The 288358-nt window shown below is 39.8% G+C and overlaps 1 protein-coding gene across 1 annotated transcript; it reads right to left on the bottom strand.

The window, feature by feature from the left end:
• Positions 1–89600: 89600 nt before the first annotated feature.
• Positions 89601–285644, bottom strand: ZSWIM6 (zinc finger SWIM-type containing 6). Its single transcript, XM_061187828.1, has 14 exons — positions 284975–285644; positions 163498–163854; positions 144141–144289; positions 140460–140610; positions 111965–112144; positions 107090–107266; positions 106674–106820; positions 103208–103354; positions 101898–102158; positions 97996–98131; positions 94752–94909; positions 93932–94095; positions 92092–92173; positions 89601–90463 (listed from the first exon to the last, which is right to left on the bottom strand). The coding sequence occupies exons 1-14, from the start codon at positions 285642–285644 to the stop codon at positions 89601–89603; spliced, it is 3642 nt and encodes a 1213-aa protein (XP_061043811.1).
• Positions 285645–288358: the final 2714 nt, after the last annotated feature.

Genomic DNA, 288358 nt, shown 5'->3' with positions numbered 1-288358 from the left:
TCACTCTGCCCCTTTCCAGCTGGGTGACCCTGGAGGAATAACTGTTCTCAGACTCGGGATCCTCCCTGTTGAGAAGAAAACCTTGCGTGAGGAAGAAAGGAATGCACAAATATTGGTGCTACCTTTTGTGTCTGCAGCCAGCATCCCTTTGCGTTCTGTGCGGTGACAGAGCTCCAAGTTCTCTGTGGGAAAACCACCCTGCCCCTGCTCTCAGCCTGGGACCTTCCCGGGGCGGAACACCCGGCCCAGGATGAGCAACCTGCACACACCACCTACCCAGCCACTGTGATTGCTACAAGGATGGTACATGGCTCAGGTCTGGGCAACTGGGAGTAGTAAGACTCCACTCTCCAAGACTTTAAGTTATCAGGGAATCGGTCTTTCTCCTCCTCTGGCTTGGATATGGTGATGATGTGAGCCTGAGGGCAGCTAGAAAAACTGGAGGAGAGAGTCGAATCAGAGGAGACAGAGCCAAGAGCAGAGTTCGGGGGAGGCCGCGGACATCACTGCAAACCTGACTCAAGCCAGTCCTGAAGCCAGATGTTCAGTTACACAAGCAAATACACTTCTTTTTTACCTTAAGACAGTTTGATTTGGGAGTCTTCATTTATTTTCCCCAGAAAGACAAAGACTCACCCACAAGGCATTTATGTGGGAGCCAACCGTAGGAAACATGGAAAGGAGAGTAGGGGAGTGAGGCAGAGAAGGGAAGAAAGCCAGTAACGGAGACATTATCTAGCAAGTGTCACTGTGGGCGGCAGAAACGTAGTCCCATGGAGAAGCTCTGGAAACAATGCAAACACACCTCTCAGAGTTATCCCAGCCCAAAGGCCAAGGGCCAGGATACTTATACACGGGCTCCCCTTGTCAAGGTTGAGGTCTGCTCCAGTGTATGAATGAAAGGCATTCCCTCCCTGGCACAGCTGGCCTGACCTGCGAACAGGCAGAGTGGACCTCTGCTTTCAGAAAAGTCCCTCAGACAGAGTTGCAGGAGCTGGCAGCTGGAAGGTGGGTTGGTGCTCATGAAAATGATGGGGCCAAGAGGATAGAGGCTGCTGCCAGCAGCCTCTGCTATAGCTAGGTTCTCTATTACTTGCAAAAGAAAGACTTCACTGATACTTTAAGGGATTCAAGGCCATGCTTGGGACGTAGTATGCACTTAAAAGTTACAATCACCATCAGTATTATTATTCTTGCTACTGACCAGTATTGAGCATTATGAAGACCCAGCTTGTGATATAATTACAATTATCTTTGTAACCTAAGAACTCTTTAGGTAGACTAGGTAAAGAAGTGACGTCTCAAAGGAAGTCCCTCCCCAGTCTCTCAGGCACTGGTGCCAACCACAGTTGAGGGTTCAGGGACGCCACACATTGCTGGGCCCTCTCTACCACAGAGGATATCTGAAGCCCTCAGCCAGCCTCAGCACAAATGGTCCCTTCAAGAGTCACTTGTCGTTGAGCTCCCTAAACAAGCACAGAGAAGATGGGGAAGCCCATTGGGAGGGGCTTGGTTATACAGGATGAGAAGATACATACAAAGAGACTTTCTGTCCTTTTTGTTTTTCAATCTTGGTTGCAGTTCTTGGTTTTCTTCTTAAAGCCTGGATGAAGAAACTGATTAATGTTGAAGACTATGACTCATGAATAATTAATTGGTTGGAATAAATATACTTAAATATTTCAAAGGTTTGGCCAAGAGGTTTCACTACAGTCGTCCAAACATCTGTCAAGAAGAAAGATACAGCCTCACCGAGGTCACGCCCAGTTGATCTGTTTGGGCCTGGAGATGGGTTTGGGGCCCAGAGCCAGAGGGGCTGCATGGATTTGGGCAGGGCCTACCCACTCCTGAGCTGGCTGGAGAGGCTGCCCTCTTCCTGCATTCCAGCGGTTCCTGAGTCCTGGGTTCACATGTTCCAGGCACATTTGTAAGCACTTTACTGCCTGTGAGATAGGAACTTTTATTATCCCCATTTCACAGAAGCAGCAACTAAGGTAACAAAAGAGCACACAGCGAATACATGGTAAAGCCAAGATTTGAACCCGAGCATTCTGGCTCCAGAGGTCACTGTGCTCTGTGCTTTCAAATATTACCCTTTGAACACACAGTTCATCCAAGCCCAGGTTAGCGACAAGCCTTCTCCACCCAACCAGGAGATTAGAGATGTCTTCTCATAGCCCCTCTCTGCTGACAGCCTTCTTCTGTCCCCACACACACTGTGTCACATGCAGCCTGAATAAGGTAAGCAGTAAATCTTGTTGGCTTACTCTCTGTGTCCTTTGTAGTGTCCTATTTGGGATGTTCTTCAGGGGGCCACCATTCTCGCAGTTTTTTCCTACAAGCCCCACATAAGTAGGACAGTGCTATTCCCTTAGTCTCATGAACTGCATATGCTGCAGAAAAGTTATACGTCCCATTTGTGAAGAGTCAAGACAAAACTTTTTAAAGGAAGTCGGGGAGGGAGAAACGGCATTACTAGCAACTCTAAAAGTAACAGAGAAGCTTGTGGCTTTGAGCACATGTACAATCGGCCAGACAGGAATTCAAATGGCAGCTCTAGTCAGTGACATTGGGAGAGTGACCATCCTTTCAGAGCCTCATATTTTCCCATCTGTAAAATGCAGAAAATAGTTCCCATTTGACAGGGATGTTGCAAGATTTCAATGAAAGAACCTAGGCAAGGCTGGTGCCAAACACAGGCAGACAGTAAGCTTCCAATAAATGCTCATTCCCTTCTTCTCTCTTGGTAAAGGAAAGAAACACGGCACGTGGGAGGTTAATTTCCCTCCAATTCCAGGAATCATGGAAATGGTTTTGCTGATGTCATGGGAAGAAGAGCCCCACTTGGGAATGGATGCTGTCTGGGGAAGAAAACTCTGCTCAGCGTCTATACATTGTGCGGGGGTGACTTACCTCAAGGCTTCCAGCAAGTCATGGCTGTGAAATTATCGCAGTTGTTTATTTGGCCAGGGGAGAAGGGAGGGGAAAGGATTCTTTGCTCGGGTCCCCGCGTCCTCAGCCCACACACACACCTCCTGGGACTGCAGCTTTGGACTGAACGTGAACCCTGCAGTTTGTGAGTTTGTTTGCTTTGGGCAAATAATGACTTCCTGTTTCTTAGAAGACAGAGCAAAGCTTCCCAAGGCTTCTCTGCCAGGCAGCAGTTTTTACCAAACGACAGGAATGCTTGTGGGGTAAACAGAACGGAGACACAGGGATGAGGCCCGCCCACTGAGCAACCCCAAGAAGTGCAATTGGGGTTTGAGAAATAGGCAGGACATTTCAGCTTCCCCAAGCTCCCAAGTTTTGATCAAAGCCCAAAAGCAGTTTCTAGGACTCCTAGGCTCTTGCCCACACACGCTGCATCTGTGCTGTGAGGTTCTCACTGGACCCCCAGAAGTGGCACAATTTTCCTGTCTCCTGGGCCACTTGGCAGCTTTCCTACCCACTGGGCAGTCTAAATTCCTCTCTGTTCAAAAAGCATACCAATCTAATTCCCACCTCCAAGCCTCCATAAGTTGTCCTATTTGCCTTCCCATCCTTCACACATGCTCAGCACATACCTCACTTCTCACAGGAAATCCTCCTGAATTGCTCCTCTGCTCTTGCTTTTCACAGCCCTTGCCACTCAGTACTGTTCTCTAAGGTTAGTCTCATTTCCATGGCCCCAAATTGTAAATTGTCTGAAGGCAAGGGTTTAAAGACTAGCTAAAGTGTGCTAAAAGCTTTGCAAGCTTGATTTTATTTAAACCTTCACAACCCTATGAAGGAGGCACTTTCATTATCCCCATTTTACAAGTGAGGAAATTAAGGCTCAAGACATAAATAACATACCCAAGATCACAGAGTTAGCGGCAGAATTGGACAACGACCCAGCCCTGATTCTCGTGCCTGTCCTTGTGAGTACTACAGGATGTTGCCTCCTAGAAAAATGTTTGTTAATTGGTTGTTGAACAGACAGACGGGTGGTTCTCAAAGGATTGCTCCCAGACTAGCAGCATCAGCAGCATCTGGGAACTGGTTAGAAATGGAAATGACTGGGCCTTACCCCCAGACTTACTGAATCAGAAACTCCAGGGGTGGGACCCAGAAGTCTGTGTTTTTAAAAGCCCTGCAGGTTTTTGGATGTTTGCTAGTGCTTCAGACTACTTGGCCAGACCAAGGATTGGCAAACTTTTTCTGTTAAGGGCTACATAGTAGAGATTTTAGACTTTGCAGGCCTAGGGTAATACTGAAGCTATAACACATACTTTCGTAACAAGATAGAAAAAAAATTCCAGGAATTTTTTATTGATGAAATTCAAAATATGATCATCGAGTATGATTTTTTAATAATAAAGATCTAATAATGAGAAGAGTGAGATTCATTGGGGGTGGGGGACAACATTTTACTTACTTGGGATTCAAAGTCAGTGCTCCCTATCATCAAATTAATTGCAGATGTTCATTTGTAAAGGCAATTCTTAGCTCCCTGTACACAGCAGGCAGTGGGCCGGGCCTGGCCTGCAGGGTGTAGTAAGCCGACCCCTGGAACAGACCATCCCAGCTGAACCAGTAACTGTGGGTGCCCTTGGGTCAATACTTGTCTAAACTGAGCAGTCACTATGTCCTGGCTATTGTAAATAGTGCTGCAATGAACACTGGGGTGTATGTGTCTTTTTGAATTGTGGTTTTCTCTGAGTATATGCCCAGGAGTGGGACTGCTGGGTCATATGGTAATTCTATTTTTAGCTTTTTAAGGAACCTCCATACTGTTTTCCATAGTGGCTGTATCAATTTAGAGTCCCATCAACAGTGCAAGAGGGCACACCCTCTCCAGCATTTATTGTTTGTAGATTTTGTGATGATGGCCTTTCTGACCGGTGTGAGGTGACATCTTATTGTAGTTTTGATTTGCATTTCTCTAATAATTAGTGATGTTGAGCATTTTTTCATGTGTTTGTTGGCCATCTGTATATCTTCTTTGGAGAAATGTCTATTTAGTTCTTCTGCCCATTTTTTGATTGGGTTATTTGGTTTTTTTGATATTGAGCTGCATGAGCTGTTTGTATATTTTGGAGATTAATCCTTTGTCAGTTGCTTTGTTTGCAAATATTTTCTCCCTTTCTGAGGGTTGTCTTTTCAACTTGTTTATGGTTTCCTTTGCTGTGCAAAAGATTTTGAGGAATGGATAAAGAAGATGTGGTACATATATACAATGGAATATTACTCAGCCATGAAAAGGAATGAAATTGGGTCATTTGTAGAGATGTGGATGGACCTAGAGACTGTCATACAGAGTGAAGTCAGTCAGAAAAGAGAAAAACAAATACTGTATATTAATGCATATATGTGGAATCTGAGAAAATTGGTATAGACAATCTTATTTACAAAGCAGAAATAGAGACACAGACATAGAGAACAAACGTATGGATGCCAAGGGAGAAAGGAGGGGGGAGGGAATGAATTGGGAGATTGGGATTGACATATATACACTATTGATATTATGTATAAAATAGATAACTAATGAGAACCTACTGTATAGCACAGGGAACTCTACTCAATGCTCTGTGGTGAACTAAATGGGAAGGAAATCCAACAAAGAGGGGATATATGTATACGTATAGCTGATTCACTTTGCTGTATAGTAGAAACTAACACAACATTGTAAAGCAATTGTACTCCAAGAAAAAAAATTTTTTTTTAAAAAGAGAAAAACAAACCAAAACAAATAAATAAATAAACTGAACAGCCACTATAAACAATCATTTTGGTGATTCCATGCCCCCAACCCCACTCCTCCATCCCCCAGAACAGTTGCTTAACAGAACTGACAGATCTGACCAGGCATTCTGGCATCATGTAACTCTCGGAGAGGCTGTGATAAGCCAGGCAGGCCCTGCCTTACACAGCTCCCTGCTCAGGAGAACAGCTGTCCAGCCAGGTGGCCAAGCAGCTGCAGGAAGCCCTGCTCCCACCACCTGTGGCCTCCCTCCCTACCTCAGCCCGCCCCTCCTGGACTTCCCAGGCAGGCACCCTGCTTGCTCCCGGGAAGGTGGGTGTATGGAAAAGACAGAAATTAACACTTTGCCCCAGTTTTACCCTCTGCCTGGCTTTCTCAGCACCTGTCTGAACTCACAGAAGGATGGGAAAACATAGGGAGATAAAACATAGAAGTATCGAGAAGAGCTAAACTTTTACTGGTCCCTTAAGAAGATAGGTGGAAGTAACAACTGGCTGATGTACTTGGTTGAATTGTGTCCCTCAAAACAATATGTTCAAGTCTTAACTCTTAGTACCTGTGAATGTGACCTTATTTTAAAATACGGTCTTTGCAGATATAATCAAGTTAAGATGAGGTCATGCTGGATCAGAGAGGACCTTATAAGAAGAAGGAAATTTGGACACAGAGACATACAGGGACACAAAACCATGTGAAGATGGAGACAAATATTAGAGTAATGTGTCTATAAGTCAAGGGACACCAGAAGCTGGAGGCAACTTCCAGAAGCTAGGAGAAGAGCATGGAACAGATTCTCCCTCTGAGCCTCCAGAAGGAACCAACCATGCCTCCTTCTTGGTTGCAGACTTCTAACCTCTAGAACTGTGAGAGAATAGATTTCTGTTGTCTTAAGCCACCCAGTCTGTGGTACTTTGTTCAGGCAGCCTGAGGAAACCAATAGAGCTGACAGTAAGGGAATGCTAAAATACAGTGAGATACATCAGAATGACCAAAGAGAACAAATTATTATACTTTCAAAAATCCCTAGCATTTGAAGGACTTCCCTGGTGGTCCAGTGGTTAAGACTCTGCACTTCCAATGCAGGGGTTACCGGTTTGACCCCTAGTCAGGGAACTAAGATCCTACATGCCATGGCGCAGCCAAAAAATTTTAAAATAAATAAATAAAAAAGATCCATTCTCTTGGCAACTTTCAAATATGCAATACAGTATTAACTATAGTTACCATGTTGCACATTACACCCGAATGCACAATTAAAAAATTTTTTTAAAAATCCCTAGCATTTGAGACTGTGCTTAGGACATAATGTTGAGCAAAGGAAGCAGATTTCAAAACTAACTTTGCAATTTTAAAACTTACAGTTATAAACACATGATACATAGAGAAAAGTATGGACAAAAATGTAATATAATATTTGCATTATTTATGTCCGTGTGGGGAATAAAATAAACATGGATTCTTAAAATCAGGAAAAACAGTAATTAGAAAAATAAAAGTGATTAAATAGAAGTAATAATCCACATTTACTCTGATCAAAAAAAAAAAAAAAACAAACGAAGTATGAAAGAAAAAGGACAACTATCTGGAATCAGAGCCATTTTGAAGTGGATCTGAAATAAGCCTGAAGACTAGATTGCTGAGAGAGGTGCCTGAGAAGCTCCTGCAAGAACAGGTAAAACAAAATCAGACACCAAGATTGCTTCTCAGCCCCAGCTGCACATTAGATTTATCCAGGGAGGTTTCCAAACAAACCAGGTCCCACCCAAGGCCAACTGAATAAACCAGGAGAGGTCACCTAGGACCACATGAAATTAAATTTCATTTTAATCAGTCTTTGCCTAGAGAAAATTCTATATGAGAAAACCTAAACTTGGCCTCGTCAGTGAGGGGAGATGACAAAATTAGTAATAAGTAACATTTTGAACATTTGTTACATGGCTGGCACAATTCTAAATTATTTACATGGATTATCTCCCTTAAACATCATAATAGCATCATAATCATAGTTGCCACAATTATACCCATTTTAGAGACAAGAGAACCGAGGCTCAGCGATATCAAGTATCATGGCTGGGGTCACACAGTTTGAAAGCGGCAGATCTAGAATCCAAAATAAGGAAGGTTAGTTCTTCAACCAACACATTATATTCCATCTTTGAAGCTTGAGACATGATTATCCAAGCCGGGAATTTGGTAAGGAAGATTGTCGCTCAAATCCAGATGGATACCTGGAGCCCTACTTTTCCCAGTTTTACACCTTCTTTAAACTTCAGAATCTCCTGAGAAGTTTTTAAAAATCCTGATGTCCAGGCCACACCCCAGACCAATGGCATCAGGACCTCAGAATGGAATCAGGCATTGGTTCTTGAAAGTTCCTCAGCAGGTAATAAGCAGCTAAATGTGTTCCCCAACTCTTCCTGGAAAAATATGGGTCAATAGATAAATAATAATAAAGCCCTAGACCATTTCAATTTTCAGACAACTAACTTACAATCACTACAAGCATGAATTTTTTTTTTTTTATGGTCCCCTTGCTCTTCGACCTCAAAGCCCTTGTGTTAACAGGGGCAGCCACAGAATTCTGCTTCTTCTGTTTCTCTGAGTGCCCCCTCTTCTGCTCTCCCCCAAGCCAAGCCACCTGCCTCTTCTCATTCAGAAATCTCCTCCCACCCTCCATAGTCAGGGACCCCCCTCCCAGCATGTTCCAACCTCTGTGCCTCCACCAAGGACTTGAACAGCAAACCCCAAATCACAGCAAACCACTCTTCTGTAATTTGCTGAGCTGCCAACCTAAAAAGAGACTAAGTATTCCCTCTTTTTTGTTGTTTAACTGAACTGTGAAACAAACCAAAGTTGTGGTTTTATTTTCCAGAAACAATTTAGAAAACCAGTTTAATGCAGAAGCAAAGACAATATACCCATAAAACTACTGAACGCAAAAAATTCTCCAAAGGTACCTAACATATTCAGTTTGAGTGAATCCAATACAACATACGGGGCGAGGGGTGTCAAGCCCAAGCTTCAGGAGGCCTGATCATTGAAAAGCACATAACAGGAGAGCCCCTGAAGACAGAGCACACATGTTATCTGCAGAGTCAGGGTAACAGTACAGTGCAAAACTTCTAATAAATATTAAGCTGCCATCTACCCTCATCAGAAACCATTGCCATTCTTCACGCCCTTGGCCTTCTCTTACTGTGTTGAGCATGTGGGACTGTGGCTGGCGAGAGAGTGTCCAAAAAGCCATGGAGATGGAACAGGAGCCCTGGGGTTCAGAGGTCCCACTGCTGTGCTCCTCGAAAGGGCGGTCAGGATGGGTTGTAGCTGGGGGTCAAACCACAGACCTGGTCTGATCTCTGACTTAGCTGTGGACCCTGAGGCAACTCTCTCCCCACCTCTGAGTCTCTGTCTGCTGCTCAGTAAGATACAGGGTTCTCTAAGGCCTGGTATCTAAAGCAACAAGCTGTAGGAGCCAAGTCATGTAGCTGGCTCAAGATCCTGGGTGGGCTCAACTCCCCAGGATTTGAGGAAAGGCTGCATCCCTTTCACATCTGGAACCTAGAATGGCTGCCCTCTGGTTTGAATGAAGGGACATCCTTGTATAAAGTAGGGCCATGGGAAATCATTGCAACAAAAAAAGATAGCCAGGAGAGGGGCCAGCTCACCAGAGGGTTCTATATTCTCCAAATGACCATGAAGTCATGAGGTGTTACGCACAGAGCATGGGCTTAAACACACACACACACACACACACACACAGAATTTTTATAAGAATACCACATTTAGAGTCAGCAAACCTGTGACCCAATCCAATTTAGTTCTGGCACTAGACCACTTCAAGGAGATTAATTTTGTGTAAAAAATGTCAAACGAGACTCATAATACCTACTGCAGTAGATTAAAGATGGCCCCCAATTCTCTGCTACTTTTCCCACTGAGAGGTGCAGTCTAATTTCCCTCCCCTTGAATCTGAGTTGGCCTCAGCAACTTGCTTGACCAAGAGAATGCAAGGGAAATGAGCCTATGCTGCCGAGGCTAGATCATATGGAGTCATGGGCTTCCACTCTGGTCTCTTGGAGCACTCACTTTCAGGATGCTCCCTTTCAGGACCCAGCTGTCATGTCCTGAGAAGCCCAAGCCACCTGGAGAGGCCTCCTGTAAACATCTGAACAACCAACAGTTGTCCCAGCCAACAGGCCACATCCCCGCATCCACTACCAGCCATGTGATTGCTCCATTCTAGATGCATCAGCATTAAGTTTGGGGGAGTCTGTTATATAGCAATGGGTAATTGGATACACCTAACTTGCAGACCAAGTGACTACCATGTGAGATTAACTGTAAAGATGATGCAAAACCACCTTGTAAATCATAAAGTGTTCCACGAACGTAAAGGGTCATTGTTAATATTATGAGTCCCTGCATTGCCCTTCCTGTCCTGGCCCAAAGAGAGACTCTTGGCCTGTGTTCTAGCCCATGGCAATTTTGTGACTTAGCTCTGTGTCTGTGTTTTTGAACTTTTCAGGTGAGCTTTTTAAAAGAGGCCAAGATCACAGAGAGGAACCCCTGGGGTTGTTTACCTGAGGTTTCTGACCTGTATGCCTGCACTCTCATCCCTGTACCCTGGGTTTCCTAATACCTAAATGCCTCCCAAAGCTCCTCTGTCCACTTGTGCCTTCAGAACTGGATGCTCCAAACCAGCAGTCCCCAACCTCTTTGGCACCAGGGACCGGTAAAGCGCTTTACATTTATTGTGCACTTTATTTCTATTATTACATTGTAATATATAATTAAATAATTAGACAACTCACCATAATGCAGAATCAATGGGAGCCCTGAGCTTGTTTTCCTGCAACTAGGTGGTCCCATCTGGGGTGATGGGAGACAGTGACACCTGAAGTGTGTTGCTTATGTCCAGTCTACTCCGTGATCTCGTTTTGGTTGCTCTCACTGCAGAAAACCCTGCTTCACAAAGACAGGATGTTGCAAATGGAAGCAGGCTTTTCAGTGCTTCTGTGGCAATCTCAGGATATTCCGCCTTGACTTTAATCCAGAACGTATGGAGATTTGAAGTTGTCTCAAACATTCTTTTAAGGCCACCGTCATTTGTGATCTCAAGCAGTTGATCCTCTTCTAGCACGGACAAGGTCAGTTCACCTGGCTTATTCACAAATGGGTCGCGGATCCATTCCTTCCCAGTTCGGGAGTCTTTCGTGGTTGGGAAGTAATGCTCAAACTCTTTTCAAAGCTGAGACAGGTGATCATGCACCAACTGGGAGAAAGAAGGCCCTGGCTCAGTCTCTTTCAAAATCTCTGCTAATGTTTGAAACATGTCAAAAATCCCAATGTTCACTCGTCGCCCCCGTAATTCCAGTTTGGCTTTGAATGCAGTCACTTTATCTGTCGACTTGAACACAGCTGTCGTTCTCCCTGAAGTGACAGATTGAGTTGGTTGAGCAGGTTGAATACGTCACACAAGTAAGCAAGTATTGCGACCCATTCTGTGTCACTGAAATGTGCTGCAAGTGGTGACTGTTCTTCTAAAAGAAATCTCTGGAATGGCTTTCATAACTCAAAAACTCTGGCCAGTGATCTACCTTTAGAAAGCCATCTTACTTCTCTGTATAAGAGAAGACGTGGACTTCCCTGGTGGCGCAGTGGTTAAGAATCTGTCTGCAAATGCAGGGGTCACGGGTTCGATCCCTGGTCCGGGAAGATCCCACATGCCATGGAGCAACTAAGCCCGTGCACCGCAACTACTGAGCCTGTGCTCTAGAGCCCGCGTGCCACAACTACTGAAGCCCATGCTCCTAAAGCCTGTGCTCCACAACGAAGAGTAGCCCTGGCTAACCGCAACTAGAGAAAGCCCACGCAGCAATGAAGACTCAACGCAGGCAAAAATTAAAAATAAATAAATAAATATATCGACTTAAACCAAAAAAGTGAACTTATTAAAAAAAAAAAAAAAAAGACGTGTGCTCTGCGTCCATTTCCTCACAGAGCTGCGCAAACTGCTGTGTATGTACTTTAAAGTGGTTGATTATTTTAATCACATCCTGCAAAACGTTGTTAAGTTCAGGTGACATTTTTTGGTTAGCCAGCATTTCGCTATGGATGACACAGTGCGTAGACTCACTTTCAGAAGCGACCTCTTTGACCCGAGTAGTGAAACCAGAAAGCCGTCCAGTCGTGGCAGCCGCTCTGTCCATGCATATACTGACACAAAAGGACCAGTTCAGTTTTCCTGATATGTAATCATTCAAAGACTTGAATAAACATCACTACAGAAGTGGTGGGATTGAAAGGCTGAGCAGGAGAGAGGAAGGAAAGATGGAGGGAGGGAGGGAGGGAAGGAGAGAGAAAAGGAAAGAGGCAAGGGAATTTTGGGGTTTTTTTTAGTGTAAAATGAGCTGGTTTCTGTTAGGCACTTCCACATTCTTTCTTTCATTCCAGAGAGAGAAAGACAGAGTGTAGGGCGGGAGGACAGAAAGGACAATAAGGGGCTCCCCACTGGCTGCTCCCCTGTGTCTGCGACTGTGATAGACTCCTCATTGCTCCACGGTCTCTGCTGGGCAACTGCAGTTGCTCTACAAGTAGGAAACAAAAATGATAACCTAATTGTACCTGGAATGAAATTTCAAAGATTTCTTTTAAATCCCTCAGCAAAGCAAAAGTAAAAAATTCTAAGTGTCTTAAGAGTAAAATATACCTTAAGTATTTTAAAATGAAAAACAAAAACAAAAACAAAGACTTGAATAGTTCTGCAGCTGTGGTGTTGGTTGGCAACAAAAGTGCATATAACATATCCTCATGCACAGCCTCCTGAAAAATATATTGCACAAAAACAAGCACTGTTGCCTTGTTGTCAACATCGGTAGACTTGTCAACCTGGATTGCATACCATGGTGACTCATTAATCCTCTCTAACAATTGTGCCTCAATATCCTCTGCTATTTCATCAATTCGTCTAGTTATGGTGCTAGCTGAAAGAGGAACACGTGCCACCTTTTGAACTGCAGCCTCTCCTAAAAGTTCACGACAAATGTCCTTAGCAGCAGGCAGGATCAACTCTTCCCCAATAGTAAAGGGCTTCTTAGCTTTAGCAATGTGGTTAGCCACTAAGAATGATGCTCTCAGTGCAGACACATTTGATGAAGTTGTGGCCTTCAATAATTGCGTCTGTTCTTCCTGTTCATTTTTTTCTTTTGAAAAACTCCAAAGGCTTGTCTTTTAATGCAGGGTGCTTGGTCTCCATGTGGTAAAGCAGTTTTGAAGGTTTCATGGCTTTGTTGGATAGCCAGTCGCCACATATTACCCAAAGCAGGCTTGGAGAATGTAAATCACCTGTTGCAATGAACCCGTAATTTAAGTAGGACTCTTGGTATTTTCTTTTAAATGCAGCTTTCTTTTTGTGGGCAGTCTTAGATTCTTCTCCCGTCTCATCATTGGGTCTTTCCCCCTTTTCAAAGAAGCTCTCCAGCGACATTTGTTTTTTACTCATTTTGGCTAGGGTTAGGCTTGTGGGCTTACCAAAACTGTGACTGAGACAAGTGCGCAGTGTGGGAAAGAGGTACAGATGGAAGTGGTAAATAAAATAATGGGCGGGCCACGCGTGGGCTGAAATAAGTGTCGGATTCTGACTTAAAGCCCGCCACCAGCTGCAGCTGTACAACTGAACTACATCAACTCACTTGCCACTGTAAAGCCTGCCACCAGATGCACCTTAATTGTCACTTGCCACTCACTGATAGGGTTATGATCTGAGTCTGCAAGTAATTGATTATGGTCTCTGTGCAGTCAAACCTCTCTGCTAATGATAATCTGTATTTGCAGCTGCTTCCCACAGCTCTAACATCACAACCTCAGCTCCACCTCAGATCATCAAGCATTAGATTCTCATAAGGAGCACGCAACCTAGATCCCTCACATGTGCAGTTCCCAGTAGGGTTCGAGCTCCAATGAGAATCTAATGCCACCACTGATCTGACAGGAGGTGGAGCTCAGGCGGTAATGTGAGCGATGGGGAACGGCTGTAAATACAGATGAAGCTTCGCTCACTCGCCTGCTGCTCGCCTCCTGCCGTGCAGCCTGGTTCCAGTACCGGTCCGTGGCCCGAGGGTTGGGGACCCCTGCTCTAAACTGTCCCTAAGGTTAATGTTTCTCTAGGCAGAATCTGTGCATATCCCTTCTATGGACAAGTATTCACTGTCATGGTGAACCAGAGTCTTACATTCAAACAGAGGTCACAAGCTGACATTAGAGAGGAAATATGACCATAATCAACTTACTATGATTTCTTCTCCAATGGCCCTATCAAACACACTACTAGAGAATTGTTTGACTGTTCTTCAAGGGGTTTGTTCACTGAGACAGATCCTTTGTCCTTATTTTCCTCTATACTCTCAAATGACATCACACATGAGACAGTGTTCACAGAAGACATTTTTAAAAATCAATTCAAGTGTTGAAATTTAGTTCTACTCTCATCATCTAGGGTAGAACTAAATGAAGGGATCTCTTGATCTAGAAGCTAGCTCTTTGGATGTACAACTAACAGAATTATTTCTGGATTTCCCACTATGTTAGTATTGGGTGGGCCAAAAAATGCCTTTGGTTTTTTAAGTAAAAATAAAAGACACATTTTTCATTTTCACCAAGAACTTTATTGAACAACGTATTCATCCTTTTGTTCCACTACCTTCTGCCATTTTTCAGGCAACTTCATAATTCCATCTTCGCGAAACTTTTTATCATTTTGAGCAAAGAACCGTTCCAAGTGCCTTTTACAGTCTTCCAGGGAATTGAATTTTTTTCCATTAAGAGAAATTTGTAAAGACCGAAATAAATGGAAATCTGAAGGTGCGATGTCTGGTGAATATGGCAGATGAATCAGAGCTTCCCAGCCTAGCTGTTAACAGTTTTTGCCTGGTCATCAAAGAAACCTGCGGTCTTGCGTTATTCTGATGGAAGATTATGCGTTTTCTGTTGACTAATTCCATATGCTTTTCATTGACTGCCACTTTCAGTTGGTCTAATTGGGAGCAGTACTTGTTGGAATTAATCCTTTGGTTTCTAGAAGGAGCTCATAATAGAGGACACCCTTCCAATCCGACCATATACACAACATCACCTTCTTTGGATGAAGATCGGCCTTTGGTGTGGTTGGTGGTGGTTCATTTCACTTGCCCCACGATCTCTTCCGTTCCACATTGTTATACAGTATCCACTTTTCATCACCCATCACAATTTGTTTTAAAAACGGAGTGTTTTCATTATGTTTCAGTAGAGAATCGCATGCGGAAACATGCTCAGGAAGGGTTTTTTTGCTTAACTTATGTGGAACCCAAACATCAAAGCGATTCACATAACCAAGCTGGTACAAATGATTTTCAACGCCTGATTTGGATATTTTGAGTATGTAGGCTATCTCCCGCGTGCTATAACATTGATTTTCTCAATTATTGTTTTGACTTGATCGCTATCAACTTCAACTGGTCTACCTGACCATGGAGCATCGTCCAGCTAGAAATCTCCAGCACGGAACTTCGCAAACCACTTTTGACACATTCGATCAGTCACAGCACCTTCTCCACAGACTGCACAAATCGTTTTTAGCGTTTCAGTTGTGTTTTTACCTTTCTTGAAATAACAAAGCATAATACTCCAAAAATGTTGCTTTTTTCGTCTATCTTCAGTATTAAAATGGCTACACAAAAATTCACCAATTTTGATGTCTTTTTTTAAATGCACACTGATATGACAGCTGTCACACACAATCTAACAAAATTGTTTCGAATGAAGTTAAAGACAACTAAGTGCTACTAGAGTCATCTTACAGAAAAAAACCGAATGAACCTTTTGGCCCACCCAATAATTGCAGTTGGGTTACTCTTGTCACCTGACTCTCCATTTCCTCAACCAGTCAGTGCAGACAGAAGACAGTGCACACCCATGCTACCTCACAAACCTGATGGCATCAACTCCCACCTCTTCCCACCACTGCAGGAGGTTGATGCCTGTGTCATCATTTGTCTCATGCCATTCTGGCCATCTGTGCTCCTTGCTATTTCACAGGGGCTGGAAGCCCGCAAACAATATTACAACATTTCTCAGGTCCATTCCCTCTCCACTGGCTTCCGGTTAGGTTCTGCCAGTGGCAGGCACTGGAGGAGACTAAAAGGAAGGAAGAAGGGAAAAGGTATCTTTCTGTTCTTTCTGCTTCTGGTATCATCAGTGAAGTAGAAGTAACAGGCAAGGGGTAACTCTTGCGTTCCTGGGCAGTAGTGGCAGCAGCTTTGGCAGCTCAGTGCCCATGAGCTCTGGCCCTGCAGCAGCACTGTCAGGGTGGAGATATGCAGGTTCCCAAGGTCCTGTGGTGTAAGTGAGAGCACAGGCTGATGACATCCTGAAAGAGGTTAGCAGCAGCAGATATACCAGCAGTCTGGGAGTCCAGCAATCCTAAATTTGGGGTATCATCATATTCCTTCCTACAGCTATAGCCTAGGGGCAGTAATGACTTCCTGCAATTCCTAATGCCTGGGTAACCTGATTTTCCTCTTTCTTTCCCTCCTTTGGCCCTTCTGACACTTCTTGTCAAACAACCAAATACCTGCATTGAATTTCCTCTGTTTGCCATAGCTAGAGTAGTTTTTATTTTCCTTAATAGACGCTGCTACTCAGTAGTCTAAGCACCTACCAAAAACACTGTTCATTGCCTATAAACTGCCCATTCCCCATCTTCTTATAAATGGAAATAATTTTGATCAGATCAGCAAGGTTCCCAGATAAATACCCACTTTCCCAGTCTCCTTTGTAGCAAGGGGTGACCATGTGACCATGGTTCATTTTAACCAATGAAATATAAGAAGTCTTCTGGGAACTCAGAGAAAGTTTTTGCTTTCCTGATAAAATGAAATAGATGGGACCAATGCTACTTCTTCCACTCTCCTTCCTGCTTTGAGTATAGATGTGATGTTTGGACCTGCAGCAGCCCTCTTGCACGCATGAGTCAACAAACATGAGGACAAACATGAGGCAATTCTCTAGGGATGATGTAGTAGAAAGATAAAAAAGCCTGAGTCCATGGCATTGTGAGCAGCTAAATCAACCCCAGCAGCCACCATAAGCCCTAGAGTTCATGCGTTAGCCCCATCCTATGACAATCTTGAGTGCTGGAACTTTCTTTGTAAGTGCTGTTCTTTTCAATAACTTCTGCTTTAATTTGACCACATAGGAACACTGGAAAAAGAGTTTCCAGCTCCTGCTTAGCTCAGTTTGCATATACACTCAAACAGGGCCTCTTCAAAGAGGAAAAGGGGGAAGATTCAGAAAACAAAAAATTAGCATTCCCACAAACGGCAGCAGGTGAGAAGGTGTGCCTGGGCAGAAATCTGCCAGGAGCAGCCCACGCAGTATTTGACCTTCCTCGTCTCATTTTGAATTGCCCTTTATAAAAGCTCACCACACAATTCTCATTAGAGTCTCTGAGATAAGCTGGAGTAGGTCAGAGGCAGATTATGTGGGTCATGGCCAATAATATAGTATCACAAATCTTTTCCTCTCACCCTACTATTTTCCTTTTCTTTTTTACCCAAATTGGCTCTGAAGCCCATCTTCCTGGAGAGGCGAGCTGGTGATCCCTTCTGACCACGGTTTCTCTTGGCAGCAGGTCTAGTTTGGTCAGTACCCAGTACTGCTGAGTCTCTCTCCCTGGGAGACGCCCGCCGCCTGGCCATGCTTTAATTAAGTGGACATCTCATTCCTGCGGACATTGTGCAGCTGCTGTATTTTCCTAGTATCTTGGAGCCAAATTAGAATTTTTTAAATGCTTAGCTTTTATTTGATGAGTTCCCTGATCTCTTGTAAGAATTGTACCCCTTATCCCCCTTTCACAGCCCCACTAGCCATAGGTCTTTAGGAAGGGTGCCAAGGGCAAGGGGGAGGGGTCCCTCCCTTGAACTGGCCCCGTCATGTGCATACGCCTTGTTAATGAGCACCCTATTTGTGAAGAAAGGGAGGGAATGAGGAGAAACCTCATTTCTCTCCTTCAGTTTGTTTTTTAATCAAATCAAATTCTTAATTACATTTGGCTGGAATGAAATTATGCCTCTGAAGAGCTTCCAGATGGAACTAGGAAAGTGACTTCAGCTGAACTCTGCAGCCATTTTGGTCAGTAAAAAATGTTTGCTCCTGAAGGGGCTGCCAGGCTGGTGGTTCTGCTCTGAGGGACAAAGGGCACTTCTGTTTGCTCTCCCCTTCCAGGTATTGCTTAGGGACTTCTCACCTGGCTGGGGTAGGAGACGTCTAAGCTCGGGGGTTTCCTAACAGGTCCACTGGATGGGGACTCAGATATATCATCAGACAGGCGGGGGGACCAAATGCTGACCTCCCCTCACTGGCTGTGTGATACTAGGCAGTGCACCACCTCTCTGAGCCTCAGTTTCCTCAACAGACCTCTCTTATCTCACAAGATCATTGGGAAGATTGTCATATGGTTTGTGCATAGCGTTTATTTCCTTCTCTTTCCTTATTCTCCACCTATTTCCTCAGAGAAAGGCTGCCCAACACGACTGAAGTCTAAGATGCTGCTTTTCATAAGGAACCTCTGGTTCATGAGCCATTGTTTTCAGGAATGCATGAAATGGGCGGACACACAAGAATGCCAGTTATCCTTCAGGGAAAAAGAGATCAGATTTGTGGTCACCAGAGTTGGAAGGTGGGGGGAAGGGGAATTGGATGAAGGTAGGCAAAAGGTACAAACTTCCAGTTACAACATAAATAAGTACTAGGGATGTAATGTACAGCATGATAAATATAATTCACACTGCTGTATGTTATAAATGAAAGTTGTTGAGAGAGTAAATCCTAACAGTTCTCATCACAAGAAAAAAAAATGTTATTTCTTTTACTTTGTATGAGAAGATGGATGGTCACTAAATTTACTGTGGTGATCACTTCATCATGCTGTACACCTTAAATTTATACAGTGCTATATGTCAATTGTATCTCAACAAAACTGGAAGGAAAAATAAATAAAGTGTACAACTCAAAAAAAAGAATGCCAATTATCTTAATGAAATTCAGCTCTTCATTCCCAACCTGGCCCCAACACCACAAGTCCGGGAGTTCTCCTCTCCGTAACCTTTATGATGGGGCTTCTATCATCTGAGTGTTCTGTCTCCTCTCTCTGGATGCACCGTCTTTGTCTATCCAACACCATCTCCCAGAATTTCACTTTTAATTAAGAATTTAATTTAAATTAAGCAAACCCAATCCACCTAAAGGAAGACAACTGACAATGTAGCCTTTGGGGACACAGGAATGATGCTCAGGAATTTCTCCTGGCTCTGTCCTGAGCCCACTGGGCAGGTAGAGGGGAGAGAAGGCAGGAGGAGAGCAGACCTGGTTATGTGGGGCAGAGAAAACTCATATCTTAACCACTGGCTCTCTGGATGTGATGAATTAACCACCTAATCCAAAGTTGAGAATGTGTGGCCCAGCTACATGATCAGGTGCACCCAACACGCAACGGAGACCAGCAAGCAGGGAAGATGGCCTGCCACCTGTTGCTGAAACCTGCAGAGCAGAGCAGCAAATGCACTGGCACTCAAATAGGTCATTCTGTTTCCACAGGACATGCCACCAGGAAGCCTATTTAGTACTCCTACAGGGGACTTGCATTGGAATAAACTTTTATGACTGCTCCTTTTAGATTTTTCCCGGGGGCTTAAACCAAACTACCCTGAAGTGGCTCATCTGTTCCTCAGGCCAGGGGTTGTCACCAAGAGGAGCTAAAGTCAGAGGCAGCTCCATTTTCTCAGGAAAAACAAGACATTCAGCTCTTTCCCTTTTTCCACCATCTTCTTCACTCTCCAGCTCTGAGTGGAAATGAAACATTATGAAATATGCTTCTTAATCAAACATTATGAAAATTCCTGTTGAGATACCACTGTATGCAGAGTGGAGCTGCTCTTTGGGCAGCTATTAATTTGGGGGTGTTAATGCACTGATATTAAAAACAGTGTGTATGTATGAGTTCTTGCATTTCAAAAATTCCAAAATTGTTTCCAGAGTGTTGCAGCAGATAACTGCAGAATGGCTTACTTGATACTCAATCCCAACTACCTTTTTTCTTACCTTTCTCTAACATAGAGACTGAAAAGCTGAATACTCCATTTTCCTAGCCATCTTCCAACCAGGAAAGGCCATGTCCTGGCCAAGGAGATATACATGGAAGCCACAGGGAAGCACTTCCCCTACCAAACAAAATGATAATGTCTCTCAAGAAGACCGCTTTTGGCATTCCCCCTTCTTCCTGCCTGGAAGCAGTCTTGCAAACAGGAAGCTCAAAGCCACATGCTAAGAATGATGGGACCAAAAGAGACAAAGGAACTGACAGCATTCTGGAGCAGTTATACCAGCCCTGGGCTGCCCACCTCCAACTTATTTTATGAAGGGAAAGCAGCCCAACTCAGTAGCTGAAGTCTCTCAGAGTTGAGTTTTCTGTAGTTTGTAACAAAACTGATTCCTAAATTATACAAGTATGATCCTACAGAGATAAGAAAGATTCAGCATATTTCTTTTTTTTTTTTTTTGACCCTAAGTAATCACAGATTAAAGGGTTTGCTCTTGTTTTGGTGAGATGGAGAAAGGAGCAAAGAGGAAAAGTTCAAAATCACCCACCGGCTCTCAACCGGTGTTAGAACAGCTGATGCTGTGTTGCTTGAGTTACAGACTTCCTGTTCCTTTCTATTGGGGGATTTCTCAAAATTTGATATTTAGAAGACTGGATGAGACTCAAGTCTCCTGACATCAAAACATAAATGGTTTCACTTCTCAAACATTTCAGTTGAATGTTTGCCAAAGTTTTTATCTCAGGGAAACTATTTGCTAAGGTTCTAAGATTATGTAAAATACTGAAGCAAGGCTTCCCCCACGGGATTATATTACTATTTAGTTTTATATTTCTTCTGATGCCTCCAATAAATCATGAACTTCTTCAGAGATGTCAGAGGGCAGGCTGTCTCTCTGACTGCAAATGACAAGCCATGAATAATGCACACAGGTCTTGCAGAGAGGCTCCCAAAGCCACAGCCTGTTGCCTTTGGGCTCTGGTCAGACAATCCACTTCAGTGGAGCGTGGTTTCTGCCTGGTGTCAGGTGAGCTCTGCACTGGCCAATCACTAGGAATTCCTGGCCATGGGCCACAGCTCGGAGTACATGATTCCTGGGGTCAGGCAAACCACTGGGGAATCTGGAGTACCAAGAGGGAGCTGCAACTCCCAAAAGAACAAAACTAGAAAACTCCAGGGAAAGCAGCCAGTATTCTAATCTTCTCAACTAGACTAAAAACTCCTCGAGGGCAGTCCTGGTTCCCTACAATGCCTAAAGTAGTGCCTGGATCTTAAGGGTGACCTAATAAATATTGTATGGAAGGATGGACATATGGATGTTTAGACAGATAGATGGATGGACTACCATAGGAGAATTGGCAGAAATAAGACAACCAGTATGTAAAATCATAGAGTATAGACAGTGATAAATAAAACCTTGTTTATCAAATATCAGGTCAGGAGGAACTTCATGACAATGGCGAGTGGAGAAGGGAGCAAGTATGACATTATTTACACTGCAAAGAAGAAAGTTTCGAGAGCCCACTCACTGGAAGGTAGGGCAGGTTGTATATATAAGTGACTTATTACCTGCTCCTATGTTCCCTATGCTAGTAATTTCATCATCCCTGCTCCCTCCTCATTTTCCACTGAATTCCCAAAGGAACAGTGTTTACTTGCCATCTGCACAAATAAATCTGGTTTTCCTCTTAGCCAGCCTTCTGAATCTGCTTTCAAATATCTCATTAACAGTCTCCAAATTGCAGTATCCAATATCTTTGTCTAATTCATCATCTTCCCCGACTATGTGGAGTTCTGACCCTTCTGACCATTCTTTATATTCCCCTGCATTCTCCTTTCTTGATTTCTGAATCCCTGCACTCTCTAGCTCCTTGATGGACCCAATCCTTATTCTGAATTTCTTCTTCTTTTTCTGCTGCCTCCTCTGAGCTCACTCTTTCCTAATCAATAAGTTTTTGTCACATTCTGTCTTTATCCTCTTCTCATGCTACCCTCCCCAGGTGACCACATTCTCACTTATGACTTTGAGTGTCCTCTGTTGGTAAATGACCCCCATGTGATGTCTTTGGCCCTACGGACTAGACTGGACATCTCCATCCACCCATTAATTCATTAATCAATTCATTTATAAAGACCTTGTCATGTATAAAGTTTGCTGCACAAATTGGGGATACCAAGAAGAATATGACTTCCTTTAAGGATATCAAAGTTTACAGGAGGAGACAGAAGTAAAACGATCATAATTTGGGTTAAGAATTGTCATCAAAGAGAAGGGTCACCTAGGAGACCTCCACGAGAAGGCTAAGTGGGGGTCAGCCCAGTGCATGTGATGGCAAAGGACATCCTAAGAGAGCAGGGCAAGGTATGAAGACTCATGAAAGCATACACTGGCCAACTCACACTTACTGGCTTCCTATCAAATGCCAGACACTATGCTAGGTGTTTTCACAAAATAATATTTACCTCACATTACACAATGGTGATTAAGTAACAAGCACTTTGCTAAGTGCTTTTCAAACAGTATATCATTTAATCTTCAAAGAACCATAGAAGATAAATGTTATTACCTTTATTTTACAGATGAAGAAGCTGAAACCCATCTGTAACTTGAGCTCAGTGACTTGGGCAAGGCTTACAACTGGTAAGCGGCAGAGCCAGGGGCTTAGGGATGAATGGTTTAGCTCCATGAACAGAAACTCTTCCAGTTAGCTTAAGTAAAAGCAGACTTATTATGAGGTAGCTGGGATGTCTGCAAGAACCCTAGGATGAAAGCTACAGTCAGGCCTCACAAAGAGCTGGAGTTGGGCCTGGAGACCCATCAGATCAGGGCAGCTACCTTCTCTCTCCTTCCTTCATCAGACTGTCTCTGCTCCACCCATTGCTGCTGCTATCTCACCGACTGCTTCGCCATCCTGCCCCTCTCTGCATCTACAGACTGGCTCTCTCTTCTTGCTCCTCACGGTCCATGGTACCATCACCAAGGCCCCGAAGTGGCATCCTTATGCCCCCTGACTACAGCACCTACAGGCCCAGTACCCACAAAGACTCATCATAGTCATGTCTACTAATTTCAAATTCTCATGAAAGAGATTCTGATTAGCTCAGGTTAGGTAGGGTAACCACTCCCGACCACATCAGCTGTAGCATGCAGAATAGGAAGTAGATTAGAAGAGGTACCAGACATGGCTGCAGAAGAGGTAATTCACAGAGAAAGGGGCATGGACTGGGCAGGCACACCCAAGAGTTGTCTTTTACAGGTGACATTCCATCCCAGGTGTTCTGACTTTAAGTCATGTTTTTAAACATGTGAGATAAAGCACTGTCCCACACTGCTTTATCTCAAACGAAACATATCCAAAATCAAGGTATACCCCTTTAAATAAGCTCCTATTTCCTTATCTCAGTTAATGACTTAACATCGGCCTATTCCCCAGGCTTAACATTTCACAGTTAACCTCAATATCTCTCTTTCTTTGATACCCTACCCCTAACACTCTACCCTTACTATAATCAAACAGTCTCCTGGGCTGGTCCATTTTCCATGCCATAGGATCAGCCACTGTGGTTCAAAGTACAACAGTGATACAAAGTCCAAGAGTAAAGCTGATTGATGAGAGACTGATTATTTTGAACTGAATCAAGAAAACTGTAGGAACAACTGCTATTACTAGTGTAAAAAAAGAAAACTATTAGCAGACACAGAACAATCCGATGAGTAACTTTTGTAAGGTCAAGAGAAGGCATTGGATTTGGTCTATTTGTTAAACCTGAACTGATTAAACAACTGGCAAGGAGATGAAAGGAAAGAGTGGTGCCTGCTGGTAGAGGATAACTAGCTGAAGGCATGGTGAGCAGATGGAAAGGAACACACCAAGATCAATTAGGCGCTCAACAAAACAAAAATGGCCGATTTTTTTTTTAGTTGAGATACAGGTGATGTATAACATTATGTAAGTTATAGGTATACAACAGTGATTCACAATTTTTAAAGGTTATACTCCATTTATAGTTATTATAAAATATTGGCTATATTCCCTGTGTTGTACAATATATCCTTGTAGCTTATTTTATTTTATACATAATAGTTTGTTCTTCTTATTTCTCTACCTACTATCTTGCCCCCCCTTCCCTCTCCCCACTGATAACTGCTAGTTTGTTCCCTATATCTGTGAGCCTGTTTCCTTTTTGCTATATTCACTAGTTTTATTTTTAGATTCCACATAAAAGTGATATCATACAGTATTTGTCTTTCTCTGTCTGACTTATTTCACTTAACATAATGCCCTCCAAGTCTATCCATGTTGTTGCAAATGGCAAAATTTCATTCTTTTTTATGGATGGGTAGTATCCCATTGGGTATATGTATACCACATCTCTATCTATTCATCTGTTGATGGACACTTAGGTTGCTTCCATATCTTGGCTGTAAATAATGCTGCTATAAACATTGGGGTGCATCTTTTCAAATTAGTGTTTTCATTTTTTTTTTTTGCATATACATCCAGGAGTGGAATTGCTAGGTCATATGGTAATTCTATTTTTAGGTTTTTGAAAAACCTCCATACTGTTTTCCACAGTAGCTGTACCAAAAATTGGTCAATCTTGATTGATGTCTCCAGCAGTGTTCTGGTAAATGTTTAACTCCTGGCATTCAGAAGGAAAAAGCCCTAAATTTACGCCAATTTCTGTGGTATAAATACTCCCCAATTTCAAACTACCAACCAAATCTCACTGAATGAGGAATTAGAAAGAGATGCTTTCAACTGACTCTCATGAGGCAGTAAGACCTGGTTCCAGCACACCACTGGATGTCTCCAACCTTGTTGATTTTCAGAATGTCTTAGAATTGGGGGAGCTTCAATTCACCCATATAAGAACCCCTTGGAATGAACAGTCCTTCACTTCAGCCAAATAAACTAACCCTACAGTCTATTAGTTTAAAAACAAAAAACAAAAAAAAAAACACCCTATTCAAGGATCAAGCATCTTTCCAAGCTTGCCATAAACCAATTTGTAATCTAGTATACATTATAGGAAACATACAAGACAGACTTTGAAAAGGGTTCTTGAAGAACAGAGGAACAGAGGAAAAGAAATCCCTGTTGGCACAAAAGAGTTGGAATTTGATCTGAATTTGGTAGATGGGTAGCACAGGAGGAGAAGAGGCAATTCCAGGCAGCAGGACTAGATTGAGACTTAGGTGGGGAGGAAAGGTGTGTTTGGGAACAGTATAGTCAGAAATAGCAGATGGAATGGAAGGAGAGCAAGACTTAAGAGACTTCAGTGAAGTAAAGAGGTAACTGAAAAAGATTATAATGGGGGATTAAAACAACTCTGCAAACATTTATAGTAGAAGTGATTATCCACGTGGGGTACAGGTAGGAGCTTGACAGAATGGGACAGAGGTGGGAGCAAAAATATGTACCACATCATTTTTTATGTTGCTGCATTTTGAACAATATAAATGTATTTCCTTTTCTAAAATTAAATTTAAAATTCAAAATAAATTTACAAAGATGAAGTGTGAGCAGAAATGTCTAATCAGGTGTTCTGTGATGGTTCAAAAGAGCTCAAGATGGATCTGAAACATCTCCAGATGTGGAACTTCCCCACACCCTGAATCATCAAGGCCAGGGTTGGCCTCTTTGATTAGGTTGCAATGACTATGAAATGCAATGAATAAGTGCAGGACTTAGGGATGGGGCAGGGGAAGAAGCAGTGTGGGTGTGCATCTGTGAATAAAGCTTCTTGACTCATCTATTGAAAATCACAATTTGGGGTCCAAGAGTACTTACTTCTTAACCTTCCTCCAAAGGTCTTGCATCTGCAGAAATAATATTCACCTCTTTATTTGACCAAAGTCTCTTGAGTCTACTGCTTACTTCAATTTCTCCCTGCCACCTCCCTTAAATCTTAGGTCTCATGAGCTTGCAATGTTTTCTTTATTGTCTCTTTGCTAAATCTCATCAATTTCACCCTCACCACTTCACCAACACACTGTGCGTGGGCACACACACACACTCATAGCCCTGCCACCCCATCCAAAGACTAAAAACACTGCTTCCAGAGTAATCGCCATCAGGTGCAACTGTGACACCGTCCCTTTGTAGCTGTAAAAGCATGGGTGGCCCACCCCAGACTGACCCAGCGGACTTTATTTGAGCTCACCCCTCCACACCTACCTACGCTACCTGCTACTTGACTCTGCTATTCCCAAACACACCTTTCCTCCCCACCTCAGCGTCTCAATCTAGTTCCTCTGCCCAGAATTGCCTCTTCTCCTGAATTCCAACTCTTCATGCCAACAGAGATTTCCTTTCCTCTGTTCTCCTTCTCGAAGTCTGCCTTGTACTTTTCTTACAAAGAATACTAGGCTGTAGGAAATGCATCTAATGTGAGGAGTGGACCCCATCTTGCTTCTCCTGACTCAGCACCTAGCATCTTGCATAATGAACATGCAAGACAGAAACTGCTAACTGTCCCCTAACATCCACTCTCTGTTTCTGTCTTCCAGTAATAGAAGGACTGCTTTTTAGCTACACGCATGGCCACCTAGAATAAAGATTATATGTCCTAGCCTCTGCTATGTTAGCTGTGACCCTGTGCCTAAGTTCTGGCCAAAGGGAAGTGCACCAAAGGGCATGCACAGCTTCAGGGTTTGCCCTTCAAAGGAAGGAGTGTGTCCTCCTGCTCCTCTGCCCTCCTTTCCTGTGGCTGGAATGCAGATGTGCTGGCCAGCCATGTTGGTCCATGTAGATGTGAACAAAGCACCCTAGTAACAGGAGAGAAGAAGGATAGAAAGAGCTCAGAGCTCGTCTGGACTTCACAGAGCCACCTTCCTAGCCAGCGGAGCTACTATGCACAGGCAGTTACACAGAGAGAAATACTTTCCGACCACGTTTAAGCCACTGTGTTATTTTGGGTCCGCTTAGAACAGCACATTCATATTCTAAATAATACAAGGTGCTTAATTCAAGTTTACTGAATTAAATTCATGGATGTTGGATTCTAGGTTTGTACAGGAAATAAGAAAATTGAGGGGAATCCTGCTTCATGTGTTTAGATTGAAGTTTTAGGCAACCGGGCCTCACAGGCCCATCCCACGATACCTCTGTCAAACAGAACACTGATGAGAAACTGAGCTAACCCTGTACTTACTTCATTGATTAAAAGAACTTATCCCTGGGAATTCCCTGGTGGCGCAGTGGTTAAGAATCTGCCTGCCAATGCAGCAGACAAGGGTTCGATCCCCGGTACGGGAAGATCCCACATGCCACAGAGCAACTAAGCCCGTGAGCCACAACTGCTGAGCCTGTGCTCTAGAGCCTGTGAGCCACAACTACTGAGCCCACGTGCTGCAACTACTGAAGACCATGTGCCCTAGAGCCCAACTGCCGCAACTACTGAGCCCACGGGCCACAACTACTGAAGCCCGCGCACCTAGAGCCCGTGCTCCGCAACGAGAAGCCACCTCAATGAGAAGCCTGCACACCACGATGAAGAGTAGCCACCGCTCGCTGCAACTAGAGAAAGCCCACACGCAGCAACAAAGACCCAACGTGGCCAAAAATTTTAAAAAATTAAAAATAAAAGAGAAAAAATGAACTTATCCCAATGGGGGGTAAGGGGGGAGATAAATTGGAAGATTGGGGCTGACACATACACACTAGTATATATATAAAATAGATAACTAATAAGGACCTACTGTATAACACACGGAACTCTACTCAATACTCTGTAATGGCCCATATGGGAGAAGAATCTTAAGAAGAGTGGATATATGTAATTGTATAACAGATTCACTTTGCTGTACACCTGAAACTAACACAACATTGTAAATTTATGCCCCAATAAAAATTATAAAAAAAAAAAGAACTTACACTCCCAAGATCAAACACACCCAAGGTGGGCCAGAAATCACTTCACTGGAGGCCAGGTTGAGTGTGGTGATTCTCTTTGCCTAGAGGTCCTGCCACATGGAGGAAAGTCGAATAAGGAATATAAAGAATAGACCTTCACCAGGACAGTGTGGTCCAGTGTGGCTGCTTTCAGGCCCCCATAACCAGTCTCGCAAAAACTCCTAAAACACAGAATGTCCTTTGACTTTCTTCGGTTTTTAATCAAATTTTCTAAGGAGACAGAATCCCAAGAAATAGGAGCTTCTCACTGATAAAGAGACTTTTCCTCATTGATGAATTCCACTGCTGTTAACCCACCCCCATCCTGGAGCTGATCCTCCAAGATGCTCACAAACCAACAGGCAAGCTCCCAGCCAAAGCTGCTCTTGGGCATGGGACAGGACATGCCCTGTCACTTAGCAGAAGTCACCTAGGCCTCCTTGAACTGCCACCTCCCTAACTGCTAGGCTTGCATCATGAGCTACTTACAGGAATCCTGTACCACATGTCGAGTGAAATAGGAGATACAGGAAATGAGCCAGATTCCTGGGCTTGAGGGAGGGCTCATTGTTAACCAGAAGGGACAGAACAAGAGCAGCCACACATGGCATTCCAAGCCCTTGGCAAACTATACAAAGGAAGGCTGTATCCACCCCTTCTAAAGACAGTGTAGGGCTTGCATTCTAGAGAGATAACTTCTTTTCTTTTTCCCTAGGCAAGAAACGTTGAAAATTCAAAATTGTTTCTGCATATGTATATGTGTATGTGTGTGTGTGCATTTAAACATCACCGTGGATCAAACAGTCTGAGGGTTCTGTAGACACTTAGGAGACAAAGTGGGCTCACAGTAGACTAAGCCAATTCTGGAAAGAAGTCCAAACGTCAAGGCCTGGGAAGAGACCCTGACTCAGCGACTCAAACCACGTCTCCAGCCCTGCCCTTCTGGAGCCCCATTTGTGGCATTTAAAATTGGGGTGACAGGATCCCCAAGGAGTCTGAGCCTTGAGTTTGGGGGTTACACATAACCTCATCCTCTCCATCCTCCTCCCCAAAGCTGAATCACTCCCCCCATGAGTCCAACTGACTGAAAATTGCTTATTTTCTTCAGTGGTTTCTTTATGGCTCTCATTGCTCTTTCGTCTTCTTTTTCACCCAAAACCATGTGCATGCAGAGACTCAGCTTCTCTAACTGGATTTTAGCCTCCTGGAGGCAGTGCCTTTACCATCTCTTTCGTCTCTTCCTCCATTGAGTGCTGTACGTTGCAACCCAGGCTACTTAAATATTTGATCACTTGGTTTTCTGTGAAAGGGTTCCCTTTTTCTGCACTTCACAAGACAAGGTAATAATAGTGTCCAGTCACCTGCACTCTCAGATCCAGAAGGCACTTGCTAAGTATTAGCCCCTTGTCCTCAGTTGTGAGAAGACGAAGCAGAGAAGCGTACACTGCCTTCCCTTCCTCCTCTCTGAATCTCCTCTCTTGGGAGGAAGCCAGTCAACAACTCAGTGAGTGTTACTGACTTGTAACAATTAGAAGGGAAGTTAAATGATATAAATTACTTCTGCACCATTGCTGGTGGAGGCTCAAGCACTGGAACACCGTCATTACCAAGTGCAATAGACAGAGGTGGATTCCTCGGAGTAGATTGAGCCAGGCCCTCTATCTCTCGCAGGAGCCCCATCTTCCCTGGATAGGCTGGAGGGGGACCTTGTGGGAACAGGGACTTCTTCCTGCAGAGGGAAAACCTGGGTCTGCACAGATGGCTTCCACTCGGTGCCTAGGACCAGGCAGCTTCACCTGGTGACCCCAGAGCAACACTGACTTTGCTTTTCCCCGGCAGGCAGAGACTCCATCAACTGCCCCAGATAGTTGCTGACGCCCGAGCTGAGCCATAGATCTAGCAATAGGAGGTGAGCAACCTGTTTCCTGCGGTGTTCCTGCCAGCACAGGTGTCATCTGTAGAGGAGGCAGCAGGGCTTGCACTGTGCAGACTGGGGAAGCAGATTTTCATCATCTCCCTCCCCGCTCTGGCTCGCTCATGCCACTCCAGTCACTACAGGCTCCCACGGGTCCTCAAACATGCCAGGCATGTCCCAGCCTCAGGGCCTTTGCACTTGTCCCCCTGTGCCGGGAATACTCTTTTCTGGGTGTCCTCACAGCACCCCCCCTTCTCCTTCAGGTTTGCTTAAATATAACTTCAGAGAGCTCCTTCCTGCAAATGGCTCCCCACGTACCCCCAGCTGTCCTTACTCCACTTTCTAGTTCTATTTCTCTCTGTGTCACTTTTCACTGCCCAACACAGTATCTCTTTACTTGCACTTTTGCTTGCTGCCTCCTTTCCCCCGTTAGAACCTAAGTTCCCTGAGTGCTGTTTTGTCCTCTGCTGTGTCCTCAGCACCTAGAACAGTGTCAGGTAAATAGCAGATGTTCAAATGTACTAAAAGTAGATATTAAATAAATGAAAGAATTATCTTAACTGTTATTATTACCAGATAGGTTACAGGTCACCTTTGGCATCAGTAGGAAGCACACTCCTTGCAGGAGCCGCCCCTCCTAGAGAGGAGTGTTTGTGCGAGACCCCGCAAGGCTGAGCAGGGGGATACACTCGATCACTTTGCTAGTGTGCTGGGGCTGTCATAACATAGCGCCACCAACTGGGTGGCTTCAACAACAGAAATTGCTTGTCTTACAGTGTGGAGGCTAGAAGTCTGAGATCAAGGTGTGGGTAGGGTTGTTTCTTTATGAGGATTGTGAGGGAGACTTTGTTCCAGGCCTCCTTGCTAGCTTCTGGAGGCTTTCTGGCAATCTTTAGTGTTCCTTGACTTGTAGAAGCATCACCTCAATCTCTGCCTTCATCTTCGCATGGCCTTCTCCCTGCCTGCATGTCTGGATGTCTGTATCCAAAATTCCCCTTCTTATAAGGACTCCTGTCATACTAAATTAGGGCCCACCCTAATGACCTCATCTTAACGAATAATGTCTGCAACAACCCTATTTCCAAATAAAGCCACATGCTGGGGTACTTGGAGTTTGGACTTCATATGTGAATTTTGAGGGAGGGAGACACAATTCAGCCCATAACTGCCCTCGTCTTGTATGGAGACAGAAAGTTGCCTAATGGGAAACATCCTCTCATCCTGCTCCTCTCACCGCTTCTCAAGGGAAGGAACGTGGATGTCAGATGGGGTTGGCCCAAGACCAGCCTAAGAGCCGGCATCCACCTTCCTAAGGCTTTCCCTTAAGACGACCACTGTCCAAACAGCATAGACCTCCCTGCAGCCCAGAGAGAAGCTGCCTGCCCCCAGCATCCTGCAGGCCCACTAGTTATTCAGTCCCTCAGCTGGACCTGAACAGGGTCACCAGGAAAGACAACTGAAGGTGGACTCAAAAAGCATGCACCCCAACCCGCACATGGGGATGGGCCAGGAAGAATGTCCTGAGAGCCTGGGGGAGGAAGAGCTGCCAGCACCTAACAAGGGCCCCATGCACAGAGTTGCTGATACAAATTTGAGAGATAGAAATGACAAGATTTACGCCAAGTGGCCACAAAAGAGGATACAGATCTTTGAAAACATCGGTGGGGTTGATTATAGAGCTGCCCATTAGCATCAGCACAGGAATGTTGTTGTCCCTGTCTCCATCATGAGCCCAGTTCTTGGTGTTTTATAACCCACAATAAACTGGTGGGGCGGGCCCTCCGGGACCTTTACCCAGGTTTTAATCCACATGCATTTGCCCCCAGAAAGAGCACTATAGAACACAGGGACGCTTTAGTTTTTCCAATGACATTCTGATTTACCAGAACTACAAGTGGAATAATGAAACACACTGGGGTGAACTTAGGTGTGAGATCTCGGTAAAACCTGAGCTCCAACTTCCTGGGACTGCCTCCCAAATAATACTTCCTTCACTGCCATGGTGAGGATTAGATAACTTTGTGCCCTGCACATAGTAGGTACTCATTAAATGAAAAGAGACTCAGCTGAAGAAGGAAAATCTTGCAGCAGCAAGAAGCCCTGTGCACTGCAGCCTGTTTTTGCCTCCCTGTTGCCAGGGATGTCTGCTGCAACCAGAAGCAAAGACCAGCAAGAGTTGGGGAGCTCCAGCATTCCCAGGCAGCAGGCACCCTTCCTCCCGCCCAGATTTAAATTAAAGTACAAAATTTGCATTCAGTCCCCTCAGGGCCTGGCTCAGTGACCTCAGCCTCAGGTTTGAAATACTTTTGCTCCGGGTAACTGCAGGTTCAAATCCCAGGAGGGTTTCTGCTAGGCCTGGCATCCTTCTGAGACAGATTATTTGAATAAATGCAATTTAGTGAAAGCAGACCTCTCAGAGGAGGCCTCTGGAAAGGAGAGATGGAGCTGCTGTGGGAGGGGAGGAAGGGCCAGAATTTTATCCAGGTTTTCCCGGTGTCCTTGCCAGATGTCAAGCATGCTTAAAACTTTGGGGAAATCAGAGGAAGCTCACAGAGGATCCCTGTGCCAGGACCTAGCCCTCTAGTTGTCTCTATTGTGGAGCCTCTGTCACTTGCTTTCTTCCCACCTCTCTCTGCCCTGTGAGTGGGTGTATTTTAAGAATGGGAGTGCTTCTGCCTGAGACTCTTCCTGGTCTGGAGATGGGTCTATTCCCCTCCAAGCCACAGCCGATAGGAGGATAGTTTAATTCAGTGGTTACAGATGTAGACCCCAGATCAGATGACCTGTGTGTAAATCCCAGCTTTTCTGAGTCCTACCTGTGTGGCATCTCCTATGGCCCACACCAAAAAGTATATTGATCTTTGCATTTTGAAAACTATGCCACAGTACCCCGCTGCCCTGAGCTTGGGGACTCATAGGATAAAGGAATCTTCAAGAAAAAGCTCTCCAATAACGCCAAGAAGAGGCAGCAAGGAAACATCAGAGTGATCAAAGGCTTCATCACTTTTGAGACATACACGCAAAAGCCACTTCAATTATATCCCCTAAATTTCATAGTTCCCCACAGTCCAGTGAGAATTTATATGGCTTTTTAGGAGTCACTGCTCTCAGGGCTCTGACCTCCATGGGCAAAGTATAAGGGGTTATGGAGAGACACTAAGATGAGGAGCAAGAGAGGGGGTCCTGTCTCAAGTTGGGGTCCTCAAGAAGGACAGATATAGATTAGTGTGCAGGAGGTTTATTAGGGAGTGCTCTTGGATCAACACCTGTAGAAGGAGACAGAGGGAGAAGTTGAGTTGTGATACAATCTCAAGGAGGCCTCGGCTGGCCACACAGGGAGCTGGAGTAGCCCACAGAGTTGTCCCAAGTCAGGGAGGGGAGCCAGGCCTTTGCACCTCTCATCTGGATCAGTCATTAGGCGTGGCTGCTCTGGGAAGGGGCCTGGCTCTGGGCAAGGTGGCTCTCCCAGCAGAGGCAATCGCCATGGAGTGCCAACAGCTGCAGGCTCTCTTCCCACAGCAGCCCCAAAGGGTCCCGAAGGGGGTTACGGCAGCATGTCACAGTGTCCACCACAAACCCCCACCAGGACAACCTCTTTCTTCATGAGTAGAAATATCACTCACACATTTGGGGGGGCAGAGATCTTGCACAATTAGTACAATGAAAAGAGGGGATTTCATTTTGGCCAGGGGTACTCCCAGGCCTAACTCTGCCACTAAATCTAAGACTCAATTTATCAGTAAATGGTGGGAATATTTCAAACTGCAGAGTCCTTGAGTTAGAAAGGAACAAAAGCCACCCAACTGAACTCCCACCCAAGGCAAAGACCCCAATTGCATCCCAGCAGATGGTCTTCCAGCCTCTGCCTAACCGTTCTAATGCCTGGGCTGGGGTGGGTGCTCCCTTTACCACAGGCCTGACTCCCCTATTTATTAACAGTTCTTTCTAATGTACGGTTACTATCAACCTCCCAGGAAAGCTCACTCATAACTCACCAAGTAATTGCTCATTCACAGATCATCCTTCAGCTATTTGAGGACAAATAAATAATCTGGTTCTTTCCATGGGTACCAACCATATGCCTACCAAACATTTGTTCACTCGTTTGACACATGCATTTGTGCCTTCTGCCAAGCCCTTACATGGACATTGAGTTATTCCATCTTCATAAGAGTCTCATAAAGATAACAACAGCCAGCATTGTTATCCTTGCTTCTTGCCCTGAGAAATTAGGGAAGGTTTCACAGAAAAGGGAAGCATTGGATTGGATCTGGAAGAATAAATAGCAAGTCCCTTATCCCAGAGGGGGTGGCATTTCCGGCTGGGGGAGTAGGACTTACAAAGACCTAGGGCATCCAAGAGCTTAACATATTTGGGGAAAACTTATAATATGGCTAGAGTGGTGGTTCTCAGGTGAGGATAGTTGCTCCCCAGGGGACATATGGCAACATCTAGAGACATTATTGTCACAACCAGGGGCAGGTACTACTGGTATCTAGTGGGTTGAGGTTAGGGATGCTGCTAAACACCCTACAATGCACAGGACGGCCCCCACAATAAAAATCATCTAGCCAAAAATTTCAATAGTGCTCAGGTTGAGAAAATGTGGGCTAGAGCTTGGGGAGAGGGCAGGGATGGTAAATGGGTAAATTGGAACTAGATTCCGAAGGGTCGAGTTAAGAGGTTTAATTACTTCCTGTTGCCTGCAGGATTTCACAGCCTAGATTTGGTAAGAAAACTGAAGAATGATCTAGAGTGAGCCAAGTCTGAGATCAGGGAGAGTGACTAGAGACTGCTGAGACTGCCCATTCATTTCTTCTTTCACTCATCATTTATTAAAGACTTAATGAGCATCTGTTATGTACTACACTCTGCGCTAGTCCCTGGGATGTAATGATGAGTAAAACAGACTCAGTCCCTGCCCTTGGGAGTTTTACAGTCTAAGTAAAGGAGAGAGACATTGTTTGAATAATTGCACCAATGTGGAAGCACACACTAGCAGGTACAATGAAGCAACAGTAAGGGAGCTCCCAGTGTAAATGACAATGAGGACTGATCAAGGAAGGTTCCAAGGAGAAGATGTCCCCTGCGAAGCCCACTGGGGTCCTCAGGAAAAATAAGATGTAGTCTAGGTGATAAGGTCTAGCCTCTTGTTTTGTGCTTAGTCTAGTTTCACTTGCATATAAGATGTCGTATGCAGATGCCTTGCACCTAACACGTCAGATTAGCGTTCCCAGCATAGAACTACTGCACCCAACACCCCAACTTGGCATGCCATGTGCAGAAATGCTGCACCCAGCACTTCACTCTGGAGCTCTGCAAGCAACATGACTGCACCTGACCCTTGAGGACTCTGCCCCTCAGGCTGTCCACAGAGAAGAACCCTATAAAGCAGCCCCACCAATGGCCTGTTCCAGAGAGTGTGTACTTTAGAGCTCGAGCTCACACCTCTCCATTCTTTCATCAAAGAATAAAACTTTCCTCTGCTTCTGAACCAAACTTGGTCTCATTCTAGTGGCTCGAATGACAACAAGCAGGAGGACTCTTGTTGGCGCCCGACTCTAAAGGGTTGGTAACAAATTTTGGTGACCATGAAGGAACAGACCATGGCCTTTTGGCCTGCACCTACCCACTAGGCTCCAGGCTCGCCCCGGCTCCAGCGGGAGGATGGCGGAAGCTTTGGGAGGTTCACATGAGGATGACTGACTCTGATCTCTGAGTACACTCTGATGGGGTAGAAGGGTGGCAGCCTCCAGCTGAATTCAGAGCAGCTCTGCCCAGCAACCCAATATCCGGGTGTGGTGCACACACAGCGTAGCCTGCAGCATCATCTGGACCACGCCCTCTTAAGGGAATCATACTGTGGCATCACTGGGCATCAGAGACTGAAACTCACACATGTCTGTCCGCTGCCTCTGGCTGGACTTCCTGCAGTGTCCGACGCCCGGGGACGGTGAGGACGTGTGGATGAGAGGGAGCCACAGCAGTCTTGCCCACTGTCTCACCAGTAGTGCTGTCCTATGGACCCCTGTACAAGGCAGTAGTGGCCGCACCAAGGATTTTGTCCTCCTTGCCCACCTCTGGGGGTCAGCAGTAGCATTCTCCACAGTCACTTTTGGTTTGGTAAAGCAAACTGGCCAGCCCCGTGAGCCAAGAGGCAAGACCAGGAAAAGGTCCAGGTAACGAGGGCCACGTGACAAATTATAACAAGGATGCTCCGTCCAAGTTCAGGAAAAGGCACCAAGGTTGCCTGAGTATGAAATGGTCCCAAGGTAAATAAGTGACCGGTGACTTGACCTCTTCCTGTCAGAGCTAGTTTCTCTGAAGTGGGCTGGGGAGCCCTGTGAGCCACTCTCAAGACCAGGACGCCCATTTTCAGGAATCCCTGTGAGCTGCTGGCAAGAACAGGAAACACAACACCCACCATCTGACCTCTCCTCCCCGCTCCGCTTGTGAGGCAAAGCTTGGGTGATTCTTGATTGACTGAGGTTCCATGGGCTCTCCTCCAGGTAACAGCACAGCATTCCAGCTGCCCTGGTGATCTGGGGAGCATCGTGGGAATCTTGTTTTTAGCCCTTTAACCGGGAAGTCTGAAAACTTCTCCTTTTTGGCTGAATGGAGGAAAGAGAAGACTTCCGCCTCAGCCAAGCTGCTCTGGCCTGGAGGCAGTCCCGTCTAACCTCCTGTGGGACATTCTGACTGAGGAAGGACTGACTAGTTCAAGCACAGGCCGTTATAAATTCAAGGGAAATCCCCAACTGTATCAGAGCCCATGCCTATTTGGGTCTCTTGAGGAATCCATTAAGAGTTTGGTGCTGGTTCCAAATTTCCCAAACTGGAAATCTTATTTGGGTCAAATCTTATGGCATTTTCATACCAAAAAATCACTCCAACCGCCCCCTCGGTAGTTGGGAAAATGTCATTGTAAGGGATTGAGGGACGATCCAGAGGGGTCCTGAATCTGATTAGAGGAATCATTCAGACCCATGACCCCACCTGGGCTGACATCCAGAGCCTCCTCAATGTACTCCTAATAGGGGAAGAAAAGTCCACAGTCTTTTTAAAAGCCCAAGAGGAAGCAGACAAAGAGAACAGAAACAATGCAGGTCACGCTATTTTCAGACTGGGGACTCAAGCGGTCCCAGATAACAAATCCAACTGGGACCGCCAAGACAATGGAGCAGGGAGTGGAAGACAGAGGCTGACCCATTATAAAAATACGATCCTAAAGGGAATCCAGGCAGCAGGAAAGACATCTGTCAATGGGAATAAGCTAAAGGAAATTAATCAGGAGCCAAAGGAAAACGCTTTGGCATTCCAAGAGTGTCTCAGGGAATGCCTCTGAATCTATACTACCAATGACCCTGAGTCATTGGAAGGGGATGCAATCCTGAGGTTGTATTTCATTTCCCAAAGTGCCCCCGACATTAGGCTTAAACTTCAGAAATTAAAACTTTTGGGCTGGCCAAAAAGTTCGTTCGGGGTTTTCCGTAACATCCTGAGTGAACTTTTTGACCAACCCAATAGAACCAGATACCCATCTCTCTCACCTGGTCAAGGTTCCCTACCACAACCTTTAATAACTGAGGAGAAGGAGGAGAAGTCAGAGGATAAAAAGACCTGGAAGCAAGCCCACCTACTGGCTATTGCCCTCCAGTGGCAACTGGTTGGCATGGGAATCTGGACTAACTGCCCACGGAGACTCTCAACTTTGATGAGGACCCTTAGCCCCCATCCAGGGGTAGCCAGCCAAGGAAACTAGGACCCAATCAGTGTGCCCTAAGTAACCAAGAGGGACACTGGAAGAGTCCCAAAGGGGGATGGGAATGGCAGATCCCAGCCACTACCCTCGAAGGCAGATGGTCCGAATCAATGGAAAATGATGGGATCAGGGGGCTCCCAAGCTGGTACTCCAACTTACTCCTGAGGAACCCTGGCTGACATTGGACACGGGGGGAAGCCTGTTGAATTCTTAGTCAACACCAGTGCCACTTACTTGGTTCTGGCAAACTCGGTCACAAGAGTTGCAAAATTTGGGGGGTATCAGGGAAGGCCTAAGAACGGGCATTCATAGAGCCATTAGACAACCCCGTGGTTACTATAAAAATCTGTCACACACTAAATTCTGCCACCTTACTACCTACAGAAACAGAGCCCTTGGAACACGATTAAATAGAAGGAAAAGACACAGCCTATTCCAGTTGCCCTGACCTAAGAAATGAAACTCTCCCAAACACTGGAAAAGGAATGGTTCAGAGATGGGAGTAGTTTTTTGAGGGAGGGGAAAAGGCTGGCAGGATACTCAGTAACCTCTCAGACCCAAGTCATAGACGCAAGAAGCCTAGCCTTAGGGACTCCTGCCCAGAAGGCAGAGCTGATAGCCCTCACCCAAGTCTTAGAGCTTAGAAAAGGGAAGATCTTAAATGTTTCAGACCAGAGCGACATATCCTGGAGAAGACTGGCAGATTGATTTCACTGTCATACTGAGAGTACTGGGCAATTTCAGCTATCTCTTGGTGCTAGTAGACACATTTTTTGGGTGGATAGAAGCATTCCCTGATAGAACTGAAATGGCAGCTGGAGTGGCTAAGGCATTACTAAAAGAAATAATCTTCCGGTTTGGACTCCCAGAATCCCGACAAAGTGATAATGGTCCAGCATTTGTGTCTCAAGTGAATGAGTGCCCTGGGCATAAAACGGACCTTGTACTTAGCCTGGACACCCCAATCATCAGGAAAAGTAGAGATTCCATCAAACCTTGAAACGGGCCTTAGCCAAGCTATGTAAGGAAACTCAAGAAAATTGGATTAAGTTGCTTCCGATTGCCCCAGGGGATAAATTAAAGTTAAGCGCATTTGAACTCATGTATGGTAGGCCCATTCCCTAAGTCCAAGAAAAGGGATACCTTAACCCCCTTAAAATGGAACAACTCAAGTATGCCCTCCAGGAAGGAGAAACCATGAAAGCTCTCACAGAATAGGTAATCAGGTGCTGCCCGCACCCACTGACCTGGCCCTACACCCCTTCTGGCCTGGAAATTATGTGTACCTAAAAACCCAGAAAACCAGCAGTCCGCAAGATACCATGGTAACTGCTGCCATTGTGCTGAGTCTTCTTTGTACCCCCAGGACAAAATGAGGGCCCTATACTTCCTTTATACTTTTCCCATCTTGGGCATTAAAATGTTCACCCCCACTGTCGCCCCATGGCAAACAAATTTCTTCTACAATGTGACCAGAGATATTCAGGACAATGGAAATTCACTGACTGTTGGATCTGTCATGCCCAACCTGAAACAGGAAAGGAGAATCAGACATTTTTAAGAGGAAACTCAATAACCAAGGGGGAACTACTAAATACCACCTTCCTCCCAGCCAGTGATAAACTGTAAACAAGTTGAAGCAGCTGGTCTCACTTGAGACACTTATGGACCAACAGCATGAACAATATGTGAATCAGGTGATCCAACAAGGGAAAACAGTTGAGTTTGGTACCTGGGTGCCCCAATGGAGTCCTAGAGATACTTAAGTAGATGAAAAACCAGAGCACCGACGCTTCGAGGACTCAAGCCAAAGGCACAGGGTCGCTGTGCTTACAAAGAGGATACGTGTTCTTGGGTAAGCCCCCAAACTCAAAGAGGGGCTGGGCATCCAATGCTTAGACAGTACTAAGGTGAGGGGCTGTGTCACCATGAGAACTGTGGGACCACATCCAATCTTAGTTGGAGTTTACAATCGACCCACTACCCACACGAAGAAGCCGTAACACTCCAAAAGAGCCACAAGACTACTAATCGCAGGAGTCACTGCACTCATTGGGGTACTAGCGACCCTGGCTGGGGGAACTACATATAACAGTCACCCTAAAAAAGGTAGTAGCCACAGTGGGGACAGTATCCACTGAGACTGGCCTCGACTTCAAACTATTAGAAAACAACTTGACATGTAAAGCAGACCAAACCTTTAAACCCCATACACAAATCTGTTGACTCACTGGCTAGTATGGTCCTAGATAACCAAATTGCCCTAGATTATGTTAGCTGATCAGGGAGGGGTCTGTGCACTGGCCAACGTGTCAATTTGCTTTTATGTCAATGCAAGTGGCCTGACTGGAGAAAGTGCAGACAGGCTACTAGAAAAAGCAACTTGGCTAACAGAAGCCAGTCAGTCTAACCTTGCCGAACAAATGTGGAGCAGGGTAAAACAGGCCCTCCCCAGCGTCATTTGGTTTCTACTTTCCTGTGCCCCTTAATAACCATCGTTCTCTTGCTGACATCTGAGCCATGTATCTTAAATTGTCTTATGCCCTTTGTCTCCAAAAGGTTAGACAAATGGCAGTCACTCAGGAATATGAACAGTTAGGGCCAAGGCCTGATGACAATCAAACATACCTAAAGGTGGCTAGGGATAAGTTCTGGTCCTCTACCCGAGGTTATGATGACGCCCAAACTCAGCAAGAAGCAGTTACATAAGCCAGACCACCGCCGCGGCCCCTCAGCACCCCTCAAGAATGAGAAGCAGGACAAAGACAGAGGAGGGATTGGTCACCGGCAAAGCCCATTAATAATTCCCAGGAAATAAAAATAGAAACTGGGTAATGAAATAAAGTCTTACCTTTTTTTAATCCTTTGTGCTTAGTCTCGGTTCACTTCCCCATCAGGGGCTGCAAGTAGATGCCTTGCCCCAGGCACGTGGGACCAGAGCTCCTAGTGCCGGCATCTCAGCTCCCAGCACCGCAGCGAAGCGCCGCTCGTCACACTCAATCCAAGATGGCGGCAGCGGGCCGTGCGCAGAGACGCTGCCCCAGGCACTGCGATCTGGAGCGTGAGCAGCACAGCTGCGCCCAGCAGGCGAGAACCCAGCCCCCTCCCCGCGGAGGAGATTCGAATAAAGTAGCCCCACCCACGGCCTCTCGGAGAGAGCGTGGGGAACATGCGCAGAGTATGCTTTAGAGCCGGGAGCACGCACCGCTCCGTTCTCTGATCAAAGAAGAAAGCTTTCCTTTGCTTCTGAACCATCAGATTTGGTCTCGTTATTTGCTCGAAGGATACCAGGAAGGAGGACCCTTGTTGGGGATTGACTCAGGAAGGTCGGTGACAAAGAAAGGTTTAAGCCAACCGTCGGAAAGATGAAGACTCCAGCCAAGAGATAAGGTAAGTCTTTTCTGGGCAAAGCAAAAGAGAGGATGAGCCAATTCAATGTAAATTTGGGAGGTAGAATCCGCGGATTTTGTAAGACTTGTTGTCATGGGTGAGTGGGGAGAAGTCGGGGCCCTGCTGGATTCTGTTTCCAGGGTTGGGAATGCCAGAGGAAGAGCAAACGGGGGCTCAGAGTGGCACCATCAGGCCTGCTCTGAGACAGCTTTCTAGCGCACGGAGGTGCCAACACACTTTGGGCCCATGACACGCTGAAGAAACCCGGGAACGAGCCACCTTTTCCTACTCCTGTCTACTTCACTTTAACTTTGTTGCTGATAGAGCCCTCAGACTTGTTCCCAGCTCCATTTTACAGGTGAAGCCCTTAAGGCATTTGCCAAGGTCTGCCAGCTGGTTAGTCATTCAGCCAAAACTAATCCAAAAACTCCAGCCCTGAACAAAAGACAACAAAGACAGACCCCTACCTTGCATCCTCCCTCCAGATTTCACAACCCTCAAATTGAGGCGCTGACCTTCGTGGCAGGAGAGGGAAATGTCATGTCCTGGGACCCACAGGAGTCCTTAGGATGGGCCACCAAGTGAGGGTCCTTGGCTTCGCCCAGGAAATATTTCAAGAGCAAGCCAAAGAAAAGTGAAAGCAAGTTTATTCAGAGGGATACACACTCCACAGGCAGAATGGGGACCATCTCAGAAAGTAAGAGTGGCCCCAGGGAATGGGGTTGTTGGTTTTTATGGGCTAATTTCATACTGCTAACAAGTGGGAGGAATATTCTTGCTGTTTCAGGCAAGAGAGGAAATTTCCCAGGAAGTGGGCCACTGCCCATTTTTTGGCCTTTTATTGTCCGCCTCGAAACTGTCGTGGCATAAGGGGGAGTGATTTTTAGTATTACAATGTAAGTATAATGACCAGACTATTCTCAAAGCCAACTTGGTTTCAGCTGGTTCCAGCCGGTCTTTATCACGTCCCAACAACTGAGCCCCCTCTTCATTTATCTGGCAGCTGTGTCCTGCCCCTTTCCCTCCTGTTTCATTCCCTCCTCAGAGATTTTACTCCCATATTCTTATGAGAAGCAGAGGGGCGACACTCCATCTTCTGTAGCTGCTTCAGGGATGAGTAGGGGTGTCGACCCTGCCTGTCAGGGAGTAAATATCTCTGGATGCATGGTCTAGGAATCCCAGGGGCAGGACAGCTTCTTGTTTTAAGTCGGAGGGCAGTATGGGCTGGAGTCCTCGCATAGCCATCATTTTGATGTGGAACTGTTGTAACCTGGAAGACACAAACTTTACCAAGAGGTTAAAGACACAGGGTCTAAAGAGGAGGAATAGGAGTATGATCATTATTGGCCCAGGAGGGGCAGGAACCAAGTCAGGCTAGGGAGGGCGCCCTTAATGGTGGACCAGATGGTATTAGGGTCTGACCTGGTTGTAGCAGTGTAACCATGATGCTTGTTCATAAATCTTTTTGTTGTCCATCTTGATCTGGCCTGACTTATTGACATAGGTACAGTAGGTTTCGTTTATGACTGCACAAATGCCACCCTGCTCAGCCAGCAAATAATCCAAGGCCAATCTATTGTCCATGACCACATTGGCCAATGAGTTTAAAGAAGTTGAAAGTCTTTTTAGGGCATCTCCAGTGGTCGATGCTAAGCTCTCTAAAGTGTTGGTTAGATTTTCTAGGGTTACCTCATGGTAGGCAAAGCCACCCCATGGAGCTGACAATCCCCTGCCAGTCCTATTCCTGCCAGTATTAATCCAGTGGCCCTCCTGGGATGATATTGAGTATTATTATATATTGTGACTGCGAATGGGACCAAATGTTCTCATGTACAGGCTACCCGGTGCCACACGTTATTGATATGAGGATAAGCATTTACATAGGGACCAAATTTCCCCTGGGGTGCACTTGTCTTTGCGCCCTCATTCTGGGGAGTGCCACATAGCCAGCCATATCCTGAAGGTGCAGCAAGAGATCTGGGAACAGAAGAATTTAACAAGGAAGCAGCTGTCTGGATCCATGGAAGGGACAAGTTATGAACACAATGTGGGGACAGGGGCCCATGAGTATGTACAAAATAGTTAAGTTCAGGAGTATTCCATGCCCTCGGCTTAGATGAGGTACTGATGTAAGAGGTTTTACCCACCATTTCCATAGAGCCCGACAACTTTTAGCCCAATTTTTAGTCCATTTCATCCCTATCCCACAGGCACCTTCAGTCTGGGCTTTATTATAAGCACGTAGAGTGGAGGCATTCATGGGAATGCAGTGTGGGTCTGGGTTCCAAAACACTGCAGTGATATTACCATCTGGTAGCCAGGGATTGTTCCAAAGAGGCTCACCATAGCCAAAAGAACCATAAGAGGTGTAGTGGCCTTGGAAGCGTGACTGGTTTTCTGGATAACAAAAGTAGCCATGATTAATAACAGAAAAGTTATGTCACCTTTTTAAAAAGAGTTAAACTCAGGCAAGGTATTGGGCCTGATGAGGGTATTGCCCATGGCGCTCCTATCAGTGGCAGGGGAGGTGGGGTATCCATGTACCTATTTGTGCCTATAAATGATTGTTGTTAAGCCAGAGTTTTTATGGCAGACCCAACAACAATTAACTAGTTTTTCTCCTTAGGCAACTATTTTAGATATGTTTACTAAAGCATTATTTTCCCATTCCCCCTGAGCCGTGACCATCGTGAGAAGTGCTACTAGGAGTATCATGGCTTTTGACATCGTATTACTACATTTTTTTCTCAGACCCAGCAGGGGCAAAGAAGATATTTACGAGGGGGAGGGGGTTCTGAAAAGCAGCAGAATAAGAACATGATAGTTAAAAACACAAGGATTACTAGGCCAACCCACTACAGCCCGGTGAAGTCACCTATTCTCTGGGACAGGTATCTGAGGTCTTCCACTGGCTCAGAGCTCTTCCGGTTCCTTTGGGACTTATAAGTTACACGTTTTATTCTAGACAGATGTACCCAGCTAGAAATTCTCGGTAGCTTGACAGCAGTTGGGTACTTAGTAACACTTGATAATGGTGTTATCCCTTCCATTTTGGTTGTAGCTGGTCCTCAGGGGACCTTTCCTTCCAAGTTTTTTGTAGGACAGAGTCCCCTGACTGGATGGAGACTTCGACCTTGTCTTTTGTGGGGGGTAGGCAGCACTTTGTTTCCTTATTCTTGGAGGGCCCTTTCAATTTGGCTTCAATGTGGGAGACCAGTTGGTGGGTTTCCTCATCAAACAAGATATCTGAAGTCAAAAAGGGCCTTCCATAGGTCATTTCAATGGGGCTAAGTTTTAAAATTCCCTTTGGGGCCATCCTGGTCTGTAGAGGGCTACAGGCAGCAGGGAGACCCAGGTTTCTGAAGTCTCTTGGCATAGTTTAGCCAGCGTTCTTTCTAGAACATGATTTGCTTTTTCTACCTAGCCTGAGGGATGGGGCCTCCAGGAGCAGTAGAGGTGGTAGTGAGTACCTAGAGCTGAGGAAACCTGTTGGGTCACCTTGGCAGTGAAGGAAGGTTCATTATCACTCTGTAAGTTTTGGGTAACCCGAATCTTGGAATTATCTATTTAAGCAGAAATTTGGATACTTCTATTGCCTTTTCAGTTCTAGCAAGGAAAGCTTCTATCCACCCTGTGAAAGTGTCTATGAATACCAATAGGTATTTTCATCCCCTACATGGGGACATCTGGGTAAAGCCCATTTGCCAATCTTTCCCTGGATAGGTTCACCAGTGTTGTATGGGCCAAGTTAGGGGTGGAGGCTTCCTGGTCACTGCAGGCACAAAGCTTAGAAACCCTGTTGACATTTTTAATAGTTTGGGACAGTCCTTCACCGAGGAACACTTGAGTAAACAGTTTGAGTAGGGAGTCCCACCCTCAGTGGGAAGATTTGTGGAAGTGCTTAATTATGTTCCATTGCTCAGCCCCAGCAATGAGAAGCTTGTCATCTTCTGTCTGCCATCCTGAGAGGTCTCTTTCCAGTCCCCTATATTTAACCCACTCAGTTTCTTCAGGTGTAAAAGATGGCACAGTTGGGAAGGGTGGAGTGTCGGGTATGAGAGCTGCAGCTTGCAGGGCTGGCTGTTCTTTGGCTGCAGTCTTAGCGGCCTTGTCGGCCAGGACATTTCCCCTTATAAGAAAGGTGTTGACCCTTTGGTGACCTCTGCAATGAATGACTGCAACCTCCTTTGGAAGCTGGACCACTTACAGGAGTTCTAGAATTTCTAACTGGGGACCCTTTAGCTATTAGTAGTCCCTTTCTTTCAGTGTGGCAGCATGGGCAAGTAGCACTAGAAATCCTTACTTGGAATCAATAAATATATATTGATTCTTTTTTTTAAATATTAGGAAACTTATTAACATAATTCACTATGCTAATAACACAAAGAAGAAAAAATATGATCATGTCAATAGATGTTATTTACAATGTTTCAGGTGTACAGAAATGTAATTCAGTTATACATATACATATATATTCTTTTTCGGATTCTTTTATATTATAGGTTATTACAAGATACTGAATATAGTTCCCTGTGCTATACAGTAGGTCCTTGTTATTTATTTATTTTATATATAGTAGTGTGTATCTGTTAATCCCAAATTCCTAATTTCTCCCACCCACCCCCCTTCCCCTTTGGTAACCATAGTTTATTTTCTATGTCTGTGAGTCAACTTCTGATTTCTAAATAATTTCATTTGTATCATTTTTTTGGTTCCACATATGAGTGATATCATACTGGTATTTGTCTTTCTCTCTCTGACTTACTTCACTTAGTATAATAATCTCTAGGTCCACCCATCTTGCTGCAAATAACATTATTTCACCCTTTTTATGGCTGAGTAATATTTCACTGAATATATATATTATACATATCATATCTTTATCCATTCATCTGTTGATGGACATTTAGGTTGCTTCCATGTCTTGGCTATTGTAAATATTGCTGCTATGAACATTGCAGTGCATGTATGTTTTCAAATTAGAGTTTTCGTCTTTTCCAGATATATGTGCAGGAGTGGGATTGCTGGGTCATATGGTAACTCTATTTTTATTTTTTAAGCAACCTCCACACTGTTCTCCACAGTGGCTATGTCAGCTTACAATACCACCAACAGTGTAGGAGGGTTCACTTTTCTCCAAACCCTCTCCAGCAATGATTACTTGTAGACTTTTTGTTGATGGCCATTCTGACTGATATGATGTGATACCCCATTGTAGTTTTGACTTGCATTTCTCCTATAATTAGCTATGTTGAGCATCTTTTCATGTGCCTGTAGCCATCTGGATGTCATCTTTGGACAAATGTCTATTTAGGTCTTCTCCCCAGTTTTTGACTGGGTTGTTTGGTTTTGTATTTTTTTTATTTTGAGCTGTATGAGCTGTTTGTATATGGAAATTAATCCCGTGTCAGTCGCATTGTTTGCAAATATTTTATTCCAGTCTGTAGGTTGTCATCTTGTTTTGTTTATCGTTTCCTATGCTTTGAAAAAGCTTTTAAGTTTAATCAGGTTCCATTTGTTTATTTTTGCTTTTACTTGCATTGCTCTAGGAGACGGATCCAAAAAAAATATTACTGCAATTTATGTCAGAGTGCTCTGCCTGCGTTTTCCTCTATGAGTTTTATAGTATCTCATCATACACTTAGATCTTTAATCCATTTTTAGGTTATTTTTCTATATGGCATTAGAGAGTGTTCTAATTTCATTCTTTTACATGTAGCTGTCCAGTTTTCCCAACACCACTTATTGAAGAGACTATCTTTTCTCCATTGTACATTCTGGCCTCCTTTGTCATAGATTAATTAATGCTATATGTGTGGGTTTATTTCTGGGATTTCTATCCTGTTCCATTGAGGGAGTGTGTCTGTTTTTGTGCCAGTACTGTACTGTTTTGATTACTGTAGCTTTGTAGTATGAAAGTCAGGGAGCCAGCTGACTCCAGCTCTGTTCTTCTTTCCCAAGACTGCTTTGGCTATTCGGAATCTTTTGTGTTTCCATACAAATTTTAAAATATTTTGTTCCAGTTCTGTGAAAAATACCATTGGTAATTTGATAGTGATTGCATTGAATCTGTAGAATGCCTTGGGTAGTATGGTCATTTTAACAATATTAATTCTCCCGATCCAAGAACATGGTATATCTTTCCATCTGTTTGTGTCATTTTCAATTTCTTTCATCAGCATCTTACAGTTTTCAGAGTACAGATCTTTTACCTCCTCAAGTAGGTTTATTCTTCAGTATTAAATTCTTTTTGGTGCAGTGGTAAATGGGATTGTTTCCTTAATTTCTCTTTCGGGTATGTCATTGTTAGTGTCTAGAAATGCAACAGATTTCTGTATATTAATTTTGTATCCTGAAACTTTACCAAATTCATTGAGCTCTAGTGGCTTTCTGGTGGAGTCTTTAGGATTTCCTATGTATAGTGTCACGTCATCTGCCAACAGTGACAATTTTACTTCTTCCCTTCCAATTTGGATACATTTATTTGTTTATCTTCTCTGATTGCTGTGGCTAAGAATTCCAAAACTATGTTGAATAAAAGTGGTGAGAGTGGGAATCCTTGCTTTGTTCCTTATCTTAGAGGAAATGTTTCAGCTTTTTACTCTTGAGTATGATGTTAGCTGTGGGCTTGTTGTATATGGAACTCATTATGTTGAGGTATGTTCCCTCTATGCCCACTTTCTGGAGAGTTTTTATCATAAATGGTTGTTGAATTTTATCAAAACCTTTTGTGCATCTATTGAGATGATCATATGGATTTTATTCTTCAATTTGTAGATGTGGTGTATCACATTGAGTGACTTGTGGATATTGAAAAGTCCTTGCATCCCTGGGATAAATCCCACTTGATCATGATATATGGTCCTTTCAAGGTATTGTTGGATTCAGTTTGCTAGTATTTTGTTGAGGATTTTTGCATCAATGTTCATGAGTGATGTTAGCCTGTAATTTTCTTTTTGTGTGATATCTTTGAAGGTTTTGATATCAGGGTGATGGTGGCCTCATAGAATAAGTTTGGAAGTGTTCCTTCCTCTACAATTTTTTGAAATAGTTTGAGGAGGTTAAATGTTAAACTCTACTCTAAATGTTTGGTAGAATTCACCTGTGAAGCCATCTGGTCCTGGACCTTTGTTAGTTGGGAGTTTTTAAATTACTGATTCAATTTCAGTAGTGGTAATCAGTCTCTTTGTATTTTTATTTCTTCCTGGTTCAATCGGGAGATTGTATCTTTCTAAGAATTTGTCCATTTCTTCTAGGTTGTCCATTTTATTGGCGTATAGTTGCTTATAATAGTCTCTTATGATCCTTTGTATTTCTGTCGTGTCCATTGCAACTTCTCCATTTTCATTTCTGATTTTATTTGGGCCCTCTCCCTTTTCTTTCTTGATGAATCTGGCTGATGGTTTATCAACATTTTCATCTTTTCAAAGAATCAACTTTTAGTTTAATTGATCTTTTTTTTTTAGTCTCTATTTGAATTGTTTCTACTCTGATATTTATAATTTCTTTCTTTCTGTTAACTTTGGATTTTGTTCTTCTTTCTCTAGTTGTTTTAGGTGTAAGGTTAGGTTGTCTATTTGAGATTTTTCTTGTTTTCTGAGGTAAACGTGTATCTCTATAAACTTCCCTCTTAGAACTGCTTTTGCAGTGCCCCATAGGTTTTGGATTGTCATGTTTTCATTGTGATTTATCTCTAAGTATTTTTAAATTTCCTCTTTGATTTCTTCAGTGATCCATTTATTGTTTAGGAGCATAGTTTTTAGACGTTTTTTGCAGTTTTTCTATTGTAGTTGATCTCTAGACTCATCATGTTGTGGTTGGAAAAGATGCTTGATATGATTTTCATTTTCTTAAATTTACTGATGTTCATTTTGTGGCCTAGCATGTGATGTATCCTGAAGAACATTCCATGTGCACTTGAAAAGAACGTGCATTCTGCTGCTTTCGGATGTGTTACTGTCAATTTCCCCTTTTATGTCTGCTAACATTTGCCTTATATATTGAGGTGCTTCTATGTTGGGTGCATATATTGAATATATTTACAATTGTTATATCTTCTTCTTGGATTGATCCCTTGATCACTATGTGGTGCCCTTCTTTGTCTCTTGTACCAGTCTTTACTTTAAAGACTATTTTGTCTGATATAGGTATTGCTGCTCCAGCTTTCTTCTGATTTCCATTCACGTGGAATATCTTTTTCCATCCCCTCACTTTCAGTCTGTGTGTGTCTCTAGATCTGAAGTGAGTCTCTTGTAGGCAGCATTTAGTCCATTTACATTTAATGTAATTATTAATATGTATGTCTCTATTGCCATTTTGTTAATTGTTTTGGATTTCTTTTTGTAGGTCTTTTTTTTCCCCCTTCCTTTTTTTGTTCCCTTCTCTTTTGATTTGCTATCTATAGTGTTATGTTTGAATTCCTTTTCCTTTTTTGTGTGTAGATCTATTATAGTCTTGGTTTGCACTTACCATGAGGTTTTTGTATAGTAGTCTATATATACATAATTGTTTTAAGTTGCTGATTTCTTAATTTCAAATGTTTTTTTAGAACCTTGCATTTGTACTCTTCTCCCCTCATGATTACTCTTTTTGATATCATATTTTACATTTAATTGTTTTGTGTATCTCTTAACTGCTTATTTTGGATACAGATGATTTTACCACTTTTGTCATTTAACCTCCCTACTAGCTTTGTGTGGATGATTTCCTATCTTTAGTGTATGTTTGCCTAAACTGGTGAGATTTTTCAGTCTGTAATTTTCTCATTTCTAGTTGTGGCCTTTTCTCTTTTGCCTAGATAATTTCCTTATTTGATGTAGAGCTGGTTTGGTGGTGCTGGATACTTTTAGCTTTTGCTTGTCTGTAAAGTTTTTATTTCTCCATGAAATCTGAATCAGAGGATTGCTGAGTAGACTATTCTTGTTTCTTGATATTTTTCTTTTCTTCATTGTAAATATATCATGCCACTCCCTTCTGGCCTGCAGATCTTCTGCTGAAAAATCAGCTGATAGCCTTATGGGAGTTCCCTTGTAGATTATTTGTTGCTTTCCCCTTGCTGCTTTTAGTATTCTCTCTTTATCTTTAATTTTTCTCATTTTGATTACAATGTAACTTGGTGTGTCCCTCTTTGGGTTAATCCTGTATGGGACTCTGTGCTTCCTGGACTTGGGTGACTCTTTTTTTCCCCCAGATTAGGGAAGTTTTCAGCTATTATCTCTTCAAATACTTTCTCAGGCCCTTTCCCTGGCTCTTCTCCTTCTGGGACCCCATAATGTGAACATTAGTGCACTTGATATTATCCTAGGCAGTCTCTTAAACTGTCCTCATTTCTTTTCATTCTTTTTTTTAAAATTTATTTATTTTATTTATTTATTTTACTTATTTATTTTTGGCTACATTGGGTCTTCATTGCTGCATGCGGGCTTTCTCTAGTTGTAGTGAGCAGGGGCTACTCTTTGTTGCGGTCCACAGGCTTCTCGTTGCAGTGGCTTCTCTTGTTGCAGAGCACGGGCTCTAGGTGCACGGGCTTCAGTAGTTGTGGCACACGGGCTTAGTTGCTCTGCGGCATGTGGGATCTTCCCAGACCAGGGCTTGAACCCGTGTCCCCTGCATTGGCAGGTGGATCCTTAACCACTGTGCCACCAGGGAAGCCCTCATTCTTTTTTCTTTTTTCTGTTTAGTGGCAATGATTTCCACTGTTCTGTCTTTCAGCTCACTGGTCCAGTCTTCTGAATCATTTAGCCTACTATTGATTTCTTCTACTGTATTTTTTATTTAAGTTTTTGTATGCTTCATCTCTGGTTGTTCTTCCTGCTTTCTCTTTGTTAAAAACTTGTTTTGACCACCATGCCTTCCTCACCCTGTTCTCATTGGAAAAATGTTAGAAACCCCTAGTCAGCAAGGGAAGAAGTTGTATGTGACATTGGGCAGAGGAATGTGGCCTATTTTTTCAACACATTCCACACTGGGAAAGAGAGGAAAACCATTAAAATTAGAATTTTAAGTCATAACTCAGCTATCAGACTCCTGGTAGAAGTTGTGGCCCCAGCAAAGATAGTTAAAAGTCACAGAGCAAATCTTGAAAGTTCTCATCACAAGAGAAAAAAATTGTAACTATATATGGTGATAGATGTTAACCAGACTTTGATGATCATTTCACAATATAGACATGTATCTATTCATGTTGTACACCTGAAACTAATGTAATGTTATATGTCAATTATATCTCAATAAAATAAAAACCACAGCATAGAAAAAAAAAAACAACTTGTAACTGCTCCTTCTGTGCATCCATTCTCCTCTCAAGTTCTTTGATCATCTTTATTATCACTACTCTGAACACTTTCTTGGGTAGATTGCCTATCTCCACTTCACTTAGTTCTTCTTCTGGGGTTTTATTTTGTTCCTTCATCTGGAACATATTCCTCCACCACCTCATTTTGTCTAAGTTGCTAGTTGTAGTTTTATGTATGTGATAGATTAGTTACGTTTCTTAATCTTGGAGAACTGGCCCTCTTTAGGAGGCATCCTATGCATCCCAGCAGTGTACTCCCCTGTCGTCACCCAAGCTATATGCTCCAGGGGTTCCCCCAAAGAAGTCTGTGTGGGTCCTTCTGTTGTGGTGGGCTGACTGTGGGCATTCTGGTAGCCTTGATTGGCCCCTAGTCCTATTGGTTGCCAGGCCCTGCCTTGTGCGGATACTGCTGCCTGCTGTTCAGTGCAGCATGGTCATAAGATGGCTGGTTGCAGAATCCTAGGGGACCATGGGGCTAGTGCTGGCTCACTGGTGGGTGGAGTCAGAGTCCCAAAGACTCTGGAGCTGTTGCCTACCCTCTGGCAGGTGAAGCCAGATCCTGGGGTTACTGCTGGACTACTGGCAGGCAGAGCTGGTTCCTGGAGTCTGGCTGTGGGGCCCAGAGATCCCAGAGCTTATTTCAGATTGTTGAGGGGGCGGGGGGGGGGGTCGGCAATTCCGGACACAGTTGGGTGTTGGGTATGGGGCCCAAGGTATCCCAAAAGTTGCATTTTCCTGCTAGTGGGCAAGGCCAGGGCCCAGCTAGTCCTAGTGTAGCGTCTGGTCTGCAGTGTGGGGTAATAGTTTTCTCCTGGTGTCTGCACCCTGGTGGGTGAGGCTGGTCTAGAGGCTTGTTCAGGCTTCCTGGTGGGAAGGGCTGGTTCCTGCCCCCTGGTGAGTGGAGCTAGTTCTTGGCCTTCCGGTGGGCAGGGCTGTATCTAGGGGCATATCTAGAGGTGGCTGTGGACTCTTTAGTCTTTAGGCAGCCTGGCTGCTGATGGGTGGGGCTGTGTCCCTTCCAGTTAGTTTGGCCTGAGGCATCCCAGCACTCGTGCCAGTTGGATGTGGCCAGGTCTTGGTGTAATGAGTCAAGATGGCAGCCCCTGTGTTCACATGGTTGAATGTTGCCCAGTATGTCTGACACCAGTGTCTATGTCCCCAGATTGAGCTGCAGTCACCCCGCCCCCCACCTCTGCAGGAGACTCTCTAAGACCAACAGGTAGGTCTGGCCCAGGCTCCTATCAAATTACTGCTTTTGCCCTTGGTCCTAGTGTGCATGAGAATTTGTGTGCGCCCTTTAAGAGTGAAGTCTCTATTTTCCCCAGTCCTATGGGGCTCCTATAATTAAGCTTCTCTGGCCTTCAAAGCCAAATGCTCTGGGGACTCCTCTTCCCTGTGCTGGACCCCTGGGCTGAGGAGCATGATGTGAGGATCAGAACTCTCACTCCTGTGGGAGAACCTCTGCAATATAATTATTTTCCAGTTTGTGGGTCACCCACCCCTGGGGGGTATGGGATTTGATTATATCGCGAGTCTGCACCTCCCACCCATCTTGTTGTGGTTCCTTCTTTATGTCTTTAGTTCTAGATCTTTTTTGGTAGGTTCCAGTTTTTTTTCATCGATGGTGGTTTTTTCAGATATTTGTGATTTTGCTGTGCTTGTGAGAGGAAGTGAGCTCAGAGTCTTTCTGCTCTGCCATCTGGGCTGCTTTTCTCTATATATTGATTCTTAATCCCTTTCCTAGCTGGAGTGCTCTGATCCAGGCAATCCATTCGGCCTTTCGGGCAAAAGTGTTAGATGGTAGTGCTCCAGACTCAACAGTTGTTACAGGCTCACTATGGCATAGCTGGCCTTTCTTCGTGGGGGCAGTCCCATTTCAAGTGGCCCTCTCATTTGCATATGTGGCAGGGTCCTGGTGGACTTTTTCCATACAGGGGGCATTTATCCTCCCAGTGGCCCTCATGGCTGCATTTAAAACAGGTCCCTTCTCAGTGGGACAGTGGCTCTGATCCAGATTTTCTAGATCTTGTCCCCACCATGGGCTTGTGCAAGGGAGTGAGGGGGTAACCCTGAGGTGGTGCGGAGGCTAGGGCTGCCGCCAGTAATTGTGCCTTTCATTGTTGTCCCTGAATCCTTTTTGCTTCCTCAACCTTATCTCTATTGTTAAATACTCCAAAGGCCAAGTCCATGAGCTAATACATGGGGTTTTGGGGTCCCACAGCTGCCTTCTGTAATTTTCTCCTAATGTCTGGGGCAGATTAAGTGATAAAATGGGTATTTACTGGAACTTGCCCTTTGGGATGTCAGGATTAATACTGGTATATTTTCTAAAGGCTTCCTCCAGGCAGCCCTGGAAGAGGGCAGGATTCTCATTTTTTCCCGTGTTACTTTTCTGACTTTGTCATAATTAACAGGCTTAACAACATACCTTTTCATCCCTTCTATGAGACAAGTTATCATCTGGTTCTTGTGTTCAAGCCCTCTGCCCTCCCTGTTGTAAGTCCCAGTAGGGGGTCTTGGCTGGAGATTTCATCCCCTCCTGTAATGTAGATTATATGTCCTTGATTTCTCATTGCCAGTTCGTTGGCATGTGCCCAGGCTGCACCAAGGATCCAGCTTTTCTCTTCAAAGGTGCAGCATGTAGAAAGGAGGACCTGTAGGTCGTCCCAAGTAAGTTCGTAGGACATTGTCAGCTTGGTGAATTCCTCTACAAACTGACTGGGGTCCTTGGAAAAATGTCCAAATTTCTCTTTGCAAGTAACTAGGTCAGCCATAGGAAAAGGGACATGGACTCTGATTGTTTTTCTGTCACCAGCCAGCACTTCTCTTAAGGGACAGAGTTTGGTATTGGGAGGCCACTGGTAGCCTCACTTTGTGTAGTACTGGCAGAACTCACCTCCGGTAATGAAGGATACAGGACTGGGCTGGAGGGAGAAGGTGGTGGGATTTCCAGCAGTCCAGATGAGGCACTAGGGGTAGATGGTCCAGAAGACTGTCTCCCCTCAGAACTGGGGGGATAAGAGTTACCAGTTGTGGACCTCAAGGAGGTGGACACATTAAGGGATCATCTAAAACACTGGGCTCCTGTGGAGGAAGAAGGCACTTGGAAGGGGTTGTGAGCCAGGCATACGCAGCAGGATTTTTTTAGACCTGGATCTTGGAATAGGGTCATGAACATTTAGATGTACACGACATCCCCCCATTTACCTTCCCTTTTACAAAATAGGTCTAGCTGCAAGATGCTATTGTAGTTCAATGACCCATTTTCTGGCCAGATCTCTTGGTCCCCTAGTTTGTATTGGGGCCATGCAGTATTGCAAAAGAAAATTAATTTCTTTTTTCTTAAGCCATCCTGTCTAAATTTATCCCAGTCAGCTAATGTACATTCTAACGGGGAGTCCTTCGGGGTGCTTGTATTCAACACTATTTTTGGTTAAGATTTTGTGATAAGACAGGGGTCTGACAGATCCTGGCCAAAAGGTAGTTAACTGTCCTGGTGCTCTCCTAGTGTCCCTGATATCCCAGAAACATAAGATGGGGGTGCACAGCTAGGGACTTCAGTGGATGGACCCCCTCAAGGGGGTATTGTGGAATTAAGTTCTGATGGCAGTTAAAAAGATAGTATAATAGGCCGGATCTGTGATGGCCCCTGACTCCAGGGTAGGGAATTCAGAAGAAGAGGTGTTTAATTAAGCAGGGCAAACTGGGCTTGTGGCCATCTGGCCTTAAAAAAGGGTTTGTTTGGCAAAGGCAGCGGTGAGATCCCTGTGCGCACCTGAACTCTGCCTGTTCAGCAAGCCTAAGGATAGCCCCCAGGTTAGTTAAGGAGAGGAATAAGAGCCAGCAGGAGAAAAAGCGACCAGAATCCCAAGGCCTAAATCCTTCAGAGAGGGAGGAAGGAGATCTAGGCCCTGAATCAGCTAAGGGAATAATCTTTATCATCCTGCAAAAGAAGAAAAGAAGCAGATAGAGCCAAAGGATAGGGCTGGAATGCCACAAGGGGGTGTGATGTTAGTAAAACAAGGAAAAAGTTCCCTTCAGGATGATACCCTTATGAGGTTTAGCATAACAATGTCGGATCAAACATCCAACCAGGTGAAAATCAGCCGGGAACTCAGGGTAACAGTAGGTCTTGACCTGAGGGGAGGCTGAAGAGGGATACCTCTGTACAGCCATGAAACAGAGGCAACACCCAACCTGTTGGCAAAGTCGGCAAGGGGGCTCAAGGACCAGTAGACAGTCTAAGAAGTTAGGGGGGGTTGAGAGGAGGAGGAGGAGGGGAAAATCCAGGGTGATGGATTTTGTAAATCCAAACTAGGCTAGGGAATATAAGTTTGTGACCCCCCGTCAGGAAAGTGACTGCTCGTGACTTCCACTCAGGGGTGCAATGAGACCGTGAGTCCTGAGAAGCACTCGGGGAGGGCCAGGCCACAAATCTAGTGGAGGACTTCCTTGGGCCCCCTACTTGGGCCCCCTAACACAGTTCCAGGTCCCAGAATTGGACTGAGACTGGGAACGAGTAACGAGGGGGAATCAGGTTCGAGGAGCCATAGAGGGGAATCAGGTCACCAGTTATATGCTGTGGTCTTAATTTGGAAGTCTGGGTGGTTGTCTCATGGATCTTCTCAGTTCCAAAGAGATAGAGTTATATAACCAGAAGATGGGAAAGGAGGAGAGAGAGCCAGCAGAGACAAGCCTCTGGCTCGGCTGGCTCCTTCACGGCCAGAGAGCTGGTCTCTGCCAGATCCCATGGGCAGCATCTGCCACCACCTAAGGGGATGTTTGGTTTTCATGATTCAGGCCAAGTCCCAGCCATCCTCCATGGAGGAGGGGAGCCGTACCCCAGTAGACGGATTGAGATTATGCCTTTTGATGTACCTTCGTGGTCACCACAAAAGATGTTACAGGAAAGGGAAATACCACGTTCTGGGATCCACAGGAGTCCTTAGGACAGACCACCAAGTGAGGGTCCTTGGCTTCACGGAGGAAGGAATTCAAGAGTGAGCCAAAGAAAAGTGAAATTAGTTTACTTAGTGAGAGCCGCCCCAGGGCATGGGGTTGTTGGTTTTTATGGGCTAAGTAATTTCATACGCTAACGAGTGGGAGGAATATTCTTACTATTCCAGGGAAGGGTGGGGATTTCCCAGGACTTGGGCCACTGCCCACTTTTTGGCCATTTATGGTCCATTTCAGAACTGTCATGGCATAAGGGGGAGTGATGTTTAATATTACAATGAAGGTATAATGAGCTAAAGGTCAATGACTAGACTATTCTCTCTTGGTTTCAGCTGGTTCCAGCTGGTCTTTATCGCATCCCAATAACTGGGCCCCTTCTTCATTTATCTAGTGGTTGTTTCCTACCCCTTTCCCTCCTGTCTCACCTTGACCGGTTCTCTGGCCAGGGCAGCTTGGGCTAGATTAGGAAGCATTTCAGCCCCACTTCATCTCTTCTCCCACAGTGAGGTCATAACCGAAAATGCCAGGCTCTCAGGGAGACTGACATCCATCCAGGAAGCAAAGACAAGCTCAGGATGAGGCCTGGGAATTCCACCAGTGAGAGGGCACAGCCAATCTGCCAGCCTTCAGACGGGACATGAAGGCTGACATTGTGGGTGATACGGTTTCCCTGGGCGTTTTCTTGTCTAACCAGTTGTTAAACAGGACTCTTCCTGTCTGTGAGTGTTGCCTGAGGCCCCCAAACTGAGAACAATAGATGCTCAAACCCCCACCCTCTAGAGTGAGGTGTTGGGTCATCTAGCACACAGCCTTCTCTTATCCGTAGCCTGGAGGTGATGATGGGTGAATGCTGGAGAACCCGTTTGGAGTTCAGGAAGTTGAAAAGGCTGGTAGGAAGGATTTCTTTAGAGCCAGCTATCTAGGGGTGTTGAGGGTGAGGTGAGTGAGGAGGTCCTTGAGGAAATCTTTCTAGAGGGGAGCTTGATTCATGTCTCCTGGAATTAGGGAGGATGTCGAGACTGATTCCTGGCTTGAAAATGGAAGGTGGCTGAGCCAGAGGCAAAGCTTTGGCAAGGTGAGGTGGTGTCTGCCTTCCGATGGGCCCTAGGAATGGCACCAGCCTGAGAATGCAGGAAGGGAGGAGGGGATACCAACAGATGGATGGGCTTCTGGAAAGCAGGAGGTGGAAGAAAGCATGCTAGGGAAGGCATTGCCCATGGTGAGTCACTGCAAATGGGAGATCCCCCCAAACAATACATAAAAGCATCCCACATTTGGGATAATCCCAAGAGTGCCCTGACTCCAGATTATAACCTCATCATTTGGATTCTGTGCTCTTCTTCTCAGAGGCCCCCTTTCCTCTAGGCTAGACCCTGAAAGGGCCAAAAGAACAGCAGCAGGGAGAGTAAGGCAGGAGGTGGGACAAGGAAGCCACCTTCCCCACTGCAGGCTTCCAAGACCAAGCCAGGCCAGGAAGGGGCATGTGTGTGTGTTTGTGTGTGTGTCTGTGTTTGTGTGTATGGAGTTGTGGGGGGCAGTCAGGGGCAAAGATGTGAAACATATGAGTGAGTAGAGCTTTGATTTAGATGCACTAGATTTTCAATGTTTGTGAATAATTAAACTAATTTTGGATGATGAAAATGAGCTTGAGTGGAAAAGTCATGTGATGATCCAGAGCCGTGGAAGGAAGACCCAAGATAGAGCACAGATTTACACTTCATCAAGGCCAGCTCAGTCAATAAGCTAATTACATTTACTCATAGAAGCCCAGGGCTCCTACTGGGCTGGTCCTGCCCTGGCCAGGCACTGGAGCAGAGGAAGGGCCAGCCCAGTGTCGGAAGGAGTGGGCCCCACGTCCTGGGATACATCATGGGCTCTCAGTGTCAGAGACCCCACCCAGAAACCATGTCACTGGGCCTTTTGATGAAAAAGATGAGAGCCTGGGCTAGGCTCTCCAGAAGGATAGTCCTCGGTTTCAGAATGGAGCTGAAGGCCCATGGGCCTTGTGACCGCGACGCAGCACAGGGAGACTCGGCCCAAGCTTCCCTCCTGGAGAGGATGTTTGCTTTCCTCCCTTCCCACACGGAGATCTGAGTGGAAACAGCCTTTCTTCCCCCTCATGCTGATGAGGATTTGTTGGCAGTGAGCCTTTGGAGTGTGCATTTCCTTCCCAGGGAAGCTGATGCCTTCACAAATGAATTCCTTGCCTTGATACCAGAATAGCTGCTGCGTATCTCTCCTCATGGAGGCCCCATCTATTCTGCGCCCTGTGAGAACAATGCCTGGGGCCACTTTTGTCCCAACAAGGCAGGAACTGACCAGCTTAGTGCTCAGCGAATGGCTTGGGCATGAGTGGAAATCCCCTCTGTCCCTGCAGGGCCGCAGCTGCACAATCCCAGGGCAGGGCTTGGATTGGGGAGGTCAGGAGCGTGGGCAGGAGGCACCAGGGCTAGCAGTCAGATACCTCCGGACTTTCAACAGTGGCCTCCACTGAAAGTCAAAAATGAGTCTCTTATTTTAACCAGCAGTATGACTGTGGGGAAGTGACTTCACATTTCTGAATCTCAATCCCTTCATCTACAAAGTAAGGTTAGTAGCGTGAAACTCAGGGAGTTGTTAGCACCGTTAAATAAGAAAGTATGGAAATGACTGATAGCACATGCAGTAAATGTTGCTCAGCTTAAAATCAAAACCCCAAATGCCTGGGACAGCCTTCCTTGGTCGCCCCACTTTATGCCAGCATGCCTCTCAGCTCATCATCCTGTTGGATATCCTCCAAAGGCCATGGGTGGAGTTAGAAAAACAGCCTGTGGCTGGTGTAGGGTGTTGTCAGGGCAGGACGCTGTCAGCCCTGTCACCAATAGACCCACAGTCCAAAGGCTGGTCGTTGCCCTTCTGGCTTTACCATCAGTCTTCTCTTGCACCCTCAGTGAACTCCCTCAGTGATGATGGCTTAATCCAAGTATATTCACAGGTGGCCCATGGATAAGCCAGGCTGCCAATGTGTTGATACCAAGGGGAGAGGTTGGGCGAGAAAGGGGCGGTCCCTTCCCAGTGTCTGGAGTGCTCAGAAGACACTATTTGAGATGCTGATGTCCCAGTTCTGAGGCTCTCTCTCCTCTGTTCAGGGGAACCACACAGCCCATTCCTCCACAGGGGACCCCTTTTTCTGAGTTCCCTTGCAGATTAATCTCCCCTTGTGTCTCCATCAAATGTGTTAATATCACTGATTATGCCACTAGGAAGTAGATGCTTCTGCAGGCCTGGGAAGACCCCAGTATCCTGTCATTATCTGCTGATTTAATTAGTGTAACTTTCACATCCTCCGACTGATGAATGATGAGGAATACTGGACATGGTCCCAGTCTCCTGAGGCCTCCGATCCTCCCAACTGTCAGCCCTTTAGAAAGCCTCTGTGCCGAGATGATCTCCAGGCCCCCTAGGACAGTTCTGGCCTCTAAGTCAGGCATGATAATAGCACCATGTCAATGTCTGAAGAAATACAACTGGGGCTTCTTCCAAGCCATATTCCACACATGCCATAACCAAGGGAGGACCAAGGGGCCAACTCAGAGCAAGAGTCTGGGGACCAGGGAGCAGCTGCCATAGAAGAATTTAAAGGGATAAAGACAAGAGTTCAGATTGAGGCTGCTCAGATTGGGAGAGGTTCAAACTTGGTGCTAGGTTGTCTGGCTGAACTACACTGCTGGAAATGAAATATGCACCTTGCCAACTTGCAATGCTAGTCAAATTCTGTGCCGTGAATCATTTTCATGTCTTCATTGTTAAATCTTGGATCCATGGGTAGGAATTCCAACTACCAGACCTGGCTCCCCCTGGGCCTCCTCAGGCAGATAACAGACTTTGGTGCTGGACCTGGGATGCAGCACCCACCCAGGTTTCTGCTGTGGTGGGTGTGGGTCTCCAGGCCCAATGGTGGCAGAAGCGAATATGGAGATACATGGCATTCCCAGACGGTTGAGAGCTCTAGATTTCGCTTCTAAACCGTTCCCAATGAATAAAACCAACAGGAAGCTCACTGTTACCCAAGAACCCACTCAGGCCACACCAACTGGTGCTCAGGCAGTGTCTCAGTGACAGAGAAAGACCAAAGAAGCCCAGCTGCCTAGCTGCCCAATTCTATTAGAGAAGAAAACTGGCCCATGAGCTACCTCAAGTCCTGACAATCAGTCCAGTCTGGTTGCACCTCCACAATCAACACTTCTCAGGTGACTGAGGCGTCTCCATTTCTTGATATGATAGGAGCTTTCATTAAACCATCTTTAGCCAAAGAAAAAATGAAGCCTGAAAAAGCCTTGAACACACAAAACTTCTCATGGCTGTTGCACGTGAGCCATACCCATTGCTTGGGAATCAAATGCCTCCATTTACTGACACCTCCTGTATTCCAGAGCCTGAGAGAGAGTCCCTCTTTATACATTATGCTCTTCAAGCCTCACCAGAACTAGGTGGGGTGGATATTGTTAGCTCCATTTTGTGGATAAGAAACAGATTATCAAAATGACTTTTTTAAAACCCATGGCTAGAATCCTCATACTAATAGGAATGTCAAATGGTGCAGCCACTTTGAAAACAGTCTGACAGCTTCTCAAAATGTCAAACATAGAGTTACCATATGACCCAGCAATTCTACTCATAGGTATATGCCCAAGAGAATTGAAAACACGTGTCTACACAAACACCTGTACATAAATGTTCATAGCAGCATTATTCATAATAGCCTAAAGTAGGAACAATCCAAATGTCCATGAACTGAAGAATGGTTAAAAACATGTGATATATCCATGCAATAGAATATTATTCAGCAATAAAAAGGGGTGAAATTCTGATACATACAAAATGGATGAACCTAGAAATTATAATGCTAGGTGAGAGAAGCCAGACACAAGAAAACACGTTTGATTCCATTTACATGAAATGTCCGGAATAAGTAAATCTATATGTAGAGGGAGTAGATTAGTGGTTACCTCGGGCAGAGGATGGGGAGAATTGGAAGTGACTATTAATGGGTGTGGGGTTACTTTTTGGAGTGATTTAAAATATTTTAAGATTATGGTGGTAGTTCACAACTCTGTAAAATACACTAAAATCATTGAATTGTACACTCTAAATGGATGAATTTTATGGCATGTAAATTTCATCTCACTAAGACTGTCTTTAAAAAAAATATCACGGCTGGTTGAACCCTAAGTGATAATTGTGCCTGTAAAGTAACCTTTGAATTTAGTGTTTAAGTCTGCTTTACCAAAAAGAACAAAACCCAGGTTATCTATGTGTTGTGGTAGAAAGCACAGAGCTCTGGTAACAGGAAGATCTGGACTTGTGTGACCTTAAGTAGTTATTTAGTCCTTCTGTGCCAATTACTAAGACTTCTATGGAGGTAAAATGGGATAATGTCTGTACAGACTTCTGGTTGAATATATGTTAATTATATACTCCTATTTCCTAGAAGGGGGACTTATATACTCCTATTTCCTAGAAGGGGGACTTAAAAGAACAAGCCAGGGGCACAGCCCTGGAAAGGGATGAGGGTATGGGTCATAAGACCACAATAGGAATTTAGGAATATGGATAAAGCTGAAGCCTGGCATAACTCCTGCAGCCCATAGTAAGGACTCAGCTTCAGTAACAACTCTGAAATTCAAGACGTGGGTCCAGTCAACAACTAAGCAATGATGCTGAGCCTCAGGACCTTGAGATATTCAACACCTCTTTGCCCTGGTCATGCCTCGTTCTGCAATTTATGGAAGACCTGAGGAAGTTGTGGAGGTTATGCTGTAGGGAGTGGGGGACTTCAGAAGCAGGCCTGCAAGGTGGGATATTTTCAAAGTAAGTCAGAGAGACATGAGAAATCCCAGTCCTTTAAAGACTGTCCACATTCCAAATGGCGATGTGAATCTATAAAGACCTATTTTATTCTTATGAAATGGTTCAAAAAATGTCATGTAAATGGGAGAAAGAAAGTGACCCTACTTAGATTATCTACAGCTTCACAACTTTTCGTCTCATTTATGCCCAAAGATTCTCATTCCCAAATCCAAATTCTAGGCCAATGGCCCCAGAACACTCCTTGTCCCCCAGATCTTAGAGGGCCAAAGAGGAAGCAGTGCCTCTACATTCAGTCAACAAACCTGCCAATCCTTTCTTCTACAGTGTCTTTAGCACTTGTCTGTTTTTGAAGGAGAGACAAAGAAGGAAGAGAAAAAATATATAGTTGTATAGTTAAAACCTAAGCTCTTGATTTTTCAATTCAGGAGCCCACTTAAGATTCAGGAAAACTACCATGCTTATTGATGTAGGAGAAATATAGATAATAATAAATACCTCATAGGATCACTATGCAGATAGAATAAGATGGTGACCCAGTTGAACAAATTGTAGATTTGGAGTCATGTAGAAATATGCCTATGTCTGAAACTTTTTTAAACCTCCAACACCAACTTCAAAAGGCTGTTATGAAATATTACTTGTAAAATGCCTAGTGCAGTGTCTGGCATTAGTAGTCCTCAATAATAGGACTACTAATAAGTAGGAAAAATGAAGCACTTTACACAGTGATTAGCACAGTCACAGATCCTGCCCCACATTGTTTCCCAGGGTGGGGGGCATCAGATAGCCAAGATGTGATTGAGAAGAGGCCAGGTGCATGCCAGGGCATGGAAGGGCCCAGAAGACCCCAGTGTGGAAAAAGCCAGAGGAGAGCTATTGGACATGGAGGTGGCTTAGTCTGGCAACCTCATGCCATGGGCAATTTTGGCTCCAGACCCCAGAACTGAGATAGGTTCTGTCCTGGGTGGAAACTTCCAGTGGGAGAAAACACCACCCCCAGGTTGCCATCAGCAGGTAGCCAGATGCTCTACTGGGGGAACTGGTCAACCCGGCAGGAGATTGCATGGATGCACCCAGATGCATGCGTTTACAAATATGAGAGGGGACTAAACACCCAATACTGATCACCAATATTTGACTCAGCAGCTGCTGACTCATCCAGACCATTCAGAAAATCCAGAATTCTGCAAGGCACATAGACATGCAGTGATTTGGAATGATTCACCAGCCAACTCTTCTCCTGTCTCAGTCTGCGGCTTCTAGTGATCCCTTAGATTCAATAATAAAGAAAGAGGCCACTGTTTACAACCCAAGTCCTTTGTGTAGGTTGTTCCTGCCTCATTGGGTTGCAGGTTGTCTACAGAGAAAAAAGACAGCCACTTTTATTGACCTTCTTTGTGGGCCTCAGATTTTCCCCAACCTTCTTTGATGACAAGCTTTTCTCTCACCAGTTGTGCACATTCATCTCAGAAGTCAGAGAGGAGAGACTTTTATATCAAGGCAAAGAGTACCTGGCAAGAGGCAAGAGGTGAGGTGGTGGGGTGAAGTAGGGATGAGGACCAGGGAGGACATCTTTTTAAAAAAAGGTGATTCTCACCAGGGCCTTAAACGTTCTATGATGAGAAGAGACTAGTGCGTGTCTCTTCAGACAGGCTTAGCATGATAACCTGGAGACCAGCAAAGGGAGCTCAGAGCCAAGCTAAATATGCCAAAATGGAACAACCCAGAAAAATAGTTAAAGAAAAAATGGTGTGAACTTGAGACTCATAAAGATGTATCAAAGCCTGGGTTAAAAATAACTTACTGATGAGCTAATGTAAGCACATGGTATGAAATTCTGAAGAGTGAAAAGTTAGTCTCCCTCTGAGCCTGTATCCGAACCAAGCAGATCCCCTTCCTCCCACTGAGTAAACATTATTAACAATTTTGTGTATATTCTTTGCGAGATAAGCTTTGTACCTATAAGGATATGTTTATATATATCAAATGTTCCCTACCCTATAGATGGTATTTAGTATACTGTACATATTGTTCTGACTTGCTTTTTCTCTGCTTAATATATCTTAGAAATTATTCAATAGTTCTAATTATTTATGATTAAACATATTTATATTACCATCACTTAACTTCTTTAAAAAGTATTATTTGACCTCCAGCTCTAAAATGTTTGGAAATCAGTGTGTTTCCTTTCTTTTTTCCTTCCAGAACCTTGGTGAAATATATTATTTCTACATTGAAATAGTGTGTGACGCTTGCATTCTGTATTAACAACCATAATTTCCACAAATGCTTTAATTCTTAGTCCTACAGCTATATGGATTCAATGCTCACCACCATTCTTTTTTTTTAATATTTATTTATTTTATTTTATGTTATTTATTTATTTATTTTGGCTACGCTGGGTCTTAGTTGTGGCATGTGGGATCTTTTAGTTGCGGCATGTGGACTTCTTAGTTGCAGCATGCATGCAGGATCTAGCTCCCCGACCAGGGATCGAACCCAGGCTCCCTGCATTGGGAGTGCAGAGTCTTACCCACTGGACCACCAGGGAAGTCCCTCACCACCATTCTTTTTGCCAAGGTTTCTCCCCTGATCTCTTGGTTGACAAAAATTTGCCTTCTTGTAGTTTCTTCAAAAAGTGGTCAACATTGCTGCTGGTCTTGTAGAGAATGGACTTGAGGACATGGGGATGGGGAAGGGTAAGCTGGGATGAAGTGAGAGAGTGGCATGGACTTATATATACTACAAAATGTGAAATAGATAGCTAGTGGGAAACAGCCGCATAGCACAGGAAGATCAGCTCAGTGCTTTGTGACCACCTAGAGGGGTAGGATAGGGAGGGTGGGAGGGAGATGCAAGAGGGAGGAGACATGGGGACATACGTATATGTATAGCTGGTTCACTTTGTTATAAAGCAATTATACTCCAATAAAGATGTTAAAAAAAAAAAACCATTGCTGCTGGTCTTACATATTTGAAAATGTGTGTCTTCTGCTTTTATACTTGATCAACATGTTTGCTGAGTATAGAATTCTTGGATTCCTCACATTTTCCTTCCATGATTTGAAAAAGTGTTGACCATTCCTGTGGAGAAGTTAAATTAGCCTGATGTTTTTCCCTGTGTAGGCAAATTTTCCTCTTGGTTAGAATGCTCACAGGATTCTTTCTTTATCTTTGAAGTCTAGTTACTTTACTATGATTTGATGCTCAGTGTATCCATTTTTCTTGGCACATGATATACCTTTTCATACAAATCTTTTTTATTTCTGGAAATATTCTTGAATAATATTGAGTATTTTCTTCTATTTGCTTGGTTCTTTTCAATGGGGATACTATTTGTGGATCTCTTTGGACTGATGTCTCTATTATTTTCATATTATTCTTGTCCAACTTTTCATTTCCAACTCATTTTGCTTGCTTTTCAATCTTTTCCTTTGTGTCCTTCTTATATTTTCATCAGTGTTTATTCCTTTTTGTGCTTATTCCAATGCAGGTTTAATTTCTCTTTGTGTCCTCCCTGGACCCTCCCAGCTCCTGGGGACAGTCTAGTGGTTAAAAGTGAGGGTTCTGAAGTCAGGGTTTGATTCCACCTACCAGAACGTAATTCTTGTTCACTTACTTGACTTTTGGTTACCTCATATTAAATTGAGTAAAAATAAGAGCATCTCCCTTATAGGGCTGTCGTAAGGATTGATAAGTTAATACATAAAAGCACTCTCAACCACTATGGGCACATTTTAAGGTCTCTTTGTAAATTAGCAAAAGGAGATGATGATGATGATGGTGGTGGTAATAATAATAATAATAATAATTATTATTATTATTATTATTATTATTATTATTATTATTATAGCCGGTTCTTCCCTGAGCTTTATGTTTCTGCTTTGAGCTCTTAAATCAACCTGTAACATTTTTTTGAATTCACGGTGATGTCATAATTTTCACCTACCTCGTGGCCACATACTTCTGCTGCCTGTTTCTTAACATTTGTTTTTCTTACTCCTTTCCTCATGTTTTGCTTGTAACATGTTTGTATAGATCCTGTACTCGTTCTTTTTAAACTTATTCCTTATCTTTCAATGAGGCTAGTTCTTCTTGGACCAGCCCTTTGAAGGAGATTCCCATGGGCAAGCCAGTCTGGTTTTCAGACCAGTGGAAATTGTCTTCGAGATCACAGAGTCGTCGTGTATGTGAGAAATCAACAGTTTACAAGGCTTTGTACTGTTGGAGTCTCTCTTCCCCATCCTCTCCAACAAATCGCCTCTTTCAGAGATGATTTTTGTGTGCTCCTCCGTTGGCCTCACACCTCTGCCACTTGCTGCTATCAAACAGACGCCAGGGAAGCTCCCACCACCCGCTGATGTACCCTAATGCCTCTGATTCAAACAGGGGATGGGCAGTTGAGCCCTTTGGGGTGTGTGAGAGGACTCTGCTCTTCCGGGCTTGTCTGAGACTTGCAGATGGACACTTCTTCCCTCAGGTCTTCCTGTGCCGCCAGGGGGCTTTGCTCCACTTATAGCTCTTCCTCATATATTATGGTCGGGGTCACAGGATGCCTTGCAACATCGTCTAAGATGGAATATGAGTTTCTGCTTCTCGATTTCCTTCTCTGCTTCTGGTGGGGTTGTGGCTTTCCTGGCTTGTCAGAGGAGAGGGCAGAGCCCTAGCTATGCCTTTCTCTCCAACAGCATTCATGAGGAGTTCAGACTCCACAACGCAGCCTCAACGGAGAGAGGGAGGCCCTGAGGACTCAGTGAGCCAGGGAAAGGCCTCATGCTTTTGGCACACCTTTCCTGAGGGGCAAAGCCCACCTCACCTCAGCTTCACATGGTCTCAGAGATTTGAGTCTGGCTCTTGGTGAAATAAAGCACTTTACCACATCATACAATCTCTGTATTAGGCTTACATGCTTCACAACCATCACAACCTCTGTCATGGCTTTAATTGGAGGAGCAAGATGAACCAGGGACTTGTTTTTGGTGATTTGTTGTAAAAAGGTTATATCCACCCACTGACCAGCAGGCACCGAGACTTTCTCCCCCTGGAGTTACCGAAACCACAAGCACCAGCTGGCGGGTAACCGTCAGCTATGTTTAAATGTCTCCTTAATTAAAAGAAAAAAAAAACAACATCTGAGACCTTACCTGGTTTCCTCTTTACTGCACTTGAGCAGGGTCAGGCAGGGACTCCTGAGTCACCAAGTCAGGGAGGCAGAATGTCACTTGTGACCTGGCCTGAGAACAGCTGGTTGGAAACACCTTACAAATACAAGAAGCCACTTTCTCCGCAGGAGTTCTTGTGCACGGCACAACCAAGTCCCACCAGGAAGGCCTCAGAGGGGACAAACCGCTGCCTCAAAGATGTGGCCTTTATAAAGCATGTGGTGGAACTTCGGGGCTGTCAGACCAAGGGCTCAGAGAAAGAGACCCTTGAGAAGGTCGTCAAGATAGAGAGAAATGTCCCACCCCCACTTCAGTTCCACCTGAACCGCTGGCAGGATCATCATGAAGACCCAGGGGACCTGAAGGGCAAGCAGACCTTGAGCGTGGATTCTCTGCCCAGCCATTTAAAGAAGAGTTTTCACACAGCATCTGGGTCTTCCAAATCTCCTCAAGTGACAGCAATCAAAATTGATGTGGGGAACTTCATCCACAAATTAAATTTACGGGTTTCCAATATGGAAGCTCAGTGGCTTTGTCTCGCGGCCAGTGAGGGGATCTGAGGGTTTGAGATATGACATGTAAAAGACAAAAAGCATTTGATCATCTGGCACAATTAAATGGTTTAAAAGTAGACATGGCTGCCCTTTCAGCTCTGGGAGCCAGAGCTGGCAGCGCCCACTGAAACTGTTTGGGCCACTTAGTGTGATGTTAGGAAGGGCTCATGTCTTCCAAGATTACTGCCTAATTTTCTTCAGGCTCGTTTGTTTGTTTTTTAAGTGGTGTGTATATGGGCCATAAGAAGCTATCTCTAATTTTGTTCCGAGAGCTCTTTTGTTGATCGTTTTCTGTCTCTACTGGTTCTCACGCAGAGAGAGCTCACCCAGCCTCGAGCCCATAGGTATTCTCGAGTTGTCATATGTCGCATCTATGTGTGGCAGCTCTTCCCTGACCATGATGACACATGCTGTTTTTCTGGTGACACATGGGACTCAAAGAGAGTGCTCCTGCCAAGAGCTATGGGCAGAGGAGGAGGCGGGGTTCTGATGGCTGGGCCGTGGCCCGGCTTTACCAGCAGCCCGTCCTCCAAGCCTGTTCCTTCTAGTCTACCTTGTTTCATAAGGGACCCTTCACGTAGACCGGGGAGTGTAGGACGTGAAGACAAAATAAAAATCAGCTTTGAAACTGGGCTTCCTTATCCATATTCCTGTGTCCCCTCCTAAGAGGTCAGAATCATTGGGTCTGGCTTGGGGTCCAGGAGTTTGCATGTCTGACAGCCCCTGAGGTGGTTCTAATATAGGTGGTCCAGGGACCATGCTCTGATAAACACTGCTATATTAGATGATTCATAGAATGAGGAGAATAAAGTGTATTTTGTTAACAGTGAAAAAAAAATTAATGGGCTTGTCCTCCCCTTCCACTATCTACTCCTAACCACTCACTGGTGTTAGGATAGCAGGATGGAGATCAGTGAAGTTGGACCCAGAGACAGAATATGTGGATGTGCTCTGGGCTGCCTCTCTCTGGACTGTTAGGTTTTCAAACACACACACAATTGTGTTTCCTTTGTTCAAATGAAGATAAAGTTGATCGTGTCATGTTATTCTATTGAGTGAAAATTCAAGATAGGTGTTGAAGAGTTCTATCTACCTTACTTCATCTATTTTAAACTTCATTGTGGCATTTTTTTTCTTGAGGATTAGAACTCTGTCATATTTCTTTGGGTCCTCTCTACAGTTAGAACCATAGTACATGCTCAGTAAATACAATAATTAATTCTATGAGAAACAATGGTAATAACAGCAATAATAACTGCATGGTGGCTTATGAGCGTGATTTTGGAGCCAGTTGCCTGGGTTTGAATCTGCCGCTTATTGGCTGTGTGGCTTTGGATGACCTTTCTGTGACTCAGCATCTTCATCAGTAAAAATGGGAAGGATAATAATAATACATGCCTCATAGGATTGTTGTGAGAAATAAATTAGTTAATATAAATTACACAGAACACTGCATGATACATAGTAAGTACTAAGTGTGCTTGCCATCATCATTATTTTTTTTTAGGTCATTCTTATTTGTTATGAGCTCAAAAATGCATTTAAAAATATGTTCGTTGTATTTTTTTTTTTTTTAATGAAAACTTCTTTATTTATTTATTTATTTTTGGCTGTGTTGGGTCTTCATTTCTGCGCTAGGGCTTTCTCTAGTTGCGGCGAGCGGGGGCCACTCTTCATCGCGTTGCGCGGGCCTCTCACTATCGCAGCCTCTCTTGTTGCGGAGCACAGGCTCCAGACGCGCGGGCTCAGTAGTTGTGGCTCACGGACCCAGTTGCTCCGCGGCATTTGGGATCTTCCCAGACCGGGGTTCGAACCCGTGTCCCCTGCATTGGCAGGCAGATTCTCAACCACTGTGCCACCAGGGAAGCCCTGTTCGTTGTATATTAGTAAGCATTCTAGATGTTTTGAGACAGAGGGCTTTTAAAAATTACTAGTGTCTGTTACCAGAAGCAGAAATCTCCTGATTGAGCACCATACAGTTATTATTGTCCACTTTTTTTCTGTAATACTTTGGTAATGGAATACAGAGACATTCAACTATATTTTCCTTTTTTTAGATTGTTTCTTTTTCTTGCATTTAGATATTATTTGGTTTTTCTGTGCACGCATACTTTCAGCATCATAAAATTTTTTTCTGCTGTGTAAGTTTTGTTGTTTATATCTTCCAGTGAAATTGTTCATGCCTAGGAGAGTGGAAAGTAAGAGTTAATTTATTTTTAAAAACTTTTTAATATTAATTAATTTCCAAATTTTTAGACTAAGTTTTGCACTTGCCTTAATGCATTTAGGCACAGAAACCACCTACAAATAAAATATGGCTATCTGACTAATCAAATTATGTTTCCTTATCCTATGGGGTGAAGTAAGTATAAGGTAAAATATCAATAGAAACACTGTGAAGGAGTGAAAAACTTCTCTCCTCCTTGGGCCAAGCCAAAAATATGAAAGTGGGTAAAGTGTTCTTCAGGTCTCTCATAAATTGTTATTTTAAAGATTAAGAGTAATAATATATATTTTAAAAGTTATAGTGGTAATTAGCTTGAGCAAGAGGCCAATAAAATGTGCTGTAGCATTTTGCAAATATTTATTAGTTCAGTGACCTTATGAATATTTTTTAAAGCATTATTTTTTTCCATCATTTTTAATCCAGTGGACTAATGGCTTATTTAAGCATCTTGCCTTGATATTAAAATGTACCTATTATTGATGTCTTTTCCAGATTCCTAATGTCCCTCATTCTCTTTCTTTTTGTTAGTGGTACTATTACTTTATTTCATTTTTACTGGTGGTGGTGTGTATTAGTATGTCCTAATTGGCAAATTTTTTTTAATTGAAGTATAGTTGACTTACAATGTTGTGTTAGTTTCAGGTGTATAGAAAAGTGATTCATTTATACATACATATATATGTGTGTGTGTATATATATACACACACACGTATGTTCTTTTTCAGATTCTTTTCTATCATAGGTTATTACAAGATAATGAATATACTTCCCTGTGCTATACAGTAGGACCTTGTTGCTTATCTATTTTATATGTATTAACAGTGTGCATCTGTTAATCCCAAACTCCTAATTTATCCCTCCATCACCAACCACTTTCTCCATTGGTAGCCGTAAGTTTGTTTTCTATGTCTGTGAGTTTATATATGTTTTGTAAACAAGTTTGTTTGTATCATGTTTTAGATTCCACATATAAGTGATATCATATGATATTTATCTTTCTCTGTCTGATTTACTTCACTTAGTATGATAATCTCTAGGTCCATCCATGTTGCTGCAAATGGCATTATTTCATTCCTTTTTATGGCTAATATTCCATTGTGATTATATACCACATCTTGTTTATCCAGTCATCTGTCAACAGACATTTAGGTTGTTTCCATGTCTTAGTTGTTGTAAATAGTGCTGCGATGAACAGTGGGGTGCAAGTAACTTTTCAATCAGCAATTTCATGTTTTCCAGATGTATGCCCAGGAGTGGAATTGCTGGATCGTATGGTAACACATTTTTTTCAGAAACCTCCATACTGTTCTCCATAGTGGCTGCACCAATTTATATTCCGACCAACAGTGTAGGAGGGTTCCCTTTTCTCCACATGCTCTCCAGCATTTATTATTTGTAGACTTTTTGATGATGGCCATTCTGACTGGTGCGAGGTGATACCTCATTGCAGTTTTGATTTGTATTTCTCTAATAATTAGTGATGTTGAGCATCTTTTCCTGTGCCTGTTGGACATCTGTATGTCTTCTTTGGAAAAATGTCTATTCAGTTCTTCTGCCCATTTTTTGATTGGTTTGTATGTTATTTTGATGTTGAGTTGTATGAGCTGTTTGTATATTTTGGAAATTAATCCCGTATTGGTTGAATCATTTGCAAATATTTTCTCCCATTCTGTAGGTTATCTTTTCATTTTGTTTACGGTTTCGTTTGCTGTGCAAAAGCTTTTAAGCTTAATTAGGTCCAGTTTCTTTATTTTTGTTTCCATTTCCATTACTCTAGGGGACAGATCCAAAGATATATTGCTGCAATTTATATCAAAATGTGTTCTGCATATGTTTTCCTCTAAGAGTTTTATAGTATCCTTACATTTAGGTCTTTAATCCATTTTGAGTTTATTTTTGTGTATTGTGTTAGAGAATGATCTAATTTCATTCTTTTACATGTAGCTGTCCAGTTGCCCCAGCACCACTTATTAAAGAGACTGTCTTTTCTCTGTTGTATAGTCTTGCTTCTTTTGTTGTAGATTAATTGACCATAAGTGTGTGGATTTATTTTTGGTCTTTCTACCCTGTTCCATTGATCTATGTGTCTGTTTTGTGCCATTACCAAAGTGTTTTGATCACTGTAGCTTTGTAGTATAATATGAAGTCAGGGAGCTTGATTCCTCCAGCTCCATTCTTCTTTCTCACGATTGTTTTAACTATTTGGGGTACTTTGTGTTTCCATACAAATTTTAAAATTATTTGTTCTAGTTCTGTGGAAAATGCCATTGGTAATTTGATAGGGATTGCATTGAATCTATAAATATCCTTGGGTAGTATGGTCATTTTAATAATACTGATTCTTCCAATCCAAGAACACAGTATATCTTTCCATCTGTTTGTGTTGTCTTCGATTTCTTTCATCAGCATCTTATGGTTTTCAGAGCACAGGCGTTTTGCCTCTTTAGTAGGTTTATTCCTAGGTATGTTATTCTTTTTGATGAGATGGTAAATGGAATCATTTCCTGAATTTCTCTTTCTGACATTTTGTTGTTAGTGTATGGAAATGCAACAGATTTCTGTATATTAATGTTGTATCCTGCAACTTTACTGAATTCATTGATGAGCTCTAGTAGTTTCCTGGTGGCGTCTTTAGGATTTTCTATGTATCGTATCATGTCATCTGCAAACAGTGACAGTTTTACTTCTTCCCTTCCAATTTGGATACCTTTTATTTGTTTTTCTTCTCTGATTGCTGTGGCTAGGACTTCCAAAACTATGTTGAATAAAAGTGGTGAGAGTGGGCATCCTTGCCTTGTTCCTTAACTTAGTGGAAATGGTTTCAGTTTTTCACCATTGAGAACGATGTTGGCTGTGGGTTTGTCATATATGGCCTTTATTATGTTGAGGTAAGTTCCCTCTATGCCTACTTTCTGGAGGGTTTTGATTTTCTGTCTGGATGATCTGTCTATTGATGTAAATGGGGTATTAAACTCCCCCACTACTATTGTATTACTGTCAATTTCTCCTTTTATGCCTGTTATTATTTGCCTTATATATTGAGGTGCTCCTATGTTGGGTGCATATATATTTACAATTGTTATATCTTCTTGGATTGATCCCTTGATCATTATGTAGTGTCCTTCTTTGTCTCTTGTAACAGTCTTTAAAGACTATTTTTTCTGATATAAGTATTGCTACTCTGGCTTTCTTTTGATTTCCATTTGCGTGGAATACCTTTTTCCAACCCCTCACTTTCAGTCTGTATGTGTCTCTAGATCTGAAGTGAGTCCCTTGTAGGCAGTATATATATGGGTCTTGTTTTTGTATCCATTCAGCAAGCCTGTGCCTCTTGGTTGGAGCATTTAGTCCATTTACATTTAAGGTAATTATCGATATGTATGTTCTTATTGCCATTTTATTAATTGTTTTGTATTTCTCTCTGTAGGTCTTTTTTTTTTCTTCTTTTGTTCTCTTGTGATTTGCTGCCTATCTTTAGTGTTATGTTTGGATTCCTTTTCCTTTTTTAAGTGTATATCTATTATAGAGTCTTGGTTGGCAGTTATCATGAGGTTTTGTATAGCAGTCTGTATACATTTGTGATTGTTTTAAGTTGATGATCTCTTAATATCAAATGCTTTTTAAAAACCCTGCATTTGTACTCTCCTCCCCTCGTGATTATTATTCTTGATATCATATTTTACACGTTTCGTGTATCCCTTAACTGCTTATTGTGGATACAGATGATTTTACTACTTTTGTCTTCTAACCTCCCTACTAGCTTTGTGTTTGGAGGATTTCTTACATTTACTTAATGTTTGCCTTTAGTGGCGAGCTTTTACATTCTATAATTTTCTTGTTTCTAGTTGTGGTCTCTTCTCTTTTGCCTAAAGAAGTTTTTCTTTTTTTTTTTCCTTAAGTCAGTATTGTTTTTATTTATTTTATTTTTATTTTTTAACACCTTTATTGGAGTATAATTGCTTTACAATGCTGTGTTAGTTTCTGCTGTGTAACAAAATGAATCAGCTATATGCATATGTATATCCCCATATCCCCTCCCTCTTGCGTCTCCCTTCCACCCTCCATATCCCACCCCTCTAGGTGGTCACAAAGCACCGAGCTGGTCTCCCTGTGCTATGAGGCTGCTTCCCACTAGCTATCTATTTTAGATTTGGTACTGTATATATGTCAATGCTACTCTCTCACTTCATCCCAGCTTACCCTTCCCCCTCCCCATGTCCTCAAGTCCGTTCTCTACATCTGCGTGTCCTGCCGCTAGGTTCATCAGAAACTTTTTTTTTTTTAGATTCCATTTGTATGTTTTAGCTTACGGTATTTGTTTTTCTCCTTCTGACTTCACTCTGTATGACAGACTCTAGGTCCATCCACCTCACTACAAATAACTCAGTTTTGTTTCTTTTTATGGCCAAATAATATTCCATTGTGAACATGTGCCACATCTTCTTTATCCATTCATCTGTCATTGGACACTTAGGTTGCTTCCATGTCCTGGCTATTGTAAATAGTATTACAATGAACATTGTGGGACATGTCTCTTTTTAAATTATGGTTTTCTCAGAGTATATGCCCAGGAGTGGGATTGCTGGGTCCTATGGTAGTTCTATTTTTAGTTTTTTAAGGCACCTCCATACTGTTCTCCATAGTGGATGTATCAATTTACATTCCCACCAACAGTGCAAGAGGGTTCCCTTTTCTCCACACCCTCTCCAGCATTTATTATTTGTAGGTTTTTTGATGATGGCCATTCTGACCAGTGTGAGGTGATACCTCATTGTGGTGTTGATTTTCATTTCTCTAATGATTAGTGATGTTGAGCATCCTTTCACGTGTTTGTTGGCAATCTGTATATCTTCTTTGGAGAAATGTCTGTTTAGATCTTCCTGTCAATTTTTGGATTGGGTTGTCTGTTTTTTTGATATTGAGCTGCATGAGCTGCTTGTATATTTTGGCGATTAATCCTTTTTCAGTTTCTTTGTTTGCAAATATTTTCTCCCATTCTGAGGGTTGTCTTTTTGTCTTGTTTATGGTTTCCTTTGCTGTGCAAAAGCTTTTAAGTTTCATTAGGTCCCATTTGTTTATTTTTGTTTTTATTTCCATTTCTCTAGGAGGTGGGCCAAAAAGGATCTGGCTGTGATTTATGTCATAGAGTGTTCTGCCTATGTTTTCTTCCAAGAGTTTGATAGTGTCTGGACTTACATTTAGGTCTTTAATCCATTTTGAGTTTATTTTTGTGTACAGTGTTAGGAAGTGTTCTAATTACATTGTTTTACATGTAGCTGTCCAGTTTTCCCAGCACCACTTATTGAACAGGCTGTCTTTTCTCCATTGTATATTCTTGCCTCCTTTGTCAAAGATAAGGTGGCCATATGTGCATCGGTTTATCTCTGGGGTTTCTATCCTGTTCCATTGATCTATATTTCTGTTTTTGTGCCAGTACCATACTGTCTTGATTACTGTTTTTCTTTCTCAAGATTGCTTTAGCTATTTGGTGTCTGTGTTTCCATACAAATTGTAAAATTTTTTGCTCTAGTTCTGTGAAAAATACCATTGGTAACTTGATAGGGATTGCATTGACTCTGTAGGTTACTTTGGGTAGTATAGTCATTTTCACAATATTGATTCTTCCAATCCAAGAACATGGTATATCTCTCCATCTGTTTGTATCATCTTTCATTTCTTTCATCAGTGTCTCATAGTTTTCTGAATACAGGTCTTTTGTCTACTTAGGAAGGTTTATTCCTAGGTATTTTATTCTTTTTGTTGCAGTCGTAAATGGGAGTGTTTCCTTAATTTCTCTTTCAGATTTTTCATCAGTGTATAGGAATGCAAGAGATTTCTGTGCATTAAGTTTGTATCCTGTTACTTTACCAAATTCATTGATTAGCTCTAGTGGTTTTCTGGTAGCATCTTTAGGATTCTCTATGTATAGTATCATGTCATCTGCAAACATTGACAGTTTTACTACTTCTTTTCCAATTTGGATTCCTTTTATTTCTTTTTCTTCTCTGATTGCTGTGGCTAACACTTCCAAAACTATGTTGAATAATAGCAGTGAGAGTGGGCAACCCTGTCTTCTTCCTGATCTTAGGGGAAATGCTTTCAGTTTTTCACCATTGCAAACGATGTCAGCTGTGGGTTTTTCATATATGGCCTATATTATGTTCAGGTAGGTTCCCTCTATGCCCACTTTCTGGAGAGTTTTTATCATAAATGGGTGTTGAATTTTGTTGAAAGCTTTTTCTGCATCTCTTGAGATTATCATATGGTTTTTATCCTTCAGTTTGTTGATATAGTGTGTCACCTTGATTGATTTGCATATTTTGAATAATTCTTGCATCCCTGGGATAAATCCCACTTGATCATGGTGTATGATCCTTTTAAGGTGCTGTTGAATTCTGTTTGCTAGTATTTTGTTGAGGATTTTTGCATCTATGTTCATCAATGCTATTGGTCTGTAGTGTTCTTTTTTTGTGACATCTTTGTCTGGTTTTGATATCAGGGTGATGGTGGCCTCGTAGAATGAGTTTGGGAGTATTCCTCCCTCTGCTATATTTTGGAAGAGTTTGAGGAGGATAGGTGTTAGCTCTTCTCTAAATGTTTGATCGAATTCGCCTGTGAAGCCATCTGATCCTGGGCTTTTGTTTGCTGGAAGATTTTTAATTACAGTTTCAATTTCATTGCTTGTGATTGGTCTGTTCATATTTTCTATTTCTTCCTGGTTCGGTCTTGAAAGGTTGTAGTTTTCTAAAAATTTGTCCATTTCTTCCAGGTTGTCCATTTTATTAGCATATTGTTGCTTGTAGTAATCTCTCATGATCCTTTGTATTTCTGCAGTGCCAATTGTTACTTCTCCTTTTTCATTTCTAATTCTGTTGATTTGAATCTTCTCCCTTTTTTTCTTGATGAGTCTGGCTAATGGTTTATCAATTTTGTTTAACTTCTCAAAGAACCAGCTTTTAGTTTTATTGATCTTTGCTATTATTTCCTTCATTTCTTTTTCAGTTATTTCTGATCTGATGTTTATGATTCTTTCCTTCTGCTAACTTGGGGTTTTTTTTGTTCTTCTTTCTCTACTTGCTTTAGGTGTAAGATTAGGTTGTTTATTTGAGATGTTTCTTGTTTCTTGAGGTAAGATTGTATTGCTATAAACTTCCCTCTTAGAATTGCTTTTGCTGCATCCCATAAGTTTTGGGGCCTCGTGTTTTCATTGTCATATGTTTCTAGGTATCTTTTGATTTCCTCTTTGATTTCTTCAGTGATATCTTGGTTATTTAGTAGCATATAGTTTAGCCTCCATGTGTTTGTATTTTTTACAGTTTTTTTCCTGTAGTTGATATCTAGTCTCATAGTGTTGTGGTCAGAAAAGATACCTGATATGACTTCAGTTTTCTTAAATTTACCAAGTCTTGATTTGTTACCCAAGATATGATCTATCCTGGAGAATGTTCCATGAGCACTTGAGAAGAAAGTGTATTCTGTTGTTTTTGGATGGAATGTCCTATAAATATCAATTAAGTCTATCTGGTCTAATGTGTCTTTTAAAGCTTGTGTTGACTTATTTATTTTCATTTTCTATGATCTGTCCAATGGTGAAAGTGGGGTGTTAAAAGTCCCCTACTATTGTTGTGTTACTGTCGATTTCCCCTTTTATGGCTGTTAGCATTTGCCTTATGTATTGAGGTGTTCCTATGTTGGGTGCATAAATATTTACAGTTGTTATATATTCTTCTTGGATTGATCCCTTGATCATTATATAGTGTCCTTCTTTGTCTCTTATAATAGTCTTTATTTTAAAGTCTATTTTGTCTGATACGAGAATTGCTACTCCAGCTTTCTTTTGATTTCCATTTTCATGGAATAGCTTTTTCCATCCCCTCACTTTCAGTCTGTATGTGTCCCTAAGTCTGAAGTGGGTCTCTTGTAGACAGCATATATACGGGTCTTGTTCTTGTATTCAGCCAGTCTGTGCCTTTTGGTTGGGGTATTTAATCCATTTACACTTAAGATGATTATCAATATGTATGTTCCTGTTGCCATTTTCTTAATTGTTTTGGGTTTGTTTTTGTAGGTCTTTTCCTTCTCTTGTGTTTCCTGCCTAGAGAAGTTCTTTTAGCATTTGTTGTAAAGCTGGTTTGGTGGTGCTGAATTCTCTTAACTTTTGCTTGTTTGTAAAGTTTTTAATTTCTCCGAATGTGAGTGAGATCCTTGCTGGGTAGAGTAATCTTGGTTGTAGGTTTTTCCCTTTCATCACTTTAAATATGTCCTGCCACTCCCTTCTGGCTTGCAGAGTTTCTGCTGAAAGATCAGCTGTTAACCTTATGGGGTTTCCCTTGTATGTTATTTGTTGCTTTTCCCTTGCTGCTTTTAATATTTTTTCTTTGTATTTAATTTTTGATAGTTTGATTAATATGTGTCTTGGCATGTTTCTTTTGGATTTATCTTGTATGGCACTCTCTGCGCTTCCTGGGTTTGATTGACTATTCCCTTTCCCATGTTAGGGAATTTTTCAACTATAATCTCTTCAAATATTTTTTCAGATCCTTTCTTTTTCTATTCTTCTTCTGGGACCCCTATAATTCAAATGTTGGTGTGTTTAATGTTGTCCCAGAGGTCTCTGAGACTATCCTCAATTCTTTTCATTCTTTTTTCTTTATTCTGCTCTACAGTAGTTATTTCCACTATTTTATCTTCTAGGTCACTTATCCGTTCTTCTGCCTCAGTTATTCTGCTATTGATTCCTTCTAGAGTATTGTTAATTTCATTTATCGTGTTGTTCATCATATGTTTGCTCTTTAGTTTTTCTAGGTCCTCGTTAAACGTTTCTTGTGTTTTCTGAATTCTATTTCCAAGATTTTGGATCATCTTTACTATCATTACTCTGAATTCTTTTTCAGGTAGACTCCTATTTCCTCTTCATTTGTTTGGTCTGGTGGGTTTTTACCTTGCTCCTTTATCTGCTGCATATTTCTCTGTTTTCTCATTTTGTTTCGCTTACTGTGTTTGGGGTCTCCTTTTCGCAGGCTGCAGGTTTGTAGTTCCCGTTACTTTTGGTGTCTGCCCACAGTAGGTGAGGTTGTTTCAGTGGCTTGTGTAGGCTTCCTGGTGGAGGGCACTGGTGCCTGTGTTCTGCTGGGTGGGGCTGTATCTTGTCCTTCTGGTGGGCAGGGCCACATCCAGTGTTGTGTTTTGGAGTGTCTGTGAACTTAGTATGACTTTAGAAAGCCTCTCTGCTAATGGGTGGGGTTGTGTTCCTGTCTTGCTAGTTGTTTGGCATGGAGTATCCAGCACTGGAGCTTGCTGGCCATTGGGTGGAACTGAGTCTTAGTGTTGAGATGAAGATCTCTGGGAGAGCTCTTGCCGATTGATATTACGTGGGACCGGGAGGTTTCTGGTGGTCCAATGTCCTGGACTCGGCCCTCCCTCCTCAGAGTCTCAGGCCTGACACCCAGCCGGAGCACCAAGACCCTGCCAGCCACACGGCTCAGAAGAAAAGGAAGAAAGAAAACAAAAACAAAAACAAAAAAACGAACAGGCAAAACCCTAGGTCAAATGGTAACAGCAAACCTATACAGACAAAATCACACAAAGAAGCATACACATACACAATCACAAAAAGAGAAAAAGGAGATTAAAAAAAAAAAAAAATATATATATATATATATAAAGGAAGAGAGCAATCAAACCAATAAACAAATCCACCAGTGATGATAAGCACTAAATACTAAACTACCATAAACCTAAAACCAAAAACAAATTAGACACAGCAAACTCCAAGTCTACAGTTGCTCCCAAAGTCCACCGCCTCAATTTTGGGAACATTCATTGTCCATTCAGGTATTCTTCAGATGCAGGGTTTATCAAGTTGTTTGTGGGGATTTAATCTGCTGCTCCTGAGGCTGCTGGGAGAGATTTCCCTTATTCTTCTTTGTTTGCACAGCTCCCGGGGTTCAGCTTTGGTTTTGGCCCCACCTCTACGTGTAGGCCGCCCTCAGGCATCTGTTACCTGCCCAGACAGGAGGCGGTTAAATCAGCAGCTGATTAGGTCTCTCTTGCTCACTCACGCTTGGGGGAGGGAGGGATATGGTAGTCATAATTGGAATGCGGGGCGAGCCTGAGGCGGCAGAGGCTGGCGCAACGTTGCAACAGCCTGAGGCGTGCCGTGTGTTCTCCCGGGGAAGTTGTCCCTGGATCACGGCACCCTGGCAGTGGCGTGCTTCACAGGCTCTCGGCGGGGGGGGGGGGGGGGGGGGGCGTGTGTGGAGAGTGACCTGTGCTTGCACACAGGTTCTTGGTGGCAGTGGCAGCAGTGTTAGCAGTTCATGCCCGTCTCTGGGGTCCAAGCTGATAGCCACAGCTTGCGCCCGTCTCTGGAGCTCATTTAGGCAGTGCTCTGCCTTCTGTGGGCACACTGGGAAGGAATCCCCTCTTCTCGTGCACACTGAAACAAAGGTCTCTTGCCTCTCTGGCAGGTCCTGACTTTTTCCTGGACTCCCTCCCAGCTAGCTGTGGCGCACTAGCCCCCTTCAGGCTGTGTTCACACAGCCAACCCCAGTCCTCTCCCTAGGGTCTGACCTCCGAAGCCCGAGCCTCAGCTCCCAGCCCCCGCCTGCCCCGGCGGGTGAGCAGACAAGCCTCTCGGGCTGGTGAGTGCTGGTCGGCATCGAACCTCTGTGAGGGAATCTCTCTGCTTTGCCCTCTGCACCCCTGTTGCTGCGCTCTCCTCCGTGGCTCCGAAGATTCTCCCCCGTCTACCCCCTGTCCCCGCCAGTGAAGGGGCTTCCTAGTGTATGGAAACTTTTCCTCCTTCACAGCTTCCTCCCAGAGGTGCAGGTCCCATCCCTATTCTTTTGTCTCTGTTTTTTCTTTTTTCTTTTGCCCTACCCAGGTACCTGGGGATTTTCTTGCCTTTTGGGAAGTCTGAGGTCTTCTTCCAGCATTCAGTAGGTGTTCTGTAGGAGTTGTTCCACATGTAGCTGTATCTTTAATGTATTTATGGGGAGGAAGGTGATCTCCACGTCTTACTCCTCCTCCATCATGAAGGTCTCCAACCTAAAGAAGTTTCTTTAACAGTTGTCGTAAAGCTTGTTTTGTGGTACTGAATGCTTTTAGCTTTTGTTTATCTGTAAGGATTTTGATTTCTCCATCTAATCTAAATCAGAGACTCGCTGGGTAGAGTATTCTTGGTTGTAGGTTTTTCCCTTTCATCGTTTTAAATATATCATGCCACTCCCTTCTGGCATGCAGAACTTCTACTGAAAAAATCAGCTGATAGCCTTATGGGAGTTCCCTTGTACATTATTTAGTGCTTTCCCCTTGCCGCCTTTAGTATTCTCTCTTTATCTTTGATTTTTGTCATTTTGATTACAGTGTGTCTTGGTGTGTTCTTCTTTGGATTAATCCTGTATGGGATGCTCTGCGCCTCCTGGACTTGGTTGACTGTTTTCTTTCCCAAGTTAGGAAAGTTTTCAGCTACTATCTCTTCAAAGTTTCTCGGGCCCTTTCTCTCTCTCTCTTCTCCTTCTGGGACCCCTATAATGTGAATATTAGTGCACTTGATGTTGTCCCAGAGGTCTCTTAAACTGTCCTCTTTTCTTTTCATTCTTTATTCTTTTTTTTTGTTCAGCAGCAGTGTTTTCCACTACTCTGTCTTCCAGCTCACTGATCCATTCTTCTGAATCATCTAGTCTACTATTGATTCCTTCTAGTGTATTTTTCATTTCAGTTATTGTATTCTTCATCTCTAGTTGTTCTTCATGCTTTCTAACTCTTTGTTAAAAACTTGTAACTGCTTCCTCTGTGCATCCATTCTCCTCCCAAGTTCTTTGATCATCTTTACTATCATTACTCTGCACTCCTTCTTGGGTAGATTGCCTATCTCCACTTTACTTAGTTCTTCTTCTGGGGTTTTGTTTTGTTCCTTCATCTGGAACGTATTCCTCTGCCACCTCATTTTGTCTAAGTTGCTTTTTCTATTTTTATGTGTGTGGTAGGTTAGTTATATTTCTTGACCTTGGAGAAGTGGCCCTCTTTAGAAGACGTCCTATGCGTACCAGCTGTGTACTCCCCTCTCATCACCCAAGCTATATGCTCTAGGGATCTCTTCTAAGAGGTCTGTGTGGGTCCTTCTGTTGTGGTAGGCCGACTATGTGGGCATTCTGGTAGCACTGATTGGCCCCTAGTCCAGTTGGTTGCCAGGCCCTGCCTCGTGTAGATGCTGCTGGCTGCTGTTTAGTGGGACCTGGTAATTACTTGGCTGGTTGTGGAATCTTAGGGGCCCCTGGGGCTAGTGCTGTCTTACTGGTGGGCGGAGTCAGAGTCCCAAAGACTCTTGGGCTGTTGCCCACCCTATGGCATGTGAAGCCAGATCCTTGAGTTAGTGCCGGACTACTGGCAGGCAGAGCTTGTTCCTGGCGTCTGGCTGCAGGACCCAGGGATCCTAGAGCTTGTTTCAGATCATTGAGGGGTCAGGGGGACTTAGTTCCTGACACAGTTGCATGTTGGGTATGGGGCCCAGTGTGTCCTAAAGGTTGCATTTTCCTTCTAGTGGGCAGGCCCATGGCCCAGCTAGTCCCAAGGTAGGGTCTGGCCTGCATTGTGGGGTCATAGTTTTCTTTCTCCTGATGTCTGCACCCTGGTGGGTGAGGCTGGTCTAGAGGCTTGTTTGGGCTTCCTGGTGGGAGGGGCCAGTTCCTGTCCCCTGGTGTGTGGGGCTAGTTCTTGGCCCTCTGGTGGGCAGGGCTGTATCTAGGGGCATATCTAGAGGTGGCTGTGGGCTCTTTAGTCTTTAGGCAGCCTGGCTGCTGATGCGTGGGGCTGTGTCCCTTCCCAGTTTGTTGTTTGGCCTGAGGCATCCCAGCACTCGCACCTAGAGGCTGTTGGGTGGGGCCAGGATTTTGGTGCTAATGAGCCAAGATGGCAGCCCCTGTGTTCACATGGCTGAGTGTTGCCCAGTATGTCTGACACCAGTGTCTATGTCCCCAGATTGAGCCACAGTCGCCCCCCCCCCACACCTCTCCAGGAGACTCTCCAAGACCAGCAGGTAGGTCTGGCCCAGGCTCCTATCAAATTACTGCTTTTGCCCTTGGTCCTGCTGTGCGTGATTTTGTGTGTGCCCTTTAAGAGTGAAGTCTCTGTTTCCCCCAGTCCTGTGGAGCTCCTACAATTAAGCCCCATTGGCTTTCAAAGCCGTATGCTCTGGCAGCTCCTTTTCCCTGGGCTGGACCCCTGGGTTGGTGAGACGGATGCTCAGAACTCTCACTCCTGTGGGAGAACCTCTGCAATATAGTTATTTTCCAGTCTGTGGGTTGCCCGCCCCTGGGGGGTATGGGATTTGATTATATTGCGAGTCTGCACCTCCCACCCATCTTGTTGTGGTTCCTTCTTTATGTTTTTAGTTGTAGAAGATCTCTTCTGGTCACCATCATTATTATTATGATTGTTGTTATGGTGATGATAACCAAAACTATATGATAGGACCAAAGTGTCCTTGCACTTGTCCGTAATATTGTTTTAGCATCTGTGAATGTGCACATTGCACTGTTCTAAAATGGAAGCAATGTTCAAACTGCCCTGAAGTATATTTCATCTTTTCTACATTTTGTATTACTTAAAGGATCACACTTACAAGGCAGCAGCCCATTTAAAAACCGTCCATGGAGGAAAAACAAAATTCCTTTTTATATTAGAACGTTCCACATGCTTTAAATTAGGGTTTATCAGTAGAGCTGAAAGTTTATCCTAATTGTTAATATAGTTTGAAATTAGGTTTGTTTTGAAAAGCAAAAAAAAAAATTTTTTTTCATACTTCTCCCTACATAGAATAGGAAGCTGTTTCCATTTTGGCTCTGATGTAAAGAGAAGAGGAAAGAGGCTGTTTTCTTCCTTTTCTATTTACAACTGGGTTCCTAGTACAGGAGCAATTCATATCACACTGAGTCACAAGATCTACAAACGTGAATCATCAAAACATGCTTCAAGTTTCACAGGTTATGGGGACATTTAGGAAGTAACATTTTTCACTACTCTTTCAACTCTCTGTATGTTTGAAAATTTCAGAATAAAAAGTTGGGGAAAAACCCAAGAAAAATAAAATAAAAGTAGGGAGGGATGGGGACCCATAAGTCCCTTATCTGACTTTTAAGCAACCCACGGTTCTCCAAAATGTTGGAAGTATTATAATCTTACCAAAGACAGCACAGGGTAGGAGCAAGTCAGAATATTCATAAGGCAGTTATATTTACACAGCTGTATATTTATAAGTTTGCCCATCAGTGGGCTATCATGGTTCTTAACGTAGAAGACACCAAAAATGATGCTTGTGAAGTTGAAAATAAATCTCTCTTCTCTGGAACCCCATACCCCAATAATCAGGACCCCCTGTTTGGCCGTGTTGTGCCCTCTGACCTTTCCCCTTATGTCAGAGTCCATGTCAGGAGGGGTTCCTCCTTGGGATTTTCCGAACTGGAACTGAGAGAAGACAGTCCATCTCTGATGGAGAGCTGTGATTTGTGAGGACCAGAAACTTGTTTCCTATCTGTGGTGAAAGTATTTTAAGAGCATAAAGTCAATACGTAGAGAACAAAAATAAGAAGCACTCAAAGGACCGAGTGCTAGAAAAAGCCACCAATTAGAGGCCAGGAAGATGAGAAAGGACTGGCAAAGGTCTGTGTCACAATCACAGTTCAATCAGGGAGATGAACATTTTTAGGACTCTCTATTTTGGGTCAAATTACCTTTCTTTACTCCTCGACCTTTCTGGTGAGCTAACTCCTACTTAAAAGCTCCACCTGGGTGTCTTGGAGGCATCTCAAATTTCATGTGTTCAAAACTGAACTCCTGATCTTCCTCTCACAAACCTGTTCCCTGGCATATTCTCCATTTCAGTTACTGGCAAATTCTTCCTTCCAGTTGCTCAAGTTCAAACATTTGGAGTCATTTTTGATGCCTCTCTTTCTCACATGCTGCATCTAATATCAAGAGATGGCTCATCCTTGCCAGATATGCAGACTCTAACCACTTGTCACCATGTCCACTGATGCCATAGTGCCCAAGCTCCATTGTTTCTTGCCTGGATTACTTGAAGAGCCTCCTAATTTGTCTCCTTGCTTCCCTCTTGCCCTCCTAACCACATGGCTTCTCATCTCACAAGTCAGGTCATAAGATTTCTTTCTCTACTTTGGATCCTTCAAATACAGAGTAAAAATCATCATGATGAACTATAAGCCCTCATAGCAATAAAAATTTAAAAAACTAGTTCGTATTCAATCTAACTTACCTAGTCTTCAGCCTTATCTCCTATCTCTCTGCCCACCTCACCGTCCCCTGACCCCATTCTACCCCAGCCACGGTCCCTTTCCTTCACTGATCTCAGACAAGGCAAGCACACCCCTACACTTCTACCTCGGGGATTGGCACTTGCTGTTCCTTCTGCCTCAAATACACATCTGCCAGATGTTAGCATGGTCACCTCCCTCCCTCACTTCCTTCAGGCATATCTCTTCATATCTCACCACACCAGAAGTCTTCTCTGATCATTCTACCTGAAGTAGTACCCTTTCCTCTCCTTTTCCTTATAATACATATCACCAGCTAATACATTATTTATGTCTTCCTCCAACTTAGAATATATGCTCCATAAGAAGGACATTTTTTGTTCATTGCTTGTCTTAGCACCTAGAACCATGTCTATCACATGGTAGGCACACAAAAGATGTTTTCTGAACGAACCATTCAGAATCCTTCCAGTACATCTCATGTTTCAATGTCTTTTACCCAAGCTAGCTTGAATCCGTCCTCATACTGGTGTAAAACAGTTCAACTTAAATTTTACCTCACTCACATTTCTTTCACTAAGATGTATCAGATTACATAATGATAGTTCCTTTTTTCCTACATCTTCCTATCTTGTTGCTGACCACTTATTAAGTCCTGAAATAGCTGCCATTTAACAATTTTATCAGCAGTTTGGAAAAAGCTCAGTTCTCCTTTGCTACTATATTGTACTATTATAATATTGTGACTACAATAATTTAATAATTTTTTTTCAACTGACTTAATATTTGAAAGTCATGAAACATTCATTTCCCCCCTGAAACTATAGCCTCTGTTCTCAAATGAAATCAGAAATCGAGAGTCCAGGATTCAATTAGGAACAAATTCTGCCACCTTTGAGTTATCTAAGCTTGTCACTTCTTCCATTTCTCCTTCCTGCTATTCAAATTTTAACAATATCAGGGCTTTTTCTAGCACTGGTCCATTGGAAGGTGAGAGAACATGTACATATCAAATCAGTATGTTTACTTGACCATAGTCCTAATCAAGGAGTTGAAGTCTTGGTAGTTCAAGAATGTTGGCTAAAATGGGAGTGAGAAAGTACTATGAGTTCACTTGCCTGACATCCTTGGTCTCTATCTCTTTTCTAAGGGCCCATGATAATTTTAAGATTTCTCAGCAAACATAGTCAATGAACACTGGCTAATTTTCCATCAGCAAAGATCTCAAACTCTTTACTACTACAAGCCACCTTTGTTCTTCCTATGATGCCACTCTCCTGACTTTTTAGGGTCCACTTCATTATGAAATGTTCTGGTGTTTTAATGGACCCACATGAATTTACATTTACCCTTAGGCAATGTCAACTTTCAAAAAACTAAGAATAAACTTGCAAAAAAGAACCAATCCTCATACCACTTTATAGTTTTGATTTTTATTCCTACTTAGCACTAATGTGATTTTAATATGTCACCATGGATTCATTTATTTTAACTTCCACCCATTGACTTAACCTTTTCACATTTAAGACTGGATGTCAAAGAGAAACTTTTAAAATATTTCAAGGGATTGAATATTCTGAAAATTGTAGCTTTAAAAAGCATATTTGTCAGTATTACTTCTGGGTATATATCCACAGGAATTGAAAGCAGAGTATCAAAGAGATATTTGCACATCCGTGTTCACAGCAGCATTATTCACAATAGCCTACAGGTGGAAGCAGCTCAAATGTCCACTGACAGATGAATAAACAAAATGTGGTATACACATACAATGGAATACTACACAACTTAAAAAAAGGGAGGAAATCCTCTCATATGCTACAACACGGATGAAACTTGAGGACACCATACTAAGTGAAATAAGCCACTCATAAAAAGACAAATACTGTAATAATTCCACTTACATAAAGTCTCTAAGGCAACCAAACTCATAGAAATGGAAAGCAGAATGGCAGTTACCAGGGTCTGGGGGATAGGGAGGAATAAGTTGTTGTTTAATAGGTATATAGTTCTGTAAGATGGGGAAGCCCTGGAGATCTGTTTCATGACAATGTGAATACACTCAACACTACACACAACACTTAAAAATGGTTAAGGTGGTACGTTTTAGGATGTGGTTTTACCACACACACCAGAAACGTATTTGCGTCATTTTGCATATAGATTTTTGATGGAGATGCGGTGGGACAGATGTTTATAATGTATATGTAGCATTTACCCCTTATATTGTAATTTCCTTTAAACCACACACACAAAAAAACCTCTAACAAACTTAGCATTTAATAAATATATCAAGTACTGAGCATCTTAAATAATAGTTTATTAGGGAAGAATGACCAAATGTACAGACTGAAGAAAAACTGGCTATTCTGTCCCATATTTTATCTTTGTGATTATCTGATTTATGTCTGTCTTTTCCACTAAGCAGAAAAGTAAGCTCCAGTGTCTGGTTTTATTCACCATTATATCTCCAGGGCCTAGAAAATAGTACATAAATATTTACTGAATGAATGAATACGGTATTAAAACACTTGGAGATGTGGTAACACCCACATCCATAATCACTGAATTCAAGCGTAATTAGAGATATACCATAAAGGAGGCAGAATCAACTTTCAAAAAACTAATTTTAATCAAAACAAAAATTGTTGATCATTAACAAGTTTATAAAACAGTGATTTAGTTACATAAATAAATTGATATCAGTGTATCAAATCTTAATTACTTTCAACTTCATGAGCATGTTTACATGGGTGATGAAGTACAACCTTTTTTTTTTTTCTTTTTACCTATTATAATAAATAAAATGGAGCGCATGAAATAGTCCTTCTAAACAAAAATACCTACAAACATACCTCTAGCATGTTCTCTAATGAAGGGAACAAGAGACACTGGACAACTTTTGCACCAAAACATAAAAATTGCTTTAAAAAGCACAAGGTTACAGAACCATCAGCTAAAGTAAAGACACTATACTGTAACCAAAGTTGGTATTTAATAATATAATGAACAGTTTGGTAGTTAGATCTCCAGTTTGGTTATTTTAAAGCATTAAGACAAGGCAAGATAGAAGGCTGCTTTTGTTTTGAGTAATTCTAGAGAAAATAAAATATATTTAAAAAAAAGAAAGAAAACTGAAAAGTAGAACAGTCATACCTACACAACTTTCTGTCCTGCACAAAGTCAAAATACCTATGCAGAATAGATATATAATATATATAATGTTATTTGTGCACAAAGGTTAGCTTATTATTAGCTCACTGCAAAGGCGTAATGTATCAGATGTCAACTGTTTTGGAAAACATTTTGCGTTTTGTCAAAAGGATATTTCTTTTAAGTTTTCTAGGCTAGGAGGCACGAACCCCAGTTCTGGCATACTGTATATTCTTAATGCTAAGGCTTGCTGCTCTGGCTGTGTATTTTGTTGTCCCTCTTTATTCTAGTGCCTGTTACAAGCATGTGTGGTGTAGTGGTTGTTGTTGGTGTGTCTTGTGTCTGTGTGTATACATATATATATGTATACATAAGTTGTATAAATATATATACATATATAATTTCTCCCAAGAGATCTCAGTCAAACCATGCAATCCAAAAGGTGGCTCTGCATAGATGCCCAGCATGAAGTTCACCGCCTGAGCCAACCCTGAAGCAAGGCGCACTTTTAGTCCTTCTGATAGGTTTTCTCTCAGTTTTTTTTTTTTTGTTTTTGTTTAAAACCAAGCTACTGCAGCTTCAAGTATTTTGCATTACATAGAATATTTTTTATAAATTAGTTAATGTTATATTTTCAATATTCAGACATATACTATAATATATATACAGTACAATAAATGCTCTCATTCTTTTTTTATTTTTATTTTTTTGATAAATCCCTGAGAATGTATGTTGACAGTCGCTAAGTTTCCACATGCACAAGCATTGTGTGCCATGCTTCTGGACGAACAGCACTGCAAAGCCACGTGGGTCAGCCTTTTAACTATTAGTATTTTCGTTTTGTTGGTTTGTTTAAATATGCTGAAAATGTAAAGATGAGTTACAAAGGAGTAAAGCTGAATCCATTCGAGGTACTTATCACAGGATGGAGGTGTTTTGTTTGGTTTTTAAAGCCATTTCAATTATTTTTTTTTGAGGCTGTGAACGTATACAGAAAACAGGAGAGCTATGTGGACTTTTGCCACTTGACAACATATACTCAGTGTAAACCAAACCTTTTTAACCTCTCTCTCATACAAAACCAAAAAAAGAAAAAAGAATAAGAAAAATAATAAAATAAAAAGAAAAAGGGAAGAAAATTAAAAACACACAAACTTTCACATGACAATTTAGTCTGCAAACGCAATATAACTATACACATATAATACCGGTGTGGCTCTGTTCTTTAAGTTAAAAAGGGTACAAAGGCAGGCTCAAGTAAAAACAAACTGTCCCCCCCATTCCCACCCCCACCCCCATTCATACAAGTTCTATCAACCAAACCTCTCCCGAACCAACATCATCAGTTTCTTTTTGCCTTTGTAGATTTGTTTCAGGTTGTCGATAAACTGTGTAAACTGAATGTGTCCATCATGCGCCATTAAGAAGGTCTCTCGGGCCTTGCTGAGGAACTCTATAAACTCACTATAGTGCCGAGGACTGATGTGTGTGAGCCGTGAGTGTGTCGTGTTGATGTAGGCCCCGATTGTGGCATCCAAGAGTTGCCTCAAGGGGGCTTTGTCCAGTGACATGAGCTTACCAGAGTTCCTCCTTCCGTGAAGTCCCACCATGCCAGGAGTGGTCAGAGTGCATCTGCGCAAAATGTCTGACAGTACCGTTGCACACTTGACACTCTTGACCACCAGAGGTATTATAGCTGCAAGCTCATTTTTACCAAGGGAGTGGCTAAGCGCACAGGCCCACAAAACGTCATTAATGGCTGGGTGCGTGTCCTGATTGTAGCTCAGGTTAAGATGGGTCATGGCCAGGGTGGCCAGCTTGTAGGCCCTCATGGGGTACCCGCGGTGCTCCATGTACCGTGCTATTGTAAAGAGCTGGGTGTAGCTCATGCCAGTTGTAGCAGCGTCAAGGACAATTTGGTACGCCGTCTCAAAAGCTATGTGATCCTTTTCACACAGAGTGAGCGCAGAGAGGGCACAGTTCTGAGGGTCCTTCATAGCGCACTGCAATGCGAGTGTCCGGGCACTGCTGGCCAGCTTTTCCTGCTGGTGGCAGTCCAGGTGGAGGCGGACGATGGTGCTGTTGGACATCACGGTGGTTGCAACAATACTTGTGGCTTCAGTGGGAGTAAAAAGCGTAAACCAGCTCTGCATGATGCTGTCCAGGGCATAAACACCTGCAAGGAGCACAGAGAAGCCCCATTACTGACGAGACGCTGCCCAGAGGTCTTGCCTTATTTCCACTTTATAATCAATGCTTACATTGTTAACCATCACAGGACATAAGCTAGGTCAGAAAATCCTGTAAGGTAATGTGCCTGGGAGCAACCTTTTAGAATAAGGTTATTATAGATTGCTATTCAGTGAAATGCCTGAAAGGAACATGAACTTCCTGTAATAAAGAACTAATCCTCTCGGTAGCTGGTATTTGCACTGTGCTGCTGCTTGCTTGCCATCTCAGACAATGGCTTTTTGCTAATGAGTTCTAGTTCACTGGGGCCTCCTGTCAGTTACCCACCACAGAATCTGAGTCAGAAAAACTACAACTCTCACCAAAATGGGGAGTTTTTATGTGGTCTGTGTGCCTGTGTGTAAGTTTCAAGTACACACAATACAAAGTGATTAAACACACACAGAAGCAGGAAAATGTGACCTATAATCAAGAGAAAAGAGTCAACAGAAGCAGACATACAGACGACTCAGATGTTTGAAATGGATAACAAGGTCTTTAACCATTTTAAGTACACAGACGCAATATGCCTCAGCTGTAGGAAAATCCTAAACGTGGGCCATTTAAAGCACAGGTACTAAATCTAAGAGAAATTAGGCCTATTTCTTGGTGCAGGGGTCGGGGAGTGGTGTGGCAGTTCTTGAACTGGTATTATCTTTGTATTGCTTCACTAAAGCATCACTTCAGTAATATAATTTTTATACTGAGACCAATTTCCCTTTTCCCAAGATAACATACCATTATAGATTAATAAAAGAAAAATGACAAGAAAAAGGCTTTTACAGTATCTGCTGTGTCAATCTTTAGATAAGCACTGAGGTAGCAGTGTCTTCTCAGCAAGAGGTGTGTACCCCTTTCTGATGCAAATAAGAAGACAGTTTAACCCACATTTATTTCCAACAGCCACCATTTTGTTTGTGTTGGCCTTCTCGCAAGCAATGTATGGGTTTTTTAGTTATGATTTATTGCTACAGAGGGGAAATAGTTGGCTGAAGGGTCTCACAGATTGCACTGTATGGGCAACCGGGGATCTTCTTATGGCTACTACAAATTCTCACAAAGCTCACCTAAACCACACCCAGTGGTCATTTCTCTGTTGGATACCATGATGAATGCCCTCAGATGGTGAGGAAAACAGTGCAACTAGATAACTTTGTATTGTTTTCATTAAAGTGACCTGAACCATTAACCCAGTCTAAACTTAGTTCCAAAGATGGTTTGCTGCCTACCAAAGATTCACTCTGGAATATGAAACTGTAAACTTGGTTATCACAAGAAGTTACTGAAAGCACCTTAAGTGTGACAGAACAGCTGAATAAAAAGTGTCTGCTCCCTGACTTATTCCATTTTAAATAAGAGTTGGAGCCCCACAGATGTGACAGGAACAGTGCAAGCGTGTATAACTGAAGGTTGACGGTGGGGTTCGGGGAAGAGAGCCCCTGTAGGTTGCCAGAAGGGGCAGGAGCCTTGGAGAAGTCAAGGTAAAGAAGTGAAAATGTCCCTGTATGTATCTGGAAATAAGTTAAATCTGACCATGAGGCACCCTGGAAGGCTCCTGCCCCTGCTTTTACCTACCCACTTCAGTAGCGCATGTTACCAGCCACCTCACCATCTCCCGCCGCCGCCAGTTTAAGGTTGACAGTGTCATTCGCATAACCTATAACGACAGGATAACACAATGTTTTGGAAGATTATCCCTAAGTCAATGGAAAAAGAAAAGAATTCCTTCCAAGGTATAAACTACTAGGCAGACTCCCTACCACCAGGAGGACGGAGAGCCTTATTTGCAATAAAGCTGTGCATATGAATTTGGACTTACCCACAGCTCCCCTTGCTGGCCTTGCCCAGCCTGGGAGGCAGGAGGTCTGTGTTCTGCTCCCGGCAGGCCAGCTGACTAGATGTGGCAACCTGGGCAAGTCCCTCAATCGACTGCTCCTCTCCTCTGCAAAACCCAAGGGCTGGACTGGACATTAAACACAGTCCACGCCCTCTTCTCCTCTCCAGCGTTAACATGCCATGGTTCTCAATTTCTGAGCCACCTCATGAATTAATTCTGACTAGGAACCCTCAGTTGGCAAAGAGGTTTTTTTTTTTTTTAAATAATTGTTTTAGTTACCCCTTCAATCTCTGGTTGTTCCTTCCTGGCGATTAAGAAGATAACCCCAAGTCTATAGAAAGAAATCACCTTTGGCATCATTAGCAATCTAATTTTGTTTTTTACTTTCTAATAGATTCCAAGATAAAATTAACCGTATCGTCCTGCTTCCCTCATTTTTTGAGATTCAGAGCATCTAGGGACATAATACTCCTAAAGCCTTGGAAAGGTCCTATGGGATTCCTTCCTGGGTCCCAGGAAGAATGAGGCAGGGAGCAAGCTCTCAGTAGTCTGCCAGTTACCAAAAAAATCTGCCAGAATTCCAAATACCCAGAAAACTCATGTTAATGGTTCTTTCTGCATCATACCTTTAAGAGGAAAATGATAACAAAAATAAGCCAAACAACAAGAATTTATTTTTTAAACGAAAACTTCTAAAATGTCATTGTATAGCTTAAATGCAATCTCCCATGCCCTCTGCTTGTAGAGTACTGTAAGTGGCAAGTGCATTTTTCTACAATCTAATTCTTTAACCTTATTCATCACTGTAAGGAGAAGCCATAACTAGAAAACCATATTAATCATCTAATTGGGGCATTCTAGTCCCCATACTTTAGAAAATTAGAAGATGACAATTACTTTCACTGCTTTTTATGGAGGGAAAAACACAAATGTTAATAGAGATTCCCTGAGAAAAGTAGAAATAACAAACTTTTCAGTTCCTGGTTTATACAGTAATCTTTTCAGATACTATAAGGAAGCAAACATCTATCTGCATGACTAACTCAAAATGTCCTTGGTAATATGTTTAAGCAGGCCTGCTGAAGCTGAAACTGGACCCCGGCCCAATCCCTCTTCCTTTACCCTAATTTTCTCAGGGTTACAAAAAAGGAGTCAGAACTGTCCATCTAGCATGAAAATGCAAACACCAATAAATATCCATACTTCCTCTAAAAATTTAACCCTAACAAATGAATCGTTATTATACATGAGAGCTTTATATAAGCCATGTATAGCAATAACTCTTTTTCAATTCATTGAAGGAGAAACAGTGATGTTAAGGCTCTAATACAGAAGAGGATTTTTTATTGAAAGACACAAACAGGGCTTCTAAAGGTACAGTCCTACACATGAGGCAGCAGTCTGGTTCAGGTAGGAGTGACCACAACTGTGAAGTGCAGTGCTCTCCTGAAGCCTAACAGATCTGTGCACCAAAGAGTCATGTACCTGCACTAAAAAATCCAAACAAACAGCAACACCCTAGGATGATGCTTTTATTTAGCAGTCCTTGGTGCCCCAGGAAAGACCACAGTCACATACCTGCAGGCCCAGCTCCAGAGACACCTTCAAAAGAGTGATGTCTGGCAAACTGTCCATGAGAGTTGCTATTTTAAATGCGTCTTGGGCAAGCTTGAAGATGTGGGATGAGGAGTGAATGTTTTTCTGGATGGATTCTAATACTGTTTCCAGCCTCCGAACGTCGCCTGCAACGAACAAGGGGAAACCAAATCAAAGCAAAGCAAGGCAAAGCAAAACAACAACACCACAAATCACACAGCCACACACACACACACACACACACACACACACACACACACACACACACGGAGTTAAAAAAGGAACAAAACGAAACACAAAGTACAAGTTAATTTACATGAAATGTTCACGGATGGCACAAATGTTACAACTAAGTGTCCCAAGGTTATTGCATATCTATGAATCCCGGCTTCAGGAAAAAGATACACTGAGACACAGCCTCATGACTAAAAGCACATGTGAACCAGAACCAACATGAGATAGCAAATAGTTCTCTCAGGTTCCTGCTTTTTTATTTCTAGTGAATATTTCAGGGAGAAAAAATGTAACCCAACTTTTTAATCTGCCTCTGAAGCTCACCCCCCATTTACATGGCATGGTAACTAAACCCAAACTCTGCCAGCAGCAAGTTTAATGATGCAGTTAAATGAGGAAAATGCCGGCTCAAATGAGTAGCACCTGTTTTGCTTCATAAGCTAACATCTAAAGAAAAGGATCCCTTACAACATAAGCACCACTATTGAGAATATGATGGAAAACATGACCCTTAAAATAAAAAGGCAAACTAACAAAATAATCATGAGGCCTCAGGACAACCCAGTACCTTTGGCTGCAGTGAGCATAGTGGATGCCAGCTCGCACTGCTGGGATTCTATGTGGCTTAGAGTGAACCAACGAGGGTACCGGTTGGGAACAACGGATGCCATGTGGTGTGGACGGGTGAGGTCTCCCGCTGGAGCAGTGGATTCCAACACTAGCAACCTGTAATGACAAGACAAGGCAGGCGGCTCTTAGTTACCACTTGTCCATCACCCTGGCCACAGGGACTGCCCAGAAGCCAGAGGAGCAGGTAGATGCTGGGAGAGACTGTTCAGGTCCTTGGTGAGGGAAGAGCTGGTACAGCTACACTTTGCTGTCTGGATGCTAAAGTTACCTCGTTAATTGCCCATCACCTAAACCTAAGAGGTTTCCTTTCTTTAGCATTATTCAGAAAACGGCAACATTCAAGGAAATTAAGACGTGTAACAATGGAGAGGTTTGAAACACAAGTCTTAATGTTTACCTACTGTAAAATTTCTGAATCTTATCACTCATTAAAAAATAAAAATCAAAAGAAACTGATAGTCAAGTGGATATTTAAAACTGAGATTACAACCGTTAGGAATCAGTGTATAGCTGAGACGAATAAGTTTAACTTATTAAAACAAAGTAAGAGGGAAAGTAAAACAAAAATGCCTTCTTTCCATATATTCATACTTTCTGCATAATTAGTTCCTTATTATTTCAGAAATTTATAGTTAGAAAATGTTCTATCAATCATATCAGAGATGATGGATGCAAATGATCCAAGTATTTGTCCCTTGACAGTCTTGCATAAATTCAGCATGATTTCTTATTTTAATCAATGTATCTTTATGAATATGTTGACAAATAAAGAACAACTATTGAAACAAAGCACATGCTTGGTGGTCTCTTCCAAATATAAGCACCAAAGAGATTAGTAGAGTAGCTATAACTGCAGTAGTTTTTTTACAATCATCAGAACACTGACCTTCACTCAAGTACACCAGTGTTAGGGACTGTGGAGTAAGAGCTGGGGACCAGGAGAAGTTAGCAGGGTCAGGGTGTGACGCTGGGCTGGGGGCCCTACCCAACAGCAATTATTGCTCTGGTAAGCCAAATCCCTCATTCCCTTTTCCTTTTATCTAGGGACAGAGATGTTAGCATTAGATGGTGGCAATTAAGTAGTAAGAATTTTGGTGGGGTTGCTATTTAGCTTTTTAAAAAACCCAGACTATCCCTATATTCACAGGCAGATCCTTCCAGAGTTGCTGTAGAGCAAACTAGTCAACATCCCTGGAAAGATGAGAAAATGATTGTGAAAACGCCCTTCTTCAGTACCTCCCCTCTCTTTCTAGAAAGACTAAGAAGCAAGTAAGCTACCTGTCTTTTTTCCTTCCTGTTCCCCTGGCTGCCTTGAGATGCTCTAGTAGTTCACACCACCTCCCTCCCATGGCCATCCTTTGGCTGAGGGCGTGTGGCAGGTAGAAGAGAAGAGGTGGAAAACAATTCCCCTGTGCCCTGCTATTGTCCCCCATGAACAAACTGCCTGGGCAGCAACCAAGGGTGGACATAAATGAGTTTCTGAGTGTTAGAAAAGCAAGCCTCCCCACCTGACAGATACCCTCACATAAGCCAGACCCACAGAGAAACCTTAGCTATTTTACCCTTAAACTTTACAGTAATTGTAGCAATAGCATCTGGTGGCATCATAACATTAGTATCCTTCCCTTTACCACAGGAGCAGAATTGTTAGGATTTGAGTAAGTATAGAGCTGAACATCTGTCTTCATCTGATAACTTCCATTTCAGCTTCCAAAAATGGGAATAGGAATATACTTATAAAATTGTGCTCTAAAATACAAACCAAGTGGTATAAAGTAATTTGGTGGGGGACTTTTGCTTGTGTTAGTTATTAATTTATTTTTTGATATTTTAAAAACAGACGAGAGAGAACTTTTAAGGTTCCTCTGATATGTTGATGAGATTTCATGTTGCCAAGGAAAGCATGTCAAATTAAAGGATGTCAGCCTCAATACACAATGACACACAGGTACACATATACACACACACAAATACAAACACACTCTATTGCTGCATAAAAGAGGCCTCCTGCGACTTATAAGCTATACTCATACAGGAAAGGCATTGTTTTTGAATCCATTACACTGGCTGCAGAGTTAGTATCTTCGATGAAAAGTTTCTGCGGAATCAAACTGTTCTCCAGCACCTCAAGCTTTTAGGTGTGCACGTGGTTTGTCTTTAGGTGGCAATAACAGGGTCTAATCGGCACTTTAACAAAAGTGTGTTAATTAAAGAGTTGCACAACCATGTAAGTGTACTTAGTGCCACTGAACTGTACAGTTAAATATGGTTGAAATGGTATGTTTTATATTATGTGACTTTTACCGCAATTAAAAAAAAATTTTTTTTAAGTGTGTTAATTAAAAAAAAAGACAAAAGGAAAAAAGCTCATGTTTTAAGAAAGGTAGATATTCCTTTCAGGTCCTTAAAGTTTAAAAAAAGGCTGTATATAAGATTGAAAAATTTAATCTTGAGTTCATTAAAAAATATTCAGCTAGAACAAATTCGTGATAAAAATAATTATTTTGTGAACTGACTTTTTAAAAGGAGGGTGAAAACAGAAAGGTCAGCAGCAGAGAATGTGTTCTAATTGTTATTACTGAAAAGGAGGGACTGAGGGGCGGGTGGAAACAAAGCTGAGGCGAACAAATCCTGGAAGACCCCTAAATAGCGATGCCTTCAACACTAGATACAGCTCCCATCTTCTCTTACCCTCCAGTGGAGCACAAAGGGGTTTCGGTGCTAGGATGGCTTTCCTGCGCTACTGATGGAATGTGTAATTACAGCCGGTGTGAAGGGCTCTCTCAATTATTATATTCAGTCAAGTATACGTGTTATTTACCACTGCTTCAAAAATCTAATTTTTTGTAAACAGTTACGTTATTTAGGAAGGTTCAACTGTTGCTGCCTTGTGGTTAAACTTGGCCTGAAGTTGTTCTCTAGTCCCAAATTCTAGCTTCAAGAAAAAGCAGGATAAAGCCACCATGAACATCAGTGTGACAGCAGACAAGAATACCATTCTTCCCTTACTTTAAAACAAAAGCCAAACAAGCCAACAAACCACCACCACCACAACCCAAGAAGCTGTTTTTAGTTTTTCTGCTGCCTACAAGAAAAATGAATGAATGAGAAGTCAGTTAACAGCCATTTTTCCCAGTGGGGGATTTGGATTGCCTCTGCCCGGCGGGGCTGTGAATACGTACCGCATTGCTCTCAGTGCAATTTTGTATGCCAATTCAGCATCATGAGGTAGGAGAGAGGTGAAGAGATACTTGGCAAATGTGTGCATTGGAACGCTCTCCCGATGGATTATTTCGCCTAAACCACTATATGGTCCGGCTGTAGGAAGAGAGTATACACATTTTACATTCCTAAAAAAGGAACTAAGACTTCTTGTAAAGTATAGTTTAAATTTTTAATGTAAAGTTATAAACAATGCTAATCTAGTTAAGAATGTAATCTAAGTGACATAGTAGAAACGAATACAATTCTTAGTAAAATGATTCTACAGGGTAGAGTATACGATATCAAATTCACTTCAGGAACAATTTCCTGTGCCACAGCTAAAAGGAGAATCACAGAACTATGGGGCAGAACTTTTTCACATTATAACTGCTTCAGAGAAATAAACACTCCAAAGCAGGAAACCGCACTGAATTTAAGAAAGATCCTATCTCAGTGTGTGATATCTGAGCATCCAGATTTTCAAATACACAGATGACTCTACAGCTTAACTTTGGAACCTGCCCCAGACCCAGTCAGTCTTAGGGGCACAAATAAGCCAGGTTTCCAGAAAAGAGTTCTCTGTTTCAGGGGGAGGGATGGGGAGGATTCTGAACCACAAATCCCAATACAAAGACTTTAAATATTGTTGCTTCTAATAAGCAGAAATAGATATTAATTCTCATAAAGTGATTAATAATAAAAGACCAGAATAATACTCACCATAGGCAAAAGAAAAAAAAATTAAAGTAACTGATTCTACCACTATTTGGGCTTCAAAAGACCAATTTTAAAAGTAAAATTATATTTAAACTGTCAAAATTCATTTCTTAGTAACTTGTGACAGGCATGGTGGCAGAGCTGACTTCCCCTGTGTGCTCTCTGAATGCTACCCTAAGAAGGACGACACCAACTTTTAAAATAAATTTTGAAAGGAAACCACAGTGGTTAGTTCAACTACTTTCCGCTTAGGTACTGTGAGGTTTAGTTACTGTGAAGTGTTTTATAAGTTAGTTTCCATGTCACCTTTGGGTAACATCGGTTTCATGACTTCTAGAATTATGAATCATGACACTACTGCTCAAAAGACATAATACATTTGTTTTCCATGAGAAAAATAAGTCTGGTGAAGAGTTTAGAATGCAGGAAATGCAGTTCAGAGGAAATGGTGAGAGGAGTTACTGAGTTGGGCACTGAGTAGGAGCATGATACATTTTAGATCATTTTAACAGAAGTTGTTTTTAAATTTCATTGTTTTATTCCTTGGTTAGTATTTTTGAACTGTTCCTTATTAAAGTACTTTGAAAGTCATGTAAATAACTTATTTTTTTAACCTAGACAAACTAAAATCAATCCTAGATTTCTAATTTTATCAAATCTATTAATCTTTTTTTTTTTTGTCTTTAAGACATTTAAAAATGTTTTAGTGATCTGATATTCTTCAAAAGCTGATAGGGCATTACAGTTTTAACCTTTAGTTCATATAATGAGGCCAAATTATTTGTTATATTATAGAATGTTTACCCTCCCCCCAAATTCATATGTTAAAGCCACAACTCTCAATGTGACTGGAAGATAAGGCCTTTATGGAGGTAATTAAGGTTAAATGAGGTCATAGGGGCCCTGACCTGGTCCAACAGAATTAGCGACCTATGAGAAGAGACAGAAAGAGTGATCTCTGTCTCTGTCTTGTGAAGGCTCAGGGAGAAGGCAGCCATCTGCAAGGCAGGAAGAGGGCCCTCACCAGAAACTGAATTAGCCAGCACCTTGACCTTGGACTTCTCAGCCTCCAGAATTGTGAGAAATAAATTTCTACTGTTTAAGCCACCTAATCTGTAGTATTTTTTAATGGCAGCCTGAGCAGACTTAAGACATTAACTCTTATTTTTTTAAGGACTAATTACAGCAAACTTGTATATTTTCCATCTTCATTTCTCTTCTATTTCCTTTCAGTGTTTCCCTTGTACCATCAAGTTCCCTTTTTATACTATGCAGGGAAGGCCAGGATGCATAATCAACATAATAACACCTCCCAACAAGCAAAACATTCAGTCAGGTATCACAGAATTATTTGTTGATTAATAGTCAGTGTAATGCCTGAACTCTGGTGTACTGAAAAATGAAAAACTGAAATTTGAAATCTAAGTTCCCCAGAAGTGTTTTTCCAATATGCCAATTGATTCAATGTGCCCATACTGTGTCCAGAAGTGATTTAACACTCAGCAACAAAATACAAGGGTTACTGCTTCCTCTTTTTCAGATACCTGAGTCTGCTAACTAATTTGCCCCTGAAATTCACAGAGTATAAGTGTATGAAGACCTTGGTGCCCAGTGCAGTCATCTCAATCATGGAGTGCTTATCTTTTGGTGTATATAGAAATGGTCCCTTGGCTTCCCCTTGGACTTCTTCCTGTCCTGCACCAACCACTCTTTGGGGCCTAGCAAGGTTGGGAAAAGAGAGGAGGCTGGGGTGGGTCATCAGCACTCCTTACAGAGTACAGTTCTCACTAAAATGTTTAATGGGAAGGTATGGACTAATCAAAGACTAAGACAAAGTTAAAAAATATTCATGAGTAATGAACACGGAGACATTTAAAAAGGTAAGTGATGAACAGATATCAGACACTATCAACTTTGAAAACCACACATCCTCATCTTTTCCTTCAGTATAATGAAAATCAAAAGGCAGTTACCAAGAGTTACTAAGCCAGCATAGAAAAGTTTATGGCTAATGATATTGCTTATATCAAAAGGAAATATATGACAGGAAACTAAAACAGTAATGAAAGGATCAAGATCATTTGAAATTTGTCAAGATGGGCTTTTATCTTTAGGGAAAAAAAACTTCAGGAGAGTGCTTCAAAAAATTATTAGGAATTTTTACCAAAATTAAGCATGTTTTATTCAGAAGAATATTTCCCCTTTAAGGTGCACTTCTAAAACACATAAATGTATAATGTATTTAATGAAAATATTTTTTTCAAATAGATCTTTAGGTTTGGACATATAAAAAGTTTTGAAATGCTATTTTCTCTAAATCCCTTCCCTATATATAGCCATTCCGAATATAATATGAAGATACCATACTGTATGAGCTTATTAATCACAGAGAAATCCACAGAAATAACACACATGTACTTGAGAGACAGAAGCAGTTTAAAAGATTTGACATCACATAAATCTGTGTAAAAGATTAGGCTACCACATTAACTACAGTTATTCTTTTCAAGAAAAAAAAAAAAAAACATTAAAAAAAAAATAATGCCATCCAAAATTTGTTAGGCCCTTTAGCTCTTGACCTTACAGAAAGAAGAAAACTAGACTTTGCCTTAGTGATTCTATGAAACCTTTACTTTGATGAATCTATACCTAATGTATTCTCTGAAATAATTAGCACAGTGGAAATTCACTTCTGCAGTCTTTGGTCCTTTGTCAGCATGTGCAAATGACATGTTCAAAACCCAGACATCAACGTAACAGCCAATAATTTGGAGGAATGCCAACCAATTTCCATTTTATTACTTAATTGATCAAGCAAAGAGGAATATGGCTACCAGCAATAACTCACTAAATATCAAACTTGCATTTATCTCAGGAACAACACAGACTAAAAAAAACAGTCCTTTTTAAAGCTGGTGGCATTTAAATGGGGGCTCATTTCTAGCAGGTTATCTTACATGACCACCTAAATCAAATGGTAAACATGTAAACATCTGTACTTTTTTATTAAGTGATACTATTTTTTGGAAAGTGAACATGCCTATGACACTCAGTGACCATACCAATCAAGATAACCACCATATTAAATGTACTCCCAACATAAGAAAGCTGAGTGGCTAAATAAAATGGGCTAAACAAGTGAGAAAGTTCTTTATCATACTACCTTCTAATAGGAAGACTGCTTGCTTGCGAAAAATTTTCACCAGTGTGTCATCCAATTCAATTTCCTGAAGCTTGGAAATGAGCTGCTCCTCATTCCGGCAAACCTTCTCTTGGGTATACAGCCCATCAGGCATAATACGCTGCTGTCCCAGCCCTATTAGGGCTACTTCCACAGCTAGCGTTAAATAGGATTCCCCTTCTTCTAAGAATTTGTGTGCAGGTAGATGCTGGTATTCCAGAGACTTGCACTGTCCCATATTCTCTGTCACAAAAGAAGTCAGAGTTCAGAAACTACTTTTGCAGGTACTCTGATAAGTACGATCTATTTTACCTAGTACTCTTAAATAAATTATTGACTTAACTCCAAGAAAGCCAGAAAACCATGTTTCTTAGGTTAAAGTGTATAGTTTTCCAATATCTTTTAAAAAATGACCATGAATGACTAAATGTGTACCTTCTGGGGGATAGAATATTACAAATATTTTTCTCTCACTAAAAATGAATCACCAAAGAAAACTATAAATCTAAGAAGAGATACTAAGCATACCTAAGAGTAAACAAATTTTTAATTAAACAAGAGTAAAATTACATGATGACTGCAATAGTTATCAATTTTTTAAAGCCTGGTGTTAAAAAATGTTTTCCATACTTTTATCACAATGTTATAATTTATAATAAAAACAGTAGAGAATACAACATATATGTAACTCAATTTCATGGTCCTTTTTGTTATCAAAGAGTCATCAGTTATCACAAGAGAAGGACTCTTTGAGCATTCTCTTATCTCTGTTAAGGTGTTTCTATTAGAAATTCTTAACAAACTTCAACTGTCCAACTCCCAAGAAAAGTGAATTCAAAGTCATACCATACCCTCACCCTCCTGATAGAGTTTGGGTCACCCATAATCCATGAAGGCAACCACCACAGGCTAGATACTTAATTCTCCAAGCTAATCCAGCCATGCGAGTAGTGAAGGGACAATCCTTCTCCCCTCCCACATGATGTACATCCTTATTTTATACCTTTATGCTGGAAAATAGTCATAAATGCAGATAAATTCTTAGATGTACAATCATTGACTAGAAGGGAATAAATATTTTTAGGTTCTTGACACATGCTGCCAATTGTCAACTCTAAGACTTTTCCCAGTTTGTAGGAGCCTGCCTGAAAAGTGTGAGTACCCTTTCTTGCTAACTGCTAGTACTGTTAATTATATGGATTCATAAAACAAACTGTGGAGAAAATGACCAACGATGAATGGCATTCAGGGTTTAGGGGAAAAAAGCACGAGACAAACGTCAGTGGTTTTACCTGTAAAATCTGAGAACACAGGGAAGCTTTCATCATCAGTGCGGCAGGCTTCCATAAGGCTGCTGAAAAGAGTGCCCACGGGGTCCAGGGGGTGTCCAACCCAGCCCTCCAGATTGGTTATTGAGGTTATGCTTTTATGGGGTAGCTCTGTGTAAGAAAAGGGAATTGAGACATGGAGAGAAGTAGAGGACAGAAAGGCTTTACCATTTCCAGCATCCTGACAAATTAATACTAAATTCAATTCAAAATTCCTCTTTAATTAAAAAACAAGGGTACATAAAATCCCCAACTCATGAACTATTTTAAGTTCTAAAGGTTCATCTATGAATCAATATAAATGGTACTAACTTCCCAAGACAGCTCTCAAACATCTATTTAATTCATATGTCCAGGCTACTAGGTTAACATTACTACTTACACTATTAAATTATGATGTATGAGGAAAAATGAATTCTAAATTTTTACCTGAGAAGCTAAGGACAACTCTCCTCACTTCCTAGGAGTGACTTTAGAGAGAACTAAGAAGTCCCCCTGGAATTATTATTGGATAACTAACTCTACAACTACGTTAAGAAGATACTCTCAGAGTCAGTGCTCACTGGGTTATCTAAAATAGAGTCTAGAAGGCAGCTGTACCCTGGGTCGGACTTGAACTTCCCTATGTAAATTACTCCCCTATCACCTTATAAAAATCTTCCTTATCGTGGATCTGTAAGTCATTTAAGAGAGGACCTTTGCCACAAAGGGGAACTATAGCAGAAGATAACATATAATTTGGATGAAACATACCCTTTTCATTTTCTTCACGTAATGTTAGAACTCTCAAGTTCTCAAGTTAGAGTGCTGAGAGAAAAGCTGCAAATATTTTAAGATATATTCCATTATTGTAAACAATGCAATATTTTACATCTAAGTGTTTACTAACGTTATAAATAATAGTGGTTCCTTCTTAAAGGAAACTATAATAAAATCTATATATAATATAAAATATACAAGAAAAATACTGGCTTGTAAATAGCTAAAAAGCCATTCTGCAAGTTCAGTATTCCTTTAGAAGTCTTCTGTTTTGGACTGTCAACTATTAGTACATAAAAATAAAGCATGGCCTGGCACAATGTATTAAAATTTATAGAAGGTGGGTACTAGATTCCTTGGAAAGGTCTTTCCCTTCAGTTTCTGTCACTGGCTTTCATATACACAACCAGGATGAAAACAGAAACATGAGCATTACTCTTAGGAACAAGGCTCTCTCTCTCTCTCTCTCTCTATATATATATACATATATATATATTTATATATAGACTTACTGTGGTGATCATTTCAAAATATATAAATATGGAATCATTATGCTGTACACATGAAACTAATATGTTATATGTCAATTATGTCTCAATTTTTTAAAAAGTTGACATATCATGCCAAATAATATTGAAAATGTACAAGATACTTCATTTACTAATCTTGGCCCCATAAGAAATAACTGTTATAGCAATTTGGAATTGTAACAGTTACAAAAAACCTATTCTTTGAATGGACAAACAAAAAAAAAAGTAGGGAAAGATACAAATATGCAGTGCTAGTAAAGAATAGTCTGAAATTAAAGTTTTCATTGTGTGCAGGATAAAAGAGAAATGAGTCTAAGAGAGACCTCAAAGACAATCAAAGGAGTCTATCTTAACATGTGTTCCAACTTACCTACATGAACTAACATTTTTACACTTTGTATTTCTTAGATATTGTAACATTTTAATTCAACTAATTTTAAAAACATTTCTTCGTAAAGATCAACATGAATTTCAAAACTCTGATAATCATCATAAGCAAGCTCTCCTGTTGCAGTATAAAAAGTACTTCACTCTCTCTTAGCCTGAGTATTTCAATCTTTTATACTTTTCAGAAGTAAATGTCTTTTGGCCATAGATTGTGTGTGTTTAGGGGAAGGGAGATTTCAGAAAAATTTTGCAAAGGGCCAAGCAACATATTTTGTAAATACAGCTGGTAACCAGTGATGATATGACAAACACAAAGAACTGGACAAAGTAATGATTGTTGGGGATATCACATTCCAATCCCATCTGAGCTCCCCCTTCCTTGGTTCCAATGGTAACTTTGGAATTTTCTTTCATCATATAAATGATAATGTTAACATTTGTAATACTTCCAATATAGAGGATATCAAAAATTACAACAAACACTCGCTCCAATCTCCAGCCCACTTCAACAACAACTGATAATTTTTAGCCATACCCTACATGTGTGTAAAATCACCCAAGGAATAAAACAAAAACACAAGCAAAAAAACACCACAACTAAAACTACTTCCCTCTGAATAAGATATAAAATTCCAGAGTAAAAACAAAACAATCCTACCAAAGAAAAATTAAAAGATTTACACCTACAGAAGAAAAAGTGCACGGATTAATCAGAAAAAGCATATATATGTCTTTCTTTTGATCAGGGCCTATGCACGTTACAACCCTTTTGCAATTACTACTACTAAGTAATGCTTATTTAAAATTTAAAAGATTAATAAACTGAGATAAAGAGGAGTTAAATGTGTTCTGTCAGTTGACAGCTCATCCAATGTTATTTACAGAATTTGAAAAATCCAGTTTTTTTTTTTTTTTTTAGCTTTCATTGGAGTATAGGTTTTTTTTTTAAGATTTTTTTTGATGTGGACCATTTTTAAAGTCTTTACTGAACTTGTTACAATATTGCTTCTGTTTTACGTTTTGGTTTTTTGGCCACGAGGCATGTGGGATCTCAGCTCCCCAACCAGGGATTGAACCCACACCCCCTGCATTGGAAGGTGAAGTCTTAACCACTGGACTGCCAGGGAAGTCCCCAGGAGTTCTGTTTGATCACGTTAAATACATATCATGTCCTGATGTACAAATTATTACAATTAAACTGTTTTATAGTGCTTCCACACTCTGTCAGGCCTTGCTTTCAGTGCTCTACAGGAATTAACTAGTTTAATCTTTTCAACAACTCTAAGAGACAGGTCCTCAACTGAGCCCCATTCCATAGTCAAGTCAATGCCCAAGGTCTCCCAGCTGGGACCTCCTGCCAGGATTCAAGCAGGCAGTCTACCCCCAGAGCCCTTACTATCACAATTAAAATGCGCTTTCACAAAATGAAATATCTGGCTAACTTGCATTTTAGATAATTCCAACATATGACATAACTCAAACAGTAAAAAAAAAAAAAAAACTTCCCTTTAAAAAATTAACCAACCTAAGAAACTTGTAAAAAAATTTTATTTCTTACAACATTCAATGGGGGGGAGGGGGGGATGCCTAACATTTCTCACAGATCAGCTATTAAATATTTCAAATGAGTGGTGAGTAAAGCCATCACCATGGCTCTAATTTTAAAAGTTCTCTCTCCCAAAAGAGCATAAAACCTAGTGACATCATCACCAAGAATCCCATTCCAATGGAAACAGACTCCTTCACACATTTACCTTTTTTTTGAGTTCGGAACATTTCCAGCTGTTTCTGTTGCTGCCGTCTTAACGTGTTAACAATAGCTATTGCTAGTCTCAGTGCTTCTCTGGGGTACCCGTGAGAACGTAATGCGTCCACTCGTGCACAGGCTGTAGGAACATGTTCTAAAACAGAAAGTTAAGGGGGGAAAGTTGCCATTATCAGATATATCTATAAAAACAGGATTTAATAGTGAGATGTTTTCCCCTGAAATACTATTAAAAAGACACAAGAAACCATTTCTGAACTTGGATTTGAATGAAAAACTCCTATTGCCAAGCATTCATCCATCTCCCATTGAATCCCTCAACTCTCCTCCTCCCACTCCAATAATGCTATAGAAACTAAACAAAGAAGTAAGTCATGGAAATGTCTTTCCGGTTTGGCCACTTACCATGCCAGAGGGGCCACCCGCGGGAGTCAAAGAGGGAGTTTTCAGCGTCGTCATGGTAACAGTAGTTGGTGTACAGGTCACTGCTGATAATGTGCTGCAAGTGGCTATCCTGCCAGTGGAGATCGCACGCCTCGATGGCTCGGGTGAACACTGTCCGATGTGGCCTGTTCGATGAATCTGTTTTTTCCACAATTCAGAAAGCCATGTCAGCTATTATTCACATGTAAATAAATCAGTCATACCATACCATTCTGTGGCCAGATGTTCATGAACACACCCACACACATTGTCCTGCACCCCCTAAGCAGAAGGATGAAGGGTGAATATTCTCATGTCCTAAGTACTAGGAGGCAAATCAGACCAAAGAGCCACCATTCACTCACTTGTTTTATCAAACACAAACACTCTGCAGCCATCAGAACTAAGGTTAAAGGCATCCTGCAAAAAGAATCGTCAAGTCTAGTTTCCATGCCAAATACACTGAAAGGAGGCATCGGCACAAAAATCACATGAAAACTCACTGCTCCCCACTTCTGAGGTGCTGTGGTGGACTGCCCTGATGGGATCAACAGCTCTCACAAACACTATGCAAGAGATGAGACACCAGCCATGGAACCTTTCAGGAAGATGCAATCAGCCTTTAAAAATATGCAGAAGGGTTGTGCTTTTGGTTGTATTTTTTAACTATATTGTGCGGTTTTGCACAATTAAAACTATTATGCTTCTTGGGATATAATGATTAAATGTCACTTTATATCCCAAAGGGCATAAATGCATATATTTAACATTTCACAAAGCCACACAACATAGCTACAAAACAAACCAGCGCACTTACCTTGCCCCTACAGGCTGCCTCCTGACTCTTGTGCAGGTTCCATGACTGGTGTGATGTCCCCAGCATAGTGTATGCCAGGGCATCACAAAAGAGCAGAAGCACACACTCCGAAGAGGGTTCAAGTTTCAGGACCTGACAGAGAAAAGAAATGTTTGGGGAATAAAGGATATTTTTACCCCAACTTCTGGGATTATTCAGTTCTTCTGGAAAAAATCGTTCAAATTCTACCTGCACTCCCACCCCTTGGGTCCCCAACTCCAGACTTACCTTAAAGTGTGGCAGAAACCTTAGAAAGAGCCTCAACTGACAATCAGGGTAACAAACTAATTTTATTTATGTGTGCTTTATTTAGCTCAAGTATCACCCCTCACTGTTCTGAGGCTTAACTAAATGAGAAGTAAAGTCTGGAGCTTCCTTAGTTGGTAAAGTTTCATCTTCCTCTCCCTGGAGCTTTGGCTAAGCACAGACATAAAGGAAATCATAAAAATCAAAATACAGCTGAATCAAGAAGAGCTCTGAAAACTCATCTAGACCAACCCCTCTATTCTGCTGATGGAACTGAAAATTGAGAGAAGTAAAGTGACTTGCCAAGGTCACACCGCCAAGGCAATGGCAGTCAAGATCAAAACACAGATAACCTCACTACAAATTCAGCTATTTAGGCTGTTCTGAAAGGCTTTTGAATGGTCTTTAACAGAAAGAGACATAACTTCAGCTTGGTCTCAGGTGGACTTAGACATCTGTATTTGAATGGCAGACATATCAAAATGCATGGATGACATAATTTGAGAGGCCTAAATACTGATGTATCTGTTCTGGCCCCTGCCCAGACTCCTTATTAGCAGCAGACGGATGGACACTTTGCAAATGGGAAGAGTTGGCCCTACATTTAATAGCCTTTGGAACCTACCAGGGCTTTTTGCAGAGCAGAATAAATATACCCCTACTCAACAAGAAAGTGGTTCCATGACTTCTTATAGTCAATCAATCAAATATTCCAAAGTCCAAATCTCACACAAGTATTTTTAAATGGCTTTCTAATTTTATTTATTTTGTTTAACTCAAATCATAGAAACAGAATTTAAAATTAAAAGGAGACTTTAGAAAGCAACGTATTATTATGCACTTATTAAAAGAATGAGAGTTCTGTCTGTTTGACCCACTTGGTATCAATAATAAAAGCAAGCTGTGGGTATGATTCCATTGAAAAAATTAAAATCTTAACTTTTCATGTTTGTATGTGACTGTAAGAGCATAGTGAAACGTACAGGACATACACCAGGACAGTGGTTAGCTCTAAGAGTCTGATACAACCAATTGTAACAAAAAAGACTAAATACTATTGGTATTTAAATGAAAATGTAAGATATAAAGCTCTATAATAGCATGGAAACAAAAAAAAAATATGTACATAGACAATGACTAAAAAGATATACAAACAAAAATTGATTTGATTAAGTATCAAAATTATGGTCAATTTTTATCTTAGATATCTGTGTTTTTTTGATTTTTGCAATAACAGAAAAAAGAAACAGATGATCTTAATCAAATTGTTAAAACGATAAACACAGGGACTTCCCTGGTGGTGCAGTGGTTAAGAATCCACCTGCCAATGCAGGGGACATGGGTTCGAGCCCTGGTCCAGGAAGATCCCACATGCTGTGGAGCAACTAAGCCCGTGTGTCACAACTACTGAGCCTGCACTCTAGATCCCATAAGCCACAACTACTGAGCCCGTGTGCCACAACTACTGAAGCCCATGTGCCTAGAGCCCGTGCTCCGCAACAAGAGAAGCCACTGCAATGAGAAGCCCGCGCATCGCAAGGAAGAGTAGCTCCTGCTCACCACAGCTAGAGAGAAAGCCCATGCGCAGCAACGAAGACCCGACACAGCCAAAAATTAATTAATTAATTAATTAATTAATTAAAAACCGATAAACACTAATTTGTAAAAAATTTTAAATAAAGTATAAAATAATATTAGTTTTTTAACCAAAAAAGTTTAAAAAAGGCTCTCATTCAGGTATATTTAAAAAACAAACACACTACTCTTTCTAAGGGTGTGGATTCTAATGTTGTCAATTAATTCTAACAAATAATCTCAGCAAAGACAGGGCCTGATTTGTGCTTCACTTTCACTCTGATGTGCAAACACATGCAATTCTGCCCACGGTCTGTACCACATGCACTCGCTGCCCAGCAGCATGGCTGCTGGGCTCTGCTGTCACCAAAGGCTCTCCCTTTGCCAGCCCGCTCAGCCCTCCAGCAGAAGTACTGCAGGCTGAGCACCCGAGCCCCTCTGTAGGGATGTCTCTTCTGACAGCCCCTCTGGAGAATGTGGGTGTTCTGCTAAAAGGAGGAGCCCTGGTGCCTTTAGGCACAACAGCTATAAATATTGCCCTTAGAAACTAGTCCTGACTTCATATCCCTGGGCCAAACCATAAATGAAATGAACTTTTTTTTTCTGGAGGCTGGACCACTTCCTAAGAGTTTTCTAAAGCCTATGGAATATTCATATTTAACCAAGGGGAAAGCAACCAAATGGAAAGTAAAAAAGTAAACTGTAAAATGTTAGGATGGCAGTCACAAAAAAGCAGGTGGGGCGTGAAACACAGAGAAACCTCCAAATATAATAAAGTTAAAAAAAAATCAAATTTATTGTCTATGGAGACGTAAGCATGCCTTTTCCTAGCAATGGAAGAGAATAAATGTTGAATTGTTAAACTTGAAAATTCTGAGCTTCTGGAAAAAAACTTGGGGTATAAGGAAGGGGTAGATTTATTTTCTTTGAAGTTATTAAATAAAATCATCATGGGCAATAAAGATACGACAGATTTCAAATACTGAATTCCCAAGGCAAATATCTCTAGACAAAGGAGAGCCAGATAATCATCTTTCCCAAGGCCTGAAACTTCTTTTTGATTGGACAGGTCCCTATGGAGTAATACATATTATTTTCTCTCTTTGTAGAGACTGAAAATACTATGCTAACATCACATTTCATTCTCAGCACATTGTCCAGCTCATTCTAGGAGTACCAACTCCAGATGGGGCCAGAAAACAGAATGACAGTCTTGATTCCTGAATCCTTCTGATGTCATTTAACTCCCACCTTGCATCTATCGTAACTTTAAAGTCTTCCAAGTTTTCTCAAAAAAGGGGGAGCAGCAGCACGAACTTACACAAGAAGAGTGACAGAGTTAGTGAATGAAATGTTTATTTGCAAGAGTTAACTACTTTAAAGATTTGGTTCTGAAAGACAGGAGAAAATTCTGCGGTAGCTAGCGGGGACGATGGGGGCAAGGAAAGATTTTTTAAGATGAGAGAGACTTGAGCTAAATGGGTGGGTCCAATAGAGAGGGAGAAGCTTAAAAAAAAAACAACAAACAAAAGCCAGTACAGAAATGAGAAACCAAGATTCTTAAGAGGCTATCTGAAAATGTCTGGGAGCATTTCTTAGTTGTCCAAAGACTGGAGGGCACTATTAGCCTACAGTAGGTGGGAACAAGTATGCTAGACAGTCCTTCACAATAAAGAATTTTCCTGGTCTGAATGCCAGCAGCACCCCATGCTCCTGCAGCCCCAGTCGTTAAATGTTTACTTGCTATAGTCTAAAACTAAGAATTTTTAACTGATTAAATTGTATAGTAGCCCAAATATGAACTGACCAACAGATATAAAAACACACAGCTCCTCAAGCCTCTCAATATTTTGTTTTACAATATACTACCCACCCATTCCATGATTTTTAAAAATATATTCAAACTAAATAATTAATAGGCAATTTTAACACATACTAGTAGTATATGTAAGTATTATATCCATCTGTATTCTGAGGATATGAAAAAACGTTATAGAAAGGTCTCACATAAAAATTAAAACACACACACACATTCATATCAAAACAGATTAAGTCCGTGAGTTATAGTAAGTTCTTAAGTGAGTAAAATAATTTTCCCAAATCTATTGTAAGTTACTGTTATAAACATAGATGCACAATTAGGTAGATACAAAGTGAGCAGATTACCACTGTGTACTCACCTTGGTTAGCATTCACACCCTGAGGCAGAGCATTGGTTAAGTTAGGTAATTCACTGCCATGATTTCCATCTTCCCATGGACAGACATCAACACCATTCCACTTTTTCAACTGTTTTAGCCAGCTGGCCTTCTGCTCCAACTTGCAGTGGGGATTTAAAACTATACACATCCACAGAGCACCTAATTTAAAGGGAGAGAGGAAAGCAAATTTTTTAAAAGTTTACAAGTGTCCAATCCTAATAGCTAATGATAAACCATTTCAAAATGGACCCAAGTCTGCAGTTTTATAATGCAATTCTCCCTTGTCCAAGCAACAAACCTCATACAGAGGTTAATGTAAAGAGGACAAAAGAGCCCAAATTTGAACCAAAGAATCCAAACACTGTTACATATAAAGATGAAAGATATTTCAAATGGTAATTGTAATCACCTTCCTACTTGTGTGACATTTTGGGCAAAAAATAAAGAATACAACCTTAAGGACCAATTTGTTACTTTAATTTACAAGCAGGTTTTATTCATGGATGCTGCAACAAACCACTCTAAATGGTTCTTCTGTGCAAAAATTAAATTTACTTTTAAGAGTGTCTTTTTAAAATAAAATCATAAAGGCATAACAATGGGCACGAATAAACTATTTCCCAGTCTCCTTATAAGCATTTAAAACTTTATTATGCTCATTAATTAGTATGCATATCCATATATCAACAGATCTTTTAAAAATAAAATTTACTTAAACATGCTTCCCTAAATGATTTAACCAGGAATTAACCTTTATATAAATGAAATCACTAAATTTATGTCTTTTTGTGAATGAAATCACTAAACATTTATCAAAAGTTCACTTGCTTTAAAATGAAAAGACAACCTGTGGACTCGGAGAAAATATCTCAAGACAATGCGACTGACGAGGGCTTAATTTCCAAAATACACAAATATCTCATACAGCTCAATATCAAAAAAAACAAAAACAAAAAACAAACCAATCAAAAAAGGGGCAGAAGACCTCAATAGACATTTCTGCAAAGAAAACATACAGATGGCCAACAGGCACATGAAAAGATGCTCAACATCGCTAATCATCAGAGAAATGCAAATTAAAACTACAATGAAGTATCACCTCACACTGGTCAGAATGCCCATCATCAAAAAGTCTACAAATAATAAATGCTGGAGAAGGTGTGGAGGAAAGGGAACCCTCCTACACTGTTGGTGAGAATGTAAATTGGTACAGCCACTATGGAGAACAGTATGGAGGTTCCTTAAAAAACTAAAAATAGAGTTACCATATGATCCAGCAATCCCACTCCGGGGCATATATCTGGAAAAGACGACAACTCAGATTCAAAAAGATACATGCACCCCAATGTTCATAGCAGCACTATTTACAACAGCCAAGACGTGGAAGCAACCTAAGTGTCCACCAACAGACGAGTGGATAAAGATGTGGTATGTACATACATACAAACATACACACACAATGGAATATTACTCAGCCATAAAAAAGAATGAAATAATGCCATTTGCAGCAACATGGATGGACCTAGAGTTTATCATACTAAGTGAAGTAAGTCAGACAGAGAAAGACACAATGTTATATGATATCACATGTGGGATCTACAAGTAGTACAAATGAACTTATTTACAAAACAAACAGATTCACAGACATAGAAAACTTATGATTACCAAAGGGAAAAGGGAGGGAGGGATAAATTAGGAATATGGGACTAACAGATACACACTACCATATATAAAATAAACAACACGGATTTACTGTATAGCACAGGGAACTACAGTCAGTATCTTGTAAACACGTCTAGTAGAAAAGAATCAAATATGTATATATATTTTTTGATTCTATATATATATAACCAAATCACTTTGCTGTACACCTGAAACTTACACAATATTTTAAATCAACTATACTTCAATAAAAAAGTTCACTTGTTTTTCAAAGGAAAAGCCCTAATGAATTTAGAAGGTATAACTCATAATTTGAAAAATTAAGGTACTGATAAAATTTATCATTCCTTTTACATTTTTCAAAAAGATAGCTAATTCAAGCAAATATTTCACAAGTTTTAAAAGTTCAAGTTTGGGAATTCCCTGGTGGTCCAGTGGTTACGACTCCATGCTTCCACAGCAGGGGGCATGGGTAAGATCCTGCAAGCTTTGCCATGTGGCCAAAAAAAAAAGTTTTTACTTTACCAATTTCAAAACAAGACAGATACCAGTACTTCAAAGCCATTCACAACACTTTTTCTTTGAAAAGGTTTATATGTGTATCTGTGTTTATTTTAATCAGTTGTGTTAACCAAGTGAATAATACAGGTAAGAATGGTCTGTTTATGTTTTGTTTGTCCAAAAGAGATGCTTTACATTCTTCCACATTTAAAATTATCAAGCTTCTTCAATTAGAGAATCTGTTATTTTAAATATCAAGTAATGTTTACCAACAGAAAATAAACATAGCCACAACCTAAGCCACAGATATTTACAATTCACATTTCTGTATTTTAAAATGCCAATTAGAAACAAAAATGTGATAGATCAAGATGGAGTAAAGCCCACTACGGCTTATCTCTCCCCATAATTACAATTAAAAACTGGACAAAATACAAAAAGCAGCAATCTGAGGGCTCTGAAAAGTAAACAACAGCAAGCAGTTTGTGGAAATAAAACTTGAAGAAATTTAAGTCATATGGGGGTGACTTCCTGTTACTTTCCCCCCTCTTTTCTCTCCTGGCTTGCACATAAGATTAGCCCCATTTGGGAAACTATGTAGAAGGCATATAGAGCAACAACTTGAGAGAAACCTCATCTACCTGGTGAGAGGATTGGGAAAAGGGAACCCCCTGCCACTCAGACGCTAGAGAGGGAGATCCCTGGATATTCTGTACAAAAAAAGGCACAAATACTGGTCACACCTCACGTGCATGAGACTGCCCCAACGCAGCATAGCCAAGGTTTTGAAAACTTTACTGACATCACCCAAAGAAGGTAAAACAGAACTCATAGTCTGAATATATCCTATTGAATGTATGCTTTAAAAAAACAAAAGTTTCTCCGGAGGATTATAATAGGACCCAGACTCTTACAATTCAGTATTTAAAATGTTCAGGATCCAAAATTACTTGGCTTACAAAGAAAAAGGGAAATGTGATCAATTCTCAATGGAAAAAACAATGAACCAGATGTTAGAATTATCAATCAGAGACTTTATGCAACTATTATAACTATGTTCCACCAGATGAAGATAAACACTATTGACAGAAGTGAATATGAACTATAAAAAAAGAACTAAATAGAAATGTTAGAATTGAAAAAACAATATCTGAAATAAAAAATTCACTAGATAGGATTAATAGTAGAATGGATATGACAGAGGTAAAGTCAGTAAATTTGAAGATAGAAATGATCTCATCTGAAGAAGAGAGAGAAACAATCAGAAGAAAATGAACAGAGCCTTAAGACAGGTGGGAAAATATCAAAAGTAACATTTGTATCATTGGAGATCCAAAGAAGATGAGAGATACAGAAAAACTCAAAAGAAATAATTACTGAAAACTTCCCAAAATTGAAGATATGAATTTACAGATCAAAGAAGCTGAGCTAACCAAAAAATCCATGCCCAGTGATAATCAAATCACTGAAAACCAAAGAGAAAAGAAAAAAATATTGAAAACAGTCAGAGAAAAATGAAATGCCATATAAAGGAGAATGACTCAAATAATTATTCTTGTCAGAAATTATACAGGACAGAAGACAGTGGAGCAATATCTTTAAAGTGTTAAAAGAAATGGAAATATCAACCCAGAGTTGGCAAAATATCATTCATGAATGATGGTGAAATGAAGGCTTTCTCAGATCAGGAAAAACTAACAACATGTATTGTTCAAGAGACCTGATGCTAAAGGAAGTTCTTCAGGCTGAAGAGAAATAATACCAGAGGGAAACTTGGAACTATATGAATAAAGGAAGAGCAATAGAAATAATAAATACCTCAGTAAATGTCATGGACTACTTTTGTCCTTCTAAGTTCTTTAAGATAAGTATGACTACTAAAAGCAAAAACGTGAACATTGTCTTATGGTATTTTAAACGTATGTAGATGTAATACACATGAAAACTATAGCATAAAGGAGGGAGAGTAAAGGGACCTATATGGTTGTTAGAGTCTACATTCTTCTTTAAGTGGCAAAGTATAAACTCAAAGTAGACTGTTTAAGGTTAGGTATATTTCTTGTAATAGTGAAACCATTAAAAAAAAATACAAGGAGATACAAACAAAAAGGACAATAGATAAATTAAAATGAAATACTAAAAAAATGTTTTAAAATAATCCAAAGAAGGAGAAAAGAAGGCAGGAGGGAGGGAACAAAGGAACAAAAACAGAGAGGATAAATAGAAAACAAATGATTAAATGGTAGACCTACACTGAACTACATCAATAATTATAGCAAATGTAAATCATCTAAACATACCAATTAAAAGAGATGGTGAAATCAGGTTAAAAAACAAGACCCAACTCTATGCTATGTACTAGAAACCCTCTTCAAATATAATGACATAGATAAATTAAATGGAAAAGGATGGAAAAAGATACACCATGCAAACACTTTCAAAACAAAGTTGGAGTGGCCATATTATTATCAGACAAAGTAGACTTTGGAACAAGAAACGCTACACCAGATAAAGTGAAACATAACATGATAAAAGGGTCAGTTCTACAAAAAAAACATAACAATCCTAAATGAGGATGCTGCACCTAAAATTAAGACTTCAAAATATATGAAGCAAAAAGTGACAGAGCTGAAAGGAGAAACACACAAATCCACAGTTACATTTGGAGATCTCAATACTTCTCTCTCAATAACTAACAGAACAAGTAGACAGAAAATTAGCAAGGATAAAGAATACCTAAAACAATACTATCAACCAACTTAATCTAACTGACATTCATAGAACACTCCACTTAACATTAGTAGAAAAACAAAACAAAACAAAATCTTATACTTTCTAAAATGCACAAAGAACATTTACCAAGGTAGTCCATATTCTGGGCCATAAAACAAACTTTGACAAATATTAAAGAAGTGAAATCATACAAAGTATATTCTCTAATGTAATAGAATTAAATTAGAAATCAGTAACAGGATGATATTTGGAAAATTCCCAAATATCTGGGAATTAAACAACACAATTCTAAGTAACTCATGAGTAAAAGAAGTCACAAAAGAAAACAAAATATTTTGTTCTGAATGAAAATGCAAATAAAATATATCAAAACTTGTGATCTACAGCTAAAAAGAGTTTAGAAATTTATAGTATTAAATGCCTGTATTGGAAAAGAAGGAAAGATTCAAATCAATAATCTAAACATCCACCTTAAGAAACTAGAAAAAGAATGAGAAATCAAAGCTAAAGCAAGCAGAAAGAAGGAAATAACAGATCAGAAATCAATTAAATGGAAAACCACCACCTAAGTTTTTTTTAATGAAACCAAAAGCTAGTTCTTTAAATAGATTAATAAAGCTATAATCAGTCTGACCAAAAAAAGAAAGGACAAACTATGAGTATCAGGAATAAAAAAGGGCACATAATTATAGATCCTAGAGGCGTTAAAAGGCTCATAAAGGAATGCTATGAACAACTTATTCCCATAAATTCTACAGCTTAGATGAAATGGACAAATTCCTTGAGAAACCACAAACTACCACAGTTCTCTCAAGAAGAAGAAATAACCTGAATAGCTTTCAATTTATCAAAGAAATTAAATCTGCAGTTAAAAACTCTAACAATGCACGTCCAGATGTTTCCCTGGAAAATTCTACCAAACAGTAAAGAAAGAAAGAACACCAATTCCATACAATACCTTCCAGAAAAAAGAAGAAAGGGAAGGTTTTCAACTTATTTTATGAGGCCAGCATTACCCTGATAGCAAAACCAGACAAAAAACATTACAAGTAAATATAATTACATGTCAAAGTAAAACACCACAACAAAATATTAGTAAATCTAATTAAGAAATACATAAAAAAGAAAACCCACCACAACTAAATAGCGTTTATCCCAGGAATGCAAGGCCGGTTCAACATTAAAAATTAGTGTAACTCACTATATAGCGGACTAAGGAAGAAGAACCATATGACCATTTCAACAGATGCAGAAAAAGCAACTGACAAAATTCAACATCCCTTCATAATAAATAAAACTCTCAGCAAACTAGGAACAGACGATAACGTACCTGAGAAAGGTCATCTGCAAAAAAAAACACCTACAGTTAATATGATAATGGCAAAAGACTGAATGTTTTTCCCCTAAGATAAAAACAAGGCAAAGATGTCTGCTCTACCACTCCTATTCAACATCACACTGGAAGTTTTAGCCAGGCCAATAAAGCAAGAAAAGGAGATTAATGACATAGATTTAAAAGGAAAAAATAAAATAGCCTCTATTTGTAGACAACTAGCCTACAGAAAAGGTAAGTAAGTTTAGCAAGGTCATATGATACAAGTTCAAAGCAAGAAACCAACTGTATATCTACATACTAAAATTGAACAATTACAGATCAAAATTTATCCCCCAAAAGCACCAATTATAATACTATCAAAAAACATGAAATACTTAAGTTATAGATCTAACAAAACATGTACGGAGTCTCTATACTAAAAACTACAAAACACTGACAAGAGAAATCAAAGACAATCTTAAAAAGCAGACTGGAAACCTCAATACTATTAAGATATCAGTTCTCCCCAAATTGATCTATATATTCAACATAACCCTACTCAAAACCCTAGCAGGCACTGGTGTACATGCTGACAAAAATATAGAATAGCCAAACAATTTTAAAGAAGGAAAAAGTTGGAAGGCTCCCCAGCACCTAATTTTGAGACTTTGTATAAAGTTAAGAGTAATCAAGACAGTGTATGATTGTGAAAGAACAGGTACATATACCATTGTATAGATTAGGGAGCTCAGACCTACATAGATATGGTCAGTTCAAGGTTCAAAGCCATTCAATGTAGAAAAGATAAATCTTTTCAAAAACTAGTGCTACTACAATTGGATATTCATATAAAATGAACTTAAATCTACAACACACAGTTTATTAAAAATTAACTCAACTAACTTATTAAAAACTAACTCAAAATGGATCACAGACCTAAATATAAAACCTAAAACCATAAAACTTCTGGAAAACATCTTTGTGACCTTGGGTTAGGCAGAGATAATCTTAGATACAATATCAAAAGCATAATCCATAAAAGATAAAATTTATCAAGTGGACTTCATCAACATTAAAATCTTCTGTGCTGCAAAAAAAACAATATAAACAGAATGAAAAGACAAGCCACAGATTGGGAGAAAATATGTGCAAATCATACATCTGACAAAGAACTTGTATCTAGAATATGTAAAATCCTCCCAAAACTCATCAAGAAAACGAATAACCCTACTACAAATGGGCAAAAAATTTGGAAAAGACACTTCACTCAAGAAGATATACAGATGGCAAACTGCTGATGAAAACATGCTGAACATAATTAATCATTATGAAAATGAAAATGGAAACTGTTTGCAAATGACATGATACTATACCTAAAAAATCCTAAGGACACCACCAGAAAACTACTAGAGCTTATCAATGAATTCAGAAAAGTTGCAGGATACAAAATTAATATACAGAAATCTGTTGTATCTCTATACACTAACAACGAACTATCAGAAAGAGAAATTAAGGAAACACTCCCACTTACCATCGCATCAAAAAGAATAAAATACCTAGGAATAAACCTACCTAAAGAGGTAAAAGACCTGTAGTTGGAAAACTGTAAGATGCTAATGAAAGTAAATGAAGATGACACAAGCAGATGGAAAGATACACTGTGTTCTTGGATTGGAAGAATTAATATTGTTAAAATGACCATATTACCGAAGGCAATCTACAGATTCAATGCAATCCCTATCACAATACCAATGGCATTTGTATGGAAACACAAAAGCCCCCAAATAGCCAACACAATCTTGAGAAAGAAGAACAGAGCTAGAGGAATCACGCTCCCTGACTTCAGACTATTCTACAAAGCTACAGTAATAAAAACAGCATGGTACTGGTACAAAAACCAGACACATAGATCAATGGCACAGAATAGAGAGTCCAGACATAAACCCATGCACTTATGGTCAATCACTCTGCAACAAAGAATATACAATGGAGAAAAGACAGTCTCTTCAATAAGTGGTGCTTGGAAACTAGACAGCTACGTGTAAAAGAATGAAATTAGAACATTCTCTAACACCATACGCAAAAATAAACTCAAAATGGATTAAAGACCTAAATGTAAGACCGGAAACCATGAAACTCCTAGAGGAAAATATGGGCAGAACACTCCTTGACATAAATCATAGCAATATTTTTTGGGATCTGTCTCCTAAAGCAAAGGAAATAAAAGGAAAAATTAACAAATGGGACCTAATTAAACTTCAAAGCTTTTTGCACAGCAAAGGAAACCACTGACAAAACGAGAAGAAAATCAAAATAACAAACAACCCGATTAAAAAATGGGCAGAAGAACTGAACAGGCATTTTTCCAAAGGCATGCAGATAGCCAACAAGGCATATGAGAAGATGCTCAACAGTACTAATCATCAGAGAAATGCAAATCAAAACTACAATGGGATATCATCTCACACCTGTCAGAGGGGCTATCATCGAAAAGAACACAAATAACAAATGTGGCGAGGATGTAGAGAAAGGGAAACCCTCATACACTGTTGCTGGGAATATAAATTGGTGCAGCCACTATGGAAAATATTATGCAGGTTTCTCAAAAAAACTAAAATAGAACGACCATATGCTCCATCAATTCTACTCCTGGTTATACATCTGAAAAAAACAAAAATACTAATTCAAAAAGACACATGCACCCCAATGTTCATAGCAGCATTATTTACAACTGCCAAGGTATGGAAGCAACTTAAGTGTCCATGAACAGAAGAATGGATAAAGAAGATGTAGTGTATATACACAGAATGGAATACTACTCAGCCATAAAAAAGAATGAAATAATGCCATTTGCAGTAACATGGATGGACTTGGAGGGTATCATGTCAAGTGAAATAAGTCAGACAGAGAAAGACAAATATTGTGTGATATCACTTATATGTAGACTCTAAAAAATACAACAAACTAATGAATATAATAAAAAAAGAAGCACACTCACAGATACAGAGAACAAACTAGTAGTTACCAGTGGGGAGAGGGAAGGGGGAAGGGGCAATATAGGAAGAGGGGAGTAAAAGGTACAAACTATTATGACAAAAACAAGCTACAAGGATATATTGTACAACACAGGGAATATAGCCAATATTTTATAATTAACTATAAATGGACTATCTATAACCTTTAAAAATTGTGAATCACTATATTGTACACCTGTAACTTATATAATATTGTACATCAACTATACTTCAATTAAAAAAAAAAACTATACGAGATACCACTACACACCTATTATAAGGGTTAAAATTAGAAAAAGAAATTTAAAATCTGAAAATACTGCTGGCAATCAGAATGCTCATAACTGCTGCTGCAAGTGCAAAATGATATAGCTACCTTGGAATATGGTTCAGCAGTTTCTCATGAAGTTAAACATTTACCTTATGACCCAACAATCCTACCTCTTGGGATTTGCCCAAGAGAAATGAAAACTTAGGTTCACATAAAAACTTTACAAGAATGTTTATAGCAGTTTTATTCGTAAATGCAAAAGACATCCAACCTGAATGTCCTTCAACTGGTGAATGGATGAACAAACTTGGTGCATTCATATAATAGACTACTACTTAGCAACAAGAAACAGACCACTGAAATACACATAATATCGCAAATGCATTATACTAAGTGAAGGAAGCCAGAATCAAAAGGGTATATATGTGTACACACACACTTTATTATTCCATTTATGTGACATTTTGGAAAAGGGAAAACTAAATGAACTGAGAATAGACTGCCAATGCTAGGGACAGGGAGTAGGTGATGAATTGATTATAAAGGGACTGTGTGAGGGAATTTTTGGAGGTGATATAACCATTCCAGATCTTCATTGATCACATGACTCTATGCCTTTGTCTAAACTCAAAATTGTACACTAAAAATGTCAGGTGTATGTATTTTTATAGTTAAGTATTTATGGTATGTATTTTACACTATAGTTAGGAATTTTACTGTATGTAACAAAGTAAATTTTTAAAAATTGCTAATTAATATATGGATCAAACAATTTTATCTACTGGTATTCCAAAGACCTCAGTATGAGTGCTCTCTCTGCAGGATTTCTCTACAAGCCAATGGACATCGCACAAATCACCATCCTATTAATCGTATGCGTTTCCCATGCCAAGAACCAGGAAAAACCGCTTCAAATGAAACATGACCACACAATGTCACAAAGCAAGAGACAAATCAAAATGGTATCTAAAGAACCTGTAAGTGGCAGCCTTTCCTACTGAATCCCATTGGAAAATGGGATACAACTTTACCAGGCTTTAGATTTTGGACTGATGGACAACATAACAACACAAAATAAGTTACATGGTAATAATTAAATTAAATCTAATGAATGCTACAGATTGGATCAAAAATTGGCATTTCTATTTATAAGGCTACACTGAAGTCATTTTCCAAATCATCAAATTATCTTTTTAAAAAATAAAATTATAATATTCAACAGGTAATGCTTCAGAATTAAGACTCTTTCGTGTTTTTCTTCCAAGATGTTTTTGTCTTACAATTCTACTACTCTTGAATACTTTATCAGATAAAACTAAAATCAAAAAGTTGCTCTGAAAGATGTGCTGTGAGACTAGAAATTTCATTATCAGGTTGTTAGTGTAGTGTCAAGGTTCTGTGTAAAAGGGCAACCAAGTAAATTAATATGGACAAATAATATGTAAATGTCTATCCAAAATAAGTTTATTTTCTATGTGTCTATTTTATAATTCAGAATTCTGTATTTCAGTCCACCTGTGTGAACTATAATTTATTTTGGAAATCAGCTTAAAAGCACCACCATGTCAACTAAAAGCTAAGAGAGAACTAACTTCAACCTAAATGTCCATCAACAGAGGAATGGATAAAGAAGATGTGGTACATATACACAATGGAATATTACTCAGCCATAAAAAGGAACTGAGCTGGGTCATTTGTAGAGACATGGATAGACCTAGAGACCGTCATACAGAGTGAAGTAAGTCAGAAAGAGAAAAACAAATATTGTGTATTAACGCATATATGTGGAATCTGAAAAAACTGGTACAGATAATCTTACTTACAAAGCAGAAATAGAGACACAGACACAGAGAATAAACCTGTGGATACCAAGGGGGAAAGTGGGGGGATGAATTGGGAGATGGGGATTGACATATATACACTACTGATACTATGTATAAAACAGATAACTAATGAGAACCTACTGTATAGCACTGGGAACTCTACTCAATGCTCTGTGGCAACCTAAATGAGAAGGAAATCCAAAAAAGAGGGAACACATGTATACATATAGCTGATTCACTTTGCTGTATGGTATAAACTAACACAGTATTATAAAGCAACTATACTCCAACAAATTTTTTTTTTAAATGTAGAAATTATATATCCTAACATATATATGTATCTCAAATCCATTGTTTTTCACATTCAATTTCTTTTTCTTTTTAAAGATATAGCGCAATACAAAGTTTAAAAAATAGAATTAAAAACCAAATTTATACTAAGCACTAGTTCTTTTGAAGTAACTCAAAGATAAACTTAGGAAAATACTAACCAATGTATACAATGCTGAAGGACTGACTGACTTGCATATGAAGAAGCTGACAAGGTGATAATGATCCAGTAAGCTTCACTTTCACTTGGTGAAAACTCAGAGCTTATAGAAGCCAGCACAATACTGACAAAACCATATAATTCTACTTGTTTAAAAAGTTCTTTTGAGGAAATAAATATAGGAACACCATTACAACTTTAATTAAATAATCATTATTATCACTAATAGTCACCATTTCTTGGGTGCCTATCATGTGCTATAGGCACTATACTTAGGGCTTTACAAACATTTTTTTCATTAACTCATTACAATAATCCTCCATGATCAGAAATAATACATCCACTTTAAAGATGAGAAAACTAAAATGCAAACAGATTACAAGATCTTAAAAACAAGATCCTAAATATTCTTGCAAACTTTAAACAGTGATTTCTATGATTCAAGGAAAAAATAAAGCTATAAAACTAGATTTTCATGCTTACATTCCTCTAATTAGAAAATTTCCGTTACAGAATGAGAAAAAATTTTTTAGAGCCAAGCCTTTATTAATTTAAGCCAGTAATTTTTTTTATTGCTCACCTCCCTAAAGAGAGGTTTCATCTTGAAAGGATGTTCTTAATGTTAGATTCAAGTTCAGAGCTATAATAGATATGGTCTTTTATCTGAACAGTCACCACTACAAAAGCTGTAATTAGCCTTAATAACCAAGTTAACCAAATTGAGTAAGTCATCCTCCAAATTTTATTAATTCGGAGTCCCACTTTGAGCATTTATCTCCTTCCCTTCCAACACACTCCTGCAACATTTGTAGCTTTAAAAATAAAGCTCTTTGATGATTAAACACTTCATTCTTCTGTCCCTCAGAAATGCAAACCCTTTTAAAAGGACTCAACCAAAAATAGGACAGAGCACTCAGTGAAAACTTAGCATTTCCAGCACCTAGCAGATGACCTGGCATCTAGAAAGTATTACTGGTTCTTTTACAAAGGACACTTAATTATTTGCTATGAAGTACAATGAAAATAAATTCAATACTTTTAAATTGCTTTCCTAGCTTCAATGCCTCAAAGTATATAAAGGCAATTATCAAATCACCGGTGTGTGCATCATTAGGTTTCTGAATTATCCATGGCACATTTCAGCTCTAGTCTAGCTTCTTCTCTACTACCCAGCATGCTTTTACTCTCCTTTCCACTACTCCACCTAATCTGCACTCAGTGATTTCAGCAAAAAGATGTGCTGTAATCTACAAGTCAAAGTAAAGCAAAACAAGGAAGGCAACTCCCCTGGGATGAAGGAAAACAAAACCTTTTTTTTTTTTGCACAAGGTGAATGGTTCCAATCCACTCGGTGGCCTTAAAATCTGTTCGCATCCTATACCTGACCCAAATAGGCAAATAACATGGACAGAATTACACGGAGACAGAAGACAAATCATCACAAAAGCCTTTTTATTTTTAAAATATTTTTATTTATTTTTTATAACATATGGATTCATATATTTATAGATTATGCTCCACTAAAAGTTATTAGAAAATAATGTCTATATTTCCCTGTGTTGTACAATAGATCCTTGTTTTTTTATTTTCTACACAGAAGTACTGGATTAAGAAAAACAAACTACTATCTTTCCCACCCCCCTTCACTCTCCCCACTGGTAACTGCTGATTTGTTCTCTGTGAGTCTACTGCTATTTTGTTATATGCATTTCTTTCCCGCATTTCTTAGATTCCATGTACAAAAGTCTTTTTAGTCGCTTCTGTATTCTACCAGTCACACTGCCAATGGACAAGCACCCACACTCCCAACAAATGTAGGTAACAAGAATTAATGAATTCTAAATGTCCTGAAGGCCAGTCTTGTCCATCAAACATTTCGATGTACAAATCACCACCATTTTGCCCCACATGCCCAGTGTTTCACATTTCCAACTAGAAGAAACGTTTGATCCACAAACTCTGATCTGGAAAGGACAAGATATGGATTACCAGCTGCAAGACCTTGGGCAAGGCCACTTAGTCTCTCTGTGGTGGCAGTCCCTGATTTAAACAATAGAGATAATAATTCCTACCTACCTTGTAGGGCTGTTTACACTTAAGTAAGATAATACGTGCAGAAATGTTCTGAAAACTGTAGAGTTCCACCCAGCACCAAAAGGTGCACTCCAGCAAACCCCGGTGTAGAAGACTTTGATGTTGAGGAAATTGAGACTCGAAAGGTGAAAACAAGATTGAAGGACAGCTTGTGATTCTCTGAATACCGTTATAAATATTTCTACATTTAATAAAATAAAACAATTAAGAGAACATATTAAACAAAAAAATATCAGTGACATTAAACACTTAGGCTAGTAATAATGGGTTCTTGTGCAATTAATTTCCACTTGCTATATGTTTTTAGCTAGAAACATCTTTTAGTGTCTTCTTCTCCCTTGGCTTCAAAGATAGGGTTTTAAATGTGTTTTATTTTCCAGTAGGCCTCCCAGGCCCCACCCAAGGCCCACAGTCACTTAGAGGTCTGAGATGCTTTGGGTAATTTTATCCTTACCTACTTGAATGGAGGAGGCATTTCTCAAACTCATCCCCAACCCTACAGGGTTATGTAACATTTTCTCTGCCCATGGTAACCTCATGCCAAAGGATGGACAAAGAGCAGTGCTGAAGCCTGTTCACACTCTTCCTTCCTCAGCCTCCCTTCCCCTCCCCCTCCCCCCTAAGAATCTCGGCCAAAACTTCTAGTCTACCATTCACTCTCCATCCCTTTTTAGTGTCAAGGGTTCCAGTCTTCTTCAGGAACTCAAAATTAAAACTTACTGGAACCCAAATTCTTATTTTTGGAGGGGAAAAACCTGGAAGTCAAACCAGGTGAAATTTGGTATAAGGAGGATATGAAGGTGAGGCAAAATTACCTTAAAAATATTAAAAATGGCGATGTAGAATACTCTAGGACTGTTTTACACTACTTCCTAGTAATACAGATTCAATTTTGACAAACATCTTAGTCCAACATAAGGGATAAAAGTTAACTGAAATAGCAGAACTTCATTTTTACACATTATTCTATTCGACACTGCTAGAGACTTGGAAGATAACCATTAGAAACAGCATGAAGTATTGTCAGATGTATAACCCCTGTTCTGGTTATCTATTACTATGTAAAAGAACTACCCTAAACTTACTGGCTTAATATAACAATGTATCATTGTATCTCATAATTCTGTAGGTCAGAGATTCTCTCCTCCTCACTTTTCCCCTGCCGTAACACAGCCTCTCTATGTGGATAGTGTGAGCTTTCTCATAACATGGAAGGCTCAGGATAGCCAGACTTTTTACATGAAAACTCAGGGCCCTAAGACAGAACCTTCTAAGAGACAGGAAGTAGACACTGCCAGTCACTTTTAAGGCTTGGGCCCAGAAACTGGCCGAAACATCTACTGTCATATTTTGTTGGTCAAACATCTACAAAAATGAGAGAACACAGACCCCACATCTCAATGGAAGAGTAGCGAAGGATCTGTGGCCACTGTAATCTATCACTATCACCGGGAAGTAATGTAACTCAGCTAGATTACAAAATGGAAAACGAAGGTATTTACCAATGGGTATGAGAATGTTGTTAGTTAAAATTATCAAATCCAAACAAACTGCTCAACATATGAAAAGAGCTGCAAGTCAAGCAAAAAACAAAAAAGCCATTATGAAAACTTAACAACACCATAAAAGGTATGCCAACACATAGTATTAAGTGCTGATTTGTATGTTAATTTCTATCCCTTCAAGGAAAATCCTAATAATATCATGTTACCCATGTTAGATTTCTAAATAGAGTCTACATTTAAAGTTTTAAAATGTCTGTCTTTAGGGTACAAAGATCACTCCATCTAGTTCAGCTAACATATTTCTGAAAGTGAATGGCATCTTTACTTATCCACTTGCTGCCATTTATTGAATATACTTCACACTAACCCTATGTGAAGTACTTTACATACATTATCACATTTCACCCTCAAAGAAAGACTCACTTTACAAATAAGGAAACTGAGGTTCAGAGACAAGTAGAAATGTTGTGCTGCTATTAAAGATGGCAGCCAGGATTTGTTACCAAGGCCCATGATCCCCACCCCCCAAACTAACATTCTTAAACACTATGGTGTTTAGCCTTCTGCCTAGATACGTGGTCAGAAAGCACCTCTGTAAGTGAGGCTTCCTATGTGCAGTTAGCATATATGAATTCTAAGATTAATGATTTTAGTCTTTTGACAGAATCACTGATCTGCTCCCTCATATTTCAGCAGTATAATACAAATGGTATATTATTGTTGAAAATTATGAAGTAGCCTAAACATACTGCTAATAAACCCTGTACTTTATTTAACCATCTACTCTTATATACTTAGAACATGTTGCATATATATTAATAGAATCATATCCAACAAAAACCTACCACAGGTCCATCTAAAAAGATCTAATGAAACAAATGAAAACTCTGTATTTTTCAGGACTGACAGGCATAGCAAATAAGTAATTTCACTGCAGATTAAAACAGCAGATAAACAATCAAAAGCTCAACTTACAATTCAAGATTGATTATTCAAGTCAGAAGAAATCTGTTTTCTCTGAAAATATGATGATGTACGAATATGAGGTCTCTTAGAGTGGAGTCACATCAGCATTTCTGGGATAATGCACTTGTGTGTGCCTGAGTGTGCTCTTTGCCTGCTGGGTGTATTGCTGGGTGGAGCATTATGATCTGTGACTGAATAAATCAGCTGGCCATTCTCTATCTCTTGCTATTCCCCACAATCAATATAACTTGTTTTTAAAGTTCTTTCTACTTCATGAGTTTTTGTTAATATGCAAATCAATTCAGTAATTAATATAAAAGCTAAACATTTTTTATAAAAGACACTTTGGAATTCTTTATAAATGTGCTCTTCTCCCTATTTTCCAGAAGATACGATGTGTATAATGCTACTGGAGACAGCACAGGGGCAGGGGCAGGGGCAGTGGCACTGGGAAGCGGGGGACGAAGGGGCAGGGCAACCAATACCGCCTTCTCTAAAGGTGAGAAGAAAGGCCAGTGACTCCCTTTTTCCTCTGTCTCCAAGGTGGAAAATGAAGACTTTCACCTGAAAAATTTAATTTCTACTTTTTAATATCATGTTTATTCTTATGAAATAGTAGTAGGCAAAGTATAAAACAATCACTTTTGGTACTTCCCAGGGTTCCACAGTTATAAAACAATTCATAATATTTATAATATTTATTTTTGTTCTCAGAGGCTATTATAAGAGGCTTGGATTTCATGCATGATCCAATTAACTAATTATACTTATTTAGAGGCCATGAAATGCCTAATTGCAGTCACAAATAGAAGATCACTGGCAGAATTAGTTGTGCTAGCAAAACTGTAGTCACAAAATTTCTTGGGTCAGACCACACAAAAATTGCGACCCTAATTATAGTATCGTTCTCAGTACAATTCAGTCTTAATATGTTAGTAACCCATGTTTGGAAAATACGTTTAACTGGTAAAAACATTCTCTGTACTTTAAATTTGGTACGCTAGTTCCTAACTCACTAAAATACTTCTGGGGAAATTTCAAAATAAAGCCTCAGGGACACTGTAAAGAGAGAGCTTTTGAGATTACTTACGTCAAGCAGGGCTAAACCCTCAGCCAAACGGCATACAACTGGTTATCATCTACCCAGGCTCTGAGAAAAGATGGAAGTAGAATCACCATCTTTTTGTGGTCAAGAAAGAAAATAAACCACAGATATTCCAAAACAGCTAACTGGTATCCTGGATAATGTTCCTTTCAGGCAAACCTGTGGCCCTCATCTAATTAATATGCAGGCTTTCCATCCCATGTGACTTGTCAGTGCTACTGGGTCAACATGCACAGCGCATCAAACACAACCTGACCTCATTAGGAACCTGGTCCTATAGGAAGTGACCAGAGCCAGCTTCTCCACCACTCACCACCCTGCTCCTTTTTGAGGGAGGGAGGAAAGGAAAGCCAGGAAAAGTAGAAAGAAGAGAAAAAGACACAATGACACACGATGTCTTAGTTTGAGATACAAAAGGGCAGTCAATAGTGAGGAGAAGGAATGTGAACTGTGGTAACCTGCAAGAACATTTCCCATGTGCTCTGCACTGGCTGCTTAACTGAACTGTCTTCATAAACAGTGCCATGATTTGTCCAACAGTCATGACTCCAAGTCTATACAAATCTAGTTCTGAAAATACTCTTTAGGTCTTCAGGATGCCTCTCTCCTACAAGCTGCCCATTGGGTCCACTTTCCCAGCATAGACAAAGGGCTTCCGGAATGAGAAAGAAAGTGTTGTATATTATCTAAATTATCTTAGGCCTCAAAAAGCCTCATTATGCCTTTTTACAGATAAGGAGACTGGGGTTCTATCTAAGATAAGGAACTTGTCCAGGGTTACACAGTTAGTGAATGTGAGGATCAGAATCCATACTTAAAGAGCGTCTGGCTCCAAGAACCCTGTTCTTTATATTCTAGTTGTAGGCTCTAAACACTGAAACAATCCTGTTTAAGACAGAACTTACCTCAACTTGCCCCTTTGAAAAAACATGCCTGGTTATGTGTGGTAAAGAATTACTTTTGAATATATATTACAAACTGATACAGAATTGTGACTTACCGTATGAAATATATTATTAGATCTATCCTCAAAATTTTCTGAAACACATCCTACATTATATAACCTCACTTCTTCTGTTGTCTTACTTGGGCTGCTTTTTATTTTTCACGTATTCTGTTTTCTAACTAGATTATAAGCTCCCCAATGGCAGTGCCTACCATAGGGCACTATAAACAGTAGGTTCTTGTTAATCTGCCTGCTGTACTGGTAAGGCACTCTACTGTCCACCGTATTTACAGATAAGTGCTTCCCTAAGCTACCGGTACAACAACCTTCCTTTCACTTACCATGGAGAACTAATTTAGGAAAACAGATAATCAGGAGCCCTACCAAAAATAATCGAATTTACCAATGGTTATGATTATAGAATACTGATGACAGGTAAACACTTCAGCTATAGTTGTGTAACAACCCCAAGGAAATGGGTTTATAGTATTCTGTCACATTGGAACTGCAATTTTACTCATTAAAAACAATTTCTTAATACACTGACTTTTCTATAGAGTTCAGAAAGAATCTGTGATGGGTACTGAGTTTCTTGAAGAACAGAATGTTTCATTTTGCTCTAATTCATTCTATTACTGAATTAAACTTTGATGTATTGGTCTTGACAAGTGCTTCATGCTGATTGTATTGTGTATGATAGTATAATCACTTCCCTTGCATTTCCCACTGGCTAGCTGATTAATGCAATAGATTACCTGCAGCACTGATGGCAAGGAGGAATCACGGCCCTTCCATACCCTAAACTGTGTTTATATTTCAATGTGCATCTGTGTGTGCGCATGTGTGTTCCTCAGTACACAGACATCCGTGAAGATTCACCTGTACATGGGCAGGAAGGTAGGAAAAACCAGAAGGGTTGGAAAGGAAAACTGAGGACACAGTGAAGATCAATGCCTTTCAATCACTGTTTTCAGTACACCAAAAATGCTTACTTCTTAATGCTTCCAAATAGGTGTCTAGCATTACACTTCAATTATTCATTCACTTTTTATTCACAAGTATTTACTGAGCACCAACGCTATGCCAGGCATATTTTTCTTCTCACCTTTACTGGAAAACTAACTTTTAAAAAATGAATCACTTTCAATGTTCTATTAGTAGACAAGAAGGAAAAAAGTAGGGTGAGATTATTAAATGGACACTAATACAGGGACGAACAAGGATGGCCATGAAATTAGTTTAAATGCCCCAATAAAGACAGCAACTGACAAGAAGACTATTAATATTAACCACAGAGAGTAGTTTAATGGTTTCAAAACAGACAAAAAATCTCTCAGATTACTTGGTCTATACAGGATCCTAATTGTTTAGCAAAGAGCATTTTCTGTGTATGATCAATATGTATGGTGAATAGGTTGCTGGATATATTAATCTCATCTTTAAATGTGTGTGTGTTGGGGGCAGGCGGGGTCGGGGAGAGGTGAATTAAGACTTTTGTGCTCTTGGCAGCATTTTGAAAGCATTCCTCCTAACAGAATTTTCTCCCCGTTCCCAGCTTATATTTGACCCAAGTGTCCTGTTTAGGCTCCTCCCATAGAAACCCCGCCCTTGCTCATCCACAAAGGAAGACTGTGGCTTCCAATCTAAGCCATTTCAAGACTGTTTATCGCTTAAGTCTGATTCCTAATTTATGAATGATTCTCTCTCCTCCAGGTTTGCTGAAGCAAATTCTGAAATTTACTAAATTACCCAAAAAGGGGCTGGGAAGCACAACCTGAGGTCAACAAGGTTCAGCTGGTCATAGCTCAAAAATCACAGAGATCTGGATTTCCATTTCAAAGGTTATCGCTGCTCATAGAATTGAGGGAGTGAGCCACATTTTGCATAACCACTACTACCACTACTCCTGGCAATTCATCCCTAGATCAGAGCCGGAGAAAATAGTCCTAAGATCAGTCTAACTCATCAGTCTAAGATCTACTAACTCATTCAAGCAATTTAATGTCAGATGGCACCTGTACTTTACATAGAGTCCTATCCTTATTTCAATTTGGAATTTTGAACTTGAGCACTAAAAACAATGTTACGAAGTTAGCAGACAAGCTTACAGCAGCCTCACAAAAATCCACCTACTGCAAATCATTTGCCAGCCTGCCTTCCACCTAAAATATATAAGGGAAAGTTATTTACATAAATAAAAAAGTCATTCTCAGGTATACCCTTAAGATGGGTGGCTGTTTAAAAGCCTACTGAAGATAGTCACTGTCAAGCACGTATTTTAAATCTCAGAATCCTTTGTCCTAGAGAAATCTTAGCGGAAAGCCTAGTGTGGAAAGAGGCAGGAGGCGCTCTACCGGCAGGAGAAGGCCCTGCCTCCTCCTACCACACTCTTCTCCCTCCCGCCCCACCCCAGGGGGGCTCTGCGAGGCAGGGTCTGAACTCCCTATCTGAGTGACAACCATTATTCCTTTCCTTGGGTTCTCCCCCGACCTCATTAGCCCACCTAAGCTTAAATGAACCATGACAACATTTGCAAAGCACCTTGCTAGGTGCCAGCACAGCAGAGAACAGCCTAAGTGGCTGCTGCAGTCCTCCCTTGGCTTCCGCTTCTTTCATTCTAGCTCCTGGCATCCTTGATTCCCCGTGAAGCCCCTGGGAATCGCAGATGGCTTAAAATGAGGCTTCTCAGACCTCGTTAATTTTTGTATGCTGCCACTTCAGGGTAAGAAATGGTGAAAGGAAATGATCCCCAGCCTGTCTTTCTTTGTTTTTACTCCCTCACTCCTCCTATGCTCTACCACGATGGGACGCTCTAGAGATCCACATTCTAGGAAGGAGACTCCCCCAGCCAGATTTCCCTTTGGTGGCAGTTTCTTGAGGGCAAGTGCAATACTAACTTTTAAGAAGTGAGAAAAGTAAGGAGAGAACTTTTCTGAAATTGTTGTGAGGGAGAAAAGAACACATTATACCAATGCTCTGACATTCCTATTAGCCACGAATGTGAGAACAAAATCTACCACTGATGGACTCATGTTATAAATAGAAAGACAGCATAAAAGAAAGTAACTGGAATTTATTCTTGGTACAAACAATGCTACCAGCACACTACATGTATAATATAGAACACTAAAGTGTATTACATCTTAACTCCTAGTCAAATCTCCGTGGTCTATATTTAGAAGAGTTTTATGAAAACACACAAGGGGGTGATCCCCAAGCGTTGTTAAAATTATTCAACTGTAGACCTAAATAATTTAGACAATGAATATCATTAAGAGTCTCCAATTGGCTAAATAGGATCAAATCATCTGTAAAGATCTCTTTTAATCCCGAGAATCTACTATTTTCTATTAATATGTATATTTTTAATTTTTCTCTTTATTTTCACTATTTCTCATACAGGGTATTGAATGGATAATCAAGGCCTAGCAGCTGCAGTCAAGAGAAGGATGGTTGATAGTATTACACAGGAAGTATTTATCGTAGATTTGCCCATCATATAGAAATATGCATTCTCTCTTTTGGTTAACTTCTGACCCAAACTAGAAATTACTCTGCCTACTTAAAGCAGCAGAGAATAAACCCCTCTTCCCATCCCCACAGCAGAACAGAACCCAGAGCCCTCTGACCCAAGAACACAGAGGTCTCAGTTTTAAGAGACAAATAGCAGTAGGACCACACAACAGAGAAAGAAACCAGGCCCCAGTAATGAGGACCCAGCAGCAGATAGACATTCTGAGAATAGTGCTGGAGGGAAGCAAAGCCTCCCGAGCAATACAATTGACAAAGCCTCTGTATTTAGAGGGAGCTCCGAATAATGAGGGGAAAAACAGAGGCTGAGACAGGAGCACACAACCCCATCCCAGAGCAGGATGGCCTAGCCCATGTGCAGGAGGGGGTCTGCAGAGCCTACAGACCACATGAGGTAAACACAGGCCAGGACAAAGACAGTGACCTAAGGGTTTTCACTGGCTCCATAACAGAAGGGACTGGAAAATGAGACCAAAACTTCAATGTATCCCATCTACAGTATGTAGTATCTGTATATTATGATACACTTATTACATAATACAGTCCTCAATCAATAGCATATATTTGGCTACTCTACATTAGGGTGTTTTTTCAGAGTCTGAAGTTAGAAAGCCCCTGTGAACAAAGATGGGCAACTAGACTAGGTAAGCTCTGCTGACAACTGCAATCAGGACTGTGGGACCATGGGGTGGGTGGACCCATGGCAGGACAGGCAGCTTTTGCAGGATTTACTGCCATCTAGGTGAGCTTGACTTTGTCCCTGTTCTCCTCTGAGGAGAGAGACTGCCAGGAAGAGAGGCATAATAGTCTTTTAAAATAAGTTGAGGATGGTATCTAGTTTAGTGGTTAAGTCTTTGAAGTCACTGACACATAGGATCAAATTCCTGCTCTGCTGCTGTGACCTTAGGCAAGTTATCTGGTCTCCTTGTACCTCGGTTTTCTTGGCTATAAAACTGGGGCTAATAACTACCTATCTCACAGGGTTGTTTCAAGAATTAAATAAAATAATGCATGCATTAACTGCTTAGCATAGTGCCTGATAAATAATTGTTGGCATCTGCATTATGTTTAGTAGCTGGACTAAAATGGAAAATAAAACAAAGCAAAAATCTAGATCCTGTAATGTCTACTCTCTCTCCTCCTCCTCCCCCTGAAGTTAAGTAACAACGAAGAATAACAAGGTTGGACTGAAAATCTTAAAGACGACATTTTGGATAATGAGTTTGAGCCTTTTACACCATCCCCCATTGAGTTCTCCCTGTCTTCATTCATGTCATTCCTTCTTTCCGTAGTGTTCTCACTACTTCTTCCCTACCACTCACCTCCATAAACATTCCTGTAAAACCATGTTAAGTTCAGTCTACTTATTCACTAATATGTGAATAAATTACTCTATCAAAGTGCTCTGCAGTTCATTCAAGCCTGTTCTAATTTCTCCTTTCTCCTGATGATTGTATCTCTGCTCCCTCCATACTCCCAGTACCACTGTCAACGGTAAAATCAAATATTTAATACATCTATTCTCCTTGACATAGCAAGTGCTTAATACATACTGATCGGGAAAGCACAACAAGACTTCTGGAAAGAAGCGTTAACAGGAAGGCATAGAAATGGTGTAAGTGGTTAAGCTATATTCTCCTTGCACCCAGGGAAGACAAACTGGTAGGTGACAAGCAATCCCTGATATGTGGTTCATTAGGATTACATACTACACTTACAGCTACATGGAAGTTTCCAAGTCTGTACTAACATCTTTTTGCTGCAAGGGGGCTCTGGGAATTGCTGTTTTCTCCACTGCACTAGCAAAGACGTATCAACTTATATGGCAAACTACACTGGAATGCTTTCCAGTTCTCAATGAGAAGCAGTCACTCCTTAGCCTATTCACTAGCCACCATCAATTTCAAAATGTGGAACGCCTGAGTCTGAATTTACCATAGAAACTAAGGGGCTCCAAACAGTGGGGGAATTACTAAGCCTTTTGCTTTTGGAGGCGTAAGATGGCATATCCCAGAAATTTCTCCACAATTACCTTCAAAGCAGAGCCTTTAGAATCTTAGTTCTGGCTGTGCACAAAGGCCCTCCTGTTACTTAGAGTACCATTTTGAATGTGTGACTTAAGCATATGTTTTCTTCCTTATTCAAGAATAATGTGGGTGGGTGCAAAAGAGGCCAATAGAGATGACTACTTGTATCTGCGATGATAGCTGGGACAGGGTTCTAGGTCCATGGAGTAGGTAATTTTTAGTACTTTGCAATATCTGTGGTCCCAATGGGTGGGCTAAGTTCTCTATTGCTGAATGTAGATTTATCCTGATTCCAAGTCCCCTGAATCTTTATACCCACTCTATCTATCCAGCACCCTACCAAGGAATATTATATCTATTGCCTAATAAGGAAATGCAAACTAGAAAGAAACATCTAACTATGGCTATTTCTGCTCACACACAGTGAGGTACCTGTATCAAAAGCTTTGAAAAGAACTCAGAGATACCACCTGGTTCTTGTGAACTGAGTGAGCACAGCTCCGAGCAGTAAGGCTCTTGCAATGGCAGCCCAGCCTTTCCCAAAGAAACAAGGTTACATGCTAGAGAGCAAAACACATGACTCAGCTCAGAGAGAAAGTGTATAAAATTTGGGGGGGAAAATGTATTATGCAATACATATTATGAAAATGAAAATTTAAGAATTTTTCCCAGTGCTAAAACTGTAATTAAATCTTATTTAACTGTTTCCTCTAATGACATCCATTTTAATTAGGTTTTAATAGACTGGCAGCCACAACCTATAGTTTTATGAAGCAAAATAAAATTACAGTCTTGGAAGACATTTAAGGAAAGAGAACCATCAACACAGATGAGAGGTTACAATATATCCCCTCATCCCTAAAGACCCCCACGGTAATTAAGTGTGCTGAACAGACAGCCATTAGGGCTAACAGTAGGTGTGCTCACCAATCTGCACTGGGCTTGAAATAACTCTTGAGATCCAAGGGTTATTTCTGTGATCCGTATTCCAGAAAATCTGCATGGAGTAAAGAACACAACAGAAAAGGTATGCATTCTATAGCTCTACCAAATATGTGTAGCCACTACCAAATATGCAGCCTCTACTGTTGCAATGGGCTGTCTTAAGATTGTAATATATACATGTTCTTATAGCTGATCATGATATAACAACACTCATCTTCAGAAGACTGCCATATGTTTGGGGAAATGAACATCATATAGAGAAAGTAAAATTAATATATGAAAAACTGATTCACATGCAAGATAAATGTATCTGTAAATGAGATGCACTAAACAGGATCTTAATAGTATGCATCTGTATCTATTTCACACTACATTATGAAAATCAGGGAGTAAATCAGAAAAATTAACTCAGACCAAATGAATATCATAGGCATTTATTTTAGAAAAGAACTGAGCATAATCATTCCTTTGTTAGCCAGAGGATGGGGCAAAGAAATTGGGCCTTTTGCTATCTCAAATAAATACGCATATCTTTATTTGAAAGAAAGAAAGAGTTAAATGAATATATGTTATTTTTAAAACTAATTTTGAAACATCAGTATTTAAATTTTAATAAATCACATATACTCAAAAAGTTGTAAATCTTGGGGAGGGGGATATCTGATCCTATGAAAAAAATACAATTTTGTAATCTGGCTGACAATCTGATGCCTCTAAATCTCTCTGCCAAGAAGCAGTTACTTGGCTAAGATACTCTTACTAGTACACTTTCATCAGATTAAGGCTTTCATGCCAGGAATTTTTTTTCTCCTGGGGTACTGGCCATTGCCAGAAATGGACCTATCGAATCTACCGGTGCTAAGGAGTTAAGCATCTGAGATTTAATTTAACAGTTTCAGCTTTATTAAGCTGTCACAGAGCGGCCCTACTTTGATAACAGTAGCTGCTCCAATTATGGCTTGGTTTAGGGTTGACAAGTATAATGATTCATTCGTGGCACATGAGAAGCAATAAAAGGTTGTTTTGCATTACAGCTTTAAAAATGTGGGCACTTTTTTCATTTAATTTGTCACTTAGCTTTTGCTAAGAGGACATTTAAATTGCAGTAAAAGGCAAATGGGGCTTTTAGTTTAAATGTAATCCCCATATTTAAATGATCTGTAATAGTGCAGTGTTGGAGTGGGAACACTATTGTCTCACAGTGGGTCCTGATGGTGACATGTGACATTTGTATTCAGGTCCTGTATTATCCATGTGGCTAAAGGGCTTCCAATTTCATTTCACAGCCAGAAGCCTGCAGAAAACACCAATTAACTTGCAGATCCCATTTGCCGACAAAACTCAGCCTCTTCTCAATGTCTGGCATCTGGCAGTGCTCAGCATTTAATTCCAAAGCAGAGCCTTGAAGCAATGTGAGCCCTGTGCAGGGGCACAAAGTCAAATTCCCCCATTTTCTTAAGAAGCAAAATTCTTTCCTTTTGTAGTCCAGAAGCAACTTTTAGTTAACTTTTTTGGTGAATGAATATTAAGATGTGATAACTGTTGTTACTCCTACATGAGATTCTTCACAGAACTTAGAACTCATTAAAATGGCAAGTGACCTCTGCTCACCATCACAGTATGTAGGAGAATTTATAGCAGTCTAGTGATGATTGGGTTCGGGGGAGGGAGGGTGATTTGTGAAAAAAGAAAATACAGGGCAAGAATATGTATTCTTCATCCTGGACTGAAGTCAAAGAACTTGTTTAAAGCCTGGTCCATAACTAGAAAAGTAGTCCATCAGAGGGTATAACTAGCATTAGCTAGTGGAAACTTCCACCTAATGAGAACTAATACTTTTGATTGAGGGCTGAGGTACATAATTTTCAAAGCCAACTTGCAAAAGTGAAATATGACTAATGGATTAAATGCAAACCCTGAAAATTTTATGTAACTGTATCACTTGTACATTTTTTTTTGGTAACCAAAAAGTTTAGTTGGTATTTTCTTTCTAATTAGTTATTTGTTAATTCTAAGCTTCTTTAAGTACCAAAGCTCTTTAAATTTTATTCATTTAATATTAATCCAATAATAGTTTTTTTTTTTAATGCTAATCCTTTTTACTGCCATAAACCAACTAGTCAATTCAACAGTTACTACAGAGTTATAAGATTGAGGAGTCTTTACTTGTAAATCACTCAGTATTCTATAAAAATTTTTGTTTAAACCATGCATTACACTTGTGTTCTCCAACCACCACACCGGGCCCCCAAACATTTCCTTCCGATACACTGAAAGGATCCACTGTAGTTACAGATTGATTTAAATTTTGATTGAGGGAAAGGCCACTAAGCATTACTTCAGGTGACCCAAGGGAAGTACTAAGATTAAGTTATTACAAGATACTTAATTAAAATATTAGGGAAAAAGGTCAACAAATATCTAACAGCTGGCAAATAGCAGACACACGTTAAAAAACAAACAACAAAACAAACAAGAGTTGTCATCCACAGCCCAGTTCCTGAACATACATCCTATTAATGGGAAAAAGGAAACTTTGGTGTCCAATTCTCTACCAACCTGCTGTACAACCCTAGGTCACACTATGTCATTTTGTGGAAGTCTTCTAACCTCCTCAGACTTCAGTTTCCTTATCTGTAAACAGTTCATCTCAAAGGTCCCTTCCAAGCATTATTATCATGTGGTATCTTCACAGACATCAGCCTCTCTTGGTCTAGACATGGGATCAATAGCATGATGTGGTCCATCATTAGCCAAGAGGAAGACAGAAGGTGAAGGTATGAAGACTTCTACTATTCAATTACACTGAAACTAGGATCTTCTAGTAAATATACGCACAACATAAAATTAATACAGGCATTGACAAAATATTTGCCAAAAATTCCATTTGTCACATATAGATTTCTTAATAGACAAGATAACAAATACATTATTAATTTCCCTAGCAATGAGCATTGAGTAACAAGAGTCATCCCTCCCAAAACTTCCCAGTAAACATGAGTAGTAGATTTCTCATTTTTTCAACCACCTGCTATATTTATATCTTTACCACCACGGATTTGGGAAGCAATAAAAATTAGAGTTTGCCATGTCTTTTCCATTCTGACAATCAACAGTCCATCTAAGTCAATAATAACGAAAAAAATGAAATGAATATTCAAGCTACTTTTGATACTTTTAATGTGGGCAAAAGGGGAAAACAGCCAAATTTTAGCTGAACTGATTACAATATCAGTCTAGAAATATGTAATCAGTTCTATTATACCAAATACCTGTTTTGAAATATAGCTTTTTTTCCCCAAATATTTAAAAGCAGATCCCGGGCTTGCTTTCCTCAACATCAGACAACTCCCCCAAAACACTGCCAAGATTGGTTCCTGCAAATGCCTCATTCTTCCTATTCTTCTAACCAGTGTATAATGGCAACAAGTTCATATAAAAGTAGCTCTCTCTCCTGCAGTACTCTGACCATGCTCTTTAAACATTCAACCATGGCCTTTGTCCACACACAACTCAATGGCAATCCATCAGGAAATTTATACTTACCCAGCTCATCCCAGAGCTGCCTATATTTGTCAGTCATTGCGGTGCCTTGTTGCCTCCAAAGTGACAGACGAGGGTCGGCCATGAACTGCTCTGTTATCAAAGTCAACATTCGGGCCCCGTTTGAGTCCCTCATCTTCAACATCTCCCGCACCTAGTGGGGAAAAAACAGACCTTCAGAAAAATGTTAAAAAATGAACAGCAATACAGAGACAGACTACTTTATTTCTTTGGGGAGGGAGGGTGGGGTGGTGGTGGTGGTGAAGTCTTGACACCATCCTTCGTAAGCAAACAAAAGTTGTTAATTAAAAACGAGCCTCTGAGGGACTTCCCTGGCGGCCCAGTGGTTAAGACTTCACCTTCCAATGCAGGGGGTGCAGGTTTGATCCCTGGTCAGGGAGCTAAGGTCCCACATGCCTCGTGGCCAAAAAAACAAAACATAAAACAGAAGCAGTAATGTAACAAATTCAATAAAGACTTTAAAAAAAAAAGGTCCACATCAAAAAAAAAAAAAAAAACTTAAAAAAATAGAAAAAAACAACAAAAAAAATGAGCCTCTGTCCTAAATGGCAATTTAATCAGAGAACTGACCATTAATTTTTTAAAATTATGTTTTAGAATCCACAGGAGGAAAAGAAATTTGCGTAACTTCCCAATTTTCCCCCAAAATGTTTTTGTCAGCCTACAGAAAAATAATACCAAAATAAACAAGACAAATCATTTGGCACCTTCCTGACTCCCTAACTGATTGCACTTACCACCAGAGTAGTAGAGTCTAAAGCACTGTACTGAGAACTCTTTAGAGATCTTCTAAATTGATCTGATAGTGTTTATAATAATAGCATCTGTCCTTCCGTTTTTTTAAAAAAGAGCTTTATTGAGACATAATTCACGTACATACAATTCACCAGTTTAAACTGTACAATTTAAACCTCTTTCAGTGGTTTTTAGTATATTCAAGTACAAGTTCTACAAGTGCTTCATTTTTTGAGGTAAATTAGTAATTTCACTAGATTCTTTCTCACCGAGGGTTTTGATGTAAAGAGCAACAGCATACTTCTATTCACTCAGATGGGACTGTTTCTGCAATGGTAAGAGGAAATGTAAAGGGCTGTAGGTTCAGAACTCTCTTGCTCCAAATGAGCAATCCTTGAAGCGGAATCATAACCACTGACCTAGTAAGTTAACTTGGCTTCTCTGCTGGAACCTCAAGCTCTGTCCATTATTCTTCTGTTACATTTCCCAAATAAACGAGAAAACAAGAAAAGAAACACAAGGCTAAGTTGCTCTACAGGAAATCCTAAATGAATCCATCCGTTCTTAAAGTGTGTACCGCTATGTGTTCAATGAATAGGAATCCCAGCTGAACATCAGTTCTCTGTGCAGAAAATCAGTGGAGCAAGGTCGTAAGTAGTAGATAAGGAGAGGGGAGTCCTTTTATTAAAAACTCTTTCTGTGTGAAAGCCAAATGAAGGAGGAAACAGCAGATCTTCAATAAAGCAGCCTAAACCTCTAGATCAATAGGTTCTGCCTCAGTCCTGTACCCTGACAAGTAATGGAACCCTCCCCCCAAACCAGGCTTCAGAATTTGAGCCTTGTAGAGAACTCAAATGTACTTCTGCACTGAATCACAAGGGTATGCTTCCAGGAGGGTTTTTTCAGTAATCTTAAGAAGTACTAAAAAGGAGAAAGAAATGGAGTTGCCATTTATCGGACATCTTGCTAAAGAGTATTACATTCATGCTTACCTTTTAATCTTCACAACAACCATATAAAGTAGGCCAGTAGGCCAGTAGGCCAATCCCCATTTTACAAATTATAAAGCCAGAGGACAAGAGGAACAACTGGAATCAGAACCCAGATCTGCCTTAACTCTGGAAGTTATGCCATTTCCAAAATTAGATGGTGCTCTTACTTCATATGGCATATACAATGTGTACATCATATATGAGGATAAAAATAGCAACTGCAGGCCAGTCTAATACCTCTTTCACATTGCTTCCACTAGGCCACAGTGTACTCTCTGCTGATACGAGAATCTATGAAATACTTCCTGTGTGTCTAAACTTTAATATTACCTCTATATATCATGGATTTAATTTAGTATTTATTTTCCTAATAAATTTCTAACCTACTACTCAGCAATAGCAATGAAAATAAATGCTTTACTATTAAGCATACAAACCAGAACTATTAACCAACACTCAAATACATATACATTAATTACAGCCTAATGGTAATTAATTTTCAGACTGTTGACTGTGAGATATTACAAGAGTCTGAAGTGCCTATGAATTACCAAAGAATGATTAAATCATGTGAAATAATTTTAGAGTTAAATGTATTTTTACTGTAATCTAATTCTTGAAAAATTGGCAATCTAAGTATGGTATATAGAATAAATCTTTTTTTTTTTTTAAGGCTGCACTACGTGTCATGCTGGATCTTAGTTCCCTGACCAGGGATTGAGCCTGTGCCCCCTGCATTGGGAGCATGGAGTTGTAACCACGGAACCACCAGGTAAGTCCCAGGATAAAACTTCACTTAAAGGGTTTTCATTAATCAGAATACACTAATTTTTGGCTATAAGCAGTAACAGAGTTTACTCTAATTCTTCTGAACTAAAAAAGCTTTTAATTATTATGAATATTAGAGAAGTTGTTTAACAGAAGTATCAATGAACACAGTTATCTGTTCCCTTAAAACCAATTTGAATACATTATCTATAAAGATGGCTGTACCCCCAATGAAAAGACATTGCTTTAATATTATTTAAAAAGCATTTTATCCAGTATTTAGACATGTGTTTATGGTACTAAGAGTTCTGTGTAAAGCAACAGACACAGCTTCTGTTCACAATGAACTTATAATGAAGATAACTTTGTTTCTTAGGCTATCAAATTTTGGTGATGAAAATTAACATTTACCAAGGCCCAACTACTGTTAGACACCATTATCATTTAACACCATAATCACAACAACTTGAATGGATGTGCTACTATTAGCTAATTTTATAGATGAGGAAACTGACTTAAATAACTTGCCAAGGTACATACACTCAATAAGATTTAGAACTGAGATTTAAACCCAGGTTTGTATGACTCCAAAGTTTATGCTCTTGAAACTAATTTAAAGATATTGACATTAAACTAATTATATAGAGCACATCTTAAGGACTATATTCAAAGGTATGCTCTACTTGGGAAAATTAACTAGAAGAAGAAAAAACTTGAAAAGATGGCATTTCAAATAACATTAAGCTATTTTATTTTTAGTACTGAACAGTTTTTCAAAATTGTATAAATTGCCACCATTTTATTAATAAGAGCTGAGAAAGACAAAAATGGCCCATATCTTGTCTAAAGACACCTAAGTAAATTAATGCTTGCATTACAACACAGAAGTCTCTAATGGTTGATAATAACCTAGTCTATTCTTCCCCCCACCCCCCGTTTGGCCATGCCACATGGCTTGCGGGATCTTAGTTCCCCAACCAAGGATTGAACCGGGGCCCTGGCAATGAAAGCACCAAGTTCTAACCACTGGAACGCCAGGGAATTCCCAATTCTTAAAAAAATAAATAAGAATTTAAAAAGAAGCCTTTATCCTATTATAAACATGATCATATATACTTTCTATAAATGTATATATTTAGAATATTTCTTTAAAAATAAAAAGTCATACCTTTGCAAAGAGCAAATTAAGCTGCTTCCCTGATCCGTGGTACCCGCCCTGGGAAAGGAACAGTTTAACCTGTTCTTGAACCTGCTCTTCATCTAAGTGCCAGCAGTTTTCATCATCTATACTAGCACCTGCTGTTGGATCAGGAGCACCTAGAAATAGAAAGAAAAAAATAACACATATGCTAGGAAAAACTCTGGGCTAAAAGGGCTCTGATAATAAACTCGAAAAGAATTAAGATTCTGTATTTTTTGCCTAAACACTTTTTAATCCAATCTCAATTTCAATATACATACAAATGTATGACCGAAAATAAATGTAAAAATTATTCTTTTATTGCCAGAACTTTGCTGATTTGTGCTAAGCCAAAGGGCGATGACTTTAGAGCTGAGAGGTTTCCCTTTTTTAGACTATACCATTGGAGATGAGTTTACAGGTTCTCTAAAGAAAAAAAAATTCACAAAAATGTCTCATTGTAAATATGTGATGTTTATAAAAGCTCTACTGTGTAGGACACGTTAGTAAAATGTTTTTCAGAGACATCAGAAAAATATGAAACAAAGTAAACTCAGCAGCGTATTTCTCTTTACTATGTTAATTCAAGAAGCTTTCACCATTATCTGCTGCTGTATAAACTACATGCTGACATAAGTCTTTAGTTGCAGAAAACCAAAGATTAAAAAGGGAAATCAAGCCACATGGGAACAGGCAGTGCAGCTGTTGTACTAAACCAGGTTGTAGTATCACCTTGCCAAAACTGCGTAAATATTTTATTGCTGAAGTACGCATAAAAGATAACAGCTACCTAACAAGCCCTGTGTGTAGACTACCTTAGAAACTCAAAAATTCCCCAGATATTTAGGCAGGTGAAAATTGTTTCATTATTTATTAATAAAATAAAATAAAATGGTATTTAAGGCCTAAGATTCACAAGTAATACAAAAACTAAAATCTCTTCTCAATAGTGTTTCATTGCCTTATCAACCCTTAAAAAAATACATTTGTAGGTGTGGTTCTACACTTCTTTTCTTTTAATGATCTAATGCAGACTCAACTGGCCAAGGAAATGATCACTAAGATGTGCTTAGAACCAGGGTCCATTAGTCCCTAGGAGGAAGACAATGGGTCTGTGAACCTCCCTGAAAAAGTGTGCATTCATTCATTCAGCTGACATATTTACTGAGTGAGTGACCTCTGCTAGACTTGGGGATGGACTGGGGTTCAAAATAGAATTCCTCTCCTCACAGAATTTACCATCTAGTTCAATGGCTTTCAAACTTTTTTGACTAAGACCCACAATAAGAAATATAATTTATATCATACTCAATACACCTGTGTATCTGGACACTTATATCATCACACCTATTTATTAATCTGAAGCAAAGGTATGATGAAAAAATACCCTTATTATAAGTGAAGAGGTCTGATATTTTCTATACTATTTCATTTTTTAAAAAGGTTTGTCATAATTTTTAAAACTGATTTCATAATGTATAATGGGTTGCAATCCACTATATGAGAAACACTGTTTTAAGTATGTGAAATAAATATCAAATGTAATAATCACACATACAAATATACAATAATAAATGAACTAATTGTTCATAGAGGAGGACAAAGTGCCAGGAGATCGTATCAGAGAGCTCTGACCCGGCCTTGAATTGGTAGAATAAGCATACCTTGAGGAAATGGAATTTGAGCTGAGATCTGCCTTAAGTAGATTAGAAGATAAATTAAGGCAGGAAAAGGAAGCACTGGGTCTGCATGTGAGACTAAGAGCTTAGGCAGACGTCTCGGGCATAAAGGAACATGGTACATGGATGAAACAAAAGATAGTCCATGTCCATGCAACTCAAAAGTAGATGATAAGGAAGAAGAGCAATACAAGACAACTCTGGAGAAGAGAAGGGACAACTCTTGCCAGGCCAGAGAGCCCTGACAAGTGAGGAGCTTAGTTTTTCTCCCTAAAAGTAATGAATGGGAATTCATGACAAGGTTATCCAAAGTGGAAGAATGGAATACTCTAGATAGTAAAAGATGTTCTGTCCTGATGTACATCAATTTCAACATTCCTGTCATGGAATATTATGCAGCCATAAAAATGAATGTGAAGATTCTTTACGTACTACAATGGAAAGATAGCCAGGATACACTGTGGAATGAGAAAAAAAAAAATCAAGGTGAAGAAAAGTATACATACTGTGCCACCTTTTATGTAAATGAAGATTTACATAAAGAAGATTTAAAAAGAGCTTATGTGTTAGTATTTCCTTACCTATGCATAAAATATCTTGGAAGAATGATTAGAATGAACAACCCAGTTACATGAGGGAAGGAGGTTCTTCACTGAATACCTTTTTCATACTTTTAAAATCTTAAAACCACATGAATATATTCATGTATCTAAAAATATCTCTGAAGCGTGGAGAATGGATAGGGAGCAAAAATATTTAAGAGTGGAACAGTGAGGGTGATATATTGATGATACAATATAGAAAGGATAATAATGGTAGCTTAAAAAACATCAGTGAGAACAGAAATGGAGAACCTGACAGAAATTTAGGATATAAAAGCAAAAGAACTTGGTGAAGAAGTAGATACATGAGATATGGGCGATCAGGGGGCTGAGAGAGACATGGTTTTCTGGATTAAACAACTGGATGAAATACTGGACAACTCACTGACACACAGACCACCAGAGCAGGATCAGTTTCGGGGGTGGGAGGGACAGTGTTTAGATCATAAGCTCAATTTTATTTTTATTATTATTATTATTTTAAAAAATTTTTTGGCCGCACCGCGCAGAATGCGGGATCTTAGTTCCCTGACCAGGGATTGAACCCACACCCCCTACAGTGGAAGTGCGGAGTCTTAACCACTGGACCGCCAGGGAAGTCCATGAGTTCAGTTTTAGACATGGTGAATTTCAAGTACCTCTGAGATAGCTGGCCAAGAAGAGGGGACAGGATTTCAAGTAGGGAGCTGGATATACTATGGGACGCAATACAGGGTAAAGAGAGCGTCTAAGATGGAACCCTAAGGAAGGCCAACACTTAAAGGCTGGGCAAGAGAATGAGGAAGGATAGCAATGGGAACGAGTAGCCTATTAGGAAGAGCAGGAGAGACTGGCTCTTCCAGAAGGCAGAGAAAGCTGTTCCAAGTAGGGAGTTATTTAAGCTACCAGAGAGCAAGGATTATATCTGCCCTGTTCACCACTGCCTCCTAACACCTAGCCGGTGTTTGCCATTATCAGGCAATCAAGTACTGGGAGGAACGGGGGGAAAAGAGGGAGAGAGAAAGGCATAAATACATTCCACCCCTACCAAGACAAGGAATCCTAACAGAAAGGAACCACTGCTAAAGTATCCTCACATGCATTATATCATCTTCTTCTCACAATGTCCCCTGGAGGTGAGTATAGCTCTGATCCCCTTTCTACAGAAGGAGAAACAGGTTCAGAGTGGTTATGACTTGTCCACAGCCACAATGCCAAATCCGGTCTCCCATTTCTCTCCCCTGCTGAAGAATATATCCCAGAACCCTGGAGCTCAAGTTTAACTCTGAAGGTATCAAGGCAGCAGTTGTCAACCGTAAATCAAAGATAAATTTAAGGAAGGATACTGAGATCTGTTAGCGTGTTTCTCTTTTACAGGAAAATTTAAGGACACACAACGTTGTGAAAAGTTAACTAACTACTGGGGTTACATCTGTAACCCCTAATCTAGCTCATCCCTTTGATTCTAGAGAAAGACAGACACAGACTCACAGACACACAACTGCACAAAGACAGGCCACCACTTCCTCAACCTTAAACTTCTATAATGTAGGAATAAAAAATTAAGTAATCAGTTGATAAATAAAACATAAATTTACTCTAAACACAGCTCAACATTTTAGGAATAAAGACATGTACACTTTACATTATAGACCAGGAAATTAATGTCTACAACAATACCCCCCCCCAAAAGAGCAAATTTATTTATTAAACTTTTTTTTTTTTTAATTTATTTTTGGCTGCGTTGGGTCTTCGTTGCTGTGCGCGGGCTTTCTCTAGTTGAGGCGAGCGGGAGCTACTCCTCGCCGCGGTGCGCAGGCCTCCCACTGCAGTGGCCTCTCTCGTTGCGGAGCACGGGCTCCAGGCGCGCGGGCTTCAGTAGTTGTCACTCGCGGGCTCCAGAGCGCAGGCTCAGCAGTTGTGGCGCACGGGCCCAGTTGCTCCGTGGCATGTGGGATCCCAGGGATCGAACCCATGTCCCCTGCACTGGTAGGCAGATTCCCAACCACTGCACCACCAGGGAAGTCCTATTTATTAAACTTTAATGCCAAAGTTTAAACACTTAAATCCTAACATGTCTTGATTACATGCATTAAAGTATTGCCCAAGCCTTGTATAAAATGTAGATTTGCAAAACTTATTTCTACTTGTTAACAGCTGTCTATAATCAAAGACAAACCTCTCCGCATTTAGCTTTGAGAAAGGTATGCAAAGAGAATCATAATTCATGTATTTATACATTTGCTATTAGATATTCCCCCAGTTGGGCAGGAACCAGAACCTGTGTATGTAAATTAAATGATCCATTAAAGTGTTTTAAAACCTATCATATTTTTTAACCCTTATTTATATTTATAACTATAAATGCTATAACTTTTACAAGTGTATAATTAATCTTTGTGAGCATTTTATTACTGAGGCTTAATTCTTCAAAGTTTCAAGCCTTCAGGGAAAGTGAAATTATCTGTTGAAAAAAGTGAAACAGTTTAATTATCTCTCACTCCCAGCTAGGGTGTGTGGATTTGATTCACCCTCCTACCTTGCTTACATAATGCCACAGGAGAAGAGCAAAGGAGAGTTCAGAGACAAGAAGGACTACTGTCCAAGTCTTTGGCTTTCCCTGCCTGCTACTTGATTTGGTTCTGATTTAGTTTTGATTTACCCCAATACCAAAAACTCTTACCCCAGCGGTTCCCAAAATTAGGAGTATATCAAAACTCCTGAGGCACACCGTGAAAAACAGATGCTTAGGCACCACTTCAGACCTACTGAATCAGAATCTTTGCCACAGATAAAAAGGCAGGGGCAGTGGGGTGGGGAGTGTGGCTGGGAAACACTACTCTATAGTTGGAGAGAATCTTAAACATGGTGGCACATTTTGGATCTTAGTTTTGAAAAGTATTCAGGGTCCTAAGTTATCAGACAGACGCCTATCCAGCGTACTGACTGAAGTAAATTTAGGACATATTGACTGAGATATCTGTCTCTTGTCACAAAAACGGTCACTTCTAAGCACTGGGCAACACCAAATCATTCTGCAAATTTTAAACTGAGATATTAAGACATGTTCACAACTGGCTTATACTATGTTTGGTATGTGGAATTATGCACAGCTTTGGGTTCTAACGGGGAACTTAAAGCTTTCTCTTTTCTTAAACTGCTGGAAAATAAATTCAAACAAGAAGTGAAAGGCTTTAGTTTACATCTTCATCTTAACTGTGACCTAACTGCTTTAGTAACACTGTTGTCCAAATAATGCTTTAAGCGTTTTATATTTATGTAGCAGTGTTCTTTTTTGTTAAAATTAAATTGTCAAATTCAGTCTACAGAGGCAGAATGCAGGCAGCAGATGTCTACACTGCAGAGGTGATTAACTCAGCCTCTTTTGCAGGACCTATAGAAGAATGCCATCTCCTACAGTTTTAGTGCCTGCTGTTAAAGATAGGAAACATTAAGTCTGTGGCTTACAAAGACAGTACACCTGTCTTATAAGCTGAAGGCAAAATCCTGACATCAACCATTGGCACCAAGAGAGGAAAGGCAAGGCAGCAAACTTGAGAGATTCAGGCTCAGAAAAAAATCTTTCTTTAGAGAGGACAAGAACTAGAAGACCACTGAAAAATAATGTGCATTGAATAAACATACACTTGAGCAAAGCTTTAAATTTTATTCTTACTGAAATCCCCATTTCGAGGTAGTGACTAATGCCTTCATTTCAATATACAATTTTGTGGTGGCTGAAAGAGCCAGATCCTTTATCACCTATTCTCAATGGTCAGTCCATGTAATTCTACTGCCATGATGCAGTGTGGTGTCCTCTCCAGGAGCTTAGAGGACAACCTGTTTTCCTTAGCCTGCAGGCTAATGACAGAGGGAGCCCTGGCATGCACCAGGCTCTGCTCCCTCAACAAGCCACCTTCCCTTTAGCTAAATTCCAAGGAAATAAATAAGTAGCACGGTAATCAGGATATTATCTCAGGGAACTCAAATAGGCCTGTCAGGGTTTATAGCCCTTCCTCTATTCTTTTCCTCTCACCTGACTTTTTTACTCATCTCTTATTATCATTTAATTTACTTCAGAAGTTCAATGATATACTTATTCATGTACAGAAATAATCATGTATTTTATATGGATAAAAAGCAATAAAATATTTGTACATTCACCAATGCTCATTTAAAAAATTCAGAGTATAAGCATAGAGTGCTTAAGAGGTAAGTCATTTTCCATAACTTAGCTAACAAATGTATTAATGTATTAGCAATTACTTGGTACACAAACATAAATAATTAAATGCAAAGTTCTCAGAAAGTCTCATTTTTACATAAACTGACTCTTCAGATTTATTAAAAGAGATCTACTATGTTTGCAAGGTTCAAGAATGGTTTGCTCAGATTATTTTTAAAGATGTTTTTTTAAAAAAAGTTCACAAATATTTTCCTCAACTGTCTTGAAGACTCACGTCAACTGCCACATCACAATGATGGAGATAATAGCAACTCAGATTTACTCCTTTTTAACCCTCCTAACCTTATGAAATAGGCACTCTTTCCTAACCACGCTTTACAAGTAAGAAAACAAAGCCCTGAAGAGATTCAGTTCCTTGCCTCCACTCAAAGAGCTGGAAAGCAAAGGGACCAGAATTCTAATGTAGGCTGTCTAACTTCTAAGCTCTTAAACACTCTGAATACTCTTACAGTGGGAGGTAACAGAAACCTACAGGGAGGGAGATGGGAATAATAAGCTCATCTAGCCAACATGGAGACTTAGGATCAGTTAAAGGAGAGAGGGATGGCAAGGAAACTGATCACAGCTGGTAACAATTCTTCGAAAATTATGAGAGTTGGGGTAGTGTCAGAGATGGCTATAGGGTGTGAGGGAAGGCAAGATTTGGAGGTGAAAAGAGAAAGGATAAAGGGTATTGGGCTAAAAGTAACTTGGCTGTCTCTGCATTACCCTATCAAATACATGACGTGTCAGAGATGTGACTCCTCCCAATTAGGAGACAGAAGTCCTAAGATTACTTCTCATTTGCTAAAATGTTTTTTCATGTGAAGATGATCATGTGTACATGATTGTATATTTCAACAATTTTTTAGAACAAAATAAAAATCATATTATGGAAACATCAAGGTCTAATTAAAACTTAAGGGAAAAACTGGTAATTTTTGGAGGGAAATTTGGCAGCAATTACAAAACCCAAAATGCCGATACCAATTGTTCTGGCATTTCTACTACTAAGAATCTATTCCTCAAAAGCATTTGCACAAATCCACACATACACAAAGAATGGTCACAGCAGCACTGCACATAGTAGGAAAAAAACGAAAACAACTTCAAAATCCTTCAGTATGTTAATGATTAAATATATCCAGAGTACATAATACTACATGCAACACAACATAGTACAAGACCTATTTGTACTAACAAGAGAAGACAGTCATGATATATTAAAAGAAAAAAGAAACAGCAAAAAAAAGTTTTTAAAATTGTTTTTTAAAAATTGCATACGTGTGTGCACAAAGAAAACTTGCCTCTGAAGACTCTAAACCACACTGTCAGCCATGGTTGCCAGGGAATAAGGGAGTTACTGGAGACTAAGGCAGGGGAGCTGTTGGGAGCCAGTGAGTACTTGTCTTTTTATCTTCAGATACTTCTATACTTCCATACATCTTTTCAACATGCAGTCTTCTTTTTCTTTTTTTTACTTTTAAGTTTCACACTACTGTACTTTGAGATAGCACATTTAAAGCAACTTTAATTCTGTCCTATAGATAGATTTGCTAATTACATTGACCACCAGTAGTAGGTCATACCTTTGTTTCACCAACTGTCAACACCAGAACGGTCTACAATAGAAAGGATAATGCCTGTAATAACAAAATTATCTCCCTAGGATAACTGCACAAACTGGTTGCTAATGTAAGCCCAATTACAAGGACTATGACCCTCCACAGAGAAACAAAATGAAGAGAGATGTGACATGAGGCCTCCATCAAACAACTCCAACTGTCACTCACTGCTAGATCTGGAACAAGTATGTGCACAAGAATAAATCTCCAAGTTCTTACCAAGAACAAAATGGAATAAAAAATGATATGGTTACTTTTTTAAAAAGTATAGCTGATTTACAGTATTATATTAGTTTTAGGTGTACAGCATAGTGGTTCAGTATTTTTACAGGTTACACTCCATCAAAGGTTATTACAAGATAATGGCTATAAATTTCCTGTGCTATATACAATATATCCCTGTTGCTTATCTATTTTATACACAGTAGTTTGTATCTCTTAATCTCATACCCCTAATTTACCCCTCCCTTCCTTCTCTCTCCCCCCTGGTAACACTAATTTGTTTTCTGTGTCTGTAAATCTGTTTCTGTTTTGCTATATACATTTGCTTTTATTATTTTTTAGATTCCACATATCAGTGATATCATATAGTATTTGTCCTTCCCTGTCTGACTTATTTCACTGAGCATAATAGTCTCTAGGTCCATCCATGTTGCTACAAGTGGCAAAATTTCATTCTTTTATATGGCCAAGTAGTATTCCACTGCATTTATATACCACTTCTTCTTTAACTATTTGTCAGTTGATGAACACTTGGGTTGCTTCCACATCTTGGCTATTCTAGATAAACAGTGCTGCTATGAACATTGGGGTGCAAGTATCTTTTAGAATTAGTGTTTTCATTTTTACTGCATATATATTCAGGAGTGGATCGTATGTTAGTTCTTTTTTTTTTTTAATATTTATTTATTTAGGCTGCGCTGGGTCTTAGCTCCAGCATGAAGGATCTTTTTTAGTTGCGGCATGCAGACTCTTAGTTGTGGCATGCATGTGGGATCTAGTTCCCTGACCAGGGATCGAACCCGGGCCCCCTGCATTGGGAGCGTGAAGTCTTAGCCACTGGACCACCAGGGAAGTCCCGTTACTTCTATTTTTAGTTTTTGTTTTTGTCTTTTTGAGGAACCTCCATACTGTTTTCCACAGTGGTTGCAACAATTTACATTCCCACCATCAGTGTATGAGGGTTCCCTTTTCTCCACATCCTCTCCAACATTTGTTATTTGTAGACTTTTTGATGATTGTCACTCTGACAGGTGTGAGGTGATATCTCATTGTTGCTTTAATTTGCATTTCTCTAATAATTAGTGATGTTGACCATCTTTTCATGTGTCTATTAGCCATCTGTATGTCTTCTTTGAAAAAATGTCTATTCAGGTCTTTGCCCGTTTTTTGATTGGGTTTTTTTTTTTTTAAGATTTGATGAAAGTTCATAATAATGCAATTGACAAGGAAATTTAGTTATTTCTGAGATATACATTTTAAAGTAATAACTAGAATTATGACTTATAACATTATACCAGAACATATAAGATTTTATTTTTATTTTTTTTGATACTGAGTTGCATGAGCTGTTTGTATATTTTAGATATTAATCCCTTGTCGGTCATATCATTTGCAAATATTTTCTCCCATTCCATAGGCTGTCTTATCGTTTTGTCAATGGTTTCCTTTGCTGTGCAAAAGCTTCGAAGTTTAATTAGGTCCTAGTTGTTTATTTTTGCTTTTATTTCTTTTGCCTTAGGAGACAGATCCAAAAAAATATTGCCATGATTTATGTCAAGGAGTGTTCTGCCTATATTCTCTTCTAGAAGTTTTATGGTTTCAAGGTCTTACATTTAAGTCTTTAATCCATTTTGAATTTATTTTTGTTTATGGTGGGAGGAAATGTTCTAATCTCTATTTCACATGTGGCTGTCCAGCTTTCCCAGAACCACATGTTGAAGAGACTGTCTTCTCTCCATTGTATATTCTTGCCCCCTTTGTTGTAGATTAATTGACCATAGGTGTGTGAATTTATTTCTGGGCTCTCTATTCTGTTCCACTGATCTATGTGTCTGGTTTCTGTACCAGTACCACGCTGTTTTGATTACTGTAGCTTTGTAGTATAGTTTGAAGTGCGGGAGGGTGATAGCTCCAGCTTTGTTCTTTTCTCACAAGATTGCTTTGGCCATTCTGGGTCTTTTGTGGTTCCATATGAATTTTAGGATTTTTTTGTCCTAGTTTTGTGGAAAATGTCATGGGTATTTTGATAGGGATTGCATCAAATCTGTAGATTGCCTTGGGTAGCATAGCCATTTTAACAATATTAATTCTTCCAATTCAAGAGCACGAGATATCTTTCCATTTCTTTGTATCATCTTCAATTTTCTTCATCAGTGTTTTATTGTTTTCAGAGTATAGGTCTTTCACCTACTTGGTTAAGTTTATTCCTAGGTATTTTACTCTTTTTGATGCAATTTTTAACAGGACTTTTTTTTACATTCTTTTTCTGATATTTCATTGTTAGTGTATAGAAATGCAACAGATTTCTGTATATTAACCTTGCATCCTGCAACTTTACTGAATTCATTTACCAGTTTTTGGGTGGAGACTTTAGGGCTTTCTCTGCAAATAATGACAGTTTTACTTCTTCCCTTTCAATTTGGATGCCTTTTATTTGTTTTTCTTGTCTGATTGCTGTGGCTAGGTCTTCCAATACTATGTTAAATAGAAGTGGTGAGAGTGGGCATCCTTGTCTTGTTCCTGAATTTGGAAGAAAGGCTTTCAGCTTTTCACCACTGAGTATGATTTTAGCTATGGGTTTCTCATAAATGGCCTTTACTACATAATAAAGGACACTGTTACTTTTTGTTTAACACACTGTGAGTGCCCATTACTTCTTTTTTGTTTGTTTTTTAATTTTTATTTATTTACTTATTTTTGGAGTACAGTTGCTTCCACAATGTTGTGTTGGCTTCTACTGCACAGCACAAGGAATCAGTCATACATATACATATATCCCCTCCCTTTTGGATTACCCTCCTATTTAGGATACCACAGTGCATTAAGTAGAGTTCCCTCTGCTACACAGTATGTTCCCACCAGTTATCTATTTTATACATAGTACCAATAGTGTATATCTGTCGATCCCAATCTCCCAATTCCTCCCAAGCTCCCCCTTTCCCCCTTGGTATCCATACAACATTTGTTCTCTATGTCTGTGTCTCTATTTCTGCTTGGCAAATAAGGTCATCTATACCATTTTTTTAAATTCCACATATATGCATTAATATATATTTGTTTTTCTCTTTCTGACTTACTTCACTCTGTATGACACTCGCTAGATCCATCCACGTCTCTACAAATGACCCAATTTCATTCCTTTTCATGGCTGAGTAATATTCCTTTGTATATATGTACCACATCTTCTTTATCTATTCATCTGCTGATGGACATTTAGGTTGCTTCCATGTCCTGGCTATTGTAAATAGTGCTGCTACGAATACCGGGGTGCATGGGTCTTTCTGTATTATGGTTTTCTCTGGGTATATGCGTAGTAGTGGGATTGCTGGGTCATATGGTAGTTCCATTTTTAGTTTTTGAAGGAACCTCCATACTGTTTTCCATAGTGGCTGTATCACTTTACATTCCCACCAACAGTGTAAGAGGGTTCCCTTTTCTCCACACCCTCTCCAGCGTTTATCGTTTGTAGATTTTTTGATGATGGCCATTCTGACCGGTGTGAGGTGATGCCTCATTGTAGTTTTGATTTGCATTTCTCTAATAATTAGTGATGTTGAGCATCTTTTCATGTGCCTCTTGGCCATCTGTATGTCTTCTTTGGAGAAATGTCTACTTATAGGTCTTCTGCCCATTTTTGGATTGGGTTGTTTGCTTTTTTGATATTGAGCTGCATGAGCTGCTTGTAAATTTTGGAGCTTAATCCTTTGTCCGTTGCTTCATTTGCAAATATTTTCTCCCATTCTGAGGGTTGTCTTTTCGTCTTGTCTATGGTTTCCTTTGCTATGCAAAAGCTTTTAAGTTTCATTAGGTCCTATTTGTTTATTTTTGTTTTTATTTCCATTACTCTAGGAGGTGGGTCAAAAAAGATCTTGCTGTGATTTGTGTCGAAGAGTGTTCTGCCTATGTTTTCATCTAAGAGTTTTACAGTGTCTGGCCTTACATTTAGGTCTTTAATCCATTTTCAGTTTATTTTTGTGTATGGTGTTAGGAAGTGTTCTAATTTCATTCTTCTACATGGAGCTGTCCAGTTTTCCCAGCACCACTTATTGAAGAGGCTGTCATTTCTCCACTGTGTATTTTTGCCTCCTTTGTCATAGACTAGGTGACCACAGGCACGTGGATTTATCTCTGGGCTTTCTATCCTGTTCCATTGATCTATATTTCTGTTTTTGTGCCAGTACCATACTGCCTTGATTAGCTTTGTAGCTTTGTAGTATAGTCTGAAGTCAGGGAGCCTGATTCCTCCAGCTCCATTTTTCTTTCTCAAGATTGCTTTGGCTAATCAGGGTCTTTTGTTTCCATACAAATTGTAAAAATTTTTTGTTCTAGTTCTGTGAAAAATGCCGTTGGTAATTTGATAGGTATTGCTTTGAATCTATAGATTGTTTGCATAGAACAGTCATTTTCAAAATATTGATTCTTCCGGGGCTTCCCCAGTGGTGCAGTGGTTGAGAGTCTGCCTGCCGGTGCAGGGGACATGGGTTCGATCCCTGGTCCGGGGGGGTCCCACGTGCCGCGGGGCGGCTGGGCCCGTGCACCACAACTACTGAGCCTGCACTCTAGAGTTTGCAAGCCACAACTGCTGTGCCCGCGCACCACAACTACTGAGACTGCATGCCACGACTGCTGGGGCCCGCGTGCATAGAGCCCGTGCTCCGCAGCAGGAGGGGCCACGGCGGTGGGAGGCCCGCTCACCGCAACCAGAGAAAGCCCACGTGCAGCAAAAAAGACCCGGCGCAGCCAAAAATGAATAAATTAATTTAAAAATATATATATATTGATTCTTCCAATCCAAGAACATGGTATATCTCTCCATCTGTTTGTGTTGTCTTTGATTTCTTTCATCAGTATCTTACAGTTTTCTGCATACAGGTCTTTTGCCCCCTTAGTTAAGGTTTATTCCTTGGTATTTTATTCTTTTTGTTGCGATGGTAAATGGGATTGTTTCCTTAATTTCTTTCTCTGATCTTTCGTTGTTAGTACATAGGAATACAAGAGATTTCTGTGTATTAATTTTGTATCATGCAACTTTACTAAATTAATTGATCAGCTCTAGTAGTTTTCTGGTGGCATCTTTAGGACTTTTCTATGTATAGTATCATGTCATCTGCAAACAGTGAGTTTTACTTCTTAATTTCCAATTTGGATTCCTTTTATTTCATTTTCTTCTCTGATTGCTGTGGCTAGGACTTCCAAAACTATGTTGAATAATAGTGGTGAGAGTGGGCAACCTTGTCTTGTTCCTGATCTTAGAGGAAATGCTTTGAGTTTTTCATCATTGAGAATGATGTTTGCTGTGGGTTTGTCATATATGGCCTTTACTATGTTGAGGTAGGTTCCCTCTATGCCCACTTTCTGGAGAGTTTTTATCATAAATGGGTGTTGAATTTTGTCAAAAGCTTTTTCTGCATCTATTGAGATGATCATATGGTTTTTATTCTTCAATTTGTTAATATGGTGTATCACACTGATTGATTTGCATATATTGAAGAATCCTTGCATCCCTGGGATAAATCCCACTTGATCATGGTGTATGATCCTTTTAATGTGTTGTTGGATTTGGTTTGCTAGTATTTTGTTGAGGATTTTTGCATCTATGCTCATCAGTGATATTGGCCTGTAGTTTTCCCTTTTGTGACATCTTTGTCTGGTTTTGGTATCAGGGTGATGGTGGCCTCGTAGAATGAGTTGGGGAGTGTTCCTTCCTCTGCAATTTTTTGGAAGAGTTTGAGAAGGACAGGTGTTAGCTCTTCTCTAAATGTTTGATGGACTTCACCTGTGAAGCCATCTGGTCCTGGACTTTTTTTTTTGGGCTGCATTGGGTCTTCGTTGCTGCACGAGGGCCTTCTTCTAGTTGCGGCAAGCGGGGGTTACTCTTTGTTGCGGTGCGCAGGCTTCTCATTGCGGTGGCTTCTCTTGTTGCGGACACGGGCTCTAGGCACGTGGGCTTCAGTAGTTGTGGCACACAGGCTCAGTAGTTGTGGCTCACAGGCTCTAGAGCGCAGGCTCAGTAGTTGTGGCGCATGGGCTTAGTTGCTCCGCGCCATGTGGGATCTTCCCAGACCAGGTCTCAAACCCGTGTCCTCTGTACTGGCAGGCGGATTCTTAACCACTGCGCCCCCAGGGAAGTCCCAGTGTGCCCATTACTTCTTAAATATTGTCCTTAGGGAGGCTGGCAAAATACACAGGTCATAGTTTCAGCCCTGATGGAGCTTACAATCAAGTAAACATAAGCTATACAACAGACATGGGATGGCTGAATAGATTTGCTTGTTTGGTAATATCTGGAAGAGACTGAATAGACTGATATATATGATGGCTGGGACACAGAAGCATTCGAAGGCTAAATTAAGCAGGACAGGCAGGCATGAATGGAATTTATACTGCTAGTTTTATAAGAACCATCCTCAAACAAATTGAAATGTCTGATGAAAGAACAACACTCAAATGCACACTTGGGTAGAACTACAAGAGGTACATCTTTGGAGTATGGCTCCTAGGTGCCTCCCGTGTCTCTGTAAAAAATACGATCACCAAAGAGTCACAGAATCGGGAGTGGAAAACATCTTAGATGTCACGTGCCCACCCTCACCTGACATGAATACAACTGACCCTTAAACAACTGGGTTTGAATTGCATGGGTCCACTTAGAGGGACTTTCTTTTTCAATAGTAAATACTACAGTACTACATAATCCCCAGTTGAATCCACAGACGTGGAACTGCAGATACAGAAGAACTGTGGGCATGAGGAACCACAGGTACAGAGGACCGCAGGTACCCAGGACTGACTGACTATAAGTTACATGTGGATTTTCAACTGTGCAGACAGTTGATGCTCCTAACCCCCAAGTTGCTCCAGGGTCAACTTTACATCCCTTCTACATCTGGCTAACTGAGATGGTATCTCTGGACACATGGAACTGAAGTGAGGGATGAATCTAGCCTACTTTTGGGATTGACTCAAGCTCTGGGAGTAAAAGGGCCACGGAAATGACATCCTTTCCCTCTGTTCCAAGCAGAGACCAATGCCACAGTTTCCACTCAATCTGTCCCTTTTTGTTGTAGTTTGCCCAGTACAGGCCCTCCCATAGGGAGGTCACTAAAAGAAAGAGCAAAAGGAAAAAAAGTAGAAGAGGAGGAAATACATGCCAGAGTCAGAGCACAGCAAGCTGACCTACAACTCTATTATCATCCATTCCCCAATTGGTTTCTTCCCTCTTCTTTTTAACTATGACTACTTATGGGTACCCCAACATAAGGTAAACTCTCTCTTTTCTTTAATATTTTACACATGTATATATTATATGACTAAAATTTTTCCAACGCTGCTAGTGAAGATTATGAGCATTTTAAATATGAGAAAAAAAATGAGTCTCACCCAGGGTCACATAGGTAATACACAGAAGAGACAATGCTGTACTCTAGGCCTCCAAGTTTCAAATTCAATGTTCTGTCCCTACACCACAATTTACTAATTTATAATGCACTCCTTTAATAAGAAGCATAAAAGACCAAAAAAGGCTGAGTTGAATTAATCAAGAGAGTGGGTTAGTACTTAGAAATCAGTAAATTTCCAAATAAATACTTAGCAAAGACAATAGCTTTTTCTTAACAATATGGAAGCTAGAAAGTTTCATTTTAATATAAAACCAAGACAAACAATTTTGCTTATCAGTGCAAAACTACAACTGGCAATCTCCTTGGAGGGCCATTAACATTAACTATCTTACACCCACTTTTTAGCATACAGTGATTGATTTAATCTAATCACAATTATGCAGGAAATTTTATGAAAACAAAATGAAATGTAAAAAACTGACAAGGACTGAACTATTATGATGACTACGTCTATATTCCGACTACTTTCACTCAATCTGTGACCCTGGATAAGTCACTAACCCATTCTCCTTGGTTTCTTAGTCTAGAAACTATTACAATTATAAATTTGCAATATGTAGCTTACAAGGAAATTTTGAGAAACAATATGCCTGAAATAGACTTGAAAAAGCTTTTAATTCCTCAGCATAAAATTCTTTTAAAAATAAAATATTTCAAAATAGTAAGTAAAGCAACTAATAGAATTTTAAGAAGCATTAGGACAAGTTCACAAGGAAAAGGAAAAACCTACTGTTATCGACATAGTTTGTATTTACTTAAAAATTATATTATGACTTTCTCTTATAAAGGATTTAGATAAGCTAAACCTCATTCTGTTTAAGATGCCTATTAAGATAATCTAATCTAAATCCTATCCTAACCCTATTTATCTAGCAAGGTAAAAGTGATGCTTTTCCTTAGAGAAAAATGAACTCTTCCCAATATTCATGTTCAAGACATTTTTCTCAAAGAAAAAATACACCCTCGAAACCATACAAGGAAATACTGCTTTAAAAATGAGTTAGAAAATGCTTAATGTACAGATGTTTGGAGGCAGGTGGGACCATGTAGTCAAATAACTGCAAAACATTTTAAATCCCACCCCCTACTAAGTCATCAATCTAACAGTTAAAATAAGACCCTCCAGGGAGCAGATTTCCCATTTCAACACTTAAGGTCATGGCCTGCTTTCTACCTCTCTTCTTTTTTTGCCACTTGTCACACTAGAATGGAAGGCAGGAAGGCAGCTTGTGTAATTGGCCCATTTCCAGGCTAGGAGCAAATCTTATGATAAATTAAGTGGAGAGAAAGCTGGCAGGATAAACTTCTCAAGTTCATTGCTTTCGTGAAGCTGTTCTCATACAAAAGTTATTTGAAAATCACATTGAGTCTAAAGCTAACCTGCATTCTGCCCTTGATATTTCCTTAGATATCTTTTTCGTCTAATTTTAGAAAGTCTGAGAGAAATATAATGTCATGTGAACACTTTCACATCCAACTTTAGTTTAGATTGTTTCATCAGTCCCACTATTTCGCCACAGAAATGCATTTTAAAAGCTTTTAGATAAGAAACTTTGGGGGCTGCTATCCTTCAAAACAAGGAAGACAAATGCAGAACAAACACCTTACTGTTGATGTGGACCTCTGGTTAAACTAAAACTCAGAGGACAAAATGACCGAATGGAATATATGAATTTTTAAAAAAGGAAAAAGAGAGAGTGCATAGAAGTTTGAAGAAATGGTATATGCTATTCTTCTGCCTTCAATGAGCGATTTAATAGGAAGCCACAAATAGGCTCCTGAGAAATCTCTGCGACGACTGTTAGCTGGCCTGAATTTTCACAAGGTAACACAATTGAGACAGATGATATGACAGAGCAGAAGCCTACTTAAAAAGTCCTTGAATACATGTGCTTTTGGTGGGTCCAGAGTACTTCTGTGGCAGAGTGGTTTACAATCCTGTTACTCAACACTCGCAGACTCTACCAAGTAAAATGCTTTACACACCTTATAAAAGCTACTTTAATAAAGCTGAGACTGACATGGAGAGCACTAGAAGAAATATGGCTATGTGGATTTTCCCCTGACATAAAAGACATATTAAAAGTATCATAAGATACCAGGAGACTTGTAAAACAATGTTCACAGCAGCTCTATTCAAAACAAGGTTCATCAACAGTGAAAGAGACAAATAAACTGTGGTGTCCTCATACCTAGAATACTCTATAGAGTATGTGCTGTCCAATAAGGTAGCCACTAACCATGTGGCTATTGAACACTTGCAATGTGGCTAGAGTTTGATGTGAGATGTGCTGTGAGTGTAAAACAGACACCAGATTTTCAAAGACTTAATATGGAAAAGAAGTGAAATATATCAATATTTTTGTTGAATTGATATTTATGAATGTTGGGATGATATGAATATGTTGAATTGATTTTTAGATATATTCAGATAAATAAAACATTATTAACATTAATTTTACTTGCTTCTTTTTAAGTGAAGCTAATAAGATATTTTAACTTATACATGTGGCTCACACTGTACTTCTATTGGTATTTCTAGTGCTGCTTTAGAGCAATGAAAATGAATGAACTAAAGGTACATGAAACAATATGAGTAAATCATATAAACATGATTTTGAATGAAAGAAGTCAGATACGTAACGCTTAAAATCAGGTAAGACTAAACCAGTGTTTAGTGATGTTAACGTTAAAACACAAAGCACCAAAGAAGTGATTACCATAAAAAATAAGGCAAGGGTTACCATGGGAAACAGAAAGGAGCCTGTGACTGACTGGAAGGGGACATGTGGAACCCTCCAAAGTGCCGAGAGTCATCTATTTCTTGGCCTGGATGTTGGTTCACTTTGTTAATCTACACATACATATTTTATGCACTTTTCTGTGTTATATCTCACAATTTTAAAAGTTTTTAAGAAATGATCTCAAACTGCTTTCCTTAAACATTTATATTTGCTACATCAAGTAAGGACTTTGAAGAAAACCTAAAAGGATAGGGTTGAGTGACTGACTGGTCCCATATTTCAACTATATGTTGACAGTTGATACATGTGTTTACAAATAAGTGAGATAACAAGTTCAGTGTATAAAAGACTTAAAAGAAACCCTTTTTGAGATTTCTTACACACAATAATAGTCATATCCTAAACTCTCTCTCTATAAATTCTTATCTTTTTCTAAGAATAAGTTACTTTCTTAATATAAGGCATGATATCAGAAACGTACTGCCTTGGAAAATAAATTTTTTAAGAAAATGAAAATATTCTGAATATGCGCAAGTCAGTTTACTGACAATAGCTGACAAAGGTGAATCTGTGTTTACTATAACTGATATCTAGTATTTGATGAAATTTTACAAAACATAAACATATAAGAGCCAAGCTTTAACAAATGAGAGATTTTTCTGAGCAGAAAAGACTTGGTATCTAGTAGAAGGTACAAAACACTTCAAAAGAAATATTTTAGGATGCAAAACTAAACTTAAACCTTCAGCTACCTAAGAGCAATGTTGATGATCTAATTCATATTTAATTCATTTTCAGGCAAAAGAATTAAATTTATAAATGAAAAATAATCCAGAGAAGCAATCTATAGGATGAGTATCTATACTCACCATGAACTTGGTTGATTTCCGAATTCTGGGAAAGAATTTCATCTGCCAATTTTTGAGCAGTTGGCAAAACTTCTGTGTGGTGCACTGTGATCAAATACTGTACAAACTTTTGTAGTTGGTCTCTATTCATTTGAAAGAGAGTCTCTGAAATGGGAAGATGCAATTTGACCTGATCTGGCTTGCGGATGCGGTATAAAGACAGTGCCACAACATGGGCACAATAAAATATGTCCTTGTTTCCACAGCTGCAGGTCACTGAGGTAATCTTGCAACGATCAAAGCTGATGGCCACGTTGCAAACAGTTTCTGGCTCCGATTGTATTGCAGGTTCTGTCACTGTGCCACTCAAGTGGAAACCTATGTGAAAGAAGGGGAGGAGAGAGTTCAGTTTCTGCATTCAGATGCTACAAAATATTTTAATTCTTTGAAATGCGTAGTGCTTGACAGCTGCAAGAAAGAAATATGACAGCTTTTATTTTCAAGTAAAAACATTCAGGCCACTCCAACCTCCCTCTCCCTGCACCTTACAAGTAAAAAATAAATGCTATTTAACAGACATGCTGAAGTAGTTTATTACACCATCACACCTATATATATGTATATTCCTACACCACATCATACCTATACCTAGATCACAGCTTACCTAGAGTAAGCCATCATTACTCTGTTCTAAATCTGTGTGTGGTATATACCTGACCAAGATCCCCTAGATCTGTAGTTTTCTCCCCCACCATTCCACCCTTTTTTAAACAACTTTTTAAAAGAGAGTAGGCCAGCTCACCTTTCTTCTCAACAAACTCCTCCCTTCCTTCCACCTTTATTCCAGGCAGCCCCAATACTGCAACGTCTCTGAGCAGTACGTGCTGGGGGAACTGCAAAGCCCACCAAATCGCACACATACCATAGCTGAAGTAGCTCACAATGACTATTTTCTCTCCTATCATACAGAGAAAAGCTGGTACAGAGGTAGGCTGCTAAACATGCTCACGTGCACACGTGGGTGCACAAAATCACCAAGTGGCAAGGGGCCTTAGAGGCCTCATAGCCTCAACTTAGAACCACACAGGAACACTCCACAACCTCCCTGACCAATGGCACTTGGCCGCTGCTTCGAAGGATCCAGAAATGAGACACTCAACCCGCACAGGCAGCAACGGCTCCTTGGATAGCTCTAGCTACAGCTCACAGCCAATGAAAACTGCACCCTGACCAACGGCACTTGGCCGCTGCTTCGAAGGATCCAGAAATGAGACACTCAACCCGCACAGGCAGCAACGGCTCCTTGGATAGCTCTAGCCACAGCTCACAGCCAATGAAAACTGCCTCTCGCTGCCGCTGCCACCAGTCAGTCAGTCTTGTCCGGTTTGGCCAGGGCATACATCCCCCTCATTCCTTTTCCCTAAATATGGGGAAGCTTATCCTGAATTTTTTTTGGCACACCATTCAGTTCCATCTACCCTCTCTGAAAGCCACATGCAGAGGCCAGTGATAAACATTAAGGGGAAACCTCCAGGCCACAGACTTACCTCAGGATTAAGTACCTGACAGAAACTTGAATGTTAGAAATGTAATGAAGCCTCTGACTCAGCCTTCCACTATCTATGCTACTTGAATAAAATTTATCTAGCAGGCCACTATTTCTCCAGGTTCCCCTTCATTCACAAAGAGAAGGATCTTTTCACCACGTGGGAACTCTGGAAAGGATGCTGCACACGGAGCTGCAGAGATGTGACGTGAGAAGGACAGACAGATGATGCCTAGAGTTCACATGTGGGGCATCTGAACCCTACTTACTATCTCTTTCAAGAGAGGGGTTCCTTTAGGCCAGGGCGCTGGGAGAAATATTATTCAACTTACGAGAAATCTTTCAGAGTAATGTAACTTCATCTTGATAATTCATATTCAGCAACACAGTGGAAAGAGAAAAGTGTTGTCATATTTTTTTTACCAGATTATCAATTTAAGAAGTGCATTTCCAAAAATCAAGTCACTATTATTGCTTCACAATGAGGAATTTTGATAACCGTAATACGGTAACCTCTGGTTTTCTTCCACAGAGATTATCCCTGTTTTCAAATGGATATTCCAGTCTCCTCCTCTATCTCTTTTGGTCAAGAAGTTTTTTTGGAAAACCGCAATTAAAGAAAGGATACATAGCAAATGTAATCATATTTTTAAAAAATTTTAATGTATTTTCCCATGAGAAAAAAAAAATCACATAAAAAGTAAACACCCAGGAAAATTTCAGAAATGAATAATAAGAGCAGTCTTGTCTTCTTACATACCAGTGCACTAAAAGCTTACCATAATTAAAAGTCTATGGGACAGGCACAGATTAAGACAAGAAAAAGATCAATGGATCATAAATAAGTCCAGAAAGTTTCCAAGTATATTCTGTATACTTAGTGCAAAGGTTCTCTGTTTTCTACCTGTCACATATATATGTGTACAAAAGAAACTAGTTGTCACTATAGGAAGATAGTTATCATAAACTAACCATTTATAAAATCAATCTCTCCCAGCTTAACACTATTTTATTTCTCCTTATCCACCAAGTCAACATCTTTGTCTCTCCACAAAAGTGATACTGAAGAACTCCCATCACAGGCAAAGCCAAGACAACTGAGAATCTGAAAGAGTTAGACTAGTTAGTATTTAAATAGTCTGCAAGGCTATAGTGTAAGAGGTGCTTCAAAAGAGATTGATTTAACTATCAAAGAAGAGGCCCTTCTTAAATAGACATTTCTCTACAGAAGACATACAGATGGCCAAGAGGCACATAAAAAGATGCTCAACATCACTAATTATTAGAGAAATGCAAATCAAAACTACAATGAGGTTATCACCTCACAAATCACCTCAAAATGGCCATCATCAAAAACTCTATAAACAATAAATGCTGAAGAGGGTGCGGAGAAAAGGGAACCCTCTTGCACTGTTGGTGGGAATGTAAATTGATACAACCACTATGGAGAACAATATGTAGGTTCCTTAAAAAACTAAAAATAGAACTACCATATGACCCAGCAATCCCACTCCTGGGCATATACCCTGAGAAAACCATAATTCAAAAAGACACATGTACCCCAATGTTCACTGCAGCACTACAATAGCCAGGACATGGAAGCAACCTAAATGTCCATCAACAGAGTAATGGATAAAGAAGATGTGGTACATATATACAATGGAATATTACTCAGCCATAAAAAGGAACGAAATTGGGTCATTTGTAGAGACCTGGATGGGCCTAGAGAGTGTCATACAGAGTGAAGTAAGTCAGAAAGAGAAAAACAAATGTTGTATATTAATGCATATATGTGGAATCTAGAAAAATGGTACAGATGGTCTTATTTGCAAAGCAGAAACAGAGACACAGACGTGGAGAACAAAGGTATGGATACCAAGGGGGAAAGGGGCGGTGGGATGAATTGGGAGATGGGGATTGACATATATACACTATTGATACTACGTATAAAATAGATAGCTAACGAGAACCTACTGTATAGCACAGGGGAACTCTACTCAGTGCTCTGCAGTGACCTAAATGGGAAGGAAATCCAAAAAAGAGGGGATATATGTATACGTATAGCTGATTCACTTTGCTGTACAGCAGAAACTAACACAGCATTGTAAAGCAGCTATACTCCAATAAAAATTAAAAAAAAAGAGAGACCCTTAGCAAAACCAACGAAGCCCTCAAATTGTTTTGCAAAACAGTTTTCTTCATTCATGTGAGTTGTACAAGTCAGAAGTAAAGTATAGTGAATCCTGATATCGTACAATTATGCTGGGGGAAAACCCCACCTACTATCCAATTATATTATGTTGAATATTTACCACTCTCATAAAATTTTTTAAAAAGCGAACTATAAAATATTGTGACTTCCAAAACAAATTAACTCAAGAGATGTGTGAGGGCACAAATAAACACATTCATGTCTTATAAAAGTACACTTCATTAATGTAATATCATCAAGATTAAGGCATTTCATGAATGTTCATTTTCCAAGTAATTCTAGATTATCTTTTAAGTACCCAAACTCCTTTTAAAATGCCAACTATTTTTGTTGGAAATATTTCTAAATGTAAGTTCTACCTTGCCACCCTAATCAGCTGACCATTCAGGGTATTACCAAGTGAATGGGACAGCATTCCCTGTAAGAGACAACTGCAGGTGGCAGTATTTTTTAAGCGGGCTCTTGTTTTTTCTCTACTATCAGCTATCACAATGACTCCCCTCCTATACTGCTATCCTTTTTCATAGAAAATTCTTTGCCCTCAGGTCAGCTGCACCTCTAATTTGACTAGATTTGTGGCAACTATCTAATACTCAGAGGTCTATTTGCGGTTTTTCCCTCCTTACTTTTAGGTTGGGATGGCTGATGTTGCTAGAGGTAAGAGGCTTTACTTCAGATACAAGAAAATTACATACACACAGAGGGGACAGCAGGTACACTAGTTTTTAAGACAATGCAATACTGAGTCAACATGTAGGAGGTTCCATCACGCCTCTCTTCAGGGTTGTGTGGTCGTGTATTTTGGCCTCTCCAATTTGAGGAAACTTTGAAATTCCACCAACTCACTCTCTCCGGGTCCTTAATCATACCATAGCACCCACAGGAGAAGCAAGGAGAATATTCCTCCCTCAAAGATAACTAGAGATGTCCCTATAGACATTCTTCCCCGACTCCTTCCTCCGCACCCCTCAATGGTCTTATCCTTTAGGTACTGCGTGACTTGAAACAAAAAGTAATGTTCTTGAGAATGGATTTTGCCTTTCTGGAGTTCTGACAATCCCGGATGACCAGCGGCTTTGGGATTGTAAATGCAAAAATCTCCTTCTAGGACAGTCAGCTGTTCTATATGACAGAACTGAGGACACAGAAAGGGGTAATCCTGTGCTCTGTGGTAAACCATGGATAATTGTTTTATTTTCAAAGAACTAAACCTGAAGAAACTACATAAATCTTTTTTTAATAAATATATTTGACTTTACAAAATATAATCTGTCAAAGATAGTTAATTCCATAAGAACAAACCTCACAGGGCAGTCCAATCGTTTTGTCGTCATGCCACCACAGCACCCAATATAATGTTAGTATTCACATTCTCAATCTGCAGGAACTAAAGAAAAACAAAGCAGAAACCAAGGCTCAGTGTTGTATAGGCCTTGGTGACAGACTTTGATTCGGATCAGGTTCTGTCCATTTAAATGCTGTGTGATCTGGGCATACTGTTTAACCTTTCTGATACTTGCTGTATTTTGTGCAAAATGTGGTTAGAAATACCTCCTAGGATTGTTTTGGGGATTAAACTGAAATAACATATGTAAAGCACCTGGCACGTAGTAAAAGTGCTCATTAAATTTTATTTCCCTTTCCTTCCCTTCCCAGCTGGAGAAATAGGGGGGAGGGGTGCTGGAAACATTCCCTTTATCCATAACACTTTTTTTTCCTCTATGACTACTGGAATCTTGGGGGGAAGGAGGAATCTCATTATTGAAGTAGCTTGGAAAATAAATGCGAAAGAGTGTTACTCTCATACAGAGAGAACTAGAAAATGTTAGGGGAGAGATTTTTTTTTTTTTTTTAATTTATGGCTGTGTTGGGTCTTCGTTTCTGTGCGAGGGCTTTCTCTAGTTGCAGCAAGTGGGGGCCACTCTTCATCGCGGTGCGTGGGCCTCTCACTATCGCGGCCTCTCTTGTTGCGGAGCACAGGCTCCAGACGCGCAGGCTCAGTAATTGTGGCTCACGGGCCCAGTTGCTCCGTGGCATGTGGGATCTTCCCAGACCAGGGCTCGAACCCGTGTCCCCTGCACTGGCAGGCAGATTCTCAACCACTGCGCCACCAGGGAAGCCCGGGGACAGATTTTTTTAAGTAACCATAGATACTTCAAAAATATTATAATGCAATGATTCTCAAAGCATGGTCCAGGGATACCCATAGCTCCCCGAGAGGCTTTCAAAACTTTTTCATTTTTGCACTTGGACCTTACGGTAGGTCAGTAGTTTATAAGACTTAGCAGGGAAACACTGAAGGGGCAAATTTCTCACATATGAACTACACAATTGAATCGTCTACATTAATTTCACATTAACGAGAATTAAGGTTTCTAGAAAGTAAATATTAAATTCTTCACTGATATTCTAAAAATAAGCTTTCCTTGAAAGCTGATTTTCCATATCTAAGGTTAGATTTTAGTTGCATTTTAAAGGTGACAAGGAGACCCATGATATCAGACTGGAGAGACAGCTGTTTTAAAATACACAAAGAATTTCTAAAGCTTGGCCACTTTGTGCATATATGTATATGTACTCAGTTAACTGAAAAATGCTAACAAACTGAAAACATTAGAAATTGTCTAAGCTAAAATAAACTGGTAGACATGAAATAAATACACACTAAAAACTACTGCTTTCAGGGCACATTCTTTTCAGAAAAATATGCACCCTGTGCATGAGGTGCTCAAGTAACATATTTTTTGTTGAAAAAGAATTTAACAGAAGCACTGGTGTAGTACTTACACAAATACATCTTTCACCCTTTTCCTAAATAAAAAGAACCCCCGGGGAAATTAAAGGCAGAAACCAAAGCAATGCAATGTTATGGCTGAAAGGATGGCAAGGGTTGTAAGAGGTTTCTTTTAAGTTTTTAAAGCTAAGTCTAAAAATGCAGAAGTGTTAACCACTCTCATAACAAAGTATTCATTGGTTTGCTAAACCCAGTGCATTGGCTAAATGTATAGTAACTAATAGCTGATTATGTGTCCCTGGTAAAATATATGAGTTAATCATTGCCCCACAAAACCCAACTTTTACCTTTCCTAACTCTGAGAACTGCACACAATCCAACATGCCATGCTGCAATTATCAATTTTAAAAACAAAAAGTTTTAATTCAAATCAAGCATAATTTCCAGATCAGCAGTACAGATACATTAAGGGACCAAGACAGAGGCAATAAACTCAGCTCAAAACCAACCTGTCTAAAATATGATATTCTTTCTTCAACTATGTAATTTTCTCAAAGGGATATCCTAAATTAAAGAGACTGCATCCTGTGAGCTGGCTAATTAAATCCTCTAGCCCTAATTTCTAACACTAAGCTTAAACAGCTTATGGAAAGACATTAGGAGATTTTGCCGGCAATCACTAATGAAGTGGTTTCCGTCTTTCAGAAAAATTATTTTTTAAAGGAAAAGCTTTGTTTTGAAGTCCACCTTTAAAATGCCTATTTGGACTAGAATTGCTCCTACACTTCATTAATATTTGAGAGAAAGACAATGGCAAATTAATGCAAAGACCAGACTGTAAACCACAGCACACCATATAAACAACATAAAAATTTACAGAGCATGCACTGGATGGGCCCAATCAAGAGTTCCCAGAGGCACTCTGTTCAGTATTGGTTTTGTTTCCTCGTTAATGTAGATCCTCACAACACTTCATACAAGGACCCGTATGATCAGAATAACTGTGTTAGATATGAATGGCATTACACAGTTATTTAATATTATTCCTGAAAAAAAAAAAGACACTTATCCACTAATTTAGCCATCTGTAATGAGCACCTAGAAGAAGCTGCGTTTAAGGAGACTGTGTTGGATTTTAAAAAAAAAAAAGAAAAAAAAAATCACATCACTCTGTGTCATCCCCAATCTTGAAGTACATGAGCCCCTTCCCCCCATTACTGTCAAGTAATTTTCCAAAATGTATTTCTGTATTTTAACATACTTGAGGGAAACAACCATTGCCCAGCCCCAGATTCTGGGTGGGCAGCCGGGGGAGGAGGGGTGATAAACAAATTAGGTAGAATTTGAGTTATGTGCACAACTATAAAGCCACAAAGTGCTTAGGAATTTAAATTATCTGCCCCAATTTTTAAATTCCACTTTCTCTAATGCCAACCTTCTCTAATACAAGCAAAGCAGCTCCAGACTTCCACCTTTCCTGAAGACCAGATCAGCCAGGCTCCCTTGCCCCATCGGTATAGCCCCCAATGCCGCCCCTACAATTCAGTGCTCCCTCCTCTTCCCCTCCCTCACTTGGCCTCTCACCTGGATGCCCAACCTCTAAAGTGCAGATTAAGTTTATTAGAGTCCTTTGGTGTTCAACTCCAAGCACCTCTACACACCTGTGTCTTACTTCCCCTAAGGGGGAAGGGGACAGAAGATCCTTTTACTTGTTTATTTCCTGTTGTTGCTTACAGCAAAACAACCTTTAGAAATGCTTGGCTATTTGCTTTAGGAGCTGAGGTGAAGGACAAACTCTGGAAACTAAGTCTGTTTACCAGAGCCAAGAGGTAAGGAGAAAAGTGTGCTCAGACCCCAGAAGGGAGAATGCAGGCCTCGGTAGCCAAACTCCTCCACCCACACCCTGGAACTCCGGCTTGACCCCTCAACTTTAAATTAAAACCTATTTCTAAGCGTTCACGTCTCGCTTATAACGAGTCAAGCTCGAAGCAGAGGGCTGTGACATCATCTGAGACAGCAGAGTTCTGTAGCACCCTTGTCACAGAGGACTATCCTGGAGGAAACACTCAAGAAGCATTTGTTAGGTGAAAGAACGCACAAACCCTCTTACTCTCTTGGTAGGTAGAACATATAGTTTGGTGCGTCTCAAACTGGAATGTGCATCAGGATTCCTGGGCCCCACCCCGTCATCCCAGGTGACTGCAGTGGCTGCTGGTTCAGGGTCGCCGACCTAGGATGATTAGAATTCAGCCTAAACTAGGCTTTTCTAGTAAAAATACATTTAAGTAAACACAGTAAACAGAATAGTAAGGAATATGTAATTTGTCATATAAAAAATGTATACAATTTTTTGCTTATCATGGAACCTAAATGCTCCCAATTCCAAGAAGTCAGATATGAGACATTAAACTGGTCTGAGCGTTAAGAAAGAAAAATAAATGAAAAAAATCTTTATTAACAAAAATGTATTACTATCATAATTGTTAATAATTATAGCTATACCATCCTATTTGAAGTGAAACCTTCATTAAAAATCTAAATTAAAATATAAAAATTTTTAAATGATCAGAGTATTTACTTTTACAAAAAGATTGTTTTACAATGTCCCATGGGATTCCTCATAATTGAAGGTTCTTTGTGTATTCAAAACAATCCAATTAATGGAAAAAAATTACTGGCAACTATTTTAGTAACACATTTTTTGCCTAAGGCAAAATGTACCCAATATGAGAAAGTCAGAGGCAACAGAATATGCAGGATAACACAAAGTGAGGCAGAATTTTAGAAAGAATTAGAACCTTCTAAAATAAGATCTGTTTTGTTAAATAACCTTAAGCAAGTAACAGCCTCAATTTTCTCATCTAAAAAAGGATTAATAATATCTATCTTGTAGGACTGCTGTAAGAACTGACAAGGTATATAAACCACCACAACGATTCCTTCTGCGGAATGCCTGCTATCATCATTATTGTAATAGAAATGTCACATGCTCTTGGAAGCACAGCATTTCCAACACATGCACTAAAACCCTAGTCCGTTAGCGTGAGTGCACATGCTGCTTGAAATGTCAAGCTCCCAGGAGCATGCCAGCATTTCTATTACAATAGTGGACAAGGGTTTGCTGTTGTTGCGGTAATTCTATACTAATATATTCATATTTCCAAATTAATGGAACTGCTATGATTTTTAAAAATTTGTTCCCATTTTACATAGCGCATTCTTAAAATGTGAGTTGACTCCAAACGGAAGAGAAAAGCAGGGGACTGAGAAGACTTAATTTTGTCTCAAATAACTTCTAGTTTCCCTAAGTGAAACTATATATGTATAAACTGAATCACTTTGCTGTATACCTGAAACTAACACAACATTGTAAATCAACTATACTTCAATTAAAAAAAAACTATTACCAAAAAATATAAACAAACAAACAAGTCTTTAATAAGAAAAAAAAAAAAAGAACAGCAAGGTAGATGAACTGATACTTTGGCTAAGAGGTACATTTTTTTCTTAAACACACAGTGATAAAAGAGAAGCAAAGAGACTGGTTCAAAATGTGGATGAAACATACTAAGACATTCCCACCCATGCCTCAGAGCAGTGTGATTACAGATAAATGTTTATTTAACTTGTTTTGGTTGATGTAGGGGTAGTGTCTTTTCTAAGATTTCTACAACTAACATAAATTACTTAGAAGAAAAAAAAGTGCTTTGGCTAAAATTGAAAAAGTGCTTATTAAAGTCTTCCCAAGAATTTGCTACATAAATGATGTCCAGCACACATTCTGGGAGCCTGGCAAGAACCACACACCAAGTTTAAACACTAAGGGTCATCAATGCCCTCAATGCAGTTCTGCCTACTTACTGGCCCAGCCTACTTTGGCAACAGTACACTCCCAGGCTCTCCTTAACCCATGGATGCTCAGCCCTCTTTTGGCTCAGCCATACTCCACAGAATATGTATTACAGCACTCAGTATGACAAGGCAGAGAAAGACTGGGCTCCTGGTTCTAATTTCAGCCATTATCTAATGTTAGCCTCTTGGGCAAGTTACTTATTAATATCTATTTCTTCTTCCCTCTTCTTTCCTCATGTATTAAATAAAGGAAATAGATTTTTTTTAAAAAAATGTGTAGGTAGGCAGGAGTAATGGAGAGCTACCCATGACAAGATAAAGGATGGTAGTTACCACAATCACTCACACAAGACCTTTGACCTGCCCTGGCTGCTACAAAATTGAATCAATGGTCACCTCAAAGGACTTGGAAGCTATGGCTCAGGGAAGGGGAGAGAAAAAGGACAGACACTGCTATAGGTGCAGTCACATATATGTAACTGGCATGTGGGGAGAATTTTTTAAAGTTTTGAAATTCAATACGAAAGCGAGTAAACATTTAATTTTTATCTACATAATTTTCAGCCATCTGTCTATAACTGAGATTCTTAAGGCATACCTTTTTGTTATTTTTCATATCTAAAACCTAAATCTAATCTTTAAAGTCTCAGATTGCACAAATATAGGTGAAGTTTATTATGCAGAATGTATAAAACACAAAATAATATAAAAACATAAAAGAAAGCCCATTAAAAATGAAATGAAAGGATTGAATCATATTGTCTGCCCTGCCTTCACCACCTAAATATCTGCATTCTTTCCCTACTATCCATTAAGTATTATGAAATATTAAATACTATGAACAACCACTTCCCTAATCCCTTAACTTGGTTAACAGGTGATATACAAGTCTCTATGGGAAGCATCCATGAACACAAGGGTTTCAGTTCTGAGAAGTCACTGGATTACTGGGCAACTGATAGCTAAGAAGTCAAATCAGAGGTGGATTCCAGAAATAAAAAAGAGAAACAATACAAACCTTCATTTCCCGAATTGTGTTCTATGTATGTTAACAGGTATTTATCGGGATGTCCTAAGGAGAGAAGGACTGATAAGACCCTGGTAGCACTTATACCTAGAACAGTGCCTGGCATGTGACACGTGCTCAATATTTACTGAGAAAATGAATGAATGAATGAAAAAGTAAAAATTTTACTTAGTAGAGAGGTTAAATAAAATCTGAATACTCTACCAAATTGCTCTAGCATGAATTTGAAGCTACAAGATAGAAAAGTCTGAAAACAAATTATCTATGTGCCTTACCCAGGAAGCATATGTGCAGGAGTAGTAAGAATTAAACTTTTATTGGAGATAATAACCCTGTTTACATGTGACTTCTTTAAAATCTCACAAAAGTACCACTAATAATAAATATACACTACTTCAAAAAGCAATTTGGTTTTATTTATTTCTTCTGAAAGCAAAGTACGTAAATGCACAGACATATTCCATTTTAGCCTAGAAGAGCATTTTTTTTTTAACATCTTTATTGGAGTATAATTGCTTTACAGTGGTGTGTTAGTTTATGCTTTATAACAAAGTTAATCAGTTATACATATATGTATGTCCCCATATCTCTTCCCTCTTGCGTCTCCCTCCCTCCCACCCCTCTAGGTGGTCACAAACGAGCTGATCTCCCTGTGCTATGCGGCTGCTTCCCACTAGCTATCTATTTTACGTTTGGTAGTGTATATATGTCCATGCCACTCTCTCACTTTGTCCCAGCTTACCCTTCCCCCTCCCCGTATCCTCAAGTCCATTCTCTAGTAGGTCTGAGTCTTTATTCCCATCTTGCCCCTAGGTTCTTCATGACCATTTTTTTTTTTTTTTTAGATTCCATATATATGTGTTAGCATACGGTATTTGTTTTTCTCTTTCTGACTTACTTCACTAGATCCATCCACCTCACTACAAATAACTCAATTTCGTTTCTTTTTATGACTGAGTAATATTCCATTGTATACATGTGCCACAGCTTCTTTATCCATTCATCTGCTGATGGACACTTAGGTTGCTTCCATGTCCTGGCTATTGTAAATAGAGCTGCAATGAACATTGTGGTACATGACTCTTTTTGAATTATGGTTTTCTCAGGGTATATGCCCAGGAGTGGGATTGCTGGGTCGTATGGTAGTTCTATTTTTAGTTTTTTAAGGAACCTCCATACTGTTCTCCATAGTGGCTGTATCAATTTACATTCCCACCAACAGTGCAAGAGGGTTCCCTTTTCTCCACACCCTCTCCAGCATTTATTGTTTGTAGATTTTTTGATGATGGCCACTCTGACTGGTGTGAGATGATATCTCATTGTAGTTTTGATTTGCTTTCCTCTAATGATTAATGATGTTAGCATTCTTTCATGTGTTTGTTGGCAATCTGTATATCTTCTTTGGAGAAATGTCTATTTAGGTCTTCTGCCCATTTTTGGATTGGGTTGTTTGTTTTTTTGATATTGAGATGCATGAGCTGCTTGTAAATTTTGGAGATTAATCTTTTGTCAGTTGCTTCATTTGCAAATATTTTCTCCCATTCTGAGGGTTGTCTTCTCATCTTGTTTATGGTTTCCTTTGCTGTGCAAAAGCTTTTAAGTTTCATTAGGTCCCATTTGTTTATTTTTGTTTTTATTTTCATTTTTCTAGGAGGTGGGTCAAAAAGGATCTTGCTGTGATTTATGTCATAGAGTGTTCTGCCTATGTCTTCCTCTAAGAGTTTGATAGTGTCTGGCCTTACATTTAGGTCTTTAATCCATTTTGAGTTTATTTTTGTGTATGGTGTTAGGGAGTGTTCTGATTTCATTCTTTTACAGGTAGCTGTCCAGTTTTCCCAACACCACTTATTGAAGAGGCTGTCTTTTCTCCACTGTATATTCTTGCCTCCTTTGTCAAAGATAAGGTGACCATATTTGTGTGGGTTTATCTCTGGGCTTTCTATCCTGTTCCATTGATCTATATTTCTGTTTTTGTGCCAGTACCATACTGTCTTAATTACTGTAGCTTTGTAGTATAGTCTGAAGTCAGGGAGCCTGATTCCTCCAGCTCTGTTTTTCTTTCTAGAAGAGCATTTCTGTTGGATGTGGTGATGGTAACATTACAGAAAAAAATCAGAAAAATGCAGGTATTGGCTCAGGGCTCTAACCACAATTTTCCTTTCAATATCAAGTAATCATTAAAGCTGTTTACAAATAATGATGATCTGATGTTACCAAACTTCAGGATTTTAAAAAATATTTTGAATAATTTAAAATAGATAACTTCTATGCCAAATTTGGGACTAATGTTCATTTTAAACAAGAAATATAAACCCGAACAGCTTCAGATATGAAAGAGTGCTAATTAAGTAGCAATTACGTATACAATGGCTTAGCCTGTGTTGCACAATCAAAATAATGTGCCTGAGGCTTGTCAGTATAGTGGAATGAGAACTGACCTGGGAGAGAGACTTGGGTTTTAATCCCAGCTCTGCTACTAACTAGCTGTTTGACCTTGAGTCTGTGGCTTTATTTTCATATCTGCAAAAGGAGGCTAAAGGACTAGGTCAGTGGTCCCTTACTTTCTTTTTTTTTTTTTTTGAGGAGAGGGAGCAGGGGGTGGGCACAGATCTCTTGACAAGCTAAAAAAGGGCAATAAACGCTCCCCCCAAAATATGCACAAAATTATGCAGAATATTTCATAGTTCAACATCTGTTATCTATTCACTTATTTAGAATCTTATAGATCTCCCTATACTCCAACACCTTAGATTCTAAACAAGTCAAAGGCAACCAAAATATATATACTCACATTCAAAATACATGATGAAAACCCAGACTTTGGCTTAAAGTATTTTTTTCTTTGGTTTATAATGAACTTTCAAGGGCTTTTTAAAAAAGAATTTAATGTTTTTAAAAAGTATATTCAGTTTATTTCTAAGATGTTTACAGGCAACTGGAATACCTATCCAAGTACTCACCTATTTGGAGGCAAGCATACTTATCCAAGTTCAAGAGACTATATTATCCATTCTTGAGAATAGGGGATTTATAGCCCACATAATACTAAGCATCAAATGATGAAACAACAGTAATTCTATAACAGGTTTATAATGGAAATTTAAGGAGGATAAATGATGATAAATAACTGGCATCATGTATAGGACCCAATGACTGATTACTACTCTGTTTCATCATAAAACTAACATACATATTAAATGCAGATAAAAGTACAATAATTCAACAACATAAAAGACCAATCAAAAGATATGTGGTCAACTTCTTTAATCAATCAGAATTATTATGTTTTAAAAAGCTACTTTAATTGCCTAAAACATAAATATTATAGTCAAGGAAAATTCCACAGTTTAAAGCAAAAAAATAAAACTTGAGAAATGAACTATGTGGCTAGTTTTCAGGCTTTGGAATTTTGAGGAAAAAAGCATATGGCCATACATTATAAATCAAGCACATTAGCTTAACAAATGCTTCATATTATACTAATTTCTCTGGCTGAGTATAAACCCTACTACTTGAGACTGTAATCAAGTTGCCTCTTTTCTTTTACTTAGAAGGGTAGTCAGATATTGGAAAAGGCCTCATCTCCAACAGAAAGTTATTTTTCCCTGCTTCAGAAAACCTATAAATGTTAGGACTGTAAAACATGGTAGAGGGAGAGGAGCAAAGATGAGATGAGTGACAGCTACCACAGTATCTTCTACTGGTCTAACTGGTCCTTCTCTTTCATTTCTCTCCCTCTCCTAACATTTGTTCCTTCAAATTCTTCCCACACTTTCCCCCTTTACTAAACGCAATTGTACCTTGCCTCACTCCCTTATCCTTCACTCCACTATCAAAATTACCTTTACATACACATGCACAGCAAGAGGGAGTTCATTAGAAAAGGCTAAGAGCATCTCTTCTGTAGCAGCTATATTCTCCAGCAACTCCAAACTCGACCCAGACCATTTATAAACTAACTGGGGACATCTGCAGTTATTCTGAGCCAAGAATAAAGTTTTTTATTTGGGGGACAGCTTGACAGGTCTACTAGAAACACAAGTCTAAGTTTATTAAGTTTTTTAAAAAAATATATCAAAATTCAGCATTTTATTAAACAAGAAGGTAAAATATCTAGGCAAGCCAAAGAAATATTAGCCTTAAAATAACTTCTAAAAAAGCTAAGGAATTCCACTTCATTCTCTTTGATGATTCTTCCTCAAACATATTTTGTATTTCTCTAAATAAATATATGAAAATTATAGTTACACATTCTTTTTGAAAAGGCCTCTGATATATCAAATCTTTCTACGAAACTGAATTTTCCTGGTATAACAATGACAGCCATACTAATGATATAATTTTTAAGGGGGAAAATCAGAAGTGAAAGGTTGATACCCTAAGGGAACACTAAGCTGGTATTAATCAGACTAAATGAAGAGCTGATTTCATGATCATGACTTTACTAAAACAGTAGCGCTGTATGCTCAAAAAATTTGGCTCTTAGTAATTCTTTTTGTTTTTAAAGATTTATTTATTATTCATTTATTTATTTTATTTTTGGCTGCGTTGGGTCTTAGTTGTGGCACGTGGGACCTTCATTGAGGTGCGTGGGCTCTTCGTTGCAGCGCGCGGGTTTCCTCTTCTCTAGTTGTGGCATGCAGGCTCCAGGGAGCGAGGGCTCTGTAGCTGTGGCATGCAGGTTCCAGAGCGCGTGGGCTCTGCAGTTTGCAGCACGCAGGCTCTCTAGTTGAGGCACGCAAGCTCAGTAGTTGTGGCACATGGGCTTAGTTGCCCCATGGCATGTGGGATCTTAGTTCCCTGACCAAGGATCGAACCCACGTCCCCTGCATTGTAAGGCGGATTCTTTACCACTGGACCACCAGGGAAGTCCCACCTCTTAGTAATTCTTAAGAACAAAAGGTTTAGCCTGAAAAACTGAGGGAAGATTTATTCCTGGAAGGAGCATGTTCGCTTCAACGGGTTGATGAAAATCTTTCAAAAAATGTATCAACATTTTAACTTTCTAAACAGTATCAAAAAAATCTAATTTAACACTTGCTTGATGACTCAAGGTTATCATGATGAACATTTACTGCATTATGTCCTCCCAGCAATGCCCTCAACAGCATTACTCAGCCAGGTTATTGGCCTTTTAGCTAAAGAGCTTCTGCACTGCCCTGATGGCCGAGTACTGGTCTGCTCTTTCTCTCTCCTTCCTTGCAGAAGTCAAATGCCCCCTTCTCATGTTGACATTTTGACTAATAGCTGCATCCCCTCTAGTTCTTCTAAAATGTTGGCTTACATCTTTCTAGGACTTTGGAAACTAGATAACCACCATTTTTAGAGCTGTGTAAAAATAATACTAAATGAGGTCTGAGCACAGGCCTCAGGTTTTCTTCTATGAGTTAAGTGCTTACACTTGAGTCTGGGGATATTGGTGGATTTAGCTTGGCAGTTTCAAGGGCTCTTCTTTTGTCCTTGATTCACTGTTCTCAATTATATCCCAGAGAGAAAGTAATAATTAGAGAAAAATGAATAAACTACTTTTCAAGTTTTCCACAAAAGTGCCATGAACTTGAAAAGGTAAATTCTAAAATTACTTCTCATTACTAGAAATATGTGATGTGGTAACATGTCTGATTAATCACTTCTACCAATATTAATAAGAAAGGGTTAACTTTTCTACCTGTCACCATATGAATCTCACTTTTCCCTCACACATAAAAAAATAACTTTTAGGATAAACATATCTAACATAAGAAGTCTAACATAAAAAGGCTCTATGTTTTTTCAAGAAGAACACTATTTAAAAAAACAAGATACGCCCAGATCTTGGTTTCTAAATACCAATAAAAGAAACCAAAGCTTCTGGGAAAAAATGGCTGATTCTAGGGTTGGGATGAAGAAAATACTGATGCCAGAAAGAAAGTGCTTAAAAAAAATTGAGGGAACTTTCCCATCCTGAAAGAGTCCCCAATGGCCAGGATGTAACTATTTGAGCAGCAAAATAACATTAGTACTGGATTATAATTCAAAGAATAAAATAAATATCTGAGTCCATACTGATAAAAATTATTGAATGAATAAATAAATAAATGAAGAAGAAGGGACACATCTTCCTTATAGAAGAATTCCAATTAAAAAATGTAGAGAGGATGAGAGAAATAAAAATCATCATTAGAACACCACAGTAATATTTGCTGCAGGCCAAGATATACTGATGAATGATAAAATTAGTGGGTAAAGCTTTAAAGAGAAACAGAATATTTGCATAGTCTCAAAGAATCTCCCCTCCAGATATGTAACTTGAATTCTTTGATGCTCCTCCCTCCAGGAGGTGGAGCTTAATTCTCCTCCCCTTGAGGATGGACTGGACTTTAGTAACTCCCATCTAATGAAAAGTAAAAAACAGTAGCTTTATAGCAGAGAAACCTGTCACTTAAGCAAGTGATCACGGTTAGCATAACCAACTGCAAGTCGAGTTGATATCAGGTACCCCCTGAAATGATGCAATGAGAAGTGAACATTACTATTTCTGTGATATTCTTGCAAAAAATGCACAACCTCAATCTAATCATGAGAAAAGCATCAGACAACTCAAATTAAGGGACATTCTACAAAAATACCTGCCCACTATTCTTCAAAAGTGTCAAGGTCATAAAAGACAAAAGAAAGACCACTAAACTGTCACAAATTAGAAGAGACTAGGAAACATAATGACTAAATACAATATGATATCCTGGACTGGATGCTCAAAAAGGACATTAGGAGAAACGCTGGGGAAATCTGAATAAAGCCTGTAGTTAATAGTACTGGACCAATGTTAATTTCTTTAGTTCTGATACACGGTTGTATAAGATGTCAACATTAGGGGAGGCTGGGTAGAGGGCTTATGAAAACTCTCTGTACATCTTTCAACTTTTCTATAAATCTGAAATTATTTCAAAATAAAAAGTTTTTTAAAAAGAATCTGATATGGTTACTAGTTACTTAGTATGGTTACTTAGACCTTAGCAAACAGGTCACCAATATCTAAGCCACAAAGATCCTTTGGGCTGCTTTAAGGTAAATTTCTAATGTTTCAATTTAAAGATTAAGAGGATATTTCATAGCAAGAGAAAGGGTAGGAGGACTCTAGAGAAATACTTGCACATATGTACCAGGAGACATACACATAATTCAGCTTCATAATATAATAACTCAGCAGCTTTGTAATATAAAACTGGCAACCCAAATATCTATCAGCAGCAGACTTAAGTTGTGACATACTCATATGGTAGAACACTTTATAGCTGTGAAAATCAATCACATCTGGTTTATTTTTCTTTTTTTTATTGAGGTATAAGTGACATATAACATTGTATTAGTTTCAGGTGTACAACATAGTTATTCTGTATTTGTATACATTGAGAAATGATCACCATAATAGTCTATTTTATAACATCCATCACCATACAGTTACAAAATTTTTTTCTTACATGAGAACTCTTAACATCCACTCTTCTAGCAACTCTCAAATGTGCAATACAGTATTACTAACCACAGTTACCATGCTGTACATTATATCCACATGACCCATTTGTTTTTGGAAGTTTACACCTTTTAATCACCATTTCTGCAACCACCAATCTGTTGTCTGTATCTATGAGCTTGGTTTCTGTTTTGTTTTGTTTTAGATTCCACATATAAGTGAGATCATACAGTATCTGTCTTTCTCTGACTTATTTCACTTAGCGTAAATGCCCTCAAGGTCCATCCATGTTGTTGAAAATGGTAAGATTTCATTCTATTTATGGCTGAATAATATTCCACTGTATACCACATTTTCTTAATCCATTCATCAATTGATGGACACTTACTTAGGTTGTTTCCATATCCTGGCTATGGTAAATAATGCTGCAATGAACATAAGGGTATACATATCTTTTCAAGTTAAGTATTTTCATTTTCTTTGGATAAATACCCAGAAATGGAATTGCTGGATCATATGGCAGTTCTATTTTTAATTTTTTGATGAACCTCCATACTCTTTTCCATAGTGGCTGCAGCAATTCCCACCAACAATGAATAAGGATACCCCTTTCTCCACATCCCTGCCAACGTTTGTTATTTCTTGTCTTTTTGATAAAAGCCATTATAATAGGTGTGAGGTGATATATCTCATTGTGGTTTTGATTTACATTTCCCTGATTAGTGATGTTGAGCATCTTTTCATGTGCCTGTTGGCCATCTGTATGTCTTCTTTGAAAAAATGTCTATTCAGATTTTCTGCCCATTTTTTATTCGAATTCCTTGGTTTTTTGCTATTGAGATGAATGAGTTCTTTCTATATTTTACATATTAACCCCTTATCAGAAATGTGATTTGCAAATATTTTCTCCCATTCAGTAGGTCGCCTTTTCATTTTGCTGATGATTTCCTTTGCTATGCAGAAGTTTTTCGATTGATGTTGTCCTACTTGTTTACTTTTGCTTTCATTGCTGTTGCTTTTGGAGTCAGATCCAAAAAAAAATCATCGCTAAGACTGATGTCAAGTAACTAACAGCATGAATGAATGGTCCAGTTTCATTCTTTCACATATGGCTGTCCAGTTTTTCCAACACCAATTATTGAAGAGATGTCCTTTCCCTATTGCATATTCTTGGCTCCTTTGTTATAAATTAATTGACCACATGTGTGGGTTTATTTCTGGGCTCTCAATTCTGTTCCACTGATATGTTTGTCTATTTTTATGTCAATACCATACTGTGTTGATTACTATAGCTTTGTAATATAGTTTAAAATCAGGGACCAGGATACCTCCAGTTTTTTCTTTCTCAAGATTGCTTTGGCTATTTGGTCTTTTGTGGTTCCACATATATCTTGAGATTGTTTGTTCTATTTCTGTAAAAAATGTAATCACATCTGTTTTAATGAATCTCAAATATAATACTTTAGAGAGGAAAAACTGAAAAAAGCAAGTTACGGTATATAAAGAAGTAGGCAGAATATCAAATGGGAATTTTTTTTTTTTTTTTTAAGGCAAGGAAATGTTTAATACAAAATTCAGGGTACCTGATAACTTCTGCTGATGGTGGGAAGTAAGAAGTGAAATAAAGGTGTCTGCGAAGGGCACACAAAGTGTCCCCTATGTTTTTTGCTTTATAAGTCACAAATGTATTATAAATATTCTTTTATATCCATTATATATTTATTTTTAATTATAAAAGGCGTGAGGAAGAAGTTCATCTTTAACAGATACACATCCTGCCAACTAAACGTAATTCATTAGGTGCTGAAATCTTTTCAATCTCTATAAAATTCCAAACTTCATCGTTTTTGAATTTAAAAAATAGCCATTTCTAAAAACATTGAGAAAGTATGTCACCCATTCAGAGACTACAATGTAAAGCAAGTTTAGTTAATGAAGTCAGTGTTACACTGGGATGTCTACCTTCTTCCATTTAAAAAGAAAGAACCTTCCTCTATTGCCATCCTAGGATAAACTATTTACCTTTCACAAAAACAAGAAGCTTGTGTATGCTGGGAAAGATAATAAGGAGAAACCCACTTTAGCTATTATCACATAATTCTGAATACTCTTGTCATCCTTATGGCCAGATCAAAGTTAACTCAGTACTCTGATTAAAATGTCTTCAGATTCTGAAATATTCTATGCATCTCATTTTTCAAAATCTACAATTTATTAATAAAATGCCCTCAAACTAAATTTTGGGTTAAATATTTAGTTTTTTTTATAAAAGATTCCTAGAGTAACTGCCATAGGTTAGTTATCACATTTAGGTATAAAATACAGTATAAAAAATCAAGGTAAAGATACTGGCTTTGGGCTTCCCTGGTGGTGCAGTGGTTGAGCATCTGCCTGCCAATGCAGGAGACACGCGTTCGAGCCCTGGTCTGGGAAGATCCCACATGCCGCGGAGCGACTAGGCCCAGTGAGCCACAATTGCTGAGCCTGCGCGTCTGGAGCCTGTGCTCCGCAACAAGAGAGGCCGCGATAATGAGAGGCCCGCGCACCGCGATGAAGAGTGGCCCCCACTTGCCGCAACTAGAGAAAGCCCTCGCATAGAAACGAAGACCCAACACAGCCATAAATAAATAAATAAATAAAATTTAAAAAACAAATAAAATAAAGATACTGGCTTTAACTTTTTAAATTTTACCTGTGATCAATAATAATTATAAAAACAGCAGGTCTATTCTAAATACAAAACACAAAAGTGGCCCTAAGCTCAATACACACACCTAAATATAGTGCTCCCAAGAGAGGAAATTGGCCAAAATCCATCATTATGACAGGGCTGGGCTATAAGATATCAAAAGTATGCTTATAAAGAGCTAACTTTGGTCATTATTAAACTATTTTTTTAATGTAAGTTAACTCGAAGTTTACTATATTCTTACTTAATGAGAAATACTTGATTCCACATGAAAATAATCATTTACTTAATGATGCTTTCCAGTCAAGTTTTGATTTCAAAGGGGGAAAACAAAAATCCCCAAACACCCAGAGGGTATAAAAGTAACCAAGGTAAAGCTTAAAAACCACATCTCCTTTCATGGGAGGATTTTATTGCAATGTGAAATTTTGCTTTTGAAAAACTATAAGGTTGAAAAACTAAGGTCACTGGAGAAATTAAAAGAAAACAAAAAAGTTATGGGAAGTTTTATTACTTCCTATAGGTCTCGATATATGAATAACAAACTTTAAATAATGTATTTAATAGGATTATCATTTAAAGCACAATTTGGATTTTAAAAATAATAACCTAGTTAGTCTGTCAATCTAAGTTACTCTGACATTTGTACCTTGATTTCCTGAATCTAACTAAAACATTCCTATCATGATGCCAGCTTCCTAGTCAGGCTTTTTGAAAGGACTAAGGTAGCTCAAGTTCCCTCAGCTGAGCAAGAGCCAAAACTCGAACTACTGCCTCTTCTGTGCAGTTGTAAGCAGTTAACACTCAGGATAAATCACTCCTAAATTAAAGCAGTCTTTATGGATCACAATGACAACCACCACACTAGCCAGACGGTCAGGTCAGCCTTCAGGAATCAGGACATACTTTTTAAGGTAACAGGAGCTTCAAACTATAGTCCCTGGAAACAGACTTCTTGGAACCACATTATCCTTAAATAAATACACTTCAATTGAATGAAGTAAAACTGCAGATAGCCCTAAAAAATATACTCGACTACTTAAGTGTTTCCAAAATGACCAATGGCAAATGTTCCTGAGGTTCCTCCTCCCTGCCCTCATTTATTTCTCCCTTGAGTGCAGGCTTTTCCCTGCCCCAAGCCTCACCTTCATGAATCATTTGCTTATGGGGTAAGGGTAGTATTTTCTTTGTTTACTATTTACTACTTTGGAGTCCTGTAAATATTTAGTAACAACAATAATAATCAACTGATTATGCAGGTCAAGCATTCATAGTTCAGAGAAGTATAACCATTAGGGCACCAGGAAGTGACAAAAATCTCCAACAGTGACCTATAACTGTCAGAGGGTTTTATTAACCCACTTAAGGGAAATGTGTTAAGGTGGCAATTCAGTGGAGTGCATACTTTTTAGCAGCCCTTATTTAGTGTATCAGTTTTTTTTTTTTTTAATAAACCATACAAATGAGAAATCACTTAAAGCAAGAGTACATGAGTCTCTGGGATGCGTTCCCATTTTGTCCCAGCCCTTCCCCTTCCCAGTAGAATGGGAAGGCTGATAGGTCAAAGTCAAACTATAGCCATCCATTTTCACTGCTTGCAGCAATACCCATTTCATAGTTGGGGCAAAGAAGAATTTGAACAAACCACCATTTTCCCCTCAACTTTCTGCTACTATCAGATTGTTGGAGGGGAAAGGTGAGTGGAAAGATGATCCAAGAAGAGGGGCAGAAAGAAAGGAGGGAGAGAAAGAAGCCGCTGAGGATGTCAGAAGACAGGAGGCTTTTGGGTTGCTACTAGGTTCAGAGTTTCTAAGAAGAAATAGGGGTATATTAATTTGGAACACATAATATTTCTAAAAAATAAGCTGTTCCTTCATCCCATTGAAGCATTTAGCAGAATCAGTCCAAACTGTTCAGCACCCCAGCCCCACTCTGTGTGCCTTTCTGGTTAAGCTGGCAGTGAGGGGACCACTTATTTATATTTCCAGTCAACCTTCCTTTTTAGTTACTGCCTGAATCACACCTGGAGGTCAATCAGGGGACAGGTGTTTCACTCAGACTGCCTTCCCATCTGCTTCACACCTGTTACTGTCCTAAAATATCCACACTGACAAACAGAGAGGGACAAAGATTATGAAAGGGATAGAGTGGGTCCCCCACAAGCTTTGTACAGTCAGCATCACCATCCATCCCAGCTATGCTGGGAATGTGACTCTCGGAATTACGACAACAAAAGCTCATGCAAACTACTACTACTACTACTACTACTACTACTACTACTACTACTACTACTACTACTACTACTTCTACAAACCAAACTACTAAACACCTTTTGAGTGCAGACTGGCATAATTTAACCAGAGGAGAGTTATGAGATGGTATAAATGGCCTTATTCAAACCTAGGCTATTAAAAACAATCAAATAAGAAAGTTAAACCTCTGGAAATTTAAGAAAATATATCGAAATTCGGCTTGAGTGAACCAGAATGAGAAACCAACGTGACTGAAAAGAAACAGTGGGCATATCCTACGGGTACTGGTGCTATTTTCTAATTTACTGCTCTATTGTAGGATTAGGATGGACCTAAGACTTTACAAAACACCAGGAACCAACATTCTTAGATGTAAATGCCAAAAAGAAATCTTACAGGATGAACAGTGTTGCCATTTTATGAGTCTTCCCAACATATTCCCCTAGTAGGTGGCATTTCAAGTAAATAATGTCAAACTATCCTATATACACCTATTACTCTCTATTCCTATGGGCACTGTGATTTTCTCGGACTACTTCAATATCTCCAGTCAAGGTTAGTTTCACTCAACTTTCACTCCCAACTATGTATGGCCTTACCCTTTCTCTTCATTCCTATATATGCTTACTTTTGACTTCCACATGACAAATAAATCTTCTCACCATACTCCCATATACTTCTTGGTTCAATATTGTTGTTTTTTCTTTTTAATGTCTCCAAGTGCATCAGATCAAAGCCAGTAGGACTCTGTGAGGCATTCCTTGAACAATTTTTTCAGAATGCCTACCAACACCTCTATCATCTCTCCTCCCCCAAACAGAGGCTTTTTTGTTCACATATACTATCTCATTTACTAGAGAATCATGGGATTTACTAAAATAAACATTAAGTTCTATAATCACTTTAATGAAGTAATATTGCCATTAGACAAACTAGTTATGGAGGAGAGAATTAAATAGTGAATGAGAAGAAAATTATTTTTCAATTTTTTATTGAAGTATAATTAATTTACAATGTTGTGTTAGTTTCAGGTGTACAGCAAAGTGATTCAGATATATATATATATATATATATATATATATATACACACACACACACATATATATATTTAAAAAACTTTATATTCTAAGGAAACTAATTTAATAGGCCTGTGTTCATTTGTACAGAACATGATATTTCGTGGGTTTTTTTTTTTTTTGGTTGAGGTATAGTTGATTTACAATATTATACAAGTTTCAGGTATATAGTTATCCGTAGTTTGCACTTCTTAATCCCCTACCCCATCCTGCCCCTCCCCCTTCAGAACAAGATGCTTTGAAAAGTAATTTCTGTTCTATGATCTCATTTGATCCACATATATAAAGAAGAAAAGACACTAGTAGCAATTAATAGCCAAGCACTGTTAGGAGCTTTTATATTTAAAAGTTTTACAACTCAATAAAATACATATTACTTTCCCCCTTGTTACAGATAAGGAAAAGGAAACTAGAAGTTGATGTGCTAAGTGGCAGTTCATCTGACTCCGCCACACCATGTTGCCTCCAATCTAGCTTAATCAGATAAATTTTTTAAACCATAATTGCAGTAAATATGAGAAGACTGATCTGTGACATACTCAAATCCTGTCAGACAGAAACTATTAAAAAGTCTGGGTCTAGGCAATCAGATAACCTGAGCCTAACATATCCCCATCTCCTCAACCAGCCCCCGCCTACAGATGGGCTGTGTTGTGTGTTCTTGGATGAGTCATTTACCCAATTAGGCCTTAGTTTCCCACATATAAAACGTGGGAGGAAGACTAGATAATTTTTAAGGTTATGTCCACCAATACTTTTATTTCTTTCTGAAAGGAATATTCAACTGTATAGATTAACTTTTTTTTTAACCAATGTATGAAACATATAGGGGGAGGGTTGGAAATCACCACCCTATAAAGCAAGGACTAAGTTTAAGCAACGACTAAGTCTTCTTATACTCTCCTGAACACAGATGATTTGCATTTAAGCATTTAATAAGTAGCTCTGAATGATGAAAGATGAACTGACTAGAGTCTACCTATGAAACTATCTTACATCCAGTAAGGGTTTTCAAGGTAAGTCTGCCTAATTACTAAACTCTGCCTGGAAGAAAAAAATGTTATGAGTATGTGTATTTTAGTGATTAAAAAAACAAAAGAGGAAAAGCTAACAACTTCAAATTTGGGATCACAGCCTAAATCGCCACAAAATTTTAACTTTTACACATAATATAATCTCATGTAGATTATCCATAATCTAGATTAACAACATAAACCCTTTAGCTCATGCAGTTTCCTCTGCTAAATATGTCCCTTCTTCTCTCTCTAGAAGTCCTAGTCACCTGTATGACCTATTTCAAATACATTCATCCTCGCAGTGAAAGGCCACCACTACCTAGGACCTCACCACTCACCACACACACAGAAAAGCATTTGTTGTCTCTTTTGTGCACCAAAGTACTTTCTGCAGATTGTTATTACAGCCCCGATCACATAACACTATGGTGAATTGTTTATATGCCTGTCTGTCCCAGTGGACTGTAGGCTGTTTTATTCATCTTTGTGTCCTCAGTACCTACCAGGACCAGGCACATGGCTGGCATGCATTAAATGGTCACTGAATTGAACTGAATAGAATAGAAAATTTCCCTTTCACTCAACCAACACAGCTTTGGGTCTGAACATCGCAAACACGCATGCTCAGACATGTTTTGCTGCACTAGATGGCAAAAACAAGCTTCAAGCACCCTGTAAATTCAGTTCTCAGAGAGACCTGTGGGGAAAAGGTATTTTAAAAATCAGTTTACAAAAAAAAAAAAACAAACCAGTTTTTAATAAGGCTTCATATTTCTTATGGATTTGGAGGCTAAGAAAAAGTAAATTGTGTGTCCCCAGTATCTTTAAAGTAATGCTCTGCTAATTGTTCTAATATTCATGACATTCTTTCTCCTGTCTGGGAAGATAAGAGGGATTGATTTATGTGAAATATCCACTACCTCCCTATTATCTGCTCTCCGACTATATCAAGAGTTAGTACTTCCTCCCTACACACAGCCCCTATCCCCACAACCAACAGCACCTAAAAAACTGCCATTTTCCTATTTCACACAAAATCTGAAAAGAGAGCTGGGCCTCATTCCAAAGAACTGTCAATTTTTCAAAGAAGATTACCCTACCAAATCAGTCATCTTTCTTCTTCCATTAGGAAGGAGATTAAAATAGAATTACACTTCAAAATGTGAACTCAACGTTTTAAAGCCACTAAACTTTCTGCACCCTTAATGTACTCTAGCTTCCACCCCTACACACACCTTTTCTTCAGAGCATTAATCAAAACTGTGGCATGCTTTCTAGCCTCAAAGATCTTTCCCATGTTCTCCAATTCATTAAAGACTTTTCCAATTACCAGAGTAAAATACTAAGTCATGATTTGGCATTTCAAGCATATTCCTGCAATCCAGGTTAGACTGAAAGGACGTCTGAACTTTATAGCTACATATAACTATCCCCACCACATTCTCATGAGAAAACCAAATCCTATAATATTTGACTTTTTACCCAACAATGCCAAAAATCCTTCAAAAGTCTTTTTACACTGGAACAAGTCATTTAGAAATAATAGTTTATCCTTATCTAGTAAAGTTGAAGTACATGTACTCTATGACCCAACAATTCCACTGTTAGGCGAATATATACTAAAGAAGTGCATGCACATATATACCAAGACACATAATCAAAAACACTCTTAGCATCACTGTTAATGATACCCCAAAACTGGAAGCAACCCAAATGTCCACCAACAGTAGAAAGACTAAACAAAGTATGGTAGAGATATGAAATAGATTACTATACAGCAATGAGAATGCTACAAGCAACCACACAGATGAATCACATAATGTTGAATAAAAGAAGCAAGTAAAAAGATTACATAAAGTGTAATTCTATAACTATCTGTTCAACTGTAGGCATGTTTTATATACTGTTCAATATGTATGTTATACTTCACAATACAAAAGCAGTCTTTTAGCTTCAAAACTCTAGTCTCCACACATAAAATCCTTATTTTTATTTTAGTTATAGCATTTATAAGTCTGTCTTTCCATAAGACTATAAACTGCTTGAGGGTGAAGACTGATTTTATTCATCTGGGGGCTCCCAGGACATCATGGTACATAGCAGATGCTCAACAAATATTGACTGGATAGATGGATGAAAGAATTACGAACATAGGGAAATCTCAAATGACAAAGAAATCTCCATGAAGCAAAAGAATAAAAGTCACTTCCCTTTTCCTGTATACAGGCAAAGACTCGTTTTAAAAGTCAGCTCCAAATTTCAACTAGTTAAATACATTCTCAAATGCCTATTTCTAATAAATGGCTCCACTGGACACAAGATAGTTTTAGTACATATTTTATCAAAAGTGCAAGTTATTTTTGAGCTGTTAGTTCAGTAGCCAGATTCTGATTTTTCTCTTTTGCAGTACAGCTGCCAGACTCCCGGTTGTCTAACTTATTAATAATTCCTTAATTTAAACACAAAAACACATGCACAACCCTCTTTATGAATCTACCCCCAAGAGTTCTAAAATGTTTCTCCATTAAAAAGCACATCTCAGCACATCCTGCTGTTCTTAGAGCTGGAATGCTTTCCTCCTCCCAGTTCCCCAGTCAGTCTCCTATGGACCATCGGACTGAAATTAGCTATTCATTACATGTGAAGGAGCGCTGGCTGGAGCGGAGCCCTGCAGAGACAGACTGCTATTTTACATGTCAATTTCAGAACTAAAGCATCTGCTACCTTACTAATATGTATATTTAATGTCTCTGCATAATGTGTGGAATTATATGCTGTTCATTGCCTGTTTGTTCTGATATTAGGTACTCTTAAGTAGCATTATTCTAAATTATTCTCTTTGAAATACGTGGGACTTTTTATTAGGTCTCTTCCCTAGTGTTGTCTGTAACACAGGGTCCAAATGAACAGCATACAGAATACTGAAGACCAAAAAATCATGAATCAGAGTAAGGTAACCAAATATGACAAGTTTGTGGCCGGCAATTACTAATAATTTACTTCATATCCTAGGCTCCTGACTCCTCGATACAGTTTTACATTAGGTTGAGGGGTTGCGGTAAGGGAATGTTAAATTATTAACAGCCGTTGGTAAACCTTGAGTATTAGAATTGCTCCTTTGGAAAATCTGTACATTTATGTTAAAAGCCGTATTTCTAGCATGTTTCTCTCTCATCAGCAATTAATTCCATGTTAAAGACAATTTTTTTTGTAAACTGTGGTGATACATGTTATTGAATAAACCTCTGAATGGGGTGGGGTGGGGGAAAGCTTTAAGCTATTACATACAGTCCTCATACCATAAATTACCATTGCTTTTGTTCATTAACCCTCATACTCAGCAGGAAGCTGGGAATGTTCAATATTTAAGAACCACCATGAATGGCAGTATTATACTAATCAAACCTAAGTGATACTAGATGCACAATAATGAACTAATGCCTGTGTTAACAGAACTACAAGTACCACACTGGCACAATAATCTGGATTGCTTTACCACAGTTAGTACTGCTGCGATTAAGGACTTGCTCAGATTAATAAATAAGGTTTTTCTATCTTTATAAATCATCCACACTTGTTAGTGAATACACCTTTTAGTTACAGAAGGTGACTAGTGGATTTTGCTTTTGTGTGTAGTTGGATGCTACATATAAGCTTGCTGGTGTGATATAGATACAGTGGCCATGTGAGGTGCCCACGGTAAATGACAGGTACCATTTGGCATTTACTCACAAATATAAAACATGAGGCCTAAAAATTGGTAATAAACTTTAAAAGATTAATCTATTTTCTCTCAGGTGCATAAGTTTAGATTCTAATTCTCCAAGGAAATAAATTTACAAGTGCATGTACATGACCACCCACCCCACACCATCTTTTACCAGCTCCCAAGCATGCTCCAGAGAACGAGGGTTACCTATTTGTTCTAGCACAATGTCTAACACCTAATGATGATGACTCAACAAATATTTGTTGTGAATGCACGCACACGTGAATGCTAGAATAAAGTAATCTGAGAAATAGTAGGAACTATCATACAAAACCCACTGAAGTAGACAGAACCTATCACCAAACCAGAAAAAAGTTGGTAGTGACCAGTGCTTCCATGAATAAGTTAGTTCAGTCTGACTAATGTCAGGATCTGAAACTACAGAAGCTTTATACATATGATGAATAGTATAGCACCTACCTAGCAAAGATCTTAAATAAACCATAACAACAATATACATGTAGGAGAAAAAACTAAAACTGGAGAAAATATTCTCCAATACTACCAACCTGTAAATTTTAAGATTAAGATTACTACTACTACTTTATTGTTTAGTTAAAACATGGGTCAGCTGATGTCCAAATTGCCATCAACATCTCATTTGCTGATAACAGTGACTATAGTTTTTTTAATATAGTAATTAATTGCTCACCTTAGATATACATACTGAACTGCAGAACGGAAAAATATTTTTTTCCCATCTTTAATCAGCATTTCAAAACACAAAATTAACTTCGTCATTGAAAACAACCACCAAACCAACAACCTTAGGAAATATAACAAATCAGCTTATTTAATCAACAATGATTTTAAAATGTAATCCTTAACAGTTGTTTAAAATACGCATAACTAAGTTTGCAATAGTTATCCTGATTTAAAGCAAAAGCACATCTGCTTATGAGTAAGTAAATACAGTCTGACAGCAATTTGGAACATCTATCAGAAGGAATCAACTGCAAGCTAAATAAGCATTATTTGTATTCCACATAATACTCCATTTGTTCTTTCTAGCCACTGCAGAAATAAAAGACACTCAAACTCATTTAGTGTACACTAAATCCAATGTACCTAGGCAAAACACTGAAAATTCCATTTGGATGGTTCCCAGCCCATATAGCCCAACTTTTTAAAGTATTACTACCATCTGGTTACTAGTCTGTGTTTACCAAAACAGTAGCTGTGCACACATTTCTATAGCAGCTGTGGTCAAAAACTTTAAATCAATCCATTTGGCTAAACGAAAACTCTTCAAGGGAAAAATAAATACAGTATTTTGAATATATATACTTAAAATAAGTTCCACTACTAGTTCTAATAACATTCCCCAAGGACAAAAACAGTAAAAATGTATTTTTTTTACATTTTTGTAAATTGTATTTACAAATACAATTTTGGTAGTTGAGACATTAACTTAATTATTTATATTTTCAATCATTTATCACACGAAAGAAGGTCCATGGAAGTCAAGTGAAACACCCAAGGTTAAACAACTAGCTAGTGGCTGGACTCTGTCCAGAACACAGGTATTTCCCCTGGTTTCCAGTACAAGAATCTTTTCACAAAATTATTCCCACCAAATCCCAAGGTCCTAAAAATAGAATTTTGTCAAGGGAATATACCATTTAATAAATGCAGGTTACAATTATTTTAATCATTTTCATAAAATATAACAGCTCATCATAAATTATGAAACCTGGCATATTTGTTTCAGAACTGGGGTAAGAGCTTAAAGCATCCTGTGAAATTTGTAAGAATTCTAATTTTACAAACTTTTCCCTTTCTTTTTCACATCCTCCTTCAACCCCTCCCATTAAAAACTAAGTCTACAAACCAATCGTATTACCCTGGTCAAGAGGCTAAGCTATTACTTTAGATCCAAAGGTAATTTCTTAGCTCCTACACACATCCTAATGTTCCCCTTCCTATTAAAACATAACAATATGCCACACTGTGTGCTTTCTTGTAAATAGAAAGCCTTTTCCTAATTAGAACTATCAAACTTCCAAATGATCCCCTTCCCCCTAAGAAACAAACCTAATCCCCAAATATAAATTAATATAGAAATGCTCTCTGCATTGCTTAGAGGGGGAATAAAAGGCAATATGCCAAATGTACTCTATATATATCTTTTGTTGTTATAGTACTAACAATTTCTTTAATAATACTTAAGAAAAACAAATTTTCAGGGCATAATGGGGACTATTTTAAACTTATTTGGGTTAATGAGCCACTATCCTTGCTTTGACAAAAATGAATTGTTGCCTTCTTTCTTCCTTTTTCATGATATCTAAGAAGAAAAAATAAACTAACAATCCACCAAAAACAAAGCATGTGTTCTACTCCTCTACATGGAATATTAAACTTTCAAGGGAAAGAACCGGACATTAAATTATTTGGGGGTCAGGTTATAGAAGGGGTGGTTTATAATATTTATAGGTGAACTATTTTTTGTTTTGTTGGCTTCCTGATTCCTGGTCATTTATTTTAGAACATGAGAACCCAGTGAAAAACCTAAAATTAAAACTTTCACTACTTCTTTACATCATATCCAGGAAAAGAAGAGTTGGTGTCAGTGGACATCTAGAACAAACTGGTAATAAGTTAACATAATTATTGAGACAAATGCACAACAGGGTTTTTACACTTTTACATCCATCATTCACAAGGGCCTCTCAACAAACATCCTTGTACAGAGTTGGTAGTGGAGCAGGACAAGCAATATTATTCCCATTTGACAGATAAACTCATGGAGGTTATATGACACACCAGGGCTCAAGGCTAGTAAGCCAGCTGTGAAGTGATGAAAACACCCAAATCCTCTGGTGCCAAAGACCTGCAATCATTCCAAAATACTGCCTCTGTTCACTTCACTAGTTTCAACTAATCTGCAACAAGAGTAATACAAAGCTGTGTACACTGTCTCACTCTGCTCATCTACTTTTTAGGTCTTCCTTTCTCTTTCTCTCCTCCAGCACTCTATGAACTCGGTGGCTCAGCTTTGTTTGAGCCCAATGTGGGCCTGAGAAGCCAGGAGTGCACTACACACATTTGAAGATTCTACAAGCTGAAGCATTTTGCACAGGTGGCTGGGATTCCACTTTAACCACTTGTGTGTATACAATTCTTCCTAAATTCAAACCTAGCACAGGCCGCAGTTTAAATTTAATGTTTTGGAGGAGAGGGAAGCAAAATTGTTTTGAAATTCTCTGTGAAAAACAGCCTGTTGTATTAGAACAAACAGCAGCTTGTTCCTATCATTCCTTTGTTTGACAAGTCTGGGCTGGCTAGAAAGGTCATTTATGCCTCAAAGCATCAAATTAACATTTGAAGACATGAATTTTAAAAATGGCTATTTGCTTCTGTTCTGTGAATGGCTAATGCAGTTCAGAAAAACAAAAAGGAGAAAAACCCACTACAGTCTTAGCCTAGTCCCCAAAAAGACTAAAAAAAATAACAAAAACAGAAAAGGGAAACACAAAACTTTCCTAAGGCAAAGCATCCTGTGAAATTTGTAAGAATTTTAATTGATTTATTTTTATTGATTTATTTAATTGAGCACTGATTTTATGTCCATGTCAACACATGCCGACTCTGTCTTAATTAAGCTACATTTTTTAACAGAAGAATTAAGAAGGTAGCTGAAATCGTCAAACTTTCAAGCAATGTAAGGAAGAAAAATCACTAATTATCATAAGATGGCTTTTTGGAAAATCATAAGGTTCTTCCCTCTCATCCATAACCGTTCTGTCCAAATACCAGCAATGACTGTATAGACTAAACTCTCAATTTATTTAGTACTGTCTTGGTTCAAGCACAACATCTTTTTTCCTAGGTTTCTATATTATCTTCCCAACACAAGTCTATGTCACTATATATATTTGAAATACAAATCATCATTACTAGCTACAACCTTCAACTATATAGTCATTCAAGACCAGGAAATACTCTGGTTTCATTGGAAAGACTGAGGGATGTGAAGTCTGAAATTCACTGTACAGCCTTACAAAAGTGAGTCATTTTCATTATAGCTTGTTTTCTACAGATGTATACTGGGAATACCACAAACCAGCTTCCATAATATTATGGGAAATATAAAATTTAATGTAATATTTAAAATTAATATGTAATTTAATGAGATAATATAGACATCGGAAATAAAATTTGAGAATATTACTAATTTCCTGAAATGCTACAGAAAATTTTGACAAAATTTTAAAAATGAGAAAAATTTAAAAACATCACTGTAACAATTCAAAATAATCCTTAAAATACAAAATTCTTAAAATAATTTAAAATAATCACCTTATCTAGAAATATTCTATGATGTTATAAAGTTAGTTCACAAAATAATGTCTCAATGATGCTGCTTCCTCAAGCCACCTCCCACCGCTCCTCTTCTCACTGCTTAACCCCTTGCAATCTAGCTTCCATTCCAAGCATTCCATGGTCAGGGTTCTCCTGGGAGTAATTAATTAATGATCTCATAAATGCAGAGCACAAAGGCCTCCTCTCAGGCTTCATTCTCCTTGACCTCTCTGTAACATCTGACACTGTTCTGTAAAACCTTTTGACTTGGCTTCTGCAATATTGCACTGGCATGATTCTCTAACAACCTCTCAAAATATCTCTTCTCAGTACCATTCACTTATCATTCGTGAATCAAAATGATCCCAAATCTGAGTGCCTTTCCTGCAGATTGGCCCCAATGCTCAAATCCTGGGGGTGCCATTCACACAAATGACAATGTGATTGGTACCCACCGGAGTTTAGCAATGGAGTGGCCCTGTCCTTGGATTGTCCTCAGGCCTTACCACAGATAAGGCTTCCTGTTCCTGGACAACAGCATCCATTCCCACACTTTCTACCACAAAACACACGCGCACGCACACACACACACAGCCCCCAAGTCTGTATCTTCATCTCTGTTTTCTTCTGATGACCAGTCCTCCCTGCCCATGTGTTTGCTCGCTATCTCCGTATGGACCATACATACTTACATCCACCAGTACCTCACTCAACTTACCTCCTGTCAAAACCAGCACCACTTCCAGGCCCTGTCAGACCCCTGCAGTTTCCTCATCTTGGCCACAGCAGATTTTGCCAAGGCCTTCCTCTACATTCTCTGCTACATCTATTGCCTCACCTTAATTCCCAATGCCCTTTCCCTAAACCAGACTTCACCTCCCACTTTAACAGGTGAGGCCCCTGCCTCCACCATCTGCCACTCCACTCTAGATTGCCACTGAAACACAGAAAGGAGCACTGCATTCCCCTATGTTAAGACTAACATTATCTGCTATCTCAGAATTGTGACTGCACTCTGTAAGAAAATTGAGGGCCTAGGGATTATGGCCCCCACCTCCCTTCTACTCTCCTTCCTCTCTACGTTCTCCACCGCAAGTTTTACCCCCCCCCCCCGCATTTTATAAATGTTGTCATGGTCTATAATAAATCCAAGAAACACAAATATTCCTCGATTAAATCCCCACATAAAGAATTATTATAACAGGGTCATATGAAACAGGCCAACTCTGATGTAAATATACTGTTAATTAACCATGTCAATGCACACATTTCCAATTAAAACCAGCTGATCAGTTCAACTGTTTATTTTTAGGTTTTTGAAACCTAAAATATTGAAATAACTTTCAATTAAAAAAGGAAGATAGTCATGCCACTTGATCAAGGCAAGAAGCACAACATCAATCTCTCTGTAACAAACCCTACCCCCTTGCATGAATAGTGCTTCATGTGAAGCAGGCACTCAATAAAGGTCTCAGAATTTGAACCTCAAATTGTGGCAACACTTGACTGTCCCTCTCACTCACAAACAGGGGTTGTTTTTTTTGTTGTTGTTGTTTTTTTAAAGAAATTCACGTTCTTATTTATTTATTGATTGATTGCTGTATTGGGTCTTAGTTTCTGTGCGAGGGCTTTCTCTAGTTGTGGCAAGCGGGGACCACTCTTCATCGCGTTGCGTGGGCCTCTCACTATCGCGGCCTCTCTTGTTGTGGAGCACAGGCTCCAGACGCGCAGGCTCAGTAATTGTGGCTCACGGGCCCAGTTGCTCCGTGGCACGTGGGATCTTCCCAGACCAGGGCTCGAACCCGTGTCCCCTGCATTGGCAGGCAGATTCTCAACCACTGCGCCACTAGGGAAGCCCCAGGGGTTGTTTTTAACTGAGGTTTCCCAGTTGTCTCAAAACGTAAAATGATAAAGACGTAACAAACCCAAGAAATGAAGTGCCTTTTTCTTTAAATTACTGAGAATTAGTTTTATCATGGTAGCAAGGGGCCTGAAGTTAAGTCATTCACAATGTTGCCTCTTCCCCTCCTCATGACTGAGAGTAACACCGTCAGCCAAAATGAGAAGCACAGGCCCCAGTCTTTGAAAAGCACAAAGCCAAACAGAAAGCAAACAGGTGAAGACCATCACGAAGAACAGATCAGAAAGAAAGGATTTTTTTTTTTAAGCAGAAAACCTACAGGCCAGAGCAACAGAGGCTACAACAGTATGAAGACATCTAATGAAACTGAGCCATGTTCCCCATCCCTTCAAATACTTCTGGCATCCCTGTAACTCTGAAGAATAAAATAGCCTAAGAGAACCACCAAAATGGCTTTAAAAACGCAGAAAAATGACTAGAGCACTAATACCAGTTAGGAGAATCAAACCAGGCCAAGTGCTTTAGTTCACAGCAGCACTCATGCCTGTGTCTTACTCCTTTTTGCAAAAAAGATGCGACATTTTTAATACTTGAGTCACAACAAATGTCTCTTTAAGTTCCTCGCCAGAAACTAAAAGATTAAGAAAGTTCTATGTAAATTAGAGCTCCCTTAGATACTGCCCGTTGCAGACATAATAAAGTCTCCCTGTGGCACCCACTCCATTGATAATATTAAAATCTAACAGGCTCGAACCTAACCCTCCAGGAGCCATCGTCAACATACACAGGAACTAAGGAAGCCATCTTCAGTAGCTGGAAAAGGAACTCTCAATATGGCTAGATGGTATGGACAATAGGACGCCATTTTTATGAACTGAGTCAGAAAGAATCATTGTAAATATAAAAAGTTTAACAATTTAAGAATTTTATAAAAATAGTTGTTTGATTACTATTAGAAAATAAACATATACATTAGAATACAAACACCAAACTTTAAAAAACATAGACAGTATAAATATTTTGTAACCATTGCAGTGAAGATTAGTTTAAGCATGAATCATCAACAGATGCCAAGTCTAGGGAAAGGTTTTGACGAGGAGCATATTTTCACGGTCTTAAAGTGTCTCCCCATAGATCGCTTACTAGTTCCAAGGGAAAAATTTGTAATAAATATAGGGAAGAAATTGGAGAACACTTTGGCCAAGTCATGATCAAAATTAATATTACCAATGAGGGGCAGATGGGTTTCAGGTACCTCCAGATGTGATACCCTGAGGACACATTATTTATGTAGCATTCTGGCAGGGAATGCATAATCTGAATCTAATCATGAGAAAACATCGGAAAAACACTAAAATAAGGAATGTTCCATTAGAAAAAGGGGGAGACTCTATTCTTTAAAAATGGCAATTATCATAAAAGATAAGATCTTTGGCAATATTCCAGATTAAAAGAGGCTAAAGAGACAAGAGAACTAAATGCAATACCTGACCTAGATGAATCCCATTACTGAAGGAGGGGGAAAAACCCTATAAAGAATATTATTGGATCAAGTGACAGAATTGGAATACAGACAGTAAAGTTTTTATCAACATTAAATTTATGGAAGATGACAGCTGTACTGTCTCTACTGTGGTTTTTAAAGAGAATATCCCCATGGAACTCACTCTCATGTGGTTCAGAAAAAAATATTGTGTGTTGAGGGGAGAGGGGAGGCAGTGGGGGAGACAGAGATAGAGAGGGAGAGGGAGAGGGAGAGGGAGAGTACTCAAATGATAAAGCAAACTGGCTAAAATGTTAACAAGTGAAGAGAGACAAAAAGTTTATAGATACTCTATTATTATTTGCACGATTTTTCTGTAAGTTTGAAATATCACATTAAAAAAAATTTTAATATGAAAAGTTTATATGCCTCACTCCAGTATTCTGCCACTTAGTTTGGTAAATACAGTGTTTGTATTAAAATAGCATTGTGAAAACAAGACTTCATCATATTATTAACTTAACAACCTTACAAATTACACAATGGCCTGAACAGCCTCAGTGTCAGAGAAGGGGTACTCGTGTCAAAAAAGGCTTTAAAAGCAGCCTCCACATTTCCATAGCTAAATGTAAAAGAGCAAATCTACAAGGCATAAATATGTAATAACAAAATAGAAGGAAAGAAGCACTATTCTGTTTACATCACCCCACTGTTAAAAACCCCCAGTTATCTGCCCATTTCCTTACTGGACAGAATGTCCTATGGAGCTCAGCATACAAAACTCTTCAAAATCTGGGAAGCTTACCTCTTCAGATTTACCATCTGCTGCCACCACGCCCCCATACACACACACCCTCAACATTCCAGTCATGCTCATTGTTATAAGCCCTGTCTGTGCCTTTACACATGCTGTTCCCTCTGCCTGGAATGTCGTTCTCTGACGGCCTTCTCTTTTTGGTGAGCCCTTCTGCATGCTTCCTGATTAAGCTTAAATGCCACTGCCTCTGTGAACCCTTTCCTGACTCTCCCAACAAAAATTAGCCTTACTCTGCTCCCCCAGAATTGTGTCCCTACTCCTGAGCTGTATGAGTGAGGATTTCTCTCTTGCCCTGAGTTTCTCCATAACTAGAACATGAGGTTTCTCAGAGCAGGGATTGTGGTCTAGAAGTTCAGTGTCTTCCAAGCACAGTGCTCTATAAACACTGAAAATATGACTAAATTATCTTCTCTAAGTAGGACAGGTTCAACATTAAACAAGAGCTAGCACTTGGAATACTTATTTTATATCAGATACTATAAGAAAAAGTGCTTTGCAAATATCAATTTACTCCTCACAACAATCCTAAGAGGAAGGTTTTTCCTGTTTTAACCTCTCTGAAACTAGGATGTATCAATGATACAATGTATACTGTCAAATGGACAGTGTATTTTTCATTCTTAGTGGTAAAGCAATGGCACATCTTATAATCAATGGTCTTGGTTTTGATAAAATATGGTATTATTCCCATACATTCCCTCATACTTATAGATGAGGAAACTGTGGCACCAATGAGAATTACTTAACTTGCTGAAAGTTGCACAGAACAGTCAAGATTCAGTTCCAGGCAAACTGATCCCAGAATCCACACTCTTTATCCACTTCTCCCCAACAAGAGTGATCCTGTAGCATGGGTGGGCTATTGGCACCAGAGCTGGGAGAAATCCAAAAGTAAGGCTTGCTCTTTGAGGTTACCAGGATCCTGCGAAATGGCCAGGATGAAGCTCAAGATTAGAGGCAGTGAATTAAAATGGATCTTGAAGTACCTGAGGAGACAGCCTAGAGTCCTTGTCAGCATCTATTTTCTCTGGAGGAGGCCTGGGTCTGAGTTCCAGTTCCTTCTCTACGGCCACCTCAGGACACATTCTCCACATCTTTATTTTCTCCCTTAGGTTTGTCCTGAAGTTGCCAGTGAATATAATCATAACTCTCTCAGTAATTACCAAAAAATGACCTAATCAAGCCCTCTGCCTTATATCTTAATCCCTGTAACGTCATCGCTGGTAAGTAGTTATCTAGCCTCAGCTCAAACACTTAAGCAGTTCCTTTTATTTTTAGAAAGATGGGAAAAGATACTCCTAATATTAAAGTTCATCGCCTAATTTCCACCCCCCATCCTACATCTTCCCTTAGAACCTGCACAGCAAATTTTAATTCCTCTTCTTCATGACAGTCCTTGTCTTTATTTGAAAACTATAGTCTTAAGATAGCAATTCATAGGCACCCTGCCTGCTTCAAAAACTTGCCATCACCGGAAGTAACGGAGGCAGAAACAGCTAGCAGTAGTGAAAACATAAGCAAAGTGCTAAGAAAACACAGAGAAAGGGCAGCTCCTTTGTGGGGGACAGAGGGTGAGGGAGAGGGAAGGAGTAAAAGTTCACAGAGGAGATGGACTTGGAGGGGTAAAATGCTGTCAGCCAGTGTCAAAATTCAGTATGACAATGAGGGGAAAATTTTATAAAAACAAAAAGCTGAACTTTTAAACATATGAAATGTTTCTGGTTTCTAACATTCTTGCTTTCATTTTATGATTCTGGGCAGAAGGCTCATTGGCTTGTACAATTTGTGCAGTGCCGAATGCATAGATAACCATCCTACTGACAGCGGAATGTAGGGTTGGAATAAACAAAGTGAAACTTACCATCTGTGTGGTACCATCTGATTCAAAGCAATATCACTTACTGAAGATTTTACTTGTATTCTTCACTAACAATAGGTTGCCTCAGGTACTTCATTCCTATTCATCTTAGGTAAGAAACTAGCACAAATGCAATCTCTGTAACTGCTTCTTAATAATCAGTGACCAAGTCATTCTGGTCTAATACATACCTCCCCACACACTCCCCACCCCACTCCCCAGCAGCCTTTGTTCCACTGTTACTTATTTGACCCACTATTACAACATGGATAGTGCCTAATATGCCACAACTCTATGTAAGACCAGAAAAAAAATATATGTATTTTGGTAACGTAGTAGAAGTTGCTGTATAAAGAACATTTATAACTGATGCTAAATGAGTCGCTTACTGCTCCAGGAGCAAATGAAATGTCTATAATACTGTTGGAACTTTTAGATATACATACTGTAAGAAGCTGGGGAACTAGTATAATTTTGTAGGTCTTTATCATGGTCTGTAACTTAATCCTATATTGTCATTAGACAATTTGGTGATCTCTAAAGCACATGTTGCCTTCTTTGTATGGTCCAGTTCTCTATCAATCAGTTCAGTGTGATACCTTCTGAGCAAGGATAACAGAATTTAAAGATTACTATTGCAAATTAACACTACTGGTGCATGTCGTTCCTACAGACCATAAAAATATTAGTATAGATTTTACAATTACACAGTACTTTCCAATTCATTTGACACTCACAATAATCTTGTGAGATACCTTCATTTTACAAGTGAAGAAACTAAAGTTCAAAGACATCAAATGAGTAGCCCAAGTCTCTGTAGCCAGTAAGCAGCAGGGCTGGATCTCAACCCAGATCCTCCGATTGCAATTTCCAGGATCTTTCTATTAATGAAACGATGGCTACCTCAGTTGCACACCTAACTCTAGCCCAGATCAACCCACTGTCTGCTGCATGTTCTCTTCTGTAATGAATCCAACCAGATGGCAGTGGCTATATACTACCATTGTCCTGAGGGGCTTTCAGAGAGGCTTGTAGTAGGTGGATGCAGAATGACACTCTAGACCAGCGCTGTCTAAACGAACCTTCTCCAATGGCGGAAATGTTCTACACATGAGCTGTTTAATACACTAGCCACTAGCCACATGTGGTTACAGAGCACCTGAAATGCATAACTGAGAAACTGAACTTTTAATGTTTTCTAATTCTAATTAATTTAAATTTAAATGGCTATGTGTGGCCAGTGGCTACCTTAACGGGAGCACAGTTTGACCTTGGAAACAGAACTTAGATTGGAAGCAGAACTTAGGGTTTTAATGTTGTAGCCTTAAGCACAAATGAAAAAGAAAATCAATTAAATAGTGAGCTCAGAGGACAGCACTAGCTCATGGGAACTAGAATGGATCCGATACCATCAAAAGTAATACAACCAAAAGATAATCATAGAATAATCTTTCAATCTTTGTAAACTCTCTGGTCAGCCAAATCTAATGAGTGACTATATAAGTCCAGGCCTGCTAATAGTATAAACTATGCAGGGCAAGGAACTCAACATTACTCTATAGGCCACAATGGGTTTCCTGGGAAAAAAGAGCTCATCACTCTACATGGAAACTAATCCAACTAAATTATAAATAGGAGATGATGGATGTGAAAAGCAAGGTGTCTTTAATAAATCAGGCATTATTCCTCTAATTATACTTTATCCAAGTACTGAAGAACTCAAAGAAGCATCTCAAAGGCCATATCCTTGTCTCTGTCCTTACAGTATCACATCCATATGTCTATCACCACCCGTACCACTTCCTTCCGAAACGTGTCTTCCCCCCTCATTCACCTAGCTAGGCCCTAAGAGGTTTCATTTAACTAAAAGTGACAGACTTGTTTGGCATCAAATCCTTCTCTGTGTTAAAATTATTGAGACTTTCAAAACGCCTAGATAGGTTTCATAAGTCCCGAGAATAAAAGCAATTGTCATTTCTTTTTCCTTTAGCTTTACCTTACTGGTGCTGAGAACAGAACTGAACCGCAAGTCAAGAGCCTGGGGTCTTGGTTCTGACTCTTTGACTACTAGATGTTTAGCCCTCTACAAACCACTTAATTTCACACTGCCTCAGTTTTCTCATTTGTAAATTGATGGGATGATTAGATCAACCTCTAAAGTAATTTCCAGCTGTAAAACTCTACCATTCTGTGATATCCTCAATAGTTTTCAGTTGAGTTCAAGGTCTTTCTTAGAGCCTCCTATTAAGAAAGTCACATATTTGGTTTATGTAGCGAAAACTGTGATATGTGCAATCTGCTTCAAAAATTCACAGATCAACAATCCACCCATTCTCCAAAATTCTGAGCATACCAATTCTTTCCTTACAGAAAAAGACATTCATTTCTAGTATTTCAAAACACAAATCCTTCCTAACTGTGCAAATTAAAAGTGCATTCAAGAGGCAAGGACCTAATTACTTATACTATTAACAACCTGGAGCATCAGGAAAAAGCATGTGCTAACGTGGACCTTTTTGGATTACTTTTTGCTTTTCATTTATCTCTGCAACTGTACTCACTCACACTGAAGTCACACTCTCTCAGATTGTCTTTCCAGCTCCTGTGTTCTACAATTCTGAACCTGTCTCCTCTAGCAGTACCTGAAAAAAACTATTCATAAGAAAAGAACAAACAGCTTTTCTACCTATGTGAGGGCTTCGTTGGGAACTTGGATTTATTTATACTCAAAAAATCCACTTCTGAAACTGAACTTGAGTAATTTTAGCTGGCATTTAGTCAGCATAGTTGAGTAATCTTCTAAACCTGTTCAATGTCGGTAATTTGTACTGAGGCAGGGCCCTCTAGCAGAGATAGGCAGTGAGCTCCTTGTGAACTGAGTCCTTTTCGTTTCTACAACTGTGTTCCAACTTAATTTAACTTAATCCACAGGCCCATGCTAACAAAGGTAAGCACTATCTCTTTGACTCCTTCTGTCCATCCTTGTCATTCATTCTCTTCACACCTGTTCACTTCCCTCAGCTTCTGTTCTTTCACATGGGCTTTATGTCTTCTAGTCTCAGTAACTTATTCTTGACAATCCATCATTTCAATTAATGCTGTCTTGCGATCCAAGGGTGGTAGCAGGCTAATGCTAGTGGGCTATGTGAGGCAAAAGGAGGTAGCATCGCTAAACTAAATCACCCTCACAGAGGTGGACCTACAGGGATTTAGTCTCATTTGCATAAGGTCCTAATCACCTAGCTAAAAGGCCTACCTGCTGGTCACTCATCACTTCTGAGAGAATCAAGAAACAGGATGCTATCACATTTCTAGGAAGCAATCAGAGGTATATAAGCTCTGACAGATATAAGATCAGCTAGGAGGAAGATGAAAAGCAACATGATAATCAGAAGCTGAGGCTCCTAGAAATTACTGCTGGAGTATCTAAAATTCTTATTAAAATTATCAAGAAGTCTCATAGTTTCTCGGGAGGGAAGATGAAGCTATATGAAGAGAGGCTTCACTAGTAGGGAAATCCCAAGGGTAACAAGAATTGACTCAGCTTAAGAAGGTCTCCATGAGATATCAACAGGTAGAACAGCAATCACTGTGAGAATCAAGCCTTTCCGCTTCCTTTCTCTCCATTCCTTCCCAGCATTTGGACTCATTGAGCAACAAAGGAACGCCTTTTGTTCTACAAGCTCACGTGCAGAGAGCTTACTTCCATCTGCCCTTTTTGTCCCCAATGATTCCTAGGATCTGCATTCTTCTCTACCCAACCCACATGTAAGAAGGTTAGACATAGATTATGATCTGTGCTTTTAGTTTTACAGCAAAATCAGACTGCTGGTATTCCAAGCCCTGATAAGCTTATCTTGAATAACTTAAGCTCCCATTACCCTTCATTGGTAAATTTTTTATGAAGGTTTTTGCCCTTAAAGTTAACAGTTGTTTAAAACAAATCAAAAAAAGGAAGAAAAAGAGAAAGGAAGGGAAGGGAAGGGAAGGAAAGGAAAGGGAAAGAGAAGAGAGAAAGGAAGAAAGGAAGAAAGGAAAAGAAAAAAGAAAAAGAAAGGAAAAGAAAAAAAAAGTTCTAAAGATATAACTATTCCTTCTGAGGTAGAAAGTAGCATATACTTTAACTGACTCGAGCTCATCCAGCAACATATACTGAAAGACAGCTTTTAGGTGACTAGTGATGCTATCTTCTAAATGTGACCTTTGTGAGTTGTGGAGAAATGGGGCCCAGAACCTTTATGTGGCCAATCCCAGTTCTCACCTCATATCCATCCCGACACACAAACATACTCTTACATAGGAATCAGTAAGTATTTCTATCTTAAGTATTCCTGTGCTACTCATTAAAATGAGAGCATGGGTTTTGGAGCCAGTCAAATCTGGGTTCAAGTCCCAACTCTGGAATTTGTTAGCAGCTCTATATCCTTGAGCAAGTAATGACCTCCCTACAACCCAGTTTCCTCATCTATAAAGTGAAGATTCAAACACTATTTCACAACCTCTTTGTAAGGATTAAGATTTAAATAAAATAACGAAGAGAAAGGGATTAGCATAGTGCAAGGCACACAGTGTTCAGCTTTTGTTGTAGTTTCTATTATTTGGGTCACTTCTTTCTCCATTACTAGAGGTCTTTGGTTCTATTATCCTATGATCCTATTTGTCATGTTACCAGCTTCAAGAAAGTCTTATCTTGGACTAAACCCAGCATTTTCAATCCAATCTAATCTATATAATCAGGTATCTCAGCTACTTAAGAGAAAAGTGCCAAATAAAGCATTATTTGTTCTGTTCCACAGCCACAAACATACTAAGTAGCTCTATCATAAATGTGTAATTAGTTTTCAGGAGAATTACATGAGAATGTCTGGACATATCAGTACCATAAAAACAAGTCAAGGGCAGGTCCTACTATGTATAGGTTAATGGCATCATCTGCAGAAATAAAAAATAACATCATAAACCACCAACTTTCCAACCTTCTAGCTAATACAGAAATGTACAAAGATTGGAACAATGTCCCAATTTTAACACTATTCCAAAAACAAACCTGTACACTATTTTTAATTTTCTTAAACTAGTCACCTGGCAAATCTCTATACTTTTTATTTTCTATTTCTATTTTTATTATTTTGTTGTATTATGTCATTTTCTTTAAATCACTCAAAATCCCTTAGGGAAAAATAATATAAAAATAAGCAAAGAAACACTTAAAAATCAACTAATCACAAGCGGTATTGAGTGCTCACTCCTCTGAAACACACACAGCCTTATTTGATTTACCCCCCAATCATATTTAATGAGCATAGCAGAGTTCCTTCATGCTGAGTCCTTTAGTTTGGGGGTTGTTTGTTGCATTTGTAACTACTACAAGACATTTCTTTTTCCACAGAGGAAACTAAAGTAATTCAGTATGAGTTAATAAGACACCCAACAAGTAGAAGTTAAAATCCTGTATCTTCAAATTTTAAAAACATAACTAATTCTATAGCACAAAAGAAAAAAGGATTTATTTCAGCCACTCTACCTATCTGACCTCTCTGAACAGCGCATCCAAATCCAATTCTTTCCTCCTCTTCACCCACCCCATCCAATCCCATCACTGAACGCTGTTGAGGTGTCCACTGCTCTGCATCTCCACTGCCCCACACTAGTCTAAGCTAATACTGCCAGAACTGCTGCAACCATGTTCTTTACTGGAAGCCTTGCTTCTACTCTTGCCCTTACCAACCTATTCTTCACACAGCAACTGGTGGGTGCCCTGCCACTACACTCAGAATAAAAGCCAATTCCTTACCAAGCCCTAGGAACACCTTACAGGATCTCGCCCTGACCATTTCTCCTACTCCATCAGGCATCACTCTCCCCTCATCTTCCTCTAGTTCACCACCCATGTGGGCTCCTTTCAATTCCTGGTATACATCAGGTCCTTCTGCCCTCAGGAACTTCCTTCAGACATACTTTATTATCTCTAATTTCCATTAGACTGCAAGCTAATGCTAATTTCCATTAGACTGAGAGAACTGCTTTTATTCAGCAGTATGTACCCAGCACCTGAATAAAGTCTGGCACACAACAGGTGTTCAAAGAATATATGTGAAAAGAATAAATGAATGGGAACAGAAAATAAATTTTAATGTCAAACACCTTCAATGGAAGCCATATGAGAAACCAGCCTCAATGAGAGGAAATTCAAAATAAACCATTTTAAATTTAATATTCAAGATGGACACTCATAAGAAAATAGATTCTTCAGCAATGCTCTTAGAAACCAAAACAGAGATTAACAGAAGAGTTTTGAAAACTGAGCACAATGTGCCTCTTTTCTGGTTTTGACAATCTGTTTTCACTGCTGAACTTACTCTCTTCAATTCTATCTTAAAAGAAGCCAAGAAGTAGCCCATAAAAGGAATATGCAAACAGTTAAAACACTAACCAGAACTAAGAGACAACTGTGCTGCCAGCTGCTCCAAATAACATAAACAATAAATGCCTTCACATCACTAATTCCTGATAAGCAAGGAAACAGGAGGGGAAAATTCTAAATTCAAGCTCTGAAACATACTGAAACCATAATACTATGCCTGAGCCATCAGCATTCACAGGATCAAACCAAGGACGCTGCTTTCCCCCAACCCCATCGCAAATAAACAAGATGCTAGATCTGAAGTATGATAGTTGAAATTCTGACCTACCCAATAGTTCTATTCCTGCATATTGAGGTAGCCCAACTACCTCTTGTGAGGTTCTTCCCTCTTTTAATCATGAGGTTTCAAGTGTAGAGGCCCCAGTCTCAATCCCCTATGGTTCACTGGAAACGGTAATAAAGTATCTACAAGTTTTGCCCAAATTTTCAAACCATCTAACAGAAACTGAAGGTTGACTAAGGGTAAGCTACAAGGCTAATAAACATCCTTTCTTTTTTTCGTGTGAGCTGGAATTAAATCAACTTAGTGTGGTTATGTTAGCTATTTGCAGTTGTTTGACATTCCCTGCTATAATGTCTTTCTTTTAATTGAATAACATAATAATTACAGATGCAAGTGTATTTGCAGATAATACCTTTTAAAACATGGGTTAAGTAGACAAAAGTAATTTTAAAGGGTTCTTATTAAAGATAAGGTGGAAGCTTCCTGAAATATATCATAGTATTTGGGGAACAAAAACACACTGTAGTTTTGGGCAAAAGCTTCCAATTAAGAAGCTCCTTCTTCACTAACATCAAGACCGGTGGGCAGCAATTTTTGCCATGTTCCCATCCTTTACAACCCAAAATATGCTCACCTTAGTTGATATTAAAAGAGCTTAAAAAGCAGATGACTAACTAAGTCATACTTTTCTTCTACAGAGTCCAAATATAGACTCAAATAACAAGACATAAGCATTTACTCTGTATTTTGAAGAGGTTTTATCTTAGAAGAAATAACTATTTTTGCAAAAACAAAGAAAGGAAATTCTAATTCTAAATCCATACTCAAATCACTCGTGGCTTTACTCCCAGAGGACAGGGTAGAGCCAATGAGGACTTCACATCAGTGGTGCTGGGTTGCTTTACATAAGCAGGTAGATGGAGAGACCAGTGAGCATGCCAAGTCTTCATTTCTTCTGCTGCCTTACTACTCCTAGGGAGCCCAACCATACTGTATCATTACTCAGCATGTTTTTATGTTTTGATAATGGCCTCTTTGCCTTGAGTCCCCTTATGGAGGAACTAATTAAAAGCATTTCTCCCTGGAGAAACCAAGACACAGTGAGGTTAAAAGTGAGTGGACAAAGTCACATAATTGCTGACTAAGCAAGAATTCATAACCTCTTTCCTAATTCAATGTTCAATATATCAAATATTCCTGTTGGATATTCCATGTATTAAGTGAAATAACCTTAATATTTGAATCCAATATAACAGAATAGCTTATAGTTCTTTATACTTTTATTATTATTCTGCATGAAGTGTATTTTGCCAAAGTTACCTAAGCAAAAAACACAAGTTCTTAAAGTCTAGCCTGATGCCTTAAAAAGAAAATATATCAATTACTGTGATACTATTCACAAACTCAGAACACTCATAAACTCTATGGAATTGTCAATTTAGGGCTGAACATGTCTTTTGCCAAAGAAGGTCCTGGTTTTTTGTTGCTTTGTTTCCTCCTGATCTGTACGCTGACTTCACCTTAGCTGGGCTGCTACACATAGGTGTAATTACAGTGACTGACTCCAGAAGGTGAGTGCCATCAATGCCTAAAGAAATGATCAAGATCATGCAGAATCAGCTTCTTAACAAGAAGGACAAATAAGCAGAAGCCTTCCTTTCATGAAAGACTAAAACCTCCTCTATCGAAAGTCATAATAACATATCAATACTTTTATAAATTTGGTGTCCCTGAAACAGTTACTCAAATACAGTTGATTAAATTAACTATACCAGATAACTTCAGAAGCCACACCAAACAGTCTTCCTTTATTGGCCGGGTCAAGTAACAAAGTTTTCCATGAAGTTTAATTGCTCTTTTTAGACCCCCGTTTATGAACTTGTATTGCACTCCGTACTCACCACCCACACCTCTCAACCCCCGCAGGTCCCCCTCCACACACACGTAAAGCTAATAAGTTGCATTCCTATGACTCACATTAACTAAGAACCAGAAGATTAACAAAACTCTTGGCTATGACTAAGCAAAATGATCTAATTAATATAGTTGAGAAAAACACATGTTATTAAAAGTAAAAGTAATCATATGAAAACAGAAGATAATGGCGGAAATGCAGCTTTAAACATGATCCTTGTAAGATGTCCCTAGAAAAATGCCCACATTTTTCTTTAAGGGCTGAAGAATCAGCAGCAATAACCCAAACCTATCATGCCCATAGGTGGTTTTAATAGAGTTATATTCAATATTGGCAGTTTTCCACATTAGTATTTCTTCTTTTTTGATCCTCTGTTTTACAGAATTGCATTTGAGAGTTTTTACAATTTCTTTCCTGTATCAATTCTGAAATAAAATGGACTTTAGGTAAGAAAAATCAAGACCCTCATATTCAGTAAAAATCATCTCTTTAGCCCCTCCTCCGCTAAAAAATCATCATAGTTTTTCCTGTTTCTCTTTCTCAGAAACAAAAACAAATAAAAAGGTCCATGAAATTTGAGAGTATGATATGTAAGTTATATTTAATTTTATGCTTATATTTACTATTTGCACTGAAGCGATACAGAGCCCTGGCTTTCAAAAACGATGGGAGAAAGAAAGTCTTTCACCTACAAGGAAAAATCTATCACCAGAATTTAATATTCATTAAGGAACCTCAAACCTTCGCGCCACCTCCTCTGTGTCAGTCACACACACGCCGCCCCGCCCCCCGCGCTGTCAGTCCCGGCTCTGGCCCCCGGCTGAACCGGCGGCGCTGACGTCAGCTGGCGACCGCGGCCGCATTCCTAAACAGTTCAGACAAACCCACTGGTGGGAAGCTTCGAAAGCCCTCAGCTGTAGTGAAGAAAGCAAAGGCTTGGCCGGCAGCCAGACTCCTGAGCTCAGCATTTTGTAATGCACTTCCTTTTTACTTAACAGCTTGCATAATGCCTTTAACCCTTCCTTTACCTGCTTCGCACCTTTAACCCCTTCTCCTCCCGGTCCAAGTTCAAAGCAAACTTCGAAACTCGGTCTCCCACAGGGTTTTAATGTACTCTGCCCCAAATCACAACTGACTGATTTTTAATATTGCTGAAGAGGCACTTTAATTAAACATACATGCTCCCCCTGAACGGCCCACTTTTTGCCCCTTAGAGTAATGTTATTTTTCAAGCAAGGAAACTAAAACATTTTATTAAAACAATATATACACTACTATGTATAAAATAGATAACTAATGAGAACCTATGTATATAGCACAGGAAACTCTACTCAATGCTCTGTGGTGACCTAAATGGGAAGGAAATCCAAGGAAGAGGGGATATATGTATACACTGGCTGATGCACTGCTGTACAGCAGAAACTAACACAACATTGTAGAGCAACTATACTCCAATTAAAAAAAAAACAATATATTTAAATGTTCGATTTTTTCAAGATCCTTCCTTCATAATTTATTTCTTAGAACTTATTTTTTCAAGAGATACCTTCAAAAAATCCAAACAAAAAGAACAAAAGGGTATGTGCAGTGGAAAAACTCTCCCTCCAACCCTGTGCTCCCCGCCCCCCGCCATCCAGTTCTCACTCCACGAAAACGAATGTGATTTATTTCCCTTGTATTCACCCAGAAGTAGTCTAGTTACATGTAAGGAAATAGAAATATATTCTATTTTCTCCCTTTTTACCCAAATGGTAAACACCACAAGTGCTTTCTCCGTTGCTTCCTTCTTTTTTAGAACTGCAAGGAATTCCAGCACACTTTACAGTATTTACCAGTCCCCTGTATGCAAGCATTTAGGCAATTTCCAATTTTTCTGCTATTACAAATACAGGTTTATGTGTAGGAGAAAATAGCCTTTTCTCTGTGATGAGAGTTTGAAGGAACTTTTTATATATTAAGGAAATTAGCCCTTTGTCTGTGTTAAGAGCTGCAAAAATGTTTTTCCAGTTAGGTGAATTTGGTGGTTTCTGTCACACAGAAATTTAGGGATTTTATGTAACTGAATTGCTATCAATCTATTCTTTTATGGCTCCTGGTTATTGTTTCAGATATAGACTGTCATTCCCCATGCAGTTTATAAAAGAATTATCCTATGGTTTCTTCCAATACTTACTATATGTTTTCAGTTTTACATTACAGTATTTGGAGTTTGTTTTTTCCTAGATGAATATCCACTAGTCCCAACATTATCCACTGAATAATCTATCTTTACTCACTGTTTTGAAATGCTGCCCTTATTATATTTACTAAATTACTTTATGACAGTTGGGTTCACAGGATTTTTATGCTGCATTTATCATCAGTGATCATTTTTTAAACTAGGAAAAAGATATGTTCTGTACAGGCAACAAAATCCAGTTTCAATAAATACATTTCAGATTTGAGTTTTATTTATTTTTAAACCAAACTAAATCCTTTTCTGGAATTCTGGGATAAATTAAAGCATAACATCATTCTGTTACATTCAAAGACTTATACTGAAATACTATCTAATGTGATTTCAAAGTAACTGATGTTTTGAAAATAAATATCCATACAGAAACATCACTCTTGACTAATTATGGCAAGTACTTTTACTCTTCATAAAGACTGCATATAATAACCAGAAAGATTTAAAATGTTTAAAACACTGTTAAAACAAAATTTTGATACCGACTGTAAACAACTTTGATTTTTTTTAACTGTTGATGCAGTTTTAATTTTATTTTATTTTGGCCCTGCCACACAGCATGCGGGATCTTCTCCAACCAGGGATTGAACCCGTGCCCCCTGCAGTGGAAGCACAGAGTCTTAACCACTGGACCACCAGGGAAGTCCAACTTTGACTTTTAATGTACCCTTTAAAGAGTACTCTTCAAAGAAAAATGAGTGACAAATGAGGATGAACTACTCCTTTCAACTCGTTTTTGCCCTTCTTTCCATATCTGTTAGTGATTATTCCACCAGGTGTATATGAAATTCCTACGTTTTATATTTATATAACACACCATATTGATAAACAATTACTTATTCTATTTAGTATATAAATTATTAAGAATGCACATGGTTTTAACATTAAGGAGATGTTAAAAGGCTGTAATATGCAAAAATCATCCGTTGCTGAAAACACAGCATAATCCGCTATTTTGAAAAGGACCTCATCAGGTTAGGTATGTGCTTCCCTAAAGGGACAGCAAGATGATAGAGACCTTCAGACCTAAGGCTCAAAGCACCAGTATGTTAATGGAGGAGGAGAGGGCAGGAAGCAGGGGGCAGGGATGGGGAGTAAAATATAGATCGGCCAAAGCAGGGAGAAGCCCCAAACCCTGAGACAAAGAAGATCCTAATGCAGCTCAGGCTGTCCTCTGTACAATGAGGCTATCATTTATTTCACAGCCATCACAGGTCCCTGTCCTCTCAGGACAGGCCTGCCACTGAGTCACAAGACCACAAACTGTGTCAAGAGAAAGCCTTTTTAAAGCTATTTTCCTTGTGTGGTACAGAAATACTGCACGAAGTATACAGTTTTTAAAGTTCTGAAATATAACTCAAATATAAGACATTATCCTTCTGACTAAGATGTGGTGCTACAATTATATTTATGGAGTTAACCATTTTAACCTCTGAGCCCATTTCCCTATAAAAGCTATGACACACAGAATAAAGTCCAAACAGAAATTACTTTAAAGCTCCTGACACTCTGCCCCTAATCTATGCTTCCACTCTTTTTTCAAGGAGCCTACACTTTGGCCCCAATGGAGCAGGGCCTGCTGTTCCTCAAACATGCCTGTTGACTTTGCTCGTATTTTCCTGTACCTGGAATATCCTTCCAACAACAGAGAATGCCAATATGATGCTGATGGTGATGAAGAATGTTAATGAGAAATGTCATCAAAATACATGTTTAAAATTCTCATATTAGGGACTCCCCTGGTGGCACAGTGGTTAAGAATCCACCTGCCAATGCAAGGGACACGGGTTCAAGCCCTGGTCCGGGAAGATCCCACATGCCGCAGAGCAACTAAGCCTGTGTGCCACAACTACTGAGCCCGCGTGCCGCAGCTACTGAAGCCCATGCGCCTAGAGCCTGTGCTCCGCAGCAAGAGAAAGCCACCACAATGAGAAGCCCGCACACCGCAACGAAGAGTAGCCCCCGCTCGCTGCAACTAGAGAAAGCCCGCGCACAGCAATGAAGACCCAATGAAGCCGAAAATAAATAAATAAATAAAATTTATTTTAATTCTCATATTAATATGAAGATGAAAGAAACTAAGGAAACACTATATTCCACTAAAAAGATGGACCACTATGAAGAAAAACAATGTGGATCCTCTTTATAAAAAATCTACTTAGATATATCAATTATGTGAACAAAGTATATATTTTTAATTAGTCTCATCTTTGAGCAGGGGTGAGGATGTCAGCTTACCCATTACATCTTCAAGCGCAGCTTTCCATCAACTTACAAATTAAAAGGAATATAAAGGAGTACAAAACTAATATACTTTATCTTTTTCTTGCCAAACATAGAAAGATATTTGGATTTAAAAAAATTTTTTTATTTTATATTGGCGTATAGTTGACTGACAATGTTGTGTTAGTTTCAGGTGTAGAGCAGTGATTTAGTTACACACATTCATGTATCAATTCTTTTTTTCAGATTCTTTTCCCGTATAGGTTATTACAGAGTATTGACTATAGTTCCCTCTCTACAGTAAGTCCTTGCTGATTATCTATTTTACATATAGTACTGTGCATATGGCAATCCCAATCTCCCAATTCATCATCCCTCCCACCTTTCCCCCATGGCAACCAAAGGCAGCCCTCTAAGTCTGTGAGTCTGTTTCTCTTCAGTAAACAAGTTTACCTGCATCATTTTTTTAGATTCCACATGTAAGTGATATCATATGGTACGTGTCTTTCTCTGTCTGACTTACTTCACTTAGTATTGATAATCTCTAGGTCCATCCATGTTGCTGCAAATGGAATTATTTCATTCTTTTTTATGGCTGAGTAATATTCTCCGTATATATGTACCACTTCTTTATCCATTCATCTGTCGATGGACATTTAGGTTGCTTCTATGTCTTGACTATTGTAAACAGTGCCGCAATGAACACTGGGTTGCATGTATCTTTTCGAATTATGGCTTTCTCCAGATATATGCCCAGGAGCGGGATTGCTGGATCATATGGTAGCTCTATTTCTAGCTTTATAAGGAACCTCCATACTGTTCTCCGTAGTGGCTGTACCAATTTACATTGCCACTGAGAGTGTAGGAGGGTTCCCTTTTCCCCACACCCTCTCCAGCCTTCGTTGTTTGTGGACTTTTTGATGATGGCCATTCTGACCAGTGTGAGGTGATACCTCATTGTAGTTTTCAGTTGCATTTCTCTAACAATTAGCAATGTTGAGCACCTTTTCATGTGGTTTTTGGCCATCTGTATGTCTTCTTTGGAGAATGTCTATTTAGATCCTTGGCCCATTTTCTGATTTTTTTTTTTTTTTTGATATTGAGCTGCATGAGCTGTTTGTATATTTTGGAGATTAATCCCTTGTCGGTCACTTCAGTTGCAAATATTTTCTCCCATTCTGTGGGTTGTCTTTTTGTTTTGTTTATGGTCTCCTTTGTTATGAAAAAGCTTTTAAGTTTAGTTAGGTGCCATTTGTTTATTTTTGTTTTTATTTTAATGATTCTAGGAGGTGGATGCAAAAAGATATTGCTACTATTTATGTCAGAGTGTTCTGCCTATGTTTTCCTCTAGGAGTTTTATAGTATCTGGTCTTATATTTACATCTCTAATCCATATTGAGTTTATTTTTGTGTATGGTGTTAAGAATGTTCTAATTTCATTCTTTTATATGTAGTTGACCAGTTTTCCCAGCACCACTTATTGAAGAAACTTTCTTTTTTCCACTGTATATTCTTGCCTCCTTTGTCGTAGATTAATTGACGACAGTTGCGTGGGTTTATTTCTGGGCATTCTGTCCTGTTCTGTTGATCTATGTGTCTGTTTTTGTGCCAGTACCATACTGTTTTGATGACTGTAGCTTTGTAGTATAGTCTTAAGTCAGGAAGCCTGATACCTCCACCTCCGTTCTTCTGTCTCAAGATTGTTTTAGCTATGTGGGGTCTTTTGGGTTTCCATACAAATTTAAAATTTTTTTGTTCCAGTTCTGTGAAAAATGCCATTGGTCACTTAATAGGAATTGCACTGAATCTGTAGACTGCCTGGAGTAGTATAGTCATTTTGACAATATTGATTCTCCCAATCCAAGAACATGGTATATCTTTCCATCTGTTTGTGTCATCTTCAGTTTCCTTCACCAGAGTCTTACAGTATTCACAGTATAGGTTTTTGCCTCCTTAAGTAGGTTTAGTCCTAAGTACTTTATTCTTTTTGATGTGAGTACACATTCATTCGGGATTTTTTTCCTTAATTTCTCCTTCCGATCTTCTGTTGTTAGTACATAGGAATGCAAGGGATTTCTGTGTATTAATTGGTATCCTGCAACTTTACCGAATTCACTGATGAGCTCTAGTAGTTTCCTGGTAGCATCTTTAGAACTTTCTATGTATAGTATCATGTCATCTGCAATCAGTGACAGTTTTGCTTCTTCTTTTCCAATTTGGATTCCTTTTCTTTCTTTTTCTTCTCTGATTGCCATGGCTAGGACTTCCAAAACTATGTTGAATAAAAGTGATGAGAGTGGACATCCTTGTCTTGTTCCTGATCTTAAGAGGAAATGCTTTCAGCTTTTCACTGCTGAGAATTATGTTAGCTGTGGGTTTGTCATACATGGCCTTTATTATGTTGAGGTAGGTTCCCTCTATGCTCACGTTCTGGAGAGTTTTTATCATAAATGGGTGTTGTATTTTGTGAAAAGCTTTTTCTGCGTCTATTGAGATGATCATATGGTTTGTATTCTTCAGTTTGTTACTGTGGTGTATCACTCTGATTGATTTGCGGATATTGAAGAATACTTCCATCCCTGGGATAAATCCCACTTGATCATAGCATATGATCCCTTTTAATATATTGTTTGATTTGGTTTGCTAGTATTTTGTTGAGGACTTTTCCATCTATGTTCATCAGTGATATTGGCCTGTAATTTTCTTTCTTTTCTTTTTTTTTTTTTTTTTTTTTTTGGCAACATTGGGTCTTTGTTGCTGCGCGCAGGCTTCTCATTGCAGTGGCTTCTCTTGCTGCGGAGCTCGGGCTCTAGGCACGGGGGCTTCAGTAGTTGTGGCTCCCAAGCTCTAGAGCGCAGGCTCAGTAGTTGTGGCGCACAGGCTTAGTTGCTCCGCGGCATGTGGGATCTTCTGGGACCAGGGCTCGAACCCGTGTACCCTGCATTGGCAGGCAGATTCTTAACCACTGCACCACCAGGGAAGCCCTCTTGATTTTTTTTTAAATAAATTTATTTTATTTATTTTTAGCTGTGTTGGGTCTTCATTGCTGCGCACAGGTTCTAGTTGCGGCAAGTAGGGGTTACTCTTAGTTGCAGTGCGCGGGCTTCTCATTGCAGTGGCTTCTCTTGTTGCAGAGTACAGGCTCTAGGTGTGTGGGCTTCAGTAGTTGCAGCACACAGGCTCAGTAGTTGTGGCTTGCAGGCTCTAGAGTGTAGGCTCAGTAGTTGTGGCGTATGGGCTTAGCTACTCCACAGCATGTGGGATCTTCCCAGACCGGGGCTCGAACCCGTGTCCCCTGCATTGGCAGGCAGATTCTTAACCACCGCACCACCAGGGAAGCCCTAATTTTCTCTCCTTTTTTTGTGGTGTCTCTGTCTGGTTTTAGTATCAGAGTGATGGTGGCCTCAGAGAAGGAGTTTGGGAGTGTTCCTTCCTCTGCAATTTTTTGGAAGAGTTTCAAAAGGATAGGCATTAACTATTCTCTAAATATTTGGCAGAATTTGCCTGTGAAGCCGTCTGGTCCTGGGCTTTTGTTTATTGGAAGTTTTTAAATCACATATTCAATTTCAGTACTTGAGATTGGTCTGTTCGTATTTTCTATTTCTTCGGTTCAGTCTTGGAAGGTTGTACCCTTCTAAAACTTTCTCCATGTCTTCTAGGTTGTCCATTTTATTGCATGTAGTTGCCTGTAGTAGTCTCTTAGGATCTTTTGTATTTCTATGGTGTCAGCTGTAACTTCTCCTTTTTCTTTTTAAATTTTATTGATTTGAGCCCTCTCCCTTTTTTTCTTGATGAGTCTGGCTAGAGGTTTATCAATTTTGTTTACCTTTTCAAAGAACCAGCTTTTAGTTTCATTGATCTTTGCTACTGTTTTCTTTGTTTTTATTTCATTTATTTCTGCTCTGATCTTTATGATTTCTTTCCTTCTACTAGCTTTGGATTTTGTTTGTTCTTCTTTCTCTAGTTGCTTCAGGTGTAAGGTTAGGTTGTTTTGAGATTTTTCTTCTTTCCTGAGGTAATCTTGTATCGCTATAAACTTCCCTCTTAGAACTGCTTTTGCTGCATCCCATAGGTTTTGCATTGTCATGTTTTTGTTGTCATTTGTCTCTAGGTATATTTTTGATTTCCTCTTTGATTTCTTCAGTGATCCATTGGTTACTAACATATTATTTAGCCTCCATGTGTTTGTGTGGTTTTTTTTTCAGTTTTTTTCTTGTAATTGATTCTAACCTCAAAGCATTATGGTCAGAAAAGATTCTTGATATGATTTCAATTTTGTTAAATTTACGAAGGCATGCTTCGTGGCCCAGCATGTGATCTATCCTGCAGAATGTTCTGTGTGCACTTGGGAAGAATGTGTACTCTGCTGCTTTTGGATGGAATGCTCCATAAATATCAATTAAGTCCATCTAGTCTAATGGGTCATTTAAGGCCTGTGTTTCCTTATTGATTTTCTGTCTGGATGATCCGTCCATTGATGTAAGTGGGGTGTTAAAGTCTCCCATTATTATTGTGTTACTGTCAATTTCTCCTTTTATGGCTGTTAGCATTTGCCTTATATACTGAGGTGCTCTGTTGGGTGCAAATATATTTACAATTGTTGTATCTTCTTCTTGGATTGATACCTTGATCATTATGTAGTGTCCTTCTTCGTCTCTTGTAACAGTGTTTATTGTAAAGTCTATTTTGTCTGATATGAGTAATGCTACTCTCGCTTACTTTTGATTTCCATTTGCATGGAATACCTTTTTCCATCCCCTCATTCTCAGTCTGTATGTGTCCCTAGATCTGAAGTGGGTCTCTTGTACACAGCCTATATACGGGTCTTCTTTTTGTATCCATTCAGCCAGTGTGTCTTTTTGTTGGAGCATTTAATCCACTTACATTTAAGGTAATTACCGACACGTATGTTCTTATTCCATTCTGTTAATTGTTTTGGATTTGTTTTCGTAGGTCTTTTTTTCTTCCCTTCCTCTTTTGTTCTCTTCTCTTGTGTTTTGGTGACTATCTTTAGTGTTCTGTTTGGATTGCTTTTTCTTTTTTGTGTGTGTATCTATTATAGATTTTTGGTTTGCAGTTCCCATGAGGTTTGGTGGTTTTTTTTGGCTGCGTTGCGTCTTCACTGCTGTGCGCAGGCTTTCTCTAGCTGCGGTGAGCGGGGGCTATTCTTCATTGTGGTGCGCAGGCTTCTCACTGCAGTGGCTTGTTGCAGAGCACAGGCTCTAGGCACATGGGCTTCAGTAGTTGCAGCAAGTGGGCTCAGTAGTTGTGGCACGTGGGCCCTAGAGCACGTGGGCTTCAGTAGTTGCGGGGTGTGGGCTCAACAGTTGCGGCACGCAGGCTCTAGGGCACGCGGGCTTCAGTAGTTGTGGCATGCAGTAGTTGTGGCTCATGGGCTCTAGAGCACAGGCTCAGGAGTTGTAGCACATGGGCTTAGTTGCTCCACGGCATGTGGGATCATCCCGGACCAGGGATCAAGCCTGTGTCCCCCTGCACTGGCAGGCGGATTCTTAACCACTGCACCACCGGGGAAGTCCCTCCCGTGAGGTTTTGATATAGCACTCTATAACATACAAGATTGTTTTAAGTTGTTGGTCTCTTAAATTCAATTGCATTTCCAATATCCTGTGTTTGTACTCTCCTCTTCTCACGACTGCTGGTTTTGATATATTTTTGTGTGGATGATTTCCTGACTGTATTGTATGTTTGCCTTTACCAGTGAGCTTTCCCATTCGTAATTCTGTTTCTAGTTGTCTCCTTTTCTTTTCCACCTAGAGAAATTCCCTTAGCATTTGTTGTAAAGCTTGTTTGGTGGTGCTGAATTCTCTTAGCTTTTGCTTGTCTGCAAAGCTTTTGATTTCTCCGTGGAATCTGAATGAGAACCTTGCTGAGTAGAGTATTCTTGGTTGTAGGTTTTTCCCTTTCATCACTTATCATGCCACGCCCTTCTGGCCTGCAGAGTTTCTACTGAAAAATCAGCTGATAGCCTTATGGGGATTCCCTTGTGTGTTATTTCTTGCTTTTAATATTTTCTCTGTTTTTAATTTTTGTCAGTTTGATTACTATGTGTCTCGGCATGTTCCTTCTTGGGTTTATCCTGTATGGGACTCTCTGAGCATCCTGGACTTGAGTGAGTGTCTCCTTTCCCATGTTATGGAAGTTTTTGGCTATAATCTCTTCAAATATTTTCTCAGGCCCTTTCTCTCTCTCTCTCTCTCTCTCTCTCTTCTCCTTCTGGGACCCCTATAATGCAAATGTTGGTGCATTTAATGTTGTCCCAGATGTCTCTGAGACTGTCCTCATTTCTTTTCATACTTTTTTCTTTATTCTGTTCTGCAGCAGTGATTTCCACCACTCTGTCTTCCAGCTCACTTACTCATCCTTCTGCCTCACTTATTCTCCTATGTATTCCTTCTAGTGTATTTTTCATTTCAGTTATTGTATTGTTCATCTCTGTTTGTTCTTTAAACCTTCTAGCTCTTTGTTAAACATTTGTTTTATCTTCTCAGTCTGTGCCTCTGTTTTTTTTTCTGAGACCTTGGATCATCTTTACTATCATTACTCTGAATTCTTTAGCAGGTAGGCTGCCTTTTTCCACTTCACTTAGTTGTTGTTCTGGGTTTCTGTCTTGTTCCTTCATCTGGACCATATTTCTCTGCCATCTCACTTCGTCTAACTTTCCGTGTTTGTGGTCTCCTTTCTGCAGACTGCAGGGGTGTAGTTCCTCTTGGTTCTGGTGAGGTTGGTCCAGGGGCTTATGCAGGTTTCCTGGTGGGAGGGACTGGTGCCGGCCCACTGGTGGGTGGAGTTGGGTCTTGTCCTGGTGGGTGGGGCCATGCCAAGTGGTGTGTTTAGGGGTGGCTGTGAGCTCCATACGACTTTAGGCAGCCTGTCTGCTGATGGGGCAGCACCCTCCTCGTTGTTTGCCCTGAGTTGTCTCAGCAGTGGAGCCTGCAGGCTGCTGGGTTGGGCCAGGTCTCCATGCCAAAATGGCGACCTCCAAGGGTGCTCACGCGGATCAATATTCCCTGGGGCCTCCGCCACCAGTGTCCTTGCCCCCACAGTGAGCCACAGCCGACCCGTCTCCCCAGGAGACCCTCGAAGATTCACCAGTAGGTCTAGCCCAGCCTCCTAGGGAGTCACTGCTTTGTGATGGGTTCCCAGTGCACATGAAACCTTGTGTGTGCCCTCCAAGAGTGGAGTCTCCGTTTCCCCCAGCCCTGTGGAGCGCTTGCACTCAAGCCCCACTGGTCTTCAAAGCCAAATGCTCTGGGGGCTCCTCCTCCCAATTCCAGACCCTCAGACTGGGAAGCCTAACGTCGGGCTCGGAACTCTCACTCCTCTGGGAGAACCTCTGCGATATGATTATTTTCCAGTTTATGGGTCGCCCACCCAGTGGGTATGGGATTTGTTTACATCATGAAAGCACCCCTCCTATCATCTTACTGTGGCTTCTTCTTTGTCTTTGGATGTAAAATATCTTTTTTGGTAGGTTCCAGTCTTTTCTGTCAATGGCTGTTCAGCAGTTAGTTGTGATTATGGTGTTTTTCTGAGAGGAGGTGAGCTCAAGTCTTTCTACTCAACCATCTTGTCTGGAATCAAGGGTCTGGTTTTAGTTTGGATGCTTGCTGCCTCTTTCCTCAGCATGTGCTGGCCATCATCCCCTTGATACGGGGGTGTGAAGGTGCAGCTGCGGCCTGTGTGCACTCCCGGGATGGCAGGGGCAGCAATTGGCACCTGCTCACAGCCCATGTGCTGTCCCTGCACTCTTCTCAGATGGTAGGAGCCATGATTGATGCCTGCTCACAGGTCTTGTAGTGGCAGCACCAGCCCATGCACTCCTGGGACAGCGGGGGAAGCGACTGGCGCCTGCTTGTGGGTCTCTTAGTGGTGGCAGCAGCCCGTGCCCACCTCCGGAGCCCAGAACGGTGGCAGTGGCTTGCGCCCATCCCAGAAGCTTGTACAGGTGGTGTCCTGTTGCCCGAGAGCACACACAGGGAAAGAAGCTCCTATGGCGGTGCCTCCCCTCTCCTCACACATCCCCCAACAATGGTGCCGCCTTGCGTCTCTGGTGGGCCCAGGCTTCTTCCAAGGATACCCTCTGTTGCCACACTCCAGCCTCGTCTGGCTGTCTCCCACAGCCAACCCTGGTCGTCTCCCTGGGTCTGACTTCTGAAGCCTGAGCTTCAGCACTCAGCCCCCGGCCGTACCGGCAGACAAGCATCCAGGGTGGGGAGCACAGGGTGGTGGTACTGACCGTCTGTGCAGGTTACTCTCTGTTTTGCCTACCACAAACCGGTTGCTGTGCTCTCCTCCAAGGCTCCAAAGCTCCCCCTCTGTCCAAGCTGATCTCCCTGCCCACGAGCAGACTTCACAGGTGTGGGAACCTTTCCTCCTTCAGAGCTCCCTCCCTGGGGTGCAGGTCCCATCCTGATTCCTTTTCCTCCCTTTTTTTTTCTTTTTTCTTTTGTCCTACGCAGTTACGTGGAGGTTTCCTTGCCCTTTCGGAAGTCTGAGCTCTTCTGCCAGTGTTCAGTATATGTTCTGTACAAATTTTTCCATGTGTAGATGTATTTCTGATGTATTTGTGGGAGGAGGTGAGCTCCACGTCCTACTCCTCCACCATCTTGATAGCTCCCCTCTCTAATAAACTTTAAACAGGGCACTGTAAACACCAGTCCCCACAACAGGATGATTTCAGTTAAGTTCAACTGTACTCTCACTCCGTGAAGCTTTGGCTGTCAGGTCACGAACCCCCGATACCTGTGGACCTATCTGCCATGCTCTAAGCCCCACTGGTATTGACTCCTGTGACCTAGGACTCAGAACTCCTAAAGTATCTGCGGTGCACAGGTATCCAACAGTTCTCAAATCTAATTGGGCATCAAAGGCACCTGCATAACTCAAGAAACATAGAGATTCTCAGGACTCAAGCCCCAGACTTCCTGAAGCACAGTAACTGTAGCAGAATCTATTTTGTGGGAAAAAACCTCCCCAGGTCTGATTTGTAAAGAAGTAGTCTGGAAAAGGAAAGGATGAGCAGGGCCATGAAGGAGGATAAAAGAGGTGGTGAAAATCCCCCTGCTTTCTTGGATTTAATATCTCTCTCTCATGTCTCCCCTGAAAAAAAGAAGAGACAGCTACTGGGAGAAAATAACAGCAAGAGTTTCAGGAATGGGAACTTCCTCTTAAAAACAGGAGTTTAAATAGGACTTTCCTCTTTAAAACCCACCCGCCCTTGTCTACCTTAAGGTCTGCTGCCCAACAATAAATAGGAACAAAAGAGAGCAGAACAGGGATGGGAGTTTCCCCTCGTGGGTGGTAGTCATGCAGGAGATGGACACAATATGAGCTTCAGGAGAGTGGAGGAAGCTCTTTGAGGTTTTCTACCTGCCCTAATTTATGCCATTCTTTGCCTAAAGACTGGAAAATAAATAAAATTTAGTCACAGGGAACAAGAAAAAATGTAATCATTTTAAGAATTCAACTGACAGAGAAAACGAGGAGGTGGGGGTCCTGTGGCATATATTTTTATATATAAAAAATAAAATATTTTTTTATTATAAAAATATTTTTAAAACATCTCCCAGGATGGGTACTAAAGAGACTCTATGAGGTCACCTAATTCATCTCCCAGTAGACAAGACTACAGCTAATAGTATCCAGGGAAAGATACTGGAAAATATATTTTAGGGGCTAAATTTCCATATAATTTAATTGTTCTCATTGTCAAAAATATTGTTTAAATGTCAGGAAGCTCACGAGATTGGAAACTAAGAACTGAGCATTAAAAACTGCTTCCTTTTATGACAAAAATCTTACACTGGCCAAAAAAACTTGGCCAAAAATCTCCCATGCAAAGAGTTTGAGTATGTTATTATTTTGTAGGATTCCAGAATCTTGTTTGCATGCATGTTTTCCCTTCTGATTTTATTCAAAAGATTCTCTTTTCTTTTCCAAGTGTACTTTCTAAGTCTGAAGACAAAGTGTTCCTTCTCCCTGGCTCCTCCTCCCCTGGCTTCCATGTGATGAAGCACCCATGCGAAAACTAAAGAAGCTATAGAGCTCATAGTGGTCTTACTTGTTAGTCTGTGAAAGACTGAAGCTGCCAGCTGCATATGGATTAGAATGGTCCTGTTTACAATGGCTCCCTGCTCTATGTCAAGAAAAACTGAACTGACCACATGGCACACGGTTTAGAAAGCCCAGGCCATTTTTTATTTCAGTTTTTTATTTTTACAAACAATACCATAGCTTTAACAGCCCCAAAAGAGGTCTGAACCTTAAAACCTTTAGATTTTTGGTAATATGAAAACCATGCCCCAGTGAATAATCACTCAATCTTAAATTGCTACCTCAGTTGGAGGTTTTTTAAAGTAAGTCCTATTGATGGTTTCATGATAGTCTTCAAGGACTAGAAAGAGTTACCGCAAGAAAGATACCAAAGACATGTGTCCTCAATAAAGTCTGAAATCTTTGTTTCCTCTAAATCAGATGTGTAAACTTGGCAAGTGACATCATTTGTAAGCAGCATGTGTAAGCATTCCTGGTACAATGCACAATTACTCCCTTAATTTTATCATGGGATCACAGAGTTAAATTCCTGCATTCCCCCCTATTATCTAAGAGTACAACATAGAGCAGGGATTTTTGTTTGATTCCTTCATTTCTATATCCCAGGGCGTATCACATAGTATATGTTCAAGTTGTTACTGATTATGAATACTGCCAAATTAAAGTACATAGAAAAATGAAGTTAATTTCTGTCATTCATTAAATGTAAGAATCAACTATACATTACACCCAACAATGCAAATTCTAAATCTGCCCATAGGGACAACGTAACAGTTATTGTGAGAATTATAACTTTGAATTTCCTAAGTTGGGTGCAGTTGGATACTTAACCTTTAAGGTGCAAAACCTTATGTATTTAATAAAACTGAATCCTATTAGAGTTCCAATTTCTACATGCACCCCCTAGAGCACTGTAATCTAGAAACCATACAGTATCTTGTTCTGTGCAGAAAGTTAATCATTAAAAACACCTTCATTTGGAGAGCTTCTGGACATAGCATTTCCTGTAATAAAAAATAGAATCACTGGAGATTCATCTCTATACTGCTCCTAAAATCCATGCTGCAAAAGTTTAAGTTTATGCTCCAAATGATAAAGGTTTTATATAAATTGGGAGCCAAATATAACTAAAGTAAAATTCCAATGATAATAGTGATATAATGGCAAATCCATTGTAGTTTTAAAAGTTCTACTTAAACTAATAATTATATTAAAATTTCAAGCATTTATAGATACATCTTCAAAATCATTCTCACAGTGAGTCCTCCATTCTCAACTGTACTTATAATTGATATAGTCATCTTTTCTAACTTCACAAAAAAGATCCTTTAACTCTACAGAGCGTGTGCTCTATTACTGCTAATACTTTACACTAAAGAGCATCTCAAACACAGAAAGAGCTACTAATTGCTACCATAACTTGGGATGTACATGTTCCATAAAAGAATATTTTAAGAGTGACAGAATGATAGGATATTCCTTAAATTTTGTCCCATCTTCATAAGACTTCTGAGATGTTTTTGCAATCTTTCCTTTCACCCCTGGAGCTGGGCTGAGAAAAAGGAGAGTGGGTATCAGTGTGGGTACATACTTAAGCATATAGATACGCGCTCACTTGCAGGAGGAAGAAAGGGAGAAAGACCAAAAAAATGGTAGCAAGGCGAGATGAGACTGGTCTTGCTGATTCATAAAATGACTGGCTTAATAGGACATTTGGGCAGTGATATTATTTTGGAAACATTTACGCTAAAGTTTCTTTTGTAATATATCAAACTAAGAAAAGGTCATATAAATTCATGCAACAAAGGAAATTCCATTACAAAGTATAAGTCACAGAATTAAAAAAATATGCAGATGTGGCCAATCTATATAACTATCTCCATGTCAAACTCTAATACTTCTCTTCACACAGATCAGTAGAGAGAACTTCTGTGGTATTTTTGATGTAGTAATATCCCATTACATACTCATAACTAATGTTTTTACCAGTTATTTGCCAGGTAGATTTCATTCACATTTTAAACCTATCTCAGTATACATCCTTTATTTTCTATAAAAAGTTCTTTTCAACATACAGCATCACTCAGAAAACCTGGAATAAGATTTCAGTATATTCTCCTTGTCACTGCTTTTTAAACCTTATCTCCCCACAGATTATATTTAAACTGTCTAAAGTTACAGTCTTTTGAAAAACTGGTGTCTACTCATACTGGTACCTCTGGAAGAACACTGGAAACGCTAACATAAGAGATTTTCTCCTTCTGTTGTTCCACCAGCACCCTCTTGTTCAGCACTCAGTACGGGGCACTCCAGAGGTCAGGAAACCATGGGGAGACTGAATGAAAAGAAAGGATGGGGGCCAGGGAGCAATTATTAGAGATCACTAAAGTAAAAGCTAACTAGAACACAACTGAAAAAAAGCTAGCATTGGGAGTCCAAATGTATACAAAAATTAAAACTTACAGAATTTTCAAGATAGATGATAAATTAATGAGAAAGTTGTTTGAATTCAAGGCTTCAAACCAAGACAAATTACATCCAACCATGAAATATACTGTCTATTGGAGCCTGAAACCACTGTCAGGGTTCCCCACAAGTCAAATGTAAAGAGAAGAAAGACCCTAACAGGAAGCCATAAGAGACTGTACTTGACTTTACTGTACTGGTCAACATTTTCATCAACAGACAAACTTGGGATGTACTCAGAGGCAGGATCAGTTAGAACAAGGAGACAACCTGTGGGGCTCCCTAATACCCAGGGCAGATGGAAGGTTCAGAAGGATTTAGCAGTCCAGAACAAGACACAGATACAAAATAACTCACAAAAAGAAAGATAAATATAAAGTACTACACTGGATGTAAAAACAGAAGCTGCTCATCTATAACATAAGGCCTTACTATGAGCAATTCACGTGAAAAACAACACACCAAGGATCAGTTACATACATGTTTAAAACAGGACATGGCTGTCTATAAAATAAACCCAAAAAACATATCAACTTGGGCTATACTAATGAAATCACAATTTTTAAACCTTCAAGAAGCATGCCCCATGCTGGTCATACCCTATTTGAAGTACTATAAGCTCTTCTGAGGACCACAGTTTAAAAGTGGCAATGAAAAACGGGAACATTTCAGGAAAGCTAGCATGATTACAAAGAGTCTGAAACTACATCAAAGAGGGACGGTAGAAAGAGCTTTGGCAGCATAACTCGGAGAAGAATCAACATAACTCTTGTTCAATATCTGAAGATTTGTCATGTGAAAGATGGAAAAGATAGAATTACGACTACTGGAGGGCTAGGAATCCATCCAACGTGAAAAGCTACCTAACATTAAGTTCTTCAAAACTGCCTTGAAAATCAAGGATTCTGCATCTCTAGAAGAGAAGCCAAGCCAATGAATGAAATAGCCAAATAGAGATGGAATGACAAGCTGCCAAGGATGCTTCAAGGATGTCTGTCTATGCTCTTAAGGAAGGGTGCACAAAGCTACTTCCAACCCATAACCCTAGAGATCATCTACAGCCCCTGACCATACAGGTGAAAAAACTGAAGCCAGACAAGGGAACCACCTTGCTCAGAGTATCACAATCATAAAATAACAAGGCGAGGAGCCAGCTTTCCGGACTCCCTGATCCATGCTCTTCATTCTGTTCCATCATCTTCTCACTTTAAGTATCAGGCCACTTTGAACCTCACTCACAGAGAAAACATTCTCTTCTTAAGAGTTCACTCAGACTTGGGAAGTAGGGATTTGAAGAACCAATCACTTTGGGACAAGTGATTTTGCTTGTTTTTCAGTTCTTTCTGTAATGTTCAGTTACTCAAATAGTCCAGAAAGCACCAATCCTTAATGTACATGGATGCTGTACGTGTTTTCCCACTAAGAATTCAGCTCTGAGGGCGTTGCAGCAAGAAGATTCAGGTGATCCCCCAAAAAGGAATGACTCACTGCTCAAACTTTCCACCCAATTCAATAAGTGACGATAGATTCTAGAAAAAAACAAAAGAGGATCTTATTTTTTCCCTCAGTTGAAAAGACAGAGATGGAGTCTGCACTTGCAGAGAAAGAGTAGGTTTCAATGTGTAAGAGAAACTGGAGTGCCAATATCAGTAATTTTCTCAGTCCAGTCACATACAAGGATTTAATCCACAATCAGGCAAACTCAATGGTTTCAATCAAAACACATTTTCAAATAACAGACATTGACTGTCTTTTTAGAAAGCCAAACAACTCACTCTCCTCAGCCTCCCAAACTTCCATTCGGCCATCCAACCTAAGGTCATCCTTCCTCTTCTCACAAACAAGCACCCTAATGACACCAGTCCACAAATTCAGTTTGCTCCCTAACTCAGAGAAAATTCTTCTCAAGATTAAAATCACACAATACTTGGTTTAATCATAAAAATCACCATCTTAACGAACCACTACCAGGGCTGACCAGGTGCCAAATGCTGTGCTTAGTACATTACAGCATGTTGATAAGGTAAATATTATCATCCTCATATTACAAATGAAGAAAACAAGACTCCAAGAGACTAAGTTAATTGCCCAAGGTCAAGAGATACTAAGTGTTACAAGCAGGCTTCTAACTCTGAACTTCAGGTCCCCACAGTCTTAACCAATACAATGCTGCCTGCCTACTTGCTCAAGGAGAGTGATGCTGTGGGCTCCAAGCAACAACCGGAACCATGCAAAGGAAGTGGGGCCCAAGTCCACTCAAGAGTTTCACAGGTACCAGATGGCACTGGGCCATTCTGTGAAATACTGTTGAGATGCTCTTCTGTAACCAGAGGCTTAAACAGCAGCAAGATGGACTAAGTATAGACATGAAAATCAACTTCCTCTGTTTTGAAGGTAACCTGGAAGGCCTCTAATAGTTAACATTAATAATGACTAAATTTTTACTGCTTTCTGTACTAGGCACTGGGATCAAATCCCTTCCCTTTTCCCTCTCAATGTGGATTAAGTGGATTTGGACCATAAAGCCCATTCTCTATACTTAAAGTTAGTGAGCTAAACAGGCAGCAAGGACTCTGTCTCCTTCAGATGTCACCTCACAACAGTTTGGCTGTCACTGATGGGCTGCGAGTGCCATAGCCCCTGGAGGGCCCCTGCTGCAGGGCTGAGGATTCACAGCACGTGCAGACCAACAAAACAAACTGCCTTTTTCTCCTGAAATGTGGATTTAGTCACAACTGCCACCCCTCAGAGCATTTCACTGATTCCCCAATATTACACTCAAGGTGAATTTGATTCAAGATCAAATTTGTTAGTGGTAACTCCAATGGATCTAAATTATTTTTAAGTTAAAGAAAATTTTGATTATTGCGCTATACAAACACATTTTTGTAGGATATTTTAAGATATATATTACATACAATTAAGATAATATTTTGTTGGGGAGTAAGAATACATTCTAAACTACTTTAATGATTTTTAGATTAAGTCTAAATCAATGCCCAAAACTGAATAACCTGGTTATTTTGTACCACAAATTCAGATATTGACAATAAGACGACAAATCAAAAAGCCTGGGTTTTAATTCCAGGTCTCCTCTTACTACTTACTATTGGGGCAATCATGAGTAAGTCATTAACCTCTCTGAGAAGCAGTTCCCTAACCTGTAAACAGCAATTTTTAAAACTCTAAAGGGCAAATGTATGGCTACGATATTTATAATGTTCCTAAGGGGTTAACAATCTCTAGTTCAAAAATTTAACAAGGAATATTTGGAAAACATTAGATAATTCATTTAAGCCCTCCCCTCTCTCCCCGACAAAAACCCTGCGTTTTCTGATTTTTATTCAGCAGCAAGTAAAATTTTTAACCAAAAATTTAAATTTTAAAATGTCTAACTTGTTTATTTGTGAATGTAGATTTTTTTCCTTTTCTTTAAATTATTTAAACGAAACCACTTAAACCTTTTCTTTAAACTTCTTTGAACTATTTAAACTAATCTGACTGAAGTCAGAGTCTGCTATTCCACTAAAACAAACTAAAAAATCTGACACCTAACACTCCCTTCTTACATTTGCACAGCATTTTGCAAGCTAAATAAAATGTTTCATTCACGTTTGAATGAAAACATTCAATTCTCACAATAAACCTATGTGGTCAGGAGCGTTAAGCGTCATGTGACAATTTTGCAAAAGAAGATAAAGTGACAGATAAATCAGACATCCAGGGCACACAGCTCGAAGTGGTGGAGGCACAAGTGGAAGACTTGGCCTTCTGGTCCACGCTGCCCAAGACCATGTCTGCCTCCCAATACCAGACTGTACCTTCTGAGCTCAGTGTATACGGCAGACTTGCAAAGAAACACAAACTTTCCCGATTTTTTCGTTTCTAAGCAATACTCTGATTTAGAATGCCTAAACCAACAACTACCCCTCAAAAAAACATATAAAGCTTAACAAGATATTCAAGTTGACGGCCCTCCATTGAGTAAAGCCATTTTCTTTACTCCACTGAATAATTTATGGAGAAATAAATTCTCTGAGAACACTTTAATATCAGATTACTAATGTAGTCCACGGCCTATTGTGTCTTACCTATAAAACTTTGCTTAAAAGGTCAAGTGAATAAAATGTCTTAACTTATAAATTAGAAGTTCTAAATCTTAATCTCTCTGGATACATTTTTTTAAAAAAAACAGAATTTTTTTAACCAAGGGTTTTTCAATTTTTGAAATCCATTTTGTTTTAAAGTAAGCTGTTTTAAAAAATCAGTTTTTACTGAGTTATAACCATGTGTCTAGCCCTATGCTCATTTAATCAATTAAACCACTGATTTTTATCTTAACTCTGATATTACTTAACTTAGTATTCAAACATGACACCATGACAGATCCATATCTGTGTGCGGGGATGAAGGGGGAGGGCGGAAATCAACGTACAGCAAATGGTCTTTCTTGTACTGCATAGCCTGCCGTCTATCCTGCATTGGGCTGTCAGGTAGGACTGTGCAAGGACATACTTGGTGCCACCTCTACACCTATATCTCTCCACCAGGTAGGACTGTGCAAGGACATACTTGGTGCCACCTCTATACCTATATCTCTCCACCAGGTAGGACTGCCTGCACAGAAGTTTTCTCAGCACTGAGCAGTTATACCACCTCTCTGAAATGGTGTCCCCTTTATTAAAGGAGTCTTTCTGGTCACCTTATAGGCCATGATGGCCTTGCTGAAGGGATGAGTCACATTATAAATGTACTCCCTCTGGTACTAATGTTTAGCACATCCCCAACTCAAAAATGGGATTTTATGACTCCAAGATATGAGCACGATAGGCTTTCATTGGCTCCTCATGACTGTGCCCACGAATCAAGGCTAATCAAAGCCTTGTGATGGCACCCCACTATCACTAGAAGATCAAGTCCAACTCCTCATCATGGTACACAAGGTCCTCCATAGTCTGGCCCGCCTCTACCATCTCCTCTCCTATCACCACCACCACCACCCTTCTCCAACACTTGGTGCCAGTCACGGAAGCAGTGCAGACTCTGAATCACAAAAGGGAGATAACTGTTTTATACCTCCACACTCATGCATGAGCTCTATCGACTGCCTAGAATGTATTTCCATTCCATCCTCCTCTGACCAACCACCTTTTCCCACCCTCCTGACTGTATTTGCCTGGCCAGTTCCTCCGATTTCCCACCACTGGTTCCAAGTTTCCCCTTCTCTTCTGGAAGCCTTCACATATCCCCAGGAAGAATGGATAACTCCCCCTCATACACACTACTCAGAGTGTACTTCGTGCACTGTCAATCAAGTTACATGCCTTGAAGTCATCTTACTTTCCACCCAGTGAGCTCCAAGAAGACAGGGAAGAAGTGTGACTCAGCTTTGCATTCCCAGTACTCAACCAGTGCAGGCACAAATCAAATAGTCAAAATGGAGGGAGGACCAGTACTGCTCAGCAACCCAAGGCTCAGCTATCCCAGGAAACTCTTCCCATGCAGGGGCTGCAAGGGCCCAAGCTGTCAGGTCCTAGCTGACTCCCTCCCCACCAGCCCTGGAGAAGACACTGAGTGGGCTGGCAGCCCAGGGAGCATGCCCAGAGGCAAGGACACACTGCCCCAAGGAAGAGTGCTACGAGTGGGCTGTGCCAGGCCGAGACGAGTGAGGGGCAGTTGTTCCACCAGCACTTCCACCAACTGAAGGCAGGGAATTTTCTAATCATAAATGCTTGCCTTTTATCTCACTTTATATAGCCTTGCCTCCTACATTCAGCAGTAAATTGCTGCTTTATCACAAAAATAATTTAATCCAGCAGAACGTGGACATAAAATAATAGTACCAAACTAAAAAAAAAATTCCTTACCTATCCTAACATCAACCAATCAACAACTTCTCTATCCTACCCCTGTAACTGGAACACTCCATAGATATTGACTCTGCTTGCTTTTATTTTATACATCATATGATAAGGTTGGTTATCTTGTTTTCAAGCTCCCTACAGATTAAAAGCAGCACATTTGAGAAAAGAGTTTCATAACGAAGAAGACAAAAAAGCTACTTCAAAAACCAGGCCCAGGAACCCCAAAGTCCAGCAATCTGGAGCATTTGGCCCTGTATGTCTGGATGCTCAGTATATTCAACCTAAAAGAGCACAGTTCAGGTTCTTAAAGGCAAAATCTGTCAGCTTTTTGGGAATGCTGCCTATAAAATTATACATTTCTTAATATTCTGCCATAGACAAAGTATAATTATATTTTAAATGAATATTAGCAATTCCACTTACAGAAATCTACCCCCAAAATGTAAGTGTACAAGATGAACACACCAATATGCTTAGTGTAGCACTGTTCACAATAGTGGAAAACTGAAAACTAAATACCTATTAAAACGGTAATGAGAAAGAGATTATGACCTATACTTAAAATGGAACACAATTCAGCCATTTTAAAAGATCATATTCATTAACATGGAAAGATACCACAACAAAGTATTAAGTAAAAAAATAAAGGTTGGTAAATAGCACGTGTGATATAACTTCACTCACATTACACAAGGGTGCACATGTGTGTATGCTTGCATATATGCACATGGACATACATGCATGCCAATTACCAAACTGTTGACAGGGACCATTCCTGTACTGTCAAACTGTTAACTGTGATTCTTGCTCCTTCACAATTTTCTATATTGTCTGAATTCTCTACAGAAACACAGACCTTGTATATAACGAGAAAAAATTTTTGAAAAATATACTCCAGAATGTGCACATACATCTCAAATACTGTTTTACAGGATAAAAGAAAAGGGAGGGAAAGGCAAGTAGGTGCATGTATGTAGCTAGCCTGGATGCAATCACCATGCTTTCCATCTATCTCCTAAAACAGAGAAATCAGCAAATAGCTATAGACTCATCACTACAAATTCATCAGTACTACTTACTAGAAAACACAATTTTGAAAGCTAGAATACTTATATACAAGGATATCTTACATATAGCTCCAGTCACCCAATCAATTTCAAATAGTTTCTTAGTTCTATCTGGAAGAAGTACTTCAACAAATTTTCAATGTTAAAACACAGTGGCATAAATCAACTACACGTCAATAAAAAAAATTAAAGTTAAAAAAAAAAACCAAACACTAGCATGTCAACCATGGAGGCAAATAACAATACTGAAGAAAAATATATGCAAAATAGAGGTGGCCCTAGAAAAGCCTACTGGATGTCAAAAGAAGCCAAGAAATTTTGAAAATACAATTTCTGAGATTGCCCCAACTGACAATGCTCATTCACAAAAGTTTTATCATGTGTGGGCTCTCCAAAGCACGAGGCAAAGATAAAGGGAGGAAAAGAAACACAGGGCATAAGAATTTACACTTTTCACTCAAAAAGTTTTTTGAAAAACACGAAAGATATTACTTTGTCATAAGCTCAGGTTTAATAAGGATGGAAGAATAAAGTATCTGAAAAATATCTGAGCTACAAAAATTGTGGTTTGGGCACAATGCTAGTCACATTATTTCTGAATTCTAATAATTTTCCTCCTTATAAAAGGTGTAAGGATAAAGAAATGTTTGTTAATTATAATAACCTTCTTAGTCAAAATAAATAGCCCTAGAAGAAAAAAAAAACTTTTAAAAATAAATATGGTAAAGAATTCTGAACTGTCATACTCTCTTCATTACAGCAGACTAGCTGTACTGGAATTCTTTGGGGAAGGCAGGACATACTATACTTAGATAGGCAGGTTGGCAGGCAGGCTGGCCAACATAGTTAAGGAAAGGAGATAGGAAATAAAGATGAGGAAGAAAGGGAGCTCTGTAGCAAATAAGATGGAAGAAAAAATGAAAGAAAAATTCAGTTCTGCCTCATGCTGCAGATGCCCTCAGGAAATGTCATTAATGGCACATTTCATTACAGAAATTCCCCAGATTGGCCAAACACTTGCTTTTTTGGTTTCCAGATCAAAAACTACATGCATCTTTTGCACATCAAGGCTAATGCATATATGGCATGTGGCTAAGAAATTATTCTCAGCCCAGCATGTCTGCATCAAGATACATCTGTGGCTCCCTATAACCTGTAATGACAACATTGACAAGCTGCACAGAAGACCAACACAGACACAGAGCAGACAGACACAGAATGGATTTAAATGCCAAAACTGTATTCTGAGACTCTTCAACTGGGTTTTCTTTCCTCCACAAGATGGTTTCCAAATACATTTAGTCTTTGAATCACTGCAGACTTTTTCATTTCCCTAACTTCTCCATCAAGTTGAAGAGTTGTTAAAGGTCTAAGAAAAGTACACTTCCACTTCAGTGGATAAGTATGGTACCACGACAAATCTCAGGTGAGGAGGGCCTTCCTCAAGGGAGGAGCCCAACTAGATGGGAGGAGCTCTCCAGAACAGGAACCAGGGAGAAAGCCTCAAGGGCGGGAGAACAGACTAAAGTTTCACTGACAGATGGTGACTTTCATGCCTTTTGTCTCTTCTCTCATTTCTCCTCCCCAGGAGTTTGGGGACAAGTATCCCAGTATGCCAAGATGCATTTACAGATCTTCAAGTGACAAAGAATAAACACTGATCTAGAATGATTCAAAAAATAAAGGCAGTCTTTTTGCTGACTACAGAACCAAACTCAGAATTTCCCAATTTCAATTCACAATTATTCCCACTTCTGTGTAAAACAGTATTGGTTTCCATTTTAAGGTTTCCTAGCAGCAAAATACCCAAAGTCACAATTCCAACACAAGAAAACTTAAAGCCTCTCAGTCACTACACAGCAAAGTGGTGGAGGGCATAAATTTTTTAAGCCACTGTGTGGGCTCAAATTCCAACTCTTTCATTTACCAGGTGTGTGACAGTGGGCAAGTTACCTAATGTCTGTACCTCAGTTTCCTTATGTATCTCTTAATTTAAATAAATTAATATATGTAAAGCTCTTACAGTATGAAGCACTTCCTGTAATAATAATGACTCTTACTATTATTACTATCATCATCATCATCCAGAAGGTTTCCATGAGCACCTCAACTGAACCTCTCCTAGAACAAGACTGTCACCTCTAAAGCATTCCATCTATTTCCCAATTTGAGAAGACAGCATAAGTCCAAAATGTTTCCTACATCTGAAAAAACATTTTGGTATGTGGGGAACTTTTCAGCTCAGAGTGGTTTTTCAAGGAGTTATACCCATCAAGTAAAGATGTAAAATGTGAACTCTTCCCTCTTCCATCTTTCAAGAAGAAAAGGAAAAGGAAGAGACAGTTTGGGAGGTGCTTTTGTTTTGTTTTGTTTTTCAAAGAGTAGCTTTGACAGGCCATTAATTCAAGCTGATCTTAAATGTATCTGTAGAGTATTCAACATGTGAAGTGCTTCTGCCTTAACGGTTTTAGAGTATAGACTGTTACAAGCACCCAATTAACTGAAAAAGGACTTTCCTACCACGTAACTTTTACATTTGAAATCTCACAAGTGCTGTTTTACCCTTTTTCACTATTTCCTACATTTAAAATATTTCATTACTTTTAATACTGCAGCGATGGTAATTAAAATAATCATAAGTTTCTCCAGCATGAGGCATGGAAGAGAACATGGAATGGACACAATCCTGATTTTCAGGCAACTTATATAAATATGCTGTTTTGTGGCGGGGGGGGGGGGGTAGCAGATTTACTGTACTTATTTTTGATATTACCCATTTGCTGATTTGGAAGGTAAGTGTAGATTTCTCCCAAAAGCAGATGGCCTATCTACTGTAGAAAGCTGTTTCAGATACAAGCAACTACCAGCAGAGAAGTTACATTCTTAATAATCAGTACAAGCCCCTTTGAACTCTATGGAGTGCTCATTATCAATATCACAAATAAAACAATAAAAGCAAATGCTTCCTTAAAAAGAGTCTTAGCAACTAGAGATTAAAGGGACCTGCCGTAATTGGGTTGAATAGAGGGCATTTGGCAAGAGCAAATGGGTAAAGAGCCTCAAAAGTAAATCATGATTTTTTTGTAATACAAAAATATAAGAAAATGAGAGCTAGTAATGTTCTTTGAGAAAGTAAGATATTCAAAGGTATGAAAAACATTTTTTAAATCCACACAAAGGGATTCTGAAACAGGAAAATCTATTAACCCACAAGTTGTTGGATTATTTTTCTTTACATACACACGTTATGGAAACTTCAGAATCACGAAATATATTCCTGATTAGCAACACTCAAGTTTCCAGCTGCCTTTGCATTTGTTCACTTTGTCAAAGCCCTAATTCTATACTAAAGTCCTTTGTCTTACTCGAACGCCGGCTCGGCTCAGCTCACCTTACCAGAAAGGCTCTTCTGGTTTGTCAGCTGTGCCCATGACAAGCAGCTGGGAAGTATGGAAAAACCCTAACTACTGACTGAAAGAGTGTGGACATGGAGTTGCACCATTTGTTGCAGAAGAGGTTATAAAAAATGTAAATCCAAAAAAATGAAATTAAAAAGACTATTCATTGCACCACACCTGCTCAGAAAAAGCTTTACAATCACCAATCCATGTAAAATAGCGCCAGTTCAACTAAAGGAAGTATTATTAATCCTTGTTTAAAGTGGGGGCAGGGGTGGGGTGGTGGGTGGCACCTACCAAGGCACAAAGACAAAGGCAGAACCACTCAGCAGCAGGAAAAGAAATGCCCACTCATGTACAGGGGATAAACCAAAGGTCTCTCAGAGGTCTGTGTTTCCCTGATGTAGTACTTTAAATAACCGGCAAACTCAAGGCAGACAGACATCAATCTGGAATGTAGACAGGAGAGCTTTCACAACTTCAAAGCATAAGAATGTGTTCTCAATTAGTATGTAATATATGAAAGCCAAGTGCAGACTAGGCCTCAAATATTTCCCATCTTTAGCTTGAGATTTTTCTCATCCTTAGCAACGTTCAATTGCTGGGCCACGGTGCCACTGTTCCCGTAATCTCCTATGCCTTACTTGTGCCCACCACTCCAAGTGTTGTGGCTATGAGCAGGGCTCTCTCCTGAGTCTAAGTGCAAACACCCATATCTGGAGCTGTCAATAAATTATATCCAACGAGGCACCAACAGTCTGTGGTATTTGCTATTTGAAAGACAGAGAGCCAGGCTGGCTGCTCCATAAAACCCCGGTGAAGTGGGCATGATCACCTTGACTAGCAGGGTTATGCACAGCCCTCTGCCCCTGGGGCACAGCAGCTGAGAGCAGGCTCCCAAAAGAACCGAGATCTAGGTGGATTCTCAATGGTGGAGCAAAGTACACTACTGGGCCTGGTTATGTGAGACAGTATGTTATGTACAAAATACGTGCATTCATCATGAAACAATGAAGCAGGAAAAGAGCATTAACCCTGATAAAGTGCCTATGCACTGGCCTAAATACTAGCCATATATTATCTCAGTTAATGCAACTGAGGACCAGACAAGTTAAATAACTTGCCCAGGTCACAAAGGTGGTAAGGGATAGAATCAGAATCCAAACCCAGATCTGCCTAACTACAAAACAAGTGTTCTTGCTATTAAATCATAATGCCTTTTATTATTTTTCCCATCATCACGTTTCTCTGAAATAGTTAGGCCTCCACTGTGGCCATCTATAAAGATGGTTTAAAACTCAAAAGAGAACTAAGCATCTTCCTGACAACCCAGCAGTACAGACTGGCTTGGGCAAATTCCTTTAAACACTAAAATTTTTCTATTTTTAATCATTTGATGAAACGGTAAATTTGATGAAAATTTCTTGAACAGAACATACCAAACACCACTAACCAGTAAATGTGTGTCCTACGTCCATAGTGTTCTACCATTTGGGATGAGAGACTGCACTCATCTTAGAGATGCAGGGGGCCACACAGACCACCTAGTCAAATCCCGAGACTACAAGATGTTCCTCATAAGATTTGCCCAAGGCTAAAATGTTAAAAATATGAAAAGAAACCCATTCGCGTGTGGCTCTATGGATCTAAAAATTTAAGCAGTTTTTGGAACACAAAGTTTCCAACATCCATCTAAATTCAGTCATTCCACCAACACCTGAGTTCCATACCCACCATAGCCAAACTGGCCACCTGTCAATCTTAACATTTTCTAAATCCTGTAACCTCGTGAATTCGGATTCAACTGTACAATATTAAGGCAACTATTCGTGAGGCCTCGTGAGGGTGGTGGTATTCTTTCACTCTATTTGAACATTCTTTCCTCCCTGCCCAGACTTGCAGAGCTACGTACACTTTTCACTACCATACTGGTTCTGAAAACTTGTCATCAGAGTTTGGAAGACTTTTTATCAATAAAAATCAGAGAGTCTCTGTTTTAGCAAGGAGAGCAACATTTTAACATGGAAAACCTGATCCTTAAACTGGAAAAAAAAGAGTTTAAGTGTCACTGAAATAGTAGTTTTCCTCAGAAATATTACTGACTTTAGCATCATTTTTTTGTTTTTCTAAATAAGATGATATATTACTTAAACCAACCACAAAGGCATTAGCATATATGAGAAAAAGTTCTTATACATCATTAGGTACCAGATTAAACTAAGAAATGTTAGGGACTTCCTGGTGGTGCAGTGGTTAAGACTCTGCGCTCCTAACGCAGGGGGCCTGGGTTCGATCCCTGGTCAGGGAACTAGATCCGACATGCATGCCACAACCAAGAGTTTGCATGCCACAACTAAGAGTTCACATGCCACAACCAGGGAGCCCACATGCTGCAACTAAGACCTGGCGCAACCAAATAAACAAATAAATATTAAAAAATATATATGTATATATAAATAAAATAAAATAAAAAATGTTAAAATAATATTGTTATGTGCTAGAGTTATCAACATTTCCAGGCTTTCATTCTCTCAAAACAAGATGGAGATTTCAATTATGACTACAGCCAGCTGGTAGGGTGAAAAGAAAGCCAGCCACACTGTCCTCCACTCTCATCATCTGCCTCTCATTATTCTCCCACCATCCTAAATTTAAGGTGCAGCTCCAAGCTGCCCAGAAGATCTTGACCCTAATGGGAGGTGACTGCTTGTCAGCTGCCTAGTCTGTTTACTGGACAGTTATTGTGGTACTATGCCTGAAACTTGAAAAGAAATCCTAAACAGAAAGCAAATATACGGCGTGTGAAACATACATACATACATATTATCAATAAATACATAAGATAAACTTATTTTTAAATAGTATGTAAGTTACATTTTCCAATAATATGCTCAAACAATAAGCACACTATTTTCCCTGTGTGTCCAGACTTTGGAAACACTATACTTACTATACTTCTTTCAGATTAAGAACTGGATCCATTCCTTTGAATTCAGAGAAACATCACCTGGAAAGGTGTCTGGAGGTTAAAGAAAATTATACTGAGCATGTTATTTGAAAGTAAAACATGCTGCTTGAAAATAATTCTAACTCACATTTCCTGACTTTTTGGACACCTTGTATCTCAATTCACTGCAAATCGGCTCCCTTCATTCTCCCCACTCACCCCAAATACCAAATTTCTTTCTCTATTGAAGGCATCATGACTTTACTGCTTATGGTGTAGCACTTTCGGGAAACTGAAAAAACTGTTAAAGAGAGAACTGTTGACTCCATTAGAGTCCAGTTAATTTTGTCACTGATTGCTATGTAACTGAAGACAAGTACCTAATCATAAATAAAAATACATCTCTTGAGATTATCAATGTTGATGAGAGCGCCAAAGGCAAGGGCAGTAGGGTACTCACATAATTCCTTTGCAAAAATATCAGAGAAAAGTTGAGATGAAAAGGATTATCTCTTTCTGCTCCAAAATATAAAAGATTATGTATTCTGGCTATTTTTATCGCCAAATGACCGGCAGCTATGAGTCGTGAGGAGAATGCGCGTAAGACAGCATGCAGGACACCAACCACCACCAGCCACGCTGGTCTGTCAGAGGAACACGACGCTACTTAGTCTTGGGAGCATTCATTTGGAACAGACTAGCTTTTGGCCTGCATTCCAGTTCTCATTTTCCTCGCATATCTGTATTACTCTACTTTCTATCCCTTAACAAAGAACAAAAAGTTTAGCAGGTGGACCTTTACTAGTATAACACGTGTTAACTACAACCAACTTCATCCATCTGTTATATCAAGAAAGATATCTACATTCCACTTCTACATGGAACGCCCTAGTAAATTTTACATTTGTTTTGAATAGATTGCATTACATTTATCCACACAGTAAATGACATAATGCACTGTGATGGAGGGATCTATTCACTCCACACTGCAGGAATACCTCAATTACTAAAGGAGAAAAAAAGCCCTTCTCATGGCATTCAAAAAGTTAACTATATAGAGCTCCAGCTGGACAACAGCAGAAAATATATCACTCCTATGATCAGAGAGGTAATATACTGTACTTAGTTTTCCACAGCCAAGAGGCCACATGTCACACACTAGAACAAAATAAACTACAGACAACTGCTCACCACTGAGGCATGTGTGTGACTTCCTTCGTACTTTAAGATGAAGGCATGACATGCATCACCGTGTTAGTTACTTTGAGTCTTTGTCCAGGACAGATGTACCCTTACTTTAAAAGTAAATTCAATATCATCATATGCAAAAGAAAAATTTGGAGATGATTTTCACTTTAAAAAAAGAATTTTCAATGGTATTCTTTAAATATAAAAGTAAGTCCTAGAATGATTCATTCTACAAATATATCTATTACATACTATAAGGAACAATAAGTTTTTATGAACACATGAAGGAGTTTATGATTGCAATAATAATTCTAAACCAGGGGCTGGTAATCACTGAGACAAAAACCAAAGAGAGCAAAAGTCATCACCAAAGAAGACTCAATGGTCAGTGCACAGGAGTATAATCTCCCTAGGTTCCAGTCAACATTTTCCAATAAACAACCATTTCTTGAATGTCTACCATGCTCCAGACAACCCTACCTGGCTCACATTTCCTGCACTTCCACCTCCTGACTTGACACAGAGAAAGGACTCAAGAGTCTATACAGAGGATGTTGTCCCTGATGCAATACACTAAATACCCTCAGTTTTGTCAAGATCTGAAGACCTAAGAACAGTGAATGGATACTACAGTACTAGTATTTTCAAAACCTAGATTTAAATATGGTGGGGGAAAAAAAAAAACAACATTCTACAGATGCTAATTGTTAGGAACATTTTCTGGAGCCCCACAGACGGTCCAAATTCTGAGAATACTTTAAAGCTATACCAAACCTAGTGTGAGAATAGTGATAAACAGAACAAAATAGTTCCAAGGCTATTCAAAGTCATAAAGAATAAACAAAGCCATTTTCTCATCTTAAATATCACACAAAGAGGTTTAATTTTATTTACTATCTATCAGATGTAGCTTGGCATTTGCATTGCTAATGATCCTTTTTCAAAGTGCGCTCACACTTTTAGTTCCTTTTGAATAGAAATAACTGATCTCCTACCTACCCTAGGACTTGGACATGCTAATAATGTCAAGCTGCACATAAGCTTATTTTCATGTTCAGAATATTACCAGAATAGAAAAAACTTTAGAGGGGGTTATTTATTTTCTTGGGAAGGTATTGTATATAGGAAGGTTCATCCTGCTTTGCCCTAGTTTTCACTTGATATTCTATAAAGGGTAGATCCAAATATAATTTCTCCCTTATGAAAGACATCCCTCAGAAGGCAAAAACCTAAAAGAGTCATTTTTCCAATATGCACTAGAATAAAAAAAAGGGCTTCAGTGTTTTGTGGTATCAAATTCTTTGTCTCCATACAGTTATCAACTCAGAACTAGTCAAAGGACCCTCTGGAAAAATGAAACTGTAAAAGGCAATGGAGTGCTCGACCACAAGTAAATCCCTACAATTTTAAGATGACAGTCTACTTCTGTGCAGTCATTTAGACAATAAAGATTTGAAGGAAAAGAGAAGCAATAAAACATACTTCACAAATCCAAAAGATCGTTCCCAGGATAGAAAAAGAATTCCCTTGACAAGGTCTAGCCCAAGAAATTGTAGTAAGGAATAAAAACATTTCTGAATTGGATAATCTGAGATACAGACTTAATGTTAACTTCCAAACTGTTCTTTATTTACCTTTCTATCTTTGTTTAATTTTTATTATGACTTTAAAATGAAAAAAATTGAAAGGGTATGCTTGCCCCAGCCTCTCTCAAGGCAGCTTAAGATTATGACTTTCTTGTGAATCCTTCCAAAGATGCATATACAAGCAACTTATAAATACAAACTTATTCTCAAATGGCATAGTAACACACACTACATCTTTTTTTTTTTTCATTTAACAAATATCTACATCATTCCCTATCGATATAGTTTCCTCATTCTTTTTTACTGCTGCAACATATTCCATTATGTGAATGGACCATAATTCATTTAACCAGTCTTCTGTGATGAACATTTAGGTTGTTTCCAGAGTTTTGTTACTATAAATAATGCTTCAATAAACTACTTCATTTCAACTTAGCATAAGATCCTGAATACATTCCTGGATGTAGAACTGTTAGGTCAAAGAGATCTGTGCGTTTATAATTTTAATGTATGCTGTTAAATTATCCTCCATAAAGACTGTCCCAATTTATACTCCCACCAGCAATGTATGAATGAGTGCCTATGCCCACACCCAGGCTAATAATGTGTTACATTTTTATTTTATTTTTATCCATGTGACAGGATTTTTTTTTTTTAATGGCATCTGGTGCAATTTTAATTTGCATTTCTCTTACAAACTGAGCAACTTTAATTTTTTTATTGAGGTATAGGTGATGTACAATACTATATAAGCAACTCAGCAACTTTAGATTTAGAGCCAGTGGTATCTCATTTCTGTGAAATCTTCATGTATATCCTTTGCCCATTTTTCTACTGAATTGTTGGTCTTTTTCTTATTGATTTGTAGAATTTTTTACACATGAAGGAAATTTGCCCATTATCTTTGATGAGTTGTAAATGTTTTTCAACTTGTCTTTGACTTCACTTGTGTTAGTTTTTGATATGCAGAAATTTTTATTTTTTTAAGTCTAATTTATAAATATTTTTCTTTTATTGCTTCCGTTTTAGGTCAAAGTTAGAAAAACCTCCATTCTAAATTGTAAAACTTTTCTTCCCTATTTAGTTCTATTTCTTTTGTGACTTTGCTTTTTAAAGTTAAAATTTCATCCACTTAAAATTCATTCTGGTGGAGGTATGAATTATAGATCCAACTTTATTTTTTTCCAGATGGCTCCCCAGTTACCATTTACTGAATAAATTTCATCACTGATTTGAAATGCCAATTTTATCATGTCCTGTGTGTTTTGGGGGTCCCTTTCCAGGCTTCATATTTTATTTCATCGATCTGTAGATCTATGCATTTTGCCTTCATCACACAGTTTTAATGAATGTGGCTTAACAATATCTTTTAATATCTTGTAGGGATGTTCTCATCTCTCATTACTTTTCTTTCTCAGAATGTTTCTAATATTATTGTATGCATCTTCCTATATTTATTTTAGCATTGGTTTGTCAAGCCTAAAAAAATCCTGTTAGTGTTTTTATTGGGATCATTTCCAATTTACAGACAAACTTAGGGAGCTTACTTACCTTTACGAAACAACCCTAAAACCTGGCAACTTTGTTCCACTGCATACGAATGGTGTGATTCATGACTCAGCTAGGACAATCATATTTCATATTAGTATGTCTCCAAGCACAAGACGATGGTCTTCCTGAGAGTTAATAGTGGTGTTTGGCATTAACCTTCCTCTTGCAGCCAGAAGGGTTGTATGAAAAATGTATGAATGCCATAAGTACTGTTAAAATAGCATATTCACTGAGTTTATCCATAAATTAAATATAAATAAATAATAATTCCATGGTCACCATATGTTTTCTTAAAATGAAAGCTAAAGACACAGGAGTAAAGAACTGAAAAAGACCTCTACAGATGATCCAGACCAGGGTCTAAGCAACCTTTTCTTCTGAGCACATCACTCCTATCATAATAGTTTATTTTATGGACTGTTTCCTAATTTCCAATTCAAAGGACACTCTAAATTGGAAAATCATGTTCATTCTACCCCCAACATTCCTATAGAATTGTTACCACATGTACAGTACATTGTATCATCATGTAGATGGAAGCAAAAGGAATGATGAATGGGAGCAAAAAGTAGAAAAAATATTTTACATTAATATTTACAATTTACAAACACCTTAACATACACTATCTCATCTGACATGTATGCATAAATTGGGCTGCCTACATATTAATAAAGAATACATAACAATGAAGAACAATAATTTTTATAAGTAATATTTTAAAACTAAAACATTCATGTCTACTACATCCTGTAATTTTAATGCTACAAATCTTAGGTATCAAAAGAGAAACATGTTCTCTCTGTTCAAGGGTGGGGGGGATATGAGATTAAAGATGTAGGCAGGGCCAGATCATGAGCAACGACATAAAGAATTTGACTTTGGCCTTAAAGGGATTTTAAATAGGGAAAGAATATGATCATAACTGCTTTTTAAAAATCACTTATGTACAGTACAGAGGCTGGGTTAGCTGTAGTGTGGCAAAGGTAGATAGAGAAAAAGTTATTGCAGTGAACCAGACCAATGATGGTTGGACTTAGGGCAGTAGCAGCAGTGATTAATAAAGGATTCATTTAAGAGATATCCAAGAGGTAGAAATGGTAAGACACTGATGATTTCCTGGCTTAAACAACTCAATGGACAGTGGTGCCACTTACAGAACTAGTGAACATATAGGGAAAGGCAGATTTAGAAGGAAAATAACAAGTTTGAAGTACAAGTGTAACAAGCAAGTGAAGACATCTAGTGAACAGTTAGACAACAGGAGTCTAAAGCTCAGAAGTAAAGACTTAAAGCTGGTATGCGGAGTTTTGAGAGCAAATAAGAGTAGAAAAGGGGCCCAGAAAAGCAGGTAGAGGAAAGTGACCCTGCAAAGAAGACTGGACTTACCAGAGAGGTAAGAAAAAAACCAGGAGAGCTCGGATTTTATGAAAGCCAAGTCAAGACTGTGTTACTACAAAGAGTTGTCAGCTTGGTTGAGTGTTGTTGTGCTGTCAAATAAGATGAAGAATGAGGAGAGCGAGCCCACTGCATTTAGTAACCCTGGTACCCTTAACAGGGACAGCTTCAGTGGAGTGATGGGACAGAGACCAGAGTGCAGGAGGCTGAAGAGTGAAGTGGGAAGTGAAGAAATAGAGTGTGATCACTCTTTCAAGAAATTTGAATATGGGGGTGGGGGGAGGTCACTGAGGAAAAGAATGGAACAGGAAAGTTCTGTGTCAAAGGAGGATTTTTTTTTTAAGGTGGAAGAGATTTCCCCATGTTTAAATGGTATTTATGAACACTAGTACTAAGGAAAACAAATCATTCCTTCCTTTCAATAATGCCCCCAAATTAATATAGGAAAAAAACTGGAATGCTGCTCATTTCTGAGGATGATCTTATGGTAGTGAGAAAACTCAGCGATCCATAACTGGCATTTATTTGCGCCTAAAGATAATCTCTAATAAATCAGCAACAAAAAAGTTAACAATAAATCCCTTAAAACAACAAAAACAAAAAAACCCAAAAACATCCTTCATGCAGGCATAAATGATTTCATAAGAGCGATCTGCTTACATTTAAATCATAACAGAACTTTAGGATGCTCACAACAAAATGGAAAATGGAATTCAAAGTTCATATGCCTAATGTTTACCAGTGATTTGTAAATTCTGAAATACACTTTCTCAAAATAATCAGATAAGGGAGAATAATCTGTGGATCCAATAGGTCAACTTACTCTGATTCTTCCACAGATTAAAGGTTTTACAGATGCCTTGAAATGAAAGGAAACTGACTATTACATGAATGGTTTGGTTATTTACACCCCTTAAGGCTCATACATAGCACACCTAATGGTTTTGCCTTGAGGCAAAGATTTAACAGATTGCCCTCCTAATTGCTCCCTGGACACAACTGTACACAAGGCCATGTGATTCTGAGGTGCAGATTCCTATATAAAACTCATCTTTAGAAAAAAAAAAAAAATCAAAGATAAATATCTCACCAACTATTTCTGAACAAATAAAACTGTTTATAATATCCAAAATCTAATAAATCACCATGCCAAACACTAGCCAATATACCTAATACATTCTGACCTGGTTCTCTCTAAAATAAAAGCAATTTAAGTAAAGCAATAAACATATTATTTAGCAACATCATCATCCCAGTACACTGCTGAACATTTAGTTGTACTACAAATAACAGTGCCAATTTTAAAATTTCAGACATGAGAAATTTCATTCCTGAACAATGTGTGTTATGTCTTCATAATAAGCACAGACACTTGGGAAAGTCATCATTTTTAAATGAGTTTAAAATGTAAAATAAAATCTAGGTAGTGAAGGAGATAAAAGAATTTTTAAACTAGAAAAATATATAAAACTAAGTATTAAACTTCTGGAAAGGTGAGGAAAGTCCTCTAAATTTAGAAACCACAGTGGAAGAGAAAAAAGTTTGAATTTCTAAAAATAAAAAAAAATCTTCCAAATGTCCCAGAATGGCAGTTTAAATCTCAGCTAGGTACCAGCACCTGCCCACATTCCCCATTCCTGGGGCAGATGCGAGGTGTGGACTGGGCCCTCCTGTCTCCAGAGAACATGCTCTCCACCACTGTGCCCCTTTATCTGACCTTCCCCAACAGGTGAAGAGGAGGACAGGAATATAATTCATAAAATAGGAAATGTGACAAATAAGGAAACATGTGGGGAAATATTTAATTTCCTGAGTAACCCAAATTTTTCACATTAAAACAGGTAACCTGTTTATGGCAAACTTTTGGTAACTTGTTAAATTGGCAAAAATATAAAACTATGGTAATATCTAGAGCTGGTAAGAGGTATTTGAAACTGGTAGGCGGTTTGACATTACGCAAAATGAGCCATAAAAACATCCACATGCCCTTTGGCCCACAGTTTCCTCTTCTGGAAGTTCTATACTAAGGTAAAAAAAAATTAAAATATAACAAGAGTAGAGGGGGCTGCTCACTGCACACGTGCAAAGTTCCTCATCTGACAATTATTCATAAAGTGAAAACCTAGAAACAACCTGTATGTCCAAAATAAGAGAAATGTCATGTAAAATATGATAAATCCATTGGTCATTATAAATAATTATAAAATGTTTAGAACATGAAAAATGCTTTTCATACAATGTCAAACCAAAAAGGGCTGGATATAAAACCGTACAGATTTTAGAAACTCTTTTTTTAATGCAAAGAAAAATTACAAAAAGGAAAAAAACTCAAACTGTGACTATGGTTGGTTAACGTGATAGTATAGAATGATTTTTTTCCCCACTAACTTGCAAATGTTTTTATAATGTGGTTTAATTACTTCTATTATTTTAATAAAGCTCTGAAAAATAGGTGGTTCACAAAGCATTTGCAAATTTAAAATATAAGAACAAAAATTTGAGTGTTCTTTGACATTTTTTTCCAAAAGTGAAAAATAATGGTCTAACAATAAAGACGCCTCAGATAATCTGTTCTATATGATCCAAGTTCCAGTGTATAGAAGTTGCAAAAAAAAAAAACTGTCAACTTATTTAGGCCTTAGAAGTTATTTCATTAGTTATTTTATTTTAAATGCAATTGGATAGCCATTTGAGTTTTAAGCTGAGGTGTTTTATTACCTCATTTATGCTACAGCTTCCGTTTTCTAGTCTTTTGGTAAAATTTAGCATCCTAAATGCTTAACAAAATCTTTGATGGAAAAAGAAGAACCATTTATACCACCTGACTCTTGCTTAATCTAAAAAATAACTTTATTAGATAAAATTCATATTTAATATTATTTTAAATCTTAATAAGGTCTCCCCTACTAGACTAACAGTTCCTGAAAGAAGACAGGAATTGTACCTTATTTAGCAAGGTGGCGGGTTCTTACACAAGCATACAGATCTGTGCTTGAGGAGGTATACAAGGGGAAAAACTAACGTCCCGAAGTCAGGAAAATCACAAATCACCAATCAAGTAAGCAGACATACATAGGGCTGTCCAAGTCCAAAGATACCTTTGTAAGATATTAAAATGTTTCTGAAAGAATTGGGTGCCCAAAAGAACAATCCAAAAACGTTTCGCCTAACCTCCAAGTCACCTAAGCCTGATGCCAGGAAGACTCAATTTTAGCCAACCAGAAAGCACACATTTATTACAACAGATTTTGGGAGGTTTTTTTTTTTAGCTATTATATAAAATAGTGGTTAACACAGAATGCTCACTTATTAGCACATGTTAAAAGAATGTACTTGAGTTTAATCCAGTGATGAAATTGTTTCATTCTGCAATAGTAACTTGGACTTTCACTTACCTACGATCCAAGATCCTTTTCGTTGTTATATAAGATAAAGTTTATAACAGGGAATAAGAGATTTGGCTCACCAGGGCTGCCACATTTGTTACTAAAACCACTGGGTCTTCAGGTCTCAGAACAACACAGGAATCTATACCCAGAACCGAAGGAAGTAATGATACATCATTAAAACCACCAACAAACATCTGTATAGCACCTTATGGTTTTAAAAGGGAATTATATATAAAATATTATTTGATAGCTAAAATATATCTAGACCTTTCTTTATAGCTCTCAAGGTGCTTCCTTCACACATTATATGCCACTTCACATTCAAACCAATCTTTTAGGTTAAGCAAGGCAGATATTAATTATACCATCATAGATGATGAAACTAAGGCTCACAGAGCTTAAGAGATTTGCCAAATTCACACAGCTGTTAAATGGCAAAGCAGAAACTACACTTTGGGCGAAGGATCTCTGTTCCCCATGCCAGATCTCCATCAGAGAGCTGACCAACTTGCATCTTGTGCAGGCAATGTGATCAAAGGGAAATCATATGATGACATCCCAGACATACATCCTTTCTTGGTAGCCAGCCAGCAGTAAGAGTTATTATTTCATCTACTGACACACCTAATAGAAAACCCACAGTTCTTTACCCAAAAGGCAAACTGATAATTAAAAAGGTAAGCCTCCTACTGAGCCAAAGCCCAGATTTTTATTTTTTAGGAATTTATTTGAAAGTTCAGGGGCAAACACCATAAAGGAATATCAAAGGCAGACTTCTCAAGGGTTTTGTTTCCCCTTCTCTTCTGCTGTTTACATCAAACAAGACAACAATTCAATATCTAAAATGTCAATGCCAATTATCTTACTTTAAATGAGGACCCCTTTTAAGCATTAATACTTTTTAAATATTTTAAACTGAGTAAAATGTTTCTAGAGTTTATTAAACATCTATCTTCTTAAATATATAGAATTACTGGTGTGTCTACTCTGAATCTTTAATATTATATTTTACATAAATATAGTAGCTAACGTGTTTTGAGCTCTTAACCATGTGCTGTGCCACTGGGCTATTTTCATACAGTCTCACTGAATCCTCACAACAACCCTATGATGTAAAGTACAAACAACTTTAACATCTACTGTATAAATGTGGAAATGGAGGCAATGAACATTAGTTAACAAATCAGAAAGGAACAGGCTTGGGATCTGAAGCTAGAAAGTTTAACCACCACATTGCCCCCCTGTTCTCTTGTAGGGGTTGGAGATAGTGGGAAAGGCATGGGCTCTGGAATCTGACTCTCTGGGTTCAAAGCCTAGCTCCCATGCTTACTGATGAATCCTGGAAAAACTAGAGAAAATCTGTCCCCCTTTTCTCAGCTACAAAAGAAATGTAAGAGGTGATATAATAATTCTTGTATCATGGAACTGTTATGGGAAGAAAATGTAATGCCTAGTAAACAGTAGCTGGCTCACAATGAGGACTCAAAAACGTCAGTAAGCAACAACACAGTGTTCCTCCAAGGAATAGTGAGGTGTTTATTAGGGCTTTAGTCCCACACCAAATGGCTTCAAACTGCTCTTGTTGAGTTCTCGAAATCTTTTTTTCTAAGGTTTTATTTTCTCAAGCTGGCACTCCTGGCTGCTGATGTATCTATATGGGGCATCCCCTCTCTTTCCTCCTCTTCTACACTTTTTCAAATATGCTGTAAACTATAAGGTTAAATCGCTAGACTTTCTAAACTGATTTCTAAGTAAGAATATCTAGATTCTGAAGGAGGATCCAGGGTCTCTCTAGTTAGTTAAGAGGAAAACTTTAGTGAATGGACTTTGTAACATGTGGTTTTGGCTTTTCAGAGTTCTTTTTGCTTATTCAGCTTCTTTGTGGGTTTTGAAGAGTGTTGAGGATACCATACATTTTAGATCTATAGATAAACGTGATCCTGCTGGAGCATACTAGAATGTGGCACTACTACTATTCTGTCAAATCAGATAAACAAAGTGAGGGAAAGTGGCCGCAGGCTAGTACACCAAATTACTCAAATAGTCCATAAAAGCATAGACCATCCTTTTCCTCTGGCTTACTACCTAAGGGCTAGTAGAGGTAAGAAGTGACAGCTAAAACAAGGTAGGGTTTAGGGTCTGACGCACTGGACGGAAGAGGAACTAAGGTCTCATCACACGGAGGTCCTCATTTTAGACACATTCGCTCAAAGTACTGCCAAATGTGGTGATTCAATAGGAACAACTTTTCTCCACACTCTGCCAACTCAATGCTACTCGTACATGCTCTCTTGCCCTCTAGCAAGGCAGCAAAGAGAACTGACTCCAACTTTCAGCGATGAGCCTACTGGACAAACAAGTACCAAAAACCACTAAGTGTTAGAAGAGAACGTAATCACACTATTTACTGTGAGACAAGTCTTCACTGGATTAAAACAGAAGCACACAAGGGAGGGTGAAATGAAGGTGATCATACAAAATGTATTTGAGACACCTCAAAAATAAAGCTGTCAAATCTGAAACAAAGTTTAGATTACTCCACTCTTACCATAACAACTATATAAAGCACTGCTGCATTTCTGCCATTTCCAAACATTTTTCAAAATTCAGCAAGTCATTCATTCCCTATCCAAGAAGCTGGTATACGAACTACATACAAATAGGAATAAAGTCATGTTTATAACTTCCAAACCCTTTTTGTTACCAATGTTTATAAACATGATATTCTACACTGGAACTTCTTAAAATAATCAAGTTCACTGATATAATTGATGAAATATGTTACATTCCAAAAGGCTACAAAACATATGGGCCAGGGGTGAGCAAACTTTTTCTGTAAAGGGTTTTTTCTGTTGTAGGCTTTGCAGGCCATAAACTCTCTCTCAACTACTCAACTCTGCCTTTGTACCACAAAAGCAGCCATAGACAACATGTAAACTAATGAGCATGGATATGTTCAATAAAATTTTATTTCTGGACTCTGAAATCTGAATTTCATATCATTTTCACATGTCACAAACCATTATTCTTTTGATTTTTTCCCCACCTATTAAAATAATGTAAAAACCATTCTTAGTTTTTGCAGGCTATACAAAAACTGGTGGCAGGCCAGATTTGGCTGATGGGTCATAATTTTCTGATCCCTCATATAGGATACTCTTATGTTAAAAAAAAGGAAATACAAAAAACCCCATCAACTGCAATTTTGAGATTAGGTTCTCTTTGAATCTGGAGGGGGTTGTGGGATAGTCCATAGGTTAAACAATGCACTATTGTACTTCTGAAATAGAAAATGGGCTATATACAGACTATTTTAAAATCCTGATTTCTAAAGTTAATACCAAAATGTTAAATAAGAGTGTGCCTTTTTAATAACCTTTAAACATATTTCAGCTTCCCTCAGGAATGACTTAAACCTCTGCAGTGTTCATATAATTAGCACAGTATTTTCAGGTCCATCCTAGCATAGCTAGGGTCTCCTCTGCCCCCCAGAAGTCAACTAATGATTAAGTCACAGTGCCAAATGTAAATTTCTATAGCATGATAAAAGCTATTTTCCTGAAGCTTCATGAGAATACATGTTGTATTGGGTCTAAAATATAAGAATACTCTGAGATCAGAGACAAGGCTCTGAGAACGATGGATTAGTCAACCTTCTGCGAGCTTAGGAGAAGTGTGCAAGGTTAAGTACCTATAAAATCCTATTATAGGGGAGTTCTGTTAACGGTTATATTCAAACCTGGTACTATATAATCCAACAATTTCCACATGTCAGTAGATGACTGAGAATATCCTTACCAACTCTAAATAATAAACAAATCTGAATAACCAAAAGCTTGCTCTGATTCCACAGTGACTCCCTTATGTGGGATAGGCTTTTCAACTGGTGGTGTTGTCTGTAATGAACCTTTTCCATCTGGTCGGCCTCAGAGAACTCCAATCAACCACCTTCCCTGTATGCAGTGTCCCCTGTGGTGTGGGGAGAGGAGGACACAGTTGAAAATAGAGAAAATACTTTTCCTCATTTTAGCAACTTTGCTCAAGCAGGTGTCGGAGATCTACTGACTGGACAGGTAGTTTAAAAAAACAAACAAACAAAAAACACAGAGCTTTTCATCTTGAACCTCAGGGGAAAAAAGAGGCAAACTGAAACCAGAGTGACTTATCTCAGTTATATGAAAATCAGTGATTCACTTAGAACACACATATTTTGTTTGGGGATACCAAAATCTCTTAAGTCAGCATTTGGAGATTAAAAAAATAAATGGACCAGACATGTGTTTTGGACCTGGGAATTCTGACTGGTTTCATTTCAAAATTTTTTAAAGTCATTAGTAATTCGATTTATCCAGATCTTGCTCAGACAGAAAAAGGGCAAAAATGCAATTTCTTAGGAGGGTCATCCAGCTAGTGGTTGGATTATCAGTGACCTAGGTAAAAGCAGAAACAGCCCAAGAAATTTTGGTTTCCTGATATAGGGAAAAGCAAGGAATCTGTCCATGCCTTCTTTCATTTTATAATTATTTACTGCACTCTAAATATTTATGGTCTCCAAGCACGTGGGCAGGCTCCCCACAACATGAAATATCTCAAATATCTACTGCGGCTCAAGAACAGTGTTTTTCAAAGAGTGGTTCACAATCAACTAACAGGGCAGAGACCAATGTTGTGGGTTACAGACAGCATTTTTCAATTAAATGAATCAATACCTTTGAAAACATGAGCAAACAGGTTATGTTTTAAGGGTAACTACTATCTTGGAAACTTTAGTTTCTTTCAAAGTAATGTATGTGTGTACTGGGTTGTGACGTAAAGTGTCTTACTTTGAAGGGGGGGTTGTAATCTAAGAATAGCTTGAAATACCTTCCAGACCTAAATAGACATGAGATAAGTAAGCAATCAGGACAGTAATCAGACATGGAAACAAAAATTGGGAAGCCATCATCACTTGACAGCATAGGAAGCTTTGGGGTACTTGACATTATCTAGGAAAAAGGCATGAGGTAGGAGAAGAGCCCAGCCTCAAACCCTGGGGGCATCAACATTTAGAGCTTGGACAGAGGAAGAATCACCTAAACCAAATGAAGGCGTGGCCAGAGAGGCAGCAGGAAAACAGGGGAGCTGAGGTTTCCCGTGCAGGGAAAGCCAGTAAAACTAAAAGTTAAAAAAGAAGCATCTCCCTTTCAATTTCCCATTTTGTCAAAAATAAGGCATGAATGAAGAAAAGCTGCAGGATGATTTTGAGTAAAGAAGGTAAAATAAATAGATGCTATAGATGCTACAGAGCCTAGAAATGTACTTACTCTGCAGATATACACGTATCTAGGAACACTTGCTCGGTATTTTATGGTGGGTACGGTAAACCAAAAGAAGATGTTGGTATCCATTTAAACCACCTATTTACATGTTTGAAGAAAACATGTAGGCAAATCACATGATAGTTAATCATTTTAGGGTTGTCCATTGGCATTCTAAAGATGTCAAACCACATTACAATAAATCTTATCTTTAAAATATATTTTCACTATCTTCTTACAAATCTCACACTAAATTCCCTTCAAGGAAAGAAGGGATTCCTAATACTCTGGAAGCAAATGCTCTCAACAGGGAGTATAACGGAATAACAGGGTTGCCCTTTGTTTAGACTGAAATTGTTCCAAACCTATTATCCTGTGCCCGTCAACAAAAGCCACAGCCTCTAATGTTCTGGGCAGCAGCCTCATTTGGAGGTAATGGGGCTCTCTTGAAACTTATATGAAGATCTATCATCGTGACTACTTTAAGTGTCTTTGCCCTACTTCACAACTTCTACAAATCACATGTTAGTACTCTTTGTCTTAATAAAACAGGACATTTCCTAGAGTGGGATGGCAGCTTCCTTTTTCAATATTAGAAGCAACTACTGCTAAGGACAGCTAGTTTGTAATAGAATCAGAACGATGGTACTGAAATGGACCTTAAAAATTATCTTGCCCAGTTCTTTCATTTAACAGATAAGAAAGCGGGGGCTTGACCCAGGTGGTCCAGAGGAGAGAACCTGGCTGTCCGAGCAAGTCAGATGAAGGTTTCAAGCCCAGTTCTATTAGTGGTTCATCACAAGAGGTCAGGGTCTTCATTTGGAAAATAAGGGTAACAACAACCAATCTCACACAGGAGAATTTAAATGAAACAATGCATTTAAAGCACTTAGCACACTGCGGGCACACAGAATGTACCCAAAGTGAGTCCCTCCCTTGGTCCCCATTCTCTTTTCCTCCTTGTACAAGGCAGAGCACAAATTGGGATGCTACTCAGACTCCTCTGTGACTTCACAACACACAAAAGAAAAAGGCCACAGAATTGTGTACTTAATGCCTCTATTGGTTCTGGTTTAAATATGAAATTAACATTAAGTAGCTTCTTATAACACACTGAAATCCAAACGCAAGCCAAGTGATGGCAATGGTTTAAGGAATGGGAAGAGAAAGAAGAAAACCAAGGAGCCTCAGTGAGGTAAGAGGAAAATGAGGCAAGTCAGCATCACAGAGGTCAAGGTTGGAAATCCATACAAATGGGTGTCAGTACCAAAAGCCAGAAATAGATTAAGGAGAAATAAAAACTGAAATAACCCATTGCATTGTCTATAAAATCAGTGGTGATCATGAGGAGAGGTTCCAGAAGTAGAGGTGAAAAACTAAAGCTAGTTAGAGATACCAAAAGGAAAATAAGTGCAGGATAAGCAAAATCAATGGAAACAGCTACTCATTTGAGGTGCCTGACAATAAGGAGAAAAATCAAACAATAACCATGTGTGAAGGGAAGATCACAGTGTAGCAGCTAAGAACACAGGCTCTGAAACCAGCTTATCTAGAGTCACATCTCAATTCTGCCAAGTTGTAGCTGTGTGACCTTAGGAGAATGAGTTACCCTCTCCGTGCCTCAGTTTCCACACCAAAGACAGTAAGGATAAAAACAGTACCCACTGGGCTGGTTTTTCTGTTGGGTCTCATCTCTTCTCTGTATTAAAAGGGGCTAGAAGTCTATAAACTACATCTTCCAAACTCCCTTGCCAACTAGATTCCCGTTGGGTATTGCCCATGGGAAACAATGAAACGAGACTGCAAGGTGAGAGAAAGAAAAAGGTCTTCTTTTGTTTCCTGTTTCTAGTGGTAACTCCAAAAGCAGCAGCAGGCAACCGCAGGCTTGAGCAGCTTCTGTGGTGGCTCCAAAGCAGCAGAACCAATGAAGATCTCCAGCAAATCTGCAAAGCAGGCAGTTTATGCGGCAGCTGTCTGATATTTGAGCACCATCCCCTCCCCTTCTTGCTCTTCAACATTCACGCACACACCCTCACACACACACACCACACATACATACACACACACACACACACACACACTCGTTTTTGCTCCAACATCCAACCCCCCAACACAGCCCTTCCGATTAACACTGTAACCAATTCCCTACATTAAATCTTTCTGGGCTTAAAATATCAAGTGATTTTTATTTTCCTGATTGGACACTAATTGATAAACACCTACTTCTTATTGCTATTGTGAGAATGAGTTTTTTTAAAAAAAGTAAAGGCTTGGATCAGTAACTGAACCTTAGAAGGCACTTTATAAATGTTAACAACTGCTACTCTGCAAGGATCTTAAAATCCACGTCTGAAATCAAGTTCCTTATCCCGCATACAGACTATTTCTGAAAATGGTCCCATCATCCTTTCCTTCACCCAGGCTCCAAATCTGAGTCACCTTTCTTCCCGTCAATAAACACAATCCTCCAGTTCTCACTGCAGGGAGCCCTCCGAATCTCCATTCCCCAGGTGCAAGCCTTTATTACTCCTTATTGAGCCTATATCAATCTCTTCCCCTCCCCAGGGATTTATCTGCTTGCAGGCTCCAGTTCATTCTACACTGTACCAGGAGGATTTTCCAAAAGGGAGGAGGGGAGGTGTCAGATCTTGTCACTACCCAAAGTGCCCAAGGTCACGAGTCCATTCAACCACACAAAGGCCTTCCTTCCTGAAGTCAACCCCTGCCTACTTCCTTAACAGTAGCTCCCAACATACTGCTTTCCTATTTACATCCCCAAATCTTGCACCCCAACCACATCAGAAACCCTTGGCACTCCTCCAAACTTTCTTTGCCCTTTGGTCCCTCCATACCTTTGCACAGGATAATCCCTCTGGATAGAATGGCTTCCATGCCCCACGGAGCCTTTGCTAGATCCCTTCTACCTCACCAGAACTAACCTCTCCTATGCCTCCCTAGCATTTCACCAACCCAATACTATTTCACCAACCCAATACTATTACCTAGCACCACATGCTTGTGTTGTAAGTTGCAAGTACTGAGCTCCTCAGGAGACTAAGATTCTCTACCCCTTGCATGTCCTCCATATAGCAGAGCTTCCCAGTATGAGAGCTGAAAGTTGTGAGATATTGATACCTCAGCTCTTGGAGCAGGCAGGTGGGGCTGCCAGCCCCCAGGCCAGTGGTCTTCACCCACCAGCCCAGCAGCAGCTTTTCTACTGTTAGAAATCTCCTACCCCAGTGTACTGTACAGAGTATTTTTTTCTGTGTGGTATGAGGGGAAAGAGGTTGGAAGCTCTGCTCTGTAGCATCCAGATCAGCACCTTGCATACAAAACAACAGCTCCAGTCTTCCATCAAACCTCATGAAACAGAACGGCTCCATTTCCAAGGTTTTAATGGCAGCATTCCCTATTATAAAAACTTACAAGTGAAGTGAAAACTATACCAGTTCCTCACTTTCTACAACTTTTTTCTTAATTTTTGGAATGTGAACATAAGTTAGTGAATGAAAGCACAGATCTTTCAAATATAAGAAAAATATATATTCCAGACCCACTTGCATTCATAAATATTAGATTTTATTTTGGACCATTAAACACAATTGAATTCTAAGACAGCCAGCCAACTGGAATTCAGAACACCGTCCCCCTCAAGGGGGAAAACTGTTAGCTTCATAGCTTCCATTTGTTGTAAATACTATAAAACAATACTGTTTCAAATAATAGCAGTTAAATACTGGTGTCTGGGGAAAAAATTAATTTAGAAGGATGAGGAAATGCATGACTTTTTGTAGAGATTCTGAGGGGATCTTCAGGATCCTTTCAAGAGCTTAAAAGGTCCAAGACACTATTTCTACCTATACTTAGAAAATCTACAACTTGAATTTTCCTTGTTAGAGACGTCTCATTGTAATTACCCTTCTCCCATCAGCCACAGTTTAATTACAGTTTAAACAGTAAAGAAGAAAGAACACTGGAAAATTAAGGGGGGGGATTTTTAAATACTGGAGGCAAATAGGACATACAAAAAGGTAGAACTAAGCTTTAGGCAACAAGCGAAAGAAAAAATATGAAAAGGAAAACATCCAAACTATTCCAGGAAAAGTTGGCAGAGAAATTGAGGAAACAAACTTCCCATAGCTGCCACAAGGTGGCACTAACAACCGAGGACAGCTCGGTAACTCCTGAGTTAAACAGATAATAAAAAGTCTTTCAAATGTTTAAGGTAACATTTCCCACACTCACAGATGCTGGTCCCTGAAAAGATTTGCCTGGCCATTAAGGTAACATTTCCCACACTCACAGATGCTGGTCCCTGAAAAGATTTGCCTGGCCAACAGTGAAATTACAAAAGGACAGTTTAGTTTTTATAAAGCTAAATTTATTCCATTAAGAAGATTATCCTCTATCCTGAGATTGTTTTTTGGTATTAAAATGCCTTTAAATTTTTAAAATTATGTCAAAGTATTATTTTGTTTTAAAGTGTAAACCAGATGTGCCAGTCATGGGCCTATTCCCACAGATCAATGAGAGCTCTTTATCTCAGGAGAGTTGATCACTGCAGACATCATTTCTCAGGCTCCTAGCTAGGTCAGCTGGCTTTTCTCTGGGTTCAGTCTTTGGGAAACACTGGTGGAGAATGGGCAGGTGGGAGGAACAATGGAGTCAGGATATTTCTCTCCCTCCTTCTCTACTTCAGGAAGTGTTCCCAGCAGTGGCTGTATTTCTTTCATGGCTCTTGCTCCTACCAGGAGATTCCAATCTCCTCAGAGTAACTCTGGCTCCCGAGCTCCCATAACCCTACCATTAGCGATACTGTTCTCCTCCCCTTGCTGTTAATCTCTAGGCTGCTTCACCATCCTATCCTGCTGTCTCAGCTCCTCCATCATCTGTGTAACCAACTCCCTGAACTGAATTCCTATTTTTAAAACTTAAGAGTGGTTTCCCTTTTCTTGGGTGGACCCTAAGGAGTATATTAAGCCAGTGGTTCTGCATGTATCAGAATCACCTGAGGAGCTTATTAAAACCCAGATGCTGGGCCCCACTTCCAGAGATTCCCAGTCAGTATATTGGAAGTGGAGCCAGGAATGTGCATTTCTAAGAAATTCCCAGGTGATGCTGACACTACTGAACAAGGGACCACACTCTGAAAACTTCTACCACAGACAAAACAAAGAACTGGCCATCTTTTGTTGGTCTGCCTTTTTTCTTTTTCTTTTTTTTTTTTTTAACACCTTTATTGAGATATAATTCACATACCATACATACAATTCACCCATTTAAAGTATACAATTTGATGGTTTTTATTATATTCACAGATATGTGCAACCATCACTGCCTTTTTTCATTTGACAATAAAATCCAAAAGACGCTGTGAAATTCAAGGAAATCCCACCCTCCTGTCTTCATATGAAAAAAAACAAACTTTTAAGACAGTTTCCTTGCATTATTACAGAGGCCAATAGGTTTCTAAGGAATGGTTTTTAAAAGAAAACAGAATTTTAGCACTTACTTTATACTTTACCAAGAAATAAAATCTCAATTTTAAATATCAGAACGAATCCACTGAACTTTTCTATAAAGAAAACATCGATATAGACTCAGATTATTGGAAATAACTTAGCCAATGAAATCTCAAACCTAGAAAACAATCAGTTGGCAGATGGTTCTTCTACCTTAGAAATTTAAGACTGAACAACAGTCCCAAATAATTTGAAGGGCAATTAAAGTACAGTGTCTTGGAACCAAGGTTTAAGAATCACTATACGGTGTTTAGATTTATGTTGGCAAAAAGTTAAAATCAAGTATGCAACCAAATCACAGCTGAACTCTGTGCACAAACCAAAAAAAAACTTATTATGAGACCAAAGGGTCTACAGACCAGCACTAATAGAAAAATGTGAGCCACAAATGTAATTTTAAATTTTCTAGTAACCACTTCAAAAAAGGTAAAAAGAAACAGGTGAAATTGATTTTAATTAATACACTCCATTTAACCCAAAATACCCAAAATATTTTCATTTCAACAAATTATTAATGATATATTTTACATTCTTTTTATTGCACTAAGTCTTCAAATTCTGTTGCATGTGTTACACTTCCAGCACATCACAATTCAGGCTAGCCACATTTCAAATGCTACCACATCAGACAGCACAAATATAGATGAATAGAAATTCACCAGTCTCTTTATTGGACATATTGATACTTAGCATAGTGGCAGTGTTCTACTATGCTGTTTTCACAAATTACTTGTGAACTATATTTTTTAAGAAGTTAAAACTTTAAATGTTTGTACTGACCTCAGACAGTTACAAAACTGTGTTAACATTTGGCTCCTGCCACTTAATATTTTATTTAAAAAAAAAAAAAAAGCCTCTCAAGAGAATTACATTGTAAACAGGTAAGCTACCATCACTGCTATTTTACTTGGAGTCCCAAAGCTGGCAGTATCTCAACTCTCCTTTCTCTAGCCCAAGGGAAGCCCCAGCAGCCACTATGGGCCTCCACCAGTCCCGAAGCTAAGGAATGAACTGTCATCTCCTGTGTTTGTGAACAGGAAGCTAAGTCATAACTAACAACCAAACCCCCAAACTGAAGTATCTGGTCCTTTGACAGGGGAAACTAATATAACCTGATCACTTTATTCAATAACAGCACAGTAGACTTGTGATAAACAAAAAATATTAGTCACATTTTTAATGTGATTAAAACATTATTTTAATACTGAATTAAAAATAGAGAGGACAGGACTTTCCTGGTGGTGCAGCGGTTAAGAATCCGCCTGCCAATGCAAGGGACACGGGTTCGAGCCCTGGTCCAGGAAGATCCCACATGCTGCGGAGCAACTAAGCCCATGCACCACCACTACTGAGCCTGTGCTCTAAAGTCCGTGAGCCACAACTATTGAGCCCGTGTGCCACAACTACTGAAGCCTGTGTGCCTAGAGCCCGTGCTCCGCAACAAGAGAAGCCACCACAATGAGAAGCCCGCGCGCTGCAACGAAGAGTAGACCCCGCTCGCGGCAACTAGAGAAAGCCCGCGCGCAGCAACAAAGACCCAATGCAGCCAAAAATAAATAAATAAGTTTATTTAAAAAAAAAAAATAGAAAGGACAAATCAGCTTGAGGTACTACCTTTAATTCTTCATGATCTATAGAAAGAGACCAGACAGATAACCTGCATACAAAATTAAAAATTTAAGTAGACTACAAAAGAGTTTTTATTTTCAGTAGGAAGCCACAGTACAACATTTATTACCTTTAATTATTACAACTGATGATCAAAATAAGACTCTAAGAATGGGGTATATAACAAGTCTCTGGGTACAGAGGCAGACTATAAATCATAAACATGGTACTTTGAGAAACTCCCTAAATTATCCTTAATATTTGAAATTTACAGTTTGATACCAGTTTACTCTAGAATCCAGTGATGTATGAATTTCAATTATACCCTAAAGAAATACAGGGACATTGAAATGGTGCCTCTAATATCAAACAATCTCTGAGCCCCTCAAAAATAATGGACTGTTCCTTCACTTATCAGAAAGTGTTTTCTTTTGCACATAAAACTCTTGCCATAAGCATAAATATACTTGTGTGTATGTGCAAGAGTAGTGGGATAACTACATACCTTTGGGGCTTAAACACATCTGGTGTCACATCACACTTTAGGCATACAGTTATTTCATTTTGAACCATTCACTCTAGAGAGTACTCATCCTATAACTTGGTCATAATAAGCAGAGCTACTCAGTATTTCAGCAATTATACAGCATACGTGGACTTTTATATGGTACTTTTGTAAATCAGATAATCAAAACATATACCTTAAATAAGTTAAAGTGCTAAAACTATGACAAGTTACATAAGATTTGCTAAACTTTTAACTTGTGACCAGTCTACATAGGAAGCTATAATTGCTACAGATACACCCAGCTATAGAATGAAAGTTGAACCCACAGGCAGTTCACTAAGTCAAGGAGAGGGTATGGGGGCAGCAGGAATGAGGTCAGAAGAAGGCAAATCTAATAATCCATGTCTTATAAGGAAGGAGAGTGTCCTGACTTTATTTACTATCTTCTATTAGCCAGTCAGGTTGCACACCCTTACACTACCTACTCTCAACTCAAAAAATACAGGTCTTGGCATCTCAGGCTAGTGGATTAAATAGCCTCCAGAAATGTTCCTTTATATAGTCTCATGGTTACACACAGGAGGGAATAGGAGAAGAGAAAGATCCTGGATGTTGCCTGGAAAGACATATCTAATCTTTCCTCACCGGCAAACAGAGGAGTTTCCTAAAAACAAAAGAAGGAAAGAAAATTTTAAGGCTTGCTCTAAGAGTTACACAGGTCTTCAGGCTATAATTTAGTAGTAAGAAGAGAATGTCCCCATACTTCAGCAAACTGCTCAATCTCTCCATCAACAGGGCTGCTAACACAACCCACCAGCACTTGAAACTGCCTTCTAGTAACACTGCTGTGTGCACCTCAGCAGCCTCACACAGCTTCTATTATACTAAACTTCTCTTTGAAGTATCTCCTACATCCATGGCCCCCAAGTCTCCCACTAAAATCAAGGAACTAATGAAAGAGAAAATGTTACTGTTTCAAGCCAAACTATTAATGTCATCAAATACTGTGACTGAAACTCTTTTTTTTTAAAGCTCAGCAAAGAAAAAAGTCATACTTAACTCAGTATAGTATCAGCTCCAAGAAGCAAGAAGATACTATGGATCAGACCATTACTACTATCAAGGAGGAAAAAATAAAACATAGCACATTCCAGAAATCATGGAACATTTTTCAAAGGTCGGAGCTGATTTTGAGTGGTGTTACAGACCAAGGAGGTCTCTGGATGGTTTCCTTCATGCAGACAGGCAGAGAAGCTGTCCTTAGCAATGCTTAGAAAGAAGGTGGGTCAGTGAAAAAAATCCCACTTGAGTAGATGTCTAGCAAAGACCCACTGGGTGCTCCTGCACAAGTGACTTAGCCATCTCATGTCTCAGTTTCCTCAGCCACAGAACGAAGAGAATACCTTCTTCCCAAAGTTGTTATGAGGGCTGGAGATCATGCTTGTAAAGCACAGAACTGCTGGTCCAAAAGTGGACGACATTATGAGCTGCAATTACATAAAACAGCAAATGAACACAAGTTTCAAATTAGAGTTGACCCCCAACCCCACCCCAAACAACATACTGAAAAAAGTTCAAGTTTGTCTAAGATCACTTTAATGGGACAGAAATAACTTCAAGTGGCAGATACTTGTTTGATATTTCTTACATGCATCATTCTAGCCTGCTCCTTTTGAGTTCGATTAACGTGCCAGATCAAAGATTAACAGGACAAAAAAAATTGAAAGAGAAAAAGCTCAAGCACGGGCAAGAATGCACAGAATAACGAATAGAAAAAGATGCTGCATGCAGACCTGCTGTGTGGCCCACAGTGACCCTGCACGTGAGCTCAGTTCAAGGCCAGTGCCCTGCCCACCAAGATGGAACACAGCTTCTCATGCAAGAGAACTGAGAAAAAGACTGAAGAAGAGAACTGACCTACAAACGTGGATGAGTCTCCTGCTCTAACTACACACCCTACCATCCTCTCAAAACCTTCGGCTGTTTGGTTTTTTCCCAGGTAACATGTATAACAAACTGAATTTCTCAATCCATGTTATATAAACCCACATACCAATACAATTGACCTTGATTAGGGAGCGTCTCAAACTCTTCTAAGGAAGTCCCTCTAACAGCAGAAACAAATGAAAAAGTACCTTTGGGTAGTCTGGGAGTGGCCAAAAGAGGCCACAAACGTAAAACCAAACTACGTTTTTCAAACTGACATATTCTTTGTGGGACAGGTGTGAGACAGCTAGTAGATCGAGCCACTGAGTAAAAGCACTGCCTCTTCCCGGAGAGTCAGAAAAATATTTCCCAAGTAAAACACCACTGCCTTCATCCATTTATTCAACAAACTTTTTTTGAGAGTCAACTATGTGCAAAGGGTTTTACTGGGACTGTGAATATGAAAATATCTACATATAGACATACACACATACAGTCTAATGGGGGAGACAAAAAATTCACATAGGAAACTATGATTAGGGTTACAAAGGAGAGAATTCTTTGCCAGGAGCTTTCTCTAAGCCAAGCTGACAATTAAGGCATGAATCAGGCAAAGAAGAGCATTCCAAGCAGAAAAAAAGAACATGGGCAAAGGCAGTGAAGGGCAAGGGAGAACAGTGTGCAAAAGGCACCTGAGGGACCAGGCTGGACCATGCTAGGCCTTGCACACCCATGAATGACTTCTGTCCTCTGAACAAAGGGAAGCCACTGAAGGTTCTGCACAGGGAGAGCACAGGCCACATCATCCTGCCTGCAATACATATCATAAGAGCTGACCCTTGCCTGTCCAAAGTTCACAAGCTGATTATAACACTCTTAACAAATACATGAAGTCCACTCTTAACACACGTACACACATGAGAAGAGCACATACAAGAAAATGAAAAGCTCTGTGGTACATATTAGAAGTATACAAAGGCCATTAACAGGTCTTTCACTGGATAGTTAGAAAAGAGTGTGGAGTAGGTCATCCAGGTCACATCAGCACAGCTTTCAAGGGCAATGATTTATGAGATCACCCAAAAATAGAATTGAAAAAAATACACAACCAAAATTTCAGTTCATATTAAGTTCTTAAAATTTAACTTGAAACTATTTTTCTGAATACTTTACTTGTAAATCTTTCAATCAGGAGAAAGGTTAATCAACTCTTTTCACTGATTCAAGTCCCCAGAAGATGGGAATGTAGATCTTATACATACAGTCCTATGACTTGAGAAACTCAGAAATGCATCTGAATGAGTGTCTTTTATCTTCCATCGTCTGCTTATCCATTGCAAATATTCAGGGAAGCCTAGAAACTAAATCACAAGTAATTAGGTTAATCCATAAACTGTCCATTCTACTCAAGAATAGAATTGAATTGATCTTAGCCATGCCCCTCTCCACTTTCAGGAGAATAATTCTAGAGTTCCAGTGAAGGCAAAATTCATCAATCATTGGGGTCAAAAACAAGAGAGGCATTAAGACATTAAAGCCAAGGCATACTTTGTTGAATAATATATGTTCTGCTTAGTTGCACTAGATCAGGCAAAATTATAATGATAATAAAATATTAACAGAGATTAATCTCTGGATAGTGAATTTCAGTGTTTTAATGGTAATGAAAGTTTGTTTTTTTTTTTAAAACAATGTTTCCCTTATCTGATTACAAAATCGAGATATGATGATTGCAGGGTTTGGGGAAAATATAGAAAACTAGAAGAAAATAATAATGGAGAAAATCAGGGAAAAACTGGGGCAGAACAATAATATATTTCCCTTTTGTGTAACTATTTAGAATTCAAGTACTTTCATGTAGTCCCATGTAGGTCTCTTAACAGCCTCATGATAGAGGCGACAGAGGTATAATTATTTTCATTTTATAAGACTCAAGGAAATTCAGAGCCACTATGTGATCTGCCTAACGGTACAAAGGCAGTAAGACAAGACCCATCGAAGAGGATTCTAGTCTCCTGATGGGTCAGGCATCTTCTCCAGCTCATGGCCATGGGATCAGCAAATGATACAGGAGTAGTTAACTGCAAGCACCTAAAATGAGCAGTACCTGCAAACATCGATCAAAAGCAAGAAAATGTGCAAAATAGAATTATATCATTAATACAAATATACGCTAGAGCACTACAACATCAAGTAAAGATAGGAAAATTTACATATCTTTAAGTTACCAAAAAGTGGGGGGAAGGGGGAATACACATCAAACCCATGGAGATGGAGAATCTCTTAATTAACTGCTTCCTTTTGGTGTGAATGCGAATGCAGAGAGAAATCAGCTATTTCCTACCTGAAAGAGAGTGAGTGGAGCCCACTGATAAAGACCAAAGCTCTTTCTGTCCCAAACAACTCTCCTCTCCCTCCCTTCCTGTCTCCCTACACACACGCTGTAGCATATGCCCGTGCGAACACACAGAGCATAATTTTAAACTGATTTTTTTATTGCCCCTTTCTTTCTGAAAAACAAGATATATGGCTAGGTAACCATATATGTTATCATCTCAACCAGAACACTTATAAGAGTGAAAGAGGTGACTATTCCTGATTATGCTAGGAAAAGAGGCATAAACCAAGAATGACTGGGCAAATGGGAACATGCGGTCTCCCAGTATCTGGATCCCTCCTCTCATGAACCAAGCATTGGGAGTACACCCTTACTGTTCAAAAAAACTGCTTGCTGTGTCCCATTTTATGCAATACTGGGTCTTAAGGAAATTCTACGTCAAGGGAAAGCCATCAGCATTTTGTAGACCAGTTTAATAAACACTCCTGATTAGTGAATGTCTTTTTACAATGCATAAGATCTTGTGGGATGTTTTTAAGTTATATGTGTTTTGCAAGTCGTCTGAAAAAAGTTTTAAGAAACCAGTTAAATTTATTTTTGCCAACTTCTTTAAAAATTGAAGTATCAAATAAAAGGAAAAAGCAATCTCTTAATCACTCGAAGGTATTTAAAATTCAAAGTTATTTGCTCTGGTAACCCAAAAGTACTGTTCTACACAGGAATGCCCAAATTATTTTCTGTGTAGACGCTGGAATCATCTAATAAATAAACTGCTTTCAGAATAGTTTTTTGGCTGATGCTGATGCTGTTAACAAGTTAACAAGCTCAAAGGAAAAAGTTCCCTCAAATAAGAAAAAGAAGAAAGCAACCTTACATGGTATTTGTATAAATGTACTGCTGGTAATAAATAAAGTCTCAAAAACCAACCTTCCTATCTTGTGGTCATATTCCTATTCAAAATACCTCCTAAGAGACAACTCAGATTCAGAAAATCAAACAGAAATTGGAACTTGGAGCTATTTTTTTTCAACTAAGAGAATTTCATACAGGTACACATAAATACTGACATATAATCTAAGCCTACCATTCATTCAAGGGACATTTCAATGTCTACTATACACACACTGCACTGACACTATTAATAGTTGGCTGTCCTGGATTTAAAATTTACCAGTATTTTTTTTCACTCTAGCAGATTTATCTTTCAACTACAAAAAGGGACTTTTTATTTAAATACTCTGTGATTCTCACCCCAAAAAACAAAACTAGAAATAGCTACTAAACAATAGCAAACTCAAAATGACCCTGTAACAGTATATGGCAGGGACTTCCCTGGTGGTCCAGTGGTTAAGACTCTGTGCTCCCAATGCAGGGGGGCCAGGTTCGATCCCTGGTCAGGGAACTAGATCCCGCATGCTGTAACTAAAAGCCCGCATGCTGCAACGAAGATCCCGCATGCCACAACTAAGACCCAGTACAGCCAAATAAATAAATATTAAAAAGTAAATAAATAAAGTGTTATTTAAAAGAACAGTATATAGCAGAATATTTTTACATTTATTTGCTAGCACTTCATATTCTGAGTTGTTTGATAGCCTAACTATTGCTCCCCTCTATAAAAGATGCTTAGAAATCTACAATCCTACACACAGCAATATCTCATAAGAAACAATCCCTCATTTTCTCCAATTTTCACAATAAAGATGAGTTCCACAGCTGTGTTCTCAAGTTTGGAAAGGGCCATGAATCAGACAGGCCAGTGTCAGTCTTTACAACAACCCCTTGCAGAATGTCAGAAGGTCTACCCACCTTCACTGAGAAAAATCCAGAGTATACTTATGAACTTGATTTACTATTATATCTTTTTTAAAAACGGTATGACGGTTCTAGATTGCCTGGGTAAGGCTTATTGAAAGAGTCAAGACATAGAATTTTCTAGATTAATTAATAAATAAGGCTTCTTGAAAGAGCCAGGTTCAAAGCTCAATTCTAAAAATTAAAAAGGCAAATCAAAAATAAAGAGAAAACTAGTTGCTCCACAACTGTAAAGGATCAAAGAGGGGAACTGCAACTCAAGGAGTAAATTTTAAAAACTAGCCTTTTAGAGATGGAATAGCCAATCCATCCATGAAACCACCATAAGATGGCCATTATACACTGCATACATTACATTCTGAATTGTTACTATCTTTAACAGGAAGAATGGGGGGGGAGGAGTAAGTAAAAAATACAGTTTTTGTAACATTAAATAAGCAGCCCAGTGAAATATAAATTCCGGAAAAGGGAGGAGGAAAGGGACCCTCTATATCTGAACATGGCTACTTGAATTTTTTGTGCTTTTCTGGCCTTAACCCACCACCACCTAGCCCATCTTTACCACCATTCCTTCCCAAGACCCCAACACGCACGCATATGCACGCAGGCGCACAGGCGTTCACACACAACACATACACACAGAGTTACAGGGTTTAAAAAATACAATCCATATCCTTATGTGTCAAAAAATAAATTTCATACAAGAACACAAGAACTCTGAAGTCTCGTGATTTATCAAAATCAAAAGACAAAGCCACTGCTAAGCTACGAGCTAATGCAAATTCAGACCTAATACATACACTGAATTTTGAATAAACTCAGTCACTGGCTCTTACATCACCAATTTTTTTTCTAACACATCTAAAATTATAAACTATGAAAACAAATTCTGGAAAATAAATGAGCATGAAAAATCATGGATGAAACTTAAATTACTTTTGAAACAAAATTTTTTTAAAAATCTGTCCATTTTAAAATAAAAGTATTTTCCCACAAATTGTTAAAATGAATAAGGAGTTTCAAAAAAAATTTTTCCCCATTGCAATAGTCCTTATTGAAAGCAAAAATGCAATACTATCCAATACTTTGGAATTTCCTGCTATTTAATGAAACAGCTTAGACAAAATGCCTTTTTAATAAGTTGCTAAGACAGATCCACAAAAACTGCAAAGAAACTGCTCTGACAAGTTCCAATAAGGAACATCATTTGAGCACTTTGCTTAGAAGACTTTAAACAGCACTAGTCAAACTACCATCTGGGCTTTGGTTTTAATCAAGCTTATTAGTTAAACTGGAGCTGACATCATTTACATGACTCACCTAAATGAAATCTAAATTACATTAAGGATCCATAAGATAGTCACTTACGTACTACCATCCAGTAGATTATAATGTTCTAAGCATCATATTAAATTATAAATATATATATATGTGTGCATATACACACACACACACACACACACACACACACACCTATCTATAGAAACATACATAGATATATCAGTGGATCTATCTCCAAGCCACTTTTGGAAAATACACCTACCATAACCTCTAACTGCAGAAAGACACCACATGGTATAATTATTACACTGTGATATAGTTAATGTACTCTATCCCCAAGACATTCTGATTATATTCCCTAATGAAATTTTTGTTTTCACTCTAAGAAACAAAATATTCTTGGATCAGCAAGAGTAAGTTGCCCAACTTGTTCTTATCCACAATGGAAGCATCTCATTTTAAGATGTAAAAATTTAAATTAACTCTGAAACATCTGCCTTCTCTAAGCCACTAGACCAGCAAGTCACCTTTCACTAAATCCCTCACCTTAAGCTTTATTTCAAAAAAGTGAATGCAGCAAAATTCATCCAATAACTACCTTAAAGACAAAGTGAAAAAAAAATCAATTTGATTCTATTTCTAGTTATTTTGGCCAATTATTTTGTTACCTTAAGAAGGGCATCACATCAACGCACTAGCTAAATGTTATCCTGACATCCAACAGATCTAAGTACATTACATCACAATTCATTGAGTAAGCGAATAATAATCATCATCCCTGTTTCTATTCATATTCAGTGTGGTCCATGGTACACTGAAAATCATCCCTAACATACCCTCAGCTTTTCTATGTATCACTATGGAAAGAATATAAATACTGTTCTTCTTACCAAAGTCCCTTACAAACATACCACAGATTCACACTGTGACATTCTTTTCACTTCTTTCCAAAATTATACAAGAACAAATGCAACATATTTTTCATTCTGAGTACAACTGATAATCAAGTAAATTTTTAAATTCACATGTGCATCCAAAAGTTTAAAACTCAGTTTGCAAATACAATCCACATAATACTGGCTCTAGGGTATATAGAATCTAGACCCAGATACTGCTATTTCAACCAAAACCCACCTATACTCCCTACTAGAATAAATAGTAAGCTTTTTATTTGCTAAACATGTTCTTACAGCATTAACCAAACCTAAACACACACAACTATGTTAGCAAAGAGAACACTGACAACTGTAGAAAAAAACAGTACATGTGTTATTTTTAAATGTCTAATGACACCTATAATTATATAAACCAATTCAGACTCTACAACTTCAACAGGAATGGCAATGTTAAAGATGCCCAAGGCATTTTAAATTAATCAGGCAAATCTCACAGCTCTTGGTGCCACCACAAAACCAAAATTATTGATCAGGATATATGTCTGACCTGACAAGGCAATTCTTAAATCTTTCTCCTATCTAAAATAGTTATCACAGTATGATGATTACTATCAAAAATCAATCCTTTCTTAAAAAAAAAGCACATCCCATTTCGAAAAAGTAGAGGTAAGTAGAATATCATAACACAGAATACATACAAAAATTAGTTCAGTTTAATAACTGAAAAGTTAAGTTTTTGACATTTGCCAAGCAGTCCCACAACGTGCTGGCCCTATGCCATCATGGCCTAGTGCCAGCCTGATGGAGGGCCAGGCTAAAAATAGCAGCCAAGCAGCAGCTGGAACACATAGGTCCTTGTGACCTCAGTTTTATTTCCCTAAATCAAGGGAGGTTGAAGGGAAGGGGACAGTGGCTGGGAAAGAAAGGAATGGAACACACTCTCTTGGTTGGTATTTCCTACCTCTTCCGATTTCTTGCCTTTCTCCCTACCACTCTCTACTATTCCTCACTCCCCCGCTCCATTCCCCCGTGCCCAAGAAAGGAAGGGAAAAAGCATGGGCATTAGAGAAGGAGGGAAAAGAAGAAAGATACTTGAGCTCTGAGGCAGGTTAGGTTCAGAGGCTCCCTTCACTCCTACCCTCAAGTCTCACTTGATTCTGCCATCATCACAAAGCAGCCATTGGTCATTTCAGTCCTCAGCTTTACCATGGTCTAGAGAAAATATAAGACAAAAATTACACAGGTGATAATTGTAGAGAGAAGCAAGAGAGAACTAGAATATGGTGTCAGGAGTTCAAAATCCTAAGTGCTAAGGAAACTTGAAGAATGCTTTAAAAAAACAAAGTCCTGGACTTCCCTGGAGGTCCAGTGGTTGGGACTCAGTGTTTTCACTGCTGAAGGCCCAGGTTAAATCCCGCCGCATGGACAAAAAAAAATTAAAAATTAAAAAATTAAATTAAAAATCAAAGTCCTAAAGAAATAAGGTAAACTTATTTTTTTAAAAAGTCCTCTCTCACATACATCTGATTACAAACTTCTGGTATTTGTGTTTTAGCAGTTTATTTTACGACAAATATTTATAAAAATCATGACCATCTTCTTTGTAGAAATGAGTTAATATAAAGCAGTAGCAGGAACAAAGGTTCAACGTAACCAAATACTACAGTGCTACCTTCAACTTCTGCCAGCCTTTACCAAAAGACCAACAGTGGGCTTCCCTGGTGGCACAGTGGTTGAGAATCTGCCTGCCAATGCAGGAGACACGGGTTCGAGCCCTGGTCTGGGAAGATCCCACATCCCACATGTCGCGGAGTGACTAGGCCCGTGAGTCACAATTGCTGAGCCTGCGCGTCTGGAGCCTGTGCTCCACAACAAGAGAGGCCGCAATAGTGAGAGGCCCGCGCACCGCGATGAAGAGTGGCCCCCACTTGCCGCAACTAGAGAAAGCCCTCGCACAGAAACGAAGACCCAACACAGCCATAAATAAATAAATAAATAAGATTTAAAAAAAAAAAAAAAAAGACCAACAGTAACACCAGAAGAGGCTCCAGGCTCTGCCCTTTACAGTGAAATGATAAAATACCTATACTTCATTTATAAAAATACTGATCACTGTCAGCAAATATTTAACAGCTACAACATGGCACACGTAGCATTCTAAATTGTACTAACGTAATTAAGAGAATTTAAATCTTGCTTCTGTGGACTCATTCTATGTACTATCTTCTTATGCATATTTTCCATATAATACCTTCTAACATTAGAGATCTGACACCAATTAACAATGAAAAATGCTTTAAGTAAACAGACTGTTAAATAACGTAGGACCAGGCAGTGAGTCACCTGAACTTTAAGCGCATTAATTCACTAAATGAGCTTCCAATTTATCTGATCAGCTTTTTCAGTTAGTAAGAGTTTAGATGTACTGACAGGTTCTACTGCATCCTTCCAATTAACATCCTTCCAATTACCTATCTCTTTCAAAGAAAATTAAATCTTTTTATCAGCACAAGAAATAGTATAATTTTCAATCATAACATTCAAAATGTTATACAAGATAAATATATATATGCGACATATATATTGCAATTAGATCTAACATGCAAGTTATTCCTCTTTCAAAAGTTAAAAATGTCTGATGAATGATGATCAAAATCACCCCACACAACCATTTTCCAAAGCTGAAATTCGTTCACAAAAGGCACTTTTTTTAACTTTTTGCTTTATATTGGAGTATAGCCGATTGACAATGTTGTGATAGTTTCAGGTGCACAGCAAAGCGACTCAGCCATACATATACATATATCCATTCTCCCCCAGACTCCCCTCCCATCCAGGCTGCTACATAACATTGAGCAGAGTTCCCTGTGCTATACAGTAGGTCCCACAAAAGGTATTTTTAAAGTGCAGTTTTTCAAATCAAATTTTTAAAATACATGTTAAAAATCATAGCTCTGATCACAATTTAAAATTCTGGCTACTGTGAAAAATCACCCTAAAAAGTACCAAGAGACTATAAACATGAAGATGAACTTTCTAGAATAGTTAACGATGACACATCACAAGTAATATTATTTAGGGGGTAAGAGTACCAGCCCAGAGAGGCTGTGTCTGGCTCCATAATTTACCAGCCTGTGTGACCTTGGGCAAAAGTTACTTGCGCTTTTTCCCTATGCTTCAGTTTTCTCATGTGAAATGAAAATAATAAAAGTACCTAACTCATAGGGCCGTTAAGAAATATAAAGTACTTGGAGCAGTATCTGGCACATGGTTAAGTGCTCTGAAAGTGTTGACTGCAAATGTTGTTGTAGCAGTATTAAGAGGTTCACTGTAAATCATGCTCAGTACAATAAAGAAAAGCCCGAAATAACACAAGGTCTTTATAAAGAGATGTTAATAAAGCTTTGAGGCCACATCAATTACGTGAAAGAAGTGTACCTAAGGGTTATGTATATAGTACTAGTTACTAGCGATGAGGGTGGGGTGCCACTGACAGAGACACTGAAAAACGTACAAAAACAGGTCAAACACAGACACTACTGAATAAGTTTTCATACACATACTAAGTTCAGAACAGACAAATTTCTTACTGGGTATTGACTTCTATCGTCCTGTGTATGTATTTTCAACTTTTAGTAAATTCTGTATTACAAGGAGGTATGCATACAGTCATGTGTACTCACACCAACTGTAATATAGTTTCATACAGCTAGCAATCATAACTAACTTTTCCCGAACTTTAATCTCATCAGAGAACATCTCTACAGTTTCCAAATGTCTACAAATGTTTTATACTAGCATGTACTAAGCATGCCAGAATCACTGCTTAACTGAAGCCATTAGAATCTGGCCTGAAACTAAAATGTTATCTAGAAATACTTCTATAACATTCAATGAAATGTTAGCCAAATAATCTCTCCAACAGCATAGTCAATTTACATTCACTATATGCTTGTTCTGATTTCTGAGATTTTCTGAAGTTTACCAAACATTCCCAGCAAATTAGGAGGCAGCCTGAGTAGTGGAAAAACAGAGATTCCACGTTTAACTTTGCAATTTACTATGCCTCTCTGGACAAATTACTCAACATGACTGGGCCTCAGTTTCCTCATGAGCAAAATGGGAGAAGCTGGAATCGATCTCTACAAATATTCAGAGCTCTACAGGTAGATAATAACTATCATGCAAGAGTATTGCGTAAAAACAGAATCTCATCCATTCGCATATTTAAGAAGAAACAGAAGAGTGCACCTGTACACAGAGGTCACTAAAATATGCTTGGGGTAATGATACTCAAATGATACCGAGGTTCATCTGTCTCCTTTTCTCTCACTTGGGAACATCAAATTTGTTACAAATAAATACATAAATAAATATATGTAACATATGCTGACAAAAAACTAATTATCACTAAAGAATTCCACAAATATAAAACACTTAGCATACCCTTTTCCAACAGACTTCACTTACTGTCAGCTGAAGGTCAATCTTTAAGTTCAAAATGAAAAGCAGATTTTGCACTGCATTCTCTCCAAAGCTTGCTTTGGCTACCTTTTCTAGATCAAAAAAATAAAGGAAGCATCCTATTTTTAAAGAATTGAAAACCATGTACAAAGCAAATTCTTAGCAGAACACACGGCACTGAAAGCAAAAAGTGGAAAGACACTCAGATTTTTCAAACAAATCTAACGCACTTTATTTTTGAGACTCTGGCTAGGATTGAGAAACAAGTCTCTTTCCATGGGACAAGACTATGTAACATATTTCTCCAAATTACCACTTGGTACTGATTTCTCAGAAAGAGATGAGTCTTTCCATTCATTATAAGGAGGAAATAGCTCATGTTTTCTAATTTACAGTAATCTCCAAATATTTACATACATAAAAAAATTAATAAACCAAGAAAATTAGATTACATTTTTATTGGGAGAAAGCATGATTTTTCAAACTAAATAATAGTAATTTGAAAGGTAACTGAAAATGGTTTTGTGGGCTCCATATAGTTTATTACCATTTAAAAAATAGTTGCCTATAATCTGCTTTGTTTCTAAGATGTTTATACTTACCTATAATCTGCTTTCTCTTGTAGGATATTTGTCCTCTTAAATATAACAGGTGAAGGTCAACAGCAGTTCAAGTTTAATGATGGCCCCTATAAAAGTTTCTAACACGAGTTTGTCTTGTCATATGTATACATAAGCTTCTTAAAATAAAGGTACCAAATTCATTTTGCATCACTGAAGAAAACCGATTTTCTAACACAAAAATATAAAGCACGTAAGCATTTGGAATTAGTACAGACCCATTCGTATAATTTTTAAAAGGGACAGCTTTCTTAAACGAAAGCATCAGTCATTCCTTCATTGCCATCCTGTTCACTGAACATATTACTAGCTAAAATCACACATTCTAAAGTAAACTCTTAATATGATTGTGAGTAAAAAAGACATGCTGCCCTGCATCTTTCCAGACCAAACATTTAGAGTTGGAACTGATAGTAACTGATTACCCATTGTGAAAAGAAAAGAAGCCAAGGATAAACAGATAAACATCTTAACAGTTGGCCAGGACATACTTAAGACAACACTGACTTCAATTGTTCAATTAATTGCAATAATTGTTCTTTAGACAACACGTTCCACGGAATCCTGATGTTTTAAGAAGGAAAGGTATCCGAGTCTCTCATCTGCAAAAAGGATGAAACTCAATGCACAGTTAAAATAATGTGGGTGGCCTTTTCCTCCTCAATCCCAGGGTGTACTCAGAATACAAGTGTGTAGGGCAGGAAATTAAAGACTGAAGCAAGAGTAGAAATAATTTGCTTAATTCAAATCTGCAATTCCACCTTCCAGTATTGTTGAAATCTTTTGGCTACGAAAAGTATTCTGTCTCCCAAACACCTTAGATTTCTTCATTGGACCAATACTAACCATTGGAGAACCAAGTATCATAAAAAATTCCAAGATTGCTTCACCTAAAATTGAAACTCCCTCAGAACAATGCTGAGCACATCTGAGATGCTCCATACTTTGAAAAATCAATTGTAAGCAAATCAAACATCTCAACTCAGATAGAACCACAATAAAAAAACATATGCAACTAGTTTCAAATTTTTTTCCTTTTGTGTAATTTTTCATTAACCAAAAGACAGAACAAGCATAGGGCTCTGATTCAAATTTGTTCTATATCATTACCTTAATCTCAAAATTACATTCAATTAACTATATTATCAGCAATAAACAAAACACCTAACTCTCAAAGTGCATTTAGAATCACATCTTTATACAATAATCTCTGGTCTGTAAAGAAAATCAAAATACTCAAAGGCCAACAAATTAGCCTTAAGTTAGCTGATTAAAATTTTAACCATATTAAATCTAATAATGATCCCTTTTTACTGCTTTGCTGCCCCCTAAATCATGAAATTTTAAGTAACAAATCTGAAAAGACCATGAGAATGTTTAACAAAGTGTAAACAGAATTTCTCTCCCAAAAGTAACCAGAAAAAAAACCAAAAAATCTAGCTCCTTTCTTCTCCTACAAAAGACTAGTTTCTAGTTTTGTTTAGACATTTCTTGCTTTTAAATGATTGTTTAGTCACAAATAAGGAAATGGTGTTTCAAAAAAAAAAAAAATTGAGTGTACACCAGTTCTTCAGAAAGGGGACACACACACACACACACACCCCAGAACAAAAAATAATGCATTAATTAAAAACACAAGGATAACTATCCTAAGACTTCTTATTACAAAAGCATATGCTGCTAGTTTTAAGAAAAATCCAACCATAATAACAATGAAAAGTAAAATCCACCCCAAAACCTTGCCCATTCATTTGACTGCCCTCCTCCAAAGATACTCATTATTCAATGGTTGCTTGTGTACCCTTTCCACATTTTTATACACCTATATGCAAGTCCATCTTTTTTGTTTTAAACAGAAATTGCAGCATACTACATGAACAGTTGAGTTGTTTTTGGTTTTTTTTCGCTTAAAATTTTCTCTTTTTGGTATTTTATTTTTTAACATCTTTATTGGAGTATAATTGCTCTACAATGGTGTGTTAGTTTCTGCTTTATAACAAAGTGAATCAGCTATACATATACATATATCCCCATATCTCCTCCCTCTTGCGTCTCCCTCCCACCCTCTCTATCCCACCCCTCTAGGTGGACACAAAGCACCGAGCTGATCTCCCTGAGCTGATCTCCCTGTGCTATGCAGCTGCTTCCCTCTAGCTATCTATTTTACATTTGGTAGTATATATAAGTCCATGTCACACTCTCACTTCATCCCAGCTTACCCTTCCCCCTCCCCGTGTACTCAAGTCCATTCTCTACATCTGCGTCTTTATTCCTGTCCTGCCCCTAGGTTCTTCAGAACCTTTTTTTTTTTTTTTAGATGCCATATATATGTGTTAGCATACAGTATTTGTTTTTCTCTTTCTGACTTAATTCACTCTGTATGACAGACTCTAGATCCATCCACCTCACTACAAATAACTCAATTTCGTTTCTTTTTATGGCTGAGTAATATTCCATTGTATACATGTGCCACATCTTCTTTATCCATTCATCTGTCGATGGACACTTAGGTTGCTTCCATGTCCTGGCTATTGTAAGTAGAGCTGCAATGAACATTGTGGTACATGACTCTTTTTGAATTATAGTTTTCTCAGGGTAGGTATATACCCAGTAGTGGGATGGCTGGGTCGTATGGTAGTTCTATTTTTAGTTTTTGAAGGAACCTCCACACTGTTCTCCATAGTGGCTTTATCAATTTACATTCCCACCAACAGTGCAAGAGGGTTCCCTTTTCTCCACACCCTCTCCAGCATTTACTGTTTGTAGATTTTTTGATGATGGCCATTCTGACTGATGTGAGGTGATACCTCACTGTAGTTTTGATTTGCATTTCTCTAATGATTAGTGATGTTGAGCATCCTTTCATGTGTTTGTTGGCAATCTGTATATCTTCTTTGGAGAAATGTCTATTTAGGTCTTCTGCCCATTTTTGGATTGGGTTGTTTGTTTTTTTGATACTGAGCTGCATGAGCTGCTTGTAAATTTTGGAGATTAATCCTCTGTCAGTTGCTTCATTTGCAAATATTTTCTCCCATTCTGAGGATTGTCTCTTCGTCTTGTTTATGGTTTCCTTTGCTGTGCAAAAGCTTTTAAGTTTCATTAGGTCCCATTTGCTTATTTTTGCCTTTATTTCCACTTCTCTAGGAGGTGGGTCTAAAAGGATCTTGCTGTGATTTATGTCATAGAATGTTCTGCCTATGTTTTCCTCTAAGAGTCTGATAGTGTCTGGCCTTACATTTAGGTCTTTAATCCATTTTGAGTTTATTTTTGTGTATGGTGTTAGGGAGTGTTCTAATTTCATTCTTTTACATGTAGTTGTCCAGTTTTCCAAGCACCACTTACTGAAGAGGCTGTCTTTTCTCCATTGCATATTCTTGCCTCCTTTATCAGAAATAAGGTGACCATATGTGCGTGGGTTAATCTCTGGGCTTTCTATCCTGTTCCATTGATCTATATTTCTGTTTTTGTGCCAGTACCATACTGTCTTGATTACTGTAGCTTTGTAGTATAGAGTTGACTTGATTTTAAATGAAATATGCTGGTCACCTCTTCTTGTCAGTATATAAAAATCTACTTTGTTTTTTCATGGTTGCATAGTATTCCACTGAGTACTACTTAGCCACTTCCCTTCTGATAGAAATTTAGCTTGATTCCAGCTTTTCAGTATTGCAAACCATACTGCAATGAGCATCGCTCACTGTAATGAACATCACCGTACACTAATATCATTATATCTATGGAATAAATTCCTAGAAATGACACAAAAAGATTGTGCCAAACATCAGGGGAGGCAGCATCCCATTCTCCCACCTCCTCAATCAATTCTGGGTAATGTCTACCCATGTGCCAAGTGGAGATAAATACATTTATTAATAATTTGCATTTCTTTCTGAAATGTGTTCTCCATTTTTCTACCAGGTTATTCATTTCTTTTTTCCCCCCATTTTTAGGAATTATCTGCCAGCCTTTGGTCAAACATGTGGCAAATATTTGCTCCAGTTAGTTGCTTAACTTGGTTCATCATGTTTTCAATCCTACAGAAACTTTTAGATTTTTTTAAATCAGGTAACTTATATCTGTCTCTTCCTTAACAATTCAAGTTTCAGGTCCCATTAGGGATGCTCTCTCCCAGGCAAAATTTTTGGGAAAATTTATGTGACTTCTAAATCATTACTGGAATGTTGTCAATAATATTTACAAACAAGCACCTTCAGCAATAGCTCCCACCCAATATATCATTAGTTAACAACAATAAGCCAACAACACTTCCTCCAAAACTTCCCATAATCAACTGATGAACAGCTCTGTACCAATTAAATATTGCTTACAACTCCTACATCAAAGGTTTAATTTTTTTTCCTTTAAATTTCTTCTTCTTAAAATCTAGGAGTTGAAAAATAACTAAGCAAGTATGTTTCATTTCCGGGAAATCCCAATTCTCTGTCCCTCAATCCTTAAATAATCTTCAATATTGTAAGTGTAAAATAACCTTAAATAATCTTCAACATTGTAAGTGTAAAATAAACTCCAACAACTAGATTGCATTGTATCTATAATTTAGTCATCTCTACAAAAGTCAAAGAATACTTCCTGTACAAACAAACTTGTAATTTTGCAATACCAGAAAATTGCTTATGATGCTATCAACACAGCATTCTGTTCTTTTCCATTTCAGGTTATGAAGCGAAAGGGTTCTACCTCAAATCACAAAAACATAAAATAAGCTTCATGTTAGTTCCAATTCAAACCACCACTTAGAGCTAAATTAGATGGTTAATCTAGCCACTCTCTCTGTTCTTCTTTAAGAAAAAAAAATTTTGGTCATAAGTTTTCTATCTCACAGTGCCAGCTGCCAGGCATTTAACAGCCTTCCATCTCTAAGCTGACTGGCACAACAAGTAATACAACTTGGAAGTTAAGGAAATTGGCAGAACTCAGAAGAGAAAAAAGAATATTTTCCACAATTTGTACAGCACTTGTTTAGCACGTATGTTAAGTGTTTCCAAAGGGGTGGTCAACTCTTCAAACTATATAAGAAGCATCTACTTCACATCAACCACTGCCAGCTCCATTCAGTGGCCTCCTTCTCCTCCCGGGACTATTCAGAAAGTTACTATTTTCTTTTACAACTCACCCCAGCCTCTTCACCAATGAAAGCAGGCAAAGCCCACGCTGTGTGTCTGTCTCCTAGAGAAGATTGCATCTTTTATTTATCGTCCCTTGGCTTTATTTTCACAGTGAATTCCTGGCTTAAATGCAATCAGCCAAGAAACCCTCCCTATGTGCTCTCCTGTCATTCCTCATTGCTTGCAAGCAGAGTCAAGCACAGAAGGGGGAAAAAAAAAACTCAGCATTGCCAGCCAAGCCATAAAAACTCACAAACTATACTGAGAAACCATGGATGTGCTTCAATCCATTTCAACCAGGCAGGAAACGGGGGGGGGGGGGGGGGGGTAACAACTTGAAAGGCTGTTAATTAGATTTTTTTTTAAAGGATGGATGGCCTCAGAAGTTAAACCCCCCTCTAGACATAAGGAAAGGGGTATCTAACCTAGAAAAGGCAACACTGGGGGCTGCCTTTACAAATAAATGACCATGCAGAAAATCACGTTTGCAGATTGCATCAGAATTCAAAGTAACCAGATAGGATTAAAACAAATCTTTAAGTCTCTCTTGGGGCCCCACCCAGCCCCCCACCCGACTCCCAAAGAGAAGGATAAAAGGAACTGACTACGGAAAGAGAAGATTAAATTAAAAATCAGAGGCAGTGATGCTTCCAAACCTCTCCCCATTCATTAGGAACCGTGCTCACCACCACAGTTTAAATAGACAGCAATATGAGAAGGGGGGTAGAAAATACGTCGTTTTGCAATCAGGAGAAAAATACAGGGAAAGGGGAGTTTCACTATAGCATTGTTCTTTTCCGTGCAGCTCAAACATCCCCAGCGCTACAGCTGAAAAAAATATCTGACCAGAAAAACACACTGAAGGGTGGGGGGAGGGGGAGGACAGGGAAAGCTTTTAAAATTCGGTATTTGAGAAAACTCTCATGGTCTGTCAGAAAAAGAAGAGCTGTGCAGCTTTAAACCACAAGTCCTATTCTCGCCTTTGTCAAATATCTTCTACTTTACAAGCCCCGAAAAGAAATAAAGAGACTCTTTTGTTTGGTTTCCCCTTTTCGGAGGGTGACAGAAAACTGAAAGAGGCACAAATAAACCTGAAAATGAGAACAAAGTGCGGGGTCGTGCCCGGCTGCCAGGCGGTCGCGCAGGGAGGGACGCGGGAGCGGCCGCGGAGCCCCTCCGTCTCACGCTCCTGCAGGCGCCGGCCGAGAGCGCCAAGCCCGTCACCGCTCCCCGCGGATAGCACAGAGCACGACTCCCGGTCCCTCGGGCGCAAACCGAACTCCGGCGGCAGAAGCCCCGGGCACGCCGCGGCCCCCCGGAACGGGGAAGAGCCAGCCGCTCCCGGCCCGACTCGCGCCCTTTAATTAGAGGGCGTCCTCGCGGGGAGAGCTCCCTCAGGAGATGGGTCCAGCTCGCCGCCCACCATCCGCGCGGCCCCGAGACAGAGAGGTGCGGAGGAAAGGACATTTAAATCCCGGGGCGGCCGGCGGAGCTCGCCCGGGCCAGTCCAGACGCCGCAGCGACCCCCGGAGCTCCGCGGCCGCCAGCCCGTCGAAGCCAGGAGAAAAGAGGCAGCCGAGAGGCATTAAAATGTATTTCCCTCCCTCAAATGGAAGGGGCGGGGGTTGGGGAGGGGGAGGAAGAGGAGAAAGAAAGACGAGCGAGCAACAGACAAGGGGAGAGAGGAGGGAGAGCGCAGAGCGCGGTCCGGCCGCCGTTTCGGCCCCGGCCGGCATTGTCTGTGCGGCCCGCGCTCCCTCCCCCGCCCCGCACGGCCCCGCCACAGACACCCTCCGCCAGAGCCCGGCCGTCAGCCCGCGCCTTTGTCCACATTCACCCCCCAAAACAGGCGAGCAGCCCTCCAGGACGTGCTCCCCGGAAGAAGGGCGGGGAACCGAGCGGGCCGGGGGCACCCGACACCCACCCCGCGGACCCCGCGGAGGGGCGCGTCCTGCTGATTCATTTCCCCCTCGCGCTGGCCCGTCCGGGGAGACAGGAGGCGGGGAGGGGCGGGGAGGAAATGGGCGCTCCGCTCGGGAGGACTATCCGGGACGGTGAGGGCACCGGGCGGGGTGCGGGCGCGCGCTGGGCTGAGGGGCTGCCGGGAGGGGAGGGGAGGGGAGGGGAGGGGAGGGGAGGGGGCGGGCGCCCCCCCCCCGAGGGACTGACGGACGGACAGACAGCCCCGCGACTGCCCCGTGACTCACCGACTTGCAAAACGTTGTCGACGCAGCCGCTCTCCAGCAGCGCGATGCCCCGGCGGAAGGGCAGCCGTGTCTCGTCTCCGCCGTCCGCCGACCCGGCGGCCCCCGCCGACGGGGCCCCGGCCCCAGCGGCGGCGGCGGCGGCGGCGGCAGCGGCGGCGGCGGCCGAGGTGGCGACCGGCGAGGACGAGGAGCCGCCGCCGCCTGCGCCGCCCGCGCCGCCGCCCGCGCCGCCGGGGCCGCCGCTGTCTTCGCCGGGGCCGCCCGCGGCGCCGCCGCCGGTGTTGAAGGACGAGTACATGCAGATCTCCCGCTCGCTGCGGGGGAAGGACCAGTAGACGATGCGGCGCTGCACCGGCTCCGGGATGCGCTCGAAGCGCTCCTCCACGCGCTGGAACGGCCACTTCTCAGCCACCTTGCGCGCCGCAATGTCCAGCAGCGACTCGGGGCTCTGGGTCTTGCCCGGCGGCAGCAGCCCCAGCGCTGCGCCGCCCCCGCACGCCGCCGCCGCCGCGCCGCCCGCCCGCGGGCCCGGCCGACAGGCAGAGCTGTAACCGCCACCCGCTCCTCCGCCGCCGCTGCTGGCCCCGCCGCCGCCGCCGCCGCCGCCTCCGCCGCCCGGCCGGCAGCAGAGCCGTTTCGCGGGAGGAGGCTGCTGTCCGCGCTCCGCCATGACCGCGCCGCTTCTAACCCGACAGCGGAAGTGCCAGGACCCTATAAACGGCACAAGGAAGCGCGACACGCACACGCCGCCGCGACGCCACGCTGCCATCTAGGGCCCGCCGCTCCTTGTACGGGCACAAGAGGTGGGGCCTTCACCGTGACGTTGAGGCTGAGGCGGGGCCCCGATAGGGGAACCTAGGGCCAAGGGCGGGGCCTATGCAAATTGCTGGGCTGAAACATAAATAGAGCGCTCAGCGGACACGGGGGTAGCGGGGGCGCTGGGGTTGGGTGCCCGAAGGGTTGTGAGAATGTCAGACTGCTGTGACGCGGGGGGGCGGGGCTCAGGCGGGGTTCCCGGGGGAGGGGGCGGGGGCGGGCCGCCCGGCCTGGCCTAATGTGGGTGGGTCTCTGCGCCCCCTGCCTACTCAACTTCCCCCTCCAATTCCCTGCCTCCCTTTGATGTCCAGCAAGTGCGGACGCGCCTCGTGGGTCGCAGCGGGGAGGGAAGGGGAGATGGGAGGTGAGCACGGGGGAGGGGTCCGGGCTAAACGGGGGGCGGGGCCCGCGGGTCGATGCCCCACCCCCCGTCAGAGCCTGACCGCCGGGGGAAAAGCCTCTGGGCGGAGGAGGTGCTTTCAAAACAAAGAAATGCGGCGTGGAACCCGGGGGATTGGGGTGGTGAGGAAGGCGGAGGAGGTGCGGCTGAGGAAGGCGGAGGCGGTGCGGCTGAGGCCGTCCGGCCGCCCGCTTCCCCTCCAGTCAGCCCGGAGGAGCTCCCCCCACCCCCAGCCCGGGCTGCGGTGCCGGATAAGAGGGAGGAGGCTGCATTAGGCGTCTGTTTTCCAGTTCACTTTTGCAGACCAAGGCGGAGAAGAAGAGCACCAGCTCCGCTGCCCCTCTTGGTTGCGGCGCACTCAGCCCCGAGCCCCGCGTGCGCTCTGTCTCGGATACCGAGCCGGCCAGTGTCCGGAAACGCGCAGAGCGCTCGGAACCTGTCCCGCAGCTGTGCGACGCGCGTCTCGAGCTGGCCGCTGCCGCCCCGCCCTCGCGCTCCTTCAGCCCCGCGGGCGGAGAAGCCGGCCCGCCCGCCGGCGCGGAGCTGGGGAACTTGAACTAGCCCCAGCGGCCGCTCTGCCGAGATCCCGCTCCAGGCCCGGGGTTGCTCCGGCTCGGGGTGGAGGGCACACCGGGGAAGTGGATTTAGCAAACACACCTTTGTGAGTACACACGCCACGGGCGCGCGCGCACACACCCTACGGGCACGCGCGCACAGCCCAGCCGTCTGCAGACGGCGCGCCCGGGCCGCTCGGCGGCGGACGGTGGCTGCGAGCGCGCTTGGTGCGCACTTAGATTTGCGGCTCGCGTCCGCCCTGGGCGCCGGGCTGCGGGGAGCCCTGGCGCTCAGGACACACGCCGCGCTCTCTGCCGCCCTGGCGGCGCCCGAACGGCCCATCCTCCCGGGACAAGGCAGCGTGGGGGGCGGGCGAGCGGAGAGCGCAGCTTGCTGGGGCTAGGGCGCCGGTGAAGGCGAAGTAGCGAGTCCCGGCTGAACCCGGAACGCCGCGGACATTGTTCTTCGTACTCTCCAGAGCTCGGTCGAATCTGGGTCCAAAACACAGACTTAATTACCACGTTAGAGACATCCTTACTCTTTGCCGTGCCTTCTGTTTTTCCTGTAAACCCTGTCACCGATAACTGTCGCTATTGTAAAAGGTAAACCGTATCTCCTTTGACACTTTCGCATCTTTTAAGGTTATTGGCTGATACCCACCTGCCCGCCTCGTTGCCTGGATTTAAAGCGATAAGAGCGCTCCCGAGTTTTAAAGAAAATCGCCCACTCAGGGCCGAGGCCCCGAAGACCTCGAGCTCCAGGTCTTGGCTCTTCCCCTCTTCAGGCCTCACCGAGCCCCAGGCTGCAGGTCCCCAGGGGACCTGATGCTGGCAGACTTTCCATAGCTGCCTTACTAGTTAGGAAAATTTTGGTGACATTATGTTTTTGTATATCCATCTGGTATTTTTCTGGGCACCTCCTCAATGCTTAGGAAAAGGCCTGGGTAGAAAACTGGAAGACTATCTTTATGGGCAAAAGGGAGAGGGAAGATTTTTCCTCCAGTTCTATTTCGGGGTTTCTTAAAAAATAAAAGTTTTTAAATTTTTAAAATATATAGGTGATAGAAGAAAGTCAAAAAGTAAAATTTGGGTTCCATTCCGTCTTCAAACACAGTCATGATAGGACTTAGGCTTGTGTAATGTGTAGCTTACAAAGAATTTTCATACAGGTACAGACAGAATCGCTGAACTGGAAAATTAAAGATGACAAAACTCATACCCCCAGACAGGGTAAGTGACTCATTCAGGGTCCTACGTGGTGTTAGTGGAAGAAGTTAATTCATACTGAACAGGAAAGTAGACACCTTTGGAGGTGCCTAATGTTTAGAGATCTTGATTTTGTATTGAACCAAAGAGACTGGATTTAAGGCATCACCCTACATTGGAGGGATTTCGTTAAACTCTCTGTTCAAAGATGAATCTAGAGCCTCCAGCTCAACCTAACCCCATTTTCCCTCTCTGCAAGTCTCTTACACTGAGACCACACCCTCCCTCTTGAACTGTCCTCCTCCCTCTGGTTTCCCTGACACTCTCCTGTCCCTTCAGTGTCTCCAACTCATCTCTCTTTGCCTTACTATGGGGTTTCTCTTCCTCCCAACTGTTTAAGGTACACCC

This window comes from Eubalaena glacialis, chromosome 4, assembly GCF_028564815.1.
Source record: "Eubalaena glacialis isolate mEubGla1 chromosome 4, mEubGla1.1.hap2.+ XY, whole genome shotgun sequence".
NCBI classification, from domain to species: Eukaryota; Metazoa; Chordata; class Mammalia; order Artiodactyla; family Balaenidae; genus Eubalaena; species Eubalaena glacialis.
The sequence above is the reverse complement of the archived record's forward strand: the minus strand, read 5'-3'. Positions and strand labels throughout refer to the sequence as shown.

Coding starts and splice junctions, on each gene's coding strand:
- ZSWIM6 (XM_061187828.1), bottom strand. CDS start 285,644: ATGGCGGAGCGCGGACAGCAGCCTCCTCCCGCGAAACGGCTCTGCTGC. Junction 94,910..97,995: donor ATTGCACTGAGAGCAATGCG/GTACGTATTCAC, acceptor TTGTCATTACAG/GTTGCTAGTGTTGGAATCCA. Junction 92,174..93,931: donor CTCTGGAGCTGGGCCTGCAG/GTATGTGACTGT, acceptor CTGTCGTTATAG/GTTATGCGAATGACACTGTC.